This window comes from Struthio camelus, chromosome 15, assembly GCF_040807025.1.
Source record: "Struthio camelus isolate bStrCam1 chromosome 15, bStrCam1.hap1, whole genome shotgun sequence".
Classification (NCBI taxonomy): Eukaryota; Metazoa; Chordata; class Aves; order Struthioniformes; family Struthionidae; genus Struthio; species Struthio camelus.
The window spans coordinates 10,040,619-10,299,321 of NC_090956.1; the positions used below are offsets into that span (position 1 = coordinate 10,040,619).

The 258,703-nt window shown below is 40.6% G+C and overlaps 10 protein-coding genes and 1 long non-coding RNA gene across 30 annotated transcripts; 7 read left to right on the forward strand and 4 right to left on the reverse strand.

Moving 5' to 3' along the window:
* Positions 1-309: 309 nt before the first annotated feature.
* GPRC5B (G protein-coupled receptor class C group 5 member B) lies at positions 310-17,541 on the forward strand. 3 transcript variants are annotated; one of them, XM_068908767.1, is made up of 4 exons: positions 310-517; positions 6,706-7,719; positions 12,294-12,406; positions 13,854-17,541. In XM_068908767.1, the coding sequence occupies exons 2-4, from the start codon at positions 6,714-6,716 to the stop codon at positions 13,896-13,898; spliced, it is 1,164 nt and encodes a 387-aa protein (XP_068764868.1). In that variant the 5' UTR covers positions 310-517; positions 6,706-6,713; the 3' UTR covers positions 13,899-17,541. The 3 variants fall into 3 exon arrangements, with proteins under 3 accessions (XP_068764868.1, XP_068764867.1, XP_009681718.2); XM_068908766.1 differs by lacking the exon at positions 310-517 and adding an exon at positions 1,520-1,662; XM_009683423.2 differs by lacking the exon at positions 310-517 and adding an exon at positions 6,188-6,329.
* IQCK (IQ motif containing K) lies at positions 17,297-61,232 on the reverse strand. Of its 3 annotated transcripts, XM_068908769.1 has the most exons (10): positions 61,158-61,216; positions 60,403-60,519; positions 59,460-59,515; positions 58,069-58,207; positions 55,867-55,964; positions 49,880-49,932; positions 49,686-49,763; positions 40,646-40,730; positions 35,832-35,943; positions 17,467-19,026 (listed from the first exon to the last, which is right to left on the reverse strand). In XM_068908769.1, exons 2-10 carry the CDS (start codon positions 60,419-60,421, stop codon positions 18,980-18,982), a joined length of 687 nt encoding a protein of 228 aa, XP_068764870.1. In that variant the 5' UTR covers positions 60,422-60,519; positions 61,158-61,216; the 3' UTR covers positions 17,467-18,979. The 3 variants fall into 3 exon arrangements, with proteins under 3 accessions (XP_068764871.1, XP_068764870.1, XP_068764869.1); XM_068908768.1 differs by lacking the exon at positions 60,403-60,519 and having other exon boundaries at positions 61,158-61,232; XM_068908770.1 differs by lacking the exons at positions 59,460-59,515; positions 60,403-60,519; positions 61,158-61,216 and adding an exon at positions 60,666-61,082 and having other exon boundaries at positions 17,297-19,026.
* KNOP1 (lysine rich nucleolar protein 1) lies at positions 61,206-74,733 on the forward strand. Of its 5 annotated transcripts, none has more exons than XM_068908763.1 (5): positions 61,206-61,316; positions 62,759-64,175; positions 69,028-69,096; positions 69,601-69,678; positions 72,099-74,733. In XM_068908763.1, exons 2-5 carry the CDS (start codon positions 62,760-62,762, stop codon positions 72,408-72,410), a joined length of 1,875 nt encoding a protein of 624 aa, XP_068764864.1. In that variant the 5' UTR covers positions 61,206-61,316; position 62,759; the 3' UTR covers positions 72,411-74,733. The 5 variants fall into 5 exon arrangements, with proteins under 5 accessions (XP_068764864.1, XP_068764866.1, XP_009681721.2 ...); XM_009683426.2 differs by lacking the exon at positions 61,206-61,316 and adding an exon at positions 61,678-61,986; XM_009683427.2 differs by lacking the exon at positions 61,206-61,316 and adding an exon at positions 61,686-61,991.
* A 1,006-nt stretch (positions 74,734-75,739) lies between these two features.
* On the reverse strand, positions 75,740-137,523 carry VPS35L (VPS35 endosomal protein sorting factor like). Of its 2 annotated transcripts, none has more exons than XM_068908761.1 (31): positions 137,434-137,523; positions 134,318-134,417; positions 133,260-133,427; positions 132,758-132,880; positions 132,407-132,431; positions 131,240-131,316; positions 129,407-129,535; positions 124,848-124,932; positions 123,762-123,821; positions 121,421-121,517; positions 120,997-121,044; positions 119,904-119,997; positions 117,654-117,731; positions 117,146-117,268; positions 114,489-114,535; positions 112,190-112,301; positions 111,904-112,020; positions 111,509-111,562; positions 111,025-111,105; positions 110,117-110,179; positions 108,976-109,061; positions 106,655-106,735; positions 103,887-103,950; positions 101,869-101,967; positions 100,990-101,067; positions 99,737-99,851; positions 88,749-88,888; positions 86,111-86,276; positions 84,110-84,228; positions 77,307-77,453; positions 75,740-76,514 (listed from the first exon to the last, which is right to left on the reverse strand). In XM_068908761.1, the coding sequence occupies exons 1-31, from the start codon at positions 137,448-137,450 to the stop codon at positions 76,416-76,418; spliced, it is 2,892 nt and encodes a 963-aa protein (XP_068764862.1). In that variant the 5' UTR covers positions 137,451-137,523; the 3' UTR covers positions 75,740-76,415. The 2 variants fall into 2 exon arrangements, with proteins under 2 accessions (XP_068764862.1, XP_068764863.1); XM_068908762.1 differs by lacking the exon at positions 137,434-137,523 and adding an exon at positions 135,368-135,421.
* A 937-nt stretch (positions 137,524-138,460) lies between these two features.
* Positions 138,461-159,155, reverse strand: CCP110 (centriolar coiled-coil protein 110). 2 transcript variants are annotated; one of them, XM_068908760.1, is made up of 15 exons: positions 159,066-159,135; positions 158,106-158,261; positions 156,816-156,944; positions 153,785-155,435; positions 152,692-152,816; positions 152,362-152,545; positions 150,991-151,127; positions 150,500-150,616; positions 150,114-150,215; positions 149,684-149,800; positions 149,117-149,196; positions 148,476-148,538; positions 147,440-147,499; positions 146,762-146,844; positions 138,461-140,929 (listed from the first exon to the last, which is right to left on the reverse strand). In XM_068908760.1, exons 2-15 carry the CDS (start codon positions 158,250-158,252, stop codon positions 140,877-140,879), a joined length of 3,048 nt encoding a protein of 1,015 aa, XP_068764861.1. In that variant the 5' UTR covers positions 158,253-158,261; positions 159,066-159,135; the 3' UTR covers positions 138,461-140,876. The 2 variants fall into 2 exon arrangements, with proteins under 2 accessions (XP_068764861.1, XP_068764860.1); XM_068908759.1 differs by lacking the exon at positions 146,762-146,844 and having other exon boundaries at positions 159,066-159,155.
* Positions 159,156-161,107: 1,952 nt separating this feature from the next.
* On the forward strand, positions 161,108-169,043 carry GDE1 (glycerophosphodiester phosphodiesterase 1). Of its 2 annotated transcripts, XM_068908532.1 has the most exons (7): positions 161,123-161,481; positions 162,344-162,379; positions 164,260-164,435; positions 165,722-165,827; positions 166,653-166,745; positions 167,356-167,567; positions 167,959-169,043. In XM_068908532.1, the coding sequence occupies exons 1-7, from the start codon at positions 161,227-161,229 to the stop codon at positions 168,104-168,106; spliced, it is 1,026 nt and encodes a 341-aa protein (XP_068764633.1). In that variant the 5' UTR covers positions 161,123-161,226; the 3' UTR covers positions 168,107-169,043. The 2 variants fall into 2 exon arrangements, with proteins under 2 accessions (XP_068764634.1, XP_068764633.1); XM_068908533.1 differs by lacking the exon at positions 162,344-162,379 and having other exon boundaries at positions 161,108-161,481.
* A 2,546-nt stretch (positions 169,044-171,589) lies between these two features.
* Positions 171,590-206,461, reverse strand: TMC5 (transmembrane channel like 5). Of its 6 annotated transcripts, none has more exons than XM_068908529.1 (24): positions 203,170-203,295; positions 196,474-196,635; positions 195,692-195,891; positions 195,192-195,296; positions 194,429-194,521; positions 193,536-193,635; positions 192,829-192,919; positions 192,276-192,524; positions 190,889-191,040; positions 190,241-190,385; positions 189,601-189,756; positions 187,712-187,878; positions 186,993-187,071; positions 186,529-186,626; positions 184,722-184,817; positions 184,030-184,105; positions 183,044-183,177; positions 181,674-181,847; positions 180,343-180,421; positions 179,903-179,995; positions 178,896-179,042; positions 173,063-173,164; positions 172,704-172,749; positions 171,590-171,916 (listed from the first exon to the last, which is right to left on the reverse strand). In XM_068908529.1, the coding sequence occupies exons 2-24, from the start codon at positions 196,545-196,547 to the stop codon at positions 171,822-171,824; spliced, it is 2,751 nt and encodes a 916-aa protein (XP_068764630.1). In that variant the 5' UTR covers positions 196,548-196,635; positions 203,170-203,295; the 3' UTR covers positions 171,590-171,821. The 6 variants fall into 6 exon arrangements, with proteins under 6 accessions (XP_068764630.1, XP_068764631.1, XP_068764628.1 ...); XM_068908527.1 differs by lacking the exon at positions 203,170-203,295 and adding an exon at positions 206,409-206,461 and having other exon boundaries at positions 171,886-172,148; XM_068908526.1 differs by lacking the exon at positions 203,170-203,295 and adding an exon at positions 203,403-203,537 and having other exon boundaries at positions 171,886-172,148.
* Positions 206,462-207,489: 1,028 nt separating this feature from the next.
* Positions 207,490-223,484, forward strand: TMC7 (transmembrane channel like 7). The gene is made up of 16 exons (XM_068908660.1): positions 207,490-207,603; positions 207,771-207,978; positions 210,406-210,554; positions 210,966-211,133; positions 211,304-211,389; positions 211,920-212,065; positions 212,622-212,769; positions 214,288-214,461; positions 215,833-215,990; positions 216,948-217,065; positions 217,584-217,681; positions 218,010-218,193; positions 219,037-219,167; positions 219,442-219,597; positions 221,033-221,111; positions 222,237-223,484. Exons 1-16 carry the CDS (start codon positions 207,546-207,548, stop codon positions 222,294-222,296), a joined length of 2,121 nt encoding a protein of 706 aa, XP_068764761.1. The 5' UTR covers positions 207,490-207,545; the 3' UTR covers positions 222,297-223,484.
* Positions 223,485-223,825: 341 nt separating this feature from the next.
* On the forward strand, positions 223,826-227,875 carry COQ7 (coenzyme Q7, hydroxylase). Its single transcript, XM_068908349.1, has 6 exons — positions 223,826-223,928; positions 224,089-224,288; positions 224,684-224,798; positions 224,903-225,042; positions 226,603-226,671; positions 227,316-227,875. Exons 1-6 carry the CDS (start codon positions 223,862-223,864, stop codon positions 227,391-227,393), a joined length of 669 nt encoding a protein of 222 aa, XP_068764450.1. The 5' UTR covers positions 223,826-223,861; the 3' UTR covers positions 227,394-227,875.
* Positions 227,876-229,842: 1,967 nt separating this feature from the next.
* On the forward strand, positions 229,843-239,742 carry LOC138061060 (uncharacterized). Of its 4 annotated transcripts, none has more exons than XR_011134677.1 (3): positions 229,843-231,538; positions 234,827-234,982; positions 235,270-239,742. It is a non-coding gene; the product is annotated as an uncharacterized lncRNA (long non-coding RNA). The 4 variants fall into 4 exon arrangements; XR_011134679.1 differs by lacking the exon at positions 229,843-231,538 and adding an exon at positions 234,238-234,328; XR_011134680.1 differs by lacking the exon at positions 229,843-231,538 and adding an exon at positions 234,340-234,500.
* A 10,376-nt stretch (positions 239,743-250,118) lies between these two features.
* On the forward strand, positions 250,119-255,287 carry ITPRIPL2 (ITPRIP like 2; the record flags this gene model as incomplete). Its single annotated transcript, XM_068908975.1, has 1 exon — positions 250,119-255,287. A coding segment is annotated over one exon (1,566 nt), but the record flags the coding sequence as incomplete, so codon positions are not given.
* Positions 255,288-258,703: the final 3,416 nt, after the last annotated feature.

Here is a 258,703-nt window from a genome sequence, read left to right on the forward strand (position 1 = left end):
CCGGCTCTGCCTGTGTCCCGCTGTGCAAGCCTGTGCTTACCCAGGGTATACGTGCCACGCTGCACACGCAGCTCCGCGTGTGCGTGCTCTTGCCCTGTGCAGCACGCTGCCCCTTCCCTCGGGGCACCCCCGGCGCTGCCAGCGCCCGAGGGCCATGGGCGCTGCGGGGCCGCCGGCGCGCCTGGGGCCGGCTGCGCCGGGCACGTCCCGCTGCAACGGGAGCGCCGAGCCGTGCCGAGCGGAGCGGAGCGGGGCCGGGGCCGGGGCCGGGCCGGGGCGGGGCGGTGGGAGGGGGCTGGCCGCCGGGCCGTAGCGCAGCGGGCGGCGGGCAGGCTGGGGCTCGCACCGCACCGCACCGCGCCGCGCGCTCCATGAGCCGCCGCCGCCGCCGCGGGGGGGCTCGGCGCTGCGCTCGCTCCCCGCCGCGGAGCCGCCGCGCAGCCGGCGCCGGGATGTGACTTGCCGCGGGCCGGAGCGGACAGAGCTGCCCCGCTGCCGGCGGCCGCAGGACCCGCGGGTGAGTGCGGCGCGGCCGGGGGGCGCCGGGGCGGGGGGCGCTCCGCTCCGGGCACCGACTTCCTCGCTGCCGGGCGGGCGCCCCCGGGCCGCCCCCTGCCCGCCGGGAGCCGCGGGGCTCGGGCGCAGCGCGCCGGGGCCGGGACCGGGCTCCCGGGCGCCCCGGGGCCGGGCCGGGCTCCCCGGCGGGGCGGCCCCGGCGCCGCAGGTGAAGCCGCCGCAGGTGAGCGCTCGCCCCGGCCGGCGCCGCGGGGACCCCGCTGCGGGCAGGAAAGCACAAAGGGGCCGCGAAGCGGGGTTTCCTCCGCGCCTCTGCCCGCAGCCTTAGCCGGTGACCGCGGCCAGACAGCAGGCTGGATCTGAGACTCCGGGAGGGGGATTAGGCTGGATCTAGGCCGGGGGGGGGGAGGGATGAAGGAGGGGGCTGCTGAGGGCCTGGGGCAGCGGCGAAGCAAGGCCGAGGAGTTGAGACACAGGATGGGGAAGGAGGCTGGGGAAAGGCGGGGCAGGGAGGAAAGGCACTAGAAGAAGAAAGCGAAGAGAGAAATGAGCAAAGGGACAAAAGAGAGAGCGGGCTGGAGCGGCATAGATATAGGGCGGAAGGAGGAGGAGGAGGTTGCAGACGGATTAAGGGGAGCTGGAGAGGAGGCAGCTGCGTGTCGGCCCGCAGGGAGGGGGCCGCCGCGGGCATGGGGTTGTTGCACCAAGCCAGAAACCTTCGCGCTGCTCTCCAGCTCCCTCCTCTACGGCAGCGCAAGGGCAGTTGTGACGGTCTGGGCGGGAGGCAGCGAGGGCTTTTGCCGGCCCGTCGCTGCCTTTGTCTGGTCGCGGGGGTGGGCTGGAAGGTGGGAGCCCCCCGGCCGGTGCTGTGCGCGCGAGCGTCGGCGCGCTGAAGGGCTGCACAGCCTTAGCAGTTCTCTCTCCACTTAATAAAAGAAAGCCCTATGTTATATATTATGTCTTCCAAAAGACAGATAGTGGTAGGATTTAGCACTTACGTGAACCCTTTGTTTACACCTGATCTAATGTTTATCCCAGGGCTAACAGGATTTCCTGCATGCTGAGTCTAAGCACCTACGCTGGTTATCGTTGCTGTAGTACTGAATCTCTACTTCTCTGTGATGCTTTATATGTTACTTACCAACAGTGAGTATCTGTGTTGAGGTGTTTTCTCACTGTATCAGAAGAAATCAGGTGAAGGAAATTCATCTGTCACGAGGCTGTGACATGAATAGAGACAGTCTGCGAATTAACAAAGAAAAGAAAAAAAACTGTTATCAATAGTGTGAGTATCAGGTTTTATAGTCAGAAGTATCTAGACACAGATGATGCATGCAGAATCTGACTGAAAGGCATTCTGAACTCCTAGAACATTAGAAAGATAACTTTGTATTATATTCAGCATTGCAAAGTATTTCAAAATGAAAGCAGTACTTTCTCTACGTGTCCTTTTTGGAGTGGGGTCATGCTTTCTGTAACAGGGACGCTGTAGTGTTATGTGTTATAACGTAGGGTAAGTCTAAATCGCTGCTGTATTTTTGCATACAAAGCACAATCCTACTATTAATTATTATTCTGGAACGACATCTCTTCAGCAGTCTGGTCTCGGCTTGGCTGTGGCTGCTCTGTTACCAGTCCTGAAGCTCATTCTTCAGAGCTGATCAAAAGGAGCTGGCAGAGCGCCTGTGTTGTGATTAATTTCTCACTCACTAGCATCTCTCCACAACACTTTGTGGTGGGGGCGTTTTTCTTTTGGAAATTGTACGGTGAACCAGTCTTCTGCCCATGTGTGGCTGCACAGATTGCTGTTTGTGCTATATTGCTTTTACTTCCTAGACTGTTTTTCTTCTCTGCAACTGGATATATCTTCCTATATCAGTTGATTAACATTAGGACTCTAAAAAGAGGAATCGATAACATCTAGCTGTGAATAATATTACCACAAGTGTTTGCATGGTTACACATTTATATGCATTTTTTTCATATTCTCTAACAGCATACAGCAGTATCTTTTTACATGAGTGTCAGAAGGCTTTAGCTCTTGAAAGCCTCACTGATTTTTAACCATAACAACTTTTTAATGACAACTATGAGACCTTCCGTTTCTGCTTAGTTGCTTGCAATTGTGCTTTGTACCCGCTGGGGAAGCTTTGTGTCTGCCATTTCTATAATGATTCTTGCATTGTCTCTTAAATCAGATAATACAGGGGACTTCAATCTATTGAAAACAGTGAAGTTATTACTGTTGTAATTGAGAGCAGATTTTGGGCCTATATGTCTGAACTTGCATGCCATCCTGCTCTCCGTTTGCTGCGTATTCCTGCAATAGCTAAAGCATATTGATTCCTTTTATGAACTCATAATCGCACTTGGGTTACAGGTATGTTGGTTTAACCTGTTGTTATGAAATTTAATTTTGGAGGGGGATTTGTGGACAGAAAAAACCTCCAGTTGATTTCCCTTCTGTATTAACTGTTCCATTCAACTATGCTGGGGATATCTCAGCGCCACTTACTATATCCATACTGGAATGTTTCTGTGACGTTTCTGTATTACTATTGCTGTATTTCTCTTGGTAATAGTAGGAGTGAGAGTGCCAGTCAAGTAGAGTGCTATTGTTACTACCATTAGGTTACATAATGTTGCTAAGAGCTAATCTAGGCATAAGGAGGTAAAAATACTATATTCTCCTACAGTTACTGATTTAGGTGACAGTAGTGATTACGTGCAGACAGAAGATTTTACTACAAAAAGCTTGCAGCGCGCAGGATTCTACCAACGCAAAAGCCTTGAGGAAGCCACTGTTGTAACAACAACCCCCTATTGATACTTTTTTTTTCCCCACAACAACTTTTCTGGCCAGAAGCACTCTCTAGATTTCCCTTAAATTTAGCTGAATCTGTGGTTTCAACTAAAGCTGTGGTACTACCTGGCCAAACTTCTCTGTTGTAATGCAGCGTTTTCCCTTGTCTGTGTGCAGTGCTGAGTAACAGTGCTAGAAAGAGGATTTTGGCTGGCATCATCATGGGAGTTGACTCTTAACGTTGCCAGCTTTTACCTTGTCAGGCAGAAATACCTAGTGAACAGGTCGCCAGACACGGCTATGTTGGTAGCACTGACAAGGCCGTAAGTCCAGGTTAGAAACGATCTCAAACCCTGCTTGCGAGCTTTGGTGTGGGCAGGATCTTTGGTATGATTTACCTGACTGTTTAGCAAGGCTTACTGACAATTGATAGCAATATGATTTCACACCAAGAATTCCTGTCAGCATTCCCAGAGGTTTCCTGGTTAATACTGTAGCTATTTTGGAGCTTTCTAAGAGAACCACTTCATACTTCCTTTAGTTCTCCTAAAAGTAATTTCACAAATGGAAGTAACTTGGAAAAAACTCCTCTTGAGTTGAACGTCTCTGCGTTTCTGAATTTTATATTTTGTCACAGATTAATTCCCCTTTTCCAAAAGAACCTACTCCCTTTCCTGTAGGGGGAAATACTCAAAATTCATTACCCCTCCCTTCCCCCTTCCCAAACACTTCCCAAGAGGAAGAGGAAACAAATGATGGGCTGACAACATGACTGCTTACCCATGCAGCACCATCGCCATGGAAACGGACTGTCCTAGAATAGCTCAATCACATGAGGGTTACATGACATGAATAAAGTAACCAGAAAACTGGAAAATACCTTAGAACTGGAGATACTTGCACTTAATTAATTGCCCCCAGGTCATGGTTTGTATCATAATTCGTTAGAGGAGGGTCATAAATTTTGCACTGAAGGGTTGTTTATTGTTTCGAACTGGGAGACATTGCTTGAGAATGAATTTTGAATAATTTTCCACCCGACCTCCTGCTTCTTGAAGTTGTTACCTGTAGTTTGCAGTGCTGCCTGAGTAGATCCGAGTGGATTTCCTCCTTTTGTTATCAATAGGCACCGATCACTCAGCACTTTTTAGAATATCCAAAATGTCCTAAACACTAGGTGCAGCAGTTGAAGGAAGAGCAGCCTGTGCGTATAAGGGATTGCAAAATCACCTTCACTTTCCTTCTAGTCAGCTATATATTCATAGGGCAGCTAGACTTATTGAGTGTAACCACTTTCAGTAACAAAATGAATATCTTTTATTGCCGATTATTTTTTTCTCTGTTTCTCTGTGTTTTTAAAGTGAATGTTGTGACAGAGTCATTGAGAAACCTGTCATACAAATCAGATATAAACAAGTAAATATGCTACCAATTCAGCATAAAGTAAATTATAGTTAGGTAGAAAGAGAACTATTAATCATAGCTGCGTGTCACTGTGTTGTTAGAACGTTGTAGCCCCTAGAACAATGGGAGTATACTACAATTTCAATGGGCAGGCAAAGATTATTGATTACTTTTTCCTGTTTGTGCAGTCCCAGATCACGTTATTTGTCACAGCTTCCGCTTCTGAGATCAAGTTTTGTAATATGCTTTTTTTGTCTGTTTTATGACCATAAAGATCATAAAACCATTACGCATTTATATTAGCACATGTACTGTCTTGGTGCCTCAAACAGGAAACAGTATAATTCCCGTCATCCCTCTCTTCGCAGAGGCCTATAAATGGACATTCTTCATTACTCAATGAAAAGGGATGAACATTAGTTTGGAAGACCAAATGATCGTTACAGGATTATAACACAAAGGAAGAAAAATCATAGCTCTTGCCTGTATACTATGTACGGTTTAGTACATTATATGTAAATAGTTTTTTACGTTGATTATGACTGATCATGTTCAAATAACACTGCACAATTACTTTAAACCATTTCCAAACTTTTTTGATGTTTTCATTGAATGCATTTCTGATTTACAAAATACCATTTGAAGATACTTGTTCAGGGCTGTTTGTGTAACTTACAAAAGAGCTAACAATAGTTTCCCTTTTTCTTGCTTTACACCTTAAATATGTCGCATGAGCTATGTGAGTAACATTACTGCCTGTTTATATGGTGCTTTTCTCCTATGCCGTCTGAAAATACCAAGCCAAACAGAAGTCTTAATTCTGAAAAATTTCATCTAGGCACATCAATGCACATAATCCTACTGAAATCAGCAGCACTAATTATGCAAGTGAAGGTTAACAGAATCGGGTTTCATATCTGGTACATGCTGTGTTTACTTCAGACTGCTCTTACAATGTAGATATCTCTAGGGTGGATTGTTCATTTAAAGATTGCATTTTTAATGGTCTCATTCTCTTCCCAGTTTTGCTTAATAAATGCAAATGTTGTAATGTATAACTTTTTAAACCATTTAACCTGTATTCTTCTTAAAACAAAGTTGGAATTTGTCCAGACTTTTGGTCCTGATGGTTGTGTGATGTGTTGTGTTCCTAGAGAGTTTACAATCGTTCACTTTGCGGATCAGGGAGAATGATGTTCTGTTTTTTGTTGTTTCATTTGAATGGCTTTATATTTGTTAAGAAGCACAATGAGTCATTCATTTTTGATTAGTTGATTAATGACATTGCATATGTGCCCTGTTGTTGCAGAATATGAGATTTCTCTAGCCAACCATTCCCGTTTGCCAATGCAGTCTAATAACTGGGCTTTGGGAGGGGATGAAAGGAGTGAATATTACAGTTTGCATGAAAACAAAATTTTTCTTAACTAGTAATTTAAAGAAAAACACGGTGCTTATTCTCCTGGGACAGTTTTATCTTTAAGCAATACCTGTTAAAATAGCTGCTTTGACTCTGATTGCCCTCATTCCAGTAAAAGGAGCAAGCCTATGAAACAGAATCTAATTCTGATACAACTTACACTTGTATCAGGTCCTGCGTCCAACTGTAAGTTGCACATGCTTTAATTGCCTTAATTTGAGCAATAAAATATTGTAGATAATGTATTATTTTACAAGATGATCGTTCCTTTCTTCTAGTTGGAGTAAATGCTGTGTTTTAGGATATTTGCAGGGGCAGTGTTTGGAAATGTTGTTTTCAATCTCTGTGAGCATAAACATTAATCAGTTTGCATTCTGAGTGCAAAAGGCAAAAGTAGCTTTCCTGGAGGGCAGCAAAGGGGAATAGGGGTATAAAATCCAGTGCAAAGAAAGAGTAAACATGAGCTATTGAAACAAGCCATTTGTTCAGGTTGTACTTCCAACTCATGTGAAATCTTCCAGAGTGAACTGTAGCTAAACCAACAAATATTTTATTGTCTCAGACAGAAAAATGAAAACCTACCCAGCCATTGGTTTCTTCCTCCTCTTTGTGATCAGCTACGGCTCTTCCGAAAACTCGAGCACGTCCAGAGGGTGCGGACTGGATCTCCTCCCTCAGTATGTTTACCTGTGTGACCTGGATGCCATCTGGGGAATAGTACTGGAGGCAGTTGCGGGAGCAGGTGTGCTCACAACCCTGCTGCTGATGCTGATTTTGCTGGTGAGGTTGCCCTTCATAAAGGACAAAGAAAAGAAGAGCCCGCTGGGAATGCATTTCCTCTTTCTTTTGGGGACTCTAGGACTGTTTGGGCTGACGTTTGCTTTCATCATACAAGAAGATGAAACAGTGTGTTCCACCCGAAGATTTCTGTGGGGAGTTATCTTTGCTTTGTGCTTCTCATGCTTGCTTGCTCAAGCCTGGAGACTTCGTAGACTAGTTCGACATGGGAAAAGTCCATCTGGCTGGCATCTAGCTGGTGTGGCAATCTGCCTGATGCTCGTTCAAGTCATTATTGCAACTGAGTGGTTAATACTGACAGTTGTGAGAGATAACAAGCTGGCCTGCAATTATGAACCAATGGATTTTGCTATGGCTTTGATTTACGTTATGTTCCTGATGGTATTCACCATGGGATTTTCTCTTTTCACTCTTTGTGGAAAGTTTAAGAAATGGAAGAAAAATGGAGTATGCCTCATTATAACGCTCTTTTTTTCCATTCTGATTTGGGTAGCCTGGATGACTATGTACCTCTTTGGTAACGCTGAACTGAAGAGAAAAGACAAATGGAGTGATCCCACTCTTGCTATCGCACTGGTGTCCAGTGGCTGGGTGTTCGTTATTTTTCATGCTATACCAGAGGTCCACTGCACCATCCTTCCATCACAACAGGAAAACACACCCAATTATTTTGATACTTCACAGCCAAGGATGCGCGAAACTGCTTTTGAGGAGGATATACAGCTTCCTCGGAGCTACATGGAAAATAAAGCCTTTTCAATGGATGAACATAATGCAGGTAAGAATTTACTCTGTAGAGGACTATATTTTTCTGTAGTAGCAAAGAAAAACATCTGTACAAGATGTTCTTCAGGTGTTCAAAACAAGGCTCCTTACAAATGCCATGTTTTGCACACTACACGTTCCCTTTTAAATTGTTCATTAAGAAAACATCTTGGTGGTGAAAAGAAACCTGGGAAAATGTAATACAGAAAATACATGTGTTTTGTTAAAGTGATTCTTTGGGTTTTGATCTTTTTCATTGCAAAACTGAACAATTTCAAGTACAAAGCCAACACAAGCAGAAAAATTTCACTGTGAACAAATAACTTCCAGTTTAAAATAGTTTAACGTTCTTGGTCATTATCAGTTAACAGCCTTATATTTTAGATGAAATATTTTCCTAAAAACTGGGAAAAACTGTACTCTATTACAAAAGAGCTCAGCCTCTTGAGCAATAAAATAACGCTAATTATTAATTATACTTCCATGAAAATGTGACCCAGTGCCATTTTGTGACACTGTGGGGTAAAAATATGCAACGTGGTATACAGACAAGTTAAAAAACAGTCTTTGTTCTGAAGGCTTTATCTTTTCAATAGGAAAACCACAGATAGAGGATTCAAAATAATGGTCGTGCTGTGAGTTGCTTTACTCTTCATGGGTGTTAGACTGGTAAAATAGAACGACTGTGGGATGACACATACTCAGTTAAAACTGCAATGAAAATGTTTGAAATGTTTGAAAATGTTGAAAGGGCCACCAAGAACTAGTGACTTAAGAGATCCAAACCATAGCTGAAAGCTGAACACATATCAGAAAATGCACAGGGATGCTTATGTGACTGCAGGAAGGACTTGCCTGATGTTGTCCTGTAGCGTAGGCTGCCTTCTGGTGGTGTGTCCCATGACAGGATAGATAATTTTTTAAGCGGTTGACTGCTTCTTATTCACTGTAATTGAAAAGAGAACTTGGGTATCTCAGCCAATAGCTGCTTCATTGCTTTGGCAGCCCCCAAAGGCGGCTTGGGGCATTTTATGTCTGCACTTTACCTGCTTGTTCATCTTTATGCATCTTTGTTTTCCTCTGGGTTTGACATAAGGCTGTTGCAGCTGAATGGATGTAGACCAGACACGGAGGAAAGTAACTCTTGTTTGTGACGATGTGGGTCAGGAAGACGTTTTCCCTCTAAGTGCATTAGTGGGAACTTTAAAGATCTCCTCCTTGTATAGCGGCTTTGAACAGAAATGAGTTAGGATCATGTGGGTACCTAGCAAGGGCAATGGTAAAACAAACAGGAAACTCATGGATAAAAGAATGGCTGTTTATTGCTGATGTTCCAGAGGAGCAGAGGCAGCTTCACCACTGACTGTAAAAGCTCTCTTACTTCTTTTTACTCTCCTTCATCCGCATTAAATTAATTTCATACTAAGGTAACTGCAGTGATTTCAGTGGAGTTATTTCTGGCTAAGGCAGATCTAAGAACAAAACTGGATCATTCACTCTATTATTCTCATTCACGCATACATTTTTAAAAAAGGACTGCAGATCTTTTTTTGATCTAATCACTTCAGTGATTTTTTTAGTGAAATGGATAGAGGTATGATCCCCATATCCCATTACAGTATTTACTCCAGTGTAATTTATGATGTTCTGTTTTAATCTGATACTGTATTGGTAATACAATACAAAACAGATTTCCCTATCTGGTATCCCTATTAATATTTATCATAATGAATGCATGTCACTTTTATTTCTATGGCATGTGGAAGAAGGATGTTTGGAGGCAACACTTACTAGCATGGTAGAGACTTAAAATAAATACAGGTAATAATATTCAAGTCACATACTATGACTGCTGAAGTGTTAATTGAAGTCAGATCACTGCATTGATGGTTGTCAGTGGCAAAGCACCTGGAATCTATTAGCAATTGGCTCTCTGCAGGTATATAGAGAATATTCTCTTCTTTTAATTTTTGTAATTACTTTGGTTCAAAAATTCATTGTTCAGAGTTCAGCAATTAAAGAAATGTTTCTTTTTTCAATTATGCATGAGAATTATGTTTAATATGAGATTTACTCATTCTAAAATCTTGGCCGACAAGATAACCAGAAATCACCTCTTGGTTCCCTGATTATAATACTTGTTTTAGTAAATAGTTAGCTTTAAATAGAAAACATCTTCGGACAAATGTATTTTCTATTTATTCACTATGTGTTAAGTAGTTTTGCTTTTTTTTTTTTAAAGTTTGAGACAGCATTTTAAGACTATAAGATACAGTTTCAAATAAGCATGTGTTCTCCTAGTATTTCTGGTTCTTAGCAAAATGTAGCTCCAAGTTATATATACCAAAAAGAGCTGTCCTATTCCAGGAATATCATAAATTAAAACAATTTTAAGGTCAGTTATTTAAGCATCATTATTAAAATCTGTATTTTTAATAATCCAATGATAGATATGTTGAAGTATCTATTCAGAAGAGTTATTTTCACACCTGTGCCTTGTACAAAATTTTTAGTAAAGTATTTAAAATACCTGCAAAGGGCTAACTTAAATGACTTCTCTGTAAGTGCAAAGGACATTAATAGGGCAAATTCTCCAAGGCAAACAGAATTTGCTTATACATAGAAAATATGATATGAAAGGTAGAGTGCTAGAACTGTCAAGAAATCCAAGCCTAAGGAGCACTGATACTCACCGAGTATCATTTAATAAATTTGACCACAAGTCATCCTCTGAGCAAAGGCCTAAAACAGAGCTAATAAAATTTAAAATATGTGTTAAAAGGAGACTTTGCAAGACGTTTGCTCAAATCTCCCAGGTATTGTTAATTTTTTGTTTAAAAAAATATATATCCTCTACTCTATTAGATGTGTCTAACAGAAATAGGAAAAAAAAAAAGCAAAAATTGAAAAAAAAACCAAACTGGTATGTGGAAAAAGCTATGAAATGAAGATTTTCTCTAAAAGCTTTGTCTCCTAGTCTCGTGTTAAAACAATTTTAGAAACCTACTTGCAATTACAGGGAAGAAAAGCTCAGCAATATGAAATTGAATTTAGCATCCCTTTAAGATAATTTTAAAATGACCATGTAAATTATATAGTAAAAGGCATGTGTAAATATTCTAGTTTAATGATAGTATATATTATTAAGAAATATTTTTTATTTGTGTATTATCAAATACCAGTGCAATTACTTGTTCAACATAAAATAAGAAGCCAAACTATAAAGAAGGAATACTTTTGAGCCTGAGATGGTTAAAAATAATAAAAAAGCTAATTCTAACATAGAGGTTTTCATCTTTTTGTTCTCCAAGTGTTTTCGGGGGGGGGGGGGGGGGGAAGAGCAAATAAGGTTACAAATGTACGTGAAGTAAAACAATGGAACATTTGCCGGGATGGATTTCTAAATATCTGTGCTAAATCAATACTTTGCTACGTCTCTGTGCACAACCCCCAGTGAGAGGCGTAACTGTGGATAGAGGACAGCATATGGCAGTAGGATCCATTTAAATCTTGTTGCACACAGTGCAACAGTATTAAATCCTGGCTTCGTTAAAGTCTATGATGAAATTCTTGTAAACCTCAGTTAGTCCAGAATTTCAGCCAGAGAGTGAGAACTGTAATTCAAAATAAACCTAAGAAAAATTCTTGCCCCAAGTGCCTGAACTAGGCATGTTTCTATTTACCAGTTCGCAGATCCGTATTGCCCTGGTATGCAGTTGTAACCACTCAAGTTGCATGTATAAACATGTATAAATGAGATTTCTTAGCTGGCAAGATATGAATTCAGTGAAGCCATTATTTATCCTTGAAGTAAAAAGAGAGTATGGGCCAGTTCCCCGACTGGTTTAGAGAGAAAGAAGCAAATCCTTAACTATGCATCTCTCTCATTCAGAATATACATTTTGAATCCAAACTTGCTCTGAAGTTAATGGGGACTGACATACTTCTGGTACAAACGTTGAGAAGGACAGTATCTTCTTTTTTGCTTCAATCAATTGCCATGTTTAAGCCATTCAAAAGCAATGTTTACTTCACATTTCTAGTTTCTCAGAGTAAATATAATCTGAAACATCTGGAAAATCCTCATACACTAGTCATGCTGAAGTAATGCTCAGGGGGGTTGTGCATATGCTTACTGGCTCAAGCAGTATTTTGGATCCCTGTCTTCTGAATTAGATAGAAAGCAAAGCGTAGAATCATTTTACTTAACCCCACAGTATCCTGACTGATACAGTAGGCATTACACAAAATATATTGTGCAAGATGCATCAAAGGCTCAGTGACTGAAGACATTTAAGTCCTGTTGAAATAAGAAAATTTAAAAAATTTGGCTCCAAGACATTTTCCTCCCTTCTATAATTTACAGTTAATTTTATGTAGCGCTGATTCTTTTAAGATCCATCCCCAACTACGTAAGAAAAGTTGCTGTTCAAAGGCGATTTGAAAACTGGTACAGCAGCATAAAAACTAAAATCAATGGTGAAGGTCCTGTGAACTAAACTGGAAGCAAGACATTTTTTGTGATTTTTAAGGAGATACAGAGTATTAATTGTGTTCATAAGAACAATCTCTCTCTTTTAAACGCAGCACTAAGAACGGCAGGATTTCGAAACGGCAGTTTGGGAAGCCGACCTAGTGCTCCTTTTAGAAGCAATGTTTATCAGCCAACTGAGATGGCAGTTGTGCTAAATGGTGGGACTGTAAGTATCAAAATGTGATGATTTAAGAAATCTCTGACATGTACTGATCTATACAACCACTACTAACTGAAAAACCTTCTGCATTTGGCTTATTCATAGCAGGAGGGAAAGCTATAAATGAAAACTTGGGCAGCAAGTATGCATGTAATGCTACCCCTTCCTCTCTAGAAAAGATGCAATTATAAAATATTTTGCATTTCCTTCCTTGGCTATTCAGATTTTGCAGTGTAACTTCAGTGAACCAAGTTCTTTGGTGACTCTACATATTCAGAGGCCCTTTTGATTTAAATTTATGTTAAGGTTGCTAATATAACTATTAAGTGACACAGTTTCTAATCAGATTTCTTTAAGATTCTGCGAGTGACACGAATGTATACAGGCCAGTACATTACTTTGAATAAGAATCATTGTTGCAGATTGTGGTGGTCTTTCACACACATTCAGTTTTCTTGTCAAATGTATGTAATTCATTATAAGTAAGTTACAGAAGTATACTTCTCTGGGAAAGAGATTCATGAAAGGAGAATACAGAATATTTTAATGTTTATACAATTGATTTTTTTTCTTTCTCAGACAGGATAGAGCTGTTATTTGATATTTGATTTGATATTTGATAGAGCTGTTTTTTCTGCAGCCTGGTCATTGCAAGAATGATTTAGAGATCTGATGCCAAACAGGCTCTTTAAGTTTTTTTTGCATGATACGTATAACTTGCACTTGAAGAAATTACGTATAGCACTCATACTGTTTAAAAAAAAAAAAAAGAAGAATTTTTCATCCCCATAATCTTCATGCATACTTACATGCTTCTTAAAAATCTAACCATGAGCCAGTTTATACTCATGTAAGTTGGCTTTTATTTATTTTAAATCATGAACTAATTCCATAACTCGATCTCAACATTCAAAACGAAATAATGTATTCTGACTGCAGGTCTCTTTTTGTTTGTAAGTAAAGTTTTGATTTGTTTTAGTGAACAAGAAGGACCAGACATAAGGATTCTCCTTCTGTGGGTAATACAGTAGGAGGCATCAACTGGAATAAAATGAAAAAGCTTGTGCTTCGCTTTCTGTAATGAATAGCATCCTTCTGATGCCTGGATTAATCTATGCCTATGTTTTCTGATACCAGAATAAGCCAGCTCACAGAAAAGGCAGTTTAAGGATGAGAAGCTAGAGAATTTGGGGGAGGTGGCGGGGAAGTTTTGTTTTGACGTGGACACAAAGCTTACTGGCGCACACTGGAGAGTAAATGAGAGATTAATGTGTATATATGCTCATGCTTTATACATGTGTTCAGGCAAATGTATGGGTTGAAGATGAGTTGCGCTGTATCATTTTGCTCTAGAAAAATTGGCTCTAAAGCTGTCGTGTACGAGTAGCATGGTAACGCTGGTGTCTGAACAGACTAGATCTCTTAGTTATGGGTTTGTTATCCTTATTTCCAGATACCAACTGCTCCGCCAAGTTACACTGGACGACACCTCTGGTGAAAGGCTGTAGGCTCTAGAAAATAAGAATCTTTGTTACAGATTTTGTTTCCTGGCAGTGTGTCTTTGAGGGAGGAATCCATAACAATACGAGAACAAAGCAACAAAACATCCAGGAGCTTTCAAAATCCTACAGAGGATTTTATGTAAATGTGAACACCACTTCACTGATAAGCTACATGCGAAAATAAAATTGTAAAACTGAAGCTGAATCTAATTTAAAATAGAAGTAGGCACACTTTAAAATGGAAGAGGGGATCTTGTATTCTGAAATGTAAGAAATACTCTGTCTGTAACTAGTGTGCGAGGCAAGCCTGATATTTTTGTTGTTGTTGTTGTTGGTTGCCAGTTGCTTGCAAAATACCCTCCTCTCACCTAAACTTAATTCAAGTTGCCACAAGAGATTGCCAATACAATGTGAAAACATACAGGATTTATTTCCCTTTTGCTCTTTTTCCCTTCATTTCAAATGTCATGAAAAGTACCTTGTTTGCTTCGTTATCTATCTGTACTGTAATGTCATTTAGCATCACATGTAGCTAAGCATTTTCACTCTGTGGCAACTAAATTACCATTACACTGTACATTGATACTCTTTTCTCTTTAAAAAGACCATGTATGAAATGCAGTTACGGAGAGATGAAATATCTACGCAGGTTTCATGCAAGTTATGGAGCTTCTTGAGGCAGAGGGAAAAAGTGTAGGTGCAGCAGAGAGTCAGGTCTCCTCAGCAGCGTGGAATCAGGTTCCCCGTTACCCTGCCGCAGCCCCGGGGGCGAGCAAAGAGCTGTGTGTCCTAAGTGCTCCTGCAGATGAAGCTGTTAAATGAAACTCTGGAGGGATATACTTTGGCAGAGACTTAGCTGGGGAGAGAATGTGGCTCAAGTTTGCCAGAAGGTCTCTGTGCTGGTGGATTGAAGGAAACCAGCTGTGCTGCGCAGGACAGGTTGTTCTGTTAGGCTGGTCTTGCTGAGGAGGAAATTGGTGGCAGCTGAAAAGTACTGATCGCCTTTCAGGAGGGACTCAGCAGCATGTAGGATCAAGCCCTCTGATTCTCATCTCTATTCACATGAGTAGTCCCATTGACTGCAACTGTTCGTGCATTTAAATGTGGTTGTGCATTTTAGTGCCTAGCGAGTAGAATCTCCGTTCTGGAGGTGGTTTGTTGTTATTTTACGTTCTGACGGCGGTTTCTTCCCTGCTCCTCCCCTGCCCCTCCACTCTTCTGAGTTGATAGAAGGCAGACTTTCTCAAGACTTATCTTTGCTTTCTCCAGGTTATTTAAAAAGTTCCCATTGCCCATTATTTGTGCCATGGTTTTCATTATGTTTAAGCAAATCATTCCTTTATTTAACATTTAATACATATCAGACACTGAAAACATCATTGTATCTTCACTGTTTGGCCAATGTTAATCTTAGCTTTCCTCAATACTAGAAGCAAATTGCTTTTACTTGAGGGCATAGGATACATATAAGGATTAAACTTTGCATATGCTGTAATAAAAATATATATTTTCAAACTAAAAAAATATAATGTACAAATAACTGAATAGCTTAGTAACTTCACAGAAAGAAGTTACTTTCTGTATTCTGCAAAAGAAAGACAAGCTTTTTATTTTTAAAGAGTCTTCCTGATTCTTCATGTACCTCCATTCCTACTGAATTAGGAACCGAGTCCTGCAGACTTGTACTCCTACGAATAGTCCCATGAACATCAGCAGGTCTACATACAGGCAGTACAAAAGCTGCAAGACCCGTCCCTAAGTGTTGCACACAGATATATATGTGTATATATATATATGAAAAAATATATATTGCCATTCTTGCCATGATCATCTTACAGGGTTTTATTTCAAAGCCCTTCTCTTCTAGAAGCAATATTTTTCTGTCATGCATGATTAAAGGAGCACGTTGGCTCCATGTCAGTTGTTGCCCCTGCCCTTCCCTCCTCAAGGCAAAGGGAGCATGTGCTTGTTTTAAGGATGCCTTTTTTTTTTTATTTTTTAAGTAAGCAGATGGTCTAAGTAACCACGTAGGGTAGGGGTGGATATTGCATGCTATCTAGTGACTTAGAAATACATTTTGCTTGTTAAAAACAAAGTTTTGATCAAATAAGGTAGTATTTATGATAATGATAGTTACCCAGAAGTTGCATCATTTGGAGCAATATAAAACCTATTGATCATCACTTGCCTACAGAAGTTTATTTTTAAAATACATGAATAAAATCTCAGTAAACTATTGTAAAAACATATAAGATGACCATGGCATAAATGGTAGGACAGCTTTCATCCTACAGCTGAGATTTGTGAATTATAATATGCATTTTACATACCTTGGACAAAATCTGTACAAGATCTCCAGAGGTCCCTTCCAACCTAAAAGATTCTGTGATTCTGTGATATAGTTACCTTAAGAAATGTTTGGTTTTTTTCTAGATGTGACTTAATTGATAAATAGAGTTCCCAATCCTACTCTTAATGAAACTGATTGGCCGTGTCTTTGCATAAGGCCTCTAATTCCAGATCCTAAAAACCTCTTACTCATGTGACTCGTCTCATTGGGTAGTCACACGGACTATTCACAGAATTAAAAACTAGCAGGATTGGGCTTAATTTGTGGTGGTGAAGGTGTGGCAATAGATTAGGAGGGTCTTTATTTTACAACTTCATACAATTAGTAATAGGCAACTTTTTTGTCAGTCACTAGTCTGTGATGTAAAATGCCCCAAATAAAAATGTAATTGAAGAAAGGCACTTTTATGTTAACTCATATTTTTGTTACAGTAAACAAATTGTTTACTTTTTGCCTTTTATGAAAGTTATCTAGAATGTAGAGCATCTGTGAACAACATAAGTAAGTGTAAGCACAAGCCTTTCACAGTTAATTATAATTAGCTTTTATACTATAAAAGCTACTATGTTGTCCCTTGGTGGTCATTTGCTCATGGTGTATCCATATAAGAGAAATTAAATCCTAAAGCCTCTGAAAATGTTATTACCCAAACAAATTTTATAACAACTGGCTTTTGCTCAATGGCTAGAAAAAGAGTTCAGAGCCATACTTTACAGACCCTGTCCCGTTTTCAGGAGAGCTCAGGGTCTTTGGCACTTGCCAGAAGACATGTAGCGTCTTGCAGAGCGGCACTCTCAATACATACAGTTGTTTCTATAAACAAGGTACATGACATACTATAGAACTAGCTGTTTCTGTTTTTAGTGTAAACATGGGCATCTTGGTTGGCTTTGTTTGAGCTTGATGCCTTGTGTCTAACCAAAGGCTGTGCAAAAGGGAGCATTGTGGCTTTTACAATAAAACAATTGGACTATTATTCTACCAGCTTACAGGATTACAAAGCAGGTGCTTTTTATTAATTGATGAGAGCTAAAGCTCATTTTTGATAGATAATATATATTTATTAAATGTATTAATGTGTGTTTTATAACGTACCCTTTTTTCCCGCTGATTGTTGCATACTGGTATATTATTAAGTACATCTTTGAAGGATTTTCAAGACAATCAATGTGTACCATGATGGCTGTACATAAGTATACAAAACTACAAAGGTTGTAGAGCATGGGCAAATGTTTTATTTTCAAAATGCTGTTCTTAACGAGAATAAAGGCTTTACTATTTACTTACAATGTTTGTGTTAACTGGGTGTTAAAATCTACATACAATTTTTCCACTCCTAATACAATTGTTGATGGTACAGACATCATTATCCCACGGTGACACCGTGAGTGCAATTCTGCCAGTTCAACTAAGTGGAGCTAAAGAAAACTGCCTCCCTTAGGCTAGGGCCACGTCCCTCCACCTGTGGCCCTCCCACACTTCTTGCCACCGGCTCTGGCACTTATCAGACCCGTGCTGAGCCAGTCCAGGAGCTGAGCAGCCAAACTCTTAACACTATAAGTAAATGGTTTTGGTTTTTTTTTTTTCAGTTGTTGCAGCAGTTTCCCAGACTGACTCAGTAACTGGGCAGACAATGGCTAGTGCTGGTGGAAGGAAGGGGATAGGACCATGCAGCCGGGGTTGAGGAACGCAGGACCCCGGCAACCCTGATGTTTTATGAGACACTGTTTTCATATGGTTTAATTTTCCTGATCTGGTTCAACAGCCAGCATCGCAAACTGCTGTACCAGAACAACCAAGGGGTAGGGACCAGTATAACAACAAGGACAAGGTCTGTATAAGTCATGGAAGAAATGCACGTTGAATGACAGCAAGAGTGAGATGGTAACCATGTTTTACCATGCTTTATTCGCATCAACTAGACCTCTGTTGGACTTATTTGCAGTTCTACTAATAATTCTATGCATCTCTAACTGGGAAATTCAAAACACCTAAATAGGGCTATGCCTTGTAAGACAGAATTAGAGAATAATGAGGGGTCCTTAATCAGAGGACCAAATCTGTTTTTTATTTTGCTTGCACCTTACTAAGTAAGGACACCTATGCGAGATTGTAGAAATTGCTATCCTGGGAATCTTAATTTTATGCTTTCTTGGCACATGCATTAAGTGACAACAAAAGGCCCTTTGACTTTTTTCCCCCGCAGAAATGCATTGCAACCATAGCTTTCATTGCCGTCAGTGGGAATTGCAAAGGCACAGCTATTTTGAAAATCAGACCATTGTGAACAGAGCTGGAAGGGGTGCAAATTATCACGGCTCCGCAGAAGTGGGTGAAGCTACTCCGATTTATACCAACTGAAGATTTTGGCCTTAATTTTAACACTTAGCCTGCATGTGGGTGCAACCCCATTTATTTCATCTGGAGCTTTGTGTCCATCAGAAACTTAAATCTAAACACTCAAGAACACCAGATGAACATGGATGTGAAATTTTTGGCCACATGCAGACAATCCCGTCTGTTTTAACAGAATTGTGCTCACTTACATTAGGACAGAATTTGTCTTGGCAGGCCAGGTCCTTATGTAATCTCACTTTTAATTCGCAACACCTCACATGTCAAAGTAAAACTGCAATGCTAAGAATGTTTCTAAATTAGTACCACACAGAGTTCGTTCCATGACCTCTGTGTTTTATGGTGGTGGTGAGAGAACTAAAATTGAGATCTTCAATGAGTTGGTGTAGGTTCTTCTGAATCTTCTAATTTGCTTCCCACTGCAACCATATAAAACAAAACATTAAATACTTACTTAACCTCCCAAAACATCCACAGAAGTGAAAAAGTAAGTACCCATACTTCCACAATAAATACTCTGTTGTTCAACCCAAAAATAAAAAAAAAAGCACCCCACCCAACCCAAAAGATATATTTCTAATGTGTGGCACTTTTTGTTCGGACACAACCTCAGCCCTCATATACTTGTATGCAATGCTCAGTGCCATCCGTGGGCGTTGTGCATGCGGAGCTGAGGGCAGGGTTGTTTGCTAGTAAGAAGCCATGGGACTGTACACTTGAAGCTCAAAAAACTGAAAGCAGCTCTTTCTTTGAGTTTTTTTGCTTTGAAGATTTTCAATTAAAAGTTAGTGATGATTGAAGTCATACAGTTCACCTAACGTATAAATATATTTTTTTGTCACTGCAGACAACAAGCAAGGTCGATGATAAAGAATAGTTTTTCTATGTCTCAGTGGAAAGAAGAATGTTATCCATGTGATTGCAAAAGGTCTGCCAAATGGGAAAATCAATCAAACAAAGAGCACAGGGTTGCTGGCCTGGAGTAAACAATCCTAAATGAACAAAAGCTCCACATAAAAGTAAAATGTCCCATCCCCCAGTGCAAGCTGTTTTTCAAAGCTCTGTATTCTCTCAGAGCGCTCTAATACAGATTAGCCTAATGTTTTTCTTATGTTGATACAACAGTCTAGTCCATTTCTATGATTTCAGCTGCCATATTGTGTAATTCTTAATATTTTACAAACTGCCTTTTAACCTATAAAGATAAAAATCCGTTTCTTTACTCCCTACCCTTCAGAAGATGTTTCTGTGCTATACACCTTTCAAGTAAAGAGAGTCTATTGGGAAGCTTTATGTATAAAAGTTATGTTGCAGACAAAAACAAAACAAAACCAAGCCAAAAAACTACCACCTATCTCCAGTTATCTATGCTAGCTACAGTTTCAGGAGAGCTTAGTTAGTTACTTTTCTGAGGCACGCAACTGAAAACCAGCAAACAATCCCCCCCCTTGGTACGTACCAGGATACCGGGCCGCAGCAGGCCCATATTCTAATTTAAGGTGCTTGATGTGCTACAACCTGGAAGATCTCAGCTTGCAGAAAACATACTGTAAAAATGATGTACGGTAGAGAGATAGCACTGATGCTATCTCAGAAATCCAAAATATGACCAAGGTGGCAGAACATGGCCTGTGTTCTACAGTGGTCAAGGCAATAGGTGCCAGTTGGTCCAAGACCTTTCTGGCTGTTAGGGCTTTGTTTTTATAGCTGATAAGGAGAAAAATTCGACTGGATTAAATGTCCCACGTGACTATGAATGCACCATAGAGAAAAATACCAACTATTGAGTAGAATTGTATGTAATATTCCTTGATGCGATGAGACTGGCCTTTGCCAGTGTTTCCTAAAAATTCTTGCAACACATTCAAAAACCACAGGGCTAACACACACTGTTCCAGATTACAATTAGCAGGTGTTTTAGGTAGCTGCTAGCAGTCCTTTTAGTCAGGAGCATCCATGTCTTATCATAACCTGTGTTACTTAAGCCTAACATTTTCAAATCACATCACACTAAACAGGAAGCACAGGTTGTCAGCATGAATCTGGATTTCAGGCAGTTATTTAAATGGCTTTGGACATACACTTGCTTCTTAGGCAGGCAGAAAAGTAAGATGTCCTCAGGATTCACATGTGCCAGAAAGATGGCGAAAGAAGACTGGATGACTAAGTCTTTTCACTAGAAGTTTCCATTGGAAAAATATACTTTTCAGACTGTTGTACCTCAAAGTGAACTAGTATGCCTTTTTTATTTTGCAAGACCTAAGCAGCAATATGTTTAACTGGTGTATCAACGTAGCTCCCATGAAGTTTAGAACAATTCACACTAGCTAATAATCCAGCCCATTTTTTTTTCCAGACAATACATATCTGAAAGCAACGAACAGTGTAAATGTGAACATGAGCAACTTGCTTACAACCATGCCTTTCATATGCTGGATTTTAACCACTTAAGTGCCCAGACATTGTATTCAACAGGACCAAGAGCAAGATTCATTTCTGTTTTGTTTTGTTTTCTTTTTAATGCAACTCAAAACTGAAGTTGAACTTCAACAGCATAATTCCCATTTTGTCCCTCTACTTCCTTAGTCACTGTGTGCAGTTGTGTTGGCAGGCTACTAGCTTTGCAGTACCGCCATTCTGCAATGCAATGGGGACCCCCTCTTTTTCTCTAGAGAGATGTCCTAAATGACAGGCAAAGGCTTATAAACATGACCAGGTAGGACAAACTGCCTCAGGATGTCACGTATGCAGTGGCTACTGCAACTGCGCACCACTGCCAGTCCCAGGGCCATGCCAAAAAAAAGCATTCTCAAAGCAAGCTGGATTTGACTCCCATGAAAAGTATGAACAGCTTCACTCCCAAGATATTTGTGTAACAGAATGTGTGAAAATTACCTACAGAGAATGCATAATCACTAGTTTAAGGAGGTTTCACCAGAAATTTAGAGGTGGTAACAAAATTATGAGCCCTGGCAGCATTATCACAAATATCATAGTATTTCATGTTGTTTTAAAATATCAGCTACTGTTCTAAGGCACAGAAAAACTGAGGCTCTTGGGTGCTATGCCAGTGTTAAGCCATTAAAAAAAAAAGAGAGAAAAAAAGAATTTTTAAGGTGCATTTCTACCATCGCTTTTCAGGATGTAAAATGAACAAGCTAAATGTGCAACTCCACAGGGCAAATAAGCCCTCCCACATCATCTAATGGTACTTAGAACAGTCTCATAATTTCTGGAAGATGTACCGATAATGCTTATTGTTTGAAGTTGACAAACAGTATAGAACATGTTACTTATTTCCAGGTTTATGTTTTCTGATTGCACAGGTTTTATGTTTTCTGCTGTCAGGACAGTTAAGTTGTTAGTACTGCATTTCAGTTTCACGGCTGATTTTATCAATTCTTGTTTTAAAATACAGAGTGAATCTCATTAAGCTATGCTTTAGTCACATGCATGTTATAAATCCTAGGACACGATAACCATTACTACAATTATAAGCACTAGTGGAGACGGCACTTCAGTTCCTTAGATGTGAACTGAGGGTCTCTGAACATGCTAGCAGAACTGGTATTCTGTAATTTTTGACTTGCTATTCTTTTTCTAAAAAATTATCCATTGGTTTGTCTGCCATTTTCCTTGTAAATGCAGCTCATTTTACATAATTTATCATATATGTGCTGCAGTGCATAGGCAGAGATGATTGCTGTGGGAAGCACTGGCTTTGAATGTATTTGAATTTACTCTTTCAGTCAACTCCCGGGGGTGAAATACTCAAAAAAAAAACCCTGCAAAATTCATACTAGACAGCTGAGGACTGCATGGTTAGGTCTTTGTCCTATTTATTTATGCTTTAAGTTCATACATCTTTACCACCTGTTTTAGATAAGACAGGCAATTTTCCCTCATGTTAATGCACAGATACAGAATCAAGACTAACATTCTGGTTTAAGACTTGGTTGTTCCAGTGTAACAGCGAACAAACTATGACCTACTTTATACACTACGGTATAATACAACTGGCTTGTGACGGTAGCTTATGAAAGGTTTATACACCCACACTCTTGAATTGCTTAAATCGTAAGAACTATGAGAATTACATTTAGTAATTTAAACAGCTGAAAACAGTAATGAAAAATACCATACACTCAGACTGTAAGAAGATGAAAATCTATTAAAGAAAATCTATTGGAATAACTTATTAGCAGGGGCTTAGAGTAAAATATATAAATAGAAAGGAGTTTCACCCTAGCCTCCCAATGAAATGCCAAAAGAAGCCTGAACATGAAATTAGAGCTGCTAGCAGTCTTTCTGAAATAAGACCCGACTTTTAAAGAGAGAGTTCTTTATAAAGTATAGATATAATTTTAGTCCTATAGTCTTGGAAGTCAACATGCATGCAATAGTTAGTGAAACCTTTCACTTCAATAAATCTTCAGTCACCAGTGATACGAAATTGATGTATTATTAATAGATACACTGTAAAATAAACACATAATTAATTGAAGAAATAATGGAAATTATGCCCACAGACATGTCTGCTACTCATGAATCCAAAATGGAACTGCCAGAAGATCACTCATCAGGATGCTGCTTTTGTGAAACGTGACAACACCAGTGTAATTCTCTATACCAGCAAACCAGAGTTTGTATAATGCTTAACCTTGCCTTAATGACAGTTACTGTAAAACCATTTCTAGGTCTGAGTCACTGCACTCTCAACAACTCTGTATGAAGCAGAGCCAAGTCTGAAAGTAGCACAGTGTAGGTGATGCCAATCAGCCCAACCAAGCTCTCAGGCGGCTTTCTGGTGACCGGTCTGCCCAGGATGTTTCTGAAATGCCAGGCACATGCAGACACAATAGCTGCGTTTAATTCCTTTAGAGAACACACACCATTTTAGGGAATTCATTTATTCACTTAGGATCAGACTAAGGAACTGACAGAGAAGAGAGACCCAAACACCAAGAGACAGTAACAGAGATGGGAACACGGGATGAGAGATCTCTAGCAGTATTTGTTTATGCTTTCCTAATCTTTTAATAAAAAGATGAAGAAGTCATCTGGATACATCTGTGTGGCATTTCTGCAAGTCAAGGTGTATAAAGAGAAAAGCACAGGAAGAAATGCTGGAAAATATATCTATTAAGCCAGATAAACACTGAGATGAACAGCTGAATTTGGGAGAGAACAAACTTCACAGTATTAGGTGTACTGGTGACTATATTTCTAGTAACTATCCGAGTGTCCTTCAAATCACTCAGTGACCTGCGATTCACAGGAAGAAACCCGGAGCAATGCAGCAGTCCGGAGAAGAAGAACCTGGACCGAGGGAGGAAAAATCCAGAACAAAGGTAACTAGCGTATGTTCACCATGAGGTGATCAATGCAGCTGTTTTGCATGTAAGTAGTGGAAATGGACAGAGGTGAAAATAGAAAGCTGACCAGAAGCAGGGAGAAATAATTACCGAGTACTAGGCCCCAGCAAAAAGCAATTTCGGAATTACAAGAGGAAGCCAAAAAAAACTGCATGCACATCCATTAGCGCATCTGATTTCTGAAATGCTTCCTACTTGGAACTTGACAGGTTCTGTGAAGTCACCAGACTGAAACACTTATACAGACTAAATCAAAAGATCAGGCACAAAGACAGTCATATACAAAAGCATCTCCAGGCGACTAACCACCACAGTCTGGGTTTCAAGGGAAGTCAGGGGTAAATCATGTGTATGTTCTGCAACGTTATCATTCACTCCTTAGCTGATCTATGAATCGTATTTTAAGACTCCATTAACAGTTCATGGTCTTTCTTTTCCCCTTCTTTTTTTTTTTTTTTACCCCCCAAAACGTCAAGCCTAGTTTTGCTGCAGGACTTGGTGCAGGTTTTATTTCTTAATTCAGGATAGCCTTTCTTCCAGACACTAATCGCATCTTGTGGTTAGGTGGAAATTTTGTTTTCATATACCTGAACGACTGACAAAAAACACCCAAGAGAATTTTCAACGAAAGCAGTCTCATGTTTTTCACTATTATCTTGAAAAATGAAGGTAAAATGCCAAAACCAAACAAAACTCCTCCAAAACGTGCGAAGAATTCCTCCTCTCCTTCAAAACAGAAAAACAAAATCAAAAACATTTATCTTTACATATCACAGAATAATCACCAAATTGCAGTCGTCTTTTTTTCTCCACTACAGATCACTATTAAAAATTGCAAAGTGATGGGTAAAAACAAATCTTTGGCACCAGAGGATTAGTTCAGCTAGCTGATAGAACTGCTGTGCCTGTGTAAGCGCAGTTCAGAAGATCACATATTTTGTAGCTTATCTAAATTATAATCTTTATTTTTAAAAAAGAAATTGCAGTGTTGTTTCAGAAATAAATATTACTGCAATCTTTTCAAAGACATCTGAGTCCAGGGTGTGGACCAATAAAGCAGAATCTACATCATGAGTCTTATGACTTTTATCACTACATTCTCAGCTGTTAGTGCCAAGATTAAACTTCAGAAACATCTCAAGCATCTTGAATTAGGCTTGATGAAAAACACCACATACTCAGCTACTGGCGTGGCTTTGTTCTTAGATTTTCTTTTATTTAAAAGACATTGCTAAGGTCTTTTATGTAACAAAGCTTCTACATTTGCTTTTAAAATGAACACAGTTATATATGAGAACCTATTTAAAATCATGTTGAATATAGCACTTTTGTTCTAGGAAAGAAAGATTAAGGGTTTTGTATCAACAATCCAAATATCTGTAAATACAGTAACGTTTAAAAAAAATAGTGTAAATTTCTCTTTAATTGCACAGAGCGTTCTCCTCACAGCAAGCAGCCTTTTGCTTTTAACATGTTTTTTACTCTACAGAGGTCAGTTTGAACCAAAATCATTCGAGGAAATACCTTGCAACATGACAGATCTCAACAGACAATTTCATACATTTTAAAAGTGTAAAACTATGGAATATTGGGCGGTCCCCACTTACAAGAGCTCCATAATGAGATACATCAAAGATCTACAGCTATAGTAAAAAAAGGGCAGAGGAAGTCAGAAATTATTTTATTTAAATTCCTCCTAAAACATAACTGCATATCAGCCATTCTTAGTTAAAGTGGAAAATAAGGAAGGAGGAGAACTCTCACATAAGAATGATAAAATACTCTGTTTTACTGAGCTGAATTTTTATAAATAAACCACTGAGGTGCAGTTTTTAAGAGATCCACGAGCTATGCAGACTACATCTTCTGCTAACCCAGCACTATAACCTACTGTACATTTTACATGTTTTTTTAAACCTAGTTTAAAATGCCCCATTTATATATATCCCCTCTTCAGTATTTTGTTTGGGAAACTTACTCAGTCGTGCACATATACAGGCAATTGTAACCTCATTTACAGCCTCATTAACAAGGATCAGTTAGAGCATATGACTCTACTCACATGTTTACTTGTTTATGGAATGAATTCTAAGAAATTTCACTGTGTATACATTTTTCTGAGTCTGGAATTCTAACATTTTTCCTTCTTTCTCAATTCTGTTTTTCTTACTCTGCACTTTTTCTCATCCCTGATATAGCCATCCTTCAAAAGCATGCAGACTTGACTTTCCCTGTTCAACTTCACTTGGAAAATATATTCAGCTTTCAAACCTTACTTCCTAATTCAGGTGGAGACACATCATAGCTGTATAAGGAGTGACTACATTTCCTTGCTTCCTGACAGTATGCATCTGTTCCTGCTCTAATGCAACACATGCTCCCAAAACATGCAGCCTGTTCTCCCATTTATCTGCAATCTCATTCCGGTTTTCAAGGATTTTCCAATGACAGACCACCTACATTTTGAGCTCCTCTTCAACATATTACTGATTGCATCTTCCTAAGGGAAGAGATTCATTCTTTGGAAGAAGTATCTGTAAAACCTCTTGCTGTAGGTGAGTAATAAGGTAACTTTTACTACCGAAGGAGAAATATAGCTTGAAAATTGAATAGCAATTGAATAGTAAAGGAATATTCCCCTCTCATACCTAGAAATCAAACTCTCCATACCTGCTGTGAAGATTACTTTGTTTCTCCTTTTGGTTTAACTAGATTTTCTACACACTGAGTACGTTCACTGTTACAGAAGTACCTTGCAAAGCTACCAGTCTATGGCTGATCTGTAAGAACTGCTAAGCTAGTGGGGTCACAGGTTTTTACCATAAAAGCATGAATATATGTCTTCTACTATTTCATCTGAGAACAATGCTTTTTAAAAATAAAATTATACAAATTTTAACAGGGAAAGAAGAAAAGAAAGCCCTTAGGAAGAAAATAGCTGCAAAGTACTAGACAATGTGTACAGAACTGGTTGTCTTCAACAGTACACGAGGACAGAAATAACCATTGTAACAGACAGTGTCAGTATAGTGTTCTGTGCATCTATGCGATGCATAAAGGTTTAGACATTTTCAAAAATAAAGGTCAAATACTTTCAAATTCCTTTCACTGTATGACAGAGACTTTTTCATTTCCAGTGCTGCCTCATCCGTACTGCATCTGCATAACACACTGCGCAGAATCGAGACTAGACTTGTCCATTGCACAGAGGCAAAAAAGAGAAGACATGAAAGTCCCTCTTTAATTGTAGCCACTTGCAGAGAGATCAGTTTCAAGGGCTTTCTCTGCGCTCTCCACCTTTTCTCCTTCATCTGTCACTGCAAGTTAAACTGTTCCAGAGTAGTTCTATCTAATTCCCACGAGGATCTGTGTTTCAAAGATGCGATCAGATCTTTACCCAAAGAGCAAAGGTTCGCTTATGTTCAAAAACAGTGAAGTTTTGAAAAACATACCTGGACTATATGGAATAGCAGCTAAGACAAGAAGATGAAGCAAACTACAGTTTCAAAATGAATATTTTAGGCTGCAGATACTGACAAAATTAATATGGACAGCCCTACATAAATGCATGCTGGGAAAAGAAGTTCTGAAAAGACAGGCATTCTCATAGTAGGTCACCGGCAGCAGGAAACCAAAAGCAGGTGTTGCTCTGTGTTTGCGACTATGTCACATCCCGCCAACTAGGATACCAGATAACATGCAAGCTATTGAAGCATCTATTTAAATAAATTTTATATTAAAGTAGTTTCAGTGAACTCAACTAATGAAATCAGAAAGGACATCATCTTCAAAAAACACCCCAGCCTATCTGCTGTTCTCTCATATCATCTGGAGTTTTTTTTTTTTAAGTAGTAGTAGTAGTAGTACTTTCCGTGGAGGGCAATATTTTTAGAAACATTTGTAAAACATTCAGGAACAAACTTATCCTATCAACTCAATCAACTGCTAAACCAGTAGAATCGTTTGGGGGCTGATTCTCTTCCTCTCTACAGGTGTACAGCTGTGAGCCACTACACCAAGTCTTCAGTTTTATGCTTCTCTACGTTTTCAGTCTGAAAGCAGAAACTGTTTATAGTAAGGACTATCAGACCCTAAATACAGATCATACGCATTATAGCAAATAAAATGTTAGCCAAGAACTGCTATAGCTTTATGATTTAAGTAAAGGCTGGGAGAAATGCATCATTTTCTTTGAACTCAAAAAGAAATTGAGCAGGCATATGCATTCAGAGTTCCGCAGTCCTGCAGGATGCTACTCATTTCCCTACTTCCTTTTCTATAGTAATTTTCAAGCAAAGCTTGCCATATCCTAGAACATTTTTCAATACTAGGTATTCATAGCATAGACAATACAAGCAAAGAAAAACAGAGAAATACAAGCAAAGGAGAAAAAAAAAAGAGAGAGATGCTTTTAAATGTCTTTAGAAGTGGGTGGACAATCAGAGGCTGCCATGGAGGTTACATGATATCCTGGCCTACCAAACCAAGCAGCCATACCACAAAGCGGGGGCTTTCACAGGACACAGCAGGCACAGGACAATTAGCTGAGCTACAAGCGAGCTGCCATCACAGACGGGCAGTTTTCCTTCCCTCTGTTCCTGTTACATTGGAGCTGAGGATTGTGTCATTACAGGGTCAGCCAGTTCAGCGGGCTGATCTCGCAGAAAACTAACCTGAGGCATTCTAGAAAGTAAAGAGCAGTTCTTTGTCAGATCAGCCAGCCAAATCAACTCACCACAAAGCCGTCTGACCGCTAGAGCCAAGGCAAGGCGAGGATGGTAGAAACCCTGGTCAAGGAAGCACAGGACTACCTCTTTAATGGGCAAGCTGTTGGCTCACCTTAGCTGCCCCATAAAAATCATATTCTTAGTCCTTGCTCAGAAAAACTCAAAGAATTTTGTTCTAGTTATGTTTTAATGAAAACCAAAACTTCACTATTTGTCTCAGTAACAATGGATGTATGTTAACATACTTTCTGAAAAAGAAAAAAAGAATGCCTTTGAATTTCTTAATTACAGTAAGTTTACATTTATAATTTCCTTTTAATATCCTCTTTAAGTATTACAGTGGTCAATATTATACAAACATAAGTTCGTAAAATTATAAACGTTTGTTTAAAACATACCCATGAAATAAGGCTTACATTGCATTGTACCGAGAACCACAACAAAGCAGAATCTGACCATTAGTTCACGCTAGCAGAGTCTTTGGCTGATATTTTCACGGAAGGTATGCTGATCTTTCTAGTAGTGTCAATAGAATCACATTACTGTTTGAGTCAGCATTTTTTAAAAGCTATTTGGCAGCTCACACCACTCATCCCCTACAGTTAGATCCAACACTCTTTACAGCATTTAATAAACCAGTTTAAAGTGATATACAAATTTAAGAAATACTCCTTGCTATTCTTAAAGTAGTTAACTTTGTAGTAAATTGCTCTATTTTAAAATGTTCTTTTTTCTTTTGATTGTGAATCTAATTCTTTACCTGTGACATCTGAGACTTTAGCAACAACAAAAGCTTTGTTCTGCTTGGTGCAAATAGCTCAATGGTTTAATTAAAGGGGAGATTTCACAGTAATTCAGTTAAACCAAATGTGTAGACAGACAAGCTTAAAAAGTAGTTGTGCTGTGCTATTCATTATTGTATGAGTGCTCATAATCCACTTCAGTGCAAAGTCAGCTGGGTTAAGCTGAATCACTGGTGCAGGCAGTTTAAACTAACCATGTTGACTTTACAGTGAAACAGGGTTTAATAACAGTAATAAACAGCAGAATAATAACAGCAGAAATAAGAGCAGCTGGAGTGTTAAAAAAAATTAATTATGGCATTGCAGCTGAGATGGATAATGAAAAACACTGGACAGTAACTATTACAGCTGTTTCCAAATAGCCATCTGTCTGTGCCTCAAGGCTATTTTATGTATGGATATTTTAAGCTAACTTAACAGGGCTCAGTTAAGTAATTATAGAAACAATTTGATAATATGGAAAGCTAAAGTACTAAAAGTAATACAAACTTGCACTAGTTTAATAAAAAAAAAGTGAAAAGGGCCAATTTTACAGCTTTCTTTGAAGTGGTAAAACAGCTGTGTGTACTATAGTTCTAAAATAATTAATTTGAGGAGAGGAAAGCTCTATGAAGGTGGCTAAAAGGAAACATTTTTTTCTTCTTGAAACAAGCGGTAAAGAATGCAGAGGAAACCTTATCACTACGTTATTCTGCAAAACAATACAAATATAGCTTACGGAACTGATTCAATTTCTTCACAGCCTTCATACGCAACTCCCCCTACACATACACAGAGACTAAAGCTGAAAATAACACGCACGATTTTAGCGGTTCCTAGAACAATTTTGCTGAACTATACCACTACTACTACAACATCTGGAGAGAATTCATTCACTAGCATTGAGATCTTTCCCCGTTTTAGCTTTTTTGGAATGCAAGGATTCCAAGAGCCTCACAATCTCCCTCTTTCCAGATGTCACACGTCAGAACAAACCAAAAGGGCAGCTGTACATGTCCATTGACGCGAGTCTCCTTGAAACTACAGTATTACCCAAGAGAAACATGCAGCACTGCCTCCGCAGTACTGACTAGCTTCAGTTTCCTGCGCTGGTTTGGGAATGATATTACACAGTACCTGCAAGTGTATGATCAGCTTCCTCTTTTTTTTTTTTTTCCTTTAAATCTTCATATAAAACTAACTCTAGAAGAAAAACTGTAAAGTCAGTCTAATACGATGCACACTCTTTTTCACAGTGATATGTTGTAAAGATATAGTGGGAGGACTATTTTAAGATTTGTTTCCCAGAAATAAGTGAGAGGTTTATGTATGTGTTACTGTACTGTACTGTATTGGTACCCTGGAGAATGAAACATGTAAAAAGATTCCATGCCTTGATGAGATGATATCATTGCTAGTAAACGGAAATCAGTGAGTCCAAAACACAAACACCAAACTGGAATCATTTAAAACGCATTAGCAAGCCTGCTAGGTCAACTTCTATATTCACCTTCAGCAATGCAATTCCGAACAATTAACATAGAATTAGACAAGTTTAACAAAAGGAAGAATTTGGCTTTTATTTTGTAAATTTCCATTAATTTTATTGTAATAAATTTGAATCCACCGTTTTCAGATCTTTGAGAAAGGTTTGCTTACGTCTTCTTTAAAAAAAATATACTCACAAAAAAAGTATAAAAGTAAACTCTCATTAAACCATAGTAAATATGCCATGAAATCCCACAGAGACTCGAAGAAAGCCTTAGCCGTTCTGCCAAAACTTTCTTTATATATGAGTTTCGTCTGATGGAAGAGAATTTATCAATGATGGATATTACTTTTCATTGTTCTTGCATACTTTTATTAAGAACTCTAAGCTACTGACAGCAAGAATTCTACTTCACTTGCTGCACACAACTCTCTCCTGCCCATATTTATGTACATAGCCAGTTTTTCCCTATTGTGATATGTGGTTTTGCCTTTCAGAATGATTCTGTTCAGCTATAATATATCCCTGAGGCAACTGCATTTGCAGATAAATAAAACCTGACCTTTTGTGGATTAAAACTGCAATATCAATATGAATCGGTGCTTGGAGAATCTAATTTTGCAGTCCTTGTTACAAATTGCTATCATAGAAAACAATCATGACAACCTTCTGATTTCAGTATTTGCAACAAAATGTATACTGCATTGAAGAAAATTATTCTTGTTCTGAACCTCTCATAGAAAAGTGAAGCAGTGATCAAAAAGTCCTGTATATAGTACAGTGCAGACATAAAAAAAAAAAAAAGTGTCAGCTCACAGCACCTTGCATTACATAACACTGTAAAAACAAGGCAATGAGGAGTCCATGATACATAAAGGAAGGCTTTGAAAACAATGTCTTTTGAAAAATTACTCTCTGACAGTTTTGATTTAAATTTTTTTTTGCTTAGTTGTATGCATACACTCTCAGTTGATACTTGACTGTCTTCATGATTTTAGTCTTTTCAAAAAAATTATATTGTAGTCCAGCTACACAGTAGTCCAGCTGTTTGCGTAGACATGCTGAACTGCTATGGAGGTTGCCATTCATTATTGTCTTTGTTAATTATCAGCCTGCCTCCCAAAGTATCTAAATATCTACCCAAAGATTTCTATTCCTATTTGTATTGGTATAAGTACCTGTATCAACACAAGCTAGTCATTCTTCTGATAAGAATTTTTAACACTGAGGAGGAACACTTGAGGAAACTCTTCCAATATTACAATGAAAGCCGATTTCATTGGACACATTCTATTAAATAGCATGATACAGCTCGAGCTAGCCTGCAGAAACGTCAGTTTGGCTCATGCCTTTTCCCCTGGAGGACATGAGGAATGACTGTTTGGACAGGAAAATTATCCCAACAGGAAAATGCTTCTCCTTGCACTTGCAAACATGCAAACCACAGAACTAGCCAGTAGCTGCTGCTGCTGCTGCTGCTGTCACCATCTCACATCACAAGGAAAGTAGCACAACTGGAAACAGACCTCCCCGCGTGCAAGAGCATTGCCTAGTGTAGGTAAACCAGAAGGACTTGCTGATGTTGTAAGGTCCCTGGGGAGCATGGTGGAGGCAGCACTAGAATGCAGCTCTCACAACTGCCAAAGTTACATCACCGTGTGATACCATCCTGTGAATGTGACAAGCAGGTGAGCATTGCAGATGATTAAAGGAGGAGGCACACAGAGGCAGCTTTAGAAATTTAACAGTGTACCCGTCCTAGAGGACGAGAATTGCCACTGGTTCACTTTAGATAATGTGAAAAAATGTAGATTATTTCATAAATCCAACATAACAACTTAAAATGTTCACTCCCAGTACTGCCTGGAGTTTGCTGCACCGCTACTGTATGAAAATGGGTTTAAATGCTGTTCCACTTCACTCAATATAGAAGAAATTTTGTTACAGTAACACTACTTATTAAGATAGTTAGTGGAAAGATTTTTACTGTAGGTGTAGAATCCTGAGTTCATTAGAAAATATCCGGTGCAAAAATCTGACTGCAGATTATCCAGTTCTGACTGCAGAATTAGTTGCTGTTACACTTCCAAATGCTTGACGGTGACCTTGCACGGTTATAACTGCAACATTACCTTGACTATATCTTTTCAAAACTAATGCTATCCAACAGATATGCAAGTACAAATAGGAAATAACTGAAAAGAGGTTTAGGAAATTAAAGGTTTGTCAATAGGGAAGCTTGAAAAAGATGGAGAATTTATCAATTTAAAACTTTATGTTTGCTAGTACTATAAAAAAGCAGCCCATCTGGAACCACTGGGATTCCACATAAGCACAAGAATCCAGTATGTGTTCAAACTGTTATCATTATCCCCAAGTGCCTATTACATTTATGTTGTATGAAGGGGAAAAAAGTCAAGATTTGAAAAACTGGAAAGAAGGTGCTATTTTGTAACTCCCGTTGTTATAACGATCATTATTAGAAACAGATTTCTCCTTTCATCTAAATGAAAGGAGAAACTCCTTTTACCTTTAGGCAAAGATTTCTTTAGAAGATTGCAAACACAAAGGGAAAATGCATGGGACTTTCATGTCATCCTTTTAGCCTGATCTACTTGTGACTGATGATAAATGGAATGGATGCACAATAAAAAGTGAAAAAATAATTGCACTGCATTAGGTTAATGATCTGACTGCTGTTAATTCCTTTGACGTTTACAGAGCATGGACCATTTTATAATTAAAATGCTTCATAGAAAAGTTTTGTTAAATCATCTATTAAAAAGCAGTTCTGAAATTAACAACAGCCACAGAATATTTGATGACTAAAGTTACTGAAGAATAGGAAAGATCTAATCGTTTACAACAAGCTCTGATTGCTACAGCAGTGATGTTAATAAGTACTATTTATGTCTGGACATTCTTACTGTAGCTTCTAAATTAAAGCATAGTGTGAGAACTCTTAATTCCAGGATACACTGTTTCACACTTGTGCATGAGTACAGTAACTCCACTTAATTAAGAAGAACGGTTAAGTGGCATACAATTTGTGTAATGAAACAAACAGCATTTGAGGGGAAGGTCCAAAAGCACATATTCCATGTCTCCGCTTAGACTTTGAACGTGTAGAAAGGTACCTGGCTTAAGAAGCTGAACCAATGAAACACTAAGATGGTCTATAGAGGCAGGAAAGAAACAGACAGCTCCATACAGGGACCCACAAATATTCAATGCTGAGTGAAAAAGCTGCCTAGGTCATTTGGTAACGCTGAGGAGAGAGGCCTCCCCTTATGATGAAGGTGCTTAATTCCAGATGGCACATCAGTAACTTTCAGTCACTTGAAATCTACAGTCAGAGATCTTCCTGGATAGTAGCTATCTAACTGACCAGAATGCAGTATTCTTAAAACCTTTCACAGAACCTGATTCTAAACTCCCTCACCATTCAGGGACTCAAACATAAGTCTTTTTTTCCCAGTGAAGTCCCACCAAAAACAGGCTGAGAATGAGGGCAGATGTGCTTTTCTGCACGGAGCTGAAGCTTTCTAAAACATGACTTACCCCTGGCTATTAGCCCCTGCCAATCAACTGGAGATCAGCACTCCTCAATCATGATACAGTAACCAACTGCAAGAATGCTATCTCATGTTCTGCTTAATTCAACCAAGCTGTGGGCTGCTGAAAGGAATGATCCTCTCTCCAGTCCTACTTTCTCCTGCGTGAGAGTTTAGGGATCACGGGGCTACATAGCTGTTGAAAAATAACCTGCCCCAAAACAAAAAATCCCTCACTGATCCATACCAAGGGTGTAGTTATAAAATCACTAAAATTGATGTAAGAGATACTGACTCTAACCCTAACTGACCCTTTTGGCAGTTCACAGTTGGATCAAATTAACTATGTGAAATTGCACCCTGAATGCTCTTATGCAGTTCTTGGTAAAGTGAAAGGCCAGCTGAAGTGAACGGACGTCCAAGAACATGTCTGTGACAGTGCCATTAGAATGAAGGAGCACACAATAGGGATAGGTAAAACAGAATTTTCTCTTTCTTCAGCTGGTGAACAATACAGCTTAACAACCTCTTCTCACCTTCACCTATGACATGTAATTCACATCACTACACCCTGTTTGAGTTTGGCCCACAGAGGTTGATAAAATGTGGACCAGTCGAGGAACTAGAAATATTTTGAGGTGAATCATTCTGCTTTAGAAGACAAAGAGACTACGGGAACAACCATAACTATATGGCTGCTCTTGAGTAAGTAAAGAATAACTTCGGCCCTATCAATGACGCCTTGTTGACAGCCAGAGCAAAAGGAAACTTGTCACACTGTTAGTTGTTATAGCAATCCGGCTTGTTTTCTCTTGGTAATTATATAGGGTCATTTGGGTTTGTTTTATTTTTTTTAGAACCGTCCAGGCCAACTTCTGCTATAAATAATTATAGGAAAATACCAGTATAACATTTACCGAGAGAGAATCCCATAGTTCAGAAAAACTGCTAAACTCGTCTGATAAAAATCAGTATTTAACTGCTGTATAGCTGGTAGATGTCTGATCCTGCCCTAGGAAACACTGTGTCACAACACTATCATAGTCTCGTGCACTTACTGAGCTCTGGCCCTGTACTGTATTTTTCATTGCCATTTTTAGCTACTCAAGCAACTACCTTAGAATAAATAGCCCCTGTAAAGAAACAGCAAGCGCTTCAGTCAGACATTGCCTTCTGTTTTCACTTCTGATCAGTGTTCTACTGTGTGATATATTTCTTAATACAAGTTGTAGCATAAAAATTAAACAATTAGGATATTTTCAGGATTTTTTTTTTTTACATTATTTAGTTAACTTACCTTTGGCTTCCTGCTTAATCCAGAACTCTTTCAAACTTTTAATAATATTTTTGTCCTCTCTCAACTGCCTTTGCCACTGACGTAGCTCTTGTACTTCGGGATCACAGCGGGCCTGGGAAAGGAAATGCAGAAAATACAGCTAAAATTATACATGTTCATGGATCCTGAGAAGGTAAGACAATTTTTTGCAGGGCTATGACTATGCAAATACATGACATCCATCATTTTAGCAAGGCCAGAGGTAAAAGCACAATCCCAGAGGTTTACAGTTTTCAGCTGACCTAGAAATAAACCCCACATAATTGACAAATCCCACTGAAAACATAAATATGCCAATTATGGGATCATTTCGATTACCCAGGACTCCTGAGAATGTGACTGGAATGCTTATTCTTGGAGTTAATTAAAATTGTAGGCATTATACTGAAGGGTATTAGTGTCTTTAGAAAATCACAACACTATAAAACCAACCCATTGACCAACTATAATAGTGTATGAGAGGCGCATGAAGGGTCATACAGCAGGAAATTTATTCCAGTTAACCAATTCACACCTGCTGCCAGCTGCAAATAGGCTTACTGACAATCCCAGTTACACAAATTTCACAAACAGGAGAGCCATTAATCCGTTATTTAAAGTATTAGGAATGTACTATGTGATATCTATTCTTCGTCAGTCAATCACCCACACGAAGGACCTCCTTCTGCTTCAATATAGCACAATGACAATAGGCACAGGTCTTGTCTTCATTTAAGTTGTATTCTTCTATTATTGCTTTAGTGCTGGTGTAGATTCTACTTACATGAGTAAGAGCTAGCTTTGCACCAACAGCTTTTACTGCTCTGCTACTTAAATTGCTCTATGCAGGCCTTGCTTACATAGAAGTGAAATACGTTGCCGGTTGTCCACCTCGGCATTCACACAATTACTACCATGAGCGCTACAGCAAAAACGCAGAAGAGATGCAGTCCCTCTGACAATAAGGGGAAGGGAGATGTGCTATTTATTCGATCAGACATCGATAAGGGATCATTCTTAGAGTCAGATTTAAATTACAATCGAATTACTAAAAATGCAGCTTCTGATTTTTCTAAATGTTATGTATATACAACGTCCTTATGTTTTAGGACTTAAATGTCCTTGTATTCAGGCTAAAATTGAACAACAAATGGTAGAGGCAAGTAGAAGCAAGCTTGTTTTTTCCTGGATACATTTTTGCTTTCAGGCAGACATCTACTTAGAAAATTTCTCACATTTATTTGTCTTACATGATATGGTAATGAGTTTGCTATTACCCTCTAGTTTTCTCCTGCTTTCCTGAGATACATAGAGAGCCAGAGAGCAGGACTCAGTTTTCTCACTAGTTAGGAAAAAAAAAGTCTTAAAGAAAACAATATAAATTATTTACCAAAAGTATTCTTTTTAGAATACTCTTTTTTGCAAGAGAACTTGCAATGTTTCAGATAGTGCAGCAGTAGAGCAAAAATACAATGCAAGGTTTTATAATCAGTACAAACAGGGAAGACTTTTACTCAGTTGACCTGACCTCAGATACCTCCTAGGCCTCTTGCAATATCCCATACACTTGTTCTGATGAATAAGTACAATAATATCTTCTATAAAAGATATATTAAATTCTTACAAGGTTAATATGAAATTTGAAAACAAAAAAATTGTTACTTTTGCTAGTGAACTTCTTTTATCCAGACAAAAATCAAAACCAGTTTCTAATAAATCCATCAAATTTTATTTCCAAACATACTACATAATCCTAAATACTAGAGAGTTTCTTTAGGCTTGCAAAAGACATTTTATCGCTTTTATACTATCATGTATACTTTTATAGAATCCATAATTTCTCATTATATGGAGTCAATTTGTTTAGGAAACAGTAAAGGGAATGCTTAGGGGACAAATAAATGACAATGTCAGAAAAGGGACAGGAAAATACAGAAATGCCTGCCTCTATTCCTAAACATTAAACTGTTGAAAAGAATTGCCTATTTATAACTGCAGCTATGCAGAAACTGTCTTCTGGCCTGTGACAGGGCCACACTGATCTCTAGATACTGAAAATGAAGACAATGACACTAACAGCTAAAAGATAAAATGCAAATATAGTAGATTCTGTAGAGTCACCATAGATAAGTAAGATTGTGAAAGCACAGCAAAATATGTAACAAAATAAAGGGCTCTGAGATAGGGTAAGGCCTAGTCAGACAGGCTGAAACATTCCAAGGTCCAACATTAAATCCAAGCAGTGAATGAGTTCCCAAAACAAAGCTATTTTTCAGAAGAGTAAAAGAAAAGTAACACAGATATGACACCTTCAGCAGAACAGGTAATATGAACTTAACAGAATCATATCAACGTGTTCTAAATACACTTAATAGACTATAGTTTAGCATAGTTCTAGCATGTATCAGAAATTAGGATAACACTAAATAGTTTTGGCCAAAGACATTAGAGGAAATTCTATTAACAATCCTTTCAGTCTAGAATAGTTATGCAAACTGTAAAGATTAAAAAGACCTCATAAAATAAATGGCTCTGAACAAAGATTCTGCAGTAGAGGAGTGAAGGAATATCTCTTCTTTTATTGGAAAAGTGCCTGGGGAATTGGTAATACCAATCAACGGCTTCACCAGACACTAGAATACTATTTTGGCACCTGATGGATGAATGGAATTTCAATAGAAGACGAATGTGAGAAGTTAAGAGAAAGATTTCTGATGAAAGAGCTGTCTAAAGCCTTGCTCTGGCTGTTCTTCCTCACACCTCGAAGAGACCTCTGAAGATGACATCTTCTTTCTGACCTCCTCAGGGTACTAAGCAAGACTGTTTTTGTGTGTGTCCCATATACACATAAACAACAAATGCCAATACTATTACTCCTCTGAACTAGGCTGGTTATCCAATACTCTGATACCGAGTCCAGCCGGTTATCCATTACTCTGATGTTTAGTCCTGCAACTGCAAGACTGTTTCTGCAGGGAGGGGAAAGTGATTATTTATATTAAGAATTCTTTGGAGCAATCCTATATATTTGTAAAGCAAGCACAACATTTCCACAAACATAATGCAGGCAGCCTCTTTGCTCAAAACTCCCCACACCTTTCTTTACAGCGAGTTCTGTGCCTAAAAAGGCCTTTCTCTTTCCAGTTAGGGTCAATTTTTACATCAGGAAGTACACTCCCTGATGGTTTGCTTCTGGCTAGGTCTTAAGCTAACCCACTGCAAACAAATTAGTTTGGTCCTTTTTTTTTTTTTTTTTTTACACTAGAAAAGTGTAAGAAGAAGGCGTAAGAGGGCGTAAAAATTGTTCTGTTCCTATAGTTGGGGAGGTGTTGTTATGCTTTTTGGTTTTTCTTTTTACATCGAAAAATCTTTACTGGCTGACTCATTGTTTTTGTTGATCCTCTGTGCTTTTTGACATTGGCACACTCAGACAGCGAAATGTGGCAGAGATGAGTGAAGTATCTTGAGAACATGTAATGCTCAGTCAATTATATAATTAGATAAATTCTACTGCCTAGATCAATTAGTTTGGTTAACAAAGTGTCCCCAAAATGGTCCGAGTCCATAGAAGATGTGTCTGAGGAAAATAACTTGCTGTGCTTTCTTATATTTTACATGACATCATCTAAGAATAAAAAACCTGCAAGCTTCACATTGTTAAAAATGTTAAAAATAAGGCTCATCTTTAACAAGGCTATCCTCTACCTGATAGATTTCTGAGCCTTTTACTTTTCATGAAATCCAGCAGTACGTCCAAAATACTTCTCCATCTATCTTTCAAACAAGCACTTCTGACATGTGATTTTATGTCCTTTAAGGTATATCTTGAGAAGAGCAGTAAAGAAGTACAACGTTCCTTTACCAAACTGCAGTATAAAATATGTGTGTATGTGCCTAAGTATTTGGTTTTAACACAAGGTGTACATTTTAATTTCATTAAGTGTTTAAAAGTTCCAGGTTTTGTGAATTATCTAAAAAGTTTTACTGAAAAACATCAGAAGACAGATACGTTTTGGTAAAGGTGGTTAAAAACACTTCCTCGTCAACAAGGCCGCCCAAATTTCAAGTGCTTTTCTTCCTAAGGCATGAAAGATCATTTAAAGAAAGTCTTGTCAGAATCTGTTCAGTACAGTCAAAATACGGTTTTTCTTACCCTAAGCTTAGCACTGCTATCACTTTCCATAATAACGGTATCAGCCAATTTTCTTCATAGTTACTGTATGTGCCTTATCTTTCCTCATTAAACTGGAGATTCCATTACTTTTTTTATTAAAAGTATGGCTTGCAGCATCTGCTTGTCGTTTTGCTTGCCCTTTCCCTGAATAACAGTCTTTTTCCTCTCATACATCTCTGGTCTCATTCTTTCTCTCAATTTTTCCTCCCTTGTTTCTCTGTGCTTCTATTTCTAACTGACCTCACCAATCCTCCTTGTGTGTCTCCATACCCCCACATATATCCTTGCATAAAACAAAAAATAGTTTGTCCTTTAGTAACTAGCCAAAGATCAACTCCAAAAATGAGAGTTGCTCAGTGTCAATTGTACTTTTGAAAATCAATTTTCTGCAGATTTTCTGTTGCTGAGGAAAACAAGGAGATTACATCAGCATAAAATGCCTGTGAAAAATTCGTAGTCGCTAGGCATCTTACGCAGACAAATATCCAAAGCCAATGAACCGTGGGGGTCTCAGCAGTTATTTATAGTACCTTGTACGTACAATTTATGGAAAGATTTTCCCTAGGGCCTTCAGAGTCCTACAGAATTAACATCAAGCAAAATAATTATAGATTACACTTACCCGATAACCTCTCCAGAACGACTGAATTACTTTGCTTGCTTCTTCTTCAGACAGAAGGAAAGACAGAGGAATTGGTGGCCTAGGACTAAAAAAAAACAAAAAACAAAAAAAAACCTTAGTGAACAGACAAACTTTAAAAATAAAATACTTCCTTCTGTAACAATCTTAAAAAATCTTTTATCTTATAAAAAAGAGAAAGGTTATTTGGGATGTTGAACAATACAATTTCTTACTGCTCCAAGATAAAATGTGCAACGAACAAGAAGAGGTTTTAGTGCATGCAACAATGAACAGATTTATGACATAAAGGTAAATACATTACTTATTAAATATACAACTTAATCATATTTTAGTCAATTCATTTACATTATGATTTCACCTACAAGCAAAATGTATTGAAAACATTAATGATTATCATATCCACATCAACACGTATCTATGCTTAAGAATGTCTACGCAGGATCTTAAAATGCTGAAATTTTACTTTTGAAAATCATATACATACATATTGCTTGATGATAAAAGAAGTTATATTTTGGCTGAAAAATAAACACTGACTTTATATATACTGTAATTTGAAAGCATTTCCTGTGATTCTGCTGCTACCAATTTTAATGGGAAACACCTTAAACTAAAATTATGTTTCAGCCATCACTAACAAAAACTCAAATCGCTATACCAAATCTTCTTTTACAAAAGCCATTTTCTATCAATGTTGATTTATTTCTCGCACACAGTGATCAGAGAGCATTGTTTGAAAGGAGAAGACACAATTAATTTGTATACATCTATTTTTATATAATAAGTGAAATACGATAATCAAAGCCACTGAGCTATAGGGAAAGAATGGTACAACTCATGAAAACACCATTTACAAACAATAGACATGGCACAGCCTTGGCCTGCTAGGAGCCACTCTCCTGGCATGGGACACAGACTGAACACAGGCTTGATTTGGAAGACCATAACGTTATCAGTCTGGATGAAGCAGTAATTTGGATTTAGCTATCAGATAATTTTTTGCCTATGCCAGTCTTAAACTGGGACTATTTTTATCAAAACTAGAGACACATGCAGGCTTTGCAGGAACATTCTTTATGCTATTTATACTATAAAGACACATACACTGTAAAGTCTATGAAAACACAAGGTATTTATCCAGTCTTATGTTTATTGGCTAAAACATTACTCCTGCCACTTCTTTTGGAAACATATTTTATAGTATACTGCAGCTCAGGCTAGAAGGCTTTATGGCTTACATTTTCCTTTCGCTTAAAATCATTTACATTTGTCTGCACCCTAGTAAGCTTCCTATGCTCTTTGAGCCCTTTCTCTTAGGGCTTTTCTTCACTGAAGGAGCATTTTACCTTAAAGCACAGTCTTAACTGTTATATAATACTATACTGACTACATCATTTGAGTTGGTATACTCAGCTAAATTGGTCTCATCATCATGTCAGCTGGGTTTTGGCCTACATTTATTTTATGTGAAAGAAAACCTCAGTCGGTTTGGAAGAGTGGAAATAAGGCAATAATAAAAAGAGGCCTCTCCATTAAGTTAAACAGCTATAGCTCTGTGAACATTAATTAGCAATTCTACCGCTCAAGGGAAATCCTAACTGCTGGACAGGCAAGGCTTCCCAAGCAAGCTGCTTTTTATAATCTGACTTAAAAACATGACGTTGGACTGTGCTAGTTTTGCTGTCAGACACTCATCCTCTATTCTATTTTTGATCTTTTTGAAAAATCAAAACTTCAAGTGGGAAAATCAGAGAAAGAGACCTATATATTTTACAGCAGTTATACCAAAGACACAGAACTTTCTCTGAGAAGGAGTATCAATCTCTAAAGAACAAATTGAGATTTCTTCTGGTACGCAAGGCTAACTGTCATTCTTTTGCTTTCGTTTTTAAATAACAATGCTGTCTGGTTTACAAGCCAACACTAAATTTGAGAAAGCAATATAAAAATCGAGCAAGACAAAGAGGACTTAATTTTCAGTATGGCAGTCACCACGAAACATCAATCATTTCAGTAGCGCAGCTTTAAAGAACACAAGTCATGCCAGGTCCATTTTTGTCTAAGGGAATGTACGCAGTTGGCTTCAGGTCAAATAAAAATAGAATCTGAGCAGAGGCAATCACCCATCAACAGTGAAGTAGGGGAAGAGGGAATATGTCATTTGTGGCAGAAGACAGCTGTATCACTCAAAAAAGATTGAAACTGACAGTAAAATGTACAGAAACTATATTCTGCTTATTTATCTTTGATTAGACACAATCTTAAAAGCCCACACATTAAAGATTTTGACATCTATTTTGATATATATAGTGGATATACTGTGTAACTTAAGTTTCACCTGTAAAATAGTACCAATAGAACAATTTTTCAGAAGTCCTGTATTTTACCAAATGTGAATAAAGCAGACAACAACCAGAGGAAAATCTACTTTCAGGATATATGTTTCTTGATTTCTGAGCAATCAAGCTTATACAGATCCTGATTATGTGAGATACTTATTAATTACATAACATTATGCAGATGGAATTTGGCAACCAGAAGATATAAACCAGACTTGCATTAAGTAAACGTATGAGGTATTGAAAGAAGTTCTTACTGTAGACATGAGCATCCAATTTCCTCTTACATAGAAGCTGGGTTTCTCAATGAACTTTATGCTCTCAAGAAGGAAGAAAAAGGCTCACCTTCATCTTGTCAGAAAAATAGAGAAGCTAACATACAGAGGTTCATATAGAGCCCGCAATTGTCATTAAGCTCCCAATCTATCATACAAATAGTCTTGATTCCTTCCTTGAAAAGTTTCCTGAATATAACAAAGGAACTATACAGAAAACTTTAATCAAGCAAAATTTTCACTATGTTTCATTCAAGATTTTGTAACTGCTGTTTTTACTTTACTCCATTTCCTAACAATAAATGAAAGTTCTCCATTCCTGTAACTAACCACCATTCTTGCAGCCACCCGCCTGCAGGATCACTACGCTAACTCCGACGACTATCAGTACCGTCACTATCGGGACGGTGTGCAGAGAACAGTGGAATACCCAGGTACAGTATGACAGCCACTGCCATATTAAACAGCCAAAATCACTTCACCTTTAACATAACTATGATGTGTGTTATTGTTCTTGCATATTTATATTACGGGAAAAACAAAGACCTTAAATGCATCTGGGAAACGTAAGAATACAGACAATGACAATGTCACTGCAGAATTCATCAACGAAAAGACAAAAGAAAAGACAAAAGAATAGAGATAAAAGTAGCACACGCACGTAAATGAGGATGATGATCCGTGTAACTTTAGAAAAGATTTTGATAAAGGCTTAGATTTTGAAAGTACTCCAAAAATTCAAATGCTGCTCTGAATGATCAGAAAAAAAATTGCTCTGAAAGTTTTTCAAAGTAATTTTCTTTTATACTTCCAGCATTCTTATTTTCACTCAGAGAATCCAGAAATACTACAGCAATACCCCCTTTTGTAAGTAAGCCTTTCTTCTTACATGCCTATTCAGCTATGCAAAACTGTGCAAAAACAAAAAAAGTATTGTTTTGATTCAAAAGAAATGTCTCCAGAATCTCTGCTTACAGGCACTATTAAGGTTATTTTCCCAAAAAGCAGGGAAAAGATTGCTCATAAACAATTAGAAATTGAAGCACTGATCTATCTGACCTGGTATCTAAAACCAATTAGAAATACTAATCACATATTACACCATCACTGCATGAGTCCCACAGGTTTAAAGGGAAAGATTCACACATGTAATTGATAAAAATATCCTGGAACATTTTCACAGATCAGACCGAGTGTGCCCGGAGACCTTTCTTTGTAAAAGATTATTAGTATAAACACAACCATTCAACAGTCAGAAAGAAATTACTAACTAGTGACTTTCTTTTGCTATAATCTAAATATGCTAGAAAAGTATTTGGGGAAAAACATCTTTACAATGTATTAAGAAGACACTTTTGTGCATTTTATGGACAGTACATTTCTGAAGGGCTGTGAAAGTGGGAACAGCCAAATTAAACCTTCTGAATAAGGAAATGCAAACTAGCAGGCATTTTGAAGTTTAGTTACTGCTGTCTAAGCTCTTTTCTTCTCTATCGCTTTCTCCAAGCGAAAGTTCCTTGATACTGTTAAGAGTTGAATGAAGAATAAATAAGAACACTGCAATCCCTTTTCCCTCTCCATTCGTTGCATCTTCCACAACTTTGCTGGCCCACAATTTTGAATCTCCTCAGATATAAAGGCTATAAGTTGTGAACAAAGAAAACATTTCACTTTTAGATCAGCTGTTTCATTTCTGTCTCAGTCAGAATTATAATAAAAAAAAGAATCAAGATGCAAATTTCAGTCTTGATTCATTTTGGTTTATTTTTGCTGACATACAGTGATGAACAGATCAAAAACACGTAAAATACAGACACTAGTGTAGGCTAGATACTACTACTACTACCATGTTTTCTCACGTCAGTTTGACAGTCTTTACATAAATTAAGGCAAGTTTCAAAACTGCATGAGGATGTGTAGCAATAAAACCTCAATCTCATGAAACACCATTACACAATATAAATATTTTACACATAAACTTTGTGACAGAAGTCCTGACAATGCAATTTTACAATGCACAGTTGTTGGGTTTTTTTAAGTCAAAAATTTCTCTTTCACTAGAATTCTGCCTCATTACTAGAATGGCAATTCTTTATTTGGACCCTTAGAGAATAAAATCCATACAGACATGTTTGTTTGACTTTTCTGTTATTACAATCAAATGGGCTGCTCACGATACCAAAAAAATTTACAGCTCAAAATATTATGAGGAAAAAAAGAAAAAACATAAAGCAAATGAAAGATACACTAAACAAGACTGTTTTACAGGCAGCCTAGTGAAATACAGCAGTGTGCAGAAAGCAAAGTCTGTAGAAACTGGGCACATTATGGAAAGAAAGAAATCAGCCACCCATGCAAAATTACCCCTATTGGCCATCTGAGAACTGACAACGAAATCAACTGTAAAGGCAGCTGAGACCAGCAGACTTTGCCCAATTAGACTACTGGGGGGGGCGGGGAAGGGGGGGGGAAATCAATGTGAATGCATGCATGTTTAGATATTTGGCAAAGGCAACTTCTTCAGATTTAGTGATCATTTATAGACATATATATCTCTTATCTGTCCACTTCATTAAATGTATGATAAATTTATTTTCTCTGTTTCTGCACATTTGTTTTGGTACTCACAGACAGATAAACCAGGAAATGCGTCCTTCTAAACTGAGTATCAAGAAATACCTCTATAGAGAAAATGAGGAAATGCATTTTTTCCTCAAATCAATTCTTACAAATGAATGTTTATTTATGAAAGTATCTTCCGTTCCTGTGACCCCTGTAAAATATGCAAACACTCATCTTCAACAGAGGAAAATACTATTTGGTCTATATACCCTTCGCTTTCATTGAATGTAAGGGTTGAAGGTGAACTCGAACAAAACTGATTATTATTAAATTAATGGGACAGTAGACTTTTATGATGGCAATACTTTACAGAGCAGTGGAAATTTTTTCTACTGTTTTCTTCATATTTCTTTATGAAGGAGGGGGTTCAAGAAGGTTGGGAAATCACACTCTCATGATGCTCAGAATGGAGACAGCTTATCTATGCTAAAAGAGCCAAACTTAAGGGGGATCAGGGCATAACAAAGATCAATCTTTCTTTCTCCCTGATTCAGTCCAAACAGTTTGGTGACTTGTGACTGAGCTTCACTGCTATTCAACCAGAAAAACCACTGGAAAACACTGACAAAAGGCAACTGTGTGGCTCGTTTGCATATTTATAGGAGGAGTACAAAACATTCAGGCTTTAATTCTGTTTAGTTTACTTGAATAAATGAGTTGTCCTGAATGTAGGAATAGGGAAAAAGAGTAAATATCTGAGTAAGTTTCAAAAACTTTTGTTAGTTGCTTGTTAAAACTACAGTTTCCTCTCATCTTAAAAGGTACAGCTGTTCTACAAGACAACACAAATGTTTTGCGTGCTCCTGGAAGTGAAATGGAGTCGGGCAGGGTTGAGGCTGGCTGTTCCTTCTATTTCTTTTGAAATGTGCTTTAGTAATCAAGGATTCCCAAAGGATATAGTATTTGTCAGGGTTACTGGTAGTATACTGAACACACTGGAAAGCAAGGTAACTATACTGAGGCTTTTTATCTACTGATGTCTCAGCATTTACTGTAAATATTGAAGTTGGAAACAAATTTGATGCAATTTTGCAGGCTCCTTCATCTACAGCAGCCATTTTCAAATTACAGCTATGCTGTTTGCATTCAAAATTCTGCAAACAGATGCAGCATTTGGGTCTCCTCCTGAGAGAAAGTAGGCTGCAAGATCTCATTTAGAAACATATTATACTGAAAGTGAGGCTCATAAGACCGTGGCTTTGACTATTCTTAAAAAAAAAGAAAAAAAAAAAATCCCCTTCAAAGAAGAAAGCGGAGGCACTGGAGAACAGTCAAAAAAAGTCGTATTCAAGTATTGACTATATTAAAAAAAAAAAAAAAGCTGAATCTCTGATAAAAGAAAAAAATTCTCTTTTTTTGTTTCTGTTTTTTTTAACATGAAGATCACTTTGTACTAACCAAAGCTCCCCTATTTAACACAGTATAGGAACATATTCCTACTTAACAAATCTTTCAGAATACTTTACAAATTTAGGCATGCAACTGAAAAAGCAAAACAAGAATTTATTCCTTAAATATCTGTAGCAACACCTTTTACTTCTGCTTCTTTATTGTACCACTATCTATTGTAGCATTTAGAAGTAAAGAAGTTTCCCATCAAATTTTGACCAGTGCATAGCATATTGTCTCTTACATATTCATAAATCCTAATCAAAAATTGAAAACTGCGTTACAAATAAAAATGGAAACTGCAGTAAAAAGCACTGAATCAATTACCTTTTAAATCTCATATTCAGAAGGACATAATAATGAACTGTTTCTGTCGTATCCAGAAGGACATAATAGTAAACTCTTTTCTCATTTTTATTTAATATTGCAGATCTTTCACTCTGCTCTAATAATGTTTACTTTATAAGCAACATTTGTTAAGAAATCTGTAACTTCAAAACATGTTTACAAAAAGTTGCTTTTTCATACAGTATTTTAAATCCTCTAAACAATTAGGCCTTTCAGATCAACTATGTATCAATTTAAATAGGACTTTGACACTTCAGTGTCCTTGTGGAGCTGTCACTATGTTATTTAGGAGCACAAGTCCTAACAGAAGCTATGAGTCATTCAGGCTGTGATTCCACGGTGTATTTCTCTTGTTGGCAAAGCTGACTTAAGCAGTTCCTGCTACCTACCTCTGTGTCTTACTGGCTCATTTGTTCTCTTCACCTTGACCCTAGCTCTTCATTTTAATCCTTTGTTTGTGCCAGTACAAAGGCTTACGAGACTCTCAGGTGAACCAGATCAAAGAACTGTTCTAATATTATCAATAACTATACAAACTCTCACTTCATATTTTTGCAGTTTTTTCTAACTCAGAGGAGGTCCCTGGTCAGAATAAGCCAAGCAGCCTAGCAAACAGGGCACTACTAGGTTGGCTACAAGCAGGCTGAGGTGAAGAACAGGAGAGGGTGGGGAACCATTTAAGTCAGCTTTGCTTCCAAGAGAAACGTTTATAGAACCATGGTCTTAGATATTTATCTTGGGTACAGGCATCCATCCTCACAATTCAGTGGTATCCAAACCCACTTACTATCCACTGGCTCTTCACTTACGAAACTAATGTCATAGCCTCGCTCCACTTCATAATCAATTTCCAAACTACAAAATCCAATGCCTTAACTGGCAATCTTGTTGGCAAGACCCAGGGGACTAGAGAATGAAACTCTTAGCTGTTGCAAGTGTCCCATTAATGGTACATTTGATGGATGGGCAGTATGATGCAGCAGTAGATACCCAAGAGTAACACAGCTCAGATGAAATAAATCACTTTCCAGAGATGTCCCTCTCTCACTACAGACACCTCCTACACAACTCTGACTAGATGACTACCTTTTTAAGATAGCCAAAGTTAGACCAGATGAATCCCAGCTGTCCATGCCTCCATCACCAATTTGTCACCAAAGACCTGTGAATGCCAAGGAGCCTTCCTCTAGCTCCTTGGCAGCAACTCAAAATTCTAAGTTTCTTCTTAAGGATTTTCTCTAAAGTTTCACAGGACAAGAGTCCTAGAAAACTCAGTTCCCACTTACACAGCATAATGAAGTGAACATATGTATAAAGATATTTATCTCTGACTTTTCACTGACCACCAACCTAGCCTCCAGAAAGATTTCTAAATTGAAAATTTTCTTGAAAATCTGGCCTTTATAATTTTCTTATTCTCTCGCTGTTAACTACTACTTTACTTTTGCTCTTTTTTCATACAACAGCTACACTGTAAAATCAAGGACAGTAATATTTCTTTCTAAACTACGGCACAGCTTGGTGCTACAGCAATAACAAGGAATATGAGAGTGAGACTGTCAAAATGAGTTGTATTTCTCAGATGCAAAATCAAAAATCTCTGCATAAATGCAGAAATGCATCCTAATACCAAGTATTATTACAGGCATTTTAAAGAAGCTGCTTACAATTAGAGGAAGAATTTCTAGACTGTATAGCATCATAAAGATCTTCATGCTAGCAAGCAGCACGGAAAACATTGCTTTGCTGATTGTATACTACAAAGACATTCATAATACTACCAGGCTATCAAAATGCCCTGCACTCTAAAAAAATTAAAATGTTTACTTATACTAACCTAATCGCTCCATAAATGATCTTGGTACAAAATACCTTGTAACTAATGCACTACCAAGTTAGAAAGCATCACATAATTATTTGTTGCACATAGTAAAGGGCGTTTAGGGGGGAAAATTAGAATGCATTTAAGCTCTACTACTTTTTTGGAATAACCAGGGGAAAAGAACAGAAGGAGAAAAGGTTACCCAGAGCACTGCGATAACTTACTGGTCCTTTAGCCAGTCGCTAACAAAAGGAATGGAAAAGAATTCTGTGAATGGTTCATCTTTCCTCTTTGGGTTCTGGCTGATAATAACAAAAAAAAAAAATCATATTAATTAAAATTGTTGCTATTCTATTTGTAAAGTAATGCCTTTGAATCATTAAGGCATAATTAATTGTAATAGCAATGATTAACTTACTTGTATAACCATTCAGTTAGGAAATCACAGGCAATAAATTTGGTCCTTTTTCTCTATAGATAGAAAATAGTTTCAAATTATTTATTATCTCTGGACTGGTCCCATGTCTTCACTAGCGGAGAGGAACAGAAGCTAAATTGTCTGCTTTTATTAAATGAAATATACAGTACATTACTCTGTGTACTTTAATATTGCTACGGCCAACAGTCAGTGGCTCAGCCAAATTTTAGAAATTTCACTTGTGGAAATGCTTTCAAGCCAAATCTAAAAATGAGAGAGAAAATTTTACACATTTTGATATTTAAATACCAAACATATATTCACATAATATATATTAATATACATATCAAATATATTAATAGCTATCTATATTTAATATTGATATTTAAATTGATATTTGCTGCAGTACACACACCTATAACAAATATCTCCGAAGGGTATCCTTTCTAAGTGGCAATCTCATTGCAAAAAAATTAACAGAATCGATGGATGAAAATACGTTGTGTACTATTTCCCATTTTGTTCAAAGTTCTATTCTCATACTTAAAATACTTTGTTGTTTTCAAGGCAGAGAAGAAAAACGGATGGAATATTGTGTTTCTTTTGCCTAGAATCAGCTTGGAGGTGGGTGCTGTGCACACTCAGGCACTCACACAAGAGTACTGCATGGCTGCTCAGTCAAAATTATTATCTGTTGGGTAGTCCAGAGCAGAAGGCAGAAACAAAGCGTACGTATACCCACAACCACAGACAGCACGGACAGTGCAAAGAATCAGGTAAAAAGATCCAGAGTCTGGAGCAAAAAAGTTGCGTCCTTTGCTCCTAGTTCTAAGACTTCCCCACCGCCAAAGACAACCTTGCAAAATGCTTTGCAGGGGCTTAGCCTTAGTGACTCGTGCAGACAGGACCTGTTTGGCTGCACTCTGCTAGTTGCACTCTGTAAAATAAGTTTTGAGGTCAAAATTCAAAGTATGAATTTTGATCAGTACAAAACTGAGGGGGGTCTTCCTTTTCCTAGAGTTTTTCTCTCTGTGCTCCATCCTTACAGATTGGCTGTACAAATGAGTATAGATGCTTAGTCTGCTTATTCACAAACCAGAGTAACCATGACTAAACCTAGACTACTGGTTGGAACGACAGAAGAGCTTGGCTAGTATCTTTTGGGCACCCTCTCACGCTAGATGTGTGGCAGGTATACAGAGTCAGAGAATGAGCACTAAGAGATATTAAGCCACTGCAGAACGGAGAAACCGAACACTTTATCAAAACAGCACCTATTTAACTAAGGGAAAACCTAGTCTCCATCCAGAAAGTAACGCTTACCATATCAAATTGAAGATTAACTGCAATCACTACTTTTTAGAAAAACACTTCACAAAGAACTTATCTCTGTGAAACTGCTAATTGTCATGAAAGAGGCTGGACTCTGGATTAAAATGTAAGGAACTAAGGCACTACTAGTACTTGCTAGGAGAAGTTTATGCATGAAAGATTTAATGTATGAAGGATGACTGTGTTCTATGTATTATCTTCTAATTTTCTAAGTGAATCTTACCTTTTGTAGACATACAATCTGACTCCCACAGACGAAAAGAGAGAATTGCTTTAAGAAACATTAGAATAGAATATCGCAAAAAAAGTATCAGTCCTGAACCTTGTGTGTGTTGATAATCTGCTTCCTCACAAAAGCCTCTGGATTCATGTAGAGCTCTATTAGAGCGCTTGGAGGTGCAGAAACACGTATGTCTCCCTACCAAATCTTCCCTGCGCCTCTCATGATAATACCAGATACTGGTCGTAGAAAAGCTTAACACCTAAGCTTTAAGAGACCAACATGTTTGCTAGAGAGTTTTCTACAACTTATTTTAGGTGTCAAATGGCCACATTCTGACTTGAACTGAATCTGAAATTAAACAGCAGAATCTGATCCTCCTCATTTATACTATGGCTATTCTATATCACAGTATTAAACTGGGCCCCATCAGGCAGTGAATTGTTTCACAGAATAAATTCTATGCTTTCACAATAAAATTCAATTTAACCTAGCAGTTGTAACATTCTCTTTTAAGTAAATTGCTCTCCCCTTTGCAAGGGGTGGGGGGGAAAAACAGATCAAAACAGTGCTGTCAAAACAGTTATTACTGAAGGAATCAAACTGGACTTGGTTTATCCCTGTTCAACCCAGTGAACTTATCAGGAAGGAATTCAGTCCATCTGAATTTCTATTTTATTTTATTATTTTTTCCAGGCAACTGTTCTCTTTGTTACTCAATTAAATCTTTAGTTGTACAGCAGCTGACCTTTATAGAAGGGAAAAAATGACATAAATTGACCTGCCTTTGGCACATTCTTCCTATGCTACACAGATAAGGACAAACACAGGAAATATCTGCACAATGTGCATTGTTAACCTGCAGATGTGTTTATAAACTATTTATACTCAAAATTCATTTCCCATTTTTCATCCTCTATATGATATGTTTGGTAATAAAAATGCAAAAATACTAGTGATCAGAAGATTGCAGAAGTCATTAGGGAAAATTATTTCATTTGCTTTCCATTATCTAATATACTTTTCAATATATTTCATTAGAGAGTCTGCTGCAGCAACCTCTTTCTGTGATCATCAACAAGAAAGAAAAACCAGAGTTATGGTAATAAACAAGTTTAAACACTGTTCAGTTTTAATTTTGAAAAATGAATGCATTAGCCAAATCTCATGAGAGAAAAGACTTAAGAAAAGAGTCTTTTCCCTGAAGACATTTCACAGCAGATAAGATAGCACAGGAGAACTTATGGAAGGGGGGGAAAAAAAAAAAAACCCTACTTCAGCAAGGGAATACACTGGGTGACCTAATAGGTTTCTTTCATCTCTAATTTAAAAAAGAAGCTTCTGCAGATTGTTCTCATATTTATGGCAGTCTGAAGTCTGCAAATATATCCAGCAGCTAGTTGTTTTTAAGGATTTTGCATTTCAGATTCTTCAAATACACTATGTAATGCAAAAGAGAATATTTTAAATTAACTGTTTACCTTCCTATAGTTCTTTATCACTTTTCAGGTAAGATCCTGCAGATTTCCTTCCTACACAAATGACTATACTCAGCATAACCTTTTCCCTATCCTGACTTGCCCTTCTTGTTCTACAGCTCTTCCTCACCAGACATGAAAGCACCTTGGTTGCTCTCTTCCTTGAATTCCTCTGTGGATCCTATCACCTGATGTCCTCTACCCCAAATTCAATTTCTAATCAACTCTTTTACTTAATTTTTCATTCTCTTCTCATTCTTCATTATTCCCCTTCAAAACACAAAAATCAGCCCTTCTCCTCTTATCAAAAACCCACCCCTCATTCCCCCTTGCTGTTCTCTCTTGCTTCTCCCAGCCTCAGGGAACACTGATTTCAATCACTTCTGCTGTTTTTCCCTTTCTTCCAGCACCTCTTCAACCTGTCTTCCACTGGTTTACTCTATTGGAGCTGTCCTTGACAGGCTTTAACAACTAGAGTCTAGTCAAAATTCAAACCCACGATTCTGTTCTCATCCTTCATGATTTCAGTGACCTTAATCACAACTCATCATGTTCCTTTCTTGTTCTCTCATGAATTCCACGAATCTTTCTTCTCTCAGTTCTCCTCCTGTTTTTTGAAGCTATCTTCCAATGTGTTCATCAGATTCTTTCTCCCCATCCCTAACTTTCTCTGGGGTTTCCAAGGGCTCTGTGTTTGATGATAAAAATCAGTTCCGGTCACTACTCTAAGCATTTTAATGCGAATTAGGCCATGATCTTTTCTTCTAACACATACAGAACAATACATTTCTTATGAATCAAAAGTATAATTAGAGTTTACATATTTCAGTCAAATAAGGAAACAGAACATCCAAGTATTAAGCACCTGGACAACAATGGAAAATAACACAAATATTCACTTGTATGTCAGGCATGAAGAGCTATTGTTTTACTAGTTATGATCCAAAGAGAGGAAGAAATGATGTCATAGTGGAAAACTACAATCTGACATAAGATGGCTTTCCTAAACTTAATTCCCTAGTAGCCTGACATTTCTCCCTTTAACAGTGAAAAATCACGTAGTGTCTTTTTTGATATGATAGTCTCATTCTTGTGAAGTTTCCAAATATTGGAAAAGAACTGTTTAAACTTCACATTTGATTTTTATTTATTTATTATAAAACAACACATACAGATCCATATATAAAATCTATTTTCAGAACAAATACTTTCCAAACTATATACCACAAGTCACTAAATCTTTAAAAAAAACTTAGACTAAAAATAGACAAAGTAAGCTCAATTTGTGCTGAATTTGAAACTGAAATATTTCTAAGAAATCTTATATTTTTGTATTAAGTACAGCTTTATTGCCTCTTATTCTTCAGGAGTATGTAAGACCTATTAAGGACTGTAGTTTAAGACAACTTGAGGACATGCCTTTTTCTAGTAAAGGAAATGTGCTTCCTTAAATAAAAAAAAACAGAATCGATATAAATTTCATTAAAAGTGTGATGAATAATATATACGTTCAATCCACTCTTGGATAGATAATGTAAATGGGATGGCAGGAGTGATGCACAGGAGTGTCATGCCATAATGACATGTAGATTAACCACTTTCCTATTTCACAGTATTAATCATAGATTATAAATAAATAAATAAATAAATATATATATATATATATATATATATATATAAATCTATAATCCAATCAGCTTTTAGACACATCCATGTTTCCTAAGTTTTTACAAGGTTTGTAAATAACCTACTATTATTAAAAGTACAGATCTGAATTTGAAAGCCAAGTTTGGGATGGAAAGTTTTACGTATTTTTGGCTGCGCCCAGGCACGCCCAGGTCAGTGGCAAACAGTACACACGTAATTTTTATGAATTGTTTCACAGTGTCTACACTCAAGATAGTATACAAAAGGAGGTTATTGTCAGTAGGTGGAGCAGAGGTAGATCGAGGCATAATGTAAAAAATAATCCGCTAGTAACACAAAGTCTTCCTCACCTAACAGTCATTCTAATCAATAACCCCAAGAGCCCAGACTGCATTCCTCAGATATACATCACATGTACCAAATGGGAGACATTTTCATTGCTATTTATATTAATTGCTATTTATACTATGTAGCTGCAAGTAAGATGAGGCCCAGATGCAGGCATTAAGCTATAGGGAAGTTTTACACTGAAAAGTATTGAAGAAAGACAGAAGGTAAGAAAGAAATGGAAGAAAAATTTCTTACATGGTTGGAGAAAAATGGCGGAAATGATGAAAGATCCCACAGCTCCCAGTTCCTAGCCTATTGCTCAGAGCCTATTGCTGCATGTTAGACTGTGGTGATATAACGAGCTTTATTTTGCACCAGTTCTAATGTATTTTTAAGCATTCCAACATAAGGAGTCTCTCTCTCTCTCTCTATGTTTACACACACAGAGACAAATATATATACATATGCAACAAATAAAGATAAAAAAGTACTGTCTTTATAAGCTCATTAATGCTAAATACCTTCCACTTAAATGGAATTTTACACAGCATTTTAAAAAGCTAAAATACAAAAAACATATTTTAGGATGCCAGCCCAGGTAAAATAATTGAGTTATGTAAATTGTAGTAAGTAAAATTCAAGTTCTCTACTTCACTCTATAAATGAGTGATGTGCATTAATCTGAAAGGGATACTGTTTCTCTGAAAGACAACACTATTTAGGCTAGATACAACTGGATTTTTAAGGAAGATCTGGTGTGATTTAGAGATTGTCATACTGATCAAGTATGTGTACTACGCAATCTGTTCAAAATTACTGAAAAAAAAACAACATTCAAGACTGTCTTGTTATAAAACAACACATGATATGTTATTATTGTGGTTGGCTTTCTTGTAAAAGACCAAATAATGAAATACAGCCTGTGAAGTAAAAGACACTAACTTCTTGCCCATGATTTGAATTGAAAACTAAGAACTAACCTCAAAACACTTCTCCTTCTTTGCTTGATGTAGAAGTTCAGCCATTCCAGGTAAAAGTACTGGAAATATGTAATACTCTAAGTATTCTCGAGGAGAACCTGGGTAAAACAGTACAGTCTTCACTTACAGATATGCACTTAGATTTTACAAAAAGACAAACATCAAATAACATAAGCCAAGTATCAGTTATCAGGAACATCTCAGCTTGAACCAGGCACAGATTTTTTTAATTTAGATACAGCCACAGAGCTCTCTTCATTTTTCTTGAGCCAAGAAAACATAATTTTAAGTTGAGTAAATTTCAAACTAAAGGTGCATCAACACTGCAAACTGCAGTGTGTCTCAAGAGATGTCAGGCTTAGTTTTAAATGAGCTAACTCAGGCACCAGAAGCAGTTTAGCCACAGAAGTGAGAAGCAATGTGGACTAATTTACCCTGACAGGAAGAGAAGTAAATTAGCCTGCACTGAGTTCTTGTGCTGTTACAGTTAAACTACTTTTGGTGTTCATATCCATGCCTTTTACATACTGCAGTAATACAGTTGGTCATAAAACTGAATTTCTAGATGGAGAAAAACAAAGACTATCAGTATAATTCAGTATAATCAGTATTTCAGTGATGCCCTCATTTCCTTCTCATGATTACTTTCTACTTGCCAGTTCCTCAGGAAATTTTAATACCACCAATTTTCCCACCTTGGCAGGGATGTTTGAGTTGGCACCTCTCTCTTTTACGTTTGACTACACTGCCCCTACACTCAAGTCTACTTGCCTTACTTAAGAGTATGCTAACACACACCGACAGCACTGAGTTTCACGCAAAAGGAAACAACTGCAGTCACCTTCACCAAAAAACAGCGGTGATACTGCTCATGTTCTATACATAGCCTAATGGTTAAACATGCGCCCAACTGAGCAACCCATCAATTTCCTTCCCGGCTTTTCCTCACATCTCCATCGTTCCTAACAAGACCTCTCATTACAAACTCATAAACTAGGTTAAGAGGAGGAGCTTTCTATTCCTTCTGTTGAAGACATCATACATGGAGAAACTCAGGTTCACTGAGTCAGAGAGACAGCATCAGAGGCAGCATGACAACAAATAGGCCACAGAAGTACCTCCCTCAGAAGGGTGAAGACAATAGAGCTCGTTAGCTTGGGAGGAGTAGTGAACAAACACAGACGCACTGAGTTGGTACCTCTGGAAATGTGCCACGCTGCACCATGTTAACGTACCAGGTTAGGTCACTGCTAACTCAGGAGTCTCAACACCATAGTCCACTCTATAGACGTGCTATACCTTTAGAAATCTTAAAAGACTAACAAAAATTCTTAGGATGTTAGACCAGAAGGGGTGGCCTATTAGCTGAAGTGCTGTTCTCAGTTTAAAGTCAGACTGCCGGCCCCTGCAGTAAGCATTCAGGTCTTAGTGTGGTCAGTAAAAATTAAGTTACACAAGGTTTCTCTTCTGGCAGAACACAACTGAAACACTGAATTTATTCTCTGCTTCATACCTTTAATTGGTTCATACACTGCCAGGTAATGTTCACAACTGGAAGAACACTACATATATATATATAAAAGCTGAGGACAACACTCCTTCTAACTAACCATAGGAATTCCTAATATAAAAGAATGAACGGCAGAGAAGAAGATAAAGGCAGAATGAGAAGTGATGGAAAAAGGTGAGGAATAAAAGAAGGGCTAAAAGAAAAATACATTGCTACTTAGTGATTTTTTTGAAGTACAGAGACTGATAAGAATGGAAGAATAGAACTTTAGAGGCTGTTTCCGTTCCAATTTGTGATCAGATAGACAAAGATAATATTTTGAAAGTAGTTTTCAGACTCAATTATATATTTAGCCTATTGATCCTACTTTGGCATTATTAAATCAGAGGAAAAAATGCTTGTCCTTCTCTGATCTAAGTAGCTAAATAAAAAGTCACTTATAAGAGAGCGGAATTATCTTGAGATGGTACACACATTACAAATCAGTAGCAGTGTCTAGCAGTAATTTGAGCTTTTTTCCACTGGCAAAGGGGCCAAGCTGGCCCCCTGTTTAAAGAACTAGGAGACTAATCATGCAAATTCCGCTTAGGAAAAGGTGTTGTAGCTGTTAACACTTTGAATTCAACAAATGACAAATCCGTGTCAAATGCAAGAAAAATAATCACAGCAGGGTTCAATATACACTTACTTACATGTTTTTGGATCAGATGGTTCTGAAGAAGTTGTTGCCTCGCATATGGAAAACGAGCGCTGGCCAACAGTGTTAGCTGCAGAGGCTGTGTAGAATTGTTCCGTACATAATGGCTGCAATAGTCCCGCATCCAAAGACACCTGTCCAAGATAGATGTAACTCACATACATTTCCAAGCCAAACTATACAAAATATAGAAGCCAAACCAACAGGAAAAATTATAAGGTGAGGTTAAAAAAAAAAAAAAAGATTTATAATTTCTAATTACAGTATTAAATGATTTCAGCATTTTCTAAGTGCTCTAAAATAAAGAAAGAATTTCACTTCATGAGCATGGTTCTCTGCTACTGAAAAACGGTAGTGGGATCAGGCCACAAAACTTACAGTATACTGCATGACAATGACTGCAGACAGGCCCCTTTTTAACATATGCAAGATTCATAAACAAATCATTTTGGAAATTAGAAAAAAAAAAGTATTAACATGAAAAGGTATATTATTCCTTTATGACGTGAGAAGCTCTCAAACAGATCAATATATTATGCCGAGGTCAACGCCACAAGAAACATTTACTGTCCTAATTTAACAACGGCCCGTAATGATGCTAGTTTCACTTAGGGAAACAGGATACATTATAAATGTCTAACCAGACCAACTGTCAAACAGTTTAACCTGTAAAATCTTGAATTTTAAAGTAATAAAGTAACCTGAATAAGAGAAATAAGAGAAATAAGAGAAAATGTCTACAAAATGCCTAGTTTAAATGAAAATCAACTTTGTATCTGATGCCCAAAAGAATTAATTTCTCTGCTCATAGAATTGCTAGGGACAAAACCTTAAACTGGTTTGTTTTTCTTAAAAGCTTTTATGCATTGCTTCTGTTTACCAAACAAGTTTTCCTAGAACTAATTTATTTGGACAACAGTAGACTTTAAAAAAAAATAAAAAGGTGAACAGGTGTAACTCTGCTGATTTCAACAGTCACATCTAAGTGATCTGCTACGTGCAATTGAGGCATTACTCCTTTGCTACGCTTGCACCCCTTTCTTGCACATTTCAGTACTCAGTCTGCTTGCAACACCACAATAAAAAGATCCTTGCATACTTCAGAGTCACAGCAGACAGTTACAGCAGAAAGACAGTGAGATGCACAAACCAAACACAGCTGGTCCTCAAATTTTAGGATAGTATTGCCCAAGTTGCCTTAAATAAAAACAATGATTTGTGGAATATTGCATCTGTTGATTCATGGAAGTTGTTTGCCACATGTAGTTTTGCTTTCATTTAATTTTATGAATGAGTCTATTCCATTGGTACCTAATCTACCCGCTTGGATACTGAAAAAACTTTTAAAAGGAGCCTGTGAAGATTCTTTTGCTTAACTATACTCACAGATTCTTGCTTTGATTCATAAACACCTGGAAAGGTAGGCTGTTCTGCTTCATACTCTGAAAGTAAAAAGCAGCACAGCATTTATCTAAAAGACTTAAAAACAAATATTTATTTTTTCTTCTACACAAACATTACTTTCTAAAGCGACTTATTCTAGTTTGAAACAACAAAAAAAGCACTGCATGATAAATATCCATTCAACATGGGATCTAATATGTCAGAGCAAGTGTAAACTTCAAAGCCTCTTGTCTTCGCTTTAAGTCAAGTTCGAGGTTCTCAATAATGATGGAACTTTTTAGTGGGGAAAAGATTTTTATCCAAAATCATATTCAAAAATATTTTAACCTAAGTAAAATGCAGAGGCTTGCAGGGAATTAGTCATTCTTTTTACTAGTATACAATGGTGCTTTTCAACTTGGATTCCACTATAAGCAAATAAATACCTAGGGCATTGCTAAGTATTACTGTCTACACTTTCAAAGAGGAAAAAATGAAAACACAGCAGCAGTACCTGACCCACATAAATTACTGAGTGAATCAGGGTAAGAAAAAAAAAAACCAAAGGACAAAGAAAACATGATGCTATCGTGAATTAAATCAGACCAAAAACTTAGGAGAATGGGGTCATGTTACATGCAAAACAGCATTCTACATGAAGTGCTCGAGCAAATTTCAGGATTTCTTCAGATAACACCATTCATCTCCCCTATTCTAAGTTTAACGTGTTCTTACAGAAGGGGGGACAACGGATCTGATTTAAGAAACTTACAGATTACACAATACAGGAGAAGATTCCTGTAGACAAAACAAGCGGGCTTATCGTTCTGCCAATATAACGACCAGATTCAGCGGCAGCACTACTTCCCTATGCAGTGCAGATGCCGCTGCCGAGTCACATCAGAACAAGCAACTGTGCTCCTACATTAACAACGATGTGAGGTACCTGCCTGACTGGAGGGCATCGTAAACTACTAAATCCAGAAAACGTCACTGAGGCGCCACAGGCCTATCGATGCTGGGTTCCCCGTTTCCTGAACATTCGCCGTGGTCCCAGCCGCCACTGCGGATTTTGGGAAAAACCCCAGCGCTTGTGTCATTAGGGCCTGCAAACAAGCTGATTACTTTTGTATTAATCAAACTTGCACGATAACAGCCGTAACGCTGTCGCCTCTCCGCTTTCACAAGGCGACCGTCTAGCTGCCTTACCGCAGCAAGCCACAGGGCTGGACTCATTCGGCAGCCAGGCTACCGCAGCGCGAGGCGGCGGCAGGGACGCTACCCCTTCCTCACGCCTGTAACAAACCCGCTCTTCGGGCCCTGCCGGCCGCGCGCGACACCAAGACGGCTTTCTATCCCGAGACGACGACACTAAACGGGAACGCAACGCTGGAGAGTCCAGACGGCGCTGAACTCGCTCTCACTCGCCAGAGGCGTTTGCTAAAACGTCTCCCTGAGGCAGCTACTGCCGCCGTCTCCACAGAGCCGGGTCGGCTCTCCCGCTTCCCAGCGCGAAACGGAGCCCCAGCCGACGGCGGGCAGGAGCCCGCGGCTGGGCCGGCCTGCCTGCCTGCCTGCCTCCCCCGGCAGGTCCGGTCCGGTCCGGTCCGGTCCGGTCCGGTCCGGGGCCGCCCCTCCCCCCACAGCTGAGGAGGCCGGCGAGAGCCGCCGCCCCGGCTGCGGGAGGGGCCGCGCTCCCACCTGCGCACACGCGCTCCCATAGGCCCGGCGGCTGCCCCGCTGCCGCCATGGCGCCTGCGTTGCCACGGCAACGCCCGCCGCGGCGCCGCCATGCGCGGGGCGGCGCGGCCGCGTTCCCCTTCCGGGTCGGCGCTGAGCCGCCGCATGTGGCCGCGGCAGGTAAGCGGCGGCGCCCGGCCGCCACCCGCGGCTGCTCCGCGGCCGGGCAGCCCCTTCCCTCTTCCCCGCCCTGCCGGCCCGCGCCGCCGCTGCCGCCGCCCCCGGGGGGCCCCCGCGCGCCGCCGCAGGGCTCCACAGCTGCTCCCGCCTCCCAGCGAGAGGTCGGGCCGGGCAGCGCAGCGGCCTTCGCCGCGGCCCGCTCGCGCCGCAGCGAGGAGGGGGCCGGGCCCGGGCAGCGGGGGCGGCCCCGGGAGGGGGGGGGGATCCGGGGCGGGGGCCGCCTCGGCGCCGCTGCGGCTGTGCGGGCCGGGCCGGTGCCCCCCGGCGGGGCGGGGGCCGCGCCCGCGGCGGAGGTGGCGCGGCGGCGGCGGGCGCTGCGGGGCCTCTCGGGGCGCGGCGGTGCCCCCTCTCCCCCCCCCCCGGCCCTTCGTTTCCCGCTGTGGTTCAGCCCCGGCCCGGCCCGGCGGGCGCTGGCGGCGCCCTGCGCCTCTCGGCCCACCGGCGCGCCCCGGTCCTGCCCGCAGCGCGGGAGTCCTGCCTCGGCGGCGCGGAGCGGCCGGGAGAGCCGCCTCCGTCCGTGCCCTGCAGGCCGCTAGAAACCGTCCGAAGGGCAGAATGAGCCAACAGTGGCGCTTTCATACCCGTCTGTTAATTCTGTTCGAGAGCGCTGGTAAGGTGTGCAGCTGTGCCACAGTATGCTTAGGTGGTTTTTTGGGTTTTTTTTTCCCCCAAGCATTTTAATGGGGTGCCTTACAAGAGGCACTTAAATCCCTCGGTGGCTTAATTGTTGGTTAAAAGATGAGAAACAAAGTGGGAATCGATAGGTTTCACAGCACAGGGAGGGGGAGCGTTAGCAGAGGATTTCCAAAGGGGTCTGTGTTGTAACCTGTCCGTGGCATAAACGTTCTGAAAAAGTAAATGGAGAGCAAGGACATGAAATAGCAAAATCACATTCAAGGTAATAACAAAGCCTTAAAAGGATCTTGTAATACTAAGTGTCCAGGCAATAAAATTATGGAAGTACAGTGTAAATAAGTGCAGAGTGATTCATACATGCAAAAAAACCCTTAATGGTACATATTGATTGATGTATTTATACATGCATGTCACTGTCATTTAGGAAAGGTCTTTGAGCAGTAGATAGTTTGGTGAAAATGTCATGCTTAGCAGTTGTCAAAAAGACAAATAGAAAGTTAGGAATTACCAGGGCAGCAATAAAGAACAAGACAAAAAACCATCACTTCACTGTAGTGGACTGTATTTTCAGTGCCGCGTACACTTCTGATTCCCTGCATCACAGAAAGCATGTTGTGAAGTTGGAGAAAGACTGCTAGGGACAATCGGAGGTATGGAACGGTTTCAGAATAAAGGAAGATCAAATAGACTAGGACTTCCTTCGTCTTGTCAAAGCTGTGCCCTAACATCTTTATTGTGTTTTTCAGAATGATAATAAAGAAAAAGGGAAAAGAAGTTCATGAGGAAACTGCACAAAAAAAGAAAAAGGGGAAAAATAGTGGGAGCCAGACTATCATTAAAATTGAGAAAGATGTTCAAACTGTCATTAAAACTAAGGATGATGACTGGTTTGAGACTAAGGCAAAAACAAAAGGAAGGAAAAAGAAAAGTTTAGAAGAGGATGAATGTTTAGACCAACTAAAATCAAAGAAGAAGAAAAACAAGAAAAAGAAAGTTTGCTCTGAATTTCAGGAAGAAGCACGTTCTGAAAGCTTTGTGAATGTAGAAAGCCATCTGGATTTAGAACCACAAGAAGAATCAGAGGAACCAATTAAAATTATCAAAAAGAAGAAAAAAAAAGACCACCGTCATTCCTTCTTATCGTTGGAGAATAATCAGCGTAGCGAGGTAGGCCTTTCAAATCATCATACAGATGGTACTCAGGAAAATGAATTTGCTTTCAAGAAAAGCAGAAAGAACATCGCTTTGAATTTGGAATGGGATGGCGAAGTAACTAAGGAAAAGAAGACGAGCATTTTTTCTTTAGCGTTAGAGGACTACCACGACAGCGAACAAAAACAATCAAAAAAAGAGCTTAAAAAAAAACACAAAAACACTTCACAAGAAAAAGATGTTACTGGCACAAACCATGGAACAGATATTATCCAGAATGATGGGGAGAGTTATGTGAGGAGAAAGAAGAAGAAGAAGAAAAAAGATAAGCCTGCCTCCTTTTTACCACTGACATGTAGTCAGGACAACGTCTGTGGAGTTTATGATAGCCACATTGCAATAAATGACTTCAGAAAAAGGAAAAGAAAGAACTCCCAGGAGTTTACGTTGCTGAATAAAGAGGAAGAGGATAACATTGAGAACTCTGAAAGTTTCAGAGAGACAACCAAGAAGAAGAAGAAGAAAAGCCAAGATGTTTCCTCTTTAATATGTGAAGATAATCAGGACTACAGGCATAGAGTTCCTGATGAGTCTCTTTCTGCACAGCAAGAAGTTGAGTCTGAAGAAAAAGAGCTTTCTGGAAAAAAACACAGGAAGAATATCAAGGACAATAATGATGTGACCAAGAAGAAAAAGAAAAAGAAGATTCAAAAAGAAGAGGAGGAAACAACTGATTCATTATTTGCTATAAGTGAGGACCGCACATCTAAAAGCAAAAAAATAACGCTACCAGAAAGCAATGAAAAGAACAACGAGAGTGAAACCAAGCTAGCTGAATGTGTCACAGGGGATGTTGTGGATAGGGTATTATGTAATTACAATCATCTGCTCTCTGACAAAAAAACTAAAAAAAGAAAAAAAGTACAACGGGATTCTACTGAAGAACCAGGTTCAAAAGCAAATTTAAAAAAGAAAAAGGTCAAAAGAGAAAACACGGGAAATGAAGCATTGGTAAGTAGGAAATAAGAGGTTATCTTTGCACCCTTCTGCTAAAGAATCAAAAGATTTTTAGGTAGACGCTTTCCTGTTTTGCAAGCTGTTCTGCCTGCTCAGACCCTTAGGTTGCGTTTAGGTCAGCAGAGTGGTGGGCCTCCTGTGGGGTGTGAGAAAGGGCATGAAGGATCAGTCTACTGATTTCAGCTTACAGCAGTGATGACAGACAGAACAGTGGTTTTTAATGCCTACTGCTGTAGTCATCTAGTGTTTCGATTGCAGAAACATAAGATGCATAAATCAGGTATTAGAACTAGTAGCAGGTATTGGCACAAAAACAAAACTATTATCTACAGTCATATAAATTCTCTCCTCTTGCTCCTGCAGTTGCTTTTGTCAAAGTGAGTGGCAATGCTCATATAGGCCAGGATTTTAATACCATGTCATCTACTCTGAGCAGCTAAGAGAATATTGGTATGAGTGCATCTAACTGTGTGTGTTAGACTCTTCCTCCTCAAGATTTTGCTGCTGCTGGAACTGCATAGTGTTCAAAACGAGGGAAATTTAGCCAGAACATACTGTCACTTTGACACAATTTTACAGAAAACCTTAAATATAGACTAGGCCTAAAACATTGGTATATAAATTCTGATAGAAAAATATTAGAGAACAACCTAAACGAAAACTCTCGATAACACAAATTTTTAATGAAAAAAAATCTATGCAAGACAAAAATAAATACATTTGAGAGCTGTGTAAACTAAAATTGAAGGTAACTTGAACTTTGTCCAGACTGATTGGCTGTTAAAGGAAATCCCATCCAAGAGACTATTGCCATTTTTGTGGTGAAATACACGCAGAGAGGAATTGGTGCGATAACAAGGAAAACAGAAATGCTTGTCTGAGGTCTTAAAAAAAAAAAAAAAAAAAAGAAAGAAAAAAGAAAGATTTGAAATACATGGGTTTCTTCTAATTTTCTGAAAATTAGACTATTGTGTTTTTTTCTTTTTTTTTCCAAACTTTCTTCTCCTTCCTCTCTGATAGTCTTAGTGTCACATTTTTAAAGCTAAGCATCTAAAGTTAGCACCTATGTGCATGGCCTATGTTGATGTCATTGGGAGTTAAGCTGTGAGACACACAGAAATTCAGTGGGCGTCTATTCCTATCCTTAGGTGCTTAAACACCTTTCAGAAAAAGCTGGTTGCAAATCCTTAGAAGCCTGTCTTTATTTCCCACAGGTAATGAGAAACTGAGCTCCAGTTGGTGCTGGTAGAGAACTGTGAATACTTAGTGTATTGAAATAGGCACTAGGTAATAAATCATCACTGAAGATTTTTGTAAGGGAGGGATGGAGCAGGCAGCGGTACTTGCTGCCTCGCTGCTTAATTCTGCAATTGCTAGCTCAGAGCTCCACAGTGTACAGAAGTAAAACCTGCATCCTTCCTAGAGAAGATGCTGGTGTGTAGGTTCCTACCCAGTCTTCCAGGTATGTGGAGAGTTTAAAGAATCCCATCCTTCTCCCCCCCCGCCTCCCCCCCCCCCCCCCAATCAGTGTATTAGACTCCAGCTGAAAGGCAGGTCCACTGGACATGGTTTAACATTTAAATTACCTTTGAGACTTAGAAATGTTTCCTGAGTCTGTTGGCATTTCATAGTATGTGCTCTGCTTTGTTACACGCTCATTTATGTGGTTTCTTCATGTTCTACAGAAATCTATAAACGTTCTGGGGTCTAGTACTAATAATTAAATATAGATGCCAGTGTATATGAACAGGTTCTTCAGCTTTCCTAGAGACATAGAAACAGGCTTTCTCCAGAAAGGTTTGTGTTGGGAGCGTGTATGCTTATCAGTAAGTGAGCAGATGCTTGGGCTTCTTTACTTAGGTTTTTCCTTTTGACCTTTTCAAAGGACAAGGTGGTTTTATTGCTGGGGTATAATTTCTAATTAAATTGACATTGCCATGTTGAGACCGTTAGACATTATGTGGATTCCTGCAGCTGCTCACGTATGTGTGAAGGCAAATGTGTGTAAGCCTTAGAATGACAAGTACAGTTGCATGGTGGTGGTGACCAATTGTGATGGAAAACGCAGCAAGTGCCTTGCAAACAACTGAGGAGAAGGGGGTAGGGTGATGCATGTTTTGTTTCTTTTCTCCATGTTCAGCTCTGTATGTAAATAATAAAAGCTACTTCAGAGAGGTTCTCAAGATTTAACTTCTGGGTAATCGGTTCTGAAGAAATCTAGTTCTTGCTAGGCCAAGTGACATTACTGGAATAAATTGCTGATAACGTCAGTCTGGTATTTATTGGTGTCGCAGCCCTGAAACGTTTTCCAGTCTACAGTGTGTCTCAAGCATTGCTGCATTCCTTTAAAAATCCTCTCCTGGGCCTCTGCAGCAAGCAAAGTAGTGAGTTTTTATAGACAATGTGGAGTGATATTCACTTGATATCAAAGATTCACATTTGTCTCATTGGATGTCATTACTCAGCAGAGTAAGGAGGAGATTGAAATAATCCAGAGAAAGCAAAAAGATAGCTAGTACAAAACATACAAAATCATAGCTCTGAGATTGTCGTATGGCAACGTATAGAAATTTTGGGGAAAAATTAATGTACCTGAGAACTGACTGCACTGACAATGAATTTGTTAGGTGTGAAAAGTAATCTTCCTGCAGTCACTACGTAGTAAACCTTGACGGGGTGGTGGTGGGGGGGGGGGGGGGGGGTTTCTAGTTTGTTTGTTAAGATGTGAAAATACAGCTGACGTTTCCAGAAATGTCTTCCTAATAATATTAGTTGAGCTATTGCTAGTTACCCTCAATTTGATGGTCTGACTGCACCACCTTTAGCACAACACCAGCAGCCTGCCTAAGTATTCATCTGGCCAGCAGTGTAGAGCAGGTGTGGGAGGGAATATACGCCAGCTGTGGGCGGGCAAGGCTCAGGCCTCTTTCACTCCAGTGAATACTGCCATTGATGCCTGTGGGAACAGACTAGGGTCTTGAACTTTTCACGATTTTTCTGTACGCGTTAAAAGGAAACAACTATGAGAATGAACAAATCTTCATCTTTTTAATGGCAGGCATTGTGCTTAGATGTTGACTCTTAAAAGGACAGAAAGCCCACAAATGCATAGGTTCTTTTCCCTTGTAAGAAAGCATGCTTTGCTTCATAGCAAAGATGCTACCCCAAAGCCTGGAGTGCCTCATATTTAAGGGAATTCATTGCTGTTACAGAGTCCAGTGGGAATCAACTGAGAAAAATACAGCAAACGTATCTCCTGTGCTACAGAGCTCAGTTCTTTGAAATTGTTTGCACATAGCATAATCCTACAATGTGTTAATGTTCTTCCCTGCAGTTCTGGGGAAGATGAGATTGGCTCACCTCCAGATAGGCTTGATCCTGCTAATTCTTGGTGTTCAATAATCTCCAGCAGGCCAATAACATGCTGTGAATTAGCAAGGATGGGGGTGCACACGTCCTCTTTGCTTGCCTGCCACCTACCCTTCAAGCTAAAAAGGAAAAAAAAAACCTATTGCAGCTGTTTGCAGAATCCTGTCACCACAGTTTTTCCACTTGTTTTAAGAGATCTGAAAAGACAGTACCAGGTCATCTAGAAGTAAATTGAGTATTTCTTTTTTCAGTTAAGAGAATGAGCTCTCCTAATTTTTGATGGTGGATATACTGGTGTGTATGTAAAACCAATGAACAGAAGGTAGCTTTGGAAAATGAGTTAAATCCCTAATGGCTTTGCTTAAAGAAAACTGTACACCCTCGAAAAAATAAAAGCAGCCTCTGCTGGCGGAAGGATGTAACAAATCTTTTACTTGTCTTAATGTTCCTTGGCTATCTCATGCTTGGGTTATTGTGCTAGCTGCATCAATAGATCTTCCCTTTGGCCACCCTTTCCAGGCTGGTTGAAAGCTTATGGCTCTATAATTTACCACTGTCCTGGACTTATTACTTATCTTATTACACTGGATGCCCAAAAATCTTATTACAAATTTGGAAGAGAAGGATTGAGGGCAATGAGCTAGAAACTCCAGCCAGTGGGAGCAAAAGCTGCCAAAATGCTGCCTTTTGTGGATGTTACCAGTAACTGGCTTCTCTCAAGACTCTGCCACTGATTTACCTCCTGCCACCCTGCCCCTTCCGTTCCTGCCTTAGCTGCCCTAACGTCATCTTCCTACTCCTCCCTTTCAACTGTGGAGCTTGCACGCTATTTGCTGTCAGTGCAGGGGACGCTGTGGATGTGTCACACCTCTCCCCTCACTCTTTACCTCTCCAGGCTGGAAGCTCCTAGGGGACCATCTTCCACTCTGTGTTTGTGCAGTCCTGAGCACAATGCAGCTAGCTGCCTTCGTTCCGTTTGTAGTGGAAGTGGGCAGTGGGACCCACATACTTCATTGAGCTTGTCCTGTGTATTCAGAGGGGCCATTATCTTATTACAGATTTTATTTTTTTACTTTTGCTCCTTTTGCTGCTCGTTTTGCTTGTAAATTTAACTTTTATAAAACTGTTTAATTTGAAGTGACCTTGCCTGCGGAGTTGACTGTGTGATGATTTTGGCAGGTCCTTTTTAACGTACAGATTTTAACATACAGATTTTTTTACAGACTTTTTATCAAAAAAGGATGAAACCTCCCCAGATTTCTGTTGTGCACACTTTCAGTGGATATCTCTTGGAGAAAATCTCTGCAGAGAAATGCACAGGTTTAGTTGGCATTCCCAGCTTAGATTGACTGTTTCTTCTTGCCCGAAAGTACTACTGCCATATTGCTCAGCGTTCTTATGCTTGTGGTCAGAGCTATGTAAATTCTAACAGGCAGAATGGATAATAATATTTATACAAGTTTTTCCTGTTTTACAGGAACATGTGGATGATGTAACTATTGTGCAGGAAAAAAAAGGAAACTGTGATGAAATTAATATAGACAAGGTATGCTTTGTCTTAATTCTGTAAAATTTAAAGCAGTTCAGCATCTAAGGTATGCACAGAATTTGAAACAAGAAGTGTTGTGCTTTATTGTTAGTCTGTGCCAAAATTGCAGTGGGTAGAGCTCTGCTTAAAATGTACCTTCCATGGGCTAAGTCCAAAATGTATAGCTCCAGTGAATGTCAGAAGGCTTGAACTGGCTGATTAGGTTAAATACACCTTTGTTGGCCTCTCGTCACTGTTGGCAGTTTCGGTGTAGCTACTACCTGCAGTTAGAGGATTAAACGTATTTGATACAGCAGAATGTTCATTTAAAATGCCACTGTAAAAAGCATAGTTCTGGAGTTAAGCATGTAAAAGGATAAAATGCAACTTTCTAATTACCCTTCTAAAATACAGAAGGTATCTAATCATCTTATTCTTCTCTCATGTTTTCATTGTGAATTAAATTAACTGTCAAGTAACACACAGAAGATGAGGTCTTTTGCTGTTTTTTCTGCATGCTAGGTGAGACGGCAAGCTCTGCAAGAAGAAATTGATAGAGAATCTGGCAAAACTAAGGTTTTCAGTACCAAAGTGGAACCGGTATGTATACATTGAGACCTTGATCTGATAAAAATATATTGTCAAGAGCTACTTCCTGAAAATGCACCGCACTCTTTTCTGTATGCGGATCATGTACGTGGCTTGGCACACCAGTCTTCCTTCCGACTGTAAATTTAAGGTCATGCTATAGAACAAATTAGTGCAATCTCAAGAGAGTCTGGGGGCAGAGCAGTGAACTACAACAGCAGTTGGAGCTGTGCAGAGTTCTAAATCCCATCATCAGTCCTGAAAAGCAACATTTTCTCTGGCTGCTCTGGAGAATTAGCCAAGATAAATTGCTACAAAATCATTTTCTGCTTATTGTGAAATATAAATAATGCTGCGCCATGGATATAGCTGTCACTGAATTTTATCTATATTGTTATGTGAAAGAATTTGAGGACATTCAGCAGTGGGGATGCAACTGGAAAGCGGAAAGGACGACAACTTAAAGTGCACGCATGCGATGCCTACAGTCAGTCCTCTCTGAACGTTCTACATCTCGCCTCCACCTCTTTGAAAGATGCTTCTTTGTTCTTTGCATTTGCAGCCTACTCAGCCTGTGTCCTGACAGGTTTACAGTAACACAGCAGTACTATTGCAGTAGCCTTTAGCACAGTAAGGCCATTCGGGAGGAGAGAAAGCTTTACAAATAATTCAGGATTCTTAGTTGTCTGCAGAACTATTCCACAAGACTGACAGTATGCCTAGAAAGTAGAAACATACCTCAGACAAATGCCAGAAACAACTAACGTAAATTTGTGTAGTGGGAGGCAGACTACGCCAGAGCTCTGGAACTGCAACTATCTACCCAGCTCTGAAGTCATTGAGGAAAATGACATCTTTGGCAGGGAATCCCAGTTCTCTGATGCGGAACTGTCACTGGTTATTAGTTCCCTGAAGAACAAAAGCTATGAAAACTAATTCATGAGCTTCACAAAGAGTAAGCTGGAAATGCTGCAGCAAAAGCTACATGTAGTGATTGCCAGCAGTTCACTTTAAAAAAAATTATGGGGTTTGAAAAGCTGCAGTTATTTCTGCACGTGTGCTGGTATCTGTCTCTCATTCCAAGGGGAGAACAAATGGGGGGGGGGGCTGTTTGTGTGTGTGTGTGTGTTTGCCTGTGTCACAGACCACGGCTTCTACAGCAGCTTGTCTTCGAGTAAGGTAAAAATACTAAGTTGTTATTATGTAAGGCTTTCTTTTAATAGTAAGTATTCTAGCCTGCAATAACGAAGGATATTCTAGCCCTGCATTTTTGTAATCTAGAAAACCTGCTGCTACAGCTTGCCTCCCAATATTGTGTAGCATACTGTGTGTCGTGTTGGCTGTCTAGGAGGGAATGACTGTTTCATGCAAGCTACAGCTGTTCATTTGGAAGGATGTCAGGCTCACGTGAACACAACACTAAATCCACTTTTTTCCCTTTGATGTAGCCATCTCAGTCTAATTAATGACCAAACATTCTTCTGTTAACGGCACCCCCAATTTTGAAGAAAAAATAGGAGTAGCGGTCCTGCCAAAAACAAGTTAGAAATGACTACGTATCTCCTAGCTTAGGAGTCAAATAAGATCCTTAGCTAATGAAGCGTGTTCTTAGGGAAGCCAAAAGTTCATAAACTTCCTAAACCATATGATGTATTTTGGATTATCCACAAAAATAAATGGTTGAATTACAATTGTACTTGAGACATTACCTGTCTCCTCAGAGAGGAGCCAATGAGAGCAAACAAACTAAAATCCTGAACACGGTGAAGGGCAGAGCTAACAAATGGCAAACGGAGAGGGAGGGGAGGGTTAAGAGTATTATGTTTAATCCTGTTGGTTAAGGATGTGTCCTCAGTTTTGCACCCTTGTAATTAGTGATTTGTGGGAATGAGAACATAATTGTTACTTAAAGCATATGATGAACCAGATGGAACGCCGTCTCCAAAACTAACATAACAAAACATTGCTGAAGACAACAACTACCTAACTAGACAGCAGGAAAATGAAAAGAGAGCTCTAAGAAGTGACAGAGTGAAAGAGACAGACAGATGATTAAGTCTGAAAATTGTCTTAGGATAAGAGAAATGGTAGGGGAAGGTCTTGCTCTTTGAGCTAAATACTCTCCAGAGAGCAGAAAAGTCAGATTTCTACAGAGGGAGGGGAGATTCTGAAACTGCATTAAACCTTGTCTCGAGGCTAAATGAACTGAAATGCTAATGTAGATGCACTTATGCAAGGTTATGTCATCCTTTTATCACATACCTCAGTAAGTAAGTAAGTAAGTACTGCAAGTGGAATGACTGTTTCCTAGCTCTATCAGTCCTGCCTAAGTTTCAGTAGCTGGTTCTGTTCTCAGGCCAGAGAGATCTGGCTGTGTGCTCCTTAGCCTTGGTGTTATTTAATTTTAGTGTTAATTTTGTTTTATTTCACAGGATGCAAAGTTTGGCCAGTGGAGTACAGCTGCTTTTCAAAGTCCTGACCGAGGAATGAAGTTTCTTAGACTGATGGGCGGTTTTAAAAAGGGCTCCATGTCTATCCAAGATCTCTCAGCAACTACAAACAAACCAAACATGGCTCTGAGCAGGGAAGGGGAGGAGAAGTTACAGCAGGCCCTGAAAATGGAATTTGATAAAGCAATGGACTTGAAGCAACACAGAAGAATTGGTCTTGGATTCCAACCTGCTGCCACCAAAAAAGTGTACATAGACAAATACACATCTAGATCTATAAAATTTGAAGATTAAACTGTTAAGTAATAAAAAGAATTAAAATTCAACAAGCAAATTTTTTTTGCTTTCCCTTTTTACTTGAAATAAAATACAAAAATGTTTAAAAAAATTGGATTTATGAGGTAATTTCAGTACAAGTTTTTGGATACTGGATCCTACAGTGTCTGTGGAGCTGGGTCTTCACTTCAGCTGAACACTGAAGTTTTTGAAACCTTTATAATGCTTTTTACAAGGCAAGAGGCAGCCTTCAACAAAGACTGAAGATGCGTGGGCAAAGCTTGCAACAAGTTGCAGCTTGGTAAATGTTTTTTTATGATGTTGATTTCATAATTAGCTACATCAGTGATTCAAAGGGGATTTAGTATTTGGTAAAATCTTCACGTTTTTGCACTCCGGGAGTGGTGCGAAGCGATGGCTTTTTACTTTGAAGAACTACTGATACACCCATAGACTGGACAAGAGGAGGATTTTTAATCTGAAGGTGGATTCTTATTTAGCATCTTTGTTACAATAATGAATATTGTTGAATATTCTGTGTATTTTACTATGCTGTGGCAGTTTCATTTTCAAGAAGTTGTGCTCATCTGGGTAAATGAAGATAAACGCTTTCTGGATAGCAGCACCAACTACATGGATCTAGATTTGCTAAATTATAGAAAGCAAGAATTTTAATAGGGTGCTTATGGGTTTCACTATAAATCAGTTTGAATGAAATTTCTAACCTTTGGATTTTTCAGTCATGTAAACTGCACTTTCATTGGCTTGTTAGGAGTTCAAAAAAAAAAAAAAAAAAGGCAGTTGCATGTTTATTTGCAGTATGTATTCAGGAGTCCAGAACAGTCTAGCAGTGTCTTGCTTGAAGTTATGAAAAGATAGTGGAAAACTGTCATATTTTAGTATTGGCTCTGTCATTTGTTCTGAGAGATACTGTTCTCTGAAGTCTCACTGTAGCTCCAGTTCTTAAACAGGACAAAGTGAACTTTTCTTCCATCCACGCCTACAGTAGGAATAGTGGCCTACTTGAGGGGGGGAGGGTGGAGAGGAAAAAACAAACAAACAAAAAAAACCCCAGCAACTCCCTCTTCCTCTGGTCGGGTTACTATTTCCACTTACTCAGTTCCTCTTTTTTTCTGCTGAACCGCCTATCATTTTTTGCTCAGATGATACCTGCTCATCTACTATTCTTGACTCTCTTTAAGGCAACCTCTAATTCCACAAGGCCTTCTCCCTTGGATCACTCTACCTAAAAGCGGCTGCCTCCAGGCAGAACCTGTGCTAACAAAGCAGTAGTTGGTTCCAGTGCACTTTGGGCAACTCCTGAGGGGAAATTAAAATGATGTGGAGGCTCTAGTGTAAGCAGTCACCATGGACTGACCCATTCCCAAACACGGGAAGCAGGAAATGCTGAACCACTTCTTGGAGGGTCTGAGCTAACTTTTGAGGAAACTCTGTCCTTTGCAGCATCATTTAAAACCACCACTACCTCAGGTGAGGGACTTGCTCTGTGCCACTGCTTCTCAAAACTGAGTGACTGGCTTCACAGTCCTTTCTTGGCTTCAGCTGTGCTTTGCATAAATTCAGACAGCAGAGCTGTCTTACCACCTAGAACTTGCATCTTTTTGTTAGCAGTGCAACAAACAGCGCCACAGCGCCAAGGGAGCACGTGTTCCCCTCACATTTCCATCTTCTCTTCTGATTTAAGACAAATGCTGAATTCAGGCCCTCAAATACTTGTCCAGCAATAAATAAGTAAGAGGAACAGGTAGGAAAACGTCAACTAGTGACTTCCTTTAGGAGGAGAGGAACAGGCACGTATGGCTTTCTGCTGCAGAGCCAGCCTTGGAAATGTTCCCCCTCATGAGTTGCCCAAAATGCACTGAACCCAGCCTTGGACTTGTCTTCCTTGCACTGTTTGTGCTGAAGATGCTGAAGTATTTGTTCTGGCCTTGCCTTTAGAGGAGGACTTTTTTTTTTCCCCCTCTAGAATTATACAGTAAACACCACTATGTTGCTGGAGGATAGCTCTGTGGATGGCCCGGCCCCTAGCTCTTGATGAAACTGTGCATATGTAAATGGAGTAGTTTGGCGGGGTGGGGGGAAGTCATCTGGAAAAGCCTGGTTCAAGTAGTCAGACTTGGTCTGGTCTGTATGTTTGCTATATACAGAAAAAAACATTAGGTCTATTTTAAGCCTGGGAGAAAGCCAAATTAGATTGGTTGGGTTAGCCTCTGAACTATACGTTTAGAGTTTGTTCCCGATAACTAACCAGAGCTTTCTGCCTGCCATGAGCTACTTTTGCACTAATAAAAACAGAAGTAAAACGTGGGATACGATTTCACATGGCAGTCTTGCATCATTAAAGAAACCAAAAGTTGTATTGTGCTCAAAAGACAACAGTCAAAAATTGTACATATGGGGAAGAGGAGAGTTTGGGGCATTAGTAAGCCTGCCTTAGGAGTTTCCATTGCACATAATCTGAAACAACTCCACTCTGGGTTTATAGCAGCACATTTGCCCCTGGAGAGGGACTTCTACCTTCACCCACAGCTGTTTACTATGACCCACCAGCCTGCTTAGAGAACTCGGGGTTTAATCTCACTTACCCAGTTTGTGGGCTAGGTTTCCAAGCCCAACAGGAAGAATCATCTACCTAATGCTGAGAGTTGTTGTGTGCGGCTGCAGCAAGAAGGAAAGCTAAATTAAAGGGGGATATGATAACACATTTGCAGTACTGCCACTTCACTATCTATAGTGTGTGCTTTATGCAAAGTTATTTAAGGAAAGTCAGTATAATTAAAATAGCTATGTACTGAAGGTTGGAAAGGTTCTGTGGCAGGTTGATGCCACTTCATAATTATCTAGAGTTCCTATAGTTTACTTTGCTTATACATATAGTCTATACAAGCCTATGTTACAAGGGTTTTGTCCCTTACAACCTGAACACAAAATACATACATCTACTCTGCTTCCATAGCCACTCAAGAGAAGAAAAACATGGAACAATGAAGGAATGTTTAGTAATTTGGGTGACATATTAACGCTCATCAGCCTGCTAACTCCTTGAAGATACGGGCCTAGCAAAACTGATTACATGTTTAGCCTTAACAAAGTAACCTTTTTGTGCAAAATATATATTACTATCCACATACAGATTTAGCTCAGTAAACTACTCGCCAGTAAGCAAAAGTAGCAATAAATAAAAGCCCTCAGTATGGTTCTTTATCACAGGACAGAAATGAGACTGAAATTTATTACACAGTACAGCAGAAGATGTAACTAAATTCCAGAATAATTAAGTGATAAGTGCTGTATACACAAAGAAACTCCCCCAGAACAAAGAGAGGAACTGTAAATTAACTGTTTTATTCAGTCACACAGTGCACTTTGAGAATACAGAGTACTTTGAATGTGTTTCTATTTTCCTTTGAAATAGCATTTAAGGATTCCCTCCATTTTATAAAATGCCACTGAACTAAAGTGAAAGCATAAACATGTCTGTGAAAATGCATTGCAGAAATTAGAACAGCAACACCTCAGCCATTTTTCTCTTTTACTGGAACTGACCATACAAATGTTGGCAGCATCCCAAGTGGAAAGATGACTTATTAGGATTATCGAATTGAGACACTGATTTTTACACGGAGAGAGACTGTTCTACAAGTGAGATGAAGTCTGGAGGCAGTGAATTGATCTCTGCAGATTGTCTTCTTCCACCGTTACTAAAATAACATCAGTTTAGGTTTGGAAAGGCTTTTGCCACCACAGAAGTTCGAAATATCTTTTACTGAATCTAAATTAGCATTTAAAATAAGAACGTAATGGCAGAACTGGAAACAAAAATTCAGATCAAGTTATTGCGCCCTCAGAACAGTTTTACCTTTGTCCAAGTAAATCTGTCATGCTGTAAGTAAAATGAAAATACACTGAGCTCCAGTCAAAAACTAGAAGATTATGGCCTTAGATTTATGGCCTTGGATACATGCCCTCTGGACAGATATCTCCTTGGAAAAGCAGCATTCATCAGGTCCTGGACTGCAGAGGAAGCCGAAGGGCCAAGTCTGTGAAGTGACTCATTTCAGGTTGTTTGCTTCGCCTCTTGATGTATTCTAGTGTTTTTACCTGGGTATGAAAAGGAAGAGAGTTTGAGATTTTTAGTCTTTGTCTTTTCTCATTTCAAAATCCATCATTTATGCCATGTGAAGGCGTTTCAGCCAACTCTGATTTCCCTAAGTTCCACTGGATGCATGATCACTTGCATTTCTCATTCCAGAGCTGGCTATCATGTACATCTCCCTTAAGCAAGGCTCAAAAATGTCTACTTTCCAAGCCTAGACCATGCAGATCCTCCACTAAATAAAAACGCTGTATGTCTCTTAAAGCGTATATTTTCTGAATTGAAAAAAAGTTCTAGGACCCATCATCTTCAGGTTTTTTAAATTAATGTGTGAAATACATTTTAAAATGCTAGAAGGACACTAGACCAATCCAAATACGCGAGGTTGCCTGTCCATTAAAAAGCATTGTAAAAATAAGTACCACCTATTATCCCAGGCTAGAGAGGGTTTTTGTTTTTGACAAGAACTACTTGCAGACCGGAAAACTGAGACGTGAACTTCCATCCCATTTTATTCAGTGCTCAGAATGGAAAAGGCCACCAATTATTTTTATTCTGAAAAGACTTCAAAGTAGAATTGCCAGTTATGTTTTCTTTCCTCCCTCATGCAAATGCTGTTGTAATTTACTGAGGTATCAGATTTTTTTTATCCCATTCAAAACATTTTTTAAAGAGAGCAACTCATAAAGAGGTCAGGTTTATTTAGATCAAGCAAGTAATTTTACCTTTCCCAAATGGAGGAGCGGGGGGAGAGATCTTAAGAACTAAGATTTCTCTGCATTATCTGTTTTCCTTACCATGGTCTTGGTGTCAGCAAAGCCATGTTTCTGAGCAAGATTCCAGAGATTGACTGAAAGCTGGTTTAGTTTGTTGTTTCGTAGATCCCCATGAGCTAAAATAGTGTTAAAGAAATAGAGCGCTAACTGGCTCTGTCGCTTCAGAGTCTATAACGAAGAAAACAAAACAAAACAAACCTCACATTATCATGCAGTCATCCTAAAATACCTGGCATAACCTAAGAGACAAGAAGCTCAGAAAAGTGCAAGGGGCAGGCAATTTTTCTGTAATGCACATCTGTCAATAATTGTGGCTGGAAGAATATGAGCAGAAGAAGTGATATTCATTGAGTCCACTTTTGAACTAACCTAAGTTGCTGCAAATCAAAATAACCCCTGACTCCTGTATCTCATAGCACTTTGGCACAACATACTACTACGCAGTTCACACACACAAAAAAAAAAAACCCTCATGACTTATCGTTGCATAAAACAATCACTCTCCCACCAACCAACCTTGCACTTACCTCAAGTCAGCACGGTTTTAAATTTCTAGATACCATGATCATTAGTCTAGATGAATGCAAGTCCAGCAGTCTTACAAATTAATTATTTCTACTTTTATTTCTGATGACAGATTTTTCCTGCTATTCTTTCATTGAGACCTAAGTGACACCAACATACTTGCACCACACTTGCAGTTACCCTCCCTAAAATTCCTGAGGAGAGACCCTCTCCTTTTGTGGTAATCTGCTGTGGATGAGCACCATCCCCTTCAACCTCTACAGAGGAGTTCTGGGGCTCGGACAATCCTGTACCAAACTTAAATGCTGCTACCACCCAGATTTGGGGTGAGTGTAAACAGGAAGCAATCAAGATAATATTGCAGGTCTACAGATCTACAAATGTTCTACTTCCTCTTTTGCCCATTCCTATCCAATAAACTTAAAAAGGCTAGAAGGATGAATTATTATTAGATGTATCTGAGACATACTATTTATTTGTTTACACTGCCTGGCTGCAGTTGGGCTTTGTATTTTTGCTCAAGACCGACCACTGCTAAAAGCAGAGCTCCATCTTATACAGAAACAGCAGCAGCAGAGAAGTAATTAGACCCGAGCTGACTGCCAGCTCACCACCCTGATCAATGAATTTAACACCTCACCCCTCTAAGTTCAATGCATGTTAGCAGTGTTCAGGTTCAGAGTTACAGGGAGCGCGAGAAGAAGGTAGGGTCAGGGGAGTGCGCTCTCCTAGCACGATACAAGGCAGCCGCACAGCCTGTGCCCTTTCCCTAAGGGATGGGAAGTAAATTAGTTTCACTTCTCACTGTCAATAGAAGAGAGGTCAGATGCTATTAATCAAAGAAACAGCACAAACCAAACTATCAGTCCTCCAAATAAATATGAAAGACGAGAACGCCATTCAAGAACCGTCTAGCCAGAAAAGAGGACACAGTACGCCTCAGATCAGAAGCATCAGACCTGCTGCACGTGAGCCACACAGTCAATCTGTGCATGCAGAGCTGTGACACAGCTATCGCACGCACAAATGCAGCTTCCAGGGCTGCTTAAAGGCCCCAAGAAAAGTTCTCTAAGCGCTGAATTAATTACATGAAACTACCAAGATGAGAGATCGTCCTGCAATACTTAAGATATTCTAGCAATTTTCATCCCAGTGGCTCCTGTTTACAGGCTGAAACTACAACCACTATTTTATCCAGGGTTGAACTGTACTCCCTACCAGATAGAGAAACAGTCAAGCCCAGCAATGGTATCATGAAGAGCACAAACGCTTCTGAAAGACATGCAATGGAAAGAGTAGCTGTCAATGCTTAAGTACTACAGTATTTCTCTTGTAGAACTAACATCCTTGTGGGGGGGGAATAGAGTATACAGCCTATTAGCCTGTGTTTTGTCATGTTACTCACGAGACATATAGCCTCCCTCCTGCCCCATCACCAGGCAGCCTGGATTAGCAAAATGAGGTGTTACCTGTTCGGTTTTTGTTTTTTCCCCAATCATCGAATACCTGTTCATCTTCCACTGAATACAAACTTCAAAGAGGTTCCCGGAGGTTGCTTCAAGGTTCCCCCGTAAGAAGTGGGACAGTTATATTATAGGGCAGAATACAAAACCAGCAGTACTCAGGAGTCTGAATATCACTAGCAAGGTTTTCCAGGCAACATTTATGCAAATACACAATTTTTTTTTTTTTTTTAAATACAGATGGTATTTCAACTCATTTGAAATACATCTACTTCAAAAAGGACCATACTTCAAAGAGGATCTAGGAAGACATTGAAGAGAACTGGAAGACTGTGATGCACATAACTAACTCCCAGGATACTGGGGAAGGTTTAACAGTCACAGACAGGATTTTGGGATCCCATCTGTTACACAATGCAAAGTGAAGAGAGAGAAGCTCAGGTATGCAGTAAATCCTACTATGTCTAAAAATTAACAGAGAGCGCTGGACAGGACTTCACATGCTGACAAACAGGAACGTTTGTGCAACACGGCACTGACCTCCAACCCAAGTGAGAAACCCATGCCAGCGGGCTGCCAAGCCTGCTGACAGAACAGAGACCGCACTGTGGGTGGCACTCCAACTCACAGGATGTATTTATGGGCAGCAAACAGAAAGGAACAGACCAACTATTTGGCAACCACATACATCATGGGACTAACAATTCCCACACCAAAAGGAACTGCCTGCCTTCTTGGCAGCATGTTTTCCATAACCTTTAGAATAATACTGAGGACAATGAAATAAAATACAAACTACAAGATCCCTTGATCTGGGATTATATGTTACACCCTCCATCAAAGTGCAGAACAACTTCCTAATTTCATATAGCATAACAGAGAAAAATGGACTTCTGTATACAGTGGACCACGTACTTTGTGCTTCATGAAATTCTGGCTAGCAATCCAAATATTCATTCCTGTCCTTCAGTGAATTTTGCCAGACATCTATGATATAAGGATACTTGAAATTTATGTCAGAAAAGCATTTTGCATTTACATAACGTCACTTCCTCTGAAGGTGCGTCTAGCCTGCAGGCACTCCCATGTATAGCTTTAAAATAACTGGCTCAAATACTTGTTAGAAGTCCATCTGTTGCAGCCTAGAGCTCAGCCCGTGCTGCAAAAGCTTCCTCAAGGTACTAAATACCACAGTCTAGGCAGAGTCTCCGCGCTGCTATAGCATCTGTCCGCTGGTATTACCTGAACTATCCAGTTTGACATTAATTCCTGCAACACTGTGGTGCTTGCGGTGATGTCCTTGTGATCCAAACCTAGATATACTTAAATAAGGCCATAACAGGCAGCCTTTCCTTTCCTTAAAAGCTCTCATGTGGGGCCCCCTTTTGGAACCTTTTAACATCTGTTAATCAGCGGGAAAGATCATTAGCTGCATTAGGCAGACAAAGTTCAAGTCTGCAATAAACCCTCTCATTAGACAACTGTCCTGATGTGCGATAAATGAGTGCCTAGGACAAATGGTAGTCGATACAAGTTCACGTATCATAAAGGAAATACTGATTTTGGAAGAGAAAGCACCAACTACCAAGCTGGGAGCTCGTGTACCACACAGCGCGGTACCTACCCTACTTCACCACTCCTCCAGCACACAGAGATGACCAGAGCAGAAAGCGCTTTGCTGTAGATACTTTACTTACAAGAGCAATCCAGAACCTCTCCCTAGAGTACCCAGAGCCAATGGGAAGTCCTGCTGGCGCAGAGTGCACAAACTCATCTTTCAAGTAAGGTAGGCTAACGTATTTTTACTCCTAGCTCTAAACTAGCACCATTATAAGTTCTTTTCTATTTCAAAATCCTTAAGCTATTTTAAAATTTTTCAGTATTCATAGCACTGATAACCTTAGCTTTCTCCATAAAATTCATCCAACAAAAATGTTCTCCATGTGGAACTGGAAGTTCACGGAGGACAAGACCATCCTTTTCAAAGCCATACCCTGTAATCTTGGCTGTAGGCCATTAGCAGAATCATAATAAATTTATTAATTTTGTTTTCTACCATTCGCCAATTGTCTTACAAGCATGCCGAGACAGGATAATGGTCCCAATTAAACTATTTCTAGTCTTCAAACTCCACCATCATGCCAGAGACCATGGCATAATAGAAGGACTGGTTTGGAAGCTAGGACCCCGCAACTCTCCGACAGGGGAACTGGAGTTGACGCGCACTAACCAGTTACAGTTCCTCACTGCAATGCACCCACCTTGCTGAACCATCAGTAGGCAAGCCAGAGATTGCTTGCTACTGCGCCATTCCCAATACTTGCTATAAAAAGTCCAGCACAAGGAACGACTGCCATCCTAACATGGCACTGTGAAGACAACAACTACCTGGTCTTAACGTTTAGGATCAAAAGGAGCGTTCGGGTGAAGTATGCTCTGCGTGGACATTCATCACTGAGAAGCAAGATGCTAGGTATCTACCTTTCTAAGAAGCCTGGAGTATAAGATTTCATCCACACAAAGGCAGAAAAAGGAACCACTGATACATACTCTCATGGCCAGAAACAGCTTGAACTTTACAGAGCTGTCCAAAGTTAAAATTTCAGTTTAAACATTGCAACATCTCACAAATGAAGCGTTCTTTAATAATGCTAAAAGATCATGCCTTGTTAACATAAGATGCATTATTCTCTTCCAAATTGTAATTCTGGTGAAAGCATTGTATTATGTGAAAAAAAAAATTATTCTTCTTTATCACTTTTAAATGAAATGAACCAAAAAACACAGCATCATCAGAGGCTTCTTCACGTAAATGAGCAGCCAAGTAGACAAGTAATAAAAGGCTGCCAACACCAGAAGCAATCCAAATGTCATGGTGATTTTATGCTAGGCTTTACTTTAGCACAAATGGATGTAATTTCAACAACATTCCCACCACCTCTATCTCCTTAGCAACAACAGCTTCCTTAAAAAGTCTTTGTTCTTACACAACAATATGTAAGACTCTCAAGGACTTTTACAGAAGAAAGCAAATTAAACACACCCCGTTTATAAATGAGGATGGACAGAGCAGTAAATCCAAAATCATAGTAACAAAGGCACAACAAGGATCTACATCCACATCATTTAGCTTTAAATCAAGCTCTCCATGTAACTGCTTCAATGAAATAATACAGCATCTTTTATTAGTCAAAGTATTAAGCGAAGAATAAAAAAAAACCTTTCAGAAACTACAGATTTCAAGCCCTACATACGCCATCTCACCCACATACTCTATGTAAGAGTTAGATACAAAAAACTAATGTATAACCCAAAGTCCTGCCAAGCTCTGTTAAAGATGTCCAGGGAATACTTGCTTGGGCATCCTTTCCTGTGCAGGGCGTTGGTTTTCTCCTGTTATTGTCCTGAAAAGAACTGCCATTCACTGTGGTGGTGCATACAATGATGTAGAGGCATTTCAGCAGAGAATTTATTCACCTTGAATCTCCACAATAGCTTCAGGAGGACAGCAAAAGCAGAGAAAAGGCTAAACTTTGCATAGCGGTCCCCAAATGTATATCACTTAATACATTCTGCAGAGGTAAACATCACAGACTCCTGTCCGAACAGTCTATCAAAGACGTTCCACTTCCCTTTTATCAAATTTATCATCCCCTCACCCTCCCGCTCCAGACTACAAGCCACAAGATTTCTAACCAATATGCAATAGTTTACTAGGGGTAATTAGAAAGTTGCTGAGGGTCTGAATCTCAGAAACAGATTCCAGAACAGTACGTTCTCATTACTTCAGTAACATGGAAAATGTTAGTCACCTGCCTCTCACATACAATACATTGTATTGTACATACAATATTTGATACAATATTTGATCTTTCAGACCCTTTGAACTCCAAACAAGAAATCCAATAAACTGCCAAGATTTCTTCTTTATCTAATATAACCCTGCACTAAAAACAGGGTAAAGCGAGAATACCTTTTCCCTCTCTCTGCATCTCTGTCCTGAATTCATCCTAGTGTCCAGGACTCAAAACTTTTACAAGTTAAAAGATTTCCATTGTATTTTACCCGGTAACAGACTATCTAGTGAATTCTCAGTTTGCCCATTACATAAGTGGGCATTTTAGGCTCTAATTTAGCTGGCAAGAAAACAAGACACTAGAGCCAAGGAAAAAATAAGTAATTATTTATGGACAGAGAAAAGTGACAGCCAGGAGGAATAACAACAGAAGACATAACTATATTGCAATCAAAGGAGTGATTGTGGCACCACCCCAAATTCTCCAGCTTGTCAATAATAGCAGTTCAGCAACAGCACCATGGAGCTCATTATAGACAGAAAGACCATCAAAAGAAAAAAGTTATCCCACACTGAGCTTCATGCTTCCTGCAGCCAGACTGCACTAAGACTCAAATTGGTTAATTTAAAGCTAACTTTAACCTTACTGTGCTGCTCCACAATCACCATTCTGCTCTGCAGCAAAAACACATCCTCTGATGCACCTTCAGAATAGTGACAATACCGCGCACCAGAGCAGCCTCCCGTACTGTCCGTGTACAGACTGGCCACATATAGCATGCACCCCAGCAATTAATTTGAGCCCACACCTTAAAAATAGATTATAAATGCTACATGATCTCTTTCACATCATTAGGTCTTTCCACCACAGGCCTGACTACATGATCAGCTCCCTTTTTTAAGGGAGTAAAACTACTTAATTCCCTCTCATAAAGTTCCCAGAGCTTTCTAAAAGGCCAATGCCTGATCAAGACGAAGGTCTGTTTATTTAACTCAAGTCATTTTCGTTCCGCATTGAATCGAGTTGAATAAGGACATACCTCTTCTTTTCCAAGGGTTTTGAGATGATCCAGGATCTGTGCTATCACTGTTTCACACAGTTTATTAATTTCAGCCAGGAACTTGGAGTCTCCACCATACAGGGTATCATTGGAATCAACTGCAGAGAGAATTCACGCTTAGGACTGGCTAAAGCTGCACATCTCCTTGCTATTGAAAACACCAGCTATTTGTAAAAGACCAGATTTGGAAATTACAAAATAACCAGCATGCACAAAACAATCTTGCTTAAGCGCGTACCACTTGGCTGACTACTAGGTTTTCTTGATTTCAGGAACATAAAACTAAAAAGCTTCTCCTAGCTTATCAAAGCCTGTCCTATGTTACTAGAGATACAGCCAGGCTCATACATATCTGCTAGACTCCAAATGCAAAGCAACACATTGTGCCGATTTCTGCACTTTCCATAGACAGAGGCTCCTAGACCCCATTACCCTAGAAGAGTTTGGTCATCATCTTCAGTGGGAGCAGGATTCGGCCAAACAGTTTATATAGTTTACACAGTATAACAGACTTTCAAAGGAAAATGCGTAAAATAAATATATCTATTTTTTCTAAAATAAAACCTTGATGATCTCAAAGACAGAGTGACAAATTCAGAAAGTAAATTTTCAATTTTAGAGACGTTAAAGATTTTTTTTAAAGGAGAGAACTGTTGAAGTTTTTAGAGCTATTTAACCATGACTTTAAATAAGTATTTTGGCCTCACTTACTTATATTGTTTTTTAATAGGTCTTTTTCTTTTTTTTTTTTTTTTTTTTTAAACATCACATGCATGTCCACTTAAATAACATTTTTCTAAGAAGCAAGTTACAAGAAACTTATACATTTAAGTGTATTCTAGGTAAATAATAATACATAAGAGAAAGAGTGATCCCCTTTTCCCAAGTAAACTTCATTTTAAGTAGTTAATATATATGGTCCATCTATAAAAGAAAACCATTGCCCAACTACAGGGGAAAAATTACTAATTTGTACTTTCCGATCACTTTCCATTTGAATATCCCACCAGACTTCAAGCGTTTAATGCTTGCATCCTGGGGTGATGCGATTATTTTACTCATTAAAGAAAAAAAAGAAGAAAGAATCTAAACCACATTCCCTTAGAGAATTTGAACAAGTAGATCTTTACTATGGACTAGCGATTCAACTGACGACCATTTTGTAGGTTGCTAATTGCAAGAGACCTTCTTGCCATGACTGGTAACTCTGACAGACTATTTACCAGAAGAGCTTCAGAATGTATTTTAGCCTGCCTTCTTTTGAAAGCCCTGCACAACTGAAATAAAAAAGAAAAGTAGCTTGTGTTAGGTACTCGCAGACTGGCTAATCTTGTCAGCATGCTTTAAAAGACTTAATTCTACCGTAACTTAGTGGACCCTCTGTGATCAAGAGGCAAACCCCTACATTCTTGAGCAATGCAAATATTATGTTCTTACCAAAAGATTATGGCCATTTCACAAAATGTAAAATCTGTACAAATTTTTTTTCTTTTTTTGTTATTCTGAGGATTTTTGTAAGTAACCACCACAATTTCCAAAAGTGAAAACCCGCCTTCAAAACAGCCAATACATCACTTAACGAAAACTGGGCTTTATATTCGGAGAATCAGAGTTGTTAATATATGCACATGAAGCATTAATAATACACATAAACCAAGCTGATAATTCAAACTAAAAGAAAAACCCTCCGTACATGTAAAAATGAAGTTCTGATAATTCACTTGAAAAGTCTATAGTCCTAAGCACCTGCATCAACACCATGACGAACAAACTAAGTAAACCACTCTTCACAGATTTACTTCAAGAATAGATTGTGTATCTACTTGGCAGCCAACTCCTGTGACTATTTTAAATCAGAATACGTAGACCTGGGTAGGAAAATAATCCATTGTGCAAGTTTGACTACCGTTATCTAGATTCAGCTGTAATGCAACATCACAAATTGCACTGCGGAAATACAGGATCATCCTTATATATTACCTTTATCTACATGGTAGATATATGTTTCTTGAGTCATTGCAGACAGCAGATGCAAAACATTGGTATAAATCCGGATTTTGTCATCACTGTTATCCTCCCAAGTGTAATCTTGGATCACATTCAGTAGTCCTCGCACAAGAAATAACACTCCTTGTTCTGGATGGTCCTACAGAAATAAAAAACAGGATTATCAGGGTTCGTTTGAGGTTCTTCGGTCACAGTACCAGCTCTACAATAGCAAAAGTCACAATGTAATTAAAGCTGACAACTACTTTTCTGCAGCCCTTAAAAGTAAACCCTTCTAAAAACACGTTATAGTTTCCTTCTAAAATGTCTATTTGACCCATAATCACAAACTTCATCTAGGCAGCCTCAGCAGACAAACTCTGAAATGCTTTGTTTTCTAGTCAGAGGGGGAGTAATACAAAAGTAACTGTCATCACTTTAACAGCTAAGCCCCTAAAATTACACACGCTATATAGAACGTTTTATTCAAATAATTTATGTAAGCTACAGAAATGAGTATATTAGTCACGTAATTAAGAGTTTCAGGAGAACACCTACACTGGGAAGTCAAAGTTACAGACAATCAACAATCTTTTAATATGAAAGGACTATAATTATAAAGGCATCTGTTTTACATAAGTCATGAGCTTTTGCAAGCAGTTTTAATACTGCACTCGGCTTATTTCAAGCTGGTGGTTGGTGCAATGATTCCAACATTTGTAAGACAAATCACATTCCACTGGGGAGACCTCCTTCTGATTCTCTTTCTTGTAAAGTAAACAGGAGAAAGAACTAGGGAAGCCAATTTCTGCACGCTGATATCTCCTTGCAAATTCCTCTTCTGCATTTACATATCTGACAGGCTGGATGTGTCCTCCTTCCGTCATCTGATCTGAACCACTTCTCTGAGGAGCATCCAGTTCTGACATACCCTTCCTTCAACATCCTACTTCTAAGCCAGTGGACAGCAATGACACATCATACTGGCAACCAGACTTTTCCCTCTAACAACGCAGCGCCTCCACGTTGCTGATAACGCATGGCTCAGGAAATCCCGCTCCACAGGAAAAGGGAAAATACACTGGTCTAATTATGAAGATTCAGATGGCAACACTGTGCTGCTTCTCCAAACCTAGCCAAAGAAAAAGGTAGGATGAAAACCAACCTTCCCCTCACCCCTAAAGCCATGACACTGAGCCAAGCTTTGCCAGGAAAGCAAAATCCTCTCGGAAAGGGACAGACGTGCTAACAGAGGGAGGTAAAATCTTCAGGTTTTCACGGAGTGCAATCTTGTTAAGTCAGAGGCCTCTGTTTTTTCTGTAACGTCAACAAAATACCTTGCTTATGAAAGCTTTACCTCAGATCTTTCAGATTAGTTTATGGTTTTTCCTCATCTTTCAGTGATAATTGAAAAAGATATGAAGGAAAGTAACATGTATCTTCATTTAAACTTGGTAGTTGGTTAAAAATTGGAAGGACGTAGAATCGTAATATTTTGTAAAATATCCATCAGAAGAGGAACGTTATGCCCAAACATGTCTTCTGATTTTTATTTTCACTCCAAAAATAATCCCTTCAGATTAAGCAGCCCAGAACAGTGAAACTGATAAACATGAAAGCTTTATATTGTTCCCCTTTGCAGGTATTAAATTTTATTAACTCTCAGCAGAAACATTGCTTTTCTGACAAGGAGCTATTAAATGGCAAATCATTTTTACACAGGTAAACGATGATGAGGTTTCAAAGTACCCCAAATCCAGCTAACTGCAAGGTGCTGCGGAGAGAGGCTGCGCTCTTTCTCTGCCTCTGAGCGCTTTTTCTGCCTCCCCAGGTGGCACCAGGGCTCGGGATTTTGCAGCCAACGAGCAAACTGTTTCAGCTTGCTGGTGGAAAACTAAACCACTGCATCTTCCACTCCCCAAAATACACAAGTGATTTCCACTACATCAACTTGTGGGCAAAAGCAGGACAAGCTCCCTTCATGGTAGCCCTCAATTGCAATGGATTAATTATAATGTAAAACTACACCACAGAAACGCATTACCTCGCGCCTCTGTGGGCTAAGAGCTTGCATGAGGACAGCCACTTGGATTTAGCTGATCACCTGCATGCTTATGCACCAATATCCTTTCTAAGGGGACACTGTCAGCAAAATATTTTATTTTACTCTTGTAACAGCATGGATGTTTCAGAGTGTCGAGCCTAGAAACAAAAGGATTTTCCTTTCAAGTCCCTACTCTAACACAAACTTCCTGCAAAATCCTTAACCGCTACTGGGACATCCCTGCTACAAACCCTGGAGTTTTCGTCCTTCTGGTAAGGCAGTTTTTTCATGATCATGAAATGGTGCGTTTGATTCAGTAAAGGCTATCTGTTAATACAGGCTTTTGGATTCGGTGCACAACATTCCTTTGCTGAAATCGTGAGGCAGCATTCACCAGACTGAGTAACGCTCAAGGAACTTCTGATATCTTTGCCTCACTATATGATAAAGAGCATTACCATCATTAGATGCAAAACAGCAGGTGTATAAGAAAATACAAGGAAAATTCAAATTAAACCAAGTCTACTCTAAAGAGAAAAGCCAAATATAAACTTTCTACCCTGTGTGCTATTCACACACGCAACTTACCGGAACGACTAATAACGTGGAAAAAAAATTACAGAGGAATTCCAGGAGGAATGAATCAGAAGGTCGCATCTTTCCATCTATATTGATCATTTTTGGCACTTCAGGAACAAGGCTCACTGCAGCTTTGAAAAAAGCATCAGCTACAAAATAAAATATAGTCGCTGTATTATCACTCCAATTTCTATGGCAGTCATGCCTGTGATCTAATCATCGGTTGGAGTTTGTTTCAAATAGACTACAGGAAATGAACATGCGTGTAAGTGCATTTATGACCCTAGCAAAAGAGCTCTTAAGAGCTTTTTCATAATTCTTTATTATGCCTCTCTCTAATCCTACAAAAACAACATTAGAACACCAATTTTTCAGTTGTCTAAGTTAACATCCACAAGCAAAACAATAATATTTTCCCTTTACTCTAGAAGCCTTCCTATATGTTAAAAGTTCACAAAAACTTCCAACAGCAACATTTTTTGCACTTTTTTGGCTACTTCTCAAAATATCTAAGTAACTGAATCCCTTTCAAGTTGTTTATACTTCAAAGCACCTTTTAGAATTAATACTAGACTCATCTTTATCTTACAAGAACAGAGACTGAGGCCAAGAAGTCAAATGACAGCAAAGAGAAAAAAAATTCCTGGTGAAAGACAAGACGTGTTAGGTAGGGATGCAGATGCCACTGACAGCATGCAGGGTCATTTCCAGGAGTGCGACTTGCTCTGGAAATACTCATTTGAACACATGAGACTCCAAGCAAATTTGCTAAATACAGGACCAGCTGATATTTAATTTAAGCTTAGGAGAAATACCAATGAAACATGTGCTTTGGAAAAACTGTCATTCTTCTGACTCTTATTTCTTTTCAGCATACAAGCATTTGAGACCTTCTGAACTTTTCAGTGCTTAGAATGCACACTTCTTTACTCAGACCTCATATTTCCTTTTATCTTGCACATTTATTTCAAGGGGAAAGAATGTTTTTTTATTAATTTCAAACAACATATTAGTTTACACAGCCAGCCCAAAGGAAGGCAAGTAATCTTTCTCAGAGCTTTACTAAAGGAAGGAAAGCAGCAGCAGATGTTCATTCTAGCACAAGTAAATGAATGGCTATCACTTCCACAGTTGTCTCAGTAGAAAAAAATGTACATACCCCACATCACCATATAATCAAAACATGTGACCAGACAAATGAAAAAATGTGTCCCAGAAAATAGTCTGCATACCAAAGTATCCATGTCTGTGCAGGGAATATCCTTGCCTTCTAAAGTTATTTCGCATCTATGCAGGAATGATCTGTGCAGCAATTAATCTTCACAATAAAGTAGAAGAGCTGCAGAATACCTCATCTTAATTAACCACCTGCTTTCCTCCCAAAAGACATCAGTCCTAGATATTCTCCTCAAAACATTTACCTTAACACAAAAACAAAACCCCTCGCCTTCTCTACGGATAACCGCAATTGGAGCTGATTTAGCCTTCTTAATCTCCTGCTATTACTGAGAGTTAAGAGACTTCTCATCTTGGCTGAGCACCTTAAGACACATGAGCTACCTCAGTAGATCTGCTAGGAACAGCGGGATGCCCAACTCCACTTCTGGGGACCACTGCCGAGGGTGAGACCAAACCCATCCATGCCACAAGCAGTGCCGTGGCTCCCTACCCCTTCTGCAACAACCTCCTCGGTGCTCTCATGCTTTCCTTCCCTCCTCACTGCACTGCCAGGACCACTGCCTCCCTGCTGTCTCCATTGGCTGCTGTCCTCCGCAGGGCACCCCATGGCCCCCAAATACTGGCTCGTCACTGCAGGGCAGCTGTGGGGCTCTTGCCCGCCTTGTTTTCTGTTCTTCTTCCTTGCCTTGTTCTCCCTGTCCCCCACAACCCAGCAAGGCAAACCAAAAAAGCAATAGGGTGTAAAAAAGCAGTCACATTTTCTATTTTAAAAAGAAGGACGTTTTGCTTTACTTCTGGCACATCCAGTGTACTGGCAATCGAGAAAACACTCCTTTTGGTAGTAGTTCGGCCAATCTGCATTAACCACAAAATGGTTCTTACAGTGGAGCACTGAAAGCACACTCACCCAGGGTACATACACTTCATAAGAAGCAAAACTAAAGTAAATTCTCATTAATGTAAAGGTTTTATTAGAGTTTTCAGAAACCCAACAGTCCTCAAAACATTATCATCCTGTTCTTTTGTAGAAAGGTGTCAGGGAATGCCTCGAATGTTCTGAGTTTGGAGGAAGACTTCACTAAATAGGTACTTATAGAAGTGCTATTTTCTTAAGAATGAAATAAGCATCAGTATTTAATTCTGAATCACAATAACTATGAGGCCATGTAACAATGCTTTCTATGCATCTTTTAAAGTCAATTTATCAAGCTATTACTGTACAGATGCTTCAAGATAAAAGGATGCACTGGCCTTTCTCACTTTCCATAAGGTCTTTAATAAAGAGCCACCTTAAAACACCAAAACAACATAATGACGCATGTTTCCGATTAAAAAAAGAGATAGATGAAAAAGGCTTTTTCTGGTGAAGGATGCTTTTTTTCAATATCTGCCAAGAGTATGATGCTGCTTCTACAGAGAGCCGCTGTTAAGCTAGATAAGGGGAGAGCAGCCTGCTCGTTACGGCAAATCATCATGATAAAGTCTTCCCAGATGCTGTTAATATCTTGTGCAGTGCACCGAACATGACACACTTCATGCTTCGCTAAATTTATCCTTTCTCCGCAGCTCCTTCATTTTAGTTGACCACAATGCTATAAATCTTTCCCCCTGAGCGTACAGGCTGACCTTCAGGCTAGGAAAACCAATCTCATCCAAGTCAGCACTTCTGATAATATTCTGCTAGAGAAAAACAAGCAAAATTGTTGTGTAGATGTTTTCCTATATCAGTATTCATGATGGTACCTATACACACACACACACGTATTTAGTTATACATATTTATAGCTATCTATATACATGGATACATAGGTTTATACAGATGTATTTACATATATAACAATTAAAGTTTGTATATAAAAATTGAATTCACAATTGTATTCGCGGCATCTGTGAGAGTCAACTAAACTGTCCTAACCTAAGATTTCAGGCAAGCAAAAGACAGGGAGAAACAAAGCTGTTAGTGCTGGGAAAACAAGCGTGCTCCTAAAGCATACCACCAAAGGGCAAGCGGGAGAAAGAAGTGTGACATACCTACACAAACTATATTTAATCACATACAATTACACAAGACTAAGTCCACCCAAAGAACAAAATCAGGGACCATCTGCAGTCTTCCGCATTGCAAATCACTTGTGTGTCCTACAAAACCGTCAAGCATATTCTAATACTTCATTAAATTTCCAACATCTGTTGGATGTGGAAGCAAAATCTTTGAAAACTTGTACTCTAATGCAAAAAAAACTAATGGCAACCAAGTGTGCTTTTTATAAATTAACACATTACTCATTTGACGATCAAGCTCTGCAAACATTTGGAACTCTTTCTCTTAACACTGATGAAGTCATTGCGAGAGTTTTGCCACATTCACGAAATACGTTCTTCCCTTGTGCTATTGATTTACTGAATACACTCAATCTTAAAACTCTCTGAACACCACTTCTAATCCAGAAATTACAGATAATCATTTGCTATAACAAAAATGAAATAAGAAAGTGAAAGAAATGCTACTTGGTGAACTGGAAGAGACTATGTCAGTTCATGCTCTGTATTACCTATAGATGGAAAAGTAATAATGTGGACCAAGCTTGCTAGTGCTAGGTCCAGGAAGAGCTTGACTATAAATCTGGTTATTAGCAAGGCCTTACTACTTCCAGATAAAAGGTAAGCAGATATAAGTGGAAGGGGAAAAACTAAATCAAAACAGAGATCCTACAGTATGAGCAAGAACACTGGATTCAAGATTCTTCATTCTTAAACTGTAGTTAGTAGTAATGACAAAATTCAGCCTATCTCTCTAAACTCCATGTAATCTCTAAAGGTTTTAAGGTGAAATATGGTCAGCAGTCTTTACAGAGACAATGGAAACTGTGAAATAAAAACTACAGCTTCTCCTAGCTGTGGCGATAGGAATCATTAAAAAAACCAAACAAATAAACAAGCAAACACAAAAAAAGATACATCACTTAAGAGTTACTACGTTTTTTGAACAGAGAAACCATTCTTTAGAAATCTATGAAGTTTTCCAAAGAACCAGCAAGTTGAGTCAATATGAATACTTTTTTAAAAAAGCTTTAAAATTTAAAAAAGAAGCTTTTAATGTCCCTCATACAAATGGCTCTTAAAGCAACTAAGCTGACAAAAGACAAGACGGAAAGCCCTCTTGAGGATTCATAACCTAGGAACAGACACAGCGGAAGAGAATAGTGAGGCTAAAAAGACAGTTTTTACAGCGGAGTGAAACAACTACTGCGATCCTAAAGGATCTGTGGAAAGACACATGTTCTTAAAATGACCTGGGCAGAACAGCGAATAGGGAGGTGACGACGTTTGCAGAGTATTCTGGAAACTGCCTGCAAAGAGTCGCAAGAGGATCTCACGATTCTGAGCAATAAAGCAGCAGATGAAATCTAATATTAGTAAGGCATGTGGGGAAAGAAATAACCCTTACTATAACTATAGACAGATAAGCTCTAAATAAGCTATTTACACTCAAAGATCTTGGAGTCATTATGGATGGTTTCCTGAAAACTGCATCCTCAACAGCTGTTAGAAAGGCAAGCAATGTTAGGAATCATTAGGACGGTAATGGAAAAATAAAGTGTCACTGTATCAATTATATAGCAGTTATGCATTTATGCCTTGACTACAATCCTAGTCTTCTTAAGAAGCCTAAAAAAGATTAAAGAAAGGTGTCACAGCATGGACTGTTTCCTTATTAGATAAGATTAAGTTGACCCAAAATTGTCAGGAATTTACCAGCTCCAGCATCTCCTAAGTGGCATGAAGAAAATGAACAGAGAACTGAATTTTTCCACAATATCACTAGCAGATAGCTGCATCCACTGAAACTCTCGGACAGCACTTAAAAATAATACAAAAATAAACCCCCAAGAAGTCAATTTCCAAGCGGCATGTAACCACGGAACTCACTGTCACGTGAAGTTACAAAGGCCAAAAGGAAAAACTAGTTAAAAAAATTAAACTCCTAGAAGACTGGTCCATCTGTTCTGCTAAATGCCATGGTCCACATGCAGCCTTTACTGAAGGATGTATTTAGACCACTGGTAGCTGAAAGCTGGGAAACATCATTCTGTACTTACCGTTTCCTATGTTTCTTTAGCGCACGCTACTAGACGCTCTCAAAAACAAGACGCTGGGCTAGATGGACTTTTCATCCAGCTTAGTCTATAGAAGAGCAAACTGATGAAACGCTAGTCTGAAAAGCTTACAAACACAAAGGTGTCATCTCTCTCAAGTCATATGGAAAAGCCACTGTCTGAGATTAAGAGAGGAACGAGAAAAAGCTCAATGAATGGGAGAAATTGCCAAATGTAGAAGTCTCATAACAATAGAAGTCATAATTTTATTCAAATTAAGTAATATTTAATATTACTGGTAAGGAAAACTGCATCTCTTCAATTTTTCCTAAACCTGCTTTGCTGCCTTCAAGGAAAATGGTATTTAAAAAGATAACAGACATGCTCTCACCAGAGAACTGGGAGCCAAAAGGTCCCCAAGTTAATATTAATGGGAAAAAAATCTTCAAGACCTTATTTCTCTAAATTTCACATCTCATCTTCTCTGTTTATATTCCTCACATCTATAAGTATTTTTGGATTAGAAGGGAATCTTTAATAAAAATAGTATCTAATACTACTGAGAAAATACACTAAATCAATATGATGTAAAAAAAAAAAATTACTTATTAAAATACTGAATACACACATTTTCCAAAGTGTGACTGAAGCCTGGCACATTCACAGAACATTCGAGGAAAAGTAACATTCTCTGAGGGAGAAAAATAAATTAATTTTGCAATCTATTAGAGAAAATGCATTTCAGCTACATTTAAAGAGCAGAAGTATTAAGTATTTCAAAGTATATTAAGCATTGCATGCTTCAGAATTAAAATCTGTATTGGTTAAAGTAAAGATCCGTGTTGGCTAATTTTGGGGACAAAGATTTTTTTTTTTTTTTAAATTTTGACGCCATCTCGGTGAAATTAGTCACACACAATCAACTGAATTACTTTATTCACTCAGCACGTTATTTCTGAAGCGAGACAAGGATTTCACTGCCTTAAAGATAAAAATGTCACTCAACATACATTGCCAGAAAGTTGTTTCCTCTCTACCTACCTGCTGAATATGGTGACCAACAACTGAAATCATGCTGTCTGTTCTCTGACAGGCAAAGCAGTACTTTCGCAAGGGGAAAAATGTGAAATTAAAATATTACCTCTTTCAAAATCCAGAAAAGTGCAACAATGGAGCATGCATTTAATCTCAATTTAGTCCAAGCACTCCCAATGACAGAAAGCACGGCTGATGACAATTTATTATTCTGTGTCGGCAGCGCTACCTCTATACAGCGTTCAATGATTCAGTTGGGGGAAAAGCACATACGATCTCCGTAAAATCCCACATTCTGCTTCCTGAGGTAGGCTCTTAACAGGCTCTCCAGAAACATGCATCCAGGACAAAACCACCTAAAATGTTCGAACCCTCCCCCCAGTTGTGGTATCACAAAGCTGTACTGGGAAACTGATCCAAAATAAAAAGGGTTTCTTTTTGGGAGTAGATTATTTTTTAATTTCAGCCCGCTCCAGTTCACTGTGCAGTTGTACTGGCACAACTGAGAGGCAGCATGAGACACACTGAAGAACCATGCCCGTCAAATTATAGACTGAATTTCAGAACACACTAGGTTTAAAAACCAGTCTGTATATGGATGCTGAGCCTTAATCTCCAAATCATGCAGTGAGATGAATCCTTTCAGATTCTTCACTCTCCTGTATCAAAAATCTGAACGCTAACAGGTGCTTACTAAATCAGTTTATTAACATGCCCTTTTCAAGAGCCTAGAAATTCATGTTTCTGACTCAATTTCATTGTATTAAAGAACATGTATTCCAAGAAAAATAGCAGTTCCAATACTAATGTATTTGGATGAGTAACCTTAAAGACATAAGGCAAATGGAAATGGTGTTCAACAAGGCACCACACAGACGCTTTAATTAGTGATGTGGCAAATTCCAGCAAGCAGGGCTCTAACTGCATAGCTGAAAACGGCACGATTTGACCCGAGGACCGATAAGACTACTACTGCTGCACCTTGCCATTGAGGAGGAGGCAAAATACAAACTCAGCTCTAAGCAGAACAGCTGTGGCTCTCTAGTACTTGGTAGTTTGGCAGTGCGATCTTCAGCTCAGCAAACTGTATTTACTGTTCTGACACGGACCTCCTCTTTACAATACAACGATCTTTTCGGTCCCCCTTATCTACCCCAACGGACAATTTTACTCCTTTTCCAAGTTAGACACATTGACAACAAAAATCTTGTAAAATTCAATTTAGCTATACATTTAAGTGAAAACTCATCTCACAAGCAGCTAAACTCCCTGCAGGAACTAAATATAATAACAAAAAAGGAATTAAAATTGCTAAGAACAACAGCTGGAGTATTTAAAGAGGTGTCGCATGCACACACACATGCCCCACTCCTGACTGAGCTATCAGATTAGGCACATTACCTTTCAGTTCTATTTCTCCTCGCAATTTTAAACTGATTAAGCCAACCCCAATCAGCATGAAATAAAGGTTACACACGAGGCAGGACTACGCTTCCTAGCCAAACGCTATCATTAATTGCACACTGAAAACTGCACTTCATGCTGCATTGGTTTTAGTGGATCAGTAACTACTTGGCATCAGGTAACTGACTGGATTTAAGTATGCTGTTATGAACGTATCAGTACTTCTCATTATATACTTTAAATGCATTTACTTGCCTTTGAGATACAGACTCAGCTGTGCTAAAAGCAACTATTAGTTTCTTTCAAGGACACAGTACCTGACTACAAGAAATCACAAGGTGGAAACTTCCTTCATAAAGTTCCTAAAAGTGGTGTCACTGCTGCAGAACTGCTTAGCACAGGCTAAATTACTCATGCAAATAACATGCAAATACAATTATGTCTAAAATAATAAACTTTTCTAAGAAGGCAAAAAAAAAAAAAGTGCATATCAATAAATCCTCGATAAAGTGAGTTACAGAACAACAGAAGTATTCCATTGTTTTGCGTGTGAAGAAGGAAAGAGGACAGGCTTCCTTGCAGCAAAAGCTGAGCTGAGACAGACCAAGTATTTGTCTCTATAGCCTGTGGGTCTAAACTTCAGGAGCGAGTGGTTAATAAATATGCGTGTTAGAGATTGAGTTCATAATATTTTGCTTACACCTGCTACCTTAAAGGATTTCAGAATAGGGATGCCTATTAATTGTTGAGTGAGTGCGCTGTGTCAAATCACAGCTGTGCACTTTATAAAGTCTCCCACTGAAAATGTGAACAATCGCTGGGGCCCAGAGTCTTAGTAGGGGAAGACTTAGAGCACAAAAATAGCGGAGAAGCAGTTGAGAAAAGTTATGAAATCATAACGTTGGTCCCAAAAAGCACAGGGCATAGTCCCCAAAGGCTGAGTATTACAGAGATACTGCTTTAAATTTGTTTCCAACAAAAGGTGTGCTGCTGTTAACACAGCAACAATAACAACAACTGATACAAAGCATAAGGTAAACTGGTCAATTAAAATAGCACAGGAGGAAAAATGAGTCAGTTTTTTGGTTCACTCATAGTTTATCTAAAAGAAACTGCGCAACACTAATTACACAACAACTGACTTTGCAGATCTTTTATTTTCACAACATACTTGGATACAACAGCCAGCTTTACTCCAAATCCCTCTGCTCTGCTGTATTTGCAGCATCAGGTTCAAAACAAAGGAATGCTACAGTCATCCTGTACTAAAAAGTCTTAATCAGCATCCTGAGGCAGCTTGTCTGTGCAGCTGGAACATACTGGTGAATGCAGAGCTTGGACCACATCACAAACTGGAAAAAGGAAGCCAAGTAAGCGAATGAAAAAATACATTCGCCTTTCACTCACACAGCATCACAGAAGTCAGACTAGGTGATGCACCCCAGCCCTGTCTCCAGCTACACAAGGTTCCCTATGGTGTATTTCCCAGAGCAGTTTTAAAAGATTATCACCAAGGTTTCTGCTGGGAGATTGCTTCAAATTCTAATGCATCTCCTCACTCAAAAATCCTTCCTTTCCAATATTCTGCATGTGTCTAATTTCTGGCAAGTAAAAACACACTTCAATTGCTGTCTCTCTACCTCCTGTAGGCAAGGCCTTCCCCCAGGTCTTACCTACGATTAATTTGACAAAGCACAAAAAACTGCAGCTACAATCACAGCTATTCCGTGTCAATACCCTCCTGTGGCAAATAAAAGAATTTTCTGTGACCTGAGGCAACCAAAGCTTAGCTACCAAGACTTAAACACACTTGGCCAATGCTTCTTTTCTTCTAAGGAACGCATGACAGAACTTTCCTTCAATAATCATAAGCATTCAGATAGGGCAGAACCTCAGAATATTATAAGGCAAGATAAGCATGAGCCTACTACTAGGTGAGCCATCAAACACTGGCTATAAAAGGAACAGCCTGATACGGGACATAAGCAGGAAAAACGCAAGTTCTAAATCTCAAAATTGCCTGCACACCTTGACAAATTAAGGTCATTCAAAAATCAGACCAACTGTCATTTGTTAAAAAAAAAAAAAAATATATATATATATATATATAGACAGACTGATTGATATTTCATGCACAAAATTCACCCTGAATTTAAAAAGTATCCACTGCAAGAGCCTTAGTAACAATAAAACACAATGATAGTAAGAGCAGAACACATGCAGCATATTAGGAGTAGTGATCACAGGTTAAAACCCCCACAACAAAAACATTTTTAATCGTCTTGTGAAGAAGCACAAAGCTAAGACAAAGAATTAATACCCAAAACAAAAGACGTTGCAAAGTAATCCAATTTATTACTTCACTGCAGCAAAGAAAAAACATAAAGGAAAAGCAATTTACCTGTGGAAGGTAGACATTTAAAGTCAGTATCAGAATTACAAAACAAAGTAGAATGAAACCACTTTAAAAAGGAAAAAGATAGATACAAATGACAATTAAAGGTAAGAGACGACTTTTAGAACAAGTAACTTTTCCAGCTGGAATATGAATAGGAACAAGACCATATTAAATTATGATACAGACTTCATACTCACACTATTGCCAGTTACTCCAAATCCTTTCCCCTACACCACCATTTGTCAGAATTTCCATTTACTTGAGACTGAGCTAATGACATGGCCAAAAACAGCACTCAGGAACTGCTTCAGTCAGTCATTCAGATGAAACAAGAAAATATTTTTCATTCTTCGTAATACCCAATATTACTCCATCCATTACTCTTTGATACAGTGACACTTTTCTTCTATCTGAGAGTTTAATCACTTGCACGCTTTTATAGGCCAACAACACCAGAAACTTGCTAAGTTTTAATTCCATCTAACTCTTTGCAGGATTTTGTCAGCTGGTGCACTATTATGCAGATGAACTAGTTTCTTCGTCTACCGTTAATATAACCATGTTATTTGTGATTAGAGTGCTTAGATAATTCTGCATAATTCTAGGAGAAAAACATTCCACGGTTTCCGTAATTTCAAAGTTATTCAATTTAGGACAACTTACCTCAAAGTCATGACTATGGCAAATAGAGTCAGTTGTTCCTGGTTATTTATCCCACAGGATTAGTGTTAGACCTGAAGAGCTTTCACTGTAATAGTGCTTGAAACAGGACTATATTTCAATTACATTTTAAATATGTTTATACGTTTCAAAGACGCTATTATCCACACTTGGAAATATTTTGAAATAGGAAAACCTTTGTGCAAACAACAATCCTGCCTTACCTTGTGAAAGGCACTGGTTTGCCAGAGCAACCTGTCCTGAGTGTAGATACAGATTAAGACGCATGAAGATACTGCTCAGAGATGGAATTGTAATGAAGCAGAAAGCGACACAAGCCTAAAGCAAGTAAGAAAAGAAACTGAAGAAAATTCTTAACTGTGAGTTTCAGTAATTTGTTACTATTGTTATAAACAATTAAGAGTCAAAAATCTGTAAACCAGTCTAGAGAAAGATTTTCAATAAAAAGCAAATGTTATGTGAAGTCCACATTAAGCCACTATTATTCCATTATTATTATATCTACAGTCAATATTTACAATATTTATTATCAATAATAGATCAGCTCAAAACTTCCATCACTCTGTAGCTCAAAGCATTCCTCTTCTCCTCAGGTGACCAGCTTGCAGCCCAGGGCCAAGACCCAACTCCCAAAGCAGACTCCCAGTCTTCAGGGTGAGTCTGGTTGTCAAACTGGCCAAGGCAGAGGCTTTATGGAGGAAAGAGATCAAGTGCAGCACGCTACAGGCACAGATCTACTCATGTAGCCCAAACATTCAGATGGAATGAGCGGCCCCCAGGCATACAGCCGTTGGCCACTGTTACCCTAGGTCTTCTCTGTCCAGGAAGTCATACCCAGCTGCCCTGAACAAGAGTCCATTCACTGATGACAGCATAAGCAAACTCCTCTTACTACACATGAAGATAAAGACATCTTAGTTGCTATGTTTCAGGTGAGACCAGGGGAATACAAAAAACTTGAACAGCTTTTGCACAGTTCAAAGCTCATTTGACCATACCCATACAGACTCACACGCACTAAAGCCAAACAGTTCATCTGAAATTCAAATACTGATTCCAGCATATCAGCAATGATATTGTGAGATAGAAGTTTAACATCGTTATTTTCCCCATCTCCCATCCTCTATTTAGTTGAGATGGGTACAATATTTTGTTTAAAATGTTATTTGAAAAGTTAAGTTTCTAGAATATACACAAACATCTTTCTAAAGAATCTTCCTCCAGAGAGGGAGTTAGTCTTTCTTACACAAAGCTCCCACTGGATGCTCTGGGAGTTTTCTTCTTAAATGGGACCATTTGGCTTAAGTGAGTAAGGATCAATGTTAACAAGAGAAAGTGAGACAAACAGCATCAAAAAAATATGCGGAAAATTTTTGGAGAAACTATAAGCTTAGGTGGTAATAGACAGCATTATCTGTTCAGAAGACAGGCTCAGAGACTTATCACTCACACCTACCCTGACAAAGGCAGCAGTTTTTCTGGAATGATTTCCTTTCATCACCTTTCTTGTTTCCATTGCTAGTTGGTTCACAGACTACACATAAAAAAACAAAGTAAACCATTAAGAAAAATAAGCAGATTTACTAGGTCAGTTGCAATGAACAAGCTGTATGTTTTATTACATGCATTTACGTAAGAAAAATAGCCAAAAGAGACCCAGATATTATGTGTCCTCACTGTACTTTTTAGTTTTTATTCTCTCTCCACTTTGAGGATTTTAGTGATTGCTCCTTAAAAGCAAACATGCTTCTGAAGGTCTATTAAGGTAGGGCTGTTGATTCATTCAAGGCTGAAGCTCATCCCTTGCTTCTTAACCATAGTACTGGCACCCCCTCCTTCTTGCTGCAGCATCATGACTTCCAGCTAATCCACTTACCCACCTCCCCAAAAACAACCACCACCACCAAGTATTTAAAAGATGATGATGTTGCAAAGGAATCAGAGGCAGCAAATGCTCACCAGCCATGTGATTCAATACAGAAAAGGGAGGAAGCTTCCCAGTCACAGCAGCGTTCCGCCCATGTCTGCGAACTAGACACAGTCTAATCTGTCCTACGTGGAGGACTATGGAAGACTGAATGCCAAAAGCACCTGTTATGCCATTTACTATATTGGCCATGAAATCTCTCATAATACAACTAGTTTTCTTTGCTGAACGACACCATGCACGCCTGTCAAGCAAGAACTTGAGAGTTTGGGGTAGTAAAATGAGAGGTAAGACACCTAATAAAACAGCTTCAGATTTACTCTGATATAGCTCAATAATCTGTGCAAGGGTGGGAGAACTGCCAACATATCTCCTCTTATTAAGATGACATAGATAACTGTGGCTTACATGAATCAACTGGACAAGAACAGGCTCCAGATTGCAAAACATTGACCGAGCTTCAACATAGAAACTCAGTTGCTGTTCAAAGTCACGGCCAAACGAAACCTACAGGAGATGCAAAAAGTCTTATTCTACCATTGTAGGCAATTAACTTTAGGAAATATAAAAAAAAACCACACAGGTACAACACAGATATTCAAAAGTCAAAATCAAAAAGTCATAATACACTGGTAAGACAAGACAGCACCCCCCAACAAAACGGCACCTCGAGAATTTAACGGTCTGCTTTCCAATATTTAGCCGTCAGGAGAACCTGGAAGATTTTTATTTTGTTGGAGGTTTGTCCAAGCTGCACATGATTTTTTACTTTACAGATCAAACACTTATCAAGAAAATGAAATTCAACTCCTAGACTTGTGAAAAGTGCTTTCGTAACTCCCAGAACTCCTGACACTTTATAGAGCAGGGATAAAGAAAAAAAACTGTATTCAGACTCCTGTGGTTTCTGGTTGTTAAAATAAAATTAGAAGTTTCCTAACTAGATATTTCATTAACAGAACCAGGTTTTTGCTTGCTTACTAAATAAATATGCTTATATAGTATGGCAAAAGCTTGCAACCTTGCATTCTAGCAGAAAAGAAGAGCAGAAAGTCAAAACCAACCCTTGTGTGAGAACACCATATTTCTAACCCTCCAGAATTTAAAACCAAGTGCTGTCAGCTGGAGTGTCTCAGCTGTCAATCAAAAGCATAGCATGAGAAACAGTCTCCAGGCAGTCTACATTTATGTATTCAAGTGGAATTCTTTTCTAATAAAACCAAAGGTCACTTTATTTCTTATTTCTCAAGTCACAGCTGAAAGAAGTTTTTACTGAATTAAAATGAAAGTTACATTTAATCCGCACAGTGAAAAATCAAAGAAACTGCACCAGAAAACAAAGAATTACTTTTCACATTATAGAGATAACTGCCTTTGCCATTCTTGTATTTGTGCAACTGCTGATTCTGAGGCCTGGTCTCAAGAAAATTTCTATAAAAATGTAAGATTTCCCACGAAAAGGCTGGCCGTAAGGATGGTTGTGATAACTGCTTTTCCCCTCCACATCTTAATTGGTGCTGCTTTAAAAATTTTAACTGGGCATTTTGCTGCAATGGGTTCTCCCCACCCACACCTGAGACTACAAACACTCATCAAATATTATTAAATGTGTGGAATCCTCCTGAAGGAAATTATACAATACTGTATTGCATACATTGCGTAATAAAGCAAAATTACAGTTAAAAAAATATCAATTTAAATAGCTAACTATAGCTGAAGAGAAAGCAACCATCTAGAGATAAATTCAGAGCATTGCAACAAAGAACAAAGATGATGACGAGTAGAGACAAAGCCTGTCAGCTATGACTACATGAAAAAAGAGCCATGCATTGAAAAGATCTGGTTAGAGAAGAAAAAAGCTTGAGAGCATCTCCTAAAACAACCTGACATCTCAAAAACAAAGGAAAAGAATAAAAGATTTTATTGGGACAAAACAGAGGGAAAGGTTAAAAATTAATTTCAAAACAAAGCAACTAAATTTTTGTGCGATTATTAATTTAACAATACAAATCTTATTTGATTGTTTTTAAAGTTGGTATTGGTCCCATTTAGGGATGGGTCGTGGAATTTCATTCATGCAAGTCTGAACAGTTGCTCGCTCTGATGCCGTAATCGGCATGACTTTAATTACTGTTTAACTTTCAAATACTTAGTATGTTTTACACGACATCTTAAAAAAGACAGTACATTTAAATAAACAATACATACACTTTAACATACTGCACCATATCTGTTTCAACAGTTGTATGACGTTTTCTTTTAACACTTGCATTCTTATTCCACTAAAATATGTTGCTGGGATTTTCAACATACCTAAGCAAGTCAGACACACAGTCTCTGATTCAGGCACCTGTTTCTCACGGGGGATCATATGATTATCCCAGCTATAAGGTACAGCCCAACAGTCGCGCACAATTGTCACTCACCATTTTTACGAATCCGTTTATCAAAACCGCTAACATTCTTTTCTCATCCTCAAGTGTTAGTGCACTGTAACAGAAAATTTACATGGCAAATTATATTTTAGAACACTGCCTATTTTCATTACTTACTCAGTTTTAAAGGTTCAAATGATACGTACTAATTTATGTAATGTTATGTCCATATAAAATATTTATGGCACACTAGGATATCAACCTCAATCTTAGTTATAAATAAGTAAGAGAGCAATTTTAATATGAATATCACCAAGTCAACCATGCACCACAAGTAATGTCCAAATTAAAAAAAAAAAACTGCTCAAAGTCTCTGTTTAGATTTTATAGAAATCAGATTTGGCATGAGAAGAAAGAAGTTAAGCTAATGTTCTTAAAGGTACCTAGCAAGCAAATGCTTTCAGTCTTGTGTTACAAGATGAGAACCTGTAGGAACTCATGATAAAAACCTAAAGAAATAAACCCATCTTTAGGAGAAAAATGATCTTATTTCAGATAAGAGGTTTTTTTTTTTTTTTTTTTTTTAAGAATTTTAAAAAGTAAATATGATAGTTACTATATTTCTTTCAGAAACAACTTCTTTTTCCTTTTTAAATGACTAACTCTGCCACATCACTCAAAAATTGTCCTTAACATCACCTTGTCGTGATGCTGGTAAGAAAGTGATACGTGAAAAAGTTTCTTTTCAAGATTATTACAGATACCTATTCCATAGAAAAGAGTCCAGATCTGCTCTGAAATAAATTTACATCACGTGAAAATCCAGTAAGACAAATCTGTTTCACTCAAAACGGCTAAACAAAAAGTTAAATTACAGTTAACTAATCCAATTTAATCCTTTTACTATCATGTACTTGGCTCCAGGTTTGACCTCTAGCGTATCAGTTACCGTTTTCCTGGCTCAGACACCAGATGGGAACAGGACAATAGTTTTATTATATAAATTCAGTAAAGGAGGAAAGAAAATCTCAGCATGATTAGCTCATTAGTGCATTGCCAATCAAACGAGCCAACTGATGGGCTCTGGGAGGCTCAGAAGACTTGTAATGGGATCTCTAGGTCAACTATAGGGTTCCAGTTCAATTCTGACTCAGACTGCTACCAGTCTAATGGCTGTTACCCTTCAACAGCTGTTACAGGGGTCAGTGAGCCCTGTACAATAGATTGAGACGTTCCTGAACCAGGATGTGAAAAATAGATGCAGGAGTTATTTTAAAGCAGTTAGAATTTAAGGCAATCAGCTAATAAAAAAAAAAAACATCAAGCAAGTGTTGTAAACAATCTTGTCTCAGCTAAAAAGAACTGTTGGTTTAAGGGATTTCAAGGCTCTTGGGAAAGTATGAGAATTGTTTTGGCAAAAGGTCAGAGGAAGTACCAAATACGAACCACCATAAGCTACTTCAATGTTTTTAACAAGTGGTTTTAGCTTCAATACATTGTTCCGTTTAAAGGCTGAAGCGGCTTTTAGTGTAACATATAGACAAAAAATATGATCTAACCCACAATAAGACACTTATATCAGTTTAAGTTGAAATTACTTACCAAATTATTTAAATTCTTTACTGACAATAGATTTTCCATTCATGGAATATCAAGGCTGAGAAAGTTACAAGTTCTGGATGCTCTGCAGCATCAACCATATTTGAGTGGCTCTGAGCCGAGAGCGCAAAAAGAAACCATCTCCTTACAATTCTGTTCAACCCAAACCGGGTGGGGGGAGATTTGTGCTCTTAAGATATAAGGCTTTCAGCATGGTGATCATGGCTCTTCGTTCCAATCAGATACAGATGTGTGTGTGATTTTTGCAAGTGACCTACAAACCATATCTGCTTTCAAAACTGCTAAACTGAAAGTATGTGAAGCTCAATTCATTAGGATCTGGCCAGTACTCTAAGAAATCGCACTTGAAAGTACTATAAAAATGAAAAGAAAATTGTTAAAGTTCAGCATGCAAAAATCCTTTTTTCCTATTTATAAAATTAAATCTATTTAAAACAAACATTAACAAAAATTACAGGTAGACTCTTAAGCCATGATTGCTGAGAACTTGGAATAGCAGATAGCCACTAGCACAGAACAGGAAAAAAAAAAAAGTCCTGATTAATACACAAGATTATTCAAGATTATCACTGCTATTCAAGTAGTGAGGGACCAAGAGTGCACAAACTGTTTACCTAACAATCTCAGTGCTCACAAAATCACTGGGGAAAGAGGAGGTGGATTTAGGGGAAAGACATAGATGGTTCAAGAGTTTGTTCCCCTCTTCTAGGTTCTGCTACTCAAGTTCCTAGAGTTCCCAGGGTGCAAGGTGCCCTTTCAAAATTAGCCTTAATAGTGGCTGAATAACCAAAGAAAGATACAAGTGAGCATGCAGATCTGCGTTTTAATAGTTATATATTCATTTAAAGCTCATAAATAGTTTATGATTCACAACAACTCAAAGATGGCATCGGTTTCACTCTCAAAAATATTTAAAACCGGATCGTTTTAGAGTCTCTGCTTCACTAGAAAGCTCTATAGTCATTGCTACTTACCTTTGAATATGTTCTTTCTGTATTCAAAATAAATTTTTAAATTTATTGCTCTTTAAAAGAGCAAATAACAGATGTTGCCACTTCACTGCACAGCTCTTCCCTTACCACTAATTGGATTCATGTCTTAAATCTAACACAAAACAGTCTCAGAAGTGTGAAACCATACACCAAGTAGGCCTACTTTGCATAAGCTATGCAGCTCAGTTTGAGCAAAGTTGATCTTACTTCACAGAATCATGCATCGTCTTGCAGATATGCAGAAGAGCATTGAGTATAACAGGATCCTTTGTAGATTCCTGCTGATGCCTATAAAATATTTGAAAAAACACTTATGAAAAATTCTCCACTGTCCAAAGGAAAAAAAATGAAGATTAACATCCTTTTAATGTATAATTCCTATTCCTATGAGCAGCACTGTAAGACACTAAGAACGTACAGAACGTTTGTACGGGAGTGGCTGTTTTTAAACAGAAACAATTTCATAGGTGAGAGGGTTAATAAACTTAGAATTCCAACAAACGTCAGTTAAGAAGCACAATCTTAATGCATGCCGGTTTATTGCTCAGCCACAGAATCCAACTTCTTAGGGGATGCAGCAAGCTAGATAAGCAGGAGGTCAGAGCAACCTAAGAACGTCAAAGCAAACCAATCTGATAACTATCAGAGAGTAATACAATGCCTCAGCTAGCGATGGGCAGACAGGAAGGACGAGCGTCCTGTTTAGGCACACAGGCACACCTCAAGAAACCAAACGTTTGGCCTTGGAACTGCATCGTCCTGATTTTTAAAACATTGGTTAATATTATTAAAGACTTTCTGAAAGTCTAATTCAATTATCAGGAGAAATGAAAAATACCATGCCACTGAGGAAACAGTATCTTTTTCCAAAACATTTTTACTAGATATGAGTCAGAGGCTGTACTCTCTGCTAAAGCAAATTCCAAAGGAGAAGAAGACAGATGGATCCATACCAACCCAACCATTTAAAAGAATGCAGCAAGACAGAAAAACGGGCAGAGAACAGAAATTTCAAACCCCAGTGAACACTGAATGCCCTGCCTTGCCTTAACTTGCAGACACCAAACCTTAAAGCATAACCAAACATTTGGACAAATGGGGTAAAGGCGTCATGTTTCCCATGGCACACGTTTCACATGTTCAGCCACCAAATGATTTCAAACTCGTTTCCTCTACTGGGGTTCTGCTTTACCAATAATTTAAAGCACATTAAAGAACTTAAAACAAGTTTCTTCTCAAAGAGAAAATACCATTAGTTTTCTTTCAATAGACTCTGTATTTCTAGAAGAGACATACCTATTCCCTCTGCACACTGTATGGTGACAGACGGACCCATCAACTTATCTCATTTGACTGTAATCACACTAGTATTAACAGAGGGATTTGACCTTTCTGGTTAGAAAGGCACGGAGTGTCCTTCGTTCCCTCCTGCCTCAAATACTATCAAACTCTAACTAAGAGATGGTAGATTGGCAATCAAGCGCCCATTCTCTCACTGGATACCTCAGCGGCAGCAAATAATACCAGAGTATAAATATTTGTTATTCATACACAACTTAAGGGTTCTTTGACTACCTAGTATTAAAAGCATCTTAAAACGCTTAAAAATCAACATCAAAAACGCGCAGAAACTCAGAAGAAGGCTTCTTTCATTTTAACTAGATTTAACTAGAACTTTTTATCACAAGTTCAAACTTCTGTCACAGGGACTACAGGACTGAAGGAATCAATGACAAGCGTCTGTTCATATACATATAACCTGCCTAAAAACGTTCATTGCATTATCATTCATAAAGGCAATTTCCTTATAAAGTTTCTGCTAGCACAAACTTTATCATATATTCATATCTTTCATTTGGAAGTTTGGGAAAATATTTTTAAAAACCAGAAAAAGAGTATTTGCAATGCACTAAGGTGTCCTTCGGATAAAAAGCAGAACTTGCTCCAGTTAGTGTCTCAGTGAACTACCACTTAGCATCTGCATTCATTTTAGATATCTAAAACAAAAGGTGAAAAAAATGTTTCAAAGAACCTGTTAATTGAGAAGGACTGTCCGACTTTGCAAAATTTGAAAATAAAGCTTCATCTTCTAAGTTCATTTTCAATGAGCTTAGAGTGGAAAGACTCATTTTTCTATATAATGGAGCTTGTAACAAGAGACTGTCCTTCCTCATCCATTACACCAAGACAACGGTGCTGTGCTGTGATATCAACTGGAATACAAAATATTTCATAAATTAACTAAAGCAAAATAAATTGAAAAAAAAAAATCTGAGAACAACTAATCTTTTAACCAATAGCAAGTCAGTATCAATACAATTACTTCAATTCCAGCTTCCATTATGAACAGTTAAACAGTCAGTCAATAGATTAACAACAGCGATGCATTTACATTTTCTTTTGATAGCCTGGAATATCTTTACAAGCTAAGTGAACTATACACTGACTCAATCCATCTTTCCTAACAATCTTTCAATAGATTGCCCAGATCCTCAAGAGTGCTTTTAATCTGAATATTCTCCACTTACTTAATAAAAGCTTCCATAATGCACTTGCAAACCTCCACCCTCACACATTCCTTTTGGAACATATCCAGAAATGGCAAGAATTTCTCCTGAAAGTACAAATAAATAAACAAGTAAAACTATCTATTTTACAAACAACATAGCCAATAAATATTTGGGAGAAGCTTCATGATTATAGCTTCATAATTTCATTTAAAATAAAATTTCTTTTTTTTGGAGACAGTAATTCTTCTTAAAGGACCGCTAATGAAAAACAAATGGAAAAAGCACTGATGGCTGAAAGGTATATCAATTTATTGATTCAGGAGATTCAGAATAAAATGCAGTACACAGAACTAGTTGAATCAAATTTTGCAAAATTTTTAAAAGCAATTTTATGCTTGAAACGGTTTTTGTTCCCCTAGATGTCTGAATTTGTGGTGAACCTAGGGCAGTATATTAAAAACAATGAGAACAGGCCACTCCGCAGCTACCACTTTGGGTTCATCCAGAGCCACTTATGAAGGTTTAAGACATTTGAATTTTCTTGAAAGATAAGGGTTTAGGTCATTAAGACATTGAGATAATTAGTTTCTGTATCATCTCAAGAATATAGCGAAGGTAAGTTTTTTCAGAATTGTCTGAGCAACTTGTGAGTCAGACTTGACTTCCCAGGGTCTGTCTTGACTTTTACTCTTTAGCTGGCTTCAGTAGTTTGAAGCCCGCCCTCTTCTTTCCTCTTTCCAGTTCATACGCAGTCACTGACCTCCATAATCTTTCTTTGCTTCAATATTAAACTTATGTCCTATGATATAGCATGATAAGCATATATCCTAACATAGAAACAGCTATCAGCAGTTACAGGAACACATCCACAAAATAAATGCAATTTTATCTTTCACTGACTGTCAATTATGCCATAACAACAAAACAACTTGGAAAATCTAACAGCTTAAGGAAGAAGTATAGAAAATAGGAATTAGAATAATGAATATTTAAACAGTAAGCAGCAGAACGTTCCCAAAATGTTTTAGCGCTTTTCTACTCGACAAAAAGTCCTCTCATCATGTGAGTTTGCAACCAATCTAAATATGCAAGTCAGGTAAATGTTCTTATAGAAGCAATATACCCTTCCTAAAACCTGATTAAACATATTACCACTTACCACTGAAAAAAGCAGAGAGAAGTCATGGATATAAGTAATGACTTTCTGAATAATTGACTGCAGCTGAAAGAAAAAAAAAAAAAAAAGGAGAAAGATTGTAATACAAGTTAAATTAAGAAAAATATATATACACTAGGATTTCTTTTGGCATAGATTTATCTTTAAGTCTACCCCCATCAGAGATTATTCTCCTCCAGTTATTCACAGACAATCGGCTAGAAGACACTTTAAGTGTTCATCTTTTTCCCCAAAGCAGGATCAAGTTCAGCTATTTCATTTCTAACATGTTTTTCCAACATGCTCTTCAGAGCTCCTATGAATGGAGACTAACTGACCTCCTCAGCCAGTATTTTATTTGTTCTTTACCTTTTACAGTTAGGAAAATTTCTGATTTATAATCTGCACCTTCTCTAGTTCTCTAAACTAAAAAAAAAAAAACCTACAGTTTGTTCAATCTTCTTTTGTAGGCACTTTTCCTATCCTCCAAACAAACATAAAAAACTTTTTCTGGAATCTTGCCAAGTAATTCATATGTCACTTGGCATACAGTGTCAAGAACTGGACAAAAGAGATCCCCTGAAGCCTTAATAACGGTAAGTGGAAATGCATTACTTTATGTTTTACTCCTGTTCACACAGCCTAGCATAATAGTTGGTTTTCTTCAGTAGAATACTATTGATGACTTGGAAGTTAGTTAATGCTACTTCTAGATACGTAAAACATTCTGTTTTAGGTTTTTTTCTGGATTGAAAGATCGATTTGTTGGGAAAAAAGGAGCAACATATCAAGCGTTACATTGTTCCAAAAAGCTTCCCAAGTTCTAGGCATTCTTTAAAAATAATAGTTTTGTTGTAAGATAGACCAGCAAAGTTTCAGAACTAATTTCATCTAAAGAAAATGCACTTTACCTGTGGGTAAGCATCTTCAAACGCTCGATCAGGAGTCATGTGCTTGATCACATCAGCCAAAACAGTATTGACCTCTCGCTTCTGTGTAAGGAAAATGAGGTTACACAGTACGGTAGCAAAACCGGTGCATAAACAACTAGAAATCAGTTTGATGATTCATTCCCCTTTACCAAGGCATTAGCTTGCTACAGAGCTCTGGTTAAGCCAGGAACTTTAACCATAGCTTCAGTAAACCTTTAAAATGGTCCATCTACCATTTAAATAAAGGTAAGAAATATTACACAGGGTTGAAAAACAGCCTCCTTCAAAGCCACATCTTTTATCTCTCCTATTCATCCTTCATAAAGGGAAATACATTTTTTCATACACTAAAGAAATTCTATGCAGTTATATTAAATAATCATTAGCTTCTCTATTATTAACACTTGGTCTGTACCTGAAAACCTGTTCCCTCCCACCATCCCCCAAAGTAATTTTCACATACCGTAAAATGTCTGCAGGTATACTCCACCCACACTTCAGCACAGTTGATATAATCCTAGAAATACATGTCTTGGGATTACCAAATTTTATAAAGGTTGAGAAAACACACTTCCAAAAATAATGCTTAAAAGAATATATCCTGAGATGTGATTCAGGTACACCTAAAGATCTGTCAATAATGACGAGTCTCAGATCTGCACTGCTTATGCATGTAAGCAGAATTCAGACAGCAGGGATTATATACAGTTATTACTAGGTATCCTATTTTTGCAACTGTCTGTATCTAGAAAAGGTAAACTAGGCCATGCTAAGTGTACTGCATACTGAACAACTGACTACAATTTTGGCTTAAACAGAAAAGCAGTTAGTAGTAAAATGGGACCATAAGCAACTCACCTGAGGGTTCTTCAACTTTGTTATAACCTTCCAGGCTTCATTTAATATTTGAAGGCGATCGTTTTCAGGAGGATCAGCCAATGCCAAGTTTAATCCCAAGGAGCGAAAGAGAAGATGCTGAAGGTTAATTAGAAATTTTAAATTAAAAGCAGAAGACACATGTTCATCCAAAATAGCTCAATGTGTAACTCACAAATGTGTGAGTTACGTAGACAACTAGCTAAGGGTATAAGGAAGTCAGCCAGACAATGAACAAGCAATATTATAAATTACACTTGAAAGTTACCTTGGGGAATCCAGATTCATCGCACTCTTTAATCATGCCGATGAAGTCCATAGACCTTGCAGCAATAAACTCTGCTCTGAACGCTGACATTACTGAATTCAACAGCAAAGCGCTACAACAGAAATAACATAAGTCAATACATCTCAATATTTTGTCCTCCGGTTTACATTAACCTGAACTTTTCAGATTTTCAACAATCTTGCATCTCTTTCCAATTAAAAAAAAAAAAATTGGATACGGAAAAGTACTCTTAAGTTGAACCTGCACTGATGAGGACTAATATTACATCAGCAAAACCAGAAAACATTAAGCTATCAGACAAGGAGACGGTAAACCAGCCTGCAGAATGCTTTTTCCTCGCATAGGTCCTTTGAAACCATCATTGTACTGAAATTCGGCAGAAAGAAAAGCAAGTAAACCAGCAGTAGCTCCTGTGTTTAGTAACCCATTCTCTTTTTAACTACAGTTCGGAATTATACTCTGACAGGGTAAGCCTCTATCAAAGTTTTTTTTACTAAATTAAAAAATACATGCATTATGAAAGTCAGATTTCTAGCAGCTGAACTGTTAGGATTAAAACAAATCCAAAGGGTGACTATAGGATAATTGGTAATAATATATTTAGGCATTTAAAATTCATCATTTGGACCAGCATTTGTGTTACTATTGAGCGAAAGTTACCTATGGAAGAGTCAACTCCTTACATTATTGTAAAATCCAGTTTACTGTTACTATTATGCAAATAGAAAAAAAAAAATTACAGCATTAAAACGACAAATCCTTTAGGCAAACTCAGCCATGAGGTAGCACAGAAGCTGTCTTACAATCTTAGCGACGCTGAGTCCTTCACTATTCCAAACTAGACAATCTGAATATGAGACAGTTTACCTTGAGAGAGATTCTGTAGAACCTCTCTATTCTCTTGCTTTATGACTGAGCATCACTGGTCCCAGAGCAATTTGATAGGAATTTGCATTTTATCATTAGACAAACACTTCCAGTCACCTGGATGATATGCTTTGCAATACAGAGAAGCAGACTGTCACTTTTCACTTAGATGGTTGCAACACAGTTCATGGAACATCGTGAGATTACTTATAAATTTATATACTGATTTCTATTGCTTTGAAAAATATTTCTATAATATTTTGACAGCCATAAGATGACATCAAAACACAAAACTCCACTTGAAAACAAAATTAACTTGCTTTATAGATTTTCTACACTGGATTATTTAAATTTCCAATAAAACAGACACATCCCCAAAACACTTAATTAAACAAAAATTGATTTTATTCAACATTTTGTCCTTCCTTTTAAGAAATGAGAACAAAGATGAAGCAGCTAGTCCATCTTTACAATGTGAAATGCTAAAAGGTAATCTAAAAGCAAGTTCCCCAAGACAGAGCAATACCTATACACAATAATCAACACAGCAGAGTATGTGGATTATTTTTTACCCGCATTGTACCTGACTGTATAACATCATCTTCACTTTTTTTTTTTTTAATTACACTTTTTCTCCCTACTCCTTAACTCGGAGTGTTAATGCTGACATTCCCTCTCTTCAAGTGATCAACTATTTTTCTAGTTCCTCAGCCAATGCCCACTGGACCAATACAAAGCACATCAGGAAAAAAAAAAACCCACACACAAAATACAACCAAACACCTTCACAGTACTCAGTCTACCTAACTCATAAAATGAACTGAGATTAGCTCATTAGCAGGCCAGATCACACTCACGAAGCTCAAAAAGCACATCCAAAACTCTCAAACAACCTTTCTAAACTACTTGCTTAACATGATTAGCCTGCACATAGACTTCTAAGGTACATTTGGGACACTATTTTCTGTCCTAAAAAAGCTGTCATCTAGGCAGACTTACTATCTTAAAAAAAAAAAAAAAAGCAGTCACCTAAATATTACTATCTTCTGAAGGTGTCAGTTGCTTTAAAACTTCCCTTGCAAAACGCATGGATGACCTAACTAGTCGATGCAGGGGCTGGAAGGAAGGGGTAGGAAGATGAGAAAAACGAAACACAACCAGGAATCACAGAAATGGCTGATAGGAAATATGCTATACGTCCCAAGCTTTGGTTCAGCAGCCAGAGTGCAGCAACTAAAATAATTTAATTTTTAGTTTACAAGCAATAATCATAATTGTGATTTAGTCAGCCACTAGAGAACAAGAGCTAAACTACGCATCCAAAAAAACTTTTCAAAGGGGAAAGCCAGTATTATATTACAGGGATTCATTAGTATACCTACTCATGGCTTCTAGGTTGTGCAATACTTACTTGTTTCCCAATTTTCTGCATCTCTCCATCATCTCAGTAAGTAGAACCTATAAGAATTACTTATTAAAATTAGTGAATAGAGCCCAGGCAAGTAAGTTCAGCTTTGATTAATATAGTAAAGTCTACTAAAAGCTGTTTTAATTACCCACCCAATACATTCAAATAACCCTGTCTTATCCTGTATTCACAGCACAAAAAAAAAATGTGTAATACAACATAAAAACACATCTATAGGAATTGGTAGAGTGACATTTTAATCAAAAACACCATTTTATGGGAGTCAAATTTGCAATCCTTCAGCCATGCCATTTCTCAGAACAATTACTATTTGCCAACAATTACCTCTGGCAAGAGGAGGAGGAGATCAGGAGCTCCCTGCTGCAGAATGCAAAACAGGCAAGCTCAAATAGCCTGCTGACTATGTTAAGCAATTACAAAGCTACAGTTTACCCAACTCTTTTTTATATCAGTATGACAGAAGAAATTAATCAGCTCAGGAAAGAAAAATTGAACTAGCTAAAGGCAGCTAAAAACAAACAAGAATATTGCCTACGAATTTTAAGCCGTCTGATATGAGCTTTGTGGAAATAAGCACTCTTTCTGTACAGAAGAGAAAAACAAATGAAAATCCACAGTCATATCTAGGCTCTTTATACTAACTTTTATATTCATGTAAGACTTGACCAAGACATTTTTGATAAAAAGGATGTCAAGAGGTTTAAATATTTGGTAGCATTGAATTATTTAAGTTTTTCCACTGAAAACTGCTGAAGGGTTATAATGCATCTTCAGAAATCAGCTTCTTCAAAATATCTCAGGCCAATTGTAGCGTATTGATCAAATGGATTAAAAAACAGAGTTTATATCAGTAAATGAAGGAAGTATTTAAAGATACTATAAATTTCCAATGTTTAGGAATTTCAAGTGCTGTAGATTTCACATATACAATACTATGGTAGTACCCTATGAACTGGTTAAACATATCCATCATTCAAAGTCCTTAAGAGCAAATTAAGAGACACCAGTTAGGAATGATCAAGGTAAAACTACTTGATTTTGAAGCAGAAGAACGATCTCTTCCACTCTTATTTTTCCATAATTCTATTCATTTTAACATATTTGAAATTCAAGTTGGAAAGCATGAAAATGTCTTTTGCTATTAGAAATATTTACATATTTAGTATTTCAGAGAAAATCTTGCATTAATCTCTACCTTTAGAAGAGATTATAAACAACTGTTCATACATGTACTACTTATTTGACATTAATGACTTTTTGGCACTTTTTCCTTCAAGTGTTACTGCACGCTCCCTTTGTCTTCCTTTTCCCCACAGCTTGCCAGTTGCAGGGGGCAAGCTTTCAGATTACTGCTTTTGTGTCTCTCTTACTTTCCTCACAGTATCTACCAGCTTCCTACATTAGGTACAGAAGTCACTTTTCTTGTTGGACTCTGAAATGTTTCCCACTTGAAATGCTGTTTCAGAAGACGATCAGAGATCATGATAAATGATCACCTTAGAAAATAAAGATGATGTTCACACAAGAGATTTCTGGACTGCCAATTAAAAGTTCTGATTTCCACTAGGTATAGAATTATGTATTTACTTCAATAAATATACCTTGTGTTTGCATTTAGTGCTTATTGCATACTCTAAATAAATATTAAAGTTATAATTTTAATCCAAAGTTACTTCTCCAGACAGTTACCATTGCTCAGAGCACTCAACGTCCTTTCCAAATACATTATGATGGGACCTGAAAAATCTCAAAGGGGAGCCAACTTAATCAGATCAAAAAAAGATCCCTACCACAAATGCTTAATGTTTTCGTCACTTCTTGACTCCTGCAGGGTAGTTATTTGACCAGTCAGTTCTGGACATAAGTACATAATCAGACTATTATTGTCTTCAACATACCTGCTGCATTAAATAGATCTTCTGGCTTTGTTTTCAAGTGGTGATGGGGGGAGGATTTGTTTTATGTTTTCTTTTTTAAATCTTTCCTCATGCTGTCTGTAAGCACGATTTTACTACGTGAAAGCAGAACCCAATCAGCAACTGTATATACAGCAATTTAGCACTCAGAACACAAAAGGGGGTGTGCTTTTTATACTTTTTTTTAAACTTTAAATAATTATATATTAACACTGAAAGCAAAATCTAAAACCTGAATAGTATAATAACCAGTAAAAAACATAGCAAATGAAGTTGAAGATGCTGTTGAAGGTTGTGTCACTTTTGATTTATTTTGTATTGCCACCGAACTCTACAGCTTATAATATAAAATGCATTTATGCTGCCTAAACTTTGGTTTCCGAATCGACACTTAGTCCTTCAGAGCAGGCAACCCTCGCCATGAACTTCTAGCATTAAGTATATGGGGTTACTAGACCAGATGCTTTCACTGTTCTTAAGTTTTACAAAGCACTGTGTATTTGCAGTTCTCCAAAACGCCTCTGGGCTTCCTCCAATTTCAGCTGGAGTACAGCATGTTACTCTCACTGCATTATGCACTTAAGCAGTGGAGGAAAAAAAAACAAAACAAAAACAAAACACATGTGCACACACACACAGGAGTAAGTCTATAAATTAACTCTTCACCTCACCACATTTCCACTAACTCTCCCACTAGTATCAAGCATTACCACACCTACTTACCTCAGGAGCACGGTATGCAATACACTGTAAAATCCAGTCTATAGCAGGAGAGTATAGAGTCAAATACAAGGGAATCTCCACACACTGTACTACCAATTGATTCTGAACTGTATCCCCATGAACCTGTTAAAATAAAAGACAAAAAAATGTTGCTATGAATAAGAAAGTTGCTTATCAGGAGCTATGACAAACTGGAAGAAGTTTGTGTATAACTGAAACTCTGACAGACAGGATCATAAAGATAAATAGACGTTCTGAACCCTTCCCTGCATGCTAGGGGAAAAAGCAAGCATAGAGCATACGTAATTAAAGCATGGAGACATACTGAATGGAGCAGCTTAAGATTATCAGCATGTATGTAATATTTCCCATACTATAGCTAGGCATAAGAGTATCCCAAAAATCGAGATTTAAGAACTTCAATGATTTTTCAATAAGCAACCTACTATAGAAATACTTAAAGGAGCATATTTATATGATTTGGCCAATGAAACATGTATTTGCTTACTTGTTTAAACGTTAGAAGAAAGTCAAAAAAATTTTTGTTAAGGCTTTCTTTGAGTTGTGGTGCCACTTCCATCCCAACCTGTATTAAAAGAAACAGAAACATTTTACCTGCATCCATCGCCTACCATCCTCCTCCAGCTACAAGACAAAAATGCATTTTCCAGAGGAACATACTCAATCGCACCCATCAATCAACAAACAGTATTGTCACATGCTTTTGAGCGATTATTTCCTTGCTTGCTGTCATAGCTATGTCCACTGACAGTGGACCCTGAAGTACTTACAGCTGTGTTTAAAAATGTTTCCCGAATATAGGCTCTAAGCATCTGCAAGCAGTGAGGAAAGCAATGCCTGCACCAGTGCCTGCACTGCAATAGCCAATATTTGTCGTATAAAGAAAGCCTACAGTGAAGAACATTTTTAAAAGTCAGTCAGAAGTTTAGAAATTGCTTAAAACTATGTGTATTGATCCTATGGACAGGATGAAGCAGGGATCCAAAAGGAAAATACTGACTATTTAGTAAAAGGTTATAGTAATGCACAAATACAAGGCCTGTGTAGTAAGAGGAAAAAAAAAAAAAAGAGAGAGGAAAAAAAAGCAAAAGCACATGAGAAGCAGTAACAGCTCAGGCTTGACACCCCTCCAGCCCCCGTAAAGAAAACAAGCACCAACCAAAACACCTCAACACCTTAAGATTCAACCAAACCTAGAGGTCTGGGTTTTGGGGATCCCTGAGCATATGCAACTCTAGCCAACTTCCTCACAAAGCACATGTACTTGGCAAACAGCCAAGCTAGTCATCTGTCACCTTTCCCTATATATCATTTCCTTTTGAACCACCGGACAAAAGAAATACATCACCTTGCTGCGTAAAGACCTGTTTCGTTGGTTTAATGTGAGAGTATTCATTCCTGCTTTTAATCAGACTGTGGCTTTAAAGATCATTTATATCTGTAGCACAGGTTTCCTATTCAGAAACTTACATTTTTGAAAATTTTTATTTTTACCATCTTCACTAGGGGAGTATTAATATAGTGTCAATAGCAGGAATACAGAATATTAAATGCCTTCTATTCCCAGCAAGTTTTGGTACTTCAAATGAAAGTCAGCATTTTAACAGCTGGTACTTTATTCCAAGAAAACTTTCATTACTTACTTTGCATGATCATCTTTATGGACAAAAAGGGCCATGCTAAACTCTTCCTTACTATAAAATTCCAATTATTATCATTAGATTATTAGTCTTAACTGCTCTATCATTATGCACCTCTTCTGGAGTTTTTAGGAGTAGTAAGGTGGACTGTGTATAAATCTAAACTACTTCCTACAAGCCTTCAGAAATCCTGCCCTATGTAGCGGGAACGATTAGGCTATGACAAAAACGCAGACTTTACTGTATTTCAGGATTCAAATAAACTCATAAGCAGCTCATCTATCACAGCAGAGGCTAGTGATGACTTGCAGATGCAGGAATTCATATGGACGACCCCAGAGAGTATACTAAAAGCATACTGGAAAGTTTATTCAAGCTTACCAGCTACATCAACAGTAAACAGATTTGTGGCACTTGATAATGGCAGCGAACCTCATGTAAATATTACTAATTAACAGCCCTAGCATTTTCTAATTTTTCTCAAGTTCTTTGCCACTGCTCCCAAAGTGTAATTCACAAGTATTTTTCCATCACTGATGGCTTTTTGAAATAGTTTAGGGTCTCTTCTAGAGCAAGTTAGTCTTGGCTAAGCTGTTAAGGTGACTGCAGGAGTAGTTCAGGACAAGACCATAGCCACGCTTTAGGAACGCTTTGTCAAGCGGCTCCTTCGTCGCGGAGCTTGCCAGCCCTCTGCCTACCACAGGCACTCCAGCAGTCAGAGGAAGAAGACAAACAGAAGGAAAGCACAGGGATTAACTACAAAAAGTAGTGTCTAGTAATCAGACAACATCAGGTACTATCAAATTCCAAACTCTCCTTACACTTAGGTCGCTAACTTTTGCCCTCCTTGAAGAGGGAAGACTGGCATAAGGAGCACAGAAGATTAGTTTGTATTTATTATAAACATCTAAGGAAAGACTCCACCATTTTCATTAAAATAAGAGAGATTTTGGTATTTAGTTTGTTAAAAGAAAGAGAAAGGCTGCTGACCACTTCTGAGGAAAAACTGCAGTTAAAGAAAATTTCCTTTAGTGGCAGAACTAGCTGTAGCAAGTCTTTGATACAGATTTATTTGAAGTGTTAAAATGGTAGCCTACCCTGCAAAGGTACGCTCTCGCATAGACTGCAACCAGTGGATCTCCAATTCCTCTAATCATAGACGTTAATCGTGGGAGACATTCTGAAATTCCCCTGTTAAGATTTTTCAGAAATTAAATTGAAATCTAACAATCAACAACAGAATTACACCATCCTTGGATAACTTGAGCAGCTGCCTTATAGACTGACAACTGTGCATAGGAACACCTCCCACAGATAAAGCATATTAGCACAAAATTTTATTTCAGAAATTAAATTTAATGTGTAGCCACAGACATTCTATATTTGAGTCACAACGTTTGCTTTCAGAAGTAGCCCAGATAGCCAGGTTGGATGCTTAAATTGTAAACAGCCAAGTGGAAGTAAACCCTCTCTCCCCTAGTTTGGGGAAACAGCAAAGCTCTAGAAGGATTGCATTTCAACGTAAAAGAAGCATCCATTTCAAGCACTGGCCGAACTCCTTGTATTTCTCATTTTCCCACAGGTCCTTTCTGATAGAGCTATCCTAGTGCCTGGAGAGGAGGACTATCAGTTCCAGGAAAATAACTGCCTTTTAGAAATAACAAAGTTGTCACTGGAGTAGCGATTTGGATTACAACATTCTTTTTAACATTTAACGAATAAAAGGGGCGATTATACACGAAGGACCATTTTCAGTTTGGCAACATATGAAACTTAAAGCAAGATTTTCAATAGATAGTGGTCCACTGCTCCTAAACTGTTCCTCCTGCTCGATCTCTAACAATATGATATACTAAGATATTCCTTTCAGTTTTCTAATCCTTTTTTCTTCCCCCTCACTCACCTCGGTAGTCTTGCTTTCCTCTCTACCACCTCAAACCACCATTTTTCAATTTGCAAACTCCTAACGTCAAAGTAAGACGTATGTTCCGTAACTGCAGGCACTGCTGCATTCCCAGTTGCACTCTGAAGTTACTTCATGGCATTCTCACCAGAAACTCCAAAGCTCCTCAATACTTCTTCCTCTCAGAACTATTCACCATTACACATGCAACTTGCATGCTTAACTTCTTACATCAGTTTACAAGCCTGCCCATTCATTTCCTTCTCATATTTAATATTTGTTCTTACGTTTTGGATAGGAACTTATTGCACTTCAATATTGCTGCTTCCACATAACTAAAATAAAGCCAAGTTAAGGAAAAAAACTAAGACACGTGCCATATAAAAACAAACTTACAGACCAAATACATACCGAAGCACTACGTTAAGGCATTCTGTAACTAACCTCACTAAATTTTGTGAGTCTTTACAATTTGTTTAGATTTGTGTTTCTTCCCATGCTTGCACGCATCAGCTCTACTCTATCACTGCTATACTGCTCACAGGCATTCAGCATTCAGGTTACTATGAAACATAATTCAGAATTGAAATTTAAAACATGTAGCCTGAAACAAATAAAGTTAGTACAGACAACAGATTACTGTGGGTTTGCTTGAAAGCATCTTTGAAAAACCTGCAGACACATTCTGATAGTCTCACGTGACAAGGATACAATCTGGGAATGAGTTCTCTGATTGATGCAATCTTGAAAAACCAGTTTAAGCAAGTTTCTTTAGCTGTATCATTAACACTCTCAGGAGAAAAATTATCTGGAAAAAATCAACAACTCAGAAATAGTTACATTCTCTCTGGAAACAAGTTACTTTTCATTCTAGATTTTAAGTTGTATTCTCTTTCCGGTCAACAGGAAATTAGGTACACCATGATAAACTAGGCAATATGCTTGATCCTCTGCTTTCACTTGCAGCAGTAAGACTGATTACACAGACCGTAACAAACGGTAACGGGAGATTCCATCTTGCACTAAGTAACATCTTGAAAGCTGAAGTTGCAAAGTCCAGAATTCAAAACTAATTGTAGCTCTGCTGAGATCTAACCTCTGCCTCCCCATAGAAGTGGAAATGGTAAGAAATATAGGGAATCTGTAACAAATGCATTCATATACAGAAGATAAAATAAGTTTAGGCACTCAAATTCTTTACTCTGAAAGTCTAATATAATTTTTAGAGAATACTACTTAAAACTATATTGGAAGGAGCAGGAGATACAAAACACTGGAACAAAACTTTTTTTTTTTTTTTTTTTTTAAAACACTACGCATCTAACACCGTAGGGCAGTTTTCTCTTGAGCTATAGGACTATTTTTATCAGCTGCCAGCAGGAAAAAGCTGCCACCCCAGTGTGGAACAGATGGGTTATGAGGACAGTGCTCTGACCAGGTTGATATGCAGTTGTATGGCTAACTGTGTCCTCTTTCCCTAGGTTGCCTGAAACAGAAGGCAACAATAGGCTTCTTGGGATCTATCCCAGCTCTGAGGCAAGATGGTTGGGAAGGAAGAGCCCCTCTTCTCTCACCAATAAAGCTACTCAAGCAGCTTCTGCTGGGAATAGTTGCTTATAAGCTCTTTCTGAAGCTGTTTTTCAATACCAGTGCTCTGCCTTCCCTGCTCCCAGAAGGCAAGAAGCTCCTGTTCCACAAAAACGTTTCCCATTTCCAAGTCTAGAGGAGTCACATGCTAGACACAGACTGAGTAGAGGAAGACATTCTTTCTCATCTAGGTTCTTGCGTGGGGGCCAATTAAAACGTGGAGACTAGGCCTGAAATCCCTGGTGGCTCATGCAGCAGTGCACAGCAGATCTTCCTTCTCTCTCTTGCTTTTATAGCTGCTCTGAAAGTTCCTACCAACACCCACTGCGATGCCTCCAGCAGCTGTATAGCTGTGGCATGAAATCAGCTCTCCAGAAGGCAGGCAACTATGCTCAGCAACTGTGACATGCTAAGGGAACCGCCTGCCTTCATTAAAGTTTTTAAGAATAATATGTAAGATCTGCAGCAATCATATTTAAATCTCTATCAAGTAATGTGACCAAACCCACAAATTAGGATCAAAGCCATGAATAAGCAAACAAAACAAACCAAACTGAGGCTCAAACATACAGTTGTTCATCAGTTATCACAATGGTGAACAGGAATGACTTGTGAGACGCTGAGAAACAGATTTTAAACATTATCTGTAAGTTTATTTCAAACTTAAATATTTGTTAGTTTCACATCTCTGCCTCAAATCCTATGGTTTTAACTGTAACATAAAGTTACTGTTACATTACCAAGTACATAGTAAGTACCATAGTACCAAGTACCATATTTCAAGGCCTGGCACTTTAGATACTTGAAAATGCAAGGAAAGTCCCCTGTTAGAATTTCAAAAGGAAAAAAAAAAAAAAAGGACTCAAGTTTGAAAGACTACACTAGCCTAGCAAGGTAACTCAATGAGTCTGCTCCTTCTTTCAAAATCCTTCCTAAATCAAAGGAAAACTATCAACAATTTCCAGTGCAGCAACAAAACCCTTTATTTATTGAAAACTCAGACTCTCAGCATTGTCTGTTAAATTTGTGCCATTGACTTTAAGCTATTAAAATTAAATAAAACTTCCCAGGAGAAAGCATCTAGTTAAAAAGAAAACAAAAACCCACAGAAGTCTTCATTCATTTGACTTGGCCATTCATATTTAATTCTCTCCCTGCTTACATATCATTCTTTGCAAGTCTCAAGAAGACCCAGGTTATGTTTAGCAACATCAAAGCCACACATATATTTTACTATACTTTAGGTTTATTCTTCACAGTTAAAAAGTAAACTTACATAAACACTGCGAATGGTGGAAGCAGTAAGTTACGCATATTCTGTTTTGTTAAAAACAAACAATTACTAGATCCAAAGCAGAACCTTTTTCATAGGAGACAGAGCAGCACAGGTCCTGTTTTAACCTTTCTCAAATCAGTTCAGATACGATTTATTCCAGAAGAACAGTATAAACGGACAGAAAGCTACCTGGCAAAGATGCACGATTGTCCAAACACATTGACAGAATTCTTTCATACACTAATTTCCCTGTTTAACAAAACGAAAAAAAGATGTCAGTCACTAACTGTAAAACACAAAATGTTGATAGGTTCTCTGAAATGTTGAAGGTTCTCTTTCCAATATACACTGAAGTCAGCTGGAAAAAACTCCTTAGATCTTTAACATTATGCTGCCCTCTAGTGAGGTTGAAATGTTAATGCTCTGACTTCAGCATTTTACACACTATAAAAAAACGTATCTGGCTCCATTAAATGTAGAGGTAGCACACAGGTCAGATGACTCCTGGGCCAGGAAAGGACAGTTGGTGTCCTGTCTTTGCTGAGTTCAGATATTAAGTTCTCTTAAGCAACTTTCAGTGAGTAGGAAAGAGCATAAAGAGGAAACAAAACCTGGAAAAAATTGTTTGGTTTTTTTTCCCCAGCATATCCTGTTAAACAACAGAACACCTTTCAACTATCAATATCACCATAAATTATTTCCATAACATAGTAGAAATATACAAGATTTATTGGAAGTACACGGTAATTTCAAGTAAAGGATCACTGAAAAATAACGAAAGCAGATAATTTAGTAACCACGTTTGATCACTTCATAGTCTCCATTTAGCTAAAAAAAATATTGCAACTTCTCCTCTTATTTCATGAGATGGAATGAGATAAGGGTTCAAGAGGCTATCAAAAAATGAAATAATATTTTCATAATTACAGTGTTTAAAAGGTCAAAATTTAGAGATCATCTTTTTTCCCTAGGATATTGTACTAGATTTTCACTAATTCAGAGCACAGAAATACAACATGAAGAAGTATTTTAAAGATAACACTGCTGTCCAAGTGTTTATGTCAGAAATATTCAGTGTGAAAACTGACAGTCAGTTCAGCACTTTAAGGATGACTTACTTAAAAAAAAAAAAAAAAAAAAAAAAAAGGACAACTGGGAGAGCAGACCATTGAGAAAATAAAACCTAATATTTTTATCAGATGTTTTGTAACACCATAATCGTTAATAACATGAAATTAATTTTTAGGTAATAAATCTTGCACTTTAGATACTTACCAAACGTATCAAGAATGTCTGTAATTAAAACAAATTTACTTGGATAAAACTGAATTACTGTTGTGTCTGAAAGAAGCTTAGAACACTAGAAGGAAAAATAAAGAAAAAGAATTTTAGAGGGCAATGCAAGTTTGTGTTTATACTCCAGACAGATTGGAATAGATTAGTATCTACAGATGGAAAGAACCAACGTAAGAACTATCTAGCGAAAAGCACAAGAACCTCCAACGCAATGCATCATGGTACTCTTTGCACTCTTCAGATTATTCTTCATTTCCAGGAGAGTTACTCACAGACCTCCAGTCATCCCTTTATACAAGGTAATCCACAACACAGAATTTCAGCTGGCTATGCAAAGACCCATGCATTCATTCAGACAAAACAAATTCTCTTATGAAAGAAGCATAAAAGGCACTTATTTTCCAAAATAACTTTTTTAAAGGACATTTTTCAGGATTGCAGCATCATTTTTCTCTAAGTTTCTGTATCAAAACAATATGACATAGATTAAATTAAGAAACAATTTAAGAAGTTTAATGAATGAACCTTTAAACCTAACTTTGCAGTTCATATAAACAGTTGAAACATTTCTGAAACATGCCAATTCATCCAGAGTCAACCCTAGAGAGGAATCTATAGCCAATCATCACACATTGGCATACAACATAATTGAGGCAGTTAGACTACACCTACGGTTGGTGCAGAGTCATGTTTGAAAACATATTAACCAGCTTAGCTCTAGTATCACTGTATTTGTGAGTTCAGGTAGGAACATGCCCGTTTACGATATGAACTCAAAATATACAGTGAGGAATTAAGATATTTAAGACATTTAAGCAAGCTATACTTCGTTTTCTAAGATGGTGCAAAGACTGCAGACTAAACCGCAGTCAAAGACTTCTGCAGAAGCTTATTCACAAAAATCAAGCTCCACCTGAAGAAAGAGGCAAAACACAACGACTGAGGAGAGAGAGGTCCACCTCCTCTCTACAGGAGCCAAGCGCAGCCTTTGACTAAGACTCTTTTTTCGTCTGTATTTCAAGACTGACAAGTATAGCATTCTCTGTGATCTTTTCTGATTGAAGGAGAGGTAAGGGACAGCAGCAGCAGCCAGTACTTCCATCTCAATGGAACGGATAAAGTTTAAGTTTTCATTACATTCCAAAAATTCAGGAAGCAATCTGATGCCTTACGAGGCTGCTTTGTTCAAGCAAGTAGATCGTAACATTGTCAACACGCTTACATGAGATGATGTTCTCATGCTCTTCGTTTTATTCATCAGGGAGGATCTTCAGAGTGCATTAGAAAGACAAGTTAGAGCAGTCACATCTTACAATCAAAGTAGTATCTTCCCTACCAAGTGGCAAGTCAGTCAAAACTTCACAGAAAGGTAATTCAGTAGATATTTAGCATCTACACATACCATGAACGCTTAATACTTTTGTTGGAGCTCAGATACCTAATCAACTTCAGCTTAGTGTTGTACATCACGCAAGTGCACACACTCAGCATACAGACCAATTTTCATTAAGATACACAATACACATGAAGCAAATAGCTTACTCTACCTGTCAGGATGGAATAAGCTATCTCATAAAAAGGAACTCGAGGAAGTCAGAGTAGCTGCTGTGCTGTAAATTCAAACCCTGCCTTAATAAACAGAACCCTTCCCGTGCACTCAAGTTCTGTAAAACTTGCACAGAGAATTAAGGCTCCATCTCCAATGTCCCAGTGACAGATGTCTGTAATTTGATTATTAGTTCTTAAATCAAGATACTTTAGCATATTGATTAAATTGCTTTTTCCTGCCCAGCTGACATACACATTTCTGATAACGATAACAAAAAAGAAGTCAAACTTAACCCTCTTATTGCATGCTAACCACAGCTATGCATATAATCTCAGCCTGATGTCAAGGAAACTGCTTAGTTCTATTAGAGGATACAGCATTCACACAATTGTGCTATTTATTAGAGATAACCAGCAACAAGGAAAGTTCAGTCAGGTTCCTACCCTATCCTGCTTTCAAATTTGGAACTATTACTAGTTATTTATAGTCTCCTTTATGAAAGATCCCTGTGTTCATATGCTAATAACCCAAATACTTATTTCATTCTTACTCAGCCTTTCAGTGATGTGCATCTGTAGTAGAAAGTTCAAGTACAAAGTGAATATCAATATACAGACAAAAAAGGATAAATATAAGCTATTTCGATACCACTTTCCTAAAAGGAAGCACAAAGCCCCTCCTAGAAACTAACTTCCTTCAAATAGGTTAGTGACATCTCATGTGAAGTTTTACATATAAAGTATTGATGCTCAGATTATCACTGCATGTCAGACACTGTGTGTGTGTGTGTGTGTGTGTGTGTAAAAAAAGGAACTACAAACACAGTGCCTCTATGTTCATTTTTCTCCTTCAAAGACGTTTAATGTTGTATTTTTTCTTTCATTAAAATACTCCCACCTCATAATACTGTACATGGCAAACTATTTTCCTGAATAATAGTGCTGATTTCCTAGTATTACAGTAGAACATTAGTCACGGAAGGTCACGGATCATTTTCTGACCTCCGTCCACAGTTATTTGTGTATCACTTCCTTTGTTGTCTTTACCACCATTTAAGTCAAAAATATGGCAAACAGTTCTCAAAAGGGTATCCAGCATGACAAAAAAAAAAAAAAAGAAAAAAACCCTCAACTTTATATAACCCTCTCTTGATGACCATTAGCATCACATCAGTTTTACAGCTTTTAAGGATGTCATTATCTCCTCTGTCCTCTGATGCACTCTGCCTCTGGCCTTTTTTAAAGGCCAAGCCAAACAAGAGAACATTTAATTGTCCCATTTTTTCCTCTCACAGCTCATCAACCTAAATGAGCCAAAGGAAGACTGTGAATAACCAAAATAAATAGATGGTAAATCGTTTTCTGTATTTATTCAATTACTTCAGTAAGTATGGAGGGGAAAACACTGATGTTGAGTGCAGGTGGGGAAGGGGAGGAGAAAACTACATGCCCTAGGAAAAAGTTGCTATCGCTACATTTTATTTATTTTATTTATCGTTAACGAGGTAAAATTTTTGTATCTGCCAGTAGCTCACCCTCTTTAAGGCAAATTCCATCCCCCATACTCTAATCAAAATCCTCAAACCCACCACACTGTCCTCTTAAGATTCAGGTCCACAGAGCACCGAGAGCTAATGATGAGCAGGCAGGTGACTTGGTATAACAGGGATTAACAAGGCCTCATGCAATGCAAACTTGACAACATTAGAACTGCTGAGTGCTACTGTTTATGCCAATATAAACCATAGTATTAGTAGCATTGGTTCTGTATTCAGGAATAAATCAACCCATTAAGGTTAGAGAACAGTAGTTATTAACAAATTTCAGTTCCTCCAGTGAAAAATTTAACATCATGGAACACTTACCTTGTGAATTATTACGATTACAAAATAAAGTTCTACAGCTGAAACCCTCCAAGGCATCTCCACGCTGTACAGCACAACATACAAAAGCAGAATACCATCCAGTGATCTAGTAGAAGGCTCAAGCTTTTATTTTAGAAGGTTATGCAACTAACTAAATGCTTTAATTTTATGTAGAAGTAACAAAAGAAAGTTAGAATTTAGCTGCCCCTTCACCAAGGCAGCATCAATACATTTGTCCTGACAGCAGCTGTTCATAGAAAGCACTTGGAATGGCCATAATTTTCTTCAGAATATTAAACTGAGCACAATCTATATTGCCAAGACACTGGAATCACAATTCCAGTTAACCAAACTGTGGTCATTTTCATATTGCAAAGAATTAGCACAACATGAAATATCACAGCTTTCCTTAGTTAACGTCTAGTTCATAAAACTGTAACAACTTTAGAAAACGAGGCTAGTAACAGTTGGCTGTGTGCCACTAGAGACAAAAGGCTAATACTGTAAGCATACTTGGCACAAGATCCAAAGAAAGCACGAGGCACGAGATACCAAGAAACGCGTGCTCCCTTTGCAGCTACTGAAATGACCTGCACGGTAAACAGCTACTGAAATGACCTGCACGGTAAACAGCTTCTTCATATAAGTTATCCTTCTGCTCATGCTTTTTTTTTTTTTAATTGTGGCTCATTATTGTCACACAATACTTTATAAAGCTATAAAAGTCAATCTGTGTGCGTGTACGCTCGTGTACATGCATATGGGTGGGAAGCATCTTTAAAAGATAGGTATGTTGTTTCCAAGTTATCACCATAAATCCTTTCATACTGTAAATCATGAATCCTTTCATTGATCCAGTACTTAAATCCAAAGAGATAGTTTTTCCTCATTTTAGTATTCCAATAAATCCCAGAGAGGATTTCTATACATAATAAAGAAGCTGAAAATCCAACTGTTGTCAGAAGTCATAAAATCCTTTCTTTTAAAACGAAAGAAATGGGTTCCCGTGGAGAACAGGAATAAAAATAACAGAAGTCCTACTTTACCCAAGAAGTCAGAAAAGCCTTTGCCCACCAAATCATTTGTTCGGTACAGAACAACAATAACAAAAACTGTAAAACTGACCTGGATTACTATTTTTAGAGCTTTTACTTTTTGATCAGAGGACCAAGCATCCTTCAGTGATTGGTTGAGTTCTTCGATTCGATTCATGTAATCCTGCTGAGTCAAATTCAACAACTCTTTTTGTGACCCCTGGCAAAAAAACACAACTCTACTTAAGTAAGGGAGGGAAGAAGAGTAAAGGGGAGTGTCATTATTAACGAGTCAAATGATTGGAGAGAAAAGAAGGGGGAAAAAAAGAAGAAAAAAGTTTTAACAGAATCCCCTAATTTGTGACTCTTAACTTTGCAACACCAATACTGCAGGTGTTTAGTACAGGAGTGCATCACTATTGCTTTGTTTTTCAAGAGACAGGCATGCTGGTAACGCAGACAAGCTGTTCAAGAGGTCAGAAATGCTGGATTGGTACTAGCGGCACAAATAGTACACTAGCACCTATGTAAAGCAACATCAGCAAGAACTCAAACATGTTTTGCTTTGCCAGCAAGGTCCTAAGAAATTTGTTTACAGCAAGAAAAATCTGGCTCTATTTCACCCTCAATAAGAAAAAAAAAGTAGTCTTTATTTGATGCTTAGTATTGGAGTATTCTTATCACCCTTGTTCCATTCTGCACAAGCTTACTCTTTCTGCTCTGTTCTGTCCCTAAGAAGTTGTGTATGGAAAGTTTTAGCCCAGATCAGATTAAGACCACGTCCAGGAGGAATCATGAAGAGATTATCAACACCACTTACTACACCACTATTCTGCTGCCTTATTAGAAGGCAACAAAATAGCACATAAAGACAACTCCAACTCTGTTTGCTGCAGCAACTTAATACCAGAAGGAGGTGAAAGTTGCAGACCCCAGAACTGAAGAACAGCATCTCAAAAATTCAGAGTGGAACAATGCAATTTGGGTCAGGTTCATAATCTGCTCAGTTTACATTTTTGGGAATGTTTCTGCTGTCATCACTGAGGTTGGTGTACCAATAAAGCTGCTGTACCAGCGACCACAACACCAGAAAATTTGATTACCTTTGCTAAAATGGTGTCAGTAAGACAGTTGCATTGCCTTTGCTTTTTTACAATTACATCAAAGAATAAGAGTCTGAAGTACTTGACAGATTTCTTTTAAACCTTAAACTCTTTCTTTCATATTTCCAATATACTAGAACTATAGAGCATATATGAAGAACGCAAAGAAGCTGAAATGCTAGCTTTAAGCTAACTTGATTTTTCTACTAAGAAATCAAAGCTGTATGCCTTTGTGATATGCAACTACTGGAACCGCACCCAGGTAACCTGAAGTAAGTTAAGAGGCAGAGGTTTCAAGATAATATTACCCGAAACAAGAGTAACACCTCCAGAGGTGTTCTACTTGAGCAGATATAGGTTTTAAGAAAATAAGTCACGGATCACCTCATCTTTGCACAGTAAAATACTGGAGACAAGTCAATGTTTCAGTCAAGTATGTAAATATAACTTAAATTAAGCTCAGGAAGATAACATGCAGCTTCTGCAACAAGGACAGAACAGAATATTCAAGGGTTAAGTCTATTAGGCTCCATGAAATGTTATAGCAGCTGAAGACCATACAGAGTACTGAGGTAAATTAACATCAGGTGAATTTTTTGTGTTCTAATGATTCTAATGATATAAACTATGACTTCACCTAAGTTTTACAATGATAAGCACTGAAATTACAAGAGAAGTCCCATGGAAAGTCTATTTATATAAATACTGTATAAGCATATGCCGAATCAGGATCTTCTTAAAAAGTTTCATAAAGATCTCCATTTCACAAATTTATTTCACTTTTAAAATGGAGATGTCATCGGATTGGAAAGCTTGCTCACCTCTTCCAGATCATCCAGTTCTTCTAACCTTGTCCTCACTTTCTCAGAAACTGCTGAGCCAGGAGTTGTAGCTTTTCCTAAAAAGGATTGTATGTTTGAGTTCTTTAAAGTTTTAAGCTCTTGGGCTTCAGAAGGAAAAAAACCATGGAGGAGCTTGACAGATTCAGACAACAGTTAGCTTCCACTACAGAAGACAGGTGGTTTATTTGGTGGCTATTCCTGAAGATGGACGTTTAATCCTGCCTACAGTTCATTCACTTTGGATGTGGAAAGATGAGCTCATACATCCAGCTCTAGATTTCCTTGCAAGCTGTGTAGGTAAGGCAAGAAACACAGGATAGAATCATCGGATAATTTAGGTTAGAAGAGGCCTGTGGAGGCCTGTGACCCAACTTCCTTAGCCCTTAAAGCAGGTCCAACTTCAAAGCTATAACAGGCTGCCCAGGGTCATATGCAGGCAAATTTAAACATATCCAAAGACGGAGATTTCACAGCCTCTCTGGACAAACTGTTTCAGCGCGTGACCGTTCACATTCTGGAAAAGCTTTCTCCTAATTCTTGGCAGAGGCTGATGATGCATGTTTACTCATACGTAAAAATTCTGATTTACTATGAAAACAGCTATGGCTGCTTAGCCCAGATTTGCTTCACTAGAAAATATGATAAAAAATTTAAGATTTGGTTCCTTTCCGAACACTCTGTATACACTTGAAAGCATTTCACTTTCATATAAAGAGAATAACTGAACAAGCTCTGAAGGGACTTGTTTCCTTTCCCTTCCAGCAAGTAGAGAAGTTGATAAAAACGATCCTCAAATCATCATTATTCATTTTAAATGGGAGAAAGTTTTAAGCTTACAAGTCTAAGCAGCGAAAGACAGTGAATTTCATTTCCTTCCACAACATGTATTAACGAATTCAACAGCCTCTAGGAATATAAGACGAGGCGGTTGTTTGGTTTGTTTTTAATAACTATTTTAAGCAAAAACCCAGGAGAAACCTTATTCAAGAAACAAAAACAAACAAACAAACAAACAGAAAATCCAGTCATTCTTCAGAATTGGGGGGTGGGGGTTGTCACCCACGAACCAGCCTCCACCACAAGTCTGTCACTTGTATCCTATTTCAAGCAAAACCCGTTACTGTTTGATATAGAGAAACCATTTACCTTTTTCAGATCCCATGTACAGGTTCTGTGAAGAAATAGGGAAAGCAGACTTTTAGAAAATACATTTGCAGCATTATGTGGGGTAATTATACAGCTAATCATTTAGAAATGAACCAGAAATCAGCTGTCTCGATAGAAAAAGACAAAACAATGGTTTCTAAGTGATCAACAGACTTTTGGACTCAGCTCAAAAACAATTAGTTATAGGTGAAAGTTGGTGGTACAGCTTTCTATTACATTAAAACTGAAATTTAGAGGACCAATATTAACTCAGTAAATAATTACAAAACAGCAACATCCAAAATCCATTTAAGTTCTAGTATAAATAAATTTGCAGAAACCGCCACTTACAATAGAGAGCTTCTCAGTTGTTGTATATCTAGCAAGAATTTCACTGCGTTTGCTTGACCACGGTTCAAAGTCACCTCCTACTGCTGAGCTGTCATCTTTATCACGCTTCTTTCGTGTACTATCCTGTGAGGAAAGCATGAGTGCAAATGTTAAATACAAACCTGGAAAAAAAGGAGAAGGCTGATAAAGAAGGCCAATGGTAAGAGTCAGGATGTTTCAAGTGGTTACTTGTCCTACCACAAGCTACAACACTAAAAAAAAGTCCATATTTAAATAAATATATGGCAAAATTAAGTAAACGGAAATGCTTTAGCCTATTGTTGTATAAATTAGTATTGTCTTTAAATTAATCAAATTTACTGAATCTTGTATTAAATCAATATTTAAGCTGGTGAGACAAATATATTGTACTCGGGTTGGTTTTGTATTTGTGTTGTTGTTGTTTTTAGTTTTCTTAGGTTTTTTTTATTTTTCCGTTGAGATAACGGCCCCCCAGTATTACCATAGTAGCAGTAGTAGTCACTGGATCTGCAGCTGCTGCAAATAACGACAAGGGATCGGTACCATCCAATACACTGCTCAGTGGATCTATCACAGAACTAGAAGAGGAGGAAGAGGTAGAAGAAGTACTTCCTTTCCGGTTCATTTTCTTGGTCTTCGATTCAGTAACCTAGAAGAAAAGTTTTACATAACTAAATAAAAAGCGTTTCTTCCACCCTTATTTCCTTTAATAAGTCACTAGGCTATGGACTACACAAATTCTGCTATTTCAGTAAAAGCAAGGATCCTTCTACAAGAAGCATTTTAGAATGAGCATTATCATATAAAGAGAAGCACCTCTTTTCCTCTCAAAGCTGGAGGCTTCACCAACTTTTCAATAACTTTTTTTAACTTCTGATTTCTACAGAATGGTCAGTATAACCATTTCAAATTATTTTATTGATTTTCTCCCTCTCCTCCAACCTCTTTTCTGCTGTTTGATTTCCTCTCCCAGTCTCATCCTTAGTACTCTTTCACAATACTCAAGCTTGGAACAGCAAATCCACTCTTAAGGACGCCATCTTATCTCCCTGCTGACCTGCCCAGGCAGAAGCTGCTGCCAATTTATCGTTCACTGTTGTACAGCTATCATCTCTTTGAAGCTGGAGCCATTTTTAAAAGCCTCTCATACGTTAGAGTAATGGCAAATGTTTTAAAGCATACAGCTGACTGGAAGTTAACCCAAAAAATAAATCTTACATCAAGCAATTATGCAGGTTACTTGTAAACCAACAATTAGATTTTAAACTTATCCATTATTCAGCAGTTAGCGCAACTAAGAAACACCACAAGTCTGGGATGCTCTATTAGTCAGAAATAAATGACTTTTGACATGTAACATCAGCAGCAAAGTTCTGTAAAGGACAAACAGCACAGAATAAAATCTCGATATTTCAAAAACTATAGGCCACTAACATAGAAAACAACTTCACTAGTACCATCAGCAGCTTCAGAACCTTTTTATTTTAAAGGAACAGAAGTAAGGAGAGGCAAACATTCATTTTCAAAGCACAAACTTACTGTAATGGGTTTTAGTGGATGGTAGTCACCAAAATCCAAGGGTACAGATTCTAGTTTGTACACTTCAGATTCCAAACCATAGTTTCTTGATCTTGCATGCCTTAAAAAACAAGAGCAAAGGAGAAGTTTATATGCATATAAATAACCATGTACTTACAAATGGAAAAATGCATGTCCTATGTCTATACAGATGCAGGTAATATTTACAGAAAGAAATGCACGTTGAAAACTAAGTCAACGTAAAGACTAAAATTTCTCTAATTTCTGAGAGATACGTAAACCAAAAATGAAAAAAAAATCCTGGCAGACATGGAATTTTTTTCTACATCTGCAGCTAAATTCTCTTCCATTCCGTTGGAAATCAATAGGGCAATTTAACCAAGCAAACGAATGTGTTAAAACATATCCTTTAAATTGAATAGTCAGTGAAGAAAAAAGACAGTGTAAAAAACACAAGGGAAGAAATCAAAGTTATCACGGACAGATAAAATGAGAGATTGCACAGATTGATTTGTGCAGCTACAAAGCTCTTTCCTGGGGAATCTATTTTCAGCTGTTCACTGTATTCATAATGAAAGTCGCAGAAGTGAAATGGTGGGAGAAAAAAACCTACCGGTACTCATAACTTGCACAGTGGATAAATCCTTGTATAAAAGCCTAGCCTTTCCTATGAAAATTAAGTACGTAATTAAACAAAAGCAAACTACCTAACTGTAATTTTTCTAGAAAGCCTTTCTGGCATAGTTGATACTGCAGCTCTGCAAGGAGGCTGGAACAGAAAGTCACCGCCGCGCTGCTCCAGGGAAAAGCTGTGACACCTAACGAGACACAGCAGAGCAAGAGCCCAGCAAAATCCACAAGCTTGCTCCTTTTGTTTTCTTAATCTCCAGCTCCTTTTCTTTATGTATAAATATTCCCTTTAATTTGCTATTGTCCCATGCTTCAGTGATTCTCCTTGTTCACTGCTTCATGGGTTAATTAACATTGGGATGAAAAAAAAATCTTTCAGACAAACTCTTTCTGGCTTCCTAATTATAACACTTCTATTACCTTGTTAGAGTTACAATTCTGTCTGCGTTTATCCATCCGTCTGTATTTGCATAGCTCTCCCTGCAGACATTTCCAAACCAACAGCAAGGACAGACATTCCTGAGAGCTCACGCTTGGCATACCATTCCCAGCCCCAAATTCATTATAATCTAACTATAATCTGCTGGACTCCATAATCTCCATAAGGTCTTGCTGCAACGTCTTCAACACTTGCCACACCGCCAACCTTCTCTCCTCCCGTTAACTGCTTTTGTTCCCAGGACTAACCTTGCTTCCTCCTCACCCCTAAGTTACGGCAGCCCTCTCAGCACACAGCCCGAACTACGGACCCGGGGCCTCCCGGCGCGCCCCGTTCTGCGCACAAGCGCGCCCTTGTGCAGCAGAGGAGCCCAGCCTGGACTCCAGGCTACACCTCGCCTCGCAGCCCCCTTCCAGGTACACCCCGCCCAGAGCCAGCCTTTATTCCAAAACAAAGGCTTAAAAGAGCCTGCAAGTAGTGCATACAAGCACGGGAACAGCCTCTCTTTCCAAGATTAGATGTACATCGGTATTGGTAATACAATGAAGTACATACTGTAAGTAAATGTACTGATGATTTTTGGAACTTTAAACATAAACTCAAGCAAAATCTCTAGAGCACGATAAAGAACAGCTATCATGAAAAGGAATTCCAGCCCTAAGTTTTAAATTTAATATAAATCTGTTCATTTTAGAACAGACTGCAAATTTTTTCTATTCTAACAAAATTTTCAAATCAATCATTTTCTTGATTTTAATGCTTAATGTTAATGCAAGCTCCTTTTATTCAGTGCAGACAGGGGCTATTTTTTTTTTCTCGTATGTAGACTAATGGGGCTAAAGAAAAATAATTTGCAAAACAAAATTTTAAAATTAATATCCAGCAACGCTTGAAAACAGCTAGTGATCTCCTCAACCCTACAGCACGACAACACCCTCCACCTTAGAGGTGCACGCGTTCCAACACCACAGCAGCAGCCGCGGTGCCATACCTACTCGCTAGCACCCCGCTATTGAAAAGCTGCTGCACTACATAAAAACCTATTTGTCAGCTCTGTGAGCGCAGTTCTTAGTTTTTCACTATCTCTTGGCGCTCCAAAGGACTCAGAAGCTGCGGCCGTACCCGGTTCAGTCTCAGCAAGGTCAGTAAGCAGAGACGGATGCGACAGCCGTGCTACCGCCCACGAACACCCGCCAGAGGACTACGGTGAGCCCTGGACCTGTCTTACACCGTCAGAGGCTCTTGGTGACGCAAATTCAGGTTTTAAAGCATTCAGGACCTCTGGGAATTTATTTGAAAAAGCACAGTTCTGCTGCTGTTATAAAGCCTCAACACATTTCATTAACAAGGAACCTTTTAGAGCCACAAACTAGTCCTGCTTTTTATTAAATAAAAGAGTTTGCTCCCACATTAACAGCACGAAGGAGCGAACCGAACGGTTTTCAGCAGGACAAAACACGTACGGGGAGATCTTTTTGGCAATCCAGCTCTAATTGCTGCGTGTTACTTCTCTTGGTTCTACATCAGGCTGGATTCCTAGATTGCCCTGGTACCTGACACACCAAAATCGGGAAGCGAGGCAGAGTTAACGCGTGAAAAGAACAACGAGGCTCAGGAGAGCAAGTCTTCCAAAAAGCAGAGTATCTGTTCACCTGGAAACAAACGCGAGGCGTGGATAAAACCACGGACGCGTTCTCCTTCAGCCCTGTGTTACCCCTTCTACGCGGCAGGGAACCGCGTCTCGGCCGGGCGCTCACCAGAAGGGGCCTCAGGGGCGCCGCCGCCCCCCTCCCCCCGCCGCGAACCGAAGCCCCCGAGCCGAGCCACGCGCCAGCCGCCCTCGCTTCAACAGGCACCAGCGCGGCGGCAGAGCGCGCAGAGGCCGCCCGACACCGCCCCGCGCCCCCACTCCCCCCCCCCCCCGCGCCGCACGGCCGCCTCAGGGGCCCGCCGCGGGCCCCCCCTCCCCCTCCGCGGAGCCCCGCTACCCGGCTCGTCCCTCCCTTCCTCCTGCCCGACCCCTCGGGCGGCCTCCCCGCGGGCTCACCAGGGGAAGGCCGCCATCTTGCCGGCCGTCACCTGACGGCGCGCCGGGCCCAGCCTCCCGCCGCCATCTCCCCGCCCCGTCCCAGATCTCGCGGGTAACGGGCGGCCTGGGCGACTGGGCGCTCCTGCCGCCGGGAGGCGCCCCCGGCAGCCCGCGGTTTCCCTCTCGCTACGTGCCCGCCGGGCGGGAAGTTGGTTTTGCGTTGGCGCTGTTACTTTTCGAGTCTCTCGTGCGGGGACGCCGCGCTGTGCGGTGTGGTCACCGCCGGCCGCCCCGGCCTTTCCCTCAGGCTGGGTGCACCGTAAGTACCGAGGCCCCTTGGTTTCTAAACGTGCTAACCGTAAAACGGGGAAGCAGTACCTTTTAATAATCTCGTTGCACAGTTTGGCAACGGCCAAACTGTCCTATCGACAAAAGGCCCCGTAGAAGTAAAAATAGGGACTTTTGCATTGAAAGCACAAACTCATTGCAAATCGGGCACCCCGAGTCCAGCCGGAGAGCGCCGGGTTCGGGTGCAGGACAGCAGCCTTCCTCGGCGATGCAGGACGGGCCGCGGCAACGCAGCCCCGGGCGGCCGCGGCGGGCGCCCTAAGAGGAGGAACGCCTCCGCCATCGGTGAACCCCGCTCCGGTGCTGTAAGTTTTATTCAGAGTGGTTTGCGCTTCGGTCCTCTGCCACTTGGTCCATCCACGTGCTTAAAAGCGTGAAATTTACACCATGAACGCTCCCTCTAGGATTTTTGAATACACTATAAAGCCCAGAAAACTTCCGACTTTGAAGCAATGGAGTAAAAGAACAATAAGCTGAGATTTCTGAGACTGGAAAACGCTGTTGGACGCCAAACCTGAATTTCAAAACACAGGCAGAAGAGGCCGTGGGAAGGAGGGAAGCTTAACAACACATATTAACCATTAAAAATTAAAATTAATTGTGATGTGAAAAGACCATGCACCTGAAGGTTGCCTTTTCCTAATTTTACATCAGGAGATTTTTTTCAATTCAGAAAAAGGAGAGGAAAAAAAAACAATTTGTAAAGATTAAAAGTTTATTATGCAGTATATTTAAGTAAAAAGCAAGACTGGTGAAAATGAAATAAAGTACAAAAATAAATACACTTTTATAATGATATTACATTCCACACAAAATAAGTAGTGAGTTAAAATTAAATATGTATAAATACAAAACATATCATGTACAAAACCACATTCTGGCACTTGTCAAGAAAAAGGCCTCATAAAACTTTAAAAAAAAAAAAAGGAAGGAAAAAAAAAAACTTTGTGCTACAATGTTTTATTATACACATTGGAAACATTCCTGAAGTAAAAGAGGTTTAGATGACAAACCTGAACAGAAGGTAAGCATTCATTTTTACTAATATTTAAACTAAACCTACTTTTACATCAACATATTACCTATGCTAATAATTAATACAGCACATAAAATATCTTTTAAAAACATCAATCATTAACAATGATATCAACAAACTAAATTGCACTCTGAAGTTTTATAACCTGTGAGAACAGGTTACACTTGTCATTTTATCTTTTTTCCCCTCTTGAAATGTTTTCTACTTACATTTCTAGAGTATCCAAACAAAGGGAAGTTGAGGACTCTGAGGCTTTGATGACTACAGCAAAGCAGGAAACTCGTCTCAGACATTTTTTGCATTACGGTGGAAATTGTAAAGAATCATAGCATTTAAAAGGAGGCGGCAGGTCCTCTACTAGTGTAAATTCTTAATTTATGCTACTGGGTGAGCCACCCCAAAGCCTTCAAAAAAAGCCTCAATAAAGAGCCACTGAACAGTGTCAATCTTCAAGGTATTAAAGCAGTATTTTTGCCTTTTTCCAAGTACACAATTCAGGTAACATACTGCATTGTATAAAACATTTGTTTTTAACAATGTAACAAGCAACAGGGGACAGACTTATTTGTAAATGAACATCGAAAACAGTTGCACAAGCAAGCCGGTTCATTCATTGCTTCCCCTGAAAACATTCATCCTCCTACTAATGTTCCTCTTTCACGTTGAGATTTAACACAATGAAATTTTTGGTCAGTCTTATTTCTCTTATGACCAGTGTCAACATGTTACAAAGCCTCTGAAGTTAGGGTGTCACACTGTATTTATAGTGAAAAAACAACCAAGCATAACCTATTTCACATTTGGGCGATCCCTTCTCTAGTACTACTGTTACAGAGCAAAACAATAAGCACTGCAAAGACTTAAACAGCCAAGCTTTCTCTACTTGACTTCAAGTGTTAACAGCCTGTCTCTAAGAGTTCATTAAAAGATAGAAGTTACAGAATTCTGCTCCCCTCAAATTGAAGGTTTATAGCCATAAGTAGAAAGACCAAGGCAAAATATGAGCATGATCTTTTAATGTTAGATTTTTTGGAAATATGAGTGTATTTTTGTTGGGTTTTGTTTTTTGCTTTTATCCTGCAATCAGGGAACATGATTTCTGTACAAGGACCTGTTAGCTCACAGTAGAAGAGAAACTGTTAAGAGAAATTGTGACTGTCATGAACAAAACATCACATGTGAATTATTACTAGGGACAATCATTTCTAAATCTGAAGTGGTAAAGCCATTGAAATCTTGCCTTCTCAAACTTTTGTAGAATATATGCTTCTCTCCATCTTGGCCAAAATTGTTTCCATAAGAAAATGCAGTAGACAGCAAGATAAGAAAAAAAACATCCTAGGCTGCTTCTGGCACAGTGGTTTGATCTACCACACGTATAAATGTGCAACTTCAGTACAGTCATCAAAAGTACATGTCTGTTCAGCAGTTAATTTGGTCCATGTCTGTCCAAATCAGCAGAAATACACAACAAACGTAGGTAGTTAGTAATTAAATTGAGGTAAGCACATTCATATATAAATACATTCAGAAAGGCTGCTTACACATTCACTGATGGAAGAGCTCTGTTTCATTGCAATTGTTTCTTTCCCTTATTTAACTGCTCCCATTTTATGGTATAAAACTAAACATATATATATATATACACACACACACACCCCTTATTTATGGTGGCAGCCATACACAGAAATTGCAATTTTAAGTAATACAAAAAGCACATGACAGATACAAGAATTAGAGAAGTGTAAAGAAGTCACAAGTTAACTTCATGTTGCCCTATGGTAATTCTCTAAATAGTATAACATTATGAATCTTATGTGTACACAGCAGTATGAATACATAATAGGTTTTAACATGCAATTTTTCATGTTAGAATTAGAGCTTTATTATTAGAGCTTTGTAGCCCTTCATTATTTCAATATGATTGTATTAATGTGCCATCAGCTGGAACTGTTAAATAAAGTGTATACTCATCATTTCTATATATACAAATATGTATAGGAGATGCAATATTTGAATCGACACTGAGAATGCCATCATTAAAAATAGCCTTTTTATCCCAGTGAGTGCTGTCGTCTTAAATTGTCACAACATTTGGCTTCTTTCTTTGGGTTCTTCCTGCATATGCTCCTAAAAATGAAATAGAAACATTAGCATTTAATAATTCATAGCACTATTTTTTGTAACAGATTATCCAATAAAAATAGCTGAAAAGTTAAGGACAACAAAATTTAACTGTTATCATATATCCGGTCGCTACTTCTAAAATGACAGTTTTCATAATCTATTTGTGAAATGCTTTATAAATGCATAAATAAAACAGGTTATTAGAGTTACAAATAGGTTTGCCAGTAACTAGATGTTACAGTATTTTCTTCTTCAGTGACTGTTCCATCTATTTGTCTGCTATTTCAAAGTATCTACAACTACAATTCACACATTTTTTAAAAATAAGAAACTAACATTATCAAGAGAGAGAAAATATGACAGATAAAAGTTTTAGCTCTTCCATGTACTACTTAAAAAAAAAAAAACAAGCAATACAAAAAATATAAAAGTCATATTTAAGACAACTCTTTCCTTTTCCCCAGTGCCCATGTTAATAAACCAAGAGAGACAGAGCAAGAATAACGCAAAGCATAGGAAATCAGCATTATAAGGTTGTGTTTTTAACTATTTCTGATTCTACTAGTTTTTTGGAACATGGGCCTAAACTCTTCCTCACAAACATCCACACACACAAAGATAGATCTCTCTTCAACCACTTAATATTCTTCAGTACCTACATTTAGCAACTACCCCCAACCTGAAGGATCCTCCCTCAGTTCAGAAGGGAACTATGAGCTGGCCAGAGGGACTTAACTGGTAGACAAAGGACAAAAGGCAAAGTTACATGCTGATAGTTTATTCTTTTTCCTCAGAGGCGAGCTCCTTCTCCCCATCACCCTGTGACCCAAATTTCTGTGAAAGCTGGGAAGATGCAAATGGGAAGTAGTCCTTGCTAGAACAGCTGCAGAACCAGGAAAGAGGGGTGCAGCGAGGCAGCCATATCTAGTGGGACGAAATATGCGCACTGCCAGGACAAGGGCCTTGCCGTTCTGCAAGATCCATGACACATACACGCCACAGGGACAAGTCCTGCACTATCCACACCATCCTAAAGACTCCACTTGCCAAAGTCTCTTCAATAGGTGTTATTATTGGAGTTGTTGATTTAGGGTACTCTGCATGCCATCAGGCACATCCCTTTAATTGACAGCTATAGCTCTCAGTAATATAGTAGTTAACTTCATAATACAGTCAGAAAACTATAGCTTAACCATGATTTAACTGTCAAGCATAAGATAAGAGACTTCAACAAACTACAAAAAAAGGTCAAAAATATATGCCAGAGAATACTCAGATCCTAATACAACTGAACTGTCTTTTCCAGAGAACTATTGTAACTTTCTATATGTTGACATACACAACCAGAATTAAAAACGCAGTACGGATAAGGCAATCAGGCAGGGGCCTTACAGAAGGGCAGGTGCTTAAGTGCAAAAAACAAAACAAAACAAAAACCAACAACAAAACCACACTACCACCAACACCAAAAATGCACGTTCCCTCCACAAGGGAAAGAAGATATATATATATTTAGAAAGCCATAGGACTCTCCACTATGCAGAGCAGAAGTACCTTCCAGGAATAAGGGTTCAGCACTGCAGGCTGCTAAAAAGTAATACAACTCAACATTTGTTAGGTTTGGGGGATTATTCAGCGTTCAGCAATGTGAGCAGACATTTCTACAACGCAGTGAAACTCATGCTGCATGGAGCAGAGCGGTGTTAGTGGAAGACTGCCATGGAAAAGAAGTAAGTACCAGGCAATTAAATGAACATGAGAAAGTGCCAGTCCTTTTTAGGATTTTCAGTTACTCCTTTTATGAGACAGTTGCAGTGGTTATTTACAGGTGCTCAAGAGCTACGTTCAACACAGTGCCAAGCAGCTTTGGAAGTGCCCACAAAGGCCTTACAACAGCAGGATCCCTCATACTTAAAAATTGTTTCCCACTACGCAAAAGGCATTCTTGCTGGCCCAGCACCCACCAGTGCTGTACGCTTCACAGCTCAAAACAACCAGGCTGACAGGTATGGTGCTTTATTAGTGATTTAACGCTGTGCTCTTAACTCTCCTCACATGCACTCCGAGTTAAATAAAAATTTCACATATAGGAAATTAGTGGATATTTTCAAACCTATCCATCACTAATGAGGACTTTTCATTACTAGGAAATAAATGGACATCTTTGAATCAGCTGCAGAATAACTCCATAGCCACATGCAACATGTTAGATACAAGAAATCAAGATAGCATAGAAACAGTTGTCTCCCTCCTCCTGGAAATTTAGAATTCAGCAGGAATTAAGCCACTTATTTTCGGTGTGTCATAACAATGCACTGGTTTAATTCTACATTAACCTCTTCTATATTGTTGCACAAGTTCCATTTAACTATTAAATAATGCATATACTCAGAAAGCTACTATCACATTGAACTGATTTATTTCTATACAGAGAAACAGACAGTATATGGAAGTACAAAATAAATAAGGCAATCTAGACTAGGAGATTTAAGAAGCCAGATTCTCATAAAAAGAGTTACAGCCTTTCTGAATCTGATTCTCACCCAAACTTTTCCAGCGGCAGGCAGAGCAGTTACGAGGCCTCTCTCCTGTAGCACACAACGGACCTGCTACTCCCACACAGAAAGTCTTCCTGAAACACTGGTTCACATGCTATTCCACTTCACAGCACACACTATCTCATACTGGCAATCTGCTCCCGGCTCAGGCTGGACAAGCATGCAGGAAAGACCACAAGTGGCAAAGGGCTGCTGCCACCCAAATACTCTATGTACCTCATGCCCTGCCATTTATTTTCCTTAACACTTATTCAGACTGGACAAAACAAGGGGGATAAACAGGTCTAGTTGCAGCAGCAGCCTGATCTCAACCACCTTCTTCCTAACACGATCGGCTCACATTAAATACCCCAGCTGGCACAGCCTGCAGACTATCTACCGAACATTTCTGTCCTATCCATCTAACCATATATAACAAATAAGATCCTTTTTACATTTATTAATCTGTACTTTTTAGTGCAAAACTTTGGACTGAAAGAATACAAAACAACAAAAACTAAATTTAGGATCACCAGCTCAAAGAAATGCTTTCTTACCAGAAAAAAATGACAATCAAGTCAGGAGGGGCAGTACAAAGAGCTACAAAACACTTTTGGGACAGAATTTCAAACAACCGTCAGAAAAACGGAAAGAAGAAGAAAGTAGCCGGACAGGTATGTTAGAAGTTTCCTTCTGAGGGTCTATCTCATGGCTAGCTTGAATGGATAAGCAACATTTAGAATAGCTACCTACTACTAATCCTTCCTCCCTTTTGCCTCTCTAATAAGCATAATTTAATTGGGAGTGAGGGATGTGTGAAGACAACAAATGAAATAGAAGTATTATAGGTTATAAGTATAGCAGACTGGCATAGTCATGAAAATAAACAAATACTTATACTGCCTAGAGCAAACCATTACTAGAAGTCTTACTTTCTGACATGCACAAGTTTTAATAAAACGAGAAAAGTAAATGCATTTGTTTGGCTTTTAGCATTGATATTTTATTTTCCAAATTAACTTGACGTTAGTTTCTGTCTGTGGTCTTTCCCAGACAGAACTTGTTGCCTCGCTATAGATGACTTCTAGGGATATCTCACTCACAAAGCCAGACTTTATTTTTAAATTACTAACAAAAAAATTACTCAACATTATTACCAAACCTTTCACTATTCATATTTTATCCATACATGAACAAAACCATGTTCTTTTTTAATATATTCAGCTTAAGGTATTTTTCGTTGCCACGAAACGATTGTTTCTTTCTCGTCTAGACAGCTCCCCTCATCTAATATTTTCAAAATGCATTTCTATTCATTTAGTTCAAGTATTCTAACCTATTCATAAACAAGCATGTGGAAGCACTGGTATTATGCCATGGGAACATATGCGATGTCCAAACACGAGATGAAGTTATGCCATGGAACCAAAACCAGACAGCATATAATAGGTTAGATGCATCATCCCTAAAGTTCTAAGAGAGCCACCGTAGAAGACATTTTAAAAGTTTTCCAGAAATTCACCAAATGGACGTAAAGAAAGGAGAGAAGAAATTTAGAGCCACATTCCAATGGATTCTTTCCATTGCCAGGTATCAACTGTTAGGAGTTCAGTAAACATGACTATCTCCAGTCAGGCACTTGGCAAAACAGCACACGCTGCCAACACAGGAGAGTGATAGAGGGTGGTCTAATTGGATGTCTGATACCAGATGTAATTGCAAAAAACTGTGCAGACCATTATTGACTGAGCATGAATCATGAGAGATTTGCGATTTGGATGCCGTTCCCAATCAATGCCAAACCTGACAACAATGCCTCCCATTCACTATTACTCTCTTACAGCTTCTGTAATACTGTAATTGGAAGAGTTCTTGACTGTTTTGTACTCTGTACTCTTCAGAGCTCTCCTCAGCTAGTTAATACACTTTAGCAAACTGTCAGATAAGTACCTGCCTTAATGGTTACCTTTTGTTGCTACAATTACATTGCATACTCAACTTTTTCTATTACATTTTAGAGATACTATTTACTACCTTTGCCTATTTTTCTGTAGTGTCACTGAGGGCAACTGAACAACTGCCATGCTCCACCTTAGTGGCGACAATGCTACCAGGAGAACTGGTATCAGAAAAGAGAGAAATGCCTGGTTTGAATCCTCATTATTTATTTTCTCTCTTCTCTCTCTTCCCCCCTCCACCTCTTTTTTTTTTTTTTTTTTTTTTGAAACATCACAGATTTGTGTATGCATGGTTTTCTACTACACATCACTAGAGTCGTTTCTCTTGGCTTCACAAAGTACTGTGAAAAACAATCATTTCTGGGAAAACGGCACATTTTCTGTGGTTTTACTAAGCAGTGTACAAGCTCCACTTAAGCTCACAGATATGCTCCCTAGCACTGGTCGAGACTCACAATAAATGCAGAAATGCCCTTAGAGGAAAGGTTTGATACTTTATACATAAAGATGATTCAAATCACTACGGAAAACAGCTGAAAACCTGGTTTGTTATAATATTCCTTCTCGCACCCAAAAGTTCTCCCTTTTTATTTTGCACTCAACTTGTGGAGCTCTCCTTTGAGAGCAAAGTTCTTAAATTTCTTAAGTGACAAACATTAACTTATCAAAAGATAAACAATTTTAAAAACTATAAGTCACTTTAGAATCAATTTTTAAAAAGGAAATTGCATAAAATGTTTCAGAGTAATTTGTTCACTTTATACCTTAGTGGAATGAAAACAGAGAGGTTTGGCCCTGTTCTCAAATCTTTTTAAATAAGGGGGTAACCAACTAGAAATGTCTGTGTGCAAACACAGGAATATTGTACTTTTAAAACAGACTACCAATACTCAAAACATTTTTGTATGATGCTACTGTATGTATTTTAACTTAGGACTATATGCCCACTGGTAAGTGTTCTGAAACCTTTCTATAAGCTTCTTTTTGAAGACAAGTCGCACGTGTGTACAGATCCAAAAATCAAATGATGTTGAGATTCTAATGCAAGTCTAGTTTGATGACTATTAGCTTCTCAAGCAGTTACAGTGAATATACCTGGCAAACGTTTTCTTTTTATGACTGGGCATCTGGTGAATGAAAGTAAACGAGCTATACGTTTATGTTTATAGAATCTGAAAGCAGACAGTTAAGTTACCAGTGCATATTTAAAGAGACAGGTTAGACTTAAGACATAGCAAAGCAGGTGCACAAGAAAAAGAAAACAATATAGTCCACATTTAATTCGTCTTGATACTAGTAATTTATTTGCTATAAGATCCAAGCACCAGTTTTCTACACACCTGAAACAGCCTTGTTAGACACTCTGCTTTCTGAGGCCTTCTTTCTATTTTGCTCAACCCCCTTCACTGAGGTCTTAGGGGTTCTAATTAAATATAAAAGAGTTAATAAGTCACTTGCATCAAAGTCAAAAGGCTGTATCCAAAAATACAATGACACTATCAAACTGTGTTTGGTATGAAAACATTTTTACTGTGTCCTAAACAGCCTCTTTCTGAATGTGTGTACAATTCCTATTAACATTATTAAGGCTTACATAGATACATTAAATAGGAGAATATGTCCCTACATACAGATTTTTTAAACTCTATACAGGAAATTGATTCAGTTCAGATACTGTGGCATCATAAAGTCTATGTTTAAATTATATATATACACACACACACACACACACACACTTCACCAAGTGGAAGCAAAGCTTCATGGAAAATGAATGTTACAAAAATACAAATGTTGGAACAAAGTGTAAACGAAGACAATACACAGAAGATGAGAACGCTAATATTTCTTACAGTACAAAGTAAAACAAACAGTCTAAGCACTATCTCAAAATACTATGAAAAGTAATTATTTTACCCTTTGAAAAACAGTTGCACCAGTATGTGTAAATATTATTCGGAAATTACTGTGCCTTTGCATTTACTTTTGTCTTTTACGTTATGAACACACTGTGCTCTTACCCTTGTCTGCAAAGCAGCCTATGAACCGGGGCATTCTGTCCTTGATTCGGCTGAAGTACTCTGTTAAAACACAAACTTCTATTAGTGCTTTTTCCCTTCTTTTTATAAAAAGCTCCTAAGTATGCCAAATTATGCATCATCTTTCACATAACAAATCTCAGAAAGACTAACAGGCTCTGCAATGCAGATGACACGTAGGCAAGAGCAGCAGGAATTAAGATTCCAGAATAAAGCTACTACATTCCCTAGCTATTTAAAACAAAGAAACAAAGGAACACCCAGGAAACTATTCCCCAACAGCACCTCAAGTTCCTCGTTGTTAATAGGGGGGAAAAAAAAGGACACATACGGCGGTTGTGAGGGAGGGGCAGATCAGCTAATTTAAACTAGTCATTGAAGATTAAAATGTATTAGTAAATAGCACATACTCAAAACTTTTGGGTAAGCACAAAATAAAAACTGTGTTTAAGGGATGCCAGGTATCTGACTTGTTATAGCAGAAAATGGTGCAGACGCCTCACCCACAAGACAGCAGCACTACTCATAACAGCAAGTATTGAGCAACATAATTTCCGTTGTTTAAGCAATCGCATGACTTAGAAGCGAGAACTCTTTTCTCAAGAAAGAAAATCACTCCTTTTCTGACAGCTTTCTACAGACAAATACATCAACATTTACACTGCAGAGTAAAGGGTATTAAAAAAAGAGCATCAAACCAAAGCTTAAGAGATGCTAACAGTTTATCTGAGAGAGAAACTTTAAACCTGAGCAAATAGAGTTAAAGCCATAAATAAATGATTTCTGAAGATAATAAAATTCCAGAACTGACTGTGAAGAAAATAAAGGAACCCTTTGATAAAAAAAAAAAAAAAAAAAAAAGAGCTGATAATCCCCTTTCTTAGATCACACTCAATCCGATTTCATTACTGTCTTTCATCATAATGGCAGGAAGTGAGCTGATTGATGGCAAACTAACGACACAGACCAAAGGCTCTCGACAGTTAAGATCATCCTAATACAAGTAATCTTCACTCACCGGCTTTCAGGAGTTTTTTGCTTTATGATTAATTTCTTACTTGGCATTCCCATTTCTGAAGCCCTAGACAAACAGAAGTATTGAAATGTATTTAAAAGTATAAAATTGTCAGTCAGGTCTTAAACAGAAACCGTAAGAGAACACCACTGACAACTACTGTATCTACTGCCGCAATATCACAAATTATCACTTTTTACTCATGAGTAACTAAAACACAACTGTTTTCTCCACTGTGTTGCAGAATAACGTCTGCCATTATCCCAGAGAGCACTTTAGCTAGAGATACTCTACTAAGTATCTCTATTGCCAGGCACTTTAGAACGATTGAAGAAAGAACTTGCAGCACTTAAGTTACGAAATCAATCGTAAACTAAGTGCACAATGATCATTTTGCTCACCACTGAAACACAGCATCTTAGAGCAAACATTTTATCCATACAAACATGAAGAAATCTCTCACAAAAAGTGCTATTACGAATAGTAACACACCTGAAACAACTTTTCATTCACTCTTCCTAAGACAGACATTAGTTTGTAAAGAAGTTGTTTCACCAGAAGCTTTGTTTCACTATTTCCAACTGCTCCTAACCATCCTATTGCACACCTATTGCACACCCACAACCCCAGAGAACTGCACATACTTCATGTACTTTTTTCTATCCAGAGATTTTTGTGTAGCTGTTGAAAGTGTTGCTCTCTCTCTCGGGCTCTTTACTTTATCCTAAAAAAGCAAAAGAACATACAATGATGTTAGTTACTACTTTTATTGAACTTAATTTCATCTGACCCTACTTAAAAGATATTAACATTTTCAGTACAAAATTTACATTCAGGCTAAATTCAACTTCTTAGAAGATGGTAAAAACAACAAAAAAACCCGAAGAAACTTCCTTAATATATTATCAGATTAAAAAGGTTTGTGTGTCACAAAGAAGCCTTAATGTCTGAACTTCTTTTTTTATCGCTTCCATAATGTTTTTCATTCTATTTTTATACCTGTGCACGCTAAGAGTTGAAAGATACTAATCTCCTACTACGGTGATTTCTTTGTTTTGTTGTTGAAATAAGTTACCTACAGAAGCATAACAAAACAATGGTAATTAAGATTTTAAACTTTTTACTGAGTCAGAAAGAAATTTTTTGAAAGCAGTAACAATTCAGTATTTAAAACTAGTGTCAAAGTCCACATTCTCCTAACTATAACACACCATTTGCCTGAGCATCTTCTCTTTACGAACTTCACGATCATGACGCAGAATATTCATTCTTTCAGATGCCTCCATTATAAAAAAAATGTCATGGATGTCATAAAGAGCAGCTCGCAGCTGGAGAGAGAATAATTAAAATTTTAACAAAATGTTGAGTCAAGTTAACTTTCCCATGTTTTTGGTTATCAAGCTCTTCTCACTTTCAGTTTAAACAGAACACTTGAAGAGGCAATTCTCTTCTGACATATTAAGATGGATTTCAAAAATTGAATCTTTTTCCTCACAGCTGTATTTTAAAGTTTTTACTTTAATCAAAGCCACACTAAAGGTTTTAGGTATTTATGTTATCAGCTATCTCCAAATAACTTCCTTTTACAAAAGCAGAATAGCTAGAAAGGGGGGAGAAAAAAAAAAGTTTAAGTTATATCACCTGAGCCATTACTCGTTCATGGAGGGATGCATCTTGTGCTGAAACACTCCCTCTTTTTAATGGGGCTTCTGACTGAAAATTTGTTATGAACTCCATAGTATCCTGGAGAAGAGAGGAAAATAAGGTTGAGCACTCAGCATATTTCACAACAAAGGAATTACTACAAATTTTTGTACAGGTAGGGCTAGTCCTCTGTTGGCCTTGGGCTTGATACCTGGTCTTGTTACTGAGCAATGCAACACCTAAACATGCTCACGTGACACATGTTCGTAAATTCTTCTGAAAGTAGAATTTATACTTTGCAGAAAATGCACAATTTCATCTGTCAGTTGAAGATAGGAGCACAAACAAACAAAAGGATAATATAAACATGTTGATCTCCTTACTTTTACAGTTTGCTTAAGATGTTTCAATTTTTCTGTCTGCATGAGTCTACGAGTGAGAAATCCTTTTGCCACAGCAGTGATCTTATTGAACTTTATTTGTATGTCCGGACTAAAAACCTTAAAAGAAAGAAAATATTTTCTAAATATTCTATGTAAGAGTTATGGATTATTTCTCAAATAGCATCAGTCATGTGACATAACTTTCACGTAAGAAACAATCTGTTGATAAGGATAAAACCTTCTGCCTAGACCAAAGATACCCACCATAGTATTAATTTAGCAGAAGCAATATGTTATTATATGATTATTTGCTCATATGAATAACAAGAAAAATATATTATATAGTTCTCTTGTATAACCTAAGTTGATACAGGAAGGGATACTCAACTTTCCTGTGAGATTTACTACTGCACAGCTATTATACAGTTACCTGGGTCTTGCAAAAACCAGATGGCTTCTTAACCTATAAGTAAAACTTATTTTTTCCTTACCTGAGTCCACTTAGTTTTGATCCTGTTACTTGGCCTGGATACTGAGGTTTTTATAACTCCACTACCCGATGGGCCCCAGAGAAAGAACGAAGTTTCACTTGTTGAAGCAAAAGTGTTTGGTGTAGCATGAGCAAAACCTGTATGCAAAGGAGAACGTACTGTTCAACACACAGACTTCTGTCCATAAAGTAGTAACTATACACCCATCTACATACATATATACACGTGTGTGTGTATGTGCACACACACATAGATAATGACTACACCTGTTTAAGAAAGAAGATGCAACACAAAACTCCACAAAAACCAATAAACACAGATAAAAATCAAGCAGGTACAAAGACTTCAACTTTAACTCTGGTTTTACTCAGGAAGCTTTTCTGCGGTTAAGAAAAGAGGCTCCCAGTGCTGTTGCTTACTTTCATTTAAATTGCAGATTATAATACTTGTATATTGGAGGGGGAGGAGGGGGGAAGAGGGGAAACGTCCACATGCTACAGCACGAAAGAGTGTCAAGTAGATCACTTGCCTACTATTAAAACCGCTATATAAAATAATATCCACAAAGCATCTCCAAAAAGTGGCTTTAACACGTTTAACGTTGCTAATATGGATTCTAAAGATGAATGAAGTATGATTATTGAGAGTAAAATTGCTGAACTCTACAAGGTTCTTTTACTTTTGCCCGTTAAAATGCCAAATTTCCATCTATGTTTGATAGGAAGTGCTAAGTCTCTCAATACAGTCAAGAAACAACTCAAGGTAGCAGCTTCTTTTACAAGGTCAATTACAGCCAAGAAGCAATCTAAATACTTCTGATTCACTTCAGAGCAAAATTGACTAAACAGAAGACAAAATACACAACATTTCATAATGCTCTGGATCAGGTGAAAGGTGTTGCATCAGCTGGAGCTGTATTTCCTTTCAGTCAAGACTGCTGGCAGAGCCTTTTTAATCCTCCTATACAAACAAGAGCATCTAGTCCACTACTGTGCAGCTACGTGGTGTGAAGATGAACATTCTGTGGCACGAGCCAAATCCACGTCCTCATCCTTGACCATATCAGTTTACTTTTATCTTGCTTTTCTCAAGTATGCCCTAAAAAAATCATATACAGATGCAACGCATGGGACAGTACAAGAATAGCTGAAAACGTACTAAATGCCAACTAGACAAAGATGCCCCACAAATAATCAATTTGTTTTACATACGCTGCCAATGGCTGAAGGTGGCAGCTGTCAAAATAGCCTGACTGACAAGTGGACTTGGAGCACTGCCCTTATCACTGCAATGAGGCAGCCAATCCAGTGGAGCACTGTAGAGCAAGATACACCACAACATTTAATCTATATTCTGTCCTCCCATTTTTACCAATGCTGGCAGAGTTTGCATTATGGACTGTCTCCAACTGAGACTGCACACTTTCCAGCAAGCCATTTTCACTTTTTTTTCTCCACTCCAACTCCATCCTACTGTTAATATTCACTTTGGAGATTTCTATTTCTGTTGTAGCAATCTTCTTTCCTGTCAGCTTTCTCTCCTGTTCTTCTAATTCCTGCAAAAGAAGAAATCAGCTATAAAATTGTTTTTTTTAAATTCAGCAGAGTAATAGAATATTCATTTTAAAAGCCATTGCTTCCTGACAAACTACACTAAAACACATATTACTTTTGCTCGGAAATTTTCTTCTTGTTGCCTTACCTTCTGCAATCTCGCTTGTTCTCTCTCTTGTTCAGCTATTAGAATTGAGAGCTGCTGGGCATGCTGCTCTTCAAGTCTCTTCTTCATTTCTTCAAAGGCCAACATTTTTGTTTTTAAAATCTCTTCTGAAAAGATATATACATTACAAAGAATCAAGCATTACAACATTTTCTACATGTTCTTTATCACAGACATACGCTTTAAACATGATTCATTCACAACATCAATAAAGAGACACTTTTTAGATATCAAATTTCCATTGTGTATTGCAAAGAACCTTATCCGTTACTGTAGTCCTTCAAAATGTTCATATTTATGAGATAAGCATGTGGATGCAACGGCAGTAACATCAACTGAACCTGTATTATAATACAGAAACACAAACAAAAAAACCCTGTCTCCAAGAGCAGTATACCTATGCTTGCTCGAGTGAATTAAAACATCTATGTCACTTGGGTTTTACTTGAGAAAGACATATACAGATGTAACACTTAGTCTTGAATAGGAAGAAAATATCAATGTAGTTATCTGTACCCTATCTGTTGAAAGATATTTTCTGTTAAAAAGCATTTTCTTTCAATTTACACAGGGTCTCTCTTCTAATATTCTTACTTAGGTCTAACAAAGTACAATATTATTTTCTTAGTACAATGAAATTCAAATTTGTACATTGAAATGAGAAAAGAACATTCCCTGGCATCAGAGAATACCTTTGAGAGTAGATACAGAATTTGCAAAACTGAAAAGCAATATTTTGTCTGATGCTTCTGCATAAACAAATTGCTCGATCAAGTATTTGTTACTGAATAGCTTTTACAGGGCTTTTGACTCCAAGAGACTTCTACATCAAAAAAAACACTCTAGTCATTATGTAGCAGCTAAAAAGAGGCTGAATTTCAGAATCTGTTAATAATTAAAAGCTACAGAAATAATGAGATTACTGAAAAAGATAATCAATATTCAATACAACTTTGACCTTTCAATATACGAATACATAGAACCGCTAGCGAGTACAACGTTTGTAAAGATCATAGTTTATTTTCTATAAGAATTCTAAACGAAGTTAAAAAAATAATTACAGAAAATCTTTTACCCTTTGCTGTACAATCAGGGACTGCATTCTTGGTAATGTAAACTGATCCCACGGGGTATTTTTGTTCTTGCAACCACTGCTTCTCCTGTTCTTCTATTCCAACTGCTAAAACATAGGGATTGTTTTCTTTCTGGGAGCCATCAGTATCCAAATCAAGTCTACGTTTTACCTTTTCAACACCATTTTCTAGAAACTGTTCATTTGCTGGTGAAATGTTTGGAGTATCCATCTGCTGTCGCTTATTTTTGCTCTGCATTAGTAGCGGGGACGGATTTTCTACATCATATGATTTATTGAGTTCTACTGGAGAATTACATTTAGTATTTTCTAACAAACTAAGTGGCTTGGTTTCATTCACAGCTAGGATCTTCTGAGTTACCATGGACTGGCTGACTGCAAATGGCTCATGCAATTTTGGTGCTACAATATTAGTACTAGTCTCCACTTTATATTGTCCTCTGCCATCCAACACGACCTGTCCTTCCACTGTAGCAGACAATGTTCCTTTGCTCTCCAAGTGTCCAGAGGAATGTCGACTTGCTTTGCCAACCACCAACCCATCACAGGGGTCGGAAGAATTCCTATGGACACCAGGAACTTTGCCAGGGCAAACCACAGCAAAGTCCACCAAGAACTTCGGCACTGATTCAGACACATTATTTCTATCAGCAATATCTTGCATAATCAAGTCCATTGCTCTACCTTTGCCTTTAGGGCTTAACTCATAAGCATTCACAGGGTTATTTATAACTATGTGTCCCATTGATAAAGGTCTTGGGCGCCTTCGGTGCATTTTAGGGCTCATGCTTGGCTCCGGGCTTGGCAGTTTGGCATAAGAGCCTGTGAGGCTCCTGATAATGCTACTGTCACGATCCAATGTAGAAGTATTTTTATATTCTTCATCTGAATCTGAATCCACCAGCGGGGGTGTTCCAACTCTCATAGGTATATCCACTTTAGAAAAACTGGATAAAGTTGACACACTTGTGTTATTTGTGGGAGTAGAGGCACCTTGGAGAATTGTATTTGATTTATTAAGACTGGGTTTATCAAGTGTCGCAGCAGTGCAATTTCTGCCTGTAAGCTTTGCTCTCTCTTTCACAGAGTCAGTTGTTTTAACTGCATCATTTTCTTTATCTGAATTACTTTCATTCATACACCTTTTTGAATTACTTCTCGAGCTACGTCTGGTTTGTTCTTTCTCTACGTACTCCCTAGATTTTTTCAGAAGGTTCTGAAGACTCAGTGCATAGGGATCTTGAACTTCCTCATCAGACAGTGGCACTCCTGCCCTGTCCAGGTTTTGCAAAGCCTGTGAAGCAAGTCTATTATTCACGTTCACGCTGTCAGAAGACACGGCCTTCAGACAAGGTGTGTCTTTTGAGAAGTGACTCTCAGTTGGCTTCGAAAAAACATTTTCTTCTACAGCTTTAACTGTTTCTGTCACGCTTGATGTCACCTGTCCAGAGGCATCCGATGACATTATTTCTGGTGTCTTTTCAAGCTCTGTGGAACCATGCCTTTCAGGAGAATGTGACAAATTGACATCTGACAGAGGTGCAAAGTCAGTCAAGGCTTCTGATTCTGAATCACGGCAAGTATTCTCAGCCTCCCACATGTTCGAGTCACTCACACCAGATGCTTTCCTGATCTGCAAATAAAAATTGAATAATATCACATATTTTAGGTGAAATCTCTTCTGATTTTCATATTATTGTCACCTGCACGTCACCTGCACTTAGAGCAGAATGCTGTTATCTTAAAAACAATAAAAACGTCCAGTTCAGCTGCTACCAATTATCTGCAAATTACTTGTAACACAGAGCCCTTTGAAATGAGAAAAAGGTAATTGAAACTAAAATATAAATTTGAATAGTGGTCCACTCAGACTTTTTAGTGATACCGAGGATCTGAATTCAAAGATGTTCTCTTCTTCACAAGGTAATTTGGTATTCTTCAAATAATTCTATGACTTCAAATTATCTTGCAAGATTCCTCTTAAAATACAAAAACATTTTTATATGAAATAAGAATAATTGAAAAACTTCAGCACTGAATACACCTTAACCTAGTGCTTAACTAAGAACAAATCAGAGTAATTCCTAGTGAAACTAGTGGGACTGTAAGAACATTTTTAAATTTCTTTACTTAACCCAGAGTCACAAATTACGAGTTTTCATTACTCCTAGCAAGCATTTGACAATAAAGACTTTCACACTAAAAATAAAGGTTATTCTGTGTGATTCAACTCAATTATCAAGGGGGCACCCTTAAAAAAAAGCTAACTTATTTTTGTATTGAGCATAGGTTCCTGGTCTGCTCTTCAAATCCCAAGTCAGAGGACCGTTGCCATGTGCACTCCAGTAAACAGTACAAACTGAGTAAGGCGTTTGGCCCCTTAGTAACTCAACAAATCCAGTGTTAACTGTATTTGTTTAATCAATAGGTTAGGGTAAAGGCTGTATTACAGCTCTGCTAACAAAGCTAAATTTTACTGTTTGATTAGATATATTTAATAGTCTTTTCACTTTAAACCTCTAAGCTCATCATTGCGGAAGCAAAGAAAACAAAAGTTGCAATAAAGTTATAAAGGGAACAACAGAATTACAAGTTGTTGCAAAGGTAATTTTACTTCTGTAATTGTAAAGCTGAATATAGGTCGTTTTCCAATTAAATTACATGCTTGCAAATAAGGCAAACTGGTTGCTCTAACACTAGGGGGGTTCTTTTGTTTGTTTGACAGTTTAGTTATTTCAAACACAGTTACAAAAGCCAAGAGTCAGTCATTTGGTGTGGTCTGTCAAAATAAGCAATGAAAAGCAAATCCCATACTATAAAAGTGAACTCACAGGCTGTTGCTAAATAACGGGTCAGGTCACATAGCATGAAATAGTAGCAAACGCTGGTTCAGGAGAATTAACTGTTAATAACTTCATGTCTGTACTAGTGAATACTTAAACCTCAGTAATTTCTCAAAACGTACAGTCAAAGATGTTTTTTCAAAAGCTATAAGGATTTGGATCAACTTTACCTGAACATTTTCTAGAATCTCCTGAACACGATTCAACAAAGTTCTCTTCTTGGAGTTCTGTCTCCAGATCTCTAAATCCAGTGCTTTTTGTTTGTCTTGCTGTATTTCCTTTTTCTTTTCAAGGCTAAGCTGCAAAGCAGTGTCAGAAATACAGCTTATATTACTAAATGCAAATTTCAACACAGAATTACAGAAATTAATTATAGAGAAAAAAGTAGATATCAAAACTACCTATGTTGAGACTCTGTACACTTTAAACGACACTCTTTTTAAGCAGTAATACTTTTTTTCTGGAGGACGCACAAAATGCCTTCATAGCATACATGTAAACGAGCATGGATCTAAAAGAACATATATTAATGTCTCCATGGGCGCTATATGCTACAGTACCAACTTCAACAGGGCTTGGACTACAGGAAAGGTCTTTCCCAGTCCTCTATGGAGATGGGGGTTTCAGCATTGCGTACAACCCTCTGTGACCAGTCTGCCTACTTGTACTCCAACTAGTAAGTTTTACAAAAGACTTGCACTGGCCCTCTTGAATCAGAGGTGAATCACATAATCAGACAGCAAGCCTAAATAGAAACGTATGCCACATTCCTCCAGATCCTTTCAAAAAATCAAAATCTCAAAATCTTCTGAGTTATTACTTTAGAATGTGTCGTTTGGATAAAAGTTTAAATAAACCTACAAATCTAATTCTATAAAAGCTGGTTCCATAAAGTTTTAAAGAGTTAGGTAGTCTCAAGTCACATTATACGTTTTTTTATAAGAAAACTTAAAAACATACACCCATGCATAAAGGAAACATATATCAGAGATCTAACTGATACATTGGAGACTAAATGATATCTTGCAATATGTATCTGTATCACGTTTTTTGGAATTAGTTATTAGCTAGTCTCTCCTTTCATATTTCATGTCACTGAAACAGGGAAGTCAGACTGCGTTATTATACAAATGATCAACAGCTTTTTTGCCTTTCTTTTAGCTCTGCTTAGATTAAGCATAGAATGACTTAATATAATTGATGAGCATGTGAAAGACATTAGAGGAGACTGCAAATGTATGAGAACAGTAAATTTACTTAAAAGCTTTTTAGCTATCTCAGTATTTCCTAATTCACTGCCACTTTATTTTTCATATATTTTGTGTGCATATATATATAAAACATATAAAATATATATTTAAATCTCAGACATCAAAGCTAGTGCCAATCGCGTAGTTAACACACGCACACAAAAACAAACCAAAACCCAAACAGCAACAACAACAACAGAATCCTCTTACCAGAGGGGAAAGCACAGGAACTCCATGGAACTGGATGAGTGAGATATTTTTGTGTGGAGCCCTGGAAGAGGTTTCACTTTTTATTGCCTCTTCTTGGATTCTGGAAAAATGCTTCTCGCAGAACTTTTCATAGTCCTCCATCTTCATGTAACTAAGCTGCACAGAGTAATAAAAGCATGCTACTGTACTAGCGAGACCATGAAGGGGAAAACACCACCACAACTAACCCAAAGTTGTTATTTCTTTATCACTTTATCTGGAAACCAATTATAAGTTAGAGGACTCAATTAAGTCTCTCTATTTTCTATCACAAATAGAAGCTGCAAAGCTGTTTTTTTTTCCTTATAAATAGAAAATCCGCATATATTAGTAAGAAAAAGATGTTCCATCACGTGTACACTGAGAAGAAAACTAGCACTGAGGTAGTCAAGATTTACAAAACTACAGCTGCTACAGAGAACCTCCCAAAAACATCAGAGATTAAACCTTTGAGGTCTCCCATCACTATCACTTTTATCTAAAAAAAAAAAATCGCAGCCAAATAAAAAAAAAAAAGAAGAAAAACAGGTTTTTAAAGCAAGATCAGCCTTCGTATCTAAGGGGTTGAGACGAACCTGCTCTTGACGCCCAGGTGCTGGCCGTCACCCCGGGATACGCTCTAGCACGCCCCACGCTCCCATCGGAAACGAACCGGCCCAGCACAGAGCAGTCGCCTTTGAAGACCGCCACACCTCGCGCGGCCCGGCCCCGACCCGCCGCCGCCACCGCTTTTGTTCCCCGCACACAGCGCTTCGGCTGCGCGCCGCCCGCCGCCCCGCGGCCTCCCCGCGGCGGGCCCGGCCCGGCCCCTCAGCACCCCGGCCCGGCCCGGCCCGGCCCGGCCTGGCCCGCGCCGCCGGAGCCCTCGCGCTCCCGTACAACCACCCCAGCCCGGTCCCGCGCCGCGCCGGCGGCCGGTACCTGCGCGGGGCTCGGAAGCCCCCGGGGCGCCCCGCTCGCCTCGCCGCCGCCTGGCAACGTCCCCGCCCCGCCGGCTCTTCCGGGCCAGCGAGCACTACAAGCCCCAGCGAGCACTGCGGCGCCCCGCCCCGCCACCGCCGCGGGGAGCGGGGCATGCTGGGAGCGGTAGTCTTGACGGCTGCCGAAGCCTGGCCGTTGCTATTGCAGTCGGGGGCAGAGGGCAAGGCGCGCCAGCGGGTAGGGACGGTGTCTTTTCTTTGGCCGATTAATTTAGAAGAATTCTTTATTTGTTCTCAGAAAAGATATGAGCTCTTTCTACGAATCTTGCTCTTAAAATAATTGAGACTTACAGGACAAATCTGTAATTATTGAGGGAGCTCCAAGACAAAGGCAGCTCCATTTTAAGACGAGTATGATGGGATTGAGGAAATATGCTGATTTCCATTGATCACCACCCCTACGTGTCCAAGACATGGGGGAGAGAGTCCTCCTGAGTTCCCCCATTTAGCCCTGGTGAAGTCCATGCTCCTTTATCATGTTAAATAGATGTATGGCTGTGCAAGCCTTGTACAGTCAGGGCTAAAAGTGTGCCAGCAGGTATCAGTTTCTTTGAATACACTGCGATAACAGAGATAAAACCTGAGAATTTGTTAATATATTCTTTAGAGACAGCATCCTGGTGTCCCTGCAGACATCCAATCCCTCCTGCCTCAGGTGGCAGCCAGCTGTCAGGTCCCGCCAGCTGGTGGAGCAGGTAATAATCATGCATGAGGCAAGTCAGGTGGAAAAGATAGGCTTGTTTACCGGCACTCGGCTTAGGCAAAGTTCATTTAGATTTATGGAAACATCTAGTTCTCAGTGACTACTTAGAAAAGATAAAGCTGTCATTCTGGTTTCAATAAACATTTCTTTTATCTGTAACATCTTCAACATGTTAACCACTATTTTAAAAAAAATCTTTAACATAGCATTATCAAAAGATTTATAAAAACCTAAGACATCTAATTAGACGTTCTGTTATTTCAGCTTTGCGTCTGCATGTATATATGCCTGATTTTTTTTCTGATATAGCTGCCAGAAGCACAAAAGCTTAGGTAGAAAAGAATAGCAACAGCTTAACATTTTATCAGATGGAATCATGCTTAGTAGCATGTAGGAGAATATGTGGCAAATATTTTGTTAACAATTCCAGTTAAGAAGATTCACTGGCAGCCCGTTCTACCTCTAGCTGTAAAACCTTCCTTGCTGCAGTTTCTTTCCCTTCTACCCAGGGAGGGCACAAAAAAAAGGCAGAACCCTCTTTTTGCTTAAGCCAGCGCTGTTTCTCTGCTTAGCTATTCTTCTTCCAGACTAAACAAGCCCAGTTTCTTTAACCTTCACAGCTTTTCTTATCTTGTTGCTCTTTCCTCTGGATTATTTCCACTTGATTACATTCTTTATGGCCTGCAGGGGTAGAAGCGAACCTTACTCTCCAGCAAAGGCCAGTCTTCAAGTAGGAGGGACTCACGGTCCCTCAGATCGCTCTTTGGCCCTCTTTGCCTCTTCTACAATACTAGGCCTCACGTTCAGCCTGTGAGCAGGTCTGAAGGGACAGTTAAGACAGCTGACACAGCTGGAAGTGTAGGTATTTAGACGATACCTAATATTATATTTCTAATGAGACAGGTGGCATAGCTGGCAAAAACGGACATAGCTCTCCAGACACGTGAGTCCCCCTTCAAAGCTGCCTTCAGTGACTTTCTGCGCGGTAGCGCCTCTCCTCCCGTTGACGCGATTTATTCTTCAATCTGCGCCCAGTCACGCCTGGCATAACCTGCCTTGCTTCCAGGGCTCCTCTCGCCGTCGGCTGAGAGGGCTCCGCGCGGCGCCCGCCTCCCCCGTCAGGCAACCTGAGACGCTGCCCGCCGCTCCCACACACGCAGCCGCGCCACGCGCCGGCCCCGCCGCTCCCGATTGGGCAGCGCCCGCCAGCCTCGCGTGTCCTGCGCGGCGATTGGCTGGCGGGCGAGGGGTGCCGCGCGCTGGTTAGCGGCGGGCAGGGGAGCCGGCCGTTGAGTGCTCGTTGGGGGGGGGGGAGGCCGGCCGCGCCCTGAGGGGAGGCGGCGGCGGCGGCCGTCGTCGTCGTCGTCTGGGCAGCCGGTCCGGTCCTGTCCGCGCCGCCATGCTGTGCCACGGCGACGGCCTGCTGGGCACCTTCACGGTGCTGCTGGGCACGGCGCTGGCGCTGAGCCGCAGCCCGGCGCTGGCCTGCCTGCTCACGGCCGGCCTCTACCTGGTGCTGCACCTCTTCAGCCTGGAGCCCGCCGCGCCGCAGCGGGCGCAGCGCCTCGTGCGGCCCCGCGGCGCCGCCGCCCGCATCGCCCACCGCGGCGGCGCGCACGACGCGCCCGAGAACACGCTGGCGGCCATCCGACAGGTCAGCGCGGCGGGCCCCGCTGCCGCGGCCCCCGCTTCCCTCCCCTCCCCCCCACCCCCGACGAGGCCTGCCGCGGGCGCCGGCCCGGGAGGCGCAGGCCTGCCGCGCTCCTAGCGCGGACGGCCGCGGGAGCCGCCCCCGCCCCGCGGGCCTGCCGGCCGCCAGACTCGCGTCGCTGCCGGTTGCGTTCTTGCAGTAACACGACCCTGCGGGTTGTGCCTGGTGATGCGCCTTGTCAGCAGGCGCCGAGCCGTCATCATCCTAAACAGCTCCGGCTGCTTCTGCTTTGCGGCAGCAAGCCGTCTTGCTTAGTCGGTGCTCGCCCGGGGGGATATCAGCGTGGTCTGATCGGGTTTTGGGTCTTTTTGCGAGAACTGTGTTGTAGCGGCTATTCTCACCCCCTGCCCGACTGCTTGGTGCTGTGGCATAGCCTAGCAGTGTAGTGATAATGACATATTTTATTTTGTAGGTGTGGCAACAGACTGTAGAGGGAGCACAGCAGCTTAGTGACAGGTCATATGCTCTCTGTTTAAGCTTTGAAGATCTCTAATGAGCTTTGAGAATCCACAGCTATGGGAAAACCCAATATTGCCAGAATGTCACTTTGTACAGCCCTGCCATGAAACTTGCTGCCACCTCACACGTCCTGTCATGTTGCATCAGAGTTGACAGTCTTAGTCATTCACTGCCCAGGCAGCAGGGACACTACCTTTTCTGGAAATTGAACAGAATCACATTGATTTCATTCAGCTGTTGTGTGGGTCCCTGGGAGCATGTTTCATTCTGAAAACAGTGTAATTGGTATATCTAGACTGGGTTACTTGTCAAAATTTCAGTATCAAAAGAAATTTCATTCACACAGGAAGCAAAGTTGAATCTTCCAGTGTCAATATTACCTGTAAGTTGGAATTTTGAATTTTGCTCTTCCATACCTTTAGACATATGATGATCCCTGTTGAGTTAAGGGAGACCCCCTCACATGCACAAGGCATCTCGGGAACCAGGATTTAATTGCAACTCTCCTGATACTGCTGTATCCTCAGTACATTATTACTTTCTAAAATTTGATTACTGTTCTGCTGACACCCACATCAATAAGACTATTTTAAAATAATTATTGGAAAATTTGTTTACAGAAATATCCAGAAGCCATGCATTTTCACCAGAAAAAAAATAGCACTAGAAAGCCTTAGTAGCTTTCCAGCTCTCCCTCAAAGAAATCAAACTGCTCCACAGAGACAAGCAAAAACTTGCAATTAAGGGTATAATAAGCAATAACAACTAGCCTTACAAAGGGGAATAGCTAGTGCAAAGTAATCAACAAACCAGAGGGATTAAGTAGGGTCTATAAAGCTACAAAGACAGTTGAGTAGCAGAGGAATTGACATAGATGCCTTGTGAATCATTAATGTTAAAGATAGTGATCTTCCATTGCCCATCACAATCTAGAGCAGGTTTTGTGCGTGACAAAATGAATCAGAGAGCTGTTTTTTACGTTCTGGGTTGTTCAGCAGTGATGGCTATACCTGCTCCTGAGGAAGGTAGAGGAAAGCTTGTAGTAGTAGTTCTCACTAAATATCCTGGTTATCCTTCTGACTAAATGATCACGTCCTGAAAAGCATCTAGAAATATCTGTACAATAGCTAAAGGGCTCTGAACTTGTAAGGAGGTTGGAATGTAAGATGTGCTGAGGAGAAAAGGGCAAATGGAAGAAAAGAAGTTGTGCTGTTGACCTCCTGCCTTCTGTAATGTAAAATATAGCCCTGCAGTGGCTTTCCTGTTTATTAAGGGGCTGCTCTAAGAGTCTGGCAAACACTTAGAATGAAAATATTCTGTAGAGAACCATGTGGAATAGACATTAGCAATCTCTCAGTGTAGTGTATCTGTGGTGATGAGATGCTGTTGATCTACTGGCTTCTTACCTTTGGGTGAGGCAAGGCTCCTTGTTCCAGAAAATTGTGAGGCTGAACGTCAGAGCTCCTCCTTCACTCACACCTTTTGCCTTCACAACAATTCATCTTGCAGTTCACTCTGTGCTTGTCTGAGGACAAGAAAGAGATGGGCAGGAGGAGGATGTATTAATTGTTCTGAGGCAGCCCAGCTCTTTATTGTGTCTTTTATGGGAACTCCTCAGATAGGAATTAGGATTTCCCTACATACATTTGCTATTTAGTACAAGCAAGTAAGTGATGTTTCTGGGAAGTTTTATATATACACTTCACATGGGTGGATCAACTGTACTGCACGTGCATGGTGAATCTTGACTGTCAAAGGAAGTATTGCATTTATTTTGCATAAAAGAAGGATGAGAGCTTTTTCTACTGGCAGGAAAAGTCTTTATGCTGTATGGCCTGCTCTAATGAAAGTGTTGGCAATCACTGGTTTAGAACATTTATCTGGCTTCTAAGCATTAATCTATAAATTATCTAAACTGCTACCTTGCTCTTTTAGAAAGTAACACAATGTAAGGATTCAGGAGTTACTGAACAAAAAGGAGGGAGCAGGATTCCTTCCGCATTTTATCCTGACCCTAAACCCATGGCCAAGACGTTATCATTATGATGTTATGTATAAAATAGATAATATCTTTTCAGTTGATACACAAATACGTTTCGCAATAATTTGATAAAACGTCCTGTGTTCCGCAGACTGAGCTTACTGAAAAGAGTATTAATAGTTTCATATTCTTTACCAGAATACAAACTAATTATAGCAGTACCTATATTAATTCTATAAAGCTGTCTTTTCTGTTGTGTATGTGGTTTCTGTTTTTTTAAGGCAGCTGAGAATGGCGCAACGGGAGTTGAGCTGGATCTTGAATTTACTGCGGATGGTGTTCCTATTCTAATGCATGATGAAACAGTAGAAAGGACAACTGATGGGTCTGGAAGATTGTGTGACTTGACCTTTGATGAAGTTAGGAGGCTTAATCCATCAGCAAAGCATAGGCTATGGTAAAAGACATATTGCTGTTTGGAAACTCTTGTTTCAACAGTAACAAAAGATCCATGATAAAGAAAATGATTACTTTGATCTATCAGTGATTAAAATTCTTACAAATTTAAAACTGAGCATGCCATCTGTTACGTTTCATTTGATATCAGTAACATATCGGACTATGTCTCTTTGCCCATCCCTGAAACGGGAACAGTGAACTAGAGTCAAGGTAATTTAAACAGAGTCCACAGGCATCTAATGAGAGACAGGTTACTCTGTACATAAATTTCCCATAAATGGACTGCAGAGCACTTAAGAGATTAGGGATTTCACTATATTTCAAAATTGGCTTGAGTAATTGAGTAGTTAATTTTATTCACATGTATTTCTTGACTGACTGTGTATTGGGAATTTCGCTTGCAATATGTGACTTTAAATTTTTTTAAACGTCAGGATTATATGATGATTATATGATGAAAAGAAGCTAGCCAAATTTCCTGGGTGTTGATTAACTCCTTTCCAGTAGTATCTAGGGGAAAGTATTTTGCATATATTACTAAAATTGTGATAACAATACAACTTATACATGAATCCATTTTAGAGAAGGAGCTTTCTGTTTATACTTTTTTTTATTTCCAAGACACTGCACATTAGGGATTCTCAGATACTGGTAAATGTTACTGCTTATGGGTGTGTGGTGCAGGCAGCATCTCCCCAGTCTGTTACTGGAAAGGTGATCACCTGAGCCACACAGGGAGAACTTCCACGTAGGCAGTTAACGCTGATTAACTGTTGCTGGCTGTCACCCCGTCAGGAATAATTTATTGATGCATGCAGCTGTTTCTCCTGCATGCTCAGCTTGTCTTGCTTACTCTGCCAGACCTTCATTTCTAGCTCAGGACTAGGGCGCACAGTCAAAGCAGGGTGAAGTGGGAGGGCAGGTGCTCAAGAGTTGGAGTTGAATGCTTTTTATTGTAGTTAAGAAAGTAGATGAAAATCTGAGATTAGTGTTTCAGTGTGGGATATAGGGTTGGTGAGCATTGGGTTAGACCGTTAATTTGGAGGGATATGATTGTCTAGTGGGATTTTGGAGGAAGTGGAGGTGGACACATATCCCTGTACGTGTGCAGCCTTGCACTGGGTGAGAGAGCTGCTGCCGCCTATTGCTGGTGGTGCTTGACCCCGTCCCTAATAGTAGAATAGCAGCAAGCAGTGTTTAAGATTGCCTGGGACACAGCTCCATGTACTTGGGGATTTGTGTGTGTCTGAGTGCATTCCATTAAGGAGTTCTCCATTTCTGTAGGAGCAAATTCCAGGGTGAAAAGGTACCAACTTTGAAAGAAGCTGTTGTGGAGTCTATGCAACACAATCTTATAATCTACTTCGATGTCAAAGGCCATGCAAACCAGGTACCATTTACTGTACTATGTGCTAAGTCACCTTCACTCAGTCTTGCTTTGGGTCTCCAGCCTGCTTTTGTTGGTCTCCAACTAAAATGTGGTACAGTGCCTTCTCCACTAGGAGTGAGATTGGGTCTATTATTTGTGTCATCCAAAGCTGGGTTGTCAAAAAACAAAGACAACATCTTTGGCCTTCACTCATACCATTCCGTTGTCCCGGGAAGCTGCAATTTACAATTAGTGTGGCTTGTAGGAGCGTTGAGCTCAGCTCACGCCACCACCATATAACAGCAAAGTGAATTCCCAGCCTGTGCTGAGGGGAATTATTATCTTTAACCTCTAAGTAAGGATCCTGCTTTTCTACAGTTTAAATTACTGAATGGAGGTGCATGTAATCAATCATTAATATTTTATACAAACTGGGATTATTTTTTTCTTTAGCATAGTAGAACATGGGAATAAATTCATTTTCCCCCTTAAACTAAACCATAGCTAATATTTCAAAATGTTATCTACGAGACAAGTCTAAGACATACCTCACTTGCCCTTTATATATTTAAGGCTACTTCAAACTCAGCAGTGAGTAACATTCTCAGATAGAATCATAAAAAGGAATTTTGTCGCAAAAATGAAATGGCATCTATCTGCTAATGCTATAAACAAGATGCTGTTTTTCTTCATCCTCTTTCCCTTTCAGTCTTGCTACACAAAACATGACAGTATTTTAAAGGGGATTATTCTAACATGTTTGCAGTGTAAAGAAAGTATGTGTGTGTGTTTATGTATATATATATATATAAAAATATAACATCTATGTGTGTCTCTAATTGGCAGGCAGTTGATGCTCTAAAACAACTCTACCTGGAATTTCCTCGCTTGTATAACAACAGCATAGTCTGTTCTTTCATGCCAGATGTTGTTTATAAGGTGACGTTTCCTAAAAGCTTATTCTGGATTTTTTATTTCTAGCTGGGATTTTCAGTGGGATATACAGCTTAAAATTCCAGAGTAGTTTTGGATTGTTAAAATTGGTAAGACTGAAAATAAATGAAGCATAAATCATAAAACTCCTGCATCACCTTAGCATATGACTCTGTGCTCATTAGATGTGTATATTATGAATCTACAGCAACTCTTCCCATTCTGAAAAAAAAGTGTCACTGTTAAAATTGCCATGTGGCCAGGTATCTGTGTGCAAGATAAAAATGAATCTCATGTTTTGATGTAAAGTAGACTATTCTTAAACTGCTTCCTAATTCTTGTTGTCAAGTCCATTTACTGTATATTTTACACTATTGTCTGACTGTTCTGCTTCAGCATGTTGTTAACATAAGAGCAGTCCCTTACTCAGCATGCTTTAAAGAAAAAAACAGTACAATAGTATACCAGTTTTCAAAAAGAGTTAAACAAGGATTGGGGTTGGAAAGGGGAAAAGGACTGGGATGGAGCTGCATCTAATGTCTCGCAATTTATATTCAGTGCTGCTATGCAGCTTGGCAGTTGTGTGAACTACGGTATTTTCATCTTGATCTTCCAGATGAGACAAGCTGATAGAAACGTTGTAACAGCGCTAACACATAGGCCCTGGCATCTGAGTCATCTTGGAAATGGGACACCTCGTTTTGATTCCTTCTGGAAACATTATTGGTATATGATGATGGATGTCATTCTAGATTGGAGCCTACATAGTTTCTTGTGGCGATTATGTGGTGTTTCAGCTTTCCTCATACAGAAAAATTTTGTTTCTCAGTAAGTGTTTAAAGCTTGCTAATGTATCGGGAGGCAATACCATTCTACTAATATACAAAGGTGAAGCTAACATAGCACCTGCTCATTGGTGTGCTCAATTTAGTATGGTGTAATGCTGTTTGGATAGTTTATTCACTGTATGCTATTTCATTATACTTAAGCCTCTGTCTTTTAAATCTGTATTTTTACCTTATGTTAGATCTTAAGTTTAATTTCAAAGAAGAAAATTGTTGCTTTTGCCTGTTTACAGTGTTCTGCTGCAAAAAGATGACATGCTGTCATTCTTGATGAAATGCTGATGTAAGACTAAAACGCAGTTTTAGCTTGAGTGCTGTCTGCCTTAAGTATGGTAGTGTTTGTCTTCCTCTTATGGTTTCTTTGTTCTTTACAGAGAGTATGTGAGGCACTGGTCTTCAAAAGGAATTCAAGTGGTTGCCTGGACAGTGAACACCTTTGCAGAAAAAAGATATTATGAAACCGTCCTTGAAGCCAGCTACATCACAGACAGCTTGGTGGAAGACTGTGATCCTCACTACTAGACCTGTACTAGACCTGCTCACCGATTTAAAGAGGCCATCTTACTGTGGCAGGTCTGAATTTACCATCAAGAGGGTATACCACAATGCAGATGGGACTGCTAATGATCGTTCTGGAGAAAGGAAGAGCAGTGGTTTACTTCTACTGTTTGATCAGATCTTGAATGCAGAAATACCCTCTGTTGCAACACTGGATAAAGCTGAGGTGCAAACATTATTAGTCCAGGGAGAAGCACTGAGTGTGTGTAAATTTGAGGAAATCACAGTACAATGTAAAAGGATGAGTTTTGACAAGCTAACTGGGTAATGAGCTGTATGTGCAGATTGCTTTCTGATTCTCAGACTATTCCTTTGCTTCGCTTAAGTCTTGGTTATAAAGTCAAATCAGCATTTTTTCTTGACATAATTTAAAATCATACCTTGATTCTAGTAATTTAAACAATCTGTTCTACAACTGTGTAATAATTTGAGGTGCATCTATGGCGTCTTAAAAGCATCTATATTACTGTTCTTAAAACAGAACCTGAAAATAACAATGCCAAAGTGGAGTGCAAGTAATACTTCCCTCCTACTGCGTGGGAAGATGGCCATGTTGTATCCTGACAAGGAAATAAAAGCCAACTTCCCATGTTCAGTGTAAGACTATGAGCATTAATGATTCAAACTTGAGAACCTTCTTAACCTTCTGGTCTTTTTAAAAGAAGTAAGGCAGGACAGAAAATTATTCCTTCCAACGGTAACGCACATGAATTTATTTATTTTTCAGAGAAAGCTGTATATTGAGTGGTGCTAGCTGTAGAACAAATAGAGCTGAAATGCCTTTTGTAGCTGGCTGGAGAATTGTTTGCATGATTGAAGGACAAGGATATGTGTGAATCTGTCATCCAGATTTAATTTGAAATCAAAGTCTGCAGTTACAATAAACATGTATTTGTTTGTACTTTCAAGGGTACTGTATATTTTGTCAGCTGCTTATCATCAGATTGATGTAGTATCTGAAAATTAGTGCAGTGAGGTTGCATGATGTTTTTTCTAATGAGTAAAACCCTTTTCCCTTTACAGCAACAATTGACTTCCCATGAACAATTTTAGTTCTGCTCTGGAAATAGCTGGTAGTTAGAGAAGACTGTCAATGCTAACGAGCAGAAATGAAGCTACCTTTTCTTAAAGGCCAAATACTTGGCAAATTTACCAAGTTGAATAATTGATTTCATTTTAAAAGAAGGGGAAATTAATTTCAGTATAAATGAAGAATTCAATCATTTAACTGATTGGTTACCTGCTGCAGTTTATGGAGATGTACTCTCACAAGATACCTTTAGACTGCCATGTGTAGCAATGTGTGTTTGAGTAGAAAGCATAATCGTGTTGTAGTAAGCTAGTCCCTTGTACTACTTCAGTGTTGTTAAATTCCTTCTTTGTTTAGGCCTTGCTGCTTTTCAGCTGAGATAAGGCACTGCACACTGTCCGGGCACTTCATAATGTGCTGTGGGAGAACTGTACCTACAAGTAGGACAGCAGATTACGTGGATCAGTGGTACAGTTTGGTACATTGCTTTAAACAGTTCTTGAGAGTAAACCTCTTAGTTCTTACTTCACACAGCTAACTAATATTTAAAATCAACCTCTATAAAAAGATAGAAGGTAATTAAAAAAAAAAAAAAGTGAGCAGTGGAAAAAACTAAACAACTGTCCCAATGAAAGCAAGTCCAAACTTTTGGATTAGTGGCAGGTATAATGCATCTCCCCTCTTCAGTGAGGCAGTACTCCTGAATGCACTTGGCAGTGATGATGCACATTGCTTGGTGCATGCCATGCTTCAAAAATTCTTACTTTCCAGTCTGGTTATGAAGTCTATTTTTAGTGTGAGGATTGTTTATTTGCTCCAGCACTTACTCTCTCCTGGAAGAGAGCAGTGAAGGGTGCAATTATTATCAAATGAGTTGATGAAAAGAGCATCAAATAGGTTCTGGAAATAAATAGCTTTATATGCTACCACAGATGCAAACAAAGCTGCTGTAGCTGGGGTCAAATGGACATTGACAGCAACAGCTATTACAAACATTTTCTTAAACAATGAATTTGTTACACAGGTATCCAAGTGCTAAGATTTTTAGCCAATGAATGCTACTTTCTGCAAAGGGTGGATGATCTTTTTTCTTGAGTCTCAAATTATATATAAATACAAAGACATTTAGGATAAGGAGGAGTGCCAGACTGGCTGAAGTAACTTTGCTATCAATCAGGATTATGAAAGCCTTTTCTGCTTGTGTCGCTCTTCCACCACGTACTGCAGAACCAATGGTCCTCCTCTCAATCTTCTGCTGCACATCTTGTATCAAATCTATGCACACTGCTGTGTGCTACAGCTGGCTCTCACGGCTCTGGATCAGAAGAGCTGGCTTCCTGGCAAACATCCCTCGCTCTAAAGTTCCATTGTTTTTATTGCTTCTTGGGTCCTGGCCCTACTGAGTCACTGTCCGCAGTGCTAACACGAGGCCTATTCTCAAATACTCACTACTACTACACTGCTACTGCTCTAGAGCTATGTATACAGCAAAACTTAATAAAATTGAATCTTTGGTCTTGCACTGTGTGTAAATTTTGCCCTTTTTTCCCTATACCTTTGGTAGCTATTTTTGGGTTGTCTTTAACCTAAATTATGAGCCTGAGGAAGAGATGTGCCTCTTTCCTCCAGGATATTCTGTCCTAAGCAGCTAGGGAGCAATAAACAAACAAAATCTCCAGTCTTCCACAGGCAAAAATCCTAAAGGGGCAGAGGGAGGGAAAAGGACTGGAACCGGTTACAAAAATACGGACCAGCTTCCAAATACAAACACGTTATTGCAGGTTATATTCTTGAACAAGAAACATGTTTAAAAGACCCAGAACAATGCCTCTCAGCTCAGGCTTCATTTTCTGTTTTGCTTCAAGTTGCTTTAGAAATCTTCATGCTTCCCTACATTGTGCAAGTATATACATACCAAGTCTTGCCTGCCCTTGGTCTTGCTGTTGTTTCACAGCATTTTACTAGGTGAAACGCATCTCAGGAGTTGTGTGCAGATGAAGAAAAGGAAGACATATAGCTAAGCAGTAAAGTGGAAAAGAAGCAAAAAAAAAGAGCTGAATTTTATGATCCTTGCCAAGCTGTGGCTTCCAATAAAAAGAAGCTGCAGCAAGTGTCTCAAAGCCACATAAAATGAAAAGTCCCTAATTAGTTACTTCCTATTCATCCTTTACCGGAAAGGATAAATGTCACAAGTTTTTTGTTTACAAGCACTTGGAACAGAATTTTGAAAGTAAAGTTACCCTTAAAAAAAAGCAGAGTTCTGAAAACTTCTAACATCAAAACTGCTTTTGAGTGACTATAGTAATCCCTACAAAAATGGCTCAAAAACGAGTGAAAATGGAGCAAAGGTTTAACAATGGTTCATTCGAGTTGCTTTGCAGCTATTAAAATGTCTCAGTCATTAAAAACAACTGTAGTTTAATTTCCCTCTATCTTTATTTGACCAATACTCCATTTTTTTTGTTAGATCAGATAAAAATAGTTTGAACAATATAAAAGTATATTTAGGCTAAAGTTTTTATTTACAATTAGGCACAAGTTTCCCTATGTTTAGTCAACAACAAATGACCAGCTGTGGAAGAACCCTTACTGCAGTGATGCAATAGCCAGTCCTGGGTGAAGGCTTATTATCATTAGAATTGCACTACTTCAAAACCAAACGAAACACGCAGTGTATTCCATGTCATACAATAAGCTGCAATTAGGGTGCATCTTGTAATCTATTGTTCTACTTTTTCTTCCATCTGGAAAAAAAATACCCCCAAAATATTTTAATGGTTCTTTCAGTCATTAGTACAAAACTATTGCTTTCTGCAGAACATTAGTCAGTGATTATTAACATTCATCTGTACGATCATGGTCAAAAATCCTTGTTGTCATCTTCGTCTCCCCCTTCAGCTTCTTGTCTAGCACGCAAAGCAAGTGCCAGGGCCTCTGACATCCCTGTCCTGCTACGTGGCCGGGATGTCTCTGCATCTATTTTTCACAAAGGAAGCGATGTTAACCTTGTGGGGCTTTAAATAGAGAGTAGTTATTATACCTGCACCCAGCATTATTTAAATGTCTGATCTGTCCAATATTTGGAATGAAGAAAGATGTTCGTGTAAACTGGGAATAGTTCAAGCTACCATTCATAGCTGTTTTTATTCAGGATGTCCTAGGGACTGTACAGCATTTAATAACTACTGTTGGGATTCACAAAAAGGTGAATTGGGCTTGCTCCCATAATGCAAAGTGGCTCACTTACTTACTTACCCAAAGCAATTCAGCTCTCTGGTATACAGAGGCTAGTGATCAGTCTTCAGAAGTTACCACCACCATCACAATATGCTACCAATAAGCATACCCTACCAGAAGACACTGGCCCTAGAAACCCACTCTTTTTGTTTTCCTTTTACCCACGATGATAAAATTCTATCATCATCTCTATCATATCAATCTATTATATTTTGTGTCTATACCGTATCAAATATTTTTACTGAGTTGAACTTCCGAGAGTTGCTTTCTCTGGGTTTAGCACTTGTTGCTTACCAAGTGGAAGGCCAATCCCCTCCAAGATCTCAGGAGAACAGGAAAACTGAAAACAAAATTCACAAGTCAGATTCAGGTGTATGCTTTCCTCATGTGCCTGTCATCTTTTATCCAAAAAGGTACCAGTTACCAGTGACAAAAATCATACCCTTTTTCCAGATCTTAAGCAGGTCTATAAGCACATGAGTATTCCAACAGATATTCTGGTTATATTTTTATATCTGTTCAAATTAATACTTTAAATTTTTTTCCACGCATACAGGATGTTATCTTTGTTCAAAATACGCCCATTCTCTATATCATGCTCATGGTTCTACATAGAGAAACTGTGTAGAGACTTCCTTCTTCAGCTATCTCACCTCATCGTAGGATGCATTTTGATTTCTGTCAAATGCCCTTTCTAGGTAATTTGGCACGTGCTGGGCAGGTTGCATAGATGAGTGGTGTGAAGCAGAGCTTCTCTGAAAGAGAATGTTTGACATTAGCGGTAATATATCCTGGCTTCCAATCATGACTTTTTGGTTAGCATCCACATTCAAGGCTGTTACCCCTTGTTTTAGAGATGTGTCCTTTCTACTAGATCATCAATTCGATTATTTTGGCATCTCCTTTTGAAATCAGACCTTAACAACTATAAGAATATCCACATTTGGAAGGCTATCAAACACTCCTCCCCTCAGAAGTCCCAACTGTCTGCGGTCTGGACACTGCCTCCAGGTTCTCTAGTACTGGAAAATCTCCTAGCACAAGAAAATGCTCATTCACTTCAAAAATTCCCACTTCACAGTCAAGCATAACAATTTTCACTCAGAGATTGAATGGCATTAATGCCATCCAGTGCCATGCCATCCAATGCCAGTCATATGGGCAGAATTTTGGGTTTTTTGTTTTGTGTATGTCTTTTAAATTACTTTTGCTACATTTCTACATTTCCTGAGTCAATCAGGGTTTGAAAAAAGAACAACTGAAAACAAACTGAAGTAGTATGGAGACCATATACCTCAACATGCTCCTTTCTTTATAAATTCAAGATGTTAAGTCCCTTCATTTAATCTGAAGAGGTTTATTTAGTATAGGACAGCCCAAGGGCATCCCTGTAGGCTGAGACATGACAAAGCATTTCCTTCAGAGCTGAGTAGTTCTTCATGTTAGAACTTGATCTGCATGGACCCACTCTGAGTGGAGGTTGGACTAGATGACCTTCAGAGGTTCCTTCCTACCTCAGTTACTATACAATTTGATGGTACCAGAAGGGAGATGGACTCCATGGAGTCTCTATGGACTGCAATGGGGAAGACAATCCGGAGAAGTCAGGGGGGTGCCTGGCTGACTACAGTAAGAGAGAATCTGTGCAGGGAATGCAGCACAGGAAGAAGTCCTTGCTTAGAAACAGTTTATCAAGCCTTGGGGAATCAGTCCCCCATAGTAATCTGGAAGTCCACTGTTAAAATCTGGGGTAGGAGCAAGGAGTACAGTGCCCTGGTACGCAATGTGAGGTGAAAGAATCAAGTTTCTCCTGTGAAGCACCAAGTGCAACAATTTTTGTTGGATCCCAGGGGGGAAAAAAAAAACAACAGACCCCAAGCACCTGAATTTACATTAGTGCGAGTTGTGCACAAGCAGCTGCTAATAGCCAAAACACAACTTGTTAGGCTCAGATCAGAGACTGCCCGACAGCAGAGGCTATGTCCACTCCAGGGCTCCATCTCGCGGTGACACAACCTCAGTGCTTTGCAAACTGCACAGCACCTTTTGTTAGTTTATTTCCCAGTGAGATAGTATCACAATCCCGAAATCAGATCTGGGGAGGATGGGATCTAAGATAGAAAAGACTTGTTCATGGATTGTCACCCACACAGAAATGAAGTTGCAGTTTTCCCTTTTCAAACTCCTGTTCTTAGACTCTACTGCTGGAAACCCCTCTCATTCTTGCACTGGTCTCTTTGGCATGTTAAGAGTCACACAAACAATTTAGCTGTTATTGCAAGACCTTATATACAAAAAACTACATGGAAAAGAGGTAAATAAGGTCGTGCGAGTGGAAGAAGGGCAGAGCTCAGACAGTAACACTGGATGCCGTACAACGTAGCCTTGCAGGTCTATGCTGTCTGAATTTGGATGCCTGGAGCTTCCTGCCTTGAATAGACTACTTTTGTCTTAGTATTTTTGTTATTTTTGTTTATTTCAGTTGTCTCAGCTGTTTCCCTTGTCCTCTAAGGCTTTGGGGGAGAGTGCCTGGGGAGGCAGGATACCTGTGAGGAAAAAAGTGTTTGCATCTTGTTCCCTGTTATGTGAACTTGGAGACTGCAGCGACTGGGGACACGCCAGGGATAAATTTGCAGTAGAGCGTGGCAAAATACAGGCCTTCTATGTTTTGGAGACTAACCTGAATAGGGTAAAAGAAGAGAAAAACAGTCCTATCTTATTTCAAAACTCTAAGAAGGCACTGAGGAAGTGCAGAGTAGAGTAGAAACAATAGTTGAAAAGCCATAGCAAGCTGTTTTCCATGGGACAGACTCCTCCAGGGGAGTCAAAGACTTTTTGCTTAACTCAAACTAAAACACCACACCACACCTACATATGCGGATTTTGACACTGATTTGTTGGCTCAGGACGCAGTACTAACTTGAAAAACAAAATCAAGTTAAAGAGGTTCGAAATGCTGCATCAGCTGTGTCTGAGGCTTCAACCCAGACAGACCCTCAGACAGCAGGTGCAGCTCTGCAGGTGTCAGGCTGCAGGGAGTGCCTGGGGCCTCTCCGTGAGGCCTGGGCTGACCGTCAGCTCTCCTGCGTGAGGTGTGCTGTGGTTGACCAGTTGCGTCACCAGATAAAGGAGTTAACGGGAGGAGGTTAGTAGGCTACGTAGCATCCGAGAAGATGAGCAGGAGATTGACAGGGTATTCTCGGAGACTGCGCAGCTCCGGGAGTCCTCACCCCCCACTGCAGCGGAGTTGTCGGAGGGCTCTGTACCGTGTGTAAAGGTGCATCATAACGCTGTTGAAGAGGGCTTGGGAGCTGGTGACCTCTCGTGGAAGGAGAAAGGCTCTTGCTCCTCCTCAAGACTTACCCTTTAAGAACAAGTTTAGCACCCTCCAAGCCGAGGAGGAGCTGGGCATGGCTCCAAGGGAGGCAACTGGCCTGGCAGACCCTGTGCCGTGCAGGAACCCCCGGAAGAAGCGGTGAGTGATTGTTGTGGGTGACTCCCTGCTGCAGGGGACAGAGGCACCTATCTGCTGACCTGACCTCTTGTCCAGAGAGGTTTGCTGCCTGCCAGGGGCTCGAATAAGAGATGTCGTGGAAAGACTGCCAAGGCTTGTCCACGCATCAGACTACTACCCTCTGCTGCTCTTCCATGTGGGCGCTAACGACACGAAAGGCAAATTGGAAACCATCAAACAGGACTTCAGAGCTCTGGGAATGGTGGTTAAGGGTCTGGGAGCCCAGGTCGTTTTCTCCTCAATCTTGCCTGTGAGGGGAAAGGACGGGAGGAGGAGTAGACGAGTTTTCCAAGTTAACAACTGGCTGCGCCGCTAGTGTTGGCAACAGGGCTTTGGTTTCTATGACCATGGGACCCTGTTTGAAGACCGACAGCTGATGGGGAGCGATGGGTTCCACCTTACCAAGCGGGGCACGCGTGTCTTTGCCAACAGATTGGCCAGCCTGGTAAGGAGGGCTTTAAAGTAGGCAAGATGGGGGAAGGGGAGTGGTATAGTGGCAGGGGAGTCAGTAAAACACCGCTCAAGTCAGGATGCCTCCAGCGGGTGCATACAGCCGGGGGAGACAGCATGGAACATGGCTATGGAGGATCCTCTTGCACCTCTCCTGGGAAGCTTGCATGCTTGACTGGCTCTCTGAAATGCCTGTACACCAATGCGTGCAGCATGGGGAATAAACAGGAAGAGTTAGAGATCCGTGTGCGGTCGCAGGGCCGTGATCTCATTGCGGTTACAGAGACATGGTGGGATAGTTCACATGACTGGGATGCTGTCATGGATGGCTATGTGCTTTTTAGGAAAGACAGGCCAGGAAGGCGAGGTGGTGGAGTTGCTCTTTATGTGAGGGAGCAACTAGAATGTATGGAGCTCTGCCTCGGGGTGGATGAAGAGGAAGTTGAGAGCCTATGGGTAAGGATTACAGGGCAGGCTAACCTGGGTGATGCTGTTGTGGGGGTTTACTACAGGCCACCTGACCAGGAGGAAGTCGTCGATGAGGCCTTCTACAGACAGCTGGAAGTAGCCTCACAATCACAGGCCCTGGTTCTCATGGGAGACTTCAATCACCCTGACATCTGTTGGGAAGACAGCACAGCTAGGCACAAACAGTCAAAGAGGTTCCTGCAGAGGATTGATGATAATTTCTTGACCCAGGTGGTGGAGACACCAACGAGGAGAGGTGCACTGCTAGACCTTGTACTAACAAACCAAGAAGGTCTAGTTGGAGATGCGAAGGTTGGGGGCAGCCTTGGCTGCAGTGACCATGAGATGGTGGAGTTCAGGATCCTACGAGGAGGGAGCAGGGCAATGAGTAGGATTGCAACGCTGGACTTGAGGAGAGCTAACTCTGGCCTCTTGAGGGACCTACTTAGGGGAATCTCCTGGGGTAGGGCCCTAGAAGGAAGAGAGGTCCAAGACAGCTGTTAATATTCAAGCATCACCTCCTCCAGGCTCAAGAGCGGTGCATCCCTCTGAGGAAGAAGTCGAGCAAAGCGGGCAGGAGACCTGCATGGATGAGCAAGGAACTCCTGGCAAAACTCCAGCAGAAGAAGGAAGTCTACAGAATGTGGAAAAGGGGACAGGCCACTTGGGACGAATGCAGGGACGTTGTCAGAGCGTGCAGGGATGCGACAAGGAAGGCTAAGGCCCATTTGGAATTAAATCTGGCAAGGGATGTCAAGAACAACAAGAAGGGGTTCTTCAAATACATCAATAGCAAAAGGAAGACTAGGGAAAATGTGGGCCTGCTGCTGAATGGGGCGGGTGCCCTGGTGACAAAGGATACAGAGAAGGCAGAGTTATTGAATGCTGCCTTTGCTTCCGTCTTCACTGCTAAGGCCAGTCCTCAGGAATTCTAGACCCTGGGGACAAGAGAGAAAGTTTGGAGAAAGGAAGACCCTCCCTCGGTTGAGGAGGATCAGGTTAGAGATCTTTTGTCCAAACTTGACATCCATAAATCCATGGGCCCTGATGGGATGCATCCGCGAGTGCTGAGAGAGCTGGCGGAGGTTATTGCTAGGCCACTCTCCATCATCTATGAAAGCTCCTGGAGATCAGGAGAGGTGCCCGAGGACTGGAAGAAAGCCAATGTCACGCCAGTCTTCAAAAAGGGCGAGGGGGAGGAGCCAGGAAACTACAGGCCTGTCAGCCTCACCTCCATCCCGGGAAAGGTGATGGAACAGCTCACCCTGGAGGTCATCACTAAGCATCTGGAGGACAAGAAGGTGATCAGGAGGAGTCAGCATGGATTCACCAAAGGGAAATCATGCTTGACCAACCTGATAGCCTTCTATGATGGAATGACTGGCTGGGCAGATGAGGGGAGAGCAGTGGATGTTGTCTGCCTGGACTTCAGCAAGGCTTTTGACACTGTCTCCCATCACATCCTCCTAGGTAAGCTCAGGAACTGTGGGTTGGATGAGTGGACGGTGAGGTGGCTTGAGAACTGGCTGGATGGCCGAGCTCAGAGGGTTGTGGTGAATGGCGCAGAGTCAAGTTGGAGGCCTGTAACTAGTGGTGTCCCCCAGGGGTCAGTCCTGGGTCCAGTCTTGTTCAATATATTCATCACTGACCTGGAGGAAGGCACAGAGTGCACCCTCAGCAAGTTTGCTGATGATACTAAACTGGGGGGAGAGGCTAACACACCAGAAGACTGTGCTGCCATTCAGAGGGACCTGGACAGGCTGGAGAGGTGGGTGGAGAGGAACCTCATGAAGTTCAACAAAGGCAAGTGCAGGGTCCTGCACCTAGGCAGGAATAATCCCATGCAGCAGGACAGGCTGGGGGTTGACCTGCTGGAAAGTAGCTCTGCCAAGAGGGACCTGGGAGTCCTGGTGGACAACAAGTTGACTATGAGCCAGCAGTGTGCCCTTGTGGCCAAGAAGGCCAATGGTCTCCTGGGGTGCATTAGGCAGAGTGTTGCCAGCAGGCGGAGGGAGGTGATCCTGCCCCTCTACTCAGCCCTGGGGAGGCCTCACCTGGAGGACTGTGTCCAGTTCTGGGCTCTCCAGTACAAGAGAGACATGGCACTCCTGGAGAGGGTCCAGCAGAGGGCTACCAAGATGATGAGGGGACTGGAGCATCTCTCCTATGAAGAAAGGCTGAGAGAGCTGGGCCTGTTCAGCCTGGAGAAGAGAAGACTGAGAGGCGATCTCATCAACGTGTACAAGTATCTGAAGGGGGGGGCGTCGAGAGGATGAGGCCAGTTTCTTCTCCGTGGTGCCCAGCAACAGGACAAGAGGCAACGGGCAGAAACTGAACCACAGGAAGTTCCACCTGAACCTGAGAAAAAACTTCTTCACTGTGAGGGTGACAGAGCATTGGAACAGGTTGCCCAGAGAGGTAGCAGAGTCTCCTTCGCTGGAGAGATTCAAAACCCATCTGGATGCGATCTTGGGAAATACACTCTAGAGGACCCTGCTTGAGCAGGGAGGTTGGACTAGATGATCTCCAGAGGTCCCTTCCAACCTAAACCATTCTGTGAGGTTAGAAATCATACCTATCTTGATATCAAGTGGGATTTAAAATGGAGTTAGGTCAGGGCACTCAGTTGAATTCATCTGAAAAGACAGTGGAGGGAAACAAACCAAAACCTCAAAACCTCAAAATAACTGAGTCAGAGGAGGAGGACAGTCTCCTTCTTAGCCTAGGCAAGGCTCAAGTCTGGCTGAACCCTTTACTGGCCATCACTACACCTAGATTAGGGACGTTTTTTTGCAGTTTCATAATCTTAAGTAATACCTATTGAAGGTATGCGCCTCTCTACCTCCCTCCCAGGTTAAATTCTGATCTAGAACAAGTAGCTATGGAATATCCAAAGTATCATTTTGGTAAGCCGTCTGGAGTTAACTAGCAGTCAACCAACTGAGGTGAAGTTTTTAATATAGACATATCCCAAAACGACAGCCTATTTGCAAGACTGGAGAAATCCCACAAAATAACAGGCAAGTAATTAAAACAGCAACATCTGAACTATCAAACTGACCTGCTGGTCTTGTCCTCTTGGTGCAGATGGGTTTTGTTTTGCCGTTTGTAGCATCCGTAGTTTTTCAAGTAAAAACATTTTATCTTTTCCTTCCTATGGTCAAGATACATTTGATCATTAGGTGGAATGCATTAATCATTTTTGCATTTTTGAGAGATGCTCAAGGCCTGTCTGTGAGTAACTATTGACCAGAACAATCATTAAAATTCCTTTTATTCCGAAATAATGCATCTACAAAGAAAGTTGCAGCGGCAAAGCTTGAAAGTAAAATTATTTTTCAATAACTCTGCTTGTGAGTTAAGTTTCCCTGTGATTCTCATGGGGGAGAGCTTCTACTTCCCCCTTCATAGGGAAAGCATATTACAGCTGCACAACAGGGGGATGAGACAATCAACAAGGAGGCCAAATTTTAACAAGAGAAAGCTGAAAGTCAAACTTACATTAATAATTAGCTTACGTAAGAGCTTGTCCATGGTCTTTCTTCCTTCTATTACTTGCCAGTAAATATATGTAATAATTCTAAAGAGGAGAACAAAGTCCAAAAGGTGAGTACTTGTACCCATGTGTACCTTCTCCTAGTCATTGCCTAAACAGAAAGTTATCTCGGTTTTTATACACTAAACTATCTATCTATATCATTACAAATGTAATGACAGACACGTGAAATGGGTTCAGACATTTTCTTGGAAAAGACAAAGATTTATGGGCATTGATTCAAGATCACAAGTACAATTAAAGTAGATCAAAAGTACAAGGTGCATATCTGATAACATATAGGAACCTACTGTTCCTACCCCACTTGTATCATTTGCTTAGACACATGGACCTTAAATCACAACACTGAATACTTACTGCTTCCAGGCAAATCCTGGATCCACTAGAAGTCAGTGGGAGCTTTCTTGGTTAATGAGAACAGGATTCGGCCCTTAGGTGTGCAAGACCCAGCCTATGCTAGAAGGATCAAGCAGTATGTCTACAGCATCACACCCTCCTAGAGGGCACATATCGTATATGAGCACATACTGTTTTTGCTGAAATAACTTATTTTGGTCCAGGAGTCAGTATGTGAATTTACCCAAGATTAGCAGGAAGTAGACTGCAGCCTATTTCTTAGCACTTCCCCATATGGTGTGCCCACTTTAACATGCTGCAACATACCACATGTGCAGTATGCCCTCCCCCACAGCGTCCCTGCTGTAGCTCAGATATTCGTTCCATGGTACCATCTCCACAAATGACAACTACAGAGAAATGGACAGAAAAGACAAATCGACCACCCCTTGAACTTCTGCCTTTTGGCAGAAAGTTCTAGTGTAGACCTGGCCTATATCATCTATGCTTGAGAAAGCTGGCCCTTTCCCTATTCATTCATTCACTTTTGGGGGAAAAAAGAAAAAAAAGAAAAAAAAAAAAGCAACTTATCCTGCCAACTGTATGCAGCACGTTTCTGTTTGCTCATGTTCTTAAAGCTAAGCATGCCAGTGGTAATAGGATCTGGAAGCCCGGGCATCAGTAAACTGTAAGTATTCAGTCAAAAACAGTGTCTCCCAGGGTTAGCATGAAGCTGGTTTATAAAGGGCTTTGACATCCTTACATGAAAGGAACAGCTTTTATAACTTCTCCATGTACTTCCAATACATGAATTTCCAATATATTAGCTTTCTGATGTTTTAAGATGTACTCTGCAATTTCACTGCGGAGAATGGCTATGGCATAGCCAGGTTTTCTGCTTTAGGTTCTTTCCTGTTGCTTTTCATTAGCAGATACTTACAGAAGAAGGGTGGAAAGGATGAAGAAGAACAGTTCACTTTCAAATAAGTTTTGGTAGATCCACACTACCCATTTTGAGCCAGGGTAATTTTTCAGTATTTCTATCCATTCAGAGATTGCAGCATACATAGAAGATAAGCCCCTGAAAGGGCCACATTCTTTTGAAGGTTTTAACCTGAAAGTGTGAGAAAACAGACATTTAAAGCTTCAGGCACTAATTTAGTTAAATACTCTGCACATCAAGATGCTTGTTAGCTTGCTACAACCTTCTGATCTCTTCTGAGCCTTAGGGCACTTCCATCATCTACGTCCAATTTCTTCACTTCACTGGGTGACATTCTGCCCATTAAAATGCCCAGTTCGACCTACGCAGTCAGAGATAAGAGGCCCTAATTCAATGGAACAGTACCAGTCCTTCAAAGGTAATCCTGACCTAAACGTAACAAGTCTAAATGTAACAACCTAAAAGTAACAACATTGTAACCATAGCACAGGCTACAGGAATTTGAAAATCTGAATTTTCAGAGTCGCACCACAGATGCTTAATAAAACCATCATTCCACCTTGACTTCCAGTCATGATGGGCTTTCAGTAACAACAGGGTGTGGTGAAATAAGGTAGCCCTCAGCAAGAAGGAAAGTTTTCAGACAGACTGAAGTTGTAAAATATTGCTTTGAGACCAAACCAATCCAGAGAGTCTGAAATTCACCACTTGGCATCTGGAGATGTTTGCTCTGAAATATATCAGCCCACCTGGCTTCAGATGCAGCCACCTGCAGTGAGGTTGAGAATTGCCAAGAAAAAGAAAAGGGATGTCTGTGTTGCCCTCGTTACTGTGACTACAGAAAAACATACATATAAGCAACATAGCTTTAAAATACTGACAGCCACCAAGCTGCATTATTGCTCAGCACGGGCTGCAGAAAGAACCTTTGAATTTGGAAATAATCCAGAAGCTGACTGAATTGAATTTTTCAGGTGTTTCTCCGTTGCAGACCAAGTATGGCCTATAATGCAAGTAAGCCCAGGAAAAGGCAGGGTCGCAGAAACATGTGAGGAAGAAGAAAAGCCAAATCAAAGAATTTGCTGAGACATTCAAAAAGAAAATCAAAACTTTGGTGCAACTTTGTTTCTCCTCCCACTCTCTTATGGGACAGCTTACCTTTCCATACATCTTACACTAACCACATTCTTGCAAACTCACTGAGAACGGTTTGTTTTGAGAATACAGAACGTTTCACGAACGTTTGAAACCTTTCACGGGCAACTAATACAGATTTATCCTTTATACACAGAAAAACACCGATTCCTCTGCCTGGTATCAGATCAACGCATAACATGGTAAACCTGAACGTCAGTGCTCTGCTATACCTCCAGACAGTGACTGCGATGACAGAGAGGACTCCAACAAAGGAGGGGAAGAACAGCAGGAAGATGAAGACTGTTGTCATCTGAGTGGCTCTCCAGACCTTGCGGGGGGGTTGACAATTCATCATCAGACTGACCTTTAAAGAGATGAACGTACACTCAGTCTTGGAGTGGTGCTACCTGCCACTTCAACTGGGTTTAAGTCAATCCTGCTGAAATTCCTGGAAGCAACTGCTGGAACAGCATTGCTTCCAACAACTTCCTTTATAAGAACTTGATAGATATACTGTAGTTTTTAAAAACGTCAGGAGTACAGCCTTTCAAATAGTAAGGGGTAACATGAGGTTCTGATGGGTTCGTTGCTGGGGAGGGGTTGCGTTTGCAGAATACAGGAACCCACAGTTTGGGGAAGTTTGAATCAATGATTCTGGTTATAGCTTTGTTCCAGTTCTACGTTCAATGCTACAAACTACTCAAACAAACTAATAAACAAACTAATAAACAAACCATTACCTAGTCACACTAGTAAGAAAAAGAAGTCAAAAAGAAGAAAATTCCATCATGATCTTTAGTTGAATCACCCTGCTAAGATTTAAATTCCTGGGGGGAGGGGGACAGAGAAGGGAGCAGAGAAGTCAAAGTCCCATCAACAGGCTCTCCGTGTACATGCACGCATGTACATGTACACCCCTTAATTTCCCCAGCCTTTAATTTCAGTACTTTATTCTTTCCCCTCTGTAATTGTGCTCTCAACCTCTCCTACTACCCCTCCACATTTTTTCCTTCTCAAGTGTCAGAGGTTCATAATTTGAGGGTATGTTTCTAAATGTTCCTCCTTTGAGGCAAAAAAGCCCAGTCAAACTGCTCCCCTAAACTCCAAACCCCACAGCCAGAGAGACCCAGCACTCTAACCCAACTCATTCCTGCTAAGATACCAAATGGTGGAAGTGGCATAGTTCTTTATGATGAATGCATGTAAAACTTGTTACCTTTTTCACATAAAATACTATAAAAAACATCATCATCTGGATACCAGGCAGCAGAGGTGAGAAGAAGATACCAATCCTACCGGAAAGGATTTAGAAAAAAAAAGTTATATCTTCAGCGTTCAATGCACAGCACTTACTGCACTAAAAGCAGAAAATATCACCCTGTCTTTATGTATAGTTAGTCTTTGGTTATTGGTGGATGTAGTTATATTAACATTGATCTTTTATCAGTAAGTTAGCCTTTAAAAACATGCAACTTCAAATCAAACATATAGATCTAGATATACACATGTCCGCAAAATTCTCTTACAATTTCAGTAACATATGCATTCTTAGAAGTAAGGAAGAAATAAGGAAGCTTTGCCAGTGTTTAATACTGAAACTATTTCAATAGGAACATTATTCCAGTGCAGAAGTAAAACTCCAGGATGTTCCTTTTAGACCTTTCTCCTAGAGTAGGCAGTCATGAGGTGGACTAGTTTGCATGGATTACAGTTATCGACATTGCCTGCATAATTACAAAAAAAAAAAAGGACAGGTCACAATACTTACAAAGGTACTTATACTTTCCGTCTCAGGCATTTATCCTGTTCTTTCCTTTATGATGCAAAGCACCCATAAAAGCTCCACTTAGGATGTTCTGTGATATTCCTAAGTGCAAATGAAGTTTTGGCCATAAACTCACCACTTACCAGGTCAAAGTCTGTGCGTAGATCAAATCCAAAACATTTCTTGCAATATCAAATTCTGGTACCCCCAGGCTCACACAGACTGTAGTTCCAACAATTCTGGGGAAAAAAAACCCCAGCACAATAGCATTTACTAAGGTATAAAATCTCTGCAAAGAACCTCCTGAATACAGGCATTAGTGACCAAATTATTAATGCGGCCTCATTAACCACGTGTCATGCAAAGCAGCCACAGCTTGTTGATCAGACAGCGCATCAAAAATTAAACAGTAGAATAATGGAATAAGACCTAGGATACTTTTCATGCAACTTAAGAAAAAAAAAAAAGAGATTTATAGCTATATCATAAAGGTAAACATACTTTTCTGGTTAAACAGCTGAAACTGCAAGTTACCTAAGTACAAAACTGTAACAGCTTTTCAGTTCCTGAGTCCTGAAAAATCTCAGCCTCAATCAAAAATCTTGTAGAACAATCACACATCCTTAACACATCCTGAAATATACTCTACTTTAAACTATCAGAGGTCCCAAGTAGCTGAGACACAGACAGGTAAGCAAGTACCCAGAGGATTCCTACTGAGGGCCAACAATCCCATTTTATCACCTTACTTTCTCTGAGCTGGAAAGAATCAGTTTCTGGTTTTTATCTTCTGTTTTTTGTATCAAGATGAGGAAAGCTTTTGGAAACTATCCCAATTCTGCCTTGAATATCGGACTTTGTACCATCTGATCAGCTGTATCATCAACAAAGTTTCAAGGCTGGGCATGCTGAGGGTGTTTCTAAATACATATAAATAACTGTACTTTTAATCTTCTACGGCCATAAGTCTGGTGCCTTCCCACAGCTTTGTGGAGGGCATTCATCACCGCTCACACTGCAGTTTGCTACTGTGACCTTTTGATGGGAGTTGCCTTCCTATCTGAACAACATGAGAACTCAGGAAGATTAAAGGGAAGAGCTCTGGAGGAAAAGTCTTCAAGGTCTTATCAATGCTGTTGTTCATTTAACATAAAACTAAACAAGTCCTAACTTGTAAACTAATCTTGTGCTCATTGCATGCAAAAGGCAAACAATCTTTATGGACCTCCTACACATATATTGTCGGGAACTCTAAATGCTGGCAGACACTTGGTACCATACAACCTCACGTCATAAATAACGTCTGGTAATAGAGAGGGACACACAACAGACCTCAGAAGTAAATGACTTTCTGCTTATGCACTTAGCTGAATTCACTATCACTCAAAACAAACAAACAAACAAACTTCCTTACCTGCCACGGTACAGAATTCTACACTTGGGAGTCATATTACATCCTCATTAAGACTTGTTAAAATAAGATTTTAAACTTGCGTGCACTCTATAAAGCAATATAACTAACAGAAAAGAATAACAGAGGGACATGCGAAGGAAAATCAGTAGTGTTTCTGTGTGCATACAGAAAAGCAGTGTTTTCTGCTCATGACTCGACTCCTGGTCCTTTGTCACCTATCCAGGAGATCTACCAGAGTACACTGTGGCTTCCTCCATGCCTGTGTTTTGATCCCAGGGAAAAAAAGGAGACTTTGGGAGAGCAGGACAGTACTCTGTCCCAAGTAAGTCAGAGTATCTCCTCCTAAGAAGGAGCAGTGATACAGCCAAGGCGTGTACCCAGAGACCAGGCCTGGGGAAGACAATCAAGGAAGCATTAGCTGTGCCACAGACATGCTTCTGTTGTACTTCTCCTTTGCTCATATTGGAGAGTATGGACCATAACTTTGGCATCAATCTTTATTTATAAAGACAAGATAAAAAAAAAATAATACTTACCTTCGTACAAATTCTCCAAAGAAAGAGCCAAGCAAACAAAATATGAAGTCAATCAGAATAAGACGATAGATATCTTGGCCAACCAGACTTTCCCAGCACTTTGAAAAGAAGAAAAAAAAAGAAGTATATGCATACCCAGAAGTCAAAAATTATGCGTTCTAACGTTCTTCACTAATGCTAGGTCATCTAAAGCCTGGGCTGCAGACCAAAGACTTGTTTGCATCCTAACTAATCACAGCTGATCTCTCTTTCAGCAATGCTGCAAATCACCCAAGATCTGAGTTGGGTGACTCATTTTTTCACCACAATTCATTTCTCTGAAGATTCTCATAAAGAAATGTCAGGGTGGCAAATTCAGTTGTACAAGAGACTACATGTATTTCACTTTGCTGGAGCAAGCCTATTATTGAAGTAGTTCCTAACCTGATATTTTAAGTCAAAGATTTGCATTTTTGAAACTTTACCTGTGACTCTGATGCAGCCACAATGTTAAGCCAGTAGTAACACAGTATCCCAACAATTGATATTTTCAGGATGATATTTCTAGAAGGAAAAAGTAACAGTAACTGCAGCGACAGCTGGCCCATAAGCTCACTGGAAGGAATGAGGGCAGGATGACCACTGGTCACGCATTATTACCTCCTTTTATAGTAACAATAGCACCGGACAGCACCAGGACTAACAGGAGCTCTCCTCAGAGCTCAGGTGCAGCGCTATTCTATCGTCCTGACGGAAAAGGAGCTAGCCCTGACAACCTTGGCACAGGCCCCTGCTAAGCAGGCTGTGGCTGAGGGTGTGAGCTTCGCAGGGGAGGAAGGTCTGAGAGGCACTGGGCCTGCACTGTGTTATCTCCAGGCATCTGCGATGAAGCAAGACCTCCTCTCTCCTTCCTTCCCCCTGGTGGCCCACAGCAGAGTGGACATCTATGGAAGCTACAAACAAAGCCAAGCCCAGTGTCACAGTATGCCTAACAGGGAGGCAGAGATGAGACACTCCAGCAGGGCTGAGAGACAACAAACAGAACATGGAGGGCAGTGTACAAAAGTTTCTGGAGAAGACAAATTCTCCTGCTCCACAGCTCATTGCTGCTTGCCACACCATCTAGACACAGTTTTCCATCAAGAAGAACCACCAATCAAAGGCAATCAGGGCAAAAAGCACTAAGAGGAGATAGGAATAATACCTGGTAATAGTGACATATATCCGGTGTCCAGGATTCTGAAATTTCTCCAGGAGTCCAAGCCATGAGTAGAAAAACGGGATGAATGCGTTGAGGAGAGAGGCAACAATGGGTAGCACCAGCATGGCAGCCTGGCTCTCCAAGTCATTTTTATGCCCTTTCATGAACAGCTTTGAGAGGAGGAAAAAAAAACCAAAAAAAAAAAAAACTCCCCAAACTTAGTGCTTCAAGTAAAATACGGCCTCAAATTGTGTCCACAGAGGATACACCTCCCTGTATGTTCTTTGAGAGGCACAGCTCATTAGAGACTACCACTTTTATGGGCCCACGTTCTGCAGCACAGCACTCTTCCCTTTCCCCTGTCTTTTATGACTATAGGGATCAGTGCCAGCAGGTCTGAAATGGACTGGTATCTCAGGCTGTGCAAGTGATCAAATGGGAGGAAGCTTCCTCACCATCTCATTATTTTGCTCTGCAGTATCAATGAAATAAAACAAATGAAATCCAAATTAGATGCAAGTCTTTGTCAGGGGCCTGACTGCATTCTCTCCCCACTCCTAGGGGTTTTGCTGTCATCTCTGTATCTCATATAATGAGATGACTTTGACAGAAGTTGAAAAGTCCATAATACATGAACACTACGCTCTCAAACAAATGTTCCAATGCAATTACAAGGCAATATGCTATCCCAGGACGCAATTAAGCATTTGTTGTAGGGACGAGAAGGCTCTGTTCCTGTATAATCAACCTTTCCTTACTTTCTCAACAGTAAGGTTTCATCTACGTGGAAGTGGTCCAATCTCACAGGCTGTGCTGTGCTAGGCTTGCCCTATTTCTTGTACTCTCCTTATATTCCCTCTGCACCAGGTTGAAGAGATCCAAAGGGTATGTCTTTAGCTAAGATTCTTGTAATACATAAAATAAAGGATTGCCTTTCAGGGTGAGGTCCTCAGTCCTCCGGCTGGTGCTGAGCTTGAGGAAATAGTTACTGTTCCCCATCTACCCACAGATGCTCTTTCAGAGCTGGTGCAGTGTCTGGTGTGTCATCAGGAGGATCCACATTAGTAAAACCTTCTATTACAAGTGTAAAAGGTATCCCAGATCACTGAGCCTGAGCTGTGCTAGGAAGCAGCTACTAGAAGAGTTGTGCCAGCAGATCAGGGTGGGCAGTGACCTCTGGCAGGGTGAGGCACTGTCAGGGACCAGCATGGCCAGGCTGCTCTGCAAGGGAAGGCGAGCTGGGAGTCAGGCATGACAAGTGAGGCAGAAGCAGTGCCCTCACTGACACAGGAGTTCCCCAGCACCTGAGTAAGGCGAACAGAGCAGGTGCAGTGACTGTAACCAGGTTCAGCCAACAGCTCAGATTGCCAGACAAGTCCATAGAGATGGGGCAGATCCAAGGTCAAGCCAAGAAGCCAAGTCTGGGGGTGAGGGTCTGGATTAACGGGGTACATGGCCGGGCATGGGCATGGCTGCAGTAGAGCTGCAATGCAGCTCAGCTGGGGACCAAGGGCAAGAGGCTTTTAAGCCTCAGTTTAAAAGCAGCTCTTAGACAAAGGAGTAGGCCTTGCTGAAGCTTCTTCTAGCTCTTTCTTTCAAGACCACCAGCTGCACTGGCTCTAAGCTGGCCATAAGCACAGGCCGTCAAACCTCTGGGGTGGAGGGAACGTGCTCAGATCTCTCAGATCCTACAGTCTTTCCATAGTCCCCAGTAGCGTGCATCTTTCCAGACCAGCTTTTTAGGTACAGCAGAGCTTGTGCACACTGGCAGAAACAACAGCTATGCTTCCCTACTCTCTTAACTGTGAGCAGTCTGATGTTTGCATTCAAAGATACCCATGTGGAAAAATGCATCTCCAAAAAAAAAAGACGACTGCAAAATCTGTTCTTACCTCTAGATTATTAATCGAGAGGAAGTAAACACCAGCACAAGCAGCTAATGCGGTTCCCAGGGAAGTAATCCAAGAAGCGAGATGAATAACAATATGAACAACTCTCTCCTTAAGAGAAAAATTCAGAACTTCTTGGTTTACTTTAAAGAGGGCTTCCTGCAAGGAAACAAATGCTCAGAATTCCTCAGCAAACAGCATAAAGCAAAACCTATTTAAAGTACTCGAGAGACTGAAGGAAAGATTGTTTCTTTAGAAGATGGGTGCAGTAAAAAAATTCACTAGACAATTTTGTATTCCTACCCTAAAAGTTGTTTCTCTCAACAGTTACGCTATATGTCATAGCTAGGATAACTCTGCCTTCTGTTTATGAAATAGTTAAATAGCAAGAAAAAGAAATAAAAAAATACTCTGTTCGGCAAATTTTTAATAGTCACAGAGATTCATGCAATGGAACAAATACATACAAATATCTATATGTAGCTTAAAGACAAGAAAAACAAGTTGCTAAGCCAACTCCAGGAGAACAAAATAAGACTTAACAATCAGGAAGACTTAAGTCTAGTAGGAGCAAGACTGGCATGCTTGAGTCACTGTCAAGAGACTTACATTTACACACCAACAAACCTCCTCTGTTCTGTACCTTTATTTGTGTGCTGAGATTCTTTTGCTTCAGCTTCACAGCTTTTTCATTAGTTATATTGAAATCCCAAGTGCAGAGAAGTTTGCTAGCACTTCCAGAGTATGTCCAAGGGTTAATGAAGTTCCTGTAGAAGGACTGTGCCATGCTGCAATAAAAATTGAATTTGTGAGGGGAGTAACAGAGAAACATACTAAGCCTTCACAGCAAGGCAAGCAAGGGGATTTGTCTTTCCCCCCTCCCCTTGGCTAATGGGCCTATGTCAGAGAAGCTCGCATAGAAGACATGGAAAGTAAGTTTTAATGTAAGAAGTAACTCTTTCACAGTTCTACTCCCAGTTGTTGTGCCAATGTTTGGCTTTGGAAGGCCACGTTAATACCAGAAGATATTAGAAGCAACAGCTTACAAAAGGGGGATCATGCTATTCATTAGTTTGAGCTGGGATTCTCTACAGGGCCCTTTCTGTTCTGCAGTTATTCTTCACCCTCCCAATAAAGGTTTGATTTGAAACACTACCTTTTGAGCAGAATCTTCTACTTAAACTCTAGCAGTGGAAACAAGGACTTGCAGAAACATACTCAGGCCAGTGCATCCCATACCTACTCCCACCCACCATTTTCCTTAGCAAGTGAAATAAAATATATAGCTTACCTGAACACCAAGCTAAGCAAACAGATGATAAAATAAACTCCAACAGTGAAAATATAGGCCAGCTGCATGTTGTAAGATGCACCATTCTCTGTCTTACTGATTGTAGCATTGGTGTAAAAGCCATAGTAGAGTACTGTTTCTTGAAAATAACCCTGAAAAGATATGGACATCATTCAGACATCTGTCATCTGCATATGGTGTGAAGTACCATTATCTGAAGCCCAATTCATGGGAATGGGAGCAGTCCCATTCCCTCCCGTGAAATCACGGATGCAATTAAATTTTTCAATATCAGGCCCTTTATTTTTCTTCTATTTGCTAAAAATCTTCCATAGTTTTGAGAGCTTCTTGAGGCATATAAGGGCTCTTACCCCTTTGCAGGATTTGGTCTTCTCTAAAAATTTCTGAAGAGGGAAAAAGTATAATTGCTGCTTTCTTAGGCAGGAGCAAGGTTCTGTAGTGACAGACTAACAATTGTGGTGGATCCAAGAAGGAGACATGTAGCATTCATCACTTGAATTATTATATTATAGTTGAACTCTTGCAATGGTGGCATTACTTCGCAAAGTTAAACAGCACTACTACAACACTTCAAAAGCAATTCTACACGGGAAAAGCTCGCAGATTTCCTTTTTAAAAAGCTCTCTTCTCAACTAAGCACTAATAAGAGTAGAGTCTTATTTATTAACTGGATAAATCCTTTAACATACAGTAAAATTGACATAATTTTTACAATAGTCAAAAGAGAAAAAAAGAGAACGAGTCTTCTTTTCAGATCAGTCAGTTGATAAATACTAGCAGAATTAGAGCAGTACAAAAATCTTCCTTTAAAAACAGCTTGGGAGTTTATTCCCTGAATATAAAGATCTTGACGCACAGTGAAAAGATCCACCTCTTTATAGGCCACGGTGAGTTCAATGGCTTGCTATACAGAGATCTGTGCGCCCCTTGCAGGAAGAAAGCTTTAGAAACAAGCCAAATTCATGGGATCACACGTGGAAATCTGCACTATATTTTCAAAGGAAAATTAGCATGGCTAAAAATGTTCTGCTGAAGACTGTTTCAAGAAGGCCTGGCTTCCTTTAGGTTTCCTCCACTGCATCCTGAAATACTGACTTAAAAATTCCTGAAATACTGTTGAACACAGCAATAAGTGTGACAGTGTAACCCATGCATCAGAATGAGATCCATTCATCTCACTCTGTGAGAATGGTTGTTACAGTTTCTTTTTCCAAGTACGTACTAAATATTTTCTAATAATATAAAAAAAGAAAACTCTAACTCCATCCCTTAGGAAGAAATAATTACTTTTTTTACTCTATCATGGGCTTTTAAAGCATAAATGTTTGCACACAACGACAGTACAAATCTGCTGTTACACACTTACAGCTCCAGTGATCAGCTCCAGACCCGTGAATGAAAGATTATTCGGTTCTGCTGCAACAAACTGGGGGATTGTTATGAAACTGAAGTTTATGAGGAATGAGAAGATGTTGAAAGTAAGCAGCCATTTCAAGAAAATAAAGTAAGAAAGAACACTCGTTCCAAATTCACCACGAATGATCTTCAGCGTCTTGTGCCATAACTGCAGTAGGTGAAAACATTCTGACAAGCCATTCCTAAATTGTCGATATGACTAAAATGCAAGAGAGGAGAGAGAGAACGAGTCTCAGCAAGCGACCTTACACAGGACTCAAATACAGCCCCATATTTTTTTGATGATAGGAAGACATTTCCCCCACTACATGCACTGTGGGATGCTTAGCCGGGGTCCCTAATGATGACTTGCATTATGGTAGCACTTAACAAACACGGCAGCAATGAACTGGTTCTCTGGTAAGCAACACAAAGCAAGATACCAAATATCTCTGGAGATGGTAACGACATTGTAGCTAAAGTGGTTTACTCTACTGTGATTGACAGAGATCTGTGACACTTACCAGTGCCATTCTGTGCAGACATTGTGTACAGCAGTCAAATTGGTTTCTGCGGCTGCCTGATTTTTTTGTTATTTCTTTAAGAACTTTATTCCTGTGGAAGAGCAGGGCAGGGGGTGACAAGTTTTACAGTCTGCATGCTACTTAAAGCAAGAAGTCAAAGCAGCTGCTGCAAACACAGCGTGATACATGTGTTCACGAACAGTAAAAGAGTAATGAAATACAGAGATTGTTCTGTCAGATCTTCTTCTATTAGTTGATACCATGGCCCTTGTCCATTACAAGCTAAGCCATGACAGCATGTTCCAACCCCTCAGCTAACTTACTGGGAACAGATTTAAAAATATTCTGTGATAAAACAAAGCGACAGCTCAGACCATGTGGTCTCTTCTCCATTTTCAATGTCTAACATATTTCTTTTGAATAAAAATTGCAAGTCATCTTTCATAAAAATCTCTCTCATAGTAATATAAAACAGAATATCAAGGCATTGCTTCTCATCCACAGAAAGGACACTCAACCATCTTTAAGAGAAAGTTATTTTTCCCTGCAAGATGTTACTTTTCAAAAGTGCAATACAAAGTAATTTCTGTTCTTTCACATTCAAAGTGACTAACCTAGGCTGAGTGGTTGGCAAACACCCACATTTGATAACTAGATGCCAAAATTACAGTGCCTATACAACTAAACAGAAAAACTCTTATTTTTACCTGATGTCTCTCTTTTTTTTCATGGTCTCTGGCATCTTTTGGATTGCTTTAATCCTTTCACGAGTGGGCATGCTTACAAGACTTCCAATTAACTTTTTTTCTGCACAAAATGCATTAAAAATCCAAAATTTGGGATGATAATAATATATTAGTTCTTATACAAGGTCTTAAATGGATATAATAACATTCCCCATTTTAACTACTGCCAAGGTGCAGCAAGTTCTGAAACTTAATAATTCTCCTTTGCATATTCCTAGTATTATCAATCCTTTACTATAGATTCATGGAATTAGTGCAATACTGAATGTTGAAAAATATATAACACTCTTGCCATTGCTAGTGTAGTGCTAATAAAAAGAGCTGCGACATAAAGGAAGACAAAATACTGAAAACCAAGAAGTCTGGTATATTGCTTGTTCATTGTTTAATAGCTACATTTCTAAAGACACCGCATGTTGACTTGAAAGTTAAACTTCTATTTTATTTATTCTATAATCTTAGTTGATGTTAGTACCCAAACTTAACACTTAGTCAGGTAATACAGTTTTGTGTAATTCATACTGTAACGTTGTTTTACATAATTGGAATTTGATGCTAATTCCAGACACACAGCAGCTGAAGATGATTCATCAGTCGGCCAAGCAAATCCTAATAGTTTAGTGTTTCTTTCTACAACTTAACGTATATTAGCACTGCACTGTGTTTCATTGTTTGTGGGATTTCAGCATGCTAGCAGAGCATAAAAGACGTTTGTGTTAAGACAAAGCCAAGTTGTTCACATAACCCCAGCAAGATCGTACACGCAATTCTGATAATAAACTAAGAACATTATCAATCACATCAACCTTGCACAAGGTGCTACATAATATTAAACCACTTCTCTAAACTCCTACCTTCTTTGTATGCTTGGTCTGTTTCGGAAGGGCTGGAAGATGTCATGAAGATCTCATCATCTGGTCTTCTGTCGTGTCTCTGAATAAAGCTAACTGAACAACATGCACTGTTTAGTAAGCCTAGATACCTGGGCCCTGGGGCCAATCCACAGCTATTCTCACAGTACCCAATACATCAACCTTCTTTCATGCCATTATGCAAACACTAGCGACTGTATTTCCCCAAAACATCCACCTTCTAGCTATGAAACAGAAGAGTCTGACCACAGGTTTCTTTGGCTTAAGCTAATGGCCCATCTGCTCAACATTACATCCCCCTTCTGAACTGGAGCATTCTAGTTTAAGTGGCTTCAACGGTCTGATGTGTCTGTTCGTTAGGGGACATGTTGCAGGTCTTTACCAGATGTATTCTCTGGATCTGCTCATCCCCAATGTTAGTATCATTTCCATTGTGAGCTAACTTCCTTTGTAGCAATGTAAAAGAATCAGAAAATGATCTGTGCCTCCTTGTGGAGGTACTTCTTGGACTTTCAGCACCTCAAAGCTTATCCTCTAGTTGATTATGTTGGAAATCCACGCTCTCCTTCCCAATGTTGAAAAATTCAGCCACAATGATATAGGACGGTAAAACAGAATTTATGTTTTATGATTCCATTTATTACATGAAGAACTTCATACCTGAACTGGAAGGCTTTAAAAATGTTTATTATTTTATGGAGGGTGACATTCAATATTCCAATTCACCACAAACCTTATGTCTTACCTTCAGATGCATTGGAAAGCCTGAGGGTATAGGGGAAATCCCGTGAACGGAAGGTGGAAGGTGAGCTGTACGCCAGTTCTGGCTCAGGCTCAAAGGAAAGATTGTCTGTTGAAGGCAATCAGAATTATACAGAAAGTCTTCTGCTACTATGGATTATTTATAAACACTAAACATCAGACCTGTTAATCAAATACAGCTCTACTGCAAACAGAGCAATACATCCCAAAACAAAAATCCTATACCTTGTTCTAACGCACATTTTAGTAGTCAATGAACTATGCAGCCTATAAAAGTCTGTGTTTACTTTTCTCAATTGATTGTTAATATAACGTCTGAATTCCTCTTAGGAAAAGAGGAAAAAAAAAAAAAAAACCACTGCCACCAAATACAAAGATATACAGGCACTTGAGCCTTCCAGAGCTGCAGGACTCCCTCATTACAGGGTGGGCAGTTACTTGGTTTAGTGTTTCTATAAGCTGTTCATACAAGAAATTACATACCCTGGGTATTTCCATATAGACTTCCACTTAGGACAGCTACTCTTGGTGAATTTTGGCTGTATTCAGAACCATGCCTCATGGAAGCCATTGGTATGTCCAGGAGGTAACTCTGTCCTCTTTCACTGTGCTCTCTGTAGGAACCATATGGCGAAGAATCGTAGGGGTTTTGGTGAGAGAACTGATTCTTTTGAGAATTCCTCCTGTGCAAGCAACAAAAAGGAAAGCTTTGAGTGCCAGAAAGACAAGAGATATATTTACCTCTGAACAGATAGCCTTAATAAATTGTTACCTTTTACTATCAAATTTGAGTGTATTATAAAACAAACTCAAATACTGCGAGATACTTTGTATCTAGAACTCAGACATCATAATTCTGATTTGATCATCAACTGAATTAGAAAGACTAAAACCTTTCTCCACCTGAAGTTAGCACGAAGTCTACTTAAATAGGTGTAACGCGTTTGGAACATGAGGGCATCCAATGTTACAGCACATCATGAAAACTACTGGAACCGAAATATACCCATGAGGTCTATGACATAAATCCGAAAATACATTTAACTGGTAAATGCATATAACATGTAAAAAGTAAACATCTCTCTTGAACACCATCTTCCTGATGAACAGTTTTAAAAATCTTTGTCTGAGAATGGAAGTACAAAGGAGGAATTAAAAGAATTCCACAAATTAAAATTGTGGAAAAAAAAAAAATTCCCTGCATTATAAATACAGGGTTCCATTTGTTATGGAATAGCCACAACCGTAAAATTATACAAACTTACCCTCTATCAATTTCCAGCGTTTCTGAGCACTGGTAGTCTGGATTTTCAAAGGCTTCATTGTAATAACACGACATGATGAGCCCTCGGTTTGGGGGAAGAAATCTCCCTTATTTTTGTCTCTACTGCTTCAGGAACATGTTCACAGGAAGATTAGTTTTTGACCTAATTACAAAACGGACACACATACATACAGAATGGAAAGACAGAAACTTTATTTTAGCATCTTATTTTGACAGAAGATTTTGCTGGCTTGCTAAAAAAGTAACATTGAACAATATAGATGGGAAATGGTTCCAGCTTCAGTCTCTGACTTTATTCTATTTACCGCCAGGAAATTGGGGTCCTAGTTCTGAAACTGGAGTGCAGCATGTAGACTTCCCCAGTATTGACGAAGAAGATAGATTTTAGAAGCATGTTGAAACATTAAAAAGAATAAAATAAGTTCCCTTTCTTTCTCATACAAGAAAAGCCAAACACACAAATTTTCCTTGAGCACTGTGGTTCCAAACGCAAAGAGGAGGTGAAATCTATCCACCTCCTTACTAGCAGTGGCATCTCTAAGCCTCAGTTGTGAGCACAGGACCCAATGGACCACTGCTATTACAGAGCTGGCCTTATTTAGAGACCTGCTTTTAAGGAGGTCCGGTCTAAAGACCTAACCTCTTGATACTGCAAATAGGTTTATTTTTAGCTTTATTTGTTACAGAAAGCTCCATTTTAGCCTTAAACAAATCAGACTTGGGCAGAGTTTAATATTATCATCAAGAATGAAAGCGTCCCGATAAGGTAGTGAAAAGGGAACCTTGTATTAGAAAAACAGAATCCAAATTAATAGGCAGCTTTTGTCATTAATCAAAAGTCTTACCAAAAATTAAAAAGGAATCAATTGTTAGTGTTGTTCTTAAAGGCACTATGCCACATCTGATCAGCTGGAAAACTCTTCAACAACAGAGAAGAGGAGAAAAAAAAAAAAGATAAAGGACAGATTTGGCAAAACCTGTCACCCTCTGATTTTATCTCAGCTCCACTTCTAGAAAAGCAGAGCTGCATCTCATTTAACAGTACAGTCTCAACTAAATATTTTTTCTGTCTGCAGTGGTTTTCACTTCTTGTTTCTACTGCAGTAAAAGAACTATGATATGAGTGAAATTATCTTCAAGATGGACAATTGTACAGCATCCAGTTTCTGAAGGCTTGTCAAAACCTTCTCATTATGGCAATATGAGCTCTTAATAACTTATTACTGTGTTATTTACACAACAAAAGACCTTGGAAGACAGTCTGAAATCTTGCAGTCTGACATACAGTTGTAGAACACTGCCCAAATTTTGTACACTGACTTGCAAAGAGATTGTCCTATAAACATGGATGACTGATTGAATGAAAACTCTTCTATTCTAATCACCAAATTGTCTACACTTTCTTGCACGTTATATCACAAAGAAGCACGTTATAACTAGGCCCATGTCTTCAGCAAATATTCAGTAAGACAAGACAAAACAAAACATAGTGAGCATCTTGAATATATTCTGTGATCACTCATCCCTTGCGTAAATAACAGAATGGGATTCCTGCCAATAAGGAACTGTAAGCATAGCTTTTCCTAGGTGATACGTGTTTTTCTGGCAACAATCTCATACCTACAGATACAGACCAAAAATTCTCACATATTCAGACAGGGAATTAGCAGACCCTTATCCCCAGAGAAAATCAAAAATCATTCCAGGAATCTAAGATTCTTACGTGAAAAATTTGAGATTTTATCTCCTGAAAGAGGTGAGTTTTACTTAACAGAAACCACTTAGCATCTGATGATCTTTTGAGAACAGGCTTGCAATAAATCTGAAGTTTCATATAAAGTATTTAGTAATTGACATATTCTGTTCTCATGCTCCACTTAAAAGCATGGAAACTCAATTCTCAAAAAATATGATCACAGTCTTTTGCAAAGAGATGTCTGGAAGACTAATTTTCCCTCTATAAAAATGTTTTTAATTTCAAATTGTAATGAAAAGTTAAAAAAAAAAAACTTTTTTTTTTTTCAGAGGAGGGAATTTCTCAGACAATTCTCTTTGAAGAGAACCTCAAATTACATTTTTTCCATTTCTCAGCTGGTTTCCCAGGGACCCAACTCTGTCACTGAAGGCTCAGCCACCCAGAAAGCCAGGCAGGCAGCCTGCCAGCAAGGAAGTTGGAAAGCTGACCACTGATCTAACCAGCTCAACAACTTGCCTGGTCTTCATTCAAATTGCAGAGAGAATGGACATTTTCATGGAAAGGTGTGGGTTCCGTACAATCAGCATTACCTAGAAGCAAGCTGTTCTGGTGGGAAACATCAACCAGCTTGACGGAAGTGCATCCAACCAGAAAAAAAACAGATTAGCATGTCTTAAAAGTACATTGGTTACTTCTTCCTCTTATGCCTTTTAAAGAGCTCAAGCATATCCATGAAGGCTTGCTAAGGCACTCAAATGAGAGCCCCAGACAGAACCCAGTAGTTCCACCATTATCCATTTTATTTCCTTTGACTCTTATGATGCCAGAATTTCTATAAAAATCCACAGGGAGATCTATAGTATAACCTGGAGCCCAACATGTGAAGCCACTGCAGAGCTGGCAGAAAAATATTTTTTTCTCCATCCCCAAAGTTTTGGGGATTTTAAATTAATTCCCCATGCATAGTGGGATAAATTCAAATCTTTGCACTTTATTCTTGAAAAACCTAGACATTTTTCCCCTGCTGCCTGAGCACGTTGAATTCCAAACCTTGAACGGCATTTGGAGTCTGAGCACGAATAACCTGTATGTTTCCTGACTGAGGCTGTGGTCACTCAAAGTTTAGCGTGCTGTCTGCTACGTGCTGTAGGGTGGGATGGAAGTGTACACGTGCCAACGCGCTCAGGGTGTAGAAGTGGCACGCCAAAGCCATACCACCGGCATGTCAGTCCACCCACTTCCTCCTTCGCAAACACAAAACCTGTGAGAAACTTTTCCTATCAAATCAGATGCACACGCTATAGATACACTCTTGGGTTCAATGTACTGGTATTTTATAAATTCCTGACTAGTTATGGTTCACGGGAGAGAGATAGAGGAAAGTAATATTCAAGCTAAATAATCTCTTCCCTCTCTTTGACCTATGATGGGATCCAGTAAGTAGGAAGAGCTATGAAGTTTAGTATCAGATTCTCTAAAAGTTGTTTTCTTAATGAAAGACATTTTAGCAGGAGAACAAAGGTCATCTGTGAAGGAAATAAAAATAGCAGGAGCTCAGCAAATCTTGCCTTTGCAGAGCAGTGTCCATTTGTCAGACCATTTTGGATTTCAACAAGCAACTGGACAAACCTTGTGTTCCCCCTCTGGAGAACAGGGATTAGGGCACAAAATGCTCTGAAGACTGAGAGGCTCTTTGGTTAGGTGAGTTTAAGATCCGTATATAAATAAGCTACAGCATAAGCGGAGAGTGGGTGCTTGCCATTTAAAATCACTAAACCCGCCTCGTAATGATAAAGAACGGGAAACTCAAGCAGCGTAAACCAGTGCTTCTGGATAAAGTCCAAGAAAAATAAGTGCCTTCACATCACAAACCAATAGCCTTAAAAAAATATTCTAGATAAATTTATCCATTCCTGTTTGGATAATTCCCTGCTACAGCCACTAATCCTCATTTAGAAAATTAATCAAACGTGAATGTCTTGCTTAACTAGCACTTTCTCCTGATATCAAGTTTCAGGAAAGCCACTTACACCTTCAAGTCCTTTATCCATAATCCCTCATGACTAAATAAGGCAAACTCTAGTCATACAAATCTTGAAGCTAAGACAAATACAAACAGTAAGTTCCGGAACTACAGTGAAACACCACCCCATAGTTTACTTTAATAGTGCTGAACACCACGGAAGAACGGATTCAGAAGGCTGAATGTGCTCTTTTATCATAAAAATCTTTTGGTTTATTAGGGCATGCCTGGACAGCTCCTCACTGTTGTGATCTAAGTTATTTTTATTAATGAATTCCTTTCCCATTTCACACGTTCTTTGCGGCTTCTAACTGAAAAATCAGATTGATTTCCGAAACCAAAAGTGAGCTTGAGAGGCAGACTGGAGTTAAAGTTAGGCTAAACGCTGCATCAGGAACTAGGTTCCATTACTGACCATTTCTTTTCTACCATCTCACTCCCAACAGTTTCAACACAGCTGCAACAACCTAGGAAACCTCTCAGAAAATCTAAAAAGCCTGCGGGCTCAGGCTCACAAGCTCTATGCTTGAGAAGACCTGATCTTAAATTGACATATTAACAATGAAACAAACGTGCATCACACACGGAAGTGAAGGACACTTTCCTTTTATGCCAACTGCTACAGCACCTCGTCTTTACTGACAAATGCCACCTCTTACTGGCCGTCCATTGTGTTTGTCTTGACGTCAGCGGGATCAATAATAGGCGCCAACGACGATGACTTTAGACCGTCAGTCACATTCAGCAACATAAACTGTGCCTATGTTACAGGCCATCTCCCTAGTGAAAGTCAACACATAGTAGCAGGAAAGACTGCTCTGCTTACCGCTGGAGGGGCAAATGACAGGCAACAAAGTGGGGGGGGGGGGAAGGGGAGAGTGAGAGTGTCCTCATTATGGTCACAATGCTGCTGTCTCTTCCAGCACCCTGCTGGACCACAAGCTCACAAAGGAATATATTTCCTAGTCCTATAGTGCACAGACCTTGCTCTTTCCTGCCCTCCCATCCCTTCTTGGTGAGAACAGAGCTGCAGAGAGCCAGGCAGGCTGGCAGGAGCAGGTAGAATAGGGTCCGTCTGACGCACGCGGAACATCCCACTGTCGGGCTACCTCTGCCCTTAGCTGGCTGCTCCCATCTTCTCTGGCTACTGCTTCAGCCTGCTGAGCGCAGTCCCTTATCTGCTCCTTAGCCAAGCTGTGCGCCTGCTCACTTGTTTGCCCTGTCCTTTCCATTTAATAGACCTCTTGTAACTCCTTCACCTGAGCTTAGGGACCTTTGTAATAAACATTCCTGAAACTTTCAAAGAAATCATCACAACGTATAGTTTAACTTTAGTGCCCAGTTAAGTGCGGTAAGGACTAGGGCATACATTTCAAAGTTTTTGCTTACTGGCAGTGGATGAAAGCTCAGCTACTTCATTAACTCTGTGAAATTCATAGTACTCTCCCTCAGCTCTCCCAAACCATACAAATACCTGCCCCTCCACCCAAAGGCCCCACATAGTCATAATTCATATACACAGTAATTTTGCATTATCTAACACAGTACATAGCACAGTAATTTTGTATAATCTAACCTTTTTCACAGAGATCCCTTTGATAGTAAGTCTCTCTGCCTTTGCTGCTTTGTTGTTTTGCTTTTCTTACCTCTGACCATAGGCTGTCAGCTTAATTCTTTAGGAAAACTGAGTGTTGGTTGGGTGAAAAGGAACAATCAGAAAGCTAAAACCATTATAACCATCTCATGATCATCATGAAAAAAATGCTAAGGCATTAGCTCATCGCTTCATTCCAGTGCAAGTCAGTCTTGCGAATTTCTAAACTACTGCATTCTTTGCATGTAACAGGACTAAATCTTGCTTTGAAAAACAAGCCCTTAAAGTCTTTCTATTAACTAACATTATCAGCTACCAGTATTCAGAGAACACCTTTGGCTACCCCCCCCCAAAAAAAAAAAAGTAGTAACTTTCAAGCATACCTGTTTGGAATTATTTTTCCACTTTCAACAGAAGGCAGCCTATTACACCAGGTTTACCAGAACAGTTCGAAAGTTTGGCCTTAAAGAAAGTTTATTTATTCTGTACTTGTAATGGACACCTATGCAGTTTAAATGCAAGCTTCAAATTATACTTTAATGAGAGGTATCGGTTACAGGAGTCTCATTCACAGGTTCAGTTAGAAAACCTTATAAAATTACACATATGATACTTTTAGGTAATAAACAATATTTTAAAGATACACAGTGCTGTTGAGCTATTTAAAAAAAAAAAAAAAAGCATTGTTCTGTTTGTAATTGCTAGCTTAACCTCCCGTTAGGATATGGTCATCTCATTACTATTTGTGCAACCACCATTTAAGATGACCCTGAGGGAAAACAAAAGCTATTGACTACATCCTAGCAAATCAACTAAGAAGCTAGGAAACAGCTGGGGGGGTTGTTTTGTTTTGTTTTAACCAAATCAATTGGAATCAAATTTTTCAGAGTGTTTTTCTAGCCCTTTAAAATCCGCATATGCTGTTTTCAAATTGCTTGTCAAATAATTTCACACAAACTAAATACTTTTTTCAGACAAAATATAGCTAAATCATAATAGCATAACTTGTCAGTGTGTTAGGGTTCTCTTCCACAACGAGCGGGCAGATGAAGCTGTGATGTGCCAAGCGGCACCGCTCCAGGTGGCTGCTCACCTCGGGGCCGGCAGAAGCAGGGTACCTCCCCATGGGCACGCGCGAAGCCCCCTTCCAGCCCCGCTGGCAGAGAGCTGCCACAGCCCCTGCTCAGACCCCCGTGGGCCCCCACTGGCGAGCACCTCCCCGGTGCTAAGCCACTGGTGACTGCGCTGCCACTCTGCTGTGGAAACCAGCCCTAGAAAACGGTGCAGAAACCACAGCGTCACAGCAGCGAGCAGAGCGTGGTGCAGCCCCGATTGCTGGCGATCCCCAGCACCAGTTCCTTACCTGGCTGCCTCCTGCCGGAAAAGCGGAGCCTGGCCTCAGCACGCCCCGCGCCAGGAGCCTCAGTGGCTGTGACAAGCACTCAGGGGCAGGTGTATCCTGCAGCCAGGCACCTCGCTCAGGGGCAGGGACTCTGTGGACAGCCACCCTCCCGGCTCCTCCCAGATTCCCAGTTCACCTTCAGTGAGAAAGAAGGAACTTAGAAGAAAAAAAGAAAAGCATCTTTTTCACTTTACCTGAGGTAGAACATGTTGTTTTATGTACATTTGATCTCAAAGCTATTCACTCTCCTTCCCCTCCCTAATATAAAGAATGCTTCTTTCTTGACCTGGATCGCAATAACACAATTAAAGGACAGAAAGAAATGATTCTTAGACATGGGATGTGATTACTTTCATTCCTTGGATTAATCATTTGTAGAGCAGAGATAAAGAAAGATCTTGACCCCATATATGTTTAGCTTTATTACAGCAAGGCCTCATCTAGAAGTGAAAAAAAATCAGTGCACGCTAATGCAGGCAGCTCTTGGCTGGGGAATTTAATACCAGTTCTGTTTTCTTGTACTCTGAAGGGACCATTAAATAACTTTTTTTCCTTTTGTGAGATACACAGTTACTGTTATTTGTTGTCCTCTTCCCTTCCCCTACCTCTTCCTTTCAAGCAGACACGGACAAAACTATGGACTGGTCAAAGCTACAGATGGTGACCAGGCAGCATGTAATATGGAGAAAGCGATTAAGTGCTGGGTATCTTGGTGCCTCTTGCTCACACGTTCTGGCATGTTTGCACCTTCAGGCTAGGTTTACGGCAGGAATTTCTCCCCAGAGCAACTCAGCAGGGACACACACGTTATCTTAACTCCCTCTGCAGCATGGAGCTAGACTCAGGGTTATCCCGGCACACCTAATAGTCACTGCCAGGCTAGCGCACAGTGCCCTTCCCGGAAGGATACTGCTGTTATTAAAACAGAGAAGCATCCTCAAATTGAATGCAGGGGCCAACAGCCACCACTGCAACAGGCATCGGTGAAAAGGGAAACGGGATAAGGACAGAATCGACTCTGATATACCAGTATACCAGACACGTGCTCTGTCCATATTACTTTCCCCTTTTCACTAATGCTGTACAGAATTACGGAATCCCAGCCACTTCTGTGTTTATATGGCTTGTTGCTCCATTTTGGCATATTTTCTCTCCCCTGCAAGGCACACACCTTAAAATGTCTAAGTAGCTTCTATTGTCAGTAAGATTTAAAGCAGGGGAAAAAAAAAAAAAAAAACAACCAATCTTTGGACTAAAGGCACCCTCATCAGCCAGTGTGGAACTGGTTACAAACCAATTTGCTCAGTGCCTTCCAGTTCCGAAGCTGCTCTGCTCTAATGCCTGGGGATCACTCTTACCAAATGGCTGGTGCTTTTCCAGCTCTTAAATTGGATAAAACACGTTTATCCTGTACCAGATTCATTCAAAACTGACTTAAGAGAAGTTTTCTTATGTTTTGCCCAAGGCAACATTCCTGACATGATTGTAGAGCACTTGTCTGTAACCTCTTGTACTGAGCTAGGAGCTGCCTGCCTGCTGCACAGACCACAGAGCAAAGCATGGTAGTAGTCGAACGTAAGAACCGCCTCGTCCCCCCTGAAAAATTAAACAAATAATAGTACTTTCCTGAATATTTAGAAGCCTTTTTGAGCTGTGGCATTATGAAGAAGATCCATATGAGAGAAAGTGCGTGCCCTGGAAGCTATTGCTTTTACTAAATGAGGGAGCCAGACCTTTGGCATCATGGCAAACAGCATATCCTGCTAGACTCTGTGCTAAGCACTGACTCAAAACTGCTGCCCTTGTGAGTAAGATATTGGACAAATATTGCACAAGAAGAAGCTATCACTCTCCCTGCGTATGACTGATAGACTCCTGCAATATCACCCCTGCTGGTCTGCTCAGCAAGACCTGCCTCCCTGCCTTTCCCTTCTAAGGTTGCTGTGTTCCATAAAACTCACTGAAACATTTCAAACTGTCTAAAAAGCTTTCTCAACTGGAAAAGAGAAAATAGAAAATGTTTTCACAAAATTTCTGCAAAAGTCAGTGTTTTTCCACAGTTCATCCAATCTTACTTAAATTTGTTCTTTCAGGGTCATTAACCCAATACTTTTCAAGCACACAGGAACTCTGAAGACAGTCTTATTAATCAGCAAGTGGTTTATTCCCCTTTTTCCCACTTAAGATTGTATTCTTAGTGGTAAGAAAAAGAACAAAAAGCACACTGATCCCCCAGACAGCGCTAGGAAAGTCCTAGACTGTACATATTCTTATTTAAGGCAGGACTAGCCCTGTTTCATATTCGCAGCCTAGCACAAAGATGACCCATGCTTGGCTGGCTTCAGGGGACCAACAAAAATGGGTACTTAGGCTATGCTGGTGCAACACAAATACGTATCTGGTACACATATTGCAGAGTTAGCACAAAAACTGAACAATACAAAATGATTTTTCAAGAATGCTACTGAGGGTTTCAGTCTCCAGCTCCAGAAATTTCAGAAATGATCAACTGGAAGATATTTCACAAGGAAGTACAGGAAGCGTGAAGTCCAGTCAAGGAACCAAAACTACCAGCGTAAACAGACTTGTTACCAACAACCCAACCCCAGACATGCCCAAGGTGACCCGCAGCCCAGCCTCTCGGGAAGGCAGCAGGCAGTGATGCTGCATCAGCCTTTGCTATAGACAAACTCCCACCTGGGAAAAATCAGAGCATAGATCTGTGCAAAGGAGCAGGGGAAGAGCATCAGGCTTCAATCCCTGCCCTCTTGTACTAGCGTACAAGAGCTTGGAGAGTGACTTACTGAAAGATGTGGACACGTTACAGATTATTTTCATGGGAAAACAGCTAAAAGAAATGTCATTCATGTTCTGCATTTACCTACCGGTGTGATATTAAGAGTATCTACAGCAGGTCTTTCTGAAGCATAGCTCAGCTCAGTGAGGAAGTTACTGCACTCTAAACCCACATCTATTTATTTCACAGTAATTCCTCAAGGAGACGAGACGCATCTTTTTTCTCTAGCAGTAATACACCAACTTATCGATCACAATCATGTACATCTAAATTACTTTGAGTACATTAGGATGTCAATTTACATTTTTATTGATAAAATCTTATATATTCACCATGAAGAAAATTGACTTATCTATACAGATTACTACTGCTAATAAAGCAAAGTGAAAACCACAATACCCACCTGGGTGCAACAGGTGAGAGAAGTTAAGAAGAGTCCTTTTCTTATGTGTGATTCAGCACCCTGAAACCTACTGATGACTCATTTTTACAGCTAGTGAAGGAAGTGAATCAGGAAAGTTTGGAAAATCTGTTTATCAATTTAACTGCTACTAGAATACAGCACGAATCCCTAGGAATGCTTTGCTTATTTTTTTTTCTCCATGTATGAGGCAGCTAAAAAACACTGTAAGTTTCATTTCACTCAAAACTTCTCCTCGCAAAAGCACTATTTTCACATTGAAGGTAAGAATTTTAACATAAGTCTCCCCGGGATGCTTAGCACAATTTAGACAACAAAGACTCTCACTGCCGCACGGAACAGAGAGATCCGAACGTCCACGGACCTTTTCGCTTGGGTGTATATTGGGCCATTTTACTCAGGAGGGAAGCCGCGTCCCCAACCGCGGCCTGCGCCACCGGGTCCTCGCTCCGCACAAGCTGCGGGACCACGGCCTGCGCTTAACAGCACTCGGCCAAACACCAGGATCCGCGAGGAGATCCAACACCAGGGCAGACCTACAACGAATCCCAGGGACGCCTGACCCAGACCTCCTCCTCAGCCCCGGAACCGCCCTCCCTGCAGGGCCGCAGCAGAGGCGCCCGGGCCTCGCTCCCCTCCGGCGGAGGGGCGATACCCACGCTCTGCCCTTCCTCGCCGGCTCCGTACGGCAGGGCCGGGGCAGCCCCCCGCGGCAGGGGGGAACGACAGGAGCCTCGAAGCGTGAGACCCTCACGTTAAACTGAAGGACGTGGAGCAGCGAGGGCGGCCCCGGCCTCAGGGGCGCGGCCCGCGGGGCAGGGGGGAGCGGGGGCGGCCGGGCCAGGCCGGGCGGCGGCGCCGAGGGGGAGCAGCCGGCCGGGAGCCGCCTCAGGGGCGAGCGCGACGCCGCCGCCGTGCGCGGGCAAAGTGGCGGCAGCGGGGGGGGGGGGGCGGAGGCAGCGGGCGCCCCCTGCGGGCGTGGTGCTCCGGGGAAGGCGGCGCCAGCCGCCAGCCGCGCCCCCGCCCCCAGCCTGCCGCGGCTCCGCCGCCTCCCTACCGCCGGGGAACGGCAGCAGCAGCAGCGGCGGCGGCGGCCCGGCAGGATCCCCCCGCGCGGATATGAGCGGCCAGGGGGCGGCAGCGGCGGCGGGGCGGCCGGCCCAGCGGCTGGACAGCGGTAGGGGCGCCGGGGGGGCGCCTGCGGCAGATGCTGTGAGGCGGCGGCGGCGAGGGGGGACGGGGGCGCCTCCCCTCCCTCCCTCAGCGGCGGGGGGCGCCGCCGCCGGGGGCCATGTTCTAACCGAGCCGCGCCGCTGGCTGCTTTTGCTTCCTTCCGTCTCGCAGAGGTCTTCCTCGCCGAGGAGGGGCACGCCGCGGCACCTGTGGCCTTCCTGCAGGAGCTGCCCAGCTACCGCTCCGTGCTGAGGCGCCGGGCTGCCGCCGCGGAGGGCCCCCGGCCGCCGCCGCCGCCCGACCCGCCGCGGGGGGCCGAGCTCGCCGCCCGCCCCCTCAGGGAGCGCCCGCTGAGTATGTCGGAGAAGAGGCGGTTAAGGTGAACTTCCATCTCTTTTGTCCCCCGGGCGGGAGCGGCCAGGTGCCGGCGCGGGGCGGGGCGGGGGGGGAAGCGACGGAGCTGGAGGGGGAAGAAAGTGGTCGACACGGGGAATTAGGTGCTGCAGCCAAACGCGCGCCTCGCTGCCCCGGGGCTGAGGCTTGCGGGGGCCGTCGGGAGCGGCCTGCCGTTACTAGCGGCTCCTGGCTCCGCTCCGCGGGTGCTGCTGCTCTTCATTCTTCCTGGCACATCTCTCTACTCCTCCCCCCCCCCCCAAATGCCCCCAGTGCACAAAGCTTTTGCGCTTTCTCTGATGTGGCTCTCCCTACGCGTGGAAAGAGAGCGTTTTTGATCCTCTTTGGAGATCACTTCACTTTATTTTTTTAATTTCTTTTCTGATTCTTTTCAACGCCGTCCTCCGCCACGAGCTGAGAGCGTCAGCGGCCCTGAGCCGGAGGTGGCTGCGTGCCTTGCCCCACCTGCGTTTCCCAGCCTGGGAGGGCCTGCTGTCACTGGTCTTACTGGCAGGCTGAGCTCTCTGGAGGAGAGAGGATATGAATGTGTTTGTACTACACTGTCAGAGAATAACAGGATCTTTAAGTTAGGTGCTTCCTGGTTGTGGAGCAGGGGAGAGGTGAAAGTACAAATAATACCTGGTCCTTTGGGCAGAGCAAGAGTTCATTTGTTTGCAAGAGCAGCAGGAGCAGCCTGACTGTGAGCAGTTTAATCCTACAGGCTCTAGAGAGGAACTGTAGATCTGGGTCGTGGTAAAGGAAAGTGCTTAAAACAGAGTTGTATTTGAAGGTGGGTCTATACAGCTGAGTTCCTCAAGAGAAAGGGAGTTGGGCCTTTCATCACCCCGAGGTGCTGGTGGGGCCTCTTAGCACTTCTGCAGATCAGGACTTCTTGTCGGGGTTGTGCAGCCGCTGCCAACGCACAATGCTTGATAAGTGCCCCGAGAACTGAACACTGGTCTTCTGTAACGCAGATAAACGTGCAGCCCACGCCTCTATTTAAAATGCAGACCAAACACAGGCCATATAGTTTTCCAAAGTGCCTGTTTAAAACACCACATGCTGTAGCCTGAAATCTTTTGAGAATAGCTGTGTGCCTCTTTATTTGTGGCAAGTTAGGTTTAATTCAGATTCCTGCCAGAATACTAGTTTTACCTTCAGCTGAATAGAGTAGGGACACTCTGTTAACACAGAGCACGCTTGGCGCTAGCTGTGCTTCTGTTGCTGTGCACAAGTGATTCAGCCAGTCGCTTATGCACATACATAGCTTTGGGTGCAATTTACAGAACTGGAGCCTTTATCTTGTAGTCTTGCGCAGCCTCCTTGTGGGTACTTCACTGCTGCCCTTTAGCGGCACCAGAGGCTGAAACAACGTTCTCAGCATACAAGTCAGTTTTCATGCTATGTGTCTGGGGTTTTTTTGTTTGTTGTCTCTTACAGCTTTCCAAAAGAAAGAATAAAATGAAAACTCTGAGCCACTTAGAATTCTCCTTGCTCCTGTTGCTGACCATGCAACAGTTTTTTATGGTGAAAATTTCCGCATGTGGTGTGAAGATCTATAAGGAGTTCTTGAAAAATGACAAAAATTCTATACAGATAGTTTGCGTTACATCTTTGGTGCTAGTTTGCAGCTTATTATTAGAATAGTTCATCCCCCCACCTGCAAAGAAATAACTTTTTCAAATTCATTGAGGCAGCATTTTTTTGTGAAAGTTTCAAAGCAATATAAAAAATGAATAATTAAAAAAATTAATTTTGATAACATGTCTTGTATTATGCACTAGAATGCAATATAAAGGTAAAATGATAAAATCCAAATTGGGTGTTTAAACGTCTTTATAGTGCGCTCTCTCTATATATAGAAATAAATATATGTATGCATATGTATATCTTTTGAACTTTTTCTTCACAACATATTTTGACTTTTCATTCTGACTTCGACATCTTTTATTTTTCTGTAAAAAGAAAAATTTGTATTTTGAACAGATGCAATTTTAATATTATGTAATTTAAAAATTGTAAGAGCGTCTTGGTGACAATAACTTTGATCAGAATTTTTGAAGAAAGTATTTTTTCTGACTTTTCCAGCCATTGTAAATATGAAATTCTCAACAGAAACGTTACTAAACGTCCCTGCAGGGAGTACAGCTGCACATCTCTATGTTGTGCTATTGTCAGTTGAATTTTTTTTCCTGTGAGAGCGCTTGTCGTATTTGAGTTAACATGATGTCACAGTTAACAAAATGACCAGTTGGGGACAACTGTTACATATGTTACATAGCATATGTTACACCACCTTTTTGCACAGTGATACCCTTCTGAAGGCTCCAAGCAGGCTCCATTGTGCTAGGTCTTGTTACACACAGTGAAAAAGTAGTTCTTGTGCTTAGTAATTTTATTTCCCGTTTCTTAGGGACTCTCAGCAGGCTAATATAAGATATTTATCTGAATGGAATCAATGGAGAAGAACTAGTCGTAAATCATGGAAAAAAGTTCTTGATGGAGGCAAGGAGTTATTACCTTACCTGGAGCTTTGGCGGCATGATATTCACAGCATAGAAGGTATTTGTCTCGTTATGTTGGTTTCTGCTGTTTCAAGCTGCTTCTGTTACGGATAGTGTGTAGTTTTACACGTGTGTACGTAGTTTCAGATATAACTGTATGTGTCTGAGAAGTTACCTGCTTCCTTTATTTTTGCTGATGAGAAATCCATAAAGGAGTAGATGGAAATATATTGGATGAAAAGATGGTTATGTTTCCACTTCAGGTATATTGCTGTGAACCCAGAATAATTAAAACTAGTGTCAGTTTTTTTTGAATTTGTTTTGACTAGTGTCAATATTTCTTCCTAGTTCGGTGTAACTGAAATTATAATCTGTTCCTTTTATATGTGTGTATATGTGTGTATATATATATATATATATGTATAGCCCATTTTAATTAGCAACTCACACATGTTTCTTTTATTCCCAGGGAAATTTGGTACCGGCATCCAGTCCTACTTCTCCTTTCTGCGTTTTCTGGTCCTGCTGAATTTTATAGTATTTATCCTGATGTTCAGTTTTGTTACCCTTCCCAGCATCATTTCTAAATATGAAATTTTCAACAGTAGCTTTGATAGAATCCCCACAAGAAGCATAGGTAACCATCTTCTTCATGTTCTGTTATCATTTATAAGATTCTGCTCCTCCTCCCTGGCCCCTGAAAGACAAGCGTTTGCTTTGTAAGAGCTTGCCACGTTTGAGCTGATTTCATCTCACGGTGTAATGGGCATTGCTATTCTGCTGACTTCTCCTGGCTTTCTTTGACAGAGCCTCACTGCACGGTTTATGCACCTAGTGGTAATAAGGGTCTTGTTTACTTCTATGCTTACTTCAACGATTTGCTCACTGGCGCTGTAAGTCATCAGATATTCTTTTTAAGTTTTTAAGTCTCGTGTAACGTGTAAAACGTGAAAAAGACTTTTACTCGGGGAATGTTGTTTTGATAATTTTGAAAAATGGTAAGGCATCATTGGGGTAAAATGGTAAAGTATCATTGGGAGGGTGAGTTTCCATACTGGCTGTTACTGAGAGTGCATGAGGCCTGGTTGGTCGCGCGCTGCAGCCTGTGCCACTCTTCCCCAGCTGCCAAATGTTTCATCTTCTGGAGCACACATCCTATTGTGCTCTCTGTGTAGGGTCCTGGTGTGCTTGTCACAGGGCTCTTTGACTGGAGAGGGGAGGGATTTAAGCATGCAATGCCTGTGTTAGTTTGTTAAAGACAATGTCAGTATTTAGAAGCTACAGACTGCCACAGGTTGCTTGGTGCCCAGTAGTAATATTTTGTTTACAAGTGTACAAAATGCTTGTTAAAACCAGGTTGGATTTAACTGAGTAGTTGTTGCTGCTGTTAAAAATGCTATTTAAACTTCATTTTTTTTCACAGGGATTCCTGGAAATGACAAGTTTGTTTTATGGCTATTACGCAATAGATTCTGCATGGATCGGTACCTTTAGGTACAACTTACCACTAGCATACCTGCTGACTACGTTTGCTTACCTTGCATTAAGTTTCCTCTGGATAATAAAAAGGTAAAGATGTTGGTGTATTTTATTCACTGCTACCTGTTGCAGAGCTTACATTGCATTCTCACCTGTAGGGAGTATACTGAATTATAGAACTATTTTATATGGAGAAGGAGAATCCTCTGCCAATTCTGTTACGTCTTTGAGGATTCAGCACCACAGTAGCCTTTGTCTGGCTCTTGGGGAGCTAAGCCAGCAAAAAACTAATAATTCAAAAATGTAAGTTGTTTAAAACAAATGAACCAAAAAGATACAGTCATTTTCCAGCTCGGTTTCCTGAGCCAGTTCTTTGCAGCGTCAGAAAAGTGTCGGATGAGGCCAGAACGTGTAAGTGTGGCCAAGTGCAGAGGGAAGTAATTCGTATCAATCCTGGATTCAAATAACTTTGGTTGCTGCAGAGCCTCACACCGAAGGTTCCTAGAGACTTGCTGATATAAAGCAAGCATGGTTGGTTGGCCTTAGAGAGATCACTTAGCCTTTGAGCCTGGTGGCTTGAGGTGTGGGGCTTTTTGTTTTTCTGTGGATAAAGTACTTCTTTAAGTAAAGTTGCAATTTTCTCTAGGTGTGTGGAAGGATTTAAGCAGAACTTGGTGCATGATGAAGATCAATTTCAGAGTTACTGTAACAAAGTCTTTGCAGGCTGGGACTTCTGCATTACAGATCTAAATGCAGCACGGCTAAAACATCGCAGCTTGCAATATGAGCTCAAAGTGAGTAACTCATGTTTTTCTTTCATTATGGTTTGATACAGCTTAGATGGCTACAAAGAGGGATATAGGACTTTGCAGATAAAGAGACTGAGGGTAAGAAAGATTTGAGTAGTGTATATTTAGGGCGGTTGGGGAACCCACATCCTCTTGCACGCTTTCTGAATAGCAAGAATTGTGGTGCAACATGGGAAGGATTGGTGCTGAGGTTGAAAGCCCTTCCCCCCGCCCCCTCATCCACCGGGGACTGAAGCCAGCCAGTTAACTGCTTGTCTTATCTGCCTCTTCCTCGCATTCCAGTTGTTTCCTGTGTTAGTTTCTACATAATCCAACAGGAAAAACTATTCCAGCCATGGGCAAAACCCTTGTACTATTGGAAATCATTTTGGGTGTGCTGGGTTATAAGACTGCAATATGGTAAGCGGTTGTTTGGGGAGAAATAAAATGCAGATAATATTTTTCATACAAATTGAATGAACGTTGTTGCTGGTAAAAAAAGATACTGTAATTTTTTATGAGGTGTCTTTATGACATATATATACATGCAAAAACATAGATGCAGCTAATACATATTTGAAATCATAAAGCTCTCTGAAGAGAGAGTCTGAAAGACCTTTCTGGTGGAACCAGTACTTTGTTTGTCCTCTGTCTGTACACTGAAAACAGAGATTTGTGTGGTGAAATAAGGACTTTTGAAAAGGTATTTGCCAGTCACCATGTTTCTTCTTCAAACCATAAAGCAATAATAATTGATTTCACAAATTACGGTGAGTTGTTTTCCATTCCACTAAAGTTCATAGTCATCTTTTACCGTATAACCAGAGAGCCTCCTTCACTTACCATGCTGTTTTGCTGGGGTGTAACCCAAACCTTAGAAAAACACACCCCTTAATAGTACTGTTTGATGGAAAGATGTCTGCAGAAAATACCCAGCTTACTGAGGGTGTGCCCAAGTTACTGGGTTGTTGCCTTCACGGGCAGTATTACATTTTTGCATTAGCTAAGGTGAAACATAACAAGTTTGCCTGACCAGCTACTGGAGGGTGTGCTTCTTTCTGTGCCACCCTCAGTTTTTTTTTCCCTTCACAAAGAGAACAAGCTTAAGTCATAGGGCTGAGGACTGTTTACCTACCTGTAGAAGTGTAGAGATGAGTGGGCTGAAATACCAGTTTTGCGGTTTAGTACCAAGCTGTCTAGATCGGTCTCTCATAGTAGACAGACAAGTTGTCTTTTTGTCCTCAAGGGGATATGTTACTGGTATAATAAGAGGACTACCAGACAGTTGTTTTCAGCTAGAGGGCCTCCAGCCTGATGAGACTGAGCACATTGCCTGGGGCTTCCATTCCTGCATGGACGGATGTAAGTTAATGGAAGGGCCCCCTCACTTCAGAAGGTTTGGGCAGGCTGTGGAGTGATTCTCCTGGAACAGGATGTAGATCCTATCTCCTGGAGGTAGGAGACACAGTGGCAGTATTTTATACTGCACCAGAAAACTGCATATTCTTTTTCTTTTGTTTGTAGACAGATTTGGAAGAAGAAAGACTGAAGCAAAAAGTAGCTGACAGGACAGTGAAAGACAAGCTACGCATCTACTCTCTGAGAATATTTATAAATATAGTTGTCCTCGCAGTTTTATCAGGATGTTTTTACTCTATTTATAGAGCAACTGTCTTCTCTCAGGAAAATATCTCTAATGTAAGTATCAGACATGACATTAGGACAAACTACAGTAGAGGACTGGTGATCAGAGCAAGAGGAACTATTGCAAAAGAGTCAAGTATCTTAATATAGCACCTTCCTTGCAAGGAATCTGAAAACACTTGCTTTCTGTAGAGGCAGAGTTTGTTTAGCAGGAGGGAGTGAGAAGGATCAAGAAGCGTATACCAGAAAGAGCAGTGATGTCTCCCTTTGATACAGAGATTACAGTGTCATGTCTTGGAGCTAGTGCAGCTGCCAACAAAAGCAGCCCTCATTCTCCTTGCTGTGTAACTGTTCTCACCTCTGTGCTGTGCTGGCACAAATGCCTGTGTATCTGGACAGTAAACTGGCTCAGGGAACTGATCTGAATTAAAATAAACTTCCTTACGGTCAGTTCTTTGATCTGTTTTGCTGCTCAGCTGCAAAAAAGAATAGCAAGGAAAGGGGCTAGTAAAGATTATGAGCTATACTGTGGCTTACAGTGGTGTGAGGAAACAGGAAGAGTTTAAGCAGGGAGCACTTTGCAGAAGAAAAGGTTCTTGCATCATTAGTGAAGAGAATCTGGTTAGGGTGCGTTGTTCACCCTTTGCAGGACAAACTGTTGGGAAGAGCAGTTCAGAAGCAGAAAAGAAGCGGCCAACAGTACAAAATAACAGTAATTGCATTCCCTGGAGGACCCCTGTGATTGAACTGGCCTTATTATGAATAGGGCTTGCATTTTTTTTTTGTCCCCTCTGTATTGGTGATATGATGGGCACTGGCTGTGTCTAGGGGAAAGTGTGCTCTCTGAGGACCTAACTTTTAACTTCTGTGAAGTGCCAGGATTGCAGAGGGAGAAGCAGGGAACGGGGACTAAAGAGGTGTTTGTGTCAAAAGTATTGTTTGAGGGCAGAGAAGAGGATAGGGCAGCACTGAACAGCTTGGAGGAGAGCTTCAAGAGTTAGTATCTTGACCTTGCTGCAGTGAGCACATAGAGGAGGTTCTTAAGGTGATAGGAAAGTTGGAGGAGCTGCTTGGGGCCAGAGAGAGTAACTGGAGACATGTCTGAACTTTGACATAGGTCTCAGACGCGAGTCTTGGGGAAATGAATGAACTTTGTCAAACAGAAGGTTTGGGGAAGCACTAAAATGTTAATAGTGAGAGAAGGGATGTAGTTATTGGTGAAGGGACAAGGAGAAAGTAAGGGTTTATATCAGCAGACTTCAGAGACAGCAGTGGGCGGGCTTGTAGTTCCAAATAAGGGTGGAGGCTGAAGTCAAAGATGTTACCTGAGTCCTGGACAAGGCTTGTGGGTAGCTGGAGAGAGCATAATGTCAGAAATGTGTGCTTATGTGTGGTGTTACCTTCCTCTCATCTCTTCCTGTACAGAATGGCAGCAATATGAAATTTGAGGCTAATCTCTTGGTACAGTATTTGCCTTCCATAGTGATCACGTTGGCCAACTGCATTGCTCCTCAGATCTTTTCAGTTCTAATCAGACTTGAAGATTATTCACCAGCCTTTGAAATCAGGCTGACGCTGCTGAGGTGAGCATATTCTTACAATTGCCTTGGACATTTCAACAGCTTTTTCCTGGTAAGTTAGAAGTACTGTAAACATTCAGATGTCAAGAAGCAGATAGGCTTGACTCCCTGCAACGGATGGCCTGGGCACTGGAAGCCAAGAAGGCATTGGTTTATGTTTAGTTGGAAATTTTCATTTTAAATCTGGAAGCAATCTCCTCTTTTGATGGCAGTACAGCGCAGTCCTTTCAGATTCCAGGTTTTTCTCTCAATGTCATCTATCCATGTGAGCTAGAGATCTTCAACAACCTGAGTAATTAGTAGGGAAGTCCTGGCTGCAGCACTATAGGTTCACACTGCTCTGTGTGCAGCGTTTCCTTGGATGAACAAGCATGAGTGTGCAGCAGTGAACTTTGCTCGTATTATAGTGCAGCATAGCAGAGACCAAAGCGTGACTTTGCTCAAAGCAGAAGTTAAAAACTGTGGGATAAAAGATACTTTAAGGTACTCTAAGGCGTAAAGAACTGGAATTTGGCAGAAAAAGGTGGCAGGCTGAAGCACTGGAGCTCTGCCAGGTCCCTGTGCTTAGTATTTACTTTTTGGCTAAGTGCCTCTGGAGATGTCTGAAGCCACCCAAGAGGAAACGCCACACAAAAAGCGTTGTTACCTGGTGTCTGAAATGGCACTTGAGAGAATAGCAGCCCATTGCTAGTTCAAGGTGAGCAACTGAAACGATCTAGGAATGATAGCGAGAGCAGAAGCAATGGACTGTAGCATAAAGCAGGGAAGGTGAAAAGCAGTTGAACCTGTTACTGAAGGAAGAAATATTTGTTTTCTGGCTGACCATTCTGTTAAAGCTCTGTGCAACGCTTTCACATTTAGAGCCCCTTGCAGCTTCCTTGGACTCCTATGCAAGTTGAGTCAGGTGCTAGAATGGCTCTTTTTTGACAGGTTTGGAATCTGGTTTTGCCTTTCTTCCAGGTGTGTCTTTATGCGGTTGGCCAATATCGGTGTTCTCTTAGTCTCGCTATGGAGTCAGATCTCCTACTGTGCCACTGACAAGTGTAATGCTTGTGGATACAATTACGAACTCTATCCTGTAAGCAGATTTATCTTGGTCTTTAATCATCTGAACTTGTGATTCTTTTTTTCCATGCGACTTGCTTGTCTACAGGTATTCAGAATCAGATATGGGGTTGCTGTTCATGTTATGCCTTGTGCTGATTTTTACTACTTGATATAAACCAGTAAAGTTCTTGTATACATATCATATACCTTTCCTTTAGCTAAAAACTCTGAGTATTGGTCCAGTGACAGATTATCAGCTAACATAAATAATCCTCATGGTAGTCAGAAGGTCTAAGTTAGCTGCATTTTGACACCACTCGTGTTAGTTACTGCGTTTTGCACCAATGAGACAAAGGTCTCTCCTCTTGTTATTAAAAAAAAAATCTTGGAAGCTTTTAGAACAGTTAAAAGCATTTTAGAAATGGGAGTTAATAGGATTTGAACTTCATGGTGTTAGTTGATTTAGAAGTTTCTTGTTTTAGTGACTGACTTTTATTTATTTTTTTATTTAGACTTCTAATTCTCTTTTTTTCTGACTTCTTTTTATAGTGCTGGGAATCTCAAGTTGGTCAAGAAATGTATAAATTGTTGATATTTGATTTTATTATAATTTTTGCTATGACTCTATTTGTGCATTTTCCTAGAAAGTGAGTATCACTGTCTTTTGAGCATGTTTTTACAAAATGACTCATGAAACATAAGTTTCTTTTTCCATTATTTATTCCCTATATTTCTAACCAGATTTCCAGTTTTAAAATAGAAACATACTTCTGGTGATTTCATTACTTGTGTTTGCTAGTTAAATAGCTGTGTAGTTTCTGATATTTGAATCTTTGCTTCTTCGGGCATTTTTCTGTTACATCACCTAATGGCTTTAATGTTAAATTTCTGGTGTTCCGAATATGTATTTAAAATGTTAGGATTCAGCTAAACTCCATAACTTCCCTCTAGAACTAATGATATTCTTTGTCTTAGGTTGTTAGTTACTTGCTGCTCTTGTAAGCTGGTTCAGTGGTGGGGTTTGCAGGAATTTGGAATTTCTGACAACGTCCTGGAAATCGTTTATGGGCAGACCATCTGCTGGATTGGAACCTTCTATTCACCACTTCTTCCAGCAATAGCAACCATGAAATACTTTATCGTCTTTTATATTAAAAAGGTAATGAAGGTGTATGGTAAATGAAGAAAATTGAGTTCACCTCTGTGTTTTTTTTGTAAATAAAGTTGACTTTTAAAGAAAACAAAAACCCAAGGATTCAATGTACTGGAAAAGAGGTAACAGAATTTCATTTTCTTTTGTATTTTTGCTTTTAAGAAAAGGTAGAGTTTTGCTTTGAAGTGATCAAGAAAAACAACATTTTTAATGACTACTGCATCAATTATTTATCTAGTTCTGTAAGAAAATTGTGCTAAAGCTAATTTATAACACTTTTTTTGCAGTGGTCTGTTTACTAGCAACAAAGCTTAGAACTTGGACAAGATTTTGCCAAGTTAAACTTAAACAAAAAAAAAAAATCAGTACAATCCTAAACGAAATGGAAAATCCAAGATGGAATGGAAATTCGAGACCTGGTTTCTGCTTTTTGGAAGTTTTGTTTTATGACCAGACAGTTCCTTCTGTGCAACAAATTAATACTAATATGTGTCCATTCCTTCTTGTTGGCAATTCAAAACTGAAGTGTGTGACCTAGATCATACACCATATGACTGATGCCTCTTGTCTTTGTGCAAGTGTACGAGGCTCTCTGGAACAAACCCTTGACTCCAAAACAGGAGACATTGAGTGCTACTGGGATGTGGAGTGTTTCTGCTTTAGTCCTTTTCAGTCGACGTACTTCAAAGGAAGGCTATGTGGTGGTAAATGCTACTGTATTTGAGGATGGAGAATTGAGGTGGTGAAGAAGGTGTAATTGAACTTGTATTTTTAGGTATATTTATATGTTTGGATATTTAGATATTTTATTTAGATATATGTTTAGTCTTGCTCTCTTTCCCTCTTCAGATTAGTTTGATTCACACATGTAAACCTTCAGCAAGGCCTATCAGAGCATCAAGTTCCAATTTTTTCTTTTTGCTGGTGCTGTTGATTGGGCTCCTCTTGGCTTTTATCCCTTTGGGAGTCAGCATAGCACAGTAAGTGACAATTTAACTTTTATGAAATTGACATTTGCTTTAATGTTAAGGTTGTCAGTTCCTTAAAAGCAGACATGCAACTTTGGAGTGACAAATTAGAATAAAATATGCTCGTGTATAGTAAATTATTACTTAGTCCATACACATTAAAATTACTCTTTTAAAGGCAAAGGCTATTTTTGCATCGTGAGGAAAATTGTGTTGAGATTGTGTTGGACTATTTTATCTTGATGTTTTGATACAGCATCTCTTTTCTGTTTTGTTTTTCTGACAGTATCCCCTCCTCTAAGGCATGTGGGCCATTCAGGAATTTTAACACTTCTTGGGCAGTTGTTCCAGATACCATACTTGGGTTTCCAGCTGGTTTGCAGAAGTTCCTTTATGGTATAGCGTCAGAAGCCTTTGCGGTGCCTTTTTTTATGGTTATCTGGTGCGTACTCTGGAGACCTGGTTTAGTCGTGCAGCTGCATGGTTCATTTCCTTCCTTACTGAACAGATACCGCAAGTATTAGACCGGACTTGCTCTCTGCAGTCAGAGGCATCACAGCCCATATCAAGTTCTTATGTCTTTGCCCATTACTCACATTCCTTAGCTTTATTCCCTTTCCTCCTAGATGTCCCATATCCCTCACTTGTCTTTCTCAAAAGCATTAGCTACCAATCATTCTGCAGATCTGGTATTCACAAATCCTGTCCACAAGCCTTGGTTTAAAAAACAGTCATTCTAGAAGGTAAAATTCAATGTAGAATCATAGAATGGTTAAGGTTGGAAGGCATCTCTGGTTATTACCTAGTGCCTTGCTCAAAGCAGGGTCAGCTAGAGCCGGTTTGCCCGGGTCCATGCTCAGTCGGGTTTTGAATATCTCCAGGGATGGAAATTGCCCAGCTTCTCTGGGCAACCTGTTCCAGTGATTGATCACCTTTACAGTAAAAAAGCTGGATTTTTTTTTTTCCCTTATGTTTAAACAATTTTTTTTTATTTCAGCGTAACCTGACTGTTTTCAGGTCTTAGAGCCTTGTTACATGAGACTTTCTGTAACTTCTGCACTTGAGAAACCATGCAATTTATTTCAGGTTCCACCCACCTTTTCTTCCTGAACACCTGTTTATGTGTTCTCCTGAACTGTCATTGTGTACACAGGAAATATCAAGTCCTCTCTTTTGGTTAGTGTTGGGACGTAGATATTTGGGGTGGAGGCGAGGTGATACCCAGAGTTCTTTCTAATAACTTTTCATAAAGCCTATGTAGCAGACAAAAGGGGAGTTGTACTGCTACCCTAATACTTCTTATCTGGAAGAGAAAAGATGTGATTTACATAGGCATTTGTGACATTCTAGTTCTTGCTACTGCTCTTCATTTCATGGACTGTGGATAACATTCTGGGTGACAGATTACATCAGAAATACATGATATAAAGCATTGATGCAGTATTACTCTGTAGCTGTTTACCATAACCAAACCACAGCAGAAGCAAGGAGTTACTCCAGTGAAACTCATTAAACTTGATTTCTGATGAGCCTTCCCCACCCCCCACACCATGTTTAGAGCAGGGCAGGAACTGATGGCCTAGAAAAAGCTCTTAGGGTGCAATCTGTAACCTCTGCAGGATGTCCTGCCTCTGCATCCTCTAGCACTCTGTACCTCCCTGCTGACAGCACAAATATCTTGGTAGCTGCTTTCAGTCAGGGCTATGCCCTGTCTTCCCATGCTGTATGTTATTCCCCCTCCCATCCCCCTGCCCAGCAGCTTCTCTACTATCTGAAGTGAATGCCCAAATTGGCAATTCCTCTGGCCTTTAACAGCTTTTTTTAACTGATTCTGTGTTTTGCATAATATTAATGTAATGCTGGTTTGCTGTTTGCAGCATCGTTATGTTCTATTTCATTGCCTTGGCTGAAGCACACAAACGAGTTGTTCAGCAGCTGAGGGAACAACTGGTTATGGTGAGATTAGACACATTACTTCTTTTTTTACTGCTTAAGTTTTCTTTGTGTGTTGCATCAGTGATCAGGAGCGCAGAGGAACAGCAGTTTTCTTAGTCTTCCAATTATTTGGTGTTTGGACAGGCAATGAAGAAAGTTTTACAAGTTATACAGGAAAAATCCCAAGCACTAAAGCATTCTTCAGTCTAGTTGGTTTACTTGGGTATCAGCAGCAGCTGGAGCAAGGCCCAGTTATGTCAGCCCACACACGTGTGGGACAGGATGCGCCCCTATGGTGTGGTGCCCCTGTTCTTTACCCACGGTCTTGCGTATGTTTGATCCTGCCAAAGTAGAACCTGAATCTTGTGCCTTCTGCCCCCTCCGCCATTTTACACAACCCCCATCTCTTACCGTCTCCACTCTCGCAAGCAAGAACCTCGTTTTTCCTACCTCGTCGTATTTGGTCTGTTTTCTGAGTGGAGGTCCCAGTACTGCCTGCAACAGATACTCTAGGTACAGCGAGAGATGGAGCAAGTCACCGCTAACAAATCTTTCTGAAAATGTTGCCAGTGCAGATATGCTTATTTGCAGGCCATCAGAGGCTGCTGCCATGCACCAGTTTGATAGCGTTCACATGCTGTGTTCTGAGAAGCTGTGCTGAAGCCAAAATCTAGCCTTGCTAGTAAGGCTTTCAAAGCTTTTTAGGAAGTAGCCCCTCTTTTACTGTATGTTAAATATGGCATTTAAATATGGCATTGTAAGAAAAGCAGTGGGTTCAGCGGAGATATTGAAGAGTAAGTGATTTTGGAGTGAAATTCTTGCTGCTTTGTGAAGGACTCCTATCTGGACTCCTATCTGGACTCCTGTCTTGGCAGTACAATTTTAAAGTTTTATGTGTGTGTCGGATGTTTTTACTAGGCCCAACACAGAACTGTTAACGTGACCTAACGTGAGGTGAATGAAGTCAAGACCGTTGTAGACCTAAAATTGTTTAGACAGCTGAGAGAGTGTGGGGAGCCACTAATCAGCTTAGCATGTAGTGAATACGCTGCTCTGTTTCTCATAAAGACATGAGTTGAATAGAGGTCATTTGTAGTTCCTTCTTCTGTTTATCTAAAAGGCGTATGTTTTATTCTGTCTTTCCAGGAGAGTCGTGACAAGCTGTTCCTAATCAGAAAGATAACAGAAGCTCAGAAGCATACTTGAAAACCCCCCAAAAAACAGAACTTGACTTTCTGAAACTTCCAGAACCACTAGATAAGAGTAGAAATGTCTACAGCACTTAAACCGAATAGCTGACGAGCACCTTGACTCTGCAGTCTATGTAATGAATGTTTTACGTTCTTAATGTTGATTAAGCTAATGGGGCTTAAAAGTTACCCAGACTTGAAATTTAACTTACTTGTACTGTATTAGCCCTGTCCAAAAAATTCAATGGTAGGATGCTTTATTGCTGCTAGAGTTTCAAGGTTGTCAGTGTTTATGTTAAATCCCAGTATTTCTAGGGATTTTGGGTAAAACATGCTCAGAACTGAGATTCCGTTCAGAAACTCTCTGAAGTGCTTTTATAAATTAAGCTTAAGAATTGGTGGGGAGGAGGAGCGATTTTACATGTTTGCAACTCATTTCTCTTTTAAAACCAAAGCAAAAGAAACACTTAAGTCAGTATTTTGAAATAGTGCATTGGAGGGAAAATACTGCATGAGTTTTAAATCAGTTTTCTAAGTATTTCTCTAAATTTTAGAGAAGAGGCTTAGACCTTTTGCTCTGAAGTAGCAACTGCAGTTGAACACTAGATAACTGACGAAAATGATTTAGGAAAAAACAAGCAGATAAAAGAATTCTGAATAAATGCTAGAAGAAACCACCAGTTGTCTGAACACGGAGGGGTGTACATCTCTAACAAAGGCAGTCAGTGGCTGTGATACTAGTCCTGCTGCTAGGGATTGGCCTTTGTTTAAACACGTAAGGCTTTCTTGCAGTTTAGTCTGCCCACAAACATCTGGAATACTATTCTTTCTGTTCTAAAATGTGAATGCTGGAGAGTTTAAACAAGTCATTTATAATACAGAAATATAACATTCAGAAACTTTCATGTGCCCGCACCCTTTACGTTCACCGTGATTCTTACCCCCGAAGTGAATCGACGGAGCTGTGTGCCTCTGAGATCAGTATTTCTAAGCAGCCTACTGGGTTTTTTTTTCCTGTATTTGAAGACTGTGGTTCTGTTAAGGATTTTCTGTAGAGAATTCTGGTTGCGTACATTTCTTGAAAGCTATAGTGTAATTAATATGTGAGATGTTGTAGTCTTGTTGTATAATGTTTTGGAAATTTTTTTCTATCTTCTTTTTCAAGAAAGTAACATGCAATAAACGACTCGATTTTTCTTTTTTAATAATGCAGTGTCCGGGGCTTTTATTGAACACTGGAGGTGAGTTGACCTGCGGAGGTTGCGCCCCTCCGTCTTCCTTACCCTCTGGAGGCGGGCAGTGCCTCCGCCGAGTCTGGGCGCAGGGCCGGCGCGCTGCGCCAGCGCGGGCGCTTCTCCGCGCCCGCTCCCAACGGCGGGGCGCTGCCGTTTCCATGGCAGCTGAGCAACGCCGGCCCTGACTGACAGCTCCGTCGCCCAGTGCGGAGCCGCCGAGGAGCGCCGGGCAGCCAATGGGAGGCGCGATGGGGCGGGGCGAGGGAGGAGCGCGGGCTACGGGCCGGCCGTTGGCGATGACGTTACCGCCGGGCGACGCGCCCGAGGAGGCGGCGGGGTCAGCGGGATGGCGGCGGCGCCGCCGGTGCTGCGGCGGTCGCTGGGGCGGTGCCGGCCGCTCTGCGGCGGAGCCGGTACGGCCTCGGCCTCGGGGCGGCTCCGCGCCGGGCGCCGCCGTCCGCAGCAGCCGCGCGCCGGGGCCCTCCCGGGGCCCCACGCTCCCGCCCGTGGCCTCGGCTTCGCCCCCGGCCCCGGCCCGGCGGCGGAACTCGCCTCACGCGTGTCTCTCCGCAGGTCTCGGCGGCGGGTGGCGCCCGCCCGCGAGGGGCGCTTCGGCCCGGCGCTGCAGCACGGGGGTGACCCCGGACGGCATCAACAAGGTCGTCGTGGACCGCATCATCCGCGTGGACCACGCCGGGGAGTACGGGGCGAACCGCATCTACGCGGGGCAGATGGCCGTGCTGGGCCGGTCGGCGGTGGGGCCGGTTATTCAGGTGAGCGGGCTGGAAAGCTGCCGCCTCGTTTCTTCTTTACTTTGCTTTTGTTTAACGGTGGTCGAACAAAGCGGTAGGGCCGTAGCCTTTATAGCAAGGTGGCTAGTTGTGTATGTCTTTCTAAATGGCTTTAAACATGTGTATTCATAAAGAGTGCTTGCATTACTTGATTAAGGGAACTATAACTCAGATATTTGCTGATATTTTTATGTTGCCCGTTTGTAACTATCCTTATTTGCCCTTCTTCCTGTTTCCTTTGTATGTTGTGAATACTTACCTGTAAAGTTAGTGTGGGTGACCTGAGCAACGTGTTTATTTCTGTTCTTGCTATTAGTTTTATTTAAAAAGTCTGCCTTTTTGGTGTTGCGCTTTACTATGATTTGGTTCTGTTTCAGCAAATGTGGAATCAAGAAAAAGATCATCTGAAAAAGTTTAATGAACTAATGGTTGCATACAGAGTTCGACCTACTGTTTTATTACCTTTCTGGAATGTAGCAGGCTTTGTTTTAGGTGAGCTTCTACTATTATTATTGTTTTATGAATTCTTTGAATGTATAAATTATTCATGTTGCTTTGAATTTCATTGTTTGGATTTGTTTGTACCACAATCATAGGGGCTGGAAGTGCTTTACTTGGAAAAAAAGGTGCAATGGCTTGCACAGTGGCAGTGGAAGAGAGCATATCGGATCACTATAATAGTCAGATCAGAACTCTTATGGAAGAAGATCCAGAAAAATACAGAGAATTATTGCAGGTATTTTACTGTGACCTAAAAAGTAGTTTAACAAACTAATTGAATTATGTAATGAGACTTTTTTTTAGAACAATGTGACAGTAGAATTGCAGTAGATCTTTTCGTCCTGTAACTTAAAACTGTGAAGGCAACAGAAACCTTAAACTAAAAGAATGGTTGTTCCTTTAACATGCTAAATTGATCAAACACCAAAATTAAAATATGTTAAATCAACCTCAGCACACTTTCAGTAATTCAGTAATTTTCTTTTGATTGGGAGAATTGTACTTTAATTTTGAATGTTTTTAACTGAAATGAAGAGTTTAGAGTAAAAGAAAATGGGAAAAGTGTGAGGAGTTGTGTGGTAATATTTTGGTTATACTGGATGTGATTATATTATTCAAGCGTTGAATACAGAGTGTGAAAGGAGCCGATATACTTGTTAGGTCTACAAGAAAAATAATTCCCAAGTATTTTAGTCATAAAATTGGGACACGTTTTGTAGGTACTTGTGAGAGAGGACCTGTTTCCACATGCAGCCCATTGAGTTTGTTTGTGCTTTGCTTGCTCTAGGGACTGCATGTTCATTCCCAACTCTCTCTGCTGTTGTTATGCTCAGCTGTGCATAGTTTAGCCTGTGGCCGTGTCTGGTTACTCCAAACTTGTCCTGTTGTCACAGAAACAGTATCTGAAGTAACCCAGCCTGTGCTGATGTGTATGACAGAAATATTACTTATAAAAGTAAAGGCTAATAACCAAAAGGTGCAATATAAAGAGGAAAAAGTTAAGCAGCAAGGCTAGTCAGCCGCCTCCAATTGGAGGAGGACTAAAGATGAAAGTGAAAGAGAATATGAACCCTGTGGGCCGGTGTCTGTAGGTGCTGCAAATTACTAAGCACTTCTAGGTATATGTAGGCATCTTAAGAGAAACTTCCTTAAATCTTTCTGACCCAATTGTCAAAATACAGAAGAAAAATAGTGATGTAATTAAACCTCAGCTATTCTATTTGAAGGTGCTGTTTAATTTCTGCACTAGCAGTGCTCTTTGCCTTTGTCTCTGTGAGTTTGTTTTTTGTGCTTCACTTGCTGTTGGAGTCTCTTCACAACTTTTTTTGTCCTCTGTCTTGTTCTTTAGCGTATGCTAGAATGGACGAAAGCCCTGCTGGCTTACAGGGGAACAAACACCCTTAATAAAATCTGGCAAGGCAGCGACGTTAATTTTTTAATTTAATGTGTCCGAGTAACTGTTGTATGTGTGAAGCTAATTAGCATTGCAAGTTACCCTTGACTACAGGTTTTCCTGAAATAGTGGGGAAAAAGTTATATTTTAGATTAACTTTCTAAAGATTTTTCAGAATATTAAAATAACTTTAGGTTTGAGGGATGCTGTAAGCCTGGCAGGACAATTCCTTTCTCAATGAATTGGGGTTTCAGGTCTTTAAGAAGCTGAACGTTTTTGAGAGAGACCTGGGCCTCAGATGCCGACCCTGGTGCATGCAGTGGCCAAAAGCATGTGATTTTTGTATTCTAGCTGCCTCTTTCTCTGTACAGTAGACCTACTAATGACCTACTATTTTTAAAGATAATAAAGCAATTTCGGGATGATGAACGGGAGCACCATGACATTGGGCTCGAGCACAACGCAGAGTCAGTAAGTATAGTGTTAACTCGTTAGTGCTGTTAGCAGGGATCTAGGTGTGATAATCTCCCATATCCAGTGACTGTGACATAATTCTTCATGTGAGGGAAGAAAAAAAAAAAAAAAAAGGTTTGATAGTCCTTCCTGAAAATAGGTGCAAGATAACACTGAAATGGCACTGCATCTTATAGCTTTTTTTTTCCCCGTCTAGAATAGAATTGAATCTGTTGGAATTTATGTGTAATATTAAAGTGATTTTTGCTTTCCTGGGAAGTGTCCCCTGCTCAGATTTAAAGTGTTTATTTAGCGTTATATTGAAAATATTTAATCTAATAAATATTACCCATACAGCTGGGAAATTGAGGCATTGTCTTGATAGACAAACACAGCCGCATTAGGAAGGATGAAATGCTGAACTAAATTTTATGCTCATAGGAGGACTGTGTGACTTCCCAACTTCTTTCTCTTGATTTGTGGAGAAATAGAAAACGTTCTGCTAAGTTGATGTTGATTTAGTTTTATCTAGGGTGGTTGAAATTACAAATATAGTTACATTATTAAAATAATGCTTGCTGTGGCTTATCACAGATTAGATTCAAACAAAACATGTTATTGGAGTGTTAGATGTATGTAATCTTTTATTCTTTCTTTTACAGGCACCAGCTTATTCAGTTTTGAAGATAGCTATACAGCTTGGATGCAAAGCTGCTATATTTTTATCAGAAAGAATTTAATGATATTTTCCGTAGCGATTGTGGTAATAAACTACGACACAAAAATGTGTGAAATCGTGGAAGAAAAATAGTCATTTTATACAGCCTTTTAAATTTTTCTTCACTAAGCATCTGATTAGGCTATCCTTTCTCATATTGAGTACCCGTTCAATAAGTATCTGCATTAAGGTCAGTGGAGCTAAATGTGAGCGAAGATGACAGAATTGGGTCCATACGAACTAAACCTCCTAATTCTGAAACTGTTCACAAGGTGGCAGTAAAATATATATGTATATACATGATTCATACATATATAAAAATGGTAAATGTATTCTCCCTTACCTTCACATTTATATTTATTTGAAGGAAGCTGGAGCTCATTTTAAATTAGTTGGTACTGACTAAGTAGGATATTTTTGAGTTCTGTTTGAAGGGTAAGTAAATGAAGTCCTAGTAATTATTTCTTTTCTGTCTGTCTTGAATAAAGACTGGTTATTATAAGACTTCCATTTGAATACTTTTTTTTGGTGTTTTTAGGGTCACTTCTCAATTCCTTATTTAATCAGAAATTCTATATACCTGATTTTATCCTGAGTATGCAGAAGGAGTGGACCCCTGATGTGAAGCACGTGGGCAGAGCAGTGTAGACCACCTGTAGAATCTCATCTAGTATTTTGTTACAGCTTTCAGCTTTATCTCCCTCTGTATCTAGACTTCAGTGGCTCTTGAATAAGGACTGTGGCTTTCCTAGTGTAGGAACAATTTCCCCCTGTTTCCTGCTGGCATCTTGGTGTGGAGCAATAGAAATACACAAGACAGTTCTGCCTACCTGCTCTGTTAAATGCTGACCAGAGATGACAAAATACAGACAAGAAAATGGCAATGAAATTAGTATGTCTTACACTGGTAAGAAAAGAGACTTCCCTTAACGTGTGTCTGAGAGCCTGGGGATAGAAACTGTTAATGGTTCCAGGCAGGCAGAGAGAGGGATTGGTTTGTGACTCCGTTTGCTATTATTTTAAAACATGATAGATGAAACCTGTAGGGAGTTACGAGTTGCTAATCTTGCTTCCTGCTACATCATTTTTGAGATGGAGTGGGGAATGGCCCGCTGGTGAGACGTGGACACAATTGCAATTGCAGTTCAGGAGATGATAGGAACTTCTTTGCAAGATTGTTTCTGTTGCTCTTTATGTCTTAAGAACTTCCTGACCGTTCTTTTCCTACTGCATTGTCATGGAAGCAAAGTAACTTTCCAAATGCATGTGGAGAATATAAAAGATGGTGATCTCTTGATATAAACATGCAAACTCCCTGCAAGAGACTTGCATTCCCTATAGTTGAGAAGCATGATTTTTGATTGTTTGGCAAGGGAAGCCCTATGAATAATATTGCAGGTCATGTAGAAAGCACACATTCATGCTTTCCCCCTTCTTTCTGTGCTTCTAAAACTTTGGGCAGACAAGGCTTTCTCAACTGCCATAAGCTAACTTTTTTTCTCCCATTGTATGTTTTCATTCGTTTTTTTGCTTAATAAGATAGTTTAGCTTGACAGAGATCAAAGAACAGAATTTGTTGTTTGTCTCTTTTCTGTTTTAAAAACTGCAATGTATTAGAAAGCAACATTTCTTAGCTGACCTGTTCAGTTAGTCATAGTTATGGATGTTAAATAAACCTAGCTGAAAAGGAAAGAACTGGGAATATGGAAATAAAACAGTAGTGGTGTTGCCTATTACTGATTGTGAAGAGTAGTGCCAGCGTTCCCAGTCTTGAGTTTTATCCTACATGGCAAGGCTATGCAATTATATGAAGGCCAGTTAAGTAATGTCATTGACTCTTGCAGTGTGCTGGTTCCAGTTCTGTTGTGCTGGCCAAATGTACGGACTTTGTAGCTGCTTTCAGAGCAGAGGAGGATAAGAAACGTGCAGTCTTCAGCAGGAATGCTTCATCTGGGAGTTTGGTAAGGCTTTGGTAAGGTTTCAGATAACATACAATCTGGGTACCTCTCTACCTTTTGAGTAGTTCTGTTGTAGAAGGTTCTATAGATACGAATTTGTGTACAATTCAACATGAAGGGTTTCTAGGAGAAGATTCCTTTTCCCTTGTTGGTAAAGGAACTTGGACTGAAAATTAAATCTTAATATAGAAACTCCTGTTTGTTATGATTTATTGGGACTGACACTCTGAACGTTCTTTAATTTCTATCACTTACACCATTGCAAATCTGGCCTGGTTAAACTCAAACTACTGACGTTATTTACACATTCTAAACAAAGCAGTGTTTGGTCCTTTATCTATGACTGGTTTGCACGTCCACTGGAATAACTTGATTCTGGGAGCGCAAAGCTAGATCACTCATTTCTCAGGGGCTGAGCAGGATGAAGCTAACTCTAAGAGATTCTCATTTTTTTTAATCCCTCACCTCTGCCCCAGACAGTTGCAATGTTGTGCATGTAAACATGAGTTAGACTGACAAGTTATCTTTCCTAATTTAACGGATTCTCTTAACAAAAATTAGATCTAGCAGACTTCTTGCCTTAATTTTACTAGAGCATTTGGTGTGGTGCACATGGAAAATAATTAGGTAACTTAAGAGGAATCAGTGCAGGAACGGTTAAGTAGAGCGGCTAAAGGGATAACGAGTGTCGAAAGAACATGCGGTACTCGAGGGAGGTTGCTAGGGAAGTTTCTGAGGCCTTGATCTTGAGGCTGTTTGTTAACAGTGACAAAATATTAAGTCTCACTGTGATATAAAATTGTTTGATAAAGTAGAAACAAAACTTACCTTAAAATACCCTTTTGCACTAAGATCCTGTGGTCACATAAGTCATGGACTTTGCTAATTGAGTAAAACGGGGGCTGTGGGGGGAAGATATGACTGGGTGAATACTCTATTGCAAAGCTTATAATAACAAGGGGCAGCATGGGACTGCATTTTTTATAAATACGTTGTTCGAATTGGGGAGGGAAGGGGACCAGTATGTTTTGAAGCGAAGCTGGAAGCCACACACCCATGCATACAATGGTCCTGTGGTATAAACTGGAAACAGAGCCAGGCAGTTTCCTAATCTCTTGGCCATTACATCAGCGTTGAATGTTAGACAAAGCATCTGTGGTGCTTTCCTAGATAGATGATACTCTGTTGAAGTCTGATATTCTCAAAGGCACTAGTTACAGAGCGATTCTTTGAAAACGTCTGCGGTGGTGTTCGACAGTTGTGGGATTTGCTGCTGACAGAGAGTAGTGTTCATGTGATCTTTGTTTCAAGCTATGGGTGGCCTCTGAGGCCGTTGCACGCTGCCCATTTGGAGCAACAATGTTTGAGGGAGAAATCACATTTCTAATGCGTTTAGTTTGGCTGAAGTGTGGGAACATCAAATAGCAGGAAATTCCATATGAGGTCAGTGTATTTGCCCATATCTGCAGTAACTGCAAGCATTCATAGCAAGTTCTTTGTCTTCAGCAGCTTAAAACATATTCTATTTAATACAGATCATCTAAAGCACATTTGAGTAGGCTGTCAGGTAGTAATATTGTTTCTAGGTGTGAGCATAAATAGTAAGCATAAAATATGAATCAAATGAACTCTGCTTTACATCCCACGTCTGGATTTGTTCTTTTTATTGAAGCAGAATACTTGCACCAGTCTATTAAAGCACGGATTAACTGTTCTCATGCCAGTTTTGATGGCTGTGTAGGTGTCTGCTCACTAGCAGTTGCTCTTTATTTTTGTTGTTTTACATAGATAATGGAGTTACTCTTCATTTTCCTAGTACAAAAGAGAAAAAAGAAAACCTATTTCAGACATTGAAAGACTGCAAAAGGTGGTCGAAGATTACAAGAGGACTAGTGATGAGGAAGTGCTGTATTATTGCTGCACAGCTGCTGCAAGGTTGCAGCTTCTTTTTGCATACCATTTATGACCAGGACTAAAGCAGACTACTGTTAGCCATCCCAGCAATGGCAGGAAGAGGCCAAAGTATATAGCTTATATGAGTCTGTTATCAGAGTGATGCTCAATGAACTCTGGTCTGACTTGGGTCTTGCTGCCAGAGGAAAAGGAATTTGCCCCAGATGCAGAGCCCACAAAGTGCTGCACCTTCAAAACAGGAAGCAGGTGTCTCCAAGGCGCTTTTAGGTTCTGGGGCTCTCTTCTGAACCCGAAGGTAAGCACATAATTTGGGTCTTGTAATATATTCTATGATCAAATCCCCCTCAGAGTAGTGATGGCTACTTCTGACTCCTGCGATAATCGAGGGTGTGATCATGAGTCTCTCCTCTGGAAGGAGAGAGATTTCCTCCTCTTCAGTGAGGAGAAGGAACAGAGCACATCCCCGCTATGGGTATGGGGGCCATAGCTCTTGTACGTGCTCCCTGATCAGTGTCTTCTCTCTTACTGTTTTCTACTTTAATCAGTGTTGGGGACAGTCTGGTCTCTACCCTCTAAAGATGCTCCAAATCAAGGATTAAGGTAATGGCAGTGCTTGGAGGCTAGCGATACAGCCAGGCGGTGCAGTTCTTGTGATGAGGATTCAGGGCTCTTTTGGATGTTTTGGCAGCTCTGAAGCAGGACCTCTGCTCTGTCTGCAGACACGGCTGCTGGCTCTGGAAGAGGAAAATTAAGGAAAGGAAAGCAAATGGACAATGTCAGCTCTGTTTTGCAAAGGGAGAAGGATGGTTTTGAAAATTCAAAGCAGCTCCTAAGATTTGTGGCTCTTCAGTAACGGCTCTAGAGAGCTACCAGGGTGGCAAGGCTCATGTGACACCAGCATGGCTTAGATCTGGCTACAAGCAGTATGTGTTTGCCTCTTGCTGCCTCAGCTAGGCTAGGCAAAAACCAAATCCTTGCCTCTGTGATTAATGTAAAGATGCTGATGTAAGCTGAATGGACGTTATGCCACGTGGTATGTAAAATGAGACTCATAAGATTGTTTGGCAGAGGACTAGATCATTGTCTAAGACAATAAATATTAAGATATAAGAAAAATGCCAGATGTGTTGGGCTTGATCCTTAGCTGGAATGAATCTGTGTGTCTCACTTGAGCGAGATAGAGCTACACTGCTACAGATCGACTGAGAATGTGCCATGCAATTGTACTGCTGGGGGCGATGTGGACCGTACCTCTCTGACCTTTCCTAGCATTTAAGGTGTTACTGAATCTGTGGAGTCCCTTGTGTTTGCCTGGCCCCTTGACTTCGGGGGAAAATACAGGTTTCAAATGGGTGTCAGTTATTTTTTGTCACTGTTTCAAAGTTGTGACGTGTCACTTGCATTGAATTCCATAAGTATTTTCAGCTTGCGGAGGAATTCTGTTTAAAGGGACAAGTCAAAAATATTGGCCCGTTTAAAGGAGGAACCTCCTATGTGCCTAGGGAGGATACTGTTTAAAGGTACCGTTTTGCCATTTATTAATTCAGAGACCCTAGAGTGGCTGAGATTCAAAGTCTGAAGAGGTTTAAGAGCATGACAGCAGCTTGGCAGTTGTACTCCCAGGCAGAGCAGCAGAACTTAATTTGCCTCAAAGAAAAGCTTGTTGACAGTTACGTTCTGATGGGGGGCCTGATTTCATGTTGATTAATTGAATTAACAGTTAACTGAAGGAGGATCAGGTCTTTAAAACAACCTGATGACATCAGAAGCATGAATTGCATTCACTGTTAGATGCTTTTAGTAAATGCAGCCTGTTCATTTCAAGCGCTTCTGAGAAATGCCACCTTCCGTTACCGTTCTGCAAAGCAGAACCCAAATCTAAGAGGAGCAGTCAATTGTATATGTCCAGTAATGCAGTTTAAAGCAGCAGCATCAATTCATTGTGTTAAAATGCAGAATAATATCCTTATGCTGATATTAATAAAAACTTATTTTTGTGCTAAATATCTTCATTTCACAAATTCAGGTCACGACCTTGTGTTTGCTTATACTTGTACTTAACTTTAAGGAAATGATGTTCTCGTGGAAGCCCCTGAAGCGCAGAAGTGTGGGTTGGAAGGGAGCTGTGCCAATCACCTAGGCCAGCCTCCTGTGCCTCCAGGCAGGCTGCTGCCATCACCAAAGTGGATCGGCCTTGACTTTGTCCAGCCAAGTCGTGAAAGCCGCCAAGGACAGGAGTCTCTTGGGGCAGCCTGCGCCAGTGCTGTGTTACCTCACTAGTGACCCTTGTTTGTAATGTCCCCCCTGAACCTTGCAAAGCTGTGGCCACCGATGCTTGCAGTGTCATCTGGCACCGCTGAGAAGGGTTTGGCTCCACAGTTTTGGTGAATACCTGTGGTGCAGTTGTAGGCAACCGTTAATTATCCTGTTCTTACCTTCCCTGTGGACATGTCCCCCTTGGCTAAGGGAGTGCCCTGGGAGGAGGGAGCACAGCCCTGGGAAGCAGGACATGGAGTGGGGTGCACATGCTTTCTCTTCTGCATCCTTCCTGCAGTGTTTCCATCACCCCTACAGCTCTCACAGCAAGTGGTAGCTCCCTGTAGGGCTGTGTACCCAGGCCAGAGGTGGCGGAGCTGTAGGCTCTCCTTGCAGCGTGGTCCCTGAAATGGTGCGGAGAAAAGTTGCCGGGATTCAGCACGTCCCTTTCCAAAGTCCTCTCCTCACTTAGGGCGCCTCTCCAGAGAAGCAGCCGTTTTCCTGTCATGCCACGGCCCTCCCTGCTTTGCCCTCCGAGCAGCTGCAATCTGGCCTGGTGTAACAAAGAGCTTAGTTTTAAGGGTACTGGGAGCTCTAGCGAATCAATACTGTGAGCAAGACACGCATCTAGTACCAGCCTAGGCAGCCTCCTGCACTGCTTGTTTTAGACTCCAGGCCTCACAGCAATGTTTTCTTTCCCTGCAGCTATTTTCTACCAAACCATTTGCATGTGAGTAATTTGTTTTTTAATATTACGCATGCCTAGGCTAGATGGGTTTATTGGTTTGATGGTACAACTGAGCATGCGTAGACCCAGGCGTTAATGAAAGTAAGTGGAACGTGCATGCGGGGGGTTTCTGCTATTTAAAATATCTTTTCTGGACTACAGAATATAGAGACTATTTCTGGCACTATAAATGCTTTTATGTTTTCTTTATGGCCACTGGCAAGGCACCTGCCAGTGACTGCTCAGCTTGGAGTGGAGACAGCAGGGGGTAAAGGTGATTTCAATTTTTTTGTAGCGCGTTTTGAAGGCAAGCTCTACCAGCTGCGTTCTAGCAAGCTGTCAGAAATTTCTCAAGTCTGTGGTTTGAGGGCAGCTGTGCAGTCAGAGACTGCTAACTGTGTATGCAAATGGCTAAAACATTTAGTAGAGTGAAACGCGTTTGCTTAGGAGACGAAAGACAGGTGATGCCGAGGCAAATGATCATACTGATCTTTGCTGTTGTATCTGGGTTAAAGTGAATTTCCTCTTTAAGCAGCAGCCTATGTCTAATCCAAAGCAGTTTCTCATCTTGCTGATGGATTGTTTCCTCCCTCCTGCCAGGGAAGAGAAATGTTCCAAAGCTGGTGCCTAAGAAGGAAAAAGTAGGTGACTTGCTTTCCTGAGCCTCGTGCCTGAACGCTGGAACTGCAAGGTGGCCTCTGCTCTCCAGCAGCGTTGCTCCAAGCGTCTCTGCGCTGAAGATGGTCAGGTCTCGAGGTAGGCGGCAGCAGGCTCCCGCATCCCTTTTGGGAGTGATACGTGACGCTTCCAGGGCTCAGTGCTCTGCCTGAGAGCTGGTGTTGGGGAGTGAGAGGCCCCTGGAGCCGTGGTGGCGGTCCCCAGCGCGGGGTGACCTGGAGCATGGAGCAGCCTCAGTGCTGAGGGAGAGCAGCTCCCAGCACACTCAGGCTGGTGCACTGAGAGCCTAAACGATGGGGAGGGTTGCTGCTTCTGATGCCTCACTTTCTGAAGAAGTACTTTCTTGTATGTTTGCTTTATTCAAGCAAAACAGCAACAACAGGAGCAGGCAAAAAAGATGCGAGGTCTCTGCATGTACCACTGCTCTCAGTCAGGTAATCGGGGTTTCCAGTGAAGGCATATATGGGGCGGTGGGTCCCTCATCCCTGCCGTGGGGCATGAGAGCAGAAAGGGGCACTTTTACTGTAATGCTAAGGCAGCACGTACAAATTACTTGGAAAATGCAGACTGACTTTCTATGCTGGCATTGAATTTGATGTCTCAACAGAATAATAAAGCCTCCCCTTTGCATGCCTGCATCCCAAGGCTCTCGTGCTGGTCCTTTTGATTGAATTCTTTAGAGCGTTCCCATGAGAAAAGGGGTTTATCTTAGAGCTGGGTTAAGAGAAGTCTGCAGGGTACAGGTCTCTAGAAATGAAAGTCTATTCTTAGCTCTAAGCCCAAGAGCAATGAGGATAACTGGCTGCTCCAGGCCAAACTTGTGATTTTGGGGTTTGAGTGACTTGCTGTGGTCATTTAGCAAGGCAGTGGCAGAAGTAGGGATAGACTCGAGACACACCTTAAGAGCACATCCCTAGCATCTCCATTAATCATACAACATTCCTGTTATATGTAAAAAATGTGCAGACTTTACAGCTTTTAAGTGGCTTTTATTCAGCAAAAGAGCAGCAGCAAGACTTAAAATCACTGGTGAGACTATGCTCTTGCAACTACAGCTTAACGGCTTATTCCTGCCCATCCATACCTGAGAAGTTAACTGCTGATGACGTCTGCCATGGCTCCTCTTGCCAAACCCCTCACTGCTCTCTGACTCTGGTAGGAAAAGACTAGCTTACTGGAAGGCTTCTAGGGTTGCTGAAATGTTGTGTGTGTGTGTGTGTGTTTTTTTTTTTTTTTTTTAATAACTGTCTGCTTTTCCTCCCACCCAAATATCCCAGCAATATTTGTTAATGAGAAGTAAATATATCTCAATCTTAAGTGACACAAATACTGCTGTTTATGCAAAATGTGAGAATCTAGTAAGACATCAGGCATATGTTTAGAGGAATAATGCATGAGAAATGAGTTCTCTTTTGTCAGAGAGCTGAGCCTTGCAAAGGAAAATGAGATACATGTGTTTATAGACTGACTTTAGATCTGGTTCTATTTGCTTATCATTTCTCATAAACACAGAAACATAGAGCACAAAGTACTAATATGCAGAAATTGGTACATATGTTCCTCTCCAGCAGATGTGGTGTGAATCCTAATGCTCAGTGGATGTTTTAGGAGGATTTATACTGCTAAACAAGTGTGAGTAACCTTGAGCCTTCCTGTGGGTTGTTGCATAATCCGTGAAAAAATCCCAAATGGAACAGGTGAAGTATGGCCTGGTTTTCAGTTTGCATTGCTGGCAATTAATAACTGCTTAAGCAGTTATCTGGATCTACCTGCTACATCACATGAATAAGATGTTGCAAAAGCATTGGAATAAAAATACTTCATTGAAGTTATCACTTTGAGGTAACCTTTAGACATTACCTAATACAGCAGTATTTCTTTACATTTCTCCATGGCTTTGGTATTCCAACAGAAAAGGTGAAGTAACTGCATCTTGTTATCAGTGGTTTTCCTCGTAACAAGAAAATCCACGATTACGCTTTCCCTCTTTTTACCTTCCCTGTTGGTATCAAAATGCATGTGATACAGCCTTAGTTTGCAGAAGGTGCATTATGATATACCCTCTGGATGTCATCTCATACTGAGTACTTATTCTGGGCAGTGCTGTAATGAGTTAAGAAATTATTAGAACTCTCTAAAATGCTTGTCTTTCCGGTTTATTGAAAAAAAAAAAAAAACACCATTACACTTAGGAAGACTTTTATTGTCATGGCCAAGAGAAACTAATAGAACAAATTACATAAATGAGCTGCATGTGTTAGGTATGAAAATGTAGCATAAAAGCCAAGAGGAGAAGATTTTGGAGGACGTTTCCTCGGAAATGTTTGTTCACGTTGTAAAACCACCAATGCACCAAGTTTGCATTGGTGCATTGCGTCTGGCAATTATTATGCCACACACTGTTCTTACTCCGCGTTCACCCCATTCATCTTAGACCACACTTACTCATTCTTGGGTTCTCGCGCATGCGAGATATTTACGTAAACATTCAACATTATGAAACTGCTATTACACATCTCCTGTAATGGCCTTCATTCAGTTGCTTAAGTCTTCTTTCATGTATTGTTAAGGATTATCCAAACTGGATCAAAGTCCATTCAGCCTTTGGAGAACTTTGGATCTGGACCCACGTCCATGCTTCTCTCCCTTTTGCTTAGATTTGCATGCTATGAGGTTTCAGAAGTCTTAGCCACCTGTCTGCATTTGGCTTAAATCAAGCAACTTCTTAAGCAGATTTTAGGTGTTTCATTTATCTTTACTTTGCTGGGCATAAGTTGAGGCTGATTTTGTGTGGGCTTTGCTTTTCTTGGCTTCTAAAATCATTTTATAAGGTGTTGCTGCTTCCAGTCATTATGTTACTGTGCAGGTCCAGCTGTAACTGTTGTCTAGCATTGCCCTGTTCCAAGCGGTTACAGAAAGAATTAAATTGTTTTACTGAACATAATGAATTACAAGTGCAACTATTACTGTAACAATTAAACTTGATTACAGATAGGTGGATGGAGGTACCTGTGCTAATGCAGATCAGCTCGTGCCTCTTTATTAATGCTATATAGATCTATTGCAGCCCAAGCTGGGGGCAGCATGCTTTTTATTTCAATATAGTGTTCTCTGAGATGGGAGTTGTTTTGGCTGGTTTGTGATGGAGGCGATGAGCCGCACTAGCGCGCAGATGAGAGCGTGGGTGAGCCGACGGTGAGTGAATGGATGGTAACTGGAAACTGGCTGTAGATGGAGCCATTTACTTTTAGGAGGGCTGACAATATTGCTATCAATCAACCTATTTACTCCAGATAAACAGGTAGCTGAATAGCTCAAAATAAATAGTTCAAAAATAAATAAAATGAAAACCAGGTTATACTTGTTTCTATTTTTTTCCTCCCTCCTTTGAGCGGTGGACATGGTGTAAATGGACTTTTTATTTGTTCAGTTATTTGAGAAATGCCCGTTTTTTGTACAGATACCTGCATTCGATTAATTGTGTGTTGTTCTTATTCAGTCATTTAAAGAGGGAGCTAAATCAGTGCCGTAGCACAGATGCAGCAAAACATGCAGTATGAAGTGCAAATGGTAGTTAGAGGATACTGGAGGCAAACAGTGTCCAAGTAACCCAATGGTGCAAAATTGCTCATTCAAAGTATTTGGTGAATGGCTCCAAATAAGATGTTTCCAGAGATTCATGAACGATTCATTAAAACAAGGGAAAAAAATTGAGTGAAGCATTCATTCCTGAATAAGTCATCGGACTCTAATATGTTTGGGAGTGCTATTTCAAATATATTTCCTACACTTATAATCCATGAACCTGACAAAGCTGACCTGGAAACAAGATATATTATTTGTCTCAGAGCCAAAGGCGGGCACTGAAACTGCCGCAATTGAAATCCCTCAGTGAGGGCCGAGAAAACCCTAAGTATTTTGTACTTTTTAAACGATGAAAAATCTTTCTGCAGTGACAAATCAGTAACGCTCACATCAGATCAGCTCCCACAGAAGCGGCGACTGCAGGGGAGCAAGAGGTATAGGCATTTCAAATGTGCAACTTGCCATATTGAGGGGCTGTCATAAAAAGATTGGGGCTGGCGAGGCCCGTGGCGCCTCTCCCCGCGCCTCTGCCGCCGTGGCTGAGTCATGGCAGGAGGCAAGGGCTCCACGCCAGCAAAGCCTAAGGGCCCCCAGGGAGCAGCCGTACGAGCAGGAGTAGCGCTTTGGGTGAGTAACCTCTAAATTCTCCGTTTTCCAGTTCACACTGCTTGAATTCCAGCCCCTGGGGACGCCTCTGGGGCACCCTGCGAATGCGCACGAGTATTTCTTACTCCGTGCTTTCTCCAAATATACGCATCCACTTTGATTTATAACATGTGCTTTTTCTCTCTTCAGAGAGGAGAGAGAAAGAGGACCCTGCTAATGGGTGTGCACAATAATCGATGCTGACCCACTTCCAGAATTCTCCTTTTTGGACCCCTTTTGCCTTGCGGACGCAGCGGCGACCATCAACATTGGCCGTTCTTGGTATCAGGACGCCGGAACGAGGGTGTGCAAGCATAGGGGCAGGGAAGGAAAGGTCGAGCAATCGATGCGTACGGATAGCTATGGAGTGGATCTGGGCGGGCGTGCCGAGCTTTCGCTGTCGGAGGGACGGATGTTGGTGTGGGTGAGGCATTGGCACGCAGCGACATTGCTAGCTCTCCATCTGGAGCGGCATGGATGCCTGTCAAGTTGCATACGTATGGATAGGGATGGATAGGGCGAGGTTGTAAAAAGTGTTGGTGGGAGGCAGTAAGTGGGAGGGAGAGAGTTAATGGGGGAGGGTAGCGTGATAAGTGGTGAGGGGTCTGAGAGGTGTCAGGGGGGAGTGTAATAAGTGTGTGGGGGGGCGTAATAAGTGTTGGGGGGCGAAATTAGTAGTAGGCATAATAAGTGGTGGGGGTGGTATAATAAGTGGTGGGGGGGCGTAATAAGTGGTAGTGGGGTGCTCTAAGTGGCAGGGGGTGCATAATATGTGGAGGTGGGGCCTGATGTATGGCAATAAGTGGTACCCATATCAATCCAATCAATACCACTCCTGTTTTACAGTTTTAAGGAACAAAAATAATATTTTCTGCATGTTAAATATTTTTTGAAATTAAAAAAATGGATTTTAGCAAAGAGTAGCACTTTTGTTTAAGCAATCTACTCGGCGATAAGAAGCAAACCTGTGACACCAGATGTAAAACTAGCTGTCATTGAATGAGCTCCTCCGGGCCGTCTTAACCCAAGGCAGGTCTGTGCCGCCTTTGCGGTGTCGCTAAGTTGCTCAGCGTGCTGCTGTGCGTCGCCCCTGCGACGTTTCTCCTCTGGTAGCGGGGGGCAGCCTGAGAGGAGGTTGGGGAGAGAACGGGTTAGATTTGCTGGTAGGGCTTCCTGCCGCAGAGCCGGTAATGCTGAGCCCTCCGCACGCCCATGGTGGCGGAGCAGGCATCGAATTTCTCTCAGAGAAGGAAGATTATGAATTGGGGCAGGGGATGATGGACGACCTCCTGCTCAGCGCCGCCATCTTCTAGGAGGTGCCGCCATGTTAGGAGTGGGTAGCACTGCGGCAGCGGCGGGGCTCGCTGGTGCTTGGGCCGGCAGCAGCTCCAAGCAGCCTGCGACCAGCGCGTGGCAAGGGCTGACACCACCCAGCCCCCGAGGGGGGCACGGGCCTGCAGCATCTCCCGCGCAGGAGGTGGCGATGGCGGACCTCGTTCCTGAGGAAACTGCGCAGGAGAGGTGCTCCTTTGGGTGGGGCTGAGGGAAGGGCAGGCCCCAAGTGAGAAATTTGGGAAGGGAAAGAGGAAGTTAGTTTTTTTTTTAAAACCAAAAAACTCTCATTACAGTGATATTGGTGAGTATTTGTCTTCCAGTGGTACTTTCCCACCCTAAAACGGCCAGTAGACGGGGCCAGGTAAAAGCACAAGGGGGACAAGATGGAGGTGGGGAACGAGAAGACCTGCAAGTGGCCAAAGCCTTTAAAGCCAGGCTGGGCTAGGGTCCAGTCTCCTGAGCCCAAGTCCTTCCCTGCTGTACTCTGCTGCCCTTCTGAATAACCGCCTTGGTTATGGTGTTGCTTTTCTTTCTCCACAGGCCACTTTTCTTGTGCGCCACTAGCTTTCACCCCCTCTGTCCCTGTCAAGGCGAGGCTGCGCAGAGCGAACTCCGGTGTCCAGACCCGCAGAGCAGCTCCTGCGGCTCAAGCAGCCCCTTTTTCCACCCTAATCGCAGGGTGACGGTAAGCAGGTCTCCCCACAGCAATCCTCCCTTGCTCTGGTTTCCTCCCACGTTGCCTTTTCTCCTGTTTCCTGGGCGGTGATCCAGCCCAGGACCATTGGTGGAGCAGGACTGTCTCTATACAAGACCATGAGCCGGGAGTAAGGCTCGTTCCCTGGGGTGTGTTCACCTTTGCCTCTGTCCACTGTATTTCACTGCTTGTTTCAACGCTGAAGCTTCATCTTTGTGGCTTGCTGCTACAGGTTAGTAGTCAGAGACAAAGCCCTTTCTCTAATTTCGTGGCAAGTTTACAGGTACAAAAGCCCGAAGCTAAAAGACACCAGAGCAGCTTACGAGGATGACTGCTTCCCACCCTGTAACGAGTATTGCTGGGGGAGAAGTGGGCGTTGCCACTCTCAAAAAGCTGCTGGTGACATGGACAGGACATCTGGGGACTGGGGACACCAGTGCAGAGCCTGCAGTACGAGCCTGAGGTCTTCTCTCTAGCTCCCTTGCACTCATTTTCTAAAAACAGAAGCTTTTTTTTCCCCCTGTTGCGGTCAAGGTGATCAGTATTGGTGGAGTACTGTTTTCACTCCATACCGCCACACTTTCTGCCCAGATAAATTCACAGGTGTGAGTGGGCAGAATCCATACATGGAATGGTGAAAGTGAGGGAATTTTTAACCTACTTTATGGAAAACTGTATTTTTAAAGGTAAAAAGGAGAAGGTGGTTGCCTGAGCAGCAGGTGAGGTTTTGGCCTTACTGCTGGCCAGGTAGGACTGACATCCCATGGGAGCCTGAGGATGTGAATAGGATCTTTTTCTTATAAAATTGTGTATGTTAATCCCTGGAGCCTCTGCTCCTTTTCCCAACCAAATTGATTGAAAAGTTGTTGGGAGAGAACTGCAGACTAAAAGCACCATTTCCTTTGGAAATGAGGGCAAAAGTGTGTTCTGATAATGCAATAATAAATAGGAAGTTGAAACCTACATTAAATCCTCTCTGCTTTCTTAAGTACTCTCTTTGTTAGCAAACAGGCATTAAAAATCCAGATCCACTTAAAATGGTCCAATCTCTCTAAATTGATTTTAAAAATCAAGCAAATAGCACAATAAACCAAAACTGGTTTAATGAAACTGTTGTAACCCTCATTTAAATTACTCTGCTTTAATCAGCAAATTAGGGATTGGCTAGGTGATCAGTTTTCATTAGTTTAGTAAGCTATGGTGCATCTCTTAGACGCAAAAACAAGTTTAAGTGATTTTACTGTTAATTAAGCTAAACCATTTCAGTCAGTGGTCAAATTTAACACTTGGACATATACACGTTCAGGTTTCGTTATACTGATAGTAAACAGGCTCTTGTTAAACTAGTTTAATGTGAGAATAAGCAAGGTTTGGCTCTACATAATGCTTTCCAAACCTGGGGCTGTCGTGGCTTTGTTTCCGTGACATGCTCCATCTCTTGGGTCTTCTCAGGCCCATGAGCCCTGCTGATCCCGGAAGGGACAGGGGAGAGAAAAGGGCTGAGAGACTCTCGGCCTCGCTGATGCCCTGCTCCTCTGACCCGGGGGCTGCCCTGTGCAGCACGCGTGACGCACCAGCACCTCGTTCTGGCACCTGAGCGCTCAGATAAGGGCCGAGTTGTAGCAGACAAGGCATAGCCGCTGTGTGGATTTTGGCAAGGCACTCTGGCAGGGAGCTGGGACGTCAGCTGAGCGTATTAACCTTCTCAGCTGCCCTTGGAGAGTTAGCAGGGCTTGTTGGCTGGAGCCTTTAGACACAGTGTTGTAAGTTGTACATCAACATGACTGTTTTCTGCCATACGTGGGTTGCATTAAATACTGAACTTACATAGTGAGCGTAGGACTTAAGATAATCTTGGTCTGGAGAGTTCTCTTGTTTCCATTTTCAACGTAAAGAATATCTCTGATCTTTTTCCCGAAAGGTAAGTGTTTTCCATTTGCAATTGCTGCTGATTCTCTTTCCATATGACAGTTGTATGTTTGTACTCCCCTTGCTGAAGCCATGGTTGGCTTTCTTCGCGGTACTAGCAACTTCAGCTTTCTCAGGGACATGGGATTGTAGTCCACCATGCTCCTAGCTTCTCAGGCAGAACTCGGTGCAGAAACATACATTAATGTAGATACAAGGGAGTTTTTTTATTCTCTTTTCATTGCTTAGCTGGAAACACATAGGCATGGCTTCCTGGCTGACAGTGTAACAGGTAAGGATTAAATACTCCATGTTTGGCTGCCCTGAGAGGAGCTGGGACTGTATCTTGCACAAGTTTCTATGCAAAAAAAAAAAAAAAAAAAAAAAAAGCCCTTGAGGATTTTTCAAACAGTATGTGCCAACTTGGAGATGAGCCAGTTGTTGCTTTTACTGTTCACTAGCAAAGGGTATTTGAGTCTATAATAAGGACAGACTTGGACAAGAGACTGTCATTTGAATTGCTCAGGAAGCTGATCCTTCTAAAGCAAGGAAATCCTGTATTGGGCTCTATGCAGTCTATAGAAGCCAGGTCTGCTTGCAGGCTTTCTAGTTAAGAAGTGTTTCATCCTGCTGATAGCTGGTGAGTGAACAGACTGGTATGGGTGGCAAGAACATCCCACTTACTAACTAGAACATATCTTAAGAGAAAATGCGTAGTAACACTTCTACTCCCAAACTCCTCTACCTCCATGCATGTACTCTGGAGGCCTGACTCTTCTTCGCCCTGGCCTGCTGAGTGTCTTCAGCTTTTGAAGGCAGTAAGACACCATCTCCAGCGCTCTCGTCCCTAAATGGGGACTCAGCCATCCTGCTGCTGAGACTGGCTGAGACCATTACTCAACAATCTGCAAAACAGCTTCATATCTGCCTATTCCTTTTGATCTGTATGGTAATCTAGAATGAGTATCCAGTATGACCTGGCAATGAGAGGAACAGTGTTGTTTAGACGGTGGCATCTCGCCCTCAGAACCACCCAGGGGGCTGGGGGAGGAGATGTGCTAGCCACTTTGCTTGCAGAAGAGATGCTCAAAAGAGTAGCAATCGGGGGCGTAAAGTCAAGAGACAGCTCTTTCAGCCCCCTCCACTTTTTCTTTTTTGCATTTGATCATTGTACTTTTCTGTGGTAAACTATTTAACAGTGCCACATAATTATGTGGCAGGTATAAGCCACTCAGGGTAGAAGAGTAGCTGTACTTCACTGGTGCTGGAAGGGATCCCCCTGTATTTCCTCCTGCACCTGAAATAGGTTACATGCAGCTTTGATTTACTAGGGCATATACTGACCTGGGAAATCTGGTGGGAAATCTGCAGCTTGCTTTTCAGATACATCATTAAAGCACTGTGTAAAACTTTAAGACAAGTGGTGTCATCTGTGTGTCCCTGTTGTCCTTCTGCTACCTTCTTCCTATTCAGATGGTGACTTCTCTGGTGCAGACTGCTTTTTCCTACATCTCAGTGTCTGTCATACTGTAGCACCAACGTATCCATTACATTGATGTATAAAATACTGGTAACTGTGGAGAAACTTTAATGGGAGTTATATACCCAACACCTCTTTTTGCCTTTGCAAATCTCCTCCAGAAATATAATGTAGATGGTATCTACTGGGATGGGGATATCTTTTTTTTTTTTTTTTTTTTTTTAGCTCAGAGCTGTAAATGAATGACGTATAACATTATTCCTTATTTAGTGAGCAGGATATCCTGGATATGGGGCATTCTGAAGCAAGTGTGTAGGTAACATCTATTTAAACAATGGATGATTTAAACAATGCCAGTAAAAATCACTGTTGTGGATTCTCTCTGGTCCTGATTTCGATGTCATGGTTATTAATGTGCAACCTATTATATTTCTAGAGTACATCATTGCTATTAAAAACCTTGTAAACATTTTCTTTAGCTTTATACTGGAGCAAAAAGATTGTTGCTTAAACAGAAAACAAGGAATGTCAGCATTATAACTTGCAAACAATAGGGATTATAGATACTTTATTCCCAACAAATGAGCTGCTACTTCTTTGGGGGAGGTAGAAAGAGGAAAACAATTCTGATAGCAACAGTGGAAGTAAACATATCACATGTGGTTTAGCTCCTGGAAGTGAGGGAAGACCATGCTGAAGGAGAGATGAGTCACATCTTTGCAGCTTTTCTCAAGTTCAACATTATTCTTGTTACTAGAAGTGACAAGAGGAGCAAAGTACTCCAGACAAGATAAAATGATTTGGTTTTTTTCCCCACTGTGATGGGTTGTAAAACACAAACGATAGCCAAACTGTGATACTGTAAGTTATACTGTGGCTGTTGCAAACTAAATACAACCTCTGCAGCATAATTTCAGTAAGACTGGAATGACGGGCAATGAGGAACGGAGATTGTTGCTATTCAGTAACTTAAAGTAGTTTTGTGTTTATGACGATTTAATTCAGCTACAGCTGTCATCAGACACTATGGGCTTGCTTGAGGGGTAGCTGGAGTGGCTCTTACATCAACTACTTCTGCGTAAGGTCTTGGCAGCGATGCTGAGTGGTTGCTCGATCCCCCTGGAGTCTCCTGCCTCTCAGGTGTTGAGGGCTCTGCCTGTGACTGGAGCTCGCGCTCAGTGGAGACACAGCCTGGGGCCCTCCGTCACCAGCCCCGGGGTCTGGTGCCCCCATCTAGCGAGAGGGTGAGAATGAACTGGCTGGGATTCAGCTTGAGCTCACTCGCACCAGTGCATCTGGTGCACATACTTGCAAGGGCTGTGTTTGTGCTCCCCACTGTGGCTGGTTCAATGCCTTTTGCCAGCTGGTCCCTAGCCTTGCAGCCCCACTGGCGCAGGTGACGTCTGGGTCCCCTCCTGCCAGTGGGACTCACTATGACTTCTATTTGTGGCTGGCTTGGAGGTTGCAGCCTTTCCCTTCTATGCAGGTCCTGTAGGGATAACTGCAATACTGCTAGGCTCTAGGTTACCCAGTGGACAGCGGCTGTCTGAGAGGCACGAAGCGCTGTGCCAGGCCCTGCAGATGTAGCTGTCTGTCTCCCGAGTGTGGAGGTGTAGCTAATCGAATAATCTTGCATGACAGCAAAGTGCAAGCTGACTTGCAACTTGGCATGCCTGTGGCAAGACCCGAAGGCCAGTGAAACGCACTGGATTTGAGGTGTAAAAAAGCACAAGCTACTAAAAATTGAACCTATGGATTGATAGGTCCATAGAGTTCAGTGGTGTCTTCCAATAAAACATCTTAAAGGATCGTTTTCATACCATAACAACTGTGTTTAGCTTTTTACTCATGTCGGCAGCCTTTTTGGGGGTGGAGGACAAAAAGTATTTGCTGGGATGGGTCAGAGGCAATTAGCAGCATGATGAATGTTTTTGTCCTTTTATCCTGCTTTGTAAAGAAATACAAGAAAATATGAAACAAGGAGTGGAAAAAACCCCCGATGCTTTTCACTTCCTGTTTGTTTTTGAAGACGTGACTGTTGTGGAGTGACATAGTTCTGAGGAGCAGGGTTTTGACTTCAGCTGTAACACAGCCATCGGAAAAATAATTTCCTGGTTCTAATTCCGGTGCTGGAGTGGTTAGGGCACCTTCCTGGGGCTCTTGAGCAAACGTACTCTTGAGTCTGACTCTGGTTTGGTTGCCTGTGCATTAATTCAGATGGCTTGACCTGGGTTACCCAGTTTGACTTTTTAGAGTGCAGCATCTTGGCTATAAAACATAGGCTTTTTTTTTTTTGGGTGAAGTATGATTTTTATGTACTTGAAGTAATGTTTTGTTTTATATAAAGACACATTAAAAAACTCAAACATTTGTACAACCTTTCTCTTGCACTTCATTCTCTGACTCATTCATTGTTTTAATTGCTTTCTCAAACTGTTAAAACATTTTCAGTGTGCTGGGCACTGAAGTACTGCTCCTTCCCCTTCATGGGGCCATGCGTGACATTGTGTAGATGCCGCTACGTTGCAGTAATGCAATAATAACTTTGCCACCTCAAACTAAACCACAATAGGAAGCTTGAACAGATGCTCCCTAAACTTCAACAAACAGCTTCAAAACTCCGTAAACATTTACTGGACAAACAGAAGCCAAGCACGATGGTCCTGTCCACAGCAATATCGGAGACAGAGCTAGCACACTTCCAGAAAAATACACGTTTAAAAATTATCTTCTAACTAATGCTGCAGATTTCAAATATCTGTGCAGAAAGGGGGGAGGAACTCTAGAAAAACAAGAGCCAGCCCTATGGTCAAGAAACACGATAACAGAAAAAAAATGCTATATAAAGAAGTCTTGTCCTGCACAGGAAAAATGTCAGACCAGCTTGATTACTGGATTTATACATTATTTTGTGGGAGAACTTCCCTTTATTGCAAACTGAAATGCAGCCTTCAGACCTTTAGGTAACTACAAGCTTCAAAGACTTACAGGAGCAGCAGGAACTTTATTTGCTCGTTTCTCAGATTTAAGCAGCATCTTTTTTTTAATGCAAAAGCTCATTAGATGCAAAGGCACATCAGGAAGGACTTGGCTCGGCCACAGTGGTGTTGGTACAACCCGGGAGGGAAACATCACGAGACACTGAGATTAAAACAAATCCAAATAGTACAAGCGCATGGACTGACCACTGTGTGTCTTAAAATGCACTAGACTGCCATACATATATCTCATGCATGACATTATACCTTTCTTATGGCTTCTATGCTGGGAATTGGAGCTAGTAAGCATAACCTTGTAATAGAGGTGATGCTTCCAGTATTTCCCCCTCTTGTCCTCTTTATGATAGACTTCTCTGATTTTGGTTTATAGCTGCCCTCCACAGTCTTAGCTGTCAGCACAGCTTGTTCAACGAATAACAATAATTTCTCAGTATTTGTCTCCAGTGGCTCAGGTATTTGGGAAGATGAAGGAAGCCATGGACAAAAAAAAAAAAAGTTATTCATCCTCACCTGAGAAGGAAGAAACTAGCCACACTGTGAGCTTCTCTTCAGTGTGGGTTTTGCAAACTCCATCGGGCTCATGTTTATTCCAGTAACCCTGCTTCCAGGACGTTGCGCTTTCCGATTATAAGAGCAAAAATACCCACGCCAACCGTCGCAGCAGTCACATGTATACATTACTTCCATGAAGCAGCCTTATGATGCTCAAATCAGTTATCGTCACAGGCTCTCTTCATGCAATGGGGCTCAGGGATGACTAATGGATGAGTAGGTGAGGGGGGGGGAGAGACCCTCCCCCAGAGGCTTGTCATTTTTGGCCATGCTGGCTGATGTGATGACCTTGTGATAGTGTAGGCATGTAATCCAAAGCAATGAGTGGTTCACTGTGTCCTTTGCATGGGCAAACAAGTTCCTGATCCCGAAACTGCACCATCCTCTCGAAAGAACAACCCATCATAAAAACTCGGTGCTAATGCTTCCCTGTGTAAGGTCCACATTCTGCTGCCTCGCTGCATTCACACGGGGGGACCCGTTTGCTCCACGGCAGAGCAGCAGACAAATACTGCAGTTTGCAAGAGAAGGGGAATAACCTTCAGCAGATTCAGTTCACGAGTCTCTAGCTCTCAGAAACTAAAGACAGGCTTTAACTATGAGCAAAATCCTCCTCAGTGAGCATGATTCAACACACACTGCAAACCATGTTCCACTTGTTCTCCTCCTGACCACAGCTTGCAATGGAAAGGACCCATCCTCAGTAGTGCCTGGGGCTTTGCAAGCGAAGAGATGATTTTGTGTCTATCTTCTGACCTGAACGTTTGGCATTGCTATCCGTGGGCGCGCGGCACAACCAGCTGGGTTGACTCCTGTGGTAGCCTTGCGGGCGTCTCTTTGAAGACTCCCAAATTCTTTCATTTGGATATTGCTGAGGCTGATGCTGCAGGCAAAAGTGTCCTGACAGTCAGAGTGATCCATGCCAGGCCTGGTGTCCCAGCAGCAGGCACGCGACAGGCACGGCAAAGTTCCTGGGCCACAAATGACTGCCTTCTCCCAGGGTTAGGTCGTCTTCCCCTTTAGTTTTTCAGCATCTGAATAATTCGGGCCCAAGCAATAAAAAGGGTTTTGTATTAACTAGCTACCGAATGTGAAGAAAGGCTTTTGAACGAATTTCGGTGAAGAGACTGCAAGCAGACCTTGCGACACAGGAACTGTGTACTGCTGTACTCCCAGTGCGTGTCCCAAAACGCTCTGCTGTTATGAAGGGCTCACGCGTGTCCCGAGACAATCTGCTGCTACGAAGGGCGCGGGCGTGTCCCGAAATGCTCTGTTACCGTGATGGGCACAAGCACGTCCTGAAACGCTCTGCTGCAACGATGGGTGCCCAGGCATCCCGAAACGCTCGTGCTGTGACCAAGGGCCTGCGTGCCCTGAAACGTACGGGCACGTGCGGGTCCCAAAACGCTCTGTTACTGCTAAGGCCACACATGCGTCCCGCAACACGCCGCTGTTACAAAGGGCTGGTGCGTGTCCCGAAACGCTCCGCTGTCGCGGGCAGGCGCTTGGGCACGGCCGGGCGGAGCCGCAGCACCGCAGCCGGCTCCGGGCCGGGGCGGCCGCCACCAGAAGGGGGATGCCGGGCGCAGGGCCGGGCCGGGGGCGGCGCGGCGGGGCCCGGGCCCGGACGGCCCCGCGAGGGCAGGGCAGGGCCGGGCCGCGGCCGCCCCACGGCGGATGCGGCGGAGGAAGCGGGCGGTGCCGCGCCGCCGCGACCCGCCTCCGCGGGCGGCTCCGCGCCGGCCCCCGGCCCCGCCCCCGCCCCCGGCGCTGGCGGCGCGGCCGGGCCCGCGGCCCGCGGCATTTCCTCTGAGCTCACTCGGCGGCTGACGCGGCGCCGCTGCCCTCGGAAGGGGAAGGCTCGCGGCGGCGGCAGGCAGGCGGGGGGCGCCGGGGCCGGGGCCGGGGCCGGGGCGGGGGGCGGCGGCGGCGCGGCCCGCGCTGGGGGCGGCCGGGGAGGAGGGCGGCGGCGGCGGCGGCGGCGGCGGCGGCGGGGGTGGGCACTCCCCGCCCGCGGGGCCGGACGGCGGCGGCGGCCCCCGCGGCCCGAGCCCCCGCCGCTCCGCCGCCGCCGTCTACAGCCTCAACGTGCGCGTCTTCTGGCCGCTGGTGACCTGCGTGTGCACCGCGCTGCTCTGCCTCTGCCAGGCGCTGCGGGGCCGCGCCGCCGGGGAGGGCGCGGCGGAGGCGGGCTCCGTCCCGCTGCTGCCCGGCTCGGCGCTGCTGCTGCTCGGCTACCTGCTGGCCCGCTACCGCGGCGCGGCGGGCGGCGGGCGGCGGCGGGGCGGCCCCCGCGGCGGCGGCGGCGGCGGGGGGGCGGCGGCGGCGGCGGCGGGGGGGGCCGGGCGGCGGCGGGCCCTGCTGGAGGGCTTCTACGCGCGGCAGCTGCGGCTCTCGCCGCACGTGCTGGGCCACAGCAAGGCGCACGTCGGGCGGGTGGTGGGCGAGCTGGTGCGCGCCGCCAAGGCGCAGGGGCTGCAGCCCGGCCCGCTGGCCCTCAGCCTGCGCGGCGACTTCGTGCGCATCGGCAGCGCCTACGAGCAGCACAAGGTGCGCAGCCCCGACTGCTTCGACGTGCTGGTGCCGCTGCGGCTGCCGCCGCGCCTGGAGCCCGAGGCGCGCTGCGCCGCGGGGCCGGGGCCGCCCGCCGGGCCGCGCGGCGCCTTCGTCTGCGGGCTGGCGGGGGCCGGCTGGCCGCGGCAGTACCGCCCCTTCGCCGAGGCCTTCTGCGCCGAGCTGCAGGGCCGGCGGCTGCTGTCGTCGGCGCTGGTGCTGCGCTGGTTCCAGGGGCACCTGCAGCGCTGCCTGGGCGCCGTGCGCTACCGGCTGCAGGAGCGCTGCCGCGTCCGCCTCTCGGCCGGCGCCGGGCGGCCGCCCACGCTGCTCATCCAGCCGCGCTCCGACCACCTCTGCTGCCACCTCTCCATGGCCGTGCGCCTCATCCCCGCCATCCCGCTGGGCGACGCGCTCTACCTCACCGCGCCGCCCGAGGCCGCCCGCGCCGCCCTGCCCGAGGCCCTCTGGGGCCTCAACGCCTCGCGGCAGGAGCAGCGGCTGCTGAGCTGGCTCAAGGAGCAGGCCCCGGCCGCCTCCTGCCACCTCAAGTGCCTGCAGATCCTCAAGGGGCTGCGCGACCTGCGCGGGCAGCGCCTGGCCGAGCCCTTCTGCTCCCAGTGGGGCCGGGTGCTCTCCTCCTACGTGCTCAAGACGGCCCTCTTCTCCCTGCTCCTGCGGGGGCCCTTGGAGGCCTGGGACGAGCGGTTCCTGGTGGAGCGGCTGGAGGAGCTGGTGATGTTCCTCAGGGACTGCCTGCGCAAGCAGGTGCTCATGCACCTCTTCCTGGGCAACGCCGCCCTGCCCGAGGCCCTGGCGCTGCCCCGCTTCCTCAAGGAGGCCGCCCCCGTCAACTTGCTGGCCGCCTTCGATGGGCCCACGCTGGACCTGGCCGCCTGCCTGCTGCTCGACACCTGGCACCAGGCGCCGCGCGTCATCGCCGCGTGCAGCGGCCCCCGGCACCGGTGGCGGGCGCCCACCCCGTGCCGCCACGCCGCCGAGCCCGGCCTGGAGCTGCAGGGAGAGTGACCGGCACCGGGAGAACGCGCTCCTGCGGTTTCGCCCCTCGTCGGAGCAAAGTAGGAAGGCAAAGACCGAGACGTAATGAAATTCTTGTTCCTCTTTTATTCCTAATTGTCCTTGGTTGTTCACCAAGGGTGAACCCTTGGTTGACCGTTTGCAAGCACAACTCTAACAGTCTCAAACTGACCGATCTGGAAGTCCATCTTAGCTTGTTTTCTTCATTGGAAAATTGACCTTTCTGTGGGATTCGTTTCTTACGATGCAAAATCCATCTGAGGTTTAAAAATCCTGTGAGCGCAAAGAAAAACCCCTTAACGTACCAAGATGTTCTTAAACGAGACGAGCGCTAGAGCCTGGGTGCTGAGCACGGGTTGAAGCGCTCAGTGACTTGCTTTACATTTTCTGTGTAATCTAATACATTGTGCTAAGTAGAAATATAATATGCATGTTAATGTGCAGTTGAAGTGAGGGATGAAGTTAAACCTCTCTGACAACAGTATGAAGAATCTAGTTTTAAGTTTCTGTGGTAAAATGAAGGTTACGCTGAAGGATTGAAATATAGATAAAAGGAAACAAATAGCACTTTATTTTCACAGAGGCCTTCATTTTAGGGTAATTGGCTGCACTAATATTTGCTAATAGAAGAGGCATTAGTATTTTCTTAAATTAACAGGATGATGTTTGAATCATCCTGAGAAAACTTTCTCTAAAGGAAATAGTCTGGGGCTCATTTGTTTGTGGGTTCTTGTTCTTGAGATTTCTTTTTTCAGGCTTTGAGCATTACTTTTTCTTAGAAATTGCTTTACCTCAAGGACCACCGCCACCAGCAGCAACAGCAAAACTCCTAACGAATTCTGTGTTAGTTCTAGGACAAAGCCTAAACCAGGCCAAGTGTCAGTGCTGTCAGCTGGCTAACGGCACCCCTGGTGCCCTCCAGGGAGGGTTTGGTGGGCTTTTTGGGGTGGTTGTCTAACCCGTTCTCTGACGGTATAGCAGTGTTTGGATCTGCAGCAGACCAAAAAACCCGATGGCGTTTTCTAGCACTGCGCTATAGCAAATCATTATCTTATTGAGGGGAGCAGGAGGTAAAACGTTGCAGGGTACTTCAGAGCTCGTTAGCACTAGTTCGTGGTACAGCGGGGCAGTTTCAGGCTATGAATTCCAGTGTCTTCGTAATGTAAGCGCCAGCCAGGTAGTTTCCTCTCCTTGGGGAAGGAGTACCTCCCCAGGGGGCTTACGAGGCTGAACAGTGGCAAAAGCAGAATATCGTATCCTTGCTTTAAGTTAAAATGTTGGGCCACGCGCTCCAGTATTTGATGTGTTAAGACTTCGTATGTGTTGCTCAACTTTATGAGCATCAGCAATTCAGTATGTGCCTTAGTACCTGTTCTACTGTGTCCTCGGTGAGCAGTTTAAATCAGCTGTAAATTACTAAATGTAACTTCTGGGAAGCTTCAGGATAAGTTGCTGTTACTAACATACCTCTCCTCTCCCTGATGTGCCTAGACGTACTGGTGTGCTTTATTCATAGTTCTCTGCAACAGAGCACAAGGCAGACGTTTTCAGAATCTATGAAGCTTTATAAAAATCTATTTTTCTAAACGGAAACACTCCCCAGGCAGATGTTTGCCTACTTCTGTCTGTTTTGTTTTTTGTTTTTTTTTTAAACTGCTCTTGCAGTCTTATTTTCAGGTAATTATAGTCTAGGTCACACCCTCAAGTTGGGTTGTTTTTATGTATGAAGCATTGTGCTTCTTTCTACAAATACAAATAGTGTATTTATAGGTAGTATTGAGCAAATGTTCTTTGCACACGGTATTTAAGGCTAAGTGAGCTACCTTGGTGGGTTTTTTGTAGCAGACCACAGTATGTACTATTTTTGTAGACTTGTGTTACTTGGTGTTTGAAACGAGATGCGGTTCGGCAACCTTTGTCGTTGGATCTTTTGCCCAAAGAAGGACCAGATGACCAGTCCAAGGTATTGTGGTTGCCGGAAACTCCTGACATAAAAACACTTTAGCTGTTAAATCTGGCACCATAATCACCTCCGTCAGCTAGGGATTTGTTTACATCATTCTGCGCCTCTTTCTTTGGAAAGTGATCTTTTCTCTGAAAAGGGATGCAAATATTTGGTGTGTATTCAGTATTGCTATAATACGTGGAAATCTGTAATAGACTTAGTAAAAACTTTCTCGTTAAAAGTATAGTAATGCCAGGAAAATAAAGTTGCATCAAGAAATGCATGGCAAAGAGAAATGTCGGACAACATGAATAGTTCAGAAAATTAAAGCTGGGCTGAGGGGGAGTGAGAGTGACTGTAAACTCTCGGTGAAGAAGCACTGCAAATAAGCCAAAGGGCATGAGGTTAAAGTTGGAGGAGGTCTGTTGAGAGTAAGACGGATTTGGAGTGGAGGGAAAAGGGATTTAAGTAGGCATTGTTTTGACAATACTTCCAGACTAGTTGAATCCATCTGGGCCAAACTCTTGGGCAAAAAACATCAGTTTATTAACGGGCTGATCTGCAGTGTCAGTTCTTGCTCATCAGCGGTATTTGTGATCACTGGTGATGGGAGAAAATGTATGTGTTTGCTTTAACCTTAGCCTTGGACAGACTTTCCTGAGGTGGGGGGGGCTTCCTGCCAGGAGTTGATGGGCACGCAATTGATGGGAGGTCTGAGGAAATCTTCAGACCAACTTGCAGTGCTGGTGTGCACCTGAGAAATTAAGTATGTTTTCTCTGTCTGCTATAAAGCATGCATTCATGGATGTGATTGACAAAAGGAGCTGATAAAAGTCCGGTTCTGTTATGATGTTCATCTTAGGCCACAACAAATACGACGGTGGTAGTACCTGTAGTGTGCTGGTGCTATTTTGGGGCTTTATCCGCAAGGAGGTATATAGAGCACTTAACCTACATGAGCAATCCCCTGTCTTCCCAACCCAGTGATACCGTTCACAGAATAAGGTTCTGAATATGTATTGCAATGTTAAGGCTTTACTATAGGTTCAGCGTGGCTGTTTCTGTATGTATAATTTTAAGCTCAAATACCGAAGAAAGCGTATTATTTAGCACTAATGTGGGTTCTTGGTTCTCTTTGACTGCAAGCAAATTTTACAAAGACTTTGTGCAAATGAAGTTGTTTTTATTGAATGCTGACTGGGGGGGGGGGTCACACCTGTAATAGAATAAGTTTATTTACAGTACGAAAATGAATACATATGTGCCTTCGCTCTGTATTCAAAAATACTGTGTATTTCACAAAGACATCTTTAGTTCTTATCTGGCTAGATGTCTCCAAAACATTCCTCCTCTTTTGATTCTGAGTCTTTGCAGAGTAATGTAAGTTTTAAATGTTTGTTTGCAATGAACGTTCTTGGTACAACTATTTTTTGCTGGTTAATAATCAGACCAAAGATTAAACTAAAGTGTTCAGCTGCTATTTTTTTAAAGTGTTTTTAGGCTTAAAGTGTCAGCCCATTTTAATGAAACGTTTATAAATTCATTTCCTATTTAATATCAAAATACATTTGCACTTTTATTGTTTCCATAAAAAGTTGGTGTTTTTGTTTTAATATTTCACTGTAGTAATAAACGGCTGTTCTAAAACACTTGTGCCTCAAGACTTAAATTACTTGCTTAACTTTTTTCATTAAATGTTACCCGCAGCCAGGAAACTATGCGATCTCTAGGTTTATATGCTTTTCAGGAGGACTGAAAGTGGCAGGACCATGGGAGACCAGGAAGTCCACGCCTTGGAGCTGCGCAGTAGCGTATGGGAGGAGGGTGACCCTGCGTGGTTCGCGGGGTCTGTTGTGTTGCTGAAGTTTGAAGCGGAGCTTGCTGGGCTTCGTGGCTGGGTTCTGCTGAGATGAGAAGGCAGCAGTCCTTGGCTCCTTGGCTCCCTGGCTCCAGTTTGAGGTTGTTGCACAAAATCTGCTTTTTCTAGTGCTTAGTGAAGATCTGGGACTTCATTTCACAGTATCTGTGTGAGCTTTTCAGCATGGTATGTACAAATGTATATTCGTTCCAAGCTGCGTCGGTCGCACTTTATTAAATACGAAAAGCTCCTGCTGAAGCCAGCAGGAGTTGCGTGGACGGACCAGCATGTTACCTGTCCTTTATTAGTCTTTGGTAAGATGCCAAAGCTGTATACTTGCAGCTTGTGCTGATGTTCCCTGTTAAAGAATGATATCAGCAAGATCTCTACCTTTTCAGTCATTAAATCAAAGCTATGCTGAAAATAACTACCTGCAGATCTTTCTATGCCCCTGCCTCTTGCCTTGCGGAGCGTAATCTCTGTAAGAGGGGAAACAAGCATTTTAAAAAGCTCTGACAAAGTCCAGCTAGCTAATAGACTTCTCACTTTCAGAGATGTAAAGCATGTTATTTTTCGGTGTCAGCACTCAGTCATCCAAGTCAGAGTGGAGGAACGGTATTTAGATCCTCACCTTTTTATTAAAAATATCTCATACTAATGGCTTCCTTTAAAAGTAATACTATCCTCTAGTCTCCATTCATTCCCTGCTCTGAAATACTTCTGTTTGAATCCTGAGTTTCTTTTCAGCAGAAAATCATTAGGAAAACATAGGATTTTTCCTTTCATGATAAATCTTTTGTTAACAAAAAATTAACTGGCCTAAGGACTTGCATGATTGGTGTTTAAAGAAAAGCCTGCTTGCATCCAACTCACTGAATAAATTGTTTAAAATCTTTCCGTCCCTGTGCAAATACCTCCCTTGTAATGCAGCCAAGGTCAGTAGTGAATTGCTGATGAAGTACTGCTAATGCAAGTTAAAGCTGCCTGGAGGGGAAAGGACTCTTACTTGTGCCTCCAATTTTCATAAGATTCAGAAAGGAGAAACTTGCTTGTCTGGGCTGTTTTATATCCTGTGTCACCTCTTTAATAAACATTTGCTGCTGAATCTTCCCTAGGCTAGGTGAAATTCTGAACGGTGATATCTGAGCAGCTGGCGGAAAAGTAGCCAGCCCCGCTTCCTTCCCTTCAGCCGATCGCACAGGGAAGCTGGCCATCGCAGCATGGGCAAGGACATGGGACTCTCTTAAACGTGTGGATTCACCTTCAGTGCTTACTGATGCTTCAGAGCGCGGTTCTCTGCGCGCTTGAGGGTTTCGGGTAGTGCACAACTCTCAAATAAGCAAGGATACGGAGGGCTGACTGTAGATAAATCTGCCTGTAAATTATATTACATCTTGGATTTCTCAAATGTATTGTGTGCCTCATTAAGAGACTACCTGTACTGTTGTGTGTGCGTGCCTACGGTATCCCGTTTTAAATATGCAAGCAAGAGTTGGCATGTTAGCAACTTGTTTTTAAGAGATTCAAAGCATCCTAATGCTAAATCGGCACTAGAGCTACAGGTGAAGTACGTTCTGCATGCGTCTGTATGTATGCCTGTTGGTATTCAAATAATGACTTGCACACAAAGCTCCCAAAGCGCAGTACAGAAACAGATGCCTCAAATGTTGTTGTGTCTAAGTCTCCTATGTTAAGGAAGCCTTACTTTTTCCCCTTAAAGGATAGGAAAACTGATCCAGAAAGTAACCGGCTGCACAGAGTCTTATAAAATTTCTGTATACTTAAGCTGCAGGTCTGTGTTTCTTGGGAAATCTTTTCCTAAAACCCAGACGAAAACTGCACTCGGAGTAACCCGTTCTTTGGCTCGGGCTGGGTGTAATAATGGTTTGATGGTTTGTTAGTGTTGTCTTAATACTCGCAGTGCTCCTCAGGCTTCTGTCCCTGCTGCAAAGAGCCCCTGTAATAATCTGGGCGTGATAAAACCCCGGGGGTAAGAAATCAAGACGACAGGAGGGATTATGCTGTGAAGATTACCAGCTATCGAGTTAAAGAAGGAGAATTACCCTTGCGCTGGATTCCCAGCCGAGGGAGTGGAAGAGGTACTCCAAAGAGCCCTCCTGTACCGATTAAGAAACACCAGCTGTAGGAAACAGAGGAGGACCTGCAGCAAAATCTGACCGGACAGACCACTTCCCCACTTCTATTTCAGAGCGTCGCTTTTCCGTTTCAAGCAGGGCAGAAGAGAAACCTGGAGCTGCGTTCGCTTGCAAAGCAGCGTGGTTACTAGCCGCGTCGCAGAGGAGAGCAATGGAGAAGGCAACTCTTGGCCCTTATTTACAATGTTTTGTTTTGCCCAGAATTAAAATGCTGAAATAGAGTGCTTTTTGTCTTGGGAGGGAGTTCCCAAGCACCGTGTAGCAGTCTGGCTCATGTGCTATCCCCGATGATAGTCTGGGACAACTGGTTTTTAAAGACAAGTGCCAGTCAAGATTTAGGCCTTTCAGCTAGGCTTATGCATGCTGAAAACTGCTCTTGGGTTTCCTAATTCCTGTCGGCATGGCATAGGTAGACATTCAACTTCCTGTGCAAGTAAAGCACTGGAGCAGAGCTACAGAGGAAATGAGTCATTCCTCTATTTCTGGTGCAAGAGACTGCTCTGCGCTGTGCAATACACTCAGGAATATCTTCTTATGGCTTCTTGGAAATTCTCCTCCTAGGACCGCGTTTAAGCGTAGAAACCTCAGTGTATTCACGGGCACGTTACAGCCTTGCACTAGATTTTAAAGCGGTTACGCGGCCTTGGCTCGTAGAGCGCGGTGTGTCCCGGGGTGCGCCGTCAGGCAGCCGTCGCTTCGCACAACTGTCAGCTCTGCGCTCGTCCGCTGGCAGATGGGCTGCTATCTAAGAGACGGCTGCGTGGGGATGCTTTGTTAGCCCGTCTTCTGAGCCTGTTAGCGTTTTGAGTTTCTTGTGCTCTCGGAGGTTCGTTTAAGTGGAGTTGAAAAAGGAGAAACTTGCTAGTCATAAGGATTCTGAATCATGGGCACTTCTCCAAAAAAATATTTCTGTACAGAGGCTGGAAGTGTTTTCCCAGAAGCTCTCTGAGCTCAGTCTACCCAAAGTGATCAAACTACCAAAACTAATGAAATCGCCTGACTATTAAAAGAGAGAGCGAGCGAGCAGTAGTAGCATCTGACAAGCTAATGA

Bases quoted from the DNA above. Each gene is read 5' to 3' on its own strand.
- GPRC5B (XM_009683423.2), top strand. From the start codon at position 6,272: ATGAAACAGAATCTAATTCTGATACAACTTACACTTGTATCAGGTCCT. The intron at 6,330-6,705 runs GTAAGTTGCACA...TTATTGTCTCAG, and splicing joins ATCAGGTCCTGCGTCCAACT to ACAGAAAAATGAAAACCTAC. The intron at 7,720-12,293 runs GTAAGAATTTAC...TTTTAAACGCAG, and splicing joins AATGGATGAACATAATGCAG to CACTAAGAACGGCAGGATTT.
- IQCK (XM_068908768.1), bottom strand. From the start codon at position 61,206: ATGGCGGCAGCGGGGCAGCCGCCGGGCCTATGGGAGCGCGTGTGCGCA. The intron at 59,516-61,157 runs GTGGGAGCGCGG...TTTTACTTTCAG, and splicing joins ATGGGAGCGCGTGTGCGCAG to AGTATGAAGCAGAACAGCCT. The intron at 35,944-40,645 runs GTAAGTGTAATC...TTCCTTTCCCAG, and splicing joins CGTTCTGGAGAGGTTATCGG to GCCCGCTGTGATCCCGAAGT.
- KNOP1 (XM_068908763.1), top strand. From the start codon at position 62,760: ATGATAATAAAGAAAAAGGGAAAAGAAGTTCATGAGGAAACTGCACAA. The intron at 64,176-69,027 runs GTAAGTAGGAAA...CCTGTTTTACAG, and splicing joins ACACGGGAAATGAAGCATTG to GAACATGTGGATGATGTAAC. The intron at 69,679-72,098 runs GTATGTATACAT...TTTATTTCACAG, and splicing joins TCAGTACCAAAGTGGAACCG to GATGCAAAGTTTGGCCAGTG.
- VPS35L (XM_068908761.1), bottom strand. The intron at 131,317-132,406 runs GTAAATGGTTTC...AATCCTTTTTAG, and splicing joins GTACATGGGATCTGAAAAAG to GAAAAGCTACAACTCCTGGC. The intron at 129,536-131,239 runs GTGAGCAAGCTT...TTTTTTTGCCAG, and splicing joins AACTGGATGATCTGGAAGAG to GGGTCACAAAAAGAGTTGTT.
- CCP110 (XM_068908760.1), bottom strand. From the start codon at position 158,252: ATGAAGATGGAGGACTATGAAAAGTTCTGCGAGAAGCATTTTTCCAGA. The intron at 155,436-156,815 runs GTAAAGTTGATC...TTTTATTTGCAG, and splicing joins AGATTCTAGAAAATGTTCAG to ATCAGGAAAGCATCTGGTGT. The intron at 150,216-150,499 runs GTAAGGAGATCA...TCTCTTCTCCAG, and splicing joins ATCTTAAGCAAACTGTAAAA to GATACTATGGAGTTCATAAC.
- GDE1 (XM_068908532.1), top strand. From the start codon at position 161,227: ATGCTGTGCCACGGCGACGGCCTGCTGGGCACCTTCACGGTGCTGCTG. The intron at 164,436-165,721 runs GTAAAAGACATA...CCATTTCTGTAG, and splicing joins TCAGCAAAGCATAGGCTATG to GAGCAAATTCCAGGGTGAAA. The intron at 166,746-167,355 runs GTGACGTTTCCT...TTGATCTTCCAG, and splicing joins TGCCAGATGTTGTTTATAAG to ATGAGACAAGCTGATAGAAA.
- TMC5 (XM_068908527.1), bottom strand. From the start codon at position 196,547: ATGTCGTGTTATTACAATGAAGCCTTTGAAAATCCAGACTACCAGTGC. The intron at 194,522-195,191 runs GTAAGACATAAG...CATGTTGTTCAG, and splicing joins GCTTTCCAATGCATCTGAAG to TTAGCTTTATTCAGAGACAC. The intron at 181,848-183,043 runs GTATAGCAGAGC...TCACACTTTCAG, and splicing joins ATCGCAGTCACTGTCTGGAG to GTTAAAACCTTCAAAAGAAT.
- TMC7 (XM_068908660.1), top strand. From the start codon at position 207,546: ATGAGCGGCCAGGGGGCGGCAGCGGCGGCGGGGCGGCCGGCCCAGCGG. The intron at 207,979-210,405 runs GTGAACTTCCAT...CCCGTTTCTTAG, and splicing joins TCGGAGAAGAGGCGGTTAAG to GGACTCTCAGCAGGCTAATA. The intron at 219,168-219,441 runs GTAAGTGACAAT...TTTTTCTGACAG, and splicing joins TTGGGAGTCAGCATAGCACA to TATCCCCTCCTCTAAGGCAT.
- COQ7 (XM_068908349.1), top strand. From the start codon at position 223,862: ATGGCGGCGGCGCCGCCGGTGCTGCGGCGGTCGCTGGGGCGGTGCCGG. The intron at 224,289-224,683 runs GTGAGCGGGCTG...GTTCTGTTTCAG, and splicing joins CGGTGGGGCCGGTTATTCAG to CAAATGTGGAATCAAGAAAA. The intron at 225,043-226,602 runs GTATTTTACTGT...CTATTTTTAAAG, and splicing joins AATACAGAGAATTATTGCAG to ATAATAAAGCAATTTCGGGA.